General features: G+C 50.4%; 7 protein-coding genes, 3 long non-coding RNA genes and 1 pseudogene across 16 annotated transcripts; 7 read left to right on the top strand and 4 right to left on the bottom strand.

Moving 5' to 3' along the window:
* Nucleotides 1-4,229: 4,229 nt before the first annotated feature.
* On the top strand, nt 4,230-6,499 carry TMEM160 (transmembrane protein 160). Its single transcript, XM_053916079.1, has 3 exons — nt 4,230-4,465; nt 5,487-5,579; nt 6,154-6,499. The coding sequence occupies exons 1-3, from the start codon at nt 4,258-4,260 to the stop codon at nt 6,417-6,419; spliced, it is 567 nt and encodes a 188-aa protein (XP_053772054.1). The 5' UTR covers nt 4,230-4,257; the 3' UTR covers nt 6,420-6,499.
* A 202-nt stretch (nt 6,500-6,701) lies between these two features.
* Nucleotides 6,702-22,820, bottom strand: NPAS1 (neuronal PAS domain protein 1). Its single transcript, XM_053916078.1, has 12 exons — nt 22,700-22,820; nt 21,474-21,656; nt 20,831-21,066; nt 13,673-13,746; nt 13,315-13,404; nt 11,625-11,802; nt 10,329-10,444; nt 9,953-10,110; nt 9,323-9,429; nt 8,636-8,783; nt 7,521-7,615; nt 6,702-7,202 (listed from the first exon to the last, which is right to left on the bottom strand). Exons 2-12 carry the CDS (start codon nt 21,593-21,595, stop codon nt 6,739-6,741), a joined length of 1,788 nt encoding a protein of 595 aa, XP_053772053.1. The 5' UTR covers nt 21,596-21,656; nt 22,700-22,820; the 3' UTR covers nt 6,702-6,738.
* Nucleotides 22,821-36,529: 13,709 nt separating this feature from the next.
* ARHGAP35 (Rho GTPase activating protein 35) lies at nt 36,530-152,181 on the bottom strand. The gene is made up of 7 exons (XM_053916024.1): nt 151,978-152,181; nt 103,757-107,633; nt 92,674-92,818; nt 46,529-46,606; nt 44,751-44,882; nt 37,876-37,981; nt 36,530-37,090 (listed from the first exon to the last, which is right to left on the bottom strand). The coding sequence occupies exons 2-7, from the start codon at nt 107,438-107,440 to the stop codon at nt 36,733-36,735; spliced, it is 4,503 nt and encodes a 1,500-aa protein (XP_053771999.1). The 5' UTR covers nt 107,441-107,633; nt 151,978-152,181; the 3' UTR covers nt 36,530-36,732.
* Nucleotides 83,019-83,661, top strand: LOC128779783 (ubiquitin-ribosomal protein eS31 fusion protein-like; annotated as a pseudogene).
* A 109-nt stretch (nt 152,182-152,290) lies between the features above and the next one.
* On the top strand, nt 152,291-153,481 carry LOC123480657 (uncharacterized). The gene is made up of 2 exons (XR_006656740.3): nt 152,291-152,429; nt 153,023-153,481. It is a non-coding gene; the product is annotated as an uncharacterized lncRNA (long non-coding RNA).
* Nucleotides 153,482-159,950: 6,469 nt separating this feature from the next.
* AP2S1 (adaptor related protein complex 2 subunit sigma 1) lies at nt 159,951-169,875 on the top strand. 2 transcript variants are annotated; one of them, XM_024569522.3, is made up of 5 exons: nt 159,951-160,102; nt 162,947-163,096; nt 168,636-168,749; nt 169,243-169,302; nt 169,504-169,875. In XM_024569522.3, the coding sequence occupies exons 1-5, from the start codon at nt 160,100-160,102 to the stop codon at nt 169,603-169,605; spliced, it is 429 nt and encodes a 142-aa protein (XP_024425290.1). In that variant the 5' UTR covers nt 159,951-160,099; the 3' UTR covers nt 169,606-169,875. The 2 variants fall into 2 exon arrangements, with proteins under 2 accessions (XP_024425290.1, XP_024425289.2); XM_024569521.4 differs by lacking the exon at nt 159,951-160,102 and adding an exon at nt 162,106-162,209.
* Nucleotides 169,876-184,702: 14,827 nt separating this feature from the next.
* Nucleotides 184,703-191,768, bottom strand: LOC123480640 (uncharacterized). Its single transcript, XR_006656726.3, has 4 exons — nt 191,208-191,768; nt 190,687-190,855; nt 185,958-186,052; nt 184,703-185,344 (listed from the first exon to the last, which is right to left on the bottom strand). It is a non-coding gene; the product is annotated as an uncharacterized lncRNA (long non-coding RNA).
* Nucleotides 191,769-199,252: 7,484 nt separating this feature from the next.
* Nucleotides 199,253-203,371, top strand: LOC123480639 (uncharacterized). 2 transcript variants are annotated; one of them, XR_006656724.2, is made up of 4 exons: nt 199,253-199,526; nt 200,005-200,681; nt 201,131-201,203; nt 203,170-203,371. It is a non-coding gene; the product is annotated as an uncharacterized lncRNA (long non-coding RNA). The 2 variants fall into 2 exon arrangements; XR_011650682.1 differs by lacking the exon at nt 203,170-203,371 and having other exon boundaries at nt 199,254-199,526; nt 201,131-201,905.
* Nucleotides 203,372-203,492: 121 nt separating this feature from the next.
* On the top strand, nt 203,493-215,675 carry SLC1A5 (solute carrier family 1 member 5). Its single transcript, XM_053915224.2, has 10 exons — nt 203,493-204,747; nt 207,189-207,231; nt 207,661-207,705; nt 207,915-207,959; nt 208,174-208,218; nt 209,111-209,265; nt 211,948-212,181; nt 212,912-213,106; nt 213,247-213,378; nt 214,834-215,675. Exons 1-10 carry the CDS (start codon nt 204,188-204,190, stop codon nt 215,066-215,068), a joined length of 1,689 nt encoding a protein of 562 aa, XP_053771199.1. The 5' UTR covers nt 203,493-204,187; the 3' UTR covers nt 215,069-215,675.
* Nucleotides 215,676-219,999: 4,324 nt separating this feature from the next.
* On the bottom strand, nt 220,000-229,789 carry FKRP (fukutin related protein). Of its 3 annotated transcripts, none has more exons than XM_053914737.1 (3): nt 229,757-229,789; nt 228,157-228,218; nt 220,000-224,095 (listed from the first exon to the last, which is right to left on the bottom strand). In XM_053914737.1, the coding sequence occupies exon 3, from the start codon at nt 224,054-224,056 to the stop codon at nt 222,569-222,571; it is 1,488 nt and encodes a 495-aa protein (XP_053770712.1). In that variant the 5' UTR covers nt 224,057-224,095; nt 228,157-228,218; nt 229,757-229,789; the 3' UTR covers nt 220,000-222,568. The 3 variants fall into 3 exon arrangements, with proteins under 3 accessions (XP_053770712.1, XP_053770713.1, XP_024425310.2); XM_053914738.1 differs by having other exon boundaries at nt 228,157-228,215; nt 229,757-229,780; XM_024569542.3 differs by lacking the exon at nt 229,757-229,789 and adding an exon at nt 228,521-229,220.
* Nucleotides 229,382-255,427, top strand: STRN4 (striatin 4). Of its 3 annotated transcripts, XM_053914736.1 has the most exons (19): nt 229,568-229,704; nt 236,169-236,286; nt 237,093-237,196; nt 237,744-237,817; nt 238,930-239,008; nt 241,381-241,578; nt 243,868-244,009; nt 246,938-247,097; nt 247,682-247,795; nt 248,103-248,218; nt 249,624-249,799; nt 249,900-249,947; nt 250,295-250,416; nt 251,543-251,713; nt 251,854-251,994; nt 252,404-252,502; nt 252,682-252,768; nt 254,058-254,280; nt 254,491-255,427. In XM_053914736.1, the coding sequence occupies exons 2-18, from the start codon at nt 236,278-236,280 to the stop codon at nt 254,225-254,227; spliced, it is 2,010 nt and encodes a 669-aa protein (XP_053770711.1). In that variant the 5' UTR covers nt 229,568-229,704; nt 236,169-236,277; the 3' UTR covers nt 254,228-254,280; nt 254,491-255,427. The 3 variants fall into 3 exon arrangements, with proteins under 3 accessions (XP_053770710.1, XP_053770709.1, XP_053770711.1); XM_053914735.2 differs by lacking the exon at nt 236,169-236,286 and having other exon boundaries at nt 229,382-229,704; nt 248,124-248,218; XM_053914734.2 differs by lacking the exon at nt 236,169-236,286 and having other exon boundaries at nt 229,382-229,704.
* Nucleotides 255,428-255,800: the final 373 nt, after the last annotated feature.

Raw genomic sequence — 255,800 nt, 5'->3', positions numbered from 1 at the left:
CTCTCCTCCCAGTCTCCTCATCGCTGGCTCTGCTCCAACCGTGCCAGCCTCCCGCTACCCCTCCACAGTCCAGCACACTGCAGCCTCAGGGCCTTTGCACTTGCTGTCCTCTCTGCTTGGAGCAGTCCTCCTCCTCATCACTGCATGGCTGACTTCTTGTCACATGGTACACCCACAGAACCTAGTGTCTTAAAACCATAAACTGGTATTATTCCAGAGCTTCGGAGGGTCAGGAATCCCAGAGGAGTGGCTCAGCTGAGTGAGGGCTTCCACTCTGGTCTCCCATGAGGTTTGGGCCAGGGCAGCAGTCACCCAGAGACCGACAGGGGTGGGCGGTCCCCACTCTGTCACTTCCACGGGGTTCTGTTGGCCACAGAGACCAGGGACACATCCTTGTTTGCGCATGCTTTGTTTTTTGTTCACTGCTACGACCTCGGTGTCTCAAACAGACCTTGATACATTGTAGATATTCAGTAAGTGATTCTCTGTGGTAGTACATAGAGAATCTACTTTAAGTGGGTCTGGGGACCAATGAATGAATGAATGAATGAGTCAGCTGGTTAACAGGTGAAAGTTAACAAGAGTTTGGGCTAGGAACGGAGAGAAAGAGGTAGCTACTGACGGGGTCACGTGTTTCTTTATTTATTTTTAAAGACTTTATTTACTTAGGGGGGGAAGGAAGGGAGAAAGAGAGGGAGAGAAACATCGATGTGTGAGAGAAACGTCAACTGGTTGCTTCTTGCACACCCGCCACCAGGAACCGGCCTACAACCCAGGAATGTGTCCTGACCAGGAATCAAACTTGTGACCAATGCTCAACCAACTGAGCCACCCCAGACAGGGCCAGCTGTTCCTTTTAAAGTTTCCCATCTGTCTCTGCTACAGTCCGTCCTCCACAGGGAGGCGGAGTGATCTGAACAGGGGAGGTGGACATGGCCCGCCCCTGCGCAAATCCTCCGGGCGCCCGAGTGCACAGGCTCCGGAGCTTAAAATGACCCAGGAACTGAATGGAGTGCCTTTGGAGAGTGACCACCACCAAGGCTTTGCTCTGGCTGCGATTAGGGTGGGCAGAGAGCTCTCGTTCTGGATTCAAAATCTCTGCACACTCCAGGGCAGCTCAGAAAATTTCGTTGTCACCGCTGCCCACAGGCACGCAAGGAAACCATCTGGTGATAGCAAGTAATTAGAGTTCATTTTATTATTTATGCTCAGTCTCCTGCACTCACTGGAGGGTAAGCTTTCTCGGGCCCCGATTGTTCTCTGCGGGGTTTTGAACACTCTGTACCTGAGCTACGCTGCCTCCGAGTTCAGGTTTCAACTCAGACACCCCCTTGCTGACCCCGAATCCTGGCTGGGTTGGGTGCCCTCTCTGGCCTCCCCAGGTCCCCTGCACTTTCCCTAGAACTTACTTATTTAGCAAGGTTCTTGCGTATTTACTGCCTGTCCCTATAGAACGTAAGCTTCGTGAGGAGTGGGTCCTCCAGTCCATGAACAGGGCATGCATCTCCGTTTATTTAGATCTTCTCAGTGGGATTTTGTTCTTGCCGGTGTAGAAATCTTGCACGTGTCTTGTTCAATTTAGTCCTAAGAATTTTCGGCTGTGATACTATGGTGAAGGGGGTCATTTTCAATCTGATTTTACAGTTGCTTCCAGCTAGGATACTAACATAAAATTGATTTTTGTATATTGATCTTGGATCCTACCACCTTGCTAAATAATTTCAGTAGTTATTTTGATTCCTTCGAATTTTCTGCATGAACAAGCACATCGTGTGCAGATATTGACAGTTTTACTTCTTCCCTCTGACCTTTATTCCTTTTACTCTTTTTTTTTTTAAATTGACTTGTTGTTCCACTTATCTATGCATTCATTCATTGGTCGATTCTTGTATGTGCCCTGACCGGGGATCAAACCCGCAACCCTGGTGTATTGGGGCAACACTAACAAACTGAGCTACCCGGCCAGAGCAGTGCCTTTTATTTGTTTTCGTTGCCTTGTTGTGGTAGCTAGGACCGCTGATACACTGTTGGTTAGAAGTGAGGAGAGTGGAAATCCTTGCTTTTTAAAAAAGATTTATTGATTTGAGAGAGAGAGGGAGAGAAACATCACTTCATTGTCCCACTTATCTGTGCACTCATTGGTTGCTGCTTGTAGGAGCCCTGAATGGGGATTGAACCGGCCAGGACGGAAATCCTTGCTTTGTTTCCGGTGTTACAGAGAAAGCGTCGATATTTCATCGCTAAAAATGATGCTATGTGGACCTGCAGTTTTGGAAATGCCCTCTATCACATTGAGGAACTTTAGGACAGAGAATTTTGTCTGCCTTGTTTACTGACTTATACGAAATGCGTAGCATAACGCAGTTAGAGACCAAGTGCCCAGTAAGCGCAGGATGAACGAGTTTGAGCTGCGGAAATTCGCACAGCGGCTAGTGATTTGACATTGGACTTACCTAATTAGCAGTTGAGGCAATCGATCTAATCTTTGTCTTCCTCCTCTGTAAAATGGAGATAAGAACAGTGCGTGTCACTTAGCATTATTCTGAGGATTTAATGAGCACCCCTGTGAAACAGGAGTACTTGGGTAGTGCTCAGTCAACATTAGCTTTTATTACCTCGCTTCTCTGAGCCTAATTTTCCTCCACGAAAGAGAGAATATTCTAACCCTTAACTCCTAGGGTTACAATGAGGATTAAAGGACATTATGCACATAATGTGCCTAGCCCAATTCCAGGCACGTGGAAGCCATTAATGAAGGTTTGCTGTTAGTATTTACCAAGGCCCCTACCTGCATGGCGTGGGGAGACATGGAGATGCGTCAGTCAAGGACCAGTCAGTCCTTGGCAGCCGACAGACTGATGGCAGAGACAGATAAGTAGAGATCATTATGCCACAGTGTAGAAAGGACGGTGAAAATTAGGAAAGGAAAACCTAACTGAAATAGAGTCCGGCGGCCAGAAGGGGGAGCTCTCACACTTGATGTCAATTACAGGAAAAATTGTCAATTACAGACAAGACCCAACAGGAAAAAAAGGCAACGGGAAAGAATCCTCAGTCATAGGCCGCAGCAGGAGAAGATGTACATTGCATCTCCTACCAGAAATCGACTCCCCCAGCCGCTCAGCCGGTGAGAAACCGTCATCTCTCTGAACTTGCGCTTTTCCCCAGTGGGTTTTCCTTCACAACAAGCCCTCCTAACCTTTTCCTCCTCCTCCCTTAGGTAATAATGTTTGTCTCCTTTGTTGAATTTGCCTGCGGTTTTGCTATAGCTTGCTTGTCCCGAATTGTAATTCTTTGCTGTTCCCGGATAAACCCATTTTTGCTGATTAAAAAAAAAACACCTTATTTTTAAGGTCAACCGAGGGATAGACACATAAAGCCATATGTGGACCCAGAGGCAGAAGCTGGAGACAAGCTCGCCAGTGGGTTCAGGTTCCTGTGGACTCAGACATAAGCTTACACCTACAAGGCAACTAAAATTGTTTATAGTAGGCGAGTCTGGAAACAGTTTAGAGCCTGGGAACCAGTTACGTTACATCTTTGTCACGCATCAATATGAACCGTTAACCTTCAGTCTGCGGGACAGGGCAGAGCAATTGGCTGGGGGGACATTGGTGGCAGTTACTTTTCATTAGACGCTTTTCTATCTTTTGCATTTTGTCCCATGTTTAAAAAAAATTTTTAAAAATTACACTGTGGAAAAAATAATGCCACCGGTCAATGTTTATGATTTATTGCTATGTGAAAAAAATTAATTTTTTCAGAGCGTCTTATTTTACATCTGCATAGAAAAAAAGGAATATAATAAAATATAGGACAGGAATAAATGCAGAATAAAAAATATAAAAAATCTCTCATTGGTGGGATTTCTGGTGAATTTCACTTTCTCCTCTGGACTGTTCGAGATTTTGCAAAAGTTTTGCTTTGTTTTTGTGTTTTGGCTATTGGAATTAAAGTTATCAACAAAAACTACAAGTCCTGGCAGACATCGCGCCTACGGCTTTTGAAGACCGGCCTTCCCCGGGCACAGTGATCGCTGGGATTCGTAGTCCAGCAGCAGGACCAAGGTGGGACGCCTAGCACCGGTACAGATGACAGAAGAGGGAATCGTTGCCGTTCTGACCAATGGACGGTGCACACTGAACCTGAGTGGCGTGCTCAAAGCCAATGGATGAGCCGCTCTGTGTGAGTGACGAGTATTTCAGCCTACGGATGCCTTGTGGGGCGGGGCGGGGCGCGGCGTCCGTAGTGCGAACCATGGGAGGTGGCTGGTGGTGGGCTCGGGCCGCCCGCCTGGCCCGACTACGCTTCCGAGGGGCTCTGCTGCCGCCTCCACGGCCCCGGAGCGGGGGCGCCCGGGGGTCTTTCGCCCCCGGCCACGGCCCCCGCGCCGGGGCTTCGCCGCCCCCCGTGTCCGAGCTGGACCGCGCGGACGCCTGGCTCCTCCGGAAGGCGCATGAGACAGGTCTGGGGCTGGGGCGGGGGGTCGTCCCGGCCGGCAGACGGGGGTCGGGACAACCGAATAGTCCGCGCTCGCGAGTCGGAGAGGGGATGAGGGTTCTGCTGGAAACAGGGCCCGGGCGCCGGATGGAGAAGGGCTTCCGTGTACGCGCAGGGAAGCGCCTGCTGCCAGAGCGCAGTGTGTCTGCATAGAAGGGCTTGCAGGTGGGACGGGTTAGTGGGGTGCAGTGGGGGTCGGGGAGGCTGGTCTGGCTAGGACAGGCAGCCTGATGGAATTGTGCTGTCCGGGCGAGAGGGGCTTCCAAAGAGGGCTAAGGGCGGGGGAATTGTCTACAGGAAGGGTCCTCCTTGGAAGGGCCAGTTGGGATTGAAGAGGCGACCACCCTGCACAAGGCGGCAGTACGGATCCCCGCAGAAGAGGGGGAAGTTTCTGATTGGAGGAGAGAACAACCAATAGTAGAAAAGCTATGGGCTGATTGGAGAGCGAGGTGATCCAGGCTGCAGGGGGCGGGACCTCACGTCAGGATTGGAGAGGATGGGGCATTTAGATACAGGATAGTGTAGAGGTGGGGAGTTTGTTACAAACCAGGGACTTAAATGGATGTGAATGACATCAAATCCGGGGAGGGAGGACAGTTTGTGCCAGAAGGTCTGAGAAAGAAGTGAGGGCAGCCCGTGGGGATACACAAATGGAGAGGACGTGGGCCAAGATGACCTCTTGGGGTCTTCCTGTTCTCAAATTTGGGTTTTGCAATTTCGGTCCTAGATCCTCCTCTAGAGTCTGCGGGCTGTCTTGAAGTATTTGGTGTTGTAGAGTTTGGACAAAACGGGCTCGGAGATGGAGACCAGAGAGGGCTTGGGGACATAGGGTTAGGTGGGGGGGGGTGCCAGGGCATGGTGGGCATCTGGAGCAGGATAGGGTGGTGGAATGACTAGTCGCCCCTCAGTCTGACTGGACTGAGGGGCTTTGGGGGCAGGGTTTGGGCTGATGCTAAATTCTCCCTCCTCTCCCACTTCCCTCCAAGCCTTCCTGTCCTGGTTTCGAAATGGCCTCCTAGCATCCGGCATCGGGGTCATCTCTTTTATGCAGAGTGACATGGGTCGGGAAGCTGCCTATGGTGAGTGCAGACGCCCACTCTTGCCCCCGCCCCCCCCCACCTGGGGAATGCAGCACCCCCTCCCTGGTGAGTGTAGATTTCCTCCTGCCCCATCCCCCCCAGTAGTAAGTGTAGAAACCCTCGTTCTTCCCCCACCAAAAGCTGTCTCGCCTTCACTTGTGTCAACCTTCCACCCCCCATCCCACCCCCACTTTGTGGGCATTAGGCCCCCCCCCCCAGAGTGGGTGGCCCAGGGCATGGCCGTGGGGCTACCCCTCCAATCTGACTTGTGAGCAAAGATGAGGGCCCTAGTTCCAGCCCCTGCCCCTCCAACCCTATCTTTGCTCTCAGACCAGCCCGCCCCACCCCTCCACTGATCCTGGACCCCACCTCTGAGTCCCCTCTGATACCTTCCATGCCTGGTGATCTTGGCTCTGTACTACTCCTGACCCCTGCTCTGCCCTTGAGTTTGCTCCATCCCTGCTCTAAGTCCACCTCAGTCCCCTGACCCTGGCCTTCCTCCTACGCCCCCTCCCCCAGCCCAGGACCCCGGGCTCTCCCCTGCATTCAATCTGGCCTTCACCCTCTCCCACAGGCTTCTTCCTGCTGGGTGGCCTGTGCGTGGTGTGGGGCGGTGCCTCCTACGTGGTGGGCCTGGCGGCGCTGCGGGGGCCCATGCAGCTCTCGCTGGGGGGCGCAGCTGCGGGCGTGGGTGCCGTGCTAGCCGCTGGCCTGCTCTGGGCCTGTGCTGTCGGTCTCTACATGGGCCAGCTGGAGCTGGACGTGGAACTGGTGCCCGAGGATGATGGGACAGCCACCACGGAAGGCCCCGATGAAGCCGGCCGGCCACCGCCTGAGTGAGCAACAGAGCTGCGGGGAATGGCCGGGTGACGGCTGACCCGGGTCCAAAGACCAGGACATTAAAACATGACCCTCCCCTCGCTCCAAGCGGTGGTTCTTGTGACAGGGGAAGGCTGGAGTCTGTGGGACGGTTGATGGGGAGGGAAGGGGTGGCAGGGAGGAGGGAGGAGCTCCGTGGCCCCCAGAGACCGAGCTACAGTTGGAGAGCAGGTCTTTAATTATTAAAGCGCGCCTTTGGGGCTCAGAGCCCTGTCTCCTAACCCCCTCAGGGGCGTGTGCCCATCCCCGGGCCCAGCTCTGTAGGAGGCTCTCCCAGTCATCAGTCCCCCTTCCTCTGCACCCTGGTGCTCGTGGGCCCCGGGTAGGGCAGGCCCAGGGGCGGGTAGAAGGCCTCCGGGAAGGAGGGGCCTGGGCCCAGCCTCTGCAGGTGCGGGTACATGAGGCCCAGCTCCGTGGGGCCGTAGCGGATGGTGCTGGGCGTGCACAGGCCCCGCATGACGGGAGGCAGGAAGCCCGCATGGAGTAGGGAAGGTGGGGGGTCCCCGGGAGACACCAGGCCCCAGGGCCGCACGAGGTCCTGCTTCAGGGCGCCTGTACGGATGACAGATGTGAACTCGCGCCGCGGAGGGGCTGGGGGGCCAGCCGGCTCCTCGTCCCCGCTGTCCTCCGTGTCTTTCGTCTCCCCCCAGCCGGGCTCTACTTTGATGCCTTTGCCCCGGGTTGGGGGGGCCTCGTCCTTGTCTGGGGGGGCAGCCTGCTTCTCCTGCACCGGGGACGCTGGCTCTGGAAGAACATTTTGAAGGGCGCTGTAAGTGCGTCCCCAGCCTGGGGCGCGGAGGCTGAGAAACCCTGTTCTAGACCGGCGCTCACAGAACTCTCCTCCGTGACGCCGCCGCCACACCTGCGCCACACAGTGCGATGGCCACCTGCTACGTGTGGCTACAGAGTGCTTGCGATGTGGCACGTACAGCAGAGGACTCGAGTTTTTAGCTTTAATGTAAGTAGCCAACCACACGTGGCTAGTGGCTTCTGGACTGGACAGGGCAGGTCCCAGGGGTCGCCCGGGGAGCCTTCCAGGGGCCAGGGTGGAAGGCGGCTCACCTGCGGGTTCCGGCTGTGGGCTGGACGCGTCCTCACGGGCAGTGCCAGCTGGCAGCTGGAAGGTGTCCAGAGGTGTCTGGCCGCCCTCGGGGTGGCTGGGACAAGACAGGTGGGGTGGGGAACCAGGGTTCCTGGGTGGGGGCGGACTCCCCTTGGCTCCCCAGTCTTGTGGGTGCAGACTTCCCCTCCCCCTCTGAGTGTTGAACACCCTGAGAAACTTACGCCTCATGGCTGGACCCCCAGACTCCAAGTTGGCTTCTAGCCCAGCTCGACCCCATCTCCTGAGGCTAGACCTGCGTGGCGTGGTCCCTGAACGTCACTACCTAGGTGTTCCCAGGCACCTCACGCTCACCTGGCCTTAGCGTCTTCCCTCTGAACTGTTACTCTTCTCGGGCCTGGGTCCGGGCCCAGCAAAGCCTGAGTCCTGGGCACCCACATGTGGCTGCTGCATTCCTCCCTGCAGGGCCTGGCATCTCCCAGGATCCGCCCCAGCCTTCCCCCTGGTCCCCTAGCCCCTGTCTTGCCCCTCAGACTGCCCTGTTCACCGCGGCCAGAGGGGTCTTTCCAAAAGGGAGATTTGAGCTCTGGCTGGTGTGGCTCAGCAGACTGAGTGCTGGCCTGCGAACCAAAGGGCCACTGGTTTGATTCCCGGTCAGGGCACACGCCTGGGTTGCAGGCCAGGTCCCCAGTAGGGGGCACATGAGAGGAGACACACACTGATGTTTCTCTCCCTTTTTCCCCTTCCCCTCTCTCTAAAAATAAATAAATAAAATCTTCAAAAATAAAAAAAGCAGATTTGACCGTGACCCTCTCCAGCTTTAAATCCTGCCGTGTTCTCCCATGCCCTGGCGCCGGGTCCAGACCCTCAGCCTGGGACTGAGGCTGCCCCACCCCGGCCTGGCTGGGAGTGCCATCTGCTCCCCGCTCCTCTGCCTTGTGCAGCAAGGACGCTCCACTTCCAGGCCCTGGCCGTCTCTGTCCCCGACTCCCCCTCCTCTCTTTGACCCCTCCTGTGCTTTTCCCGTTCTAGAGGCTCTCCCTGAGGTAGGGAGAGGCAGCAGAGGCTTCTGAAGGGGGTGCCAGCTGCCTGGGGGCCGGGCGGGTACAGCCCTCACCTGAGCACGTAGCTGACCCAGAGCACGTGGCGCTCCCCAGGGCTCTTCCCGTTTACAGCCACGGTGGCCACGGACTGCAGCCACACGAAGCCCCCGGCACGCTGCAGCCAGCGGTAGTACCCGGTCATCACCTGGCCCTTGTCCAGCACTGGGCCCAGCCCAGGGATGGGAGGAACCAGAAGGGATGGGTATGAGACAGGAGGACAGGAAGAGACAGGCAGAGGGAGGTGAGACAGATGGACAGGAGAGGCAGAGGGGGGAGAGGTGGATGGGGAGATGGTCAGAGAGGGAGGTGCGGAGATGGGGGACAGGTGCAGAGAGGGGAATGGGAGACAGGTGCAGAGGGGTGGGACATGGGTGCAGAGAGAGAGAGAGAGGGTGCCGGGGAAACAGAGACGGTGGGGAGAGGACAAAGGCAACAACAGACAGAGGGAGACGAGCCAGAGTGAGAAACACCTGGAGCTAATGCAGCGCATGGATTTTTAAGGGCGGGTCAGAGAGGCTCCCCAGCCAACGCCTACCCCTACCCCCACCCCCCATGCGGGGACTGCTCAGAGCTCCTGGCTGCCCTCCTGTACCGAGCCAGTAACAGAAGGGACTGTGGTCATCCCTGAAGTGGGACTTCCAGGGAGCAGGGCATTGGGAATACTGGAGTCTGGGGCGGCAGGCAGGGGGAGGGGTTCTCACGGTCCAGGTGGCTTTGGCGGATCCTGGCTGCGTCCTGTCCATGGATAAACTGGTAGCAGCTGCGGCCCACCAGCTCCGAGGGCGCCAGGTCCATGTGGTCGCTGACTCTAAAGGCAGGGGTGACAGGGAGGGGGGGCGGAGGCCGAGGGGTGGGAAAAAGGCAGGGTGGGTTCTGGAGTTCCCTAGGGTCGCCACTCTTACTCAGGAGTGCTCTGAGCCTCAGTTTCCCCCTCTACACAATGGCTGCAATAGGGTCTCTCCCCCGGTGGTTCTATGCACGGGAGCAGAGGGCACCCCTGGCTGTGGGTACTATCTCACCAGCTCACTATTTCCTTTCCCTCACTGCGTGGTGCAGGAGAAAGAGTGGATGAGAGATGAGGGGCCGGAGAGGCCAGAGAGATGGGGTCAGGGAGGGGCGAAGCTCTGCACTGGGCGCCCCCATGGGAGCGCTGGCACCTCCGTGCGCAGTCCTCTGCCCCGAAGGCCCCGTCCGGTCCTCGTGCCTTCCCTCACTTCCCCTCCCCTGCTCTTCTGCCCCCCACCGCTCCCCAGCGCCCCGCAGAGCCTCAGCATGCACGCCCAGCTCTCTTGTGCACCCCCTTCCTCCCGCCTCAGCGTCACCCCCACTACCTGCTCTCACAAGCCAGGATGGTGAGACCCAGGCTGAGGCGGAAGACGATCGTGTGTCCGTGCAGCGGCAGCTCAGCCAGTGGGGCCGGGGGCAACGTGTGGCCAAGGGCCACAAGGCCCAGCGCACGTGCCCGAAGGCGACCAGTCACGTGTATGACCTGCAGGTGGTGGGTGAGCCATGGTTGGAGGAGGTGGGGGGGGTGGTCAGGAGGATCTTAACCTACCAGGGCGCAGGGCTCCCGCTGTCACCCACAGGCTCAGGGACACAGCTGGCGGGAATGCAGGAGCCACCCCCCCCACCCCCCCACCCCCCCACCCCGCCAGCCAGCAAGGGGATGGGGGAGTCAGAGGCTGGGGCCAGAGAGCTCACACCCACCTTGTACCCCGAGGCCTTGACGTGCAGGCCCCGCTTGGTGAGCGTGGATTTCATGCGGATGAAAAAGGAGCGCTCCTGGACCCCAGAGGAGGGGGTCACCTCCGTGGGGCTGGCCTCTGGGGCAGAAAGTGAAGGCAAGTTCACTAGGGGCTCGGGGGGGGGGGGGGAAGCACATACAGATGCCCTTCCCTGCCCCCTGCAGAGTTTGCCAGACCGGGGGTCATGGCCACAGACACTTGGAGACCCACCTAACGGTCCTACAAGCTCACTGACAACGCACACTAACCTCCCCTCCCAGCAGCAGCCAGCCAGGTCTTTCTAAAGCTCATCTCTGACCCTGTCCTTCCCTGTCCCGAAGCCGCCATGGCTCCATAGGACCCAAAACTTGGGCAAGAGCCGCCTCCTACTGCCATCTCTAGCTGCAACCTCCGGGTCTCAGGTCAGACATCCAGGAAGCCCTCCCTGACCCCCGGGCTGGGTCAGCCTCCCTCACTAGACTGTGAGCCCTGGGAGGGAGGGGTTGGGGTGGCTGTCACTACTGTGTCCCCAGCCCTGCCCAGCACAGGGCCTCAGGGTGTAGCAACAGATAAGACAAATACAAGTTAGTCTGCAAAGATCCCGTGGTACAGTCATTCATACACTCACACCCGGATGACGCTGTGCCTCAAACTGAGGTACAGACAACCCACAGCCCCACACACGTCCCAAACGTCTCCCCAAACTTGCTGTCGCTGCTGACAACTCAGGTGGTTTTGGTGTAAAGAAAACCTTATTTACAGGGAAGGTCGTCTCACAGTCCCCTAACGATCTCAGAGCTAAAAGGGACTTTCGGCATAACCTCCAACACCCTCCCTCTTTAACACGGAGTGGGGTTTTCCGTTGGAGAGAGCGCTGGGGAGCAGGGACCCTGCGCTGTGCCTCAGTTTGCTCCTCTGTAAAGTGGAGAGAATCTGAGGCCCTGCTTTGTAGGACTGTGGTTAGGAGTCAATGAAATCACGTACTTAGAGGCGTGGCACAGGTAAATGCCCCGTAAGTGTCTGCTGTCCTCATTTACCAAAGCCTGGCTCTATCTGTCACCCACTGGCAACCAGAGGGGTCTTTCTGAAGCTCAAAACTGGGGGATCCAGGCAGTCTTAGGGAGCTAAGTCTCCCTGCCTCAATTTAGACTCTGATTCATTTTACAAAAACTTGCTTTGCACAAGTCTAAGGAGAGTGGGGTTTGTATACATGAAACATGATACACTGTACCGGGTGTCTCCCGATCAAGCCTCATTCTTTGGGGGCCCTTGGAATTACCGATCTCAGGGGTATCGGCAAGCGAGGAGGAAGATGAGGAGGAGGAGGAGGAAGAGGAAGGGATGGAGGGTGGAGTGGGGGGCCCGGGGGTCCGGGTCCTCAGCCCCAGTTGCTCCAGCACCTCTGAGTGGTCCCCAGGATGGATGTAGTCGAAGACGCTGCTGCCCGTCAGCTCCACCTGCCGGCGAAGGAGGGGAATGCAGGGGCTGGTGAGGTGCGCGCGCAGCCTCCCGCCGAGTGGGCCACAGGTTCATTCGCTTACACACAGGAGTGCTTCGTGCGGGTCTAGTGTTTTCACTAGAACTTTTTTTAAAGTTTTTTTTTTTAAAGGAGGAGGCAAACGTGGGCTCTTCCCGTGCCCTTCCACTTCAAAGCCAGTGATTATTAACGATTTTCCGCTCTTGCCTACTCTATTAAGAAGCTTTGCAGCGAGTTGGGATGGGGCAGGGACAGGGCCCCGAATTTACAGCAAACAACTGTGCCCGTAGATGAATCACTGACCGTCCCAACAGCAGTGAGACTTGATACAAGCAATAGAATGGTTTTCAAACTCTCTAACGAGCGAGAACCTTTTCATTAGACAGACTTTGACGTTCAACTCACCTCCCCCACCCCAAATCTTGCAGCAGCCCCCTTCTCCCACCTCCCCCAGTCCAGGCCCCCGTGTTCTCCCCGCTGTGTTCCTGCCCCAGCATCCTCACTGGTCTTCGGGCTTCCAGTCCCGGCTCAACTGGGGACCCCTCCATACGTTTCTCACAGGGTGTCCCTCCTCCCATGGCTCCCACCAGCTCAGGGCTGGCGTCACCCCGCTGAACTACTCCCCTTCATTAAACCCTTCCCACACCTGCTTCACACCTTTCCTCCACTCTTTCTCCCTCCCTTTCTCTTGCCCATCTTCCCCTTCCTTCGGAGTCTTCCTCCGCCAGAACTCTCCCACAACCCACTGAAAACCTGCTCACAAAGGCCAAATACCAAAGCACTCAATTGTCTAAATTTACCGTTTGCCAAAACCTGTCTAAGAACATTGGTGGCAATTTGCATTGGATGGATTAGTAAGGCCTAGAGGCCACAAGCAGCCAGGAGTCCAGATAGGGGCGATAGGGCTCTGTTTTATTTTTTATTTTTCAAGATTTTATTTATTTATTTTTAGAGAGAGTGGAGGGAGGGAGAACGAGAGGGAAAGAAACATGGATGTGTGAGAGAAACATCAACCGGTTGCCTCTTGCACGCCCCCAGCTGGGGGCCTGGCCCACAATCCCTACTTGTTCCGGGACTGGGAATCGAACGAGCGGCCTTCCTGTTTGTAGGCCGACGCTTAGGGCTTTCAGACGCCACAAAAAACCTCCCAAAGTTCGCGAATCCCAAGCCCTTCCTATACAAATTGTTGTAATCCTACACGAATTGTTAAGATGAAACAAGTTTTGGCAAATATGGTGCCTTTGGCCACCACTCACTGGCAAACTGATCTTTCTGCTAATTTGTTTCCTTCAAATTGACCCTGACTTTGATAACCCTCTTCTGCCCGTGAGGAGGAGCCATATTGGATGCCATGTGGGGTTCCAAGGAATGCACTTTGGAAAGCATGGATCCAGTCTGTTTTTCACGCTGGTTGGTGAGAGGAAGGGCATGCGTGGGTCGCCGAGGGAGATGGCGGCTGCCCTGGTCCAGGCAGCCTGCTGAGGACCCTTACCTGTGAGAGGCCCAGATAAATGGAAACCGTCTCTGAGATGTAGAGGAACTTCCCCTCCTGGTTCAAGGCAAACACAAAGCCATCCAGGGACTAGAGCGGGAGAGACAGGGAGGGGGGAGAGAAGAGCCTGGCTTCTGCAAGAGGCTCTGAAATCTTACCTCTGCCTGGAATGGATTTTTTATTGAGGGGAAGACGGGACTTCGGTGGCCCTGGGAAGAGGCAGGCAGGAAGGGGAGCCCCAGAATCGGCCTCCCGGTCCTGGTGCTCTGGGTGGGAGGGATGCGGGAGAAAAGGGTGCAGTTCCCAGAAATGGCCACCAAGTGGCAGAAAGGAGCAGCAGGTAGGCAAGGGGCCTCACCTGCAAGATGTGTCCTCCCAGGTGCTGCTCGAAGACTTCGGAGACCAGTGCCACGGGGCCCCTGCGGCCTGGGGCTGGGGGCAGAGGGAGAGGTGAGGCCGGGGCCTGCGGTCTGGCCGGCCCTGGCCTTCAGGGAAGGACCCTAGGGAACCAGGCTACAAATTTCCTCTCTTCCCCCAAGTCTTGTAGCATCCTGGGATGCTGAGGGGCCTCCAGGCCCTGTGGGAGAGAGACCTGGGATGTGGGGAGGGGCGAGAGGGGCAGAGGTAGGCCAGAAAGACAGAGAGATGCCAGGGCATGCAGAAAGGGATTCATTCATTCATCCACCCATCCATTCATTCAGCAAACTCTCCCCGAGCACCCCCTGTGGGGCCAGGCTCTGTTCCGGGTAGTGCTGGGAACAGTGGGGTGACCCAGACAGCCTGGTCCCACCCTCCCGGGGCACCCAGACCAGGGACACCTAAAGAAGTAAAAAACGAACAAATAGGGAATGATCATTTTTGGCCAGAGCTATGAAGAATCAAAGAGCTTGTGTGAAATGAAGAGGGAAGGGGTAAGGCCTGTTGAAGGGGGCGGGGGGAGCTTGAGCTCAGACCTGAAGGATGAGGAGGAGGCAGGGAGGAGACTGAACAGGAGAGAACGACACACACAGAGACAGAGACAGAGAGAGACACATACACAGAGAGACAGAGGCTGACAGGCAGAGACAACACACAGAGAGACGAACAGCTAGACAAAGAAACATACAGAGAGATATAAAGGAGTAGAGAAAGTGATTAAAGACATTAGAACTCAACAAGAACCCAATTCAAAAAATGGGCAAAGGGCTTGAATAGACATTTCTCCAAACAAGATATACAAATACCCAATAAGCACAAGAAAAGATGTTTAAACTCATTAGCAAAATGCAAATCAAAGCCACAGGGAAAAGCCCTGGCTGGTGTGGCTCAGTGGATTGAGTGCCAGCCTGGGAACCCAAACGTTTGCCAGTTCGATTCCCAGTCAGGCCATGTGCCTGGGTTGCAGGCCAGGTCCCTGGTTGGGGGCCTGTGAGAGGCAACTGATTGTGTATCCCTCGCACATCGATGTTTCTTTCCCTCTCTTTCTCCCTCCGTCCTCCTCTCTGTAAAAATAAAATCTTAAAAAAAAAAAAACAAAAAACAGTGAGAGACAACTTCACCCCCACTAAGATGGCTAGCAAAAAAAAAAACCCAGAAAAGAAGTGTGGGGAGGGGGTGCAGAAACTGGACCCCCCACGCACTGCTGGTGGGAACGTCAATGGTGCAGCTGCCCCAGAAAACAGTGCGGTGGGGCCTCCAAAGTTAAACACAGAATTACCGTCTGACCCAGCAACCCCAGCAACCCCACCTGTAGGCTCACGTACACCCAGAAGCATGGAAAAGATGCCCTCACAGTTGCTGGTACCTAGATGTTCACAGCAGCCCAAAGGTGGAAACAACCCAGATCTCCATTAACTGATGAATGGGTAAGCCAAATGGGCTGTACCCAGGAAATGGAATATTAGTTAGCGATGAAAAGGAACGAAGCAGCGCTCTGCGCTACGACTTGGGTGAACTTTGAGAACATTGTGCTAAGTGACAGAAGCCAGACAGGAGAGGCCACGTATTCTATGGCTCTATTTATATGAAATGGCCAGAATAGACAAATCCATAGAGATGGAAAGCAGATTGGTGGTTGCCAGGGGCTGGAGCTGGGAGCGGGGTGTGGGGGGCTGGGGGTGGGGGAGGGAAGGGGGGGGAATGGCTGCTAATGGCTGCAGGGTTTTAGGGTGATGCCGAAAAAGTTTGGAACTAGACGGAAGTGAGGGTTGCTCGACATGGTGAATGTCCTAAATGCCGCTCAACGGAACACTTTAAAATGGTGAATTCTGCCCTGGCTGGTGGGGCTCAGTGGATTGAGTGCAGGCCTGTGAACAGAGGATCACCGGTTCGATTCCCAGTCAGGGCACCTGCCTGGGCTGCAAGCGGGGTCCCCAGCTGGGGGCATGTGAGAGGCAACCACACATGGATGTTTGTTTCCCCTTCTTTTTTCTTCCCTTCCCGTCTCTCTAGAAATAAGTAAATAAAACCTTTTAAAAAATGGTGAATTTCGTGTTATAAGTTTTACCTCAGTAAAAAAGGGTTTTTAAAGAGGTAGGGACCGAGACATACATAGACACAGAAATGGAGACAAAGACAGAGAGACATAACGACATGGAGACACAGAGGAAACGAGGTGCACAGAGATACGGAGAAGTGGCGGGAAGATGCTGATGGCAAATGAAACAGACAGAGAGCCCCTGACCCAGCCCCAGGCCCCCACGCTGAGGTCATGGACCCTGTTCCCACCCGGAAACCCCTCCCTGATCCTGCGGAGAACGACCCCTCAAGGGCCCCGTGCACAGACTGGGGAGCTCCTTGAAGGACTCTGCCACCTCAAGAGTCCCCAGGCGCCTGGCTCGTGCAGGGCTAGGTTCTGGTCGCATCCAGTGGTCAGGGTGTCCCTCCCCGGCTGTATGCCCTGGGACCAGCCTCTTCACCTCTCTGTGCCTCAGTTCCCTCCTCTGTCAAGTGGGTTTGCTAAGAGCGCAGCCCTCCCAGTCTGGGTGAGCATTCAGTCAGCGTAAGCAACTTCTGGAAAGGGCCTGGGGCGGGAGGCCTGGCCCACAGCAGGTGCGGGGAAACAGGGAGCTAGCATGAGTATTAATAGTGTGATTACTATTGTTATTTCCAGGCGATCAAAACACCAGGCGCGAAGAAACCCCGCCCCCTCCCCCAATCAGGGCGCAGCCCCCGGCCCCGCCCCGCCCCCTAACGTCTAGGCCACGCCTCGTTCTTCCCGGAGCGCTCCCCACGTCCTCCCGCTGATACATCCCTTCCCCACCCTCGTCTGGAACTCCAGGAACAATAACTGGGGGCGGGGGGTGATTAATGGGGACCCCTCCCCCGAGATGCAAGCGCGAACCAGCCGGGTGACAGGCGGGAACAATGCTGCTTGCTAATTGTTGCAATTTTCCCCTGTCATTTTTGCTAATTCCTTCATTTTCCCTCTCAGAGGATCAGCCCAGGTCAGACTGAACGGCTGCAATTAACGGCGTTAATGGGCACGTCGGGACGGGGCGGGCGGGGTGTGTGTGTGGGGGGGGTAGGGCTCAGCCACTGGCTGTTCCTCCCAACACCGGGCCTGTCCCCTAGGACAGGGAGCCCTGGGGTCTGTCCTCCTCACTGACTCGTGCGTCTTATTACCCCCATGCTCTCCTTCCCCAAACTCTCCAGTTCCCCATCTTCTGCCCCTGTTTCCTCCTCTTCTCCCTAATGCCTCAACCCCTGTCCCCCAGATTGGTTACTCCCGTATCTGCCCCCTCATTACTACCAGATCTGGCCCCTCCTCATGTCCAACCCCAACCATCACTCACTCATTCAACGAACATTTGCTGCTTCTTATGGGATTCCGACTCTGCTGGAGAACAAAAACTGTCCCAGTCATGCCATCCCTTACAGAGTGGGGACTCTGTAAGAGTGTAGGCCTCTCCCAGGCCTACCGGGTTCCCCCTCCCCCTCCCATTTCAACTGTCCTGAGGGATTGGGGGGCTGTTGGGGGGCAGAGAGGGACATGTGAGGGGGGAGGAAGGGCTGGGACTTCATTACCCATCAGAGGTCTGAGAGGGAACTGCCCCACCAATCAGAGTTCCTGGGCCTGAGGGCTGGAGGGGGCATTTCTGCCTCCACTGTCCTCAGCCTCGTCTGCAAAACAGGTCCAGGGACGGAGCGGCCGTGCAGAGCGGTGCACACGGTCAGTGCCCAATTCCTGAGTCTCACTGCTATGCTATCAGTATTAGAGGGATGACCTGTGTTACTTGCCAGTGTTATGACGCTCTCTCTGCCCTTCCGGTAGTTCCTTACCCTGCACCTTGACCTCCTCCAACTCTCACACCTGTAGCCATTTTCTGCAAGTCCTACAGGCTAGGCTGTCACTCATCGCAACACCTCAATCCCACCACCTGTCACCCCACAACCCCCACACTGGTGGTCTAGCTGCCCGCCTCCCGCCTGGACCACTGCACTTGCCTCCTCACGGGACTCCCTGCTCCCACCCGCACCCACCCGCACCCCGGCTTCCATCTCACTCAGGGTAACAGACAAAGTCCTCGCCACAGCCCACAAGGCCCTGCAGGACCCACCCCTTGCTGCCCACTCCTTCACTCACTCCTCTCCAGACTCCCTCACACTGGGGAGCTGACTCCAGTCTGCCTCAGAGCCTTTGCACGTGCTGTTCTTCTGGCTTTTTGCTTTTAAAGATTTAATTTATTTTTAGGGAAAGGAGGGAGAAAGAGAGGGAGAGAAACATCGATGTGTGGTTGCCTCTCATGCGCCCCCTACTGGGGACCTGGCCCACAGCCCAAGCATGTGCCCCAACTGGGAATCGAAGTTGTGACCCTTTGGTTCCCAGGCTGGTGCTCAATCCACTGAGCCGTACCAGCTCTTCTAGCTTTTCTCATAACTTGCTTCCTCACCTCCTTCCAGTCTCAGCTCAAAGGTCACTTTTTCAGCGCGCGCATGCCTGACCTGTGGATTAAGATGCCACCCTTTCTGCTCTCCTCCCATTCCATGTCACACAGCTGTGGGAGTGAGTTTTTACTCCTGTGTCCTAGACTCGGGGAACAGGGTGCTGTGGGGAGAGACATTCAGCAAATAAGAGAAATAAGAAAGAGATAGTGTCAGGTGATAGTGCTGTAAAAAGAAATACGGCAGGGAAGGAAGACAGGGAGTGCTGGGTAGGGTACCATGTTCAGCAGAGTGGTCAGGGAAGGGAGTGCCTGTGCAAAGGCCCTGGGGTGAGGGCCTGCTTCTCTGGACCACAGCAAGGTGGCCAGTGTGGGGATGGAGAGGGCGTTAAAAGAGGTGAGGGGGCGCCCTGGCTGCTGTGGCTCAGTGGATTGAGCCACCACCTAAGAACAGGTTCCATTCCCAGTCAGGGCACATGCCTGGTTGAAGGTCAGGTCCCCAGTAGGGGGCACACGAGAGGCAACCACACATTGATGTTTCCCTCTCTCCCTTCCCTGCTCTCTAAAAATAAATAAATAAAATCTTTAAAAAAAAATAAAATGGGAATCACAGCATGGTCTCCCTCCTCAGGTTTCTGAGAGGGTTAAGCGAGTTAACTGTATACAGCGCTCAGCAGTGCCTAAATGTGCTGTATATCATTACTCTCACTATTATTATTATTTTTTAAATGTAGTATTCACTGGTGCATGCATTTCCTTTTTAAATTTTTTTATTTATTGATCAGAGAGAAAGCAGAAGGGAGGGGGAGGGGAGAGAGAGAAACATCAATTTGTTGGTCCACTTATCTATGCATTCATCGGTTGATTCCCGTATGTGCCCTGACCGGGGATCGAACCCACAACCTTAGTATAAGGGGCTGCTGTAGCCTTCCAGGGCCATTATTTTTACTCTTCAGAGAGCGGGAGACTCAGTGGCTTGCGCTGTCCGACTTCTGCTAACATGTCGTCCTCAGTTTACCCATTTGAACCACAGAAGCAGGCACCCGGCCTCTTGTTGGGAGGCCCTGTGGAGCAAGACATATCCCCGATTTCCTAATCTGGGGAGTACGGGAGGGAGTCTACACAGTCCCTCCCCCCATCAGTGCCTGGCTCACAGGCAGGGGGTTGGCGAAGTCGGGGGTCAGCCACCTCAGTGCTGTGGCCTCGGTGAGCCCCTGGCCCCTCCACCGGCCCGCCCAGGCAATGGGGGCGGGGGCTGGACGCCCGCGGGCTCTCGGCGCACCCCCGCTTCTCTCCGCGGGCTCTGGGACAATAGACAAGATGTTTATCCCCCGCTGCGCACATGTTGTTCGCGGTAATGACAGTAATCAGAGCTCTAATGCCGCATTCTCTTGGTGCCAGTCAATTCGCCTAATTACCGCCTGGGAAGCCGGATTATTTAAATTTAAATGGTGATTTATTGCGGGCTTAATCAATGCTATTTTCTTTCCCCCTCCCCCCTGGCACGGGGGCAGGAGGGGAATTGGAACCCCCCTCCAACCCCATGCTAAGGACACCCCTTCTTTGGGAGGGGGAGAGCGGCCTGGAGTCCCCTGTCCCTGTCACCTGCGACCTCAGATTAATACGATTCACTTTCTTCCAGGAATAAGAGTAAAGCAGAAAAGCAAGGACAGCATTACACGTCTGTGTATCTATCAGTAATAAAATCTGAATACTAATAAAAGTAGATATCTCTATATATCTGTTGTACATATTCTATATTCATACATTATAGACTGTTTCTTTGGTTATTTGGTTACTGTGTCTTGGCCACTAGGAAGTGAGTCCAGCGCCACGCAGGATTTCTGTTTAGTCTGTCTCCCTCGGGCACGGAGTAGATGCTCAATAAACTCCAGCTGCGCCCCCCCCCCCCCCGCAGGATCGCCACTGATAACAACAGCGACCACACACGGGTTGCTTGCTCCGCGCCAGGGTAGCCCCGGGCCTTCACACAGAGCTCCGGGTGGGTCCCCTCCTCAGCCCCACCCGGCTTCACCACGACTCTCATTTCACAAACGAGGCGCACAGAGGTGAGGCGACCCGCGCGGGTCACAATGCTGGGCAGTGCTCCCGTGGGGGCAGGGCCCCAGGTGACTCGGAAGCTCCCCGTCTTACCTGCCATCTTATACTGTTTCCCTCCCGCTTTCCCAAACTGGGAGTTCTGAGTCCAGAGTCACCGCGTTCCCTCTGGGGCCCCTCCGGGCTGGGAGAGAGGCGGGGCGGGGCGCTGTCTCTTGCGCGTTAGTAGGTGGGAGGCCCAGGCTGGGTCCCCTCTGACCCGCTCAGGGGGCTGCAGGTCTCCTTTGCAACAATAATGATTCATCTCCTCTAATAAAAACGATAGCATTTAGTAGTATCCCTGGTGTCGCCAGGCCCTTGATGAGGCCAGAGTTCCTGAAACCTTCCCTACCTCGGGTGCCCGTTTTGCAGATGAGTAAACTGAGGTTTGGAGAGTTAAAAGCGCCTGATACGGACACACACAAGCTCGGACTCCAAACTCTGTGCTTCCTCGGCGCCGTGGAGCTGGGCGAGCACCTGGAAACCCTGGTCCCCTGCCCCGGCGGAAAGGCGCTGGGACCCCCACCCCTCGGCACCCCCGGCGCATGCGCACTCACCGAGGCCGGCGGGGGGCCCGGCGGCTCGCAGCCCCCAGGGCGGTGCCCCGAGCGCGGCGAAGCGGCGCAGGCGGAGGTAGGTGACGCAGAGCCTTACGATGGACGCCTTGTCCAGCTGGCTCGAGATGGCTCCGGGCAGCGGGAGCAGCTTGGCCAGCTCGAAGAACTCCAGGTTCTCTTTTCCGCGCCGCGAGCGCGCCGCGTTCCGGGACTTCTCCTTGCGCTGCGCCAGTAGGCTGGGCGGGAGGCGCAGAGGAAGCGTCAGCGGAGCCCGGGAGTTCAGGGGTGCGAGGCCTGGGGGAAGGGGCCCCGCCTTTTGGGGCCTCAGGGATGGGTCGGGACGCTGGGAGTGGATTCAACACTCTGGAGGTGGGAGCAGAACCTGAGTGTGAATTCCGCGCCCGGCCGTGGGCACAGAACGTGGGGCGTCGGTAACCGGGGGAGGAGAGGAACAGGGGAGAGTTGAGGAATGTTGGGTATGAATCCGAGGCCGGGGTTGGGAACGCCACAGGTTGGGGTGGTTACAGAACCACGGCGGAGCAACTCTTCCCTAGCCCCAGGGAACGGGGCAGAAGTGAGTGTCAATTCTACCACGACGCCGGCCTGGGGCAGGGCCAGGCCCGAGGGACGGGGCTTTGCTCACCAGGGTCCGGGCGGGGCCTTGACCATGAGCCCAGGCAAAAAGTCCCACGGGACGCTGCCACCACGACCTGCCCCGTATCTGACCTCTCCTCTGCCGCCCCCGCTGGGATAGGGGGCCGCCATCTCCGCGGGGACTCGCTCAGACGGGCTCGGAGCAGTCTGCGGGACTCGGGACCCGCGTCTTCTGAGGCGGGAAGGAACCGGGAGGCAGCGCTCAGTGTCCGCGCAGGGCCCCCTGGAGAACCGCTAGGGAAACTGAGGTCTCAGCGGGGCTCAGAGTCCCAGCAGGAGCTGGAGCTGGATGGTGCCTCAGTTTCCCCTCCCTGGAGGCCCCGCTACAGAGCCCGCAGCTCTCACCCTGCTGCCGAGCCCCGGGCGAGGCTCAGGACGCGGACGTGCCCCGCCGCCGCCTCCCCCGCGCCGCCCGCCAGAGCGCCCGCCTCACGCCCGCGCCGGGCCGGCTCCCGCATACCAATAGGCGCACGCGGCGCGCATACGGATCCGACCGGCCCGCGCGCTGCGTGCCAAGCATGCCCAAGCCCGGCGGGGGGCGGGAGCCTAGCCAGGGCCCAGGCGCGCCGGGATCCAGCCCTTGGAGCCCTCTGGCGCAGGGAGCTGTCCCCCAAGCCCATCCCGGGAGTCCCCGTTCCCCGCCTCGCGGTGCGCCTGTTTCCTGGGCTGGGCTAAGAAGGTAGGGGGGCAGAGGGCAAGGATCGCACCCCATGCTCTGCCCAGAGATCTCCCCCAGACCCTGGGGGTGGCGCCGTGTGTCCGGGCCACCAAATCTCCGCACCCACAACTTCCTCCCTGAAGACCCCGGCGTGCCAGTCCCAGCCCCCGACACTGTGGCCAGAGCATCAGCCGAGGACGCACGCAGGATGGCGCTAAGGCTCGGGGCCCAGGTGCCCTGGTATCCAGGTCCCCTAGAACCAGGAATGTGTTCCATTAGGTATTAATTCTTCCAGGACTATGCGTTCAGGATTCTCCCTACATACCCCAGGACCCACGCCGCCCCCTAAGCCTCCGAAACCAGGTGTCCATGTCCTCTGTTTCTCCAGGACGCAAACATCCGTGTGCCCCTGCCCCCAGCTTCGGGACGCAGGCGTTTGGAAAACCCAGCCCCCAGGCCAATGGTGTTCCGGTCTCTTATTTCTCCAGGACCCAGGAGTTCCCCGTCCTCTGCAACCAGCAGGCGTTCCCTTCCCGCAGGACCCCCAGCCTCATTACCTGGCTGTGGGGCGGGCTCTGGGCGCGGCGTGGGGCCGGCCCGGCGGCGCACAGGGGTGGCCCCATAGGCCCCGGGGCGGCCCGAGCTCGGCGGGGCGCGGGCTGTGGCGCTAGGCTCTCCTCGCCCACCGCGGCCTCCCGGACTTGGAGACGCGGGGACAGCCTGGAGGGAGGGGCGTGGTCTTACAGAGCCCCGCCCACCGAGTCTCCGCCCCTCAGGCCCGCCCCGCGCCAGCCCCTCTGGCCTTTTCAGTAGTAGGGGGTTCCCAGCCACGGGAACTCGGCCCCCTTCCACCAGAACAAGAACTTCGGAGTCAGAGAGGGGAGCGCCGGAATCCGGGCGCTATCTCTAGACCCCAGCGGAAGGAACGAGCGCCCCAGCTCCTCCAAAAGACCCTGGGGCCTCGGCAACCTCTTTTGACAGGTCGGGCACCCTGCACGGGAGCCCCCCTGTAGGGGTGGAGACTCAGACGTCAATGCCTTCTCAAGGGGCGCAAATCCAGGACCCCCATTTTCCAGGAGGAAACTTCAGGGTGTCAGCACCCCCCCCCCCCCCGCAAGAGAGGTATCCCTCGCCCAAGCTCACTGCCCCTCTTTTAAGGCCAGGATTTGGCGTCGGACCTCTCGGGGACTGGACGCAGGTAGCCGAGGAAATTCAGACGTCAGGATCCTGGGAGCTTATCTCCACCTCCCTCACCCCCGCCACAGGGACGGGAACCCCGACCCCCGAACTCCCCATTAGGTCCTAAGTGGGAACTCAGCTACGGTAGCTTCTCCCACAGAGAATGGGGACCCCCGCGTCTGAGGCCGGCCTTCCCCACTCCGGTAGGAGGTTCCCCATCCCTCCCTCCCTCCCAAACCCCTTCAGGCAGACAGACACGGGGCGTCCAGTGCGGCGGATGAAAACGGGGTGGAAGTCTTAGGAGAAGCAGGCAGGCAGGCAGGCAGGGGCTCGCTCAGACCAAGGACCCGCCCTGGCTGGACAGATGGCGAAACCGAGGCTCACACCTCTGAACACTCGTGTGCACTGGCTGATGGGACCACCCTTAAGCTTACGCATGATAACCAGAGTCGACGACTCGGGAGCGCGCATGCTCAACTAATCCCTTCCCCACGGCAAGGTTCGGAACTGGGCTCTGTGTTAGTAAGCCCATCTCACAGCTAGGGAAACTGAGGCAGAGAGAGACTAGCTAGCCTGTTGATGATGGTCTCTCGGCCAATAATAGTTCCCTATTTTTCTGCAGAGAGACTAGTTAGGGTCAGGGTAGGGATTCAAGCTCAGATCGCTGTCCCTTGTCTCCTGACACTGCTTCCTGGCTGTGCCGCCTGGGAAGGTGGCACCTCAGGACACCGCTGCAAGCATAGAGTAAGTTCACCGAGAAGTTCTCAGAGTGTGACCTGGGCACTGGTTCTTGAGTCCCTCTCAGGGGGTCTGCTCAGTCCCATTTTCGCACTGAGACCTTTTCTGCCCCTTCCCCTTTGTTGTCCCTTCAGTGTCTGGTGGAATTTTCCAGAAGCTGCATGGCATGTGATAGTGAAACAGACTGAATGAAGACACAGCCCTAAAGGTCTAGCTGTTTTCGCCCTGGCTGGTGTGTCTCAGTGTATCCAGTGCCCACCTGCGAACCAAAGGGTCGCTGGTTCGTTTCCCAGTCAGGGCACATACGTAGGTTGTGGCCCAGACCCCAGTAGGGGGCGCGTGAGAGGCAACCACACACTGGTGTTTCACTCCCTCTATTTCTCCCTCCCTTCCCCCTCTCTAAAAATAAATAAAATATTAAAACAAACAAACAAACAAAAGATTTGCAGCGCTGGCCAGGTAGCTCAGTTGGTTAGAGCATCATCCCGATATGCCAGGGTTATATGGAACAACAAATCGATGTTTCTCTTTCTATCTCTCCCTCCCTTCCTCTTTCTCTAAAAAATCAAAAAATAAAAATTTAAAAGACTTGCAAAAGTGTAAAGTAATGACACTCTTTTGCTACTTTTTTGTATTGGAAAATGTATTTTTTTAGTAAAATACATTATTCATGTTAACCTCTAATGATGGATTATTATTATTTAATATAAGTGTTATCTTGCTCACTGGTGTGGCTCAGTGCACCCAATGCCGGCCTGCAAACCAAAGGATCGCTGGTTCGATTCCCAGTCAGGGCACATGCCTGGGTTGCAGGCCAAGTCCCCAGTAGAGGGCGCGTGAGAGGCAATCACACATTGAAGTTTCTGTCCCTCTCTCCCTCCCTTCCTCTCTCTCTCAAAATAAATAAATAAAGTCTTTTTAAAAAGTTAAAAAAAATTTAAATGTGCCAATAAAAATTTTATGCATACAATGACACACACGCATTCAAGTACCCAGATGCAAATCCTCCTTCCTAGATGCCACTCAGAGTCACTGATAAACTTCCGCAGACATTTGGGGTCTCAGTTTTGCTTCTGTGAACCAGGGGCTACCCTGTGATGTCTGCACCCTTCTGCAGCTCTGACCATACAGAGGGGAAGATGTAGGAGAGCTTCCAGGCCAGGGTGCGCAGCAGTGGGCCCAGAAGGAGAGGGCTGGGGCCCTCCAGCTGGACATCAGGGAGCGTTTCAGAAGAACTCCTGACAAAGGTCTGGGGAGTCCAGGAGGGCTGGCACAGCACCAGGGCAGGCGAGGCAGTGAGCAGTTTTTGGCCAGGGCCCGAAGGGGTAGCCGAGGACCCTGTTAGGGGACCCTGAGACTGGTGGCTGAGACCATCACGGTCTCATAGCCAATACCTCCCACCCCAGCCTGGCTTCCCAACCTCTCATAGGCATTCAGCTCTCCTTACCCTCCCTCTGCTTTGGAGACATTTCCTATCAAAGCTCTGAGACCCCACTACTCCCAAAGCAGCCTGGGTGGAAGGGATGTGACAACAGTGTGTGCCCTTGGTAGGTGGTGAGCTCCGTTACCAGGGGAAATCAATAACCAAAGCAGCCTGGGTGGAAGGGATGTGACAACAGTGTGTGCCCTTGGTAGGTGGTGAGCTCCGTTACCAGGGGAAATCAAGAAGAGGGCCAAGGGTTTTGGTAGGTACTTAGATCACGTGTGTGTGTGGGGGGGTGGGCAGTCCCAATGACTTCTACTTAAACAGTCTCATTCCTCCCTATTGGGAGGTGGGGAGCATCGTTTTACGGAGTTGATGCAATGGGCTCAAATTCTAATCTGGCTCCACCGTTGTTTTTTTTTTTTTTTAAATTCCATATATTTATTTTTAGAGAGAGGGGAAGGGAGGGAGAAAGAGAGGGAGAGAAACATTGATGTGCAAGAGCTACATCGATTGATTGTTTGTCTCTCACACGCCCCCAGTTGGGAACTCAGCCGGCAACCCAGGCATGTGCCCTGACTGGGAATCCAACCAGTGACCTTTAGATTAGCAGGAAGTCCTACAGCGTGTATGATCTGAATCTCTCCTGCTTCCACTCCTGCACTTAGTGAAGTGAGGGTCCCCAGAGGCAGGCCTGGTTCAAGGCCAAGGTTCGGAGACTCAGGTTCAGGGAGATGTGTCCCTTGGGCAGGGGGTGGGGGCATTAATGGGGTGCAGCACCCCGACCTTGAGAGGTCAAGCTCAGGTTCCGGTTCCGTTCTCTGAGAATGAAATGTTTTAATTTTTTAAATATTATTTTTAGAGAGAACGGAAGGGAGAAAGAGAGAGAAACATTAATGTGTTGTTGCCTCTCATGTGCCCCCACCTGGGGACCCGGCCTGTAGCCCAGGCATGTGCCCTGACTGGGAATTGAACCAGTGACATCCTGGTTCGCAGGCCGGCGTTTAATCCACTGAGCCACAGCAGCCAGGGCTGTTTTTGATCCATGTATCCAGTAGACATTTACTGAGCACCTACTGTGTGCCGGCAGGTACGAAACAGGCCGGGATTGAGTTAGTGGGGGTGTCAGACAATAGACAAAAAAAGAAAAAGGGTAGGTCGGGCGGAGCCCAGTGCTGGAGAAGTAAACGAAGCAGGCGCGCCTGCACGTGCGCACACGCAGGTGCAATTGTAGGGAGGCCGGTGTCGCGCCGGCAATTCTGGGAGCTGGGAAGAATAAAGGAGTTGGGAACGAGAGAGGAGAACACAACCCACCAACTCAGTAGGTCCCACTTCTAAGTGTCACTGGACTTGACACCCGGTGTCGTTCTGGGTGCCTGGTCCCCACCCCCCTGCTGCTCCCTGGGCCTCCCGTCTCCCCTTTAGGCCACTCAAGGTGTCAGGAAGAGCCCTGCCCTCATGGAGGACGACGGCTGACCCCGTGACCCGTCCGCAGGTGCAGAAAAAAGACAACAGATCTCAGTGGAGTGGAGCGAGGTGCTTTTACTCACAGCCCAGAGCACCGCAGGGCGTCAGCGAACGGGCTGGTGCCCCGCCCTCAGGCGACCCCGGGAGGGGGCGGCCACGGGCCCAGGGGGATGCTACAGCACTCATTTGGGTAGCAAGCCGCAAACAAAGCCATGCTGGTCGCTCCGTTGTCACCTGGACTCTCGCCCAGAAAACCAGCTACAGAGATGGCTCAGGGTCAGCGACGGCCAGGCCTGGCGGGGTCGGCACACCCGGAAGGGACTTGTGGGACTCGCAGGGCGCTGGGCTGCCTGCCTCTGCTGACCCCACCCCCTGGAAGGAGGGCTGTGCATGCTAGCTGGGGAAGGTGGGCCAATGAGGAGATGCCCCTGCAATTAGTAAGCACCACCCCTCCCCAGCCCGCCTTCTGTCTACATCTGCAGACTTTCCCACGGGGAGGGGGGGCATGGAGCAAGGGTCTCACATCCCTGCAGCCCGGAGCTGCCCTTCAAGGTGATAAGAATGATACCAATGATAGTAATAATAATATCGGGTTGGCCAAAAAGTTCATTTGTTTTTTTCCCTGTACGATGGCTCTAGTAGCGCTTAGTTGTCTTTAACTTCATTCGAAACAATTGTGTTAGGTTGTATGGTGACCGCTGTCATACCAGCGTGCACTAAGAAGAACTTATCCAAATTGGTGAATTTTTGTGTTACCATTTGCACATTGACAATGGAAGAAAATATACATTTTTGGCATAGTATGCTTTATTATTTCAAGAAAGGTAAAAACGCAACTGAAATGCAGAAGGAAGGTGTGCGCTGCGTGTGGAGAAGGTGCTGTAGCTGGTCGATGTGTCAGAAGTGGTTTGCGCAGTTTCGTGCTGGAGATTCCTGGCTGACCTATGGATGCTGCACCATAGGGCGGATGAGCTGAAGTTGATAGCGATCGAGCTGAGACATTAGTTGAGAACAATCAACGTTCTACCACACGGGAGACAGCTGACATACGCGAAATAATCCAAATCAGTACAGTTACTGGCGAAAATGAAAAATGTGTTTTATTTTACGGAAAAAACCGACACGGACTTTTTGGCCAACCTAACGACAGTACCGTGAAGAGTCGTGGGGGCTGAGCAGTGGACCCTGCTAAGGATGTATCCACACCCTACTTCTGCAATGAGGAGACCTGCCTTGGAAACAGGGTCTGCAGATGTAATTGAATTAAGGATCTCGAGATGAGATCATCCTGGATTATTCAGGTGAGTCCTAACTCCAGCGACAAGTGTCCTCATGAGAGACAACAGAGAAGACACACAGAAGACAGACGCACCAGGCGACAGAGGTGGCCACAGGGGGATGGAGGCAGAGATTGGAGACACAGCTCCAAGCCACAGGCCCCTGGAGCCCCCAAAGCCGGAAGGGGCAGGGAACATTCTCTTCTAGAGGCTTTGGAGGGAGCACAGCCCTGCTGACTCCTTGACTTCAGGTGTCTGGCCTCCAGACCCGTGAGAGAATGTGTTTGTGGTGGTGTGAGTCAGTGGTGTATGGTCACTTGTTACAGCAGCCACAGGGAGAGCCTCGGGCTTTGCAGTCAGAGGCCTGGGGTTCAAATCCTGGCTCCCACTTAGTAGCTTGTGATGTTGGACAAATCACCGAGCCCTTTCATGCCTTGGTTTCCTCATTTGGAAAATGGGGATAATGATAATACTGACTGTCCTAGACTTTATGTGAAAAATTGAGTCGATATGTACATCTCATGAAAACAAGGACTGATACCTCGTAAGTGTTCAAAACCCGTTAGGTTTTATTAATATTATTTGCCTGGCTAATATTTATGTCAACTGCTCTTCGGTCCCCATCTGGGAGGAGCTCCTGTGAGACTGTCTCTCTCTTTTAAAGATCTTATTTATTTTTAGAGGGGGAAGATGGGAGGGAGAGAAACATCAATGTGTGGTTGCCTCTTGCAAGCCCCAAACTAGGGACCCAGCCCACAACCCAGGCGTGTGCCCTGACTGGGAATGGAACCTGCGACCCTTTAGTTCACAGGCTGGTGCTCAGATCACTGCGCCACAGCCTGTATCTCTTGAATCCCCACTTTCTCCTCCTCCCTCTCAGCTCCTGCAAATCTGACCCCAGTCTCTCCCTTGGTCAAACCACGCCCATGGCCCTCCAGTGCCCCCAGGACAAACTTCCAGTTTATTGACTTGTCCTATAAGGCGCTGTGCGGCAGTAGCCCCTGACCTTCTGTGACTGAATTACTGAACAGATGGGTGGATGGATGGGTGGATGGATGGATGGATGGAGTTACAGGAATAGCTCACCCCCTTGCTGCTCAGCCTGCTTCTGGGACTCTCCCAACCTCATTTCTCAGAGCCTGCCTCCTCCCTAGTCCCTACTGCTCCTCCTAATCTTACTTTTCTCCCTTAAAACCCCACCAACCCAGCTTCCAGCACTTCCGGTGCTCCCCCAGGGGTGGGCAGGCGGCTGTCTGCTGACCCCTGGTGGACGCGTAGAGTAACACCGCATTTACAGCCTGTGGAGAGCGGGCCTGGTGCTTCTGAGCGCCTAGGGGACTAGGTGCCCGCAGCAGAGTGGGGAACACAGCTCCAGCCCCCTGGGTTTCACAGGGAGACAGATGGTAAGCAGATCCATTACTGTGTAAACCCTGGAGTCATCCCACCTCCTCTCTCCCGGCCACGTGCAATCCTGAGCAAAATCTGTCTCCTTGACCTTCAGATATCCAAACTCCTACCTCCTCTCTTCACTCTCACTGTCTGAGCTCTGGTCTCATCCAACATCACTCTCCCCGACCCCAGGATTCCAGGCTGTCTTACCAATTTCTCCTTCTGCCTCAGGAATCAATACGGCTCTGCACTGTTGCTGATTGTTTTTGTCTACAATTTCGATATGCTTTTGAATCTTGATTTTTAAAAATGGTGCATTGGAGTACTATCTCAATCACCGAGTTCTGTATCCCCTTAAGTTCTGTAGCAGAGCAGAGTGCCTCCTCACCCTGGCCCCTGCTCTGCTGCAATGGGCCCTCCTGAGGGGTCTTCCTCACCAGCCTGCGTGGCACCCCTGCCCCTCCCAGAGCCACATCCTCCCTAACTCATCTCTGCCTGACATGGTGCCGCACCATTTCTTTGCCTGTTTACTGTCTTTTCCACTGGGTGTTAGTGCCTGGCTGTGTCCCTAGGGGCCTGGCCCAGAGAACTCCTCAGGAAACAAGTGTTAAGTGGGCTAATGCAGTGTGAAAGAGTAACAATCTGAGAAAATGCTCTTGAAGTTTTTTCTTTGAAAGCAAAGGAGTCTGTGGTGGTCTGGGGTCGGGCGGGGCCTCTGTGAGGAAGAGTCCGTGGAGCTGAAATCTAAGGGTCAAGGAGGGAGCCAGCAAAGAGGGTGGACAGGGAGCAGCACATGCAAAAGGCTTGGAGTCGGGGGCCCTTGGGGAGCCAGAGGCCGGGTGTCAGGTAAGGCTCCCTGGGAGGTCAGCAGGGGGTCCTCTCACGAGCTGCTAGAGTTTGGGTTTTCTTCTGAGGACTCGGGGAGCCCTGGAAGGTGATAAGGAAGAGGTGACATGGCCAGTTGTTTGCAGAAGCTTCTTCTGGCTGCCACGAGGAAGTAAGGGAGAGATGAGACTGGGGGCTGGAGGCCCGGGGCCGGGGGAGGCCCAGGAGGCTGGACAGATGCCCAGGTGAGACTCAGGCAGGATGGTGGCAGGGAAAGAGGAGGGGAAGGGGTCAGGAGCTAGGCTGTGGGTGTCCCACTAGAGGCACCAGGTGGAGTGTCACCAGTAGGCAGATGTGAGGGGAGGGCTGGGCTGGAGTCACATAGGAGAGGTCAGCTTGCAGATGAAGACTCAAGTCAAGGTTAAGGTCGAGAGCACTGTGATCTACAAACTGGGGCCCTGCCAGCTTCAAGGTACTTTGTTGGGCATCCTGGGGGATCACATGGTGGAGTCACAGGTGCTGCCCCCCCATACCCCCAATTCTTGACTTGGGTGGCTGGTGGTTGAGAGGTACAAGTATGCAAACCCACGGACTTGAACATCAAGAACTAGAGGAAAAGACAGGTTTATGTCTGTACTCGTAATGAGTGCCAGCTCATTGAATATGGTGGCAATTTGAAAAAAAAAAAAAAAGGACAAATTGAGTCAATGTGTGAAAGGGCCAGGGAAGAACGCCCAGGGGAAGACAAGCTGTGAAGGACCGGTGAGGAGCCGAAGGGCAGAGTTGAGGTTGGGGGGAAGCGAGGAGAGGAGGAACCCCCAGCTGGGAACAACACAAGCAAAGGTCTGGAGGGGGAGCAACTGAGTGCACTCAGAGATGGAGGCCATCCTGACTGACGCTGGGGGCTGGCCGGAGCAGTGGAGGCGGGCAGGCTGGATTCACGGTGAGGGTGCCCGCTGGAGTGACTGGCTGCGGCTGCCTTCAGAGGTGTGTAGGGTCCGAGCTCTGGGGGAGGATCACGATCAGCAGGCTGTGCCTCCCATGGCACAGGAGACCTGTCTGGTAAAGTTTTCCTTCTGGAAAAACCGTGGGGCATGAAGAGGGACTGGAGGGGACAAGAGCAAGGGCAAGGAGGCCATGTGGGGCAGGGGTGTCCATCAGAGTCCAGGTGAGCTGGAATTAGGGCCTGTGCCAGAATGCGGGCAGCGGGAACAGGGAGCCTGGAGGAAAGAGGGGTGAGGAAGGAGCGGGGACAGAGCAGACTGGGCCTGGTGACCAAGGCTTCTCTGGGAGGCATGGTCCTGCATGGGGGTGGTAACAGAGGCCAACTGTCCTTTCCTGTCTCCTGGGCCTCCTGGGTCCCTGTGGCCATAGCGGTCTGTGGGTGGGGCTTTGAATAATCACCTGAAAGAAACCACAAGAGTAACAGGTAGATTTTGGGGAAGCAGGCCACTCTGCTAGAGAGGAGAGCAGGTAAGTGCTGGGGGCAGAAGGGAGCAGGCCCTGCGCAGGTGGGGGCTCCTCAGAGTAGCCCCGGTGCAGGTGGCCAGCTCTGTTGGAGAGTGCCTTCTCCCTCCCCATGGCCAGGGAACTGGTTATGCCTGCTTGATGGTCCTTGGACACTGCTTCTGGGGACGGAGCCAGCATCCCCAGGGTCTAGGGCGGCAGGCCTGCGGGCCGCCCGCTGGGGTGCACCCAGGGCCCAGACAGGAGGGGCCCCCTTCACTTCTCTCAGGTTTGGTTTTTTACAAGACTGATTTATTAACTATGATACATATCACATAAGGCCTTTTCAGTTTTTTACACCATTCCCATTGAGACAAGTACAATACTTTGTAGCAAATACATGATTTTAAAAAACAAAACCAAACAAAAACACCTCAGAGAGATGCCTCAGCCTCAGCTGCTGGCTGACCATGCACTAGTCAGGTTGGAGCCTCAAAATACCACGTGTCCAAAAAAGGGAAAAAAATAAAAGAAAGTGAAAAAAAAAGAAGAGTCTGGAAATTAAGCAAACATTCCTAACACCAACTAGAGGATGTCTTGGTTAAAGCCCCTAAAATACAAAGAAATAACTCATACTTTCTTTACATACAGGTCTCCACTTTGCTGCAAAACAGAATTTTGGGCACACGGCCAGACTACTAACACATTTCAATACCATTCATGTCTTTGTTTTTTTCTCAGGAAACTCAAAATATTTGTTAATTCAACATATATAAAGATCATTTAACATGTGAAAATACAAGTACCAGAAAAATAAGCTGGCAGCAGCACTATTCCAAATTTTCAAACAAGTTTTATTCCCATACAGTTCAGAGACATTTCTTGTTTTCAAATGTACACAGGGAACAGGATTCTCTTTAATGCAAACAATAACTTACGTGCCTGTCTGGACTACATCGAGTGTAGCATTGCTGCTGCTGGGGCCAGGGCGCTGGCACCCCCAACCTCGGGAGGAGGGGGTCCGCAGGCTGGGAAGGTGGCTTCCAGAGGAGGGAAGAGTCCTTCCTGGCTAAGACAGCGACGCAGGCACAGCCCAGAGGAGGCCCAGGACCTTGGGAGACGCCGAGTGGCCTTTCCCCTCACCCCAGCCCCTCCCTGGTGCCTCCCCCAGCACAGCCCCAGACGTGACTTAGGTTTCTGGCATACACGACTCAGTCAGTCCTTTCGTCTAAGAGAAAGTAAGTGGCTTGAACCTGCCAAGCAATAGGAGGGCAACTGTCCCCAGAAAGCTGAGCCCCAGGAGATAGGTCAAAGGCTTTGCCTGTGTGCCCACTGCACACGAGGGTTGTTTCGCCGATGCTTCCTCGGCCACCGTCCTCTGCTTTCCCCAGGAGACCCTTCCCACAGTGGTGTGTCCTCACAGGAGGATGGGCATGGGGTGCGGATGGAGGGACTTCAGATGACAAATGCTGCAGGTGGTTTTCAAGTTTCAGGGCTGAGGCCAGAACACCCGTGGCCTAGGGGAAGGCCTCCCTCCAGCCCCTGCTTCCCCCCACCCTCCGCCAGAGCTGAAGTACACGGAGAGGGGAAGGCGCACTTTCCCGGGGCCGCTGCCCACCTTAGCGCAGACACACACTGTGCTGCAACCACCTCCCGGAAGCACGCTTCCTGTCTTAAGCTGGAAGACTGAGGTGGCAGTGGGGTACGGAGAACCCAGAAGCAGTACCGCGTACTTCACTCAGCATCCCTCCTCCAAATGCCATGTGACGGGAAGACTGACTTGACAGAATGCTGATACCTGATGCACAACACCAAAGGCAGCCAAGAATTCAGGACAGATCCACAGGCTACGCTCCTAACCGTGGACCACCTCCCACCCTCTGGCAGCCTCCCTGCCACAGACCTAGAATCAGCCTTCTGCTCACAACCAACGGCGGCCCTCCCCTTGAATGCTGCCAACACCCCCGTGGACTCACAAGCACACTGGCTGGGGGCTGGGCAGAGAGCTGCCGGGCACATGACTACTCTGCTGCAGGACACGGAGCAAGTCCTGTACGCCGGCTGACCCCTTTTGGCCAAAGCGAGTTCCTGCAGCCACTCCCTCAGGTCTGAGAGCTGTGGGTTACAGTCAGTTTAAAGCAGTGTCCCAACACACACCCTGACTGTCCCTTAAGCATCCCCTCTGAGCACCCACTAGGTCTGAACGCAGACCTCCGACTGGAAGCCGAAGCCCAGGGCCTGCTATTGCTGCTAGCGGCAGTGCTAACTCAGAACCCAGAAATGCCCTCTAGCCAGAGTCCACCTGCAAAAACAGAAAGAAGCCAAAAGGTTAGCAAACAAAGGAGCCCCCTGGAGCTTCCTGCTCACTGCAGTGCTGATGAGGCAAGAGCCTCCAGCCCCTGCCTGCACCCCTTCAAAGCCCCAGCTGAACAGAGAGGCATGTGTGAAGGGGCCCTGCGGCTGCTCCAGATGGCTGCCAGGGGGCGCTGCAGGACCAGAGGCTATCTCAGAGGGGTGAGGGCAAAAAGCACAGCTTTTCCCCACCTGCACCCCCAACCATTTACACGTCTGTTCAGTCTCAGGGATGGGGTGGCAGTGTGGGGAGCAGGATCATTGGGGGCTTGTGAGTTCCCAGTGCAGCTCCGAGGCTGCAGGTGGCAGAGTGGGGGAGAGGTAGGCGTGGCAGCACAAAGGTGGCAGTGTACACTGGGCACTTGGAAGGAGCCAAGCCACTCTTGGTAGTTCACACCAGGGACAGCCGCTCCAGGCCACCCCCATGGCTTCCCTTTAGCGGCACCCTTGAAGGGCTGACTGGGAGGAGATGAGCAAGACCTAGAAAAAGGGAGGACTTCATTCCATGCAGCCACTTGCTGGGGAGGGGGGGCTGCCGACCTGGGTCAAAACCAAATACACACACCGCCTCCCGGCCAATCCCGAGCTAAATCACCCTCCACCAGAAAAAGTGTTCCTCATCCAACGTTCACATAAAGCATCCGTGACCTTGGGTTTCTTTTTGACTTGTGTTCCTAACGGGGGGTGGGGGTGGTAAAACTTGCAGGGGTAATGTAGTTTTTCCGAGCACCTTACTTTGCCATACAAGAACTGAAAACAGTACGTATCCAGCTTATCCAGAAAAAGAAGTTGGTGAGCAAAGGGGGTGGCTACAGACTGTGCTGAGGCACCTCTTAGCTTTGTTAGGTCCCCAGTGGAGGCGACCCAGGGTGTCAGCCACACAACAGGTGCTGCTTAAAGTGCAAAGAGACCCGGAGGACTAGGTGGCGCGCGGGGCCCTCTACTCCACACCCCGGGCACCTTAGTGTCAGGCTTCTCCACTGCTGAGGCCACGGCCCAGCCACCAGGAGCGGGGGACAGCCGTATCTGTAGCAGCCTTGGCGAATTCGCTGTTTCTGGGGCAGAGGTGGGGCAGGCGAAGGCTCTCCTAGGGGCTAGTGACCAGGAGGCTGAGGGGAAGGGGAAGGCCATTTCTCAGGAAGAGCTGGGAAGGCCAGGGCAGGGGATGGTGGTGTGGTGTGGCAAGCAGGCACAGTGCTTCCCTCGTAATTCTGATGGCCTCTGGGCCTGCTGGCCCTGGGAGCGTGAAGGGTGCCCACCAGAAGGGCGGCAGACTGCCAGAGCCCACCCACTTCCCACAGACAGCACTGCTGATGCGGCGCTTGACAGCCCCAGATGGAGACGATCCCACTTCAACACCAAGCACACTGGTCCCACACCCCTGCACCCTCAGCTGTCCCCTCTCTCACAGGTTACCCCCGCACACACGCACGCACACACACACACAAAGTAGTGTTTCCACAGAGCTGTAGTGTGTTCAAAGGCAGACCAAGTTCTAGGCTGGTCTGCGGGTATCCCCAGCTCTGCCCACCAAGGACGCAAACCATCTTCTTGGGGGAGAGAGGGATCTGGGGACAGAACATAAGTGGGACCCCAACAGGCTCTCAGGCATCTGCCCTGGGCCTCTGTGTTCTGCAGTCACAAGAGAAGGGCCACACTCCACCTGTGTGCCTCTCAGAGAGGTGGGAGGAGAGCTGAATCTTGAGGTCTGCACTTTTCTTCTGGCAGTTTCTTCCTTTTAAAAATGATTAGACGGGATTTTCCATTTTTCTTCCAGTGTTCCTTTGCTGCCAAGGGAATGCATCCCAAAGCCTGTGAAGGGGAGGGAGGGCATGTGAATGCTGGAGGGGAAGCTGCACTCTCGCTTGGTCCAGGCACAAAGCTGCCTCCCTCTGTCCTGATCGGCCAGGCAGAAGCCCTCAGCACCGTACCTGGGGGTGGCAGAGCCCTGGCCTACATGTTCCCAGGGAGGTTGCTAGACAGGCTGCACCCCCAACTGGGAATGGGGGTGCAGACAGGGAAGGTGGGAAGAGACAGATGGGAAGTGTTCTCCTCAGGGGCTGCCAGGCCTGCCCTCGGGCGGCCTGTGTCTTGGACCTTCCTCCTTCCTCTGGCAAAGGCCAGGGCTCTGTCCAAGCAGTGGGCGATGCCTGAGGCCAGTGTGCACGGGCCGGCGGTCTGGGGAGCAGTGAGCGTGTGGAGGGCCACTGGGGACACTGCCCGACCAGTTCAGAACTCAAAGCGGTCGGTGTCAAAGGGCAGGGCCCCGGGCCACGGCCTGTAGCCAGCCCCAGGTCTGAGTGCTGGGGTCAGGGCCCCTGATGGCCCAGCCTGCGGTGGATGGTTGGCTGGTGCTACCACTGAGGTCTTGAGAAGGTGACAGGGGAGAGGGCACACCCTCCACACCCCTGCCCCGGTGGACCTGGTTGTGTTCAAGGCCACATGCCACCACTTTGAAGAGAGAAGACAGCCTCCTTCTGCCCCAGGCCTTGACTCACAGCGTGTGCTCAGCTTGAAGCTGGGAGGGGAGCAGTGGCTGCATTGGGGACTGGGGAGTGGGCGGAGGCGACTGGGGGGGTGACGGCTGACTGGTGATGGGTGTGGAGGTGAGGAAGGGCACAGTGGAGGCCACAGCAGAGGGGGAGCTGGGCGCGGCCCCGGGAGGCTCGCTGATGGGCCGATTGTAGAAGAAGAACGGGCACTGCTGGATGAAGAGCTCGATGATTGTCTGATAGGTGCGCGTGGCCGTGAGCGCGTCCATGGTGCTGAAGTCGGGCCTCATCAGCGTGGGCCAGAAGCAGATGGAGAGGTTCTCGCTGGTCATGAGATTCACCTTGTTGTTGTGGCTGACTCTGTAGGCGACAGCAGACGCACAGTCAGAGCGTGGCAGGGCAGCGGGCCCTAGGGGAGGCTCTGTGCCCTGCCCCGTCTCGTGTGCGCACTCATGGCCACTGTCACCCTGGCTGCCCTCCTTGCCTGCCCACCCATAGCCTGAGAATAGGAAAGGCCCAAGTGCGGCTCTCTGGGCCTTGTCCTCTGCTCCAGGGTGCCACATGGCACGGCCCCGAGGGGCCGCAACGAGGCCCCAGCTCATGAGAGCCGCCCCCACCCCACCGGCCTTGAGGGTGAACACACTGCCTCAGGGACTCACACCCAGACCACCAAAGTGGGTGACAATGCTCTGGCTATGCAGGGACAGGGAGTGTGTGTGTCCCAAGACAGAGTTCCATAAAACACCACTTTTCCAAGATGAAAAACAGGTTTCCCTGGAGAACAAACATGCCCTATGTGCATACACTCTGCACACAGGCGTTAGTGGGTCTCCTGACCGCGGCTCGCTCTTTTGCCCGGCACACCTATCTTGGTGCGGTATTCTGTCACGCACCAAGGAGACAAGAATACCGGGAGAGAAGCCTTCGGCATGCTAGGGGACACGTGGGCCTCTCTCGGACAGAACTAGGGGGGGGGACCTGGGCCAGATGTGCGCCCCTGAGTTGGAGCAGCACCCCTGGCGGGCCAGGTGGGACCCCATCACCAGGCTAAGGACGGAGCTGTGCCCAGCCTCACTCTGTTGCTAACTGGCCCTGACTGGCGATTTCTGAAGGAGGGAAGACCAACAGCAAGCCCTGCGGCATACTTGTTCAGGTGAGAGATGACGTATTTGAAGACTTCATGGTTTTCCTTTGGAAATTTCTTGAGTACCTCCTTGAGGGCATGCAACTTCTGCTCCCGGTCGTTGATTTCTGAGGAAAGAGAACCAAAGATTTCTATGGCCACGGCTGGGGGTGTTTTGGAGTTCAAAGCAGACGCTGGTCCTGGGCAGCCGTGGACAACAGCAGGCCCTGTTGGGCTTTCTCTGAGGGTAGCCTAGGGTTTTAAACAAGGCCAGCTCCAGAGCCTGTGCCCAAGGTGGCGTACCTGGCAGGGGCCCGGGCCCGGGGTCAGGCCTACCTCTGGGTCCCAGGCCTCTGCTCAAGGGGAACACTCTGTGCCTGGAGCTTCCTGGCCCCCACCACCTGAGACTCAACGATCGAAAGAGACTCCACCATAAAGAACACCATTCTTTGCTCATCCGGTTGCCCCTGGAGACAGGCGTCTCAACACAGAAAGCCTGCTTGCTTCCTGACCAGACGGGTGAGCACTGCCACCCACCCACGCCACCAGGCTGTCTAGGGAGCGAGTGTGTCGCAGAACCAGGGCTCTGTCTTTTTCCTAGAGCTACAGGGACCCCTCACACAGCTCCCTACTGGAGAAGCTGAGGAGGGGGGGTCCTCACGTAGTCCATCAAAGGGCCTGCATTCCCACCGCTCACACCCTGCTCATCATGGAACCCTAATGTACCAGGGCAGTGAAAGCAAGCTCACCCGAATGAGACGCTCACCCGTGCCAGGCCTGCTTCAGTCAGCCCTCCAAGCCTGTGGGGCAGCAGCTGTTATCGCCCCATTTCAAGGATGAGGGATCTGAGGCCCAGAGAGGTCAAGGAACCTGAGTGGGGACCACTGTGCTCCCTGGGGTCCGGGCCGCCCCCGCCCTGAGTGGGTCTGGGCCATCTTGCCTGGGAGAGCCGGCTGGGGCCAGTGAGACAAAAGGGTCCAGAGCCCTTCAGGAGTCAGGTGGCCAAGACTGCGGCCTCTCTGAGTGTGGGAAGGTATCCCGATGGCTACTTTTTGGAACTGAGGATTATGTCTAGGACTCTGGGGCTTAGAAATCCCACAGCAGGGTCGTCCCCTGAAGAATGGCAGCTACCCCACAAATGAGGGTTGTGGGGATAGACGGATGGGGGTCCACTAAGAAATGACGGTTTCTAGTTGGTGTGGGGGCACAGGCTCCTTTGTGATGGGAGAAAGCACCGGACCCTCTCCCCACAAACAAGCCATGTACAAGTCTGCCTGAATGTGGAGGTTCGTGGACTCCCCAAACCCATGTATTCTTCAGGAAGCCTGTGGCCTCCAAGTTAGGAATCTCTGCAGTAGGTGACATGCCCAGAGGGTTGCCGAGGGGGAAGTGCTTGAGGGGCCTGGCTTGAGCTAGACAGGAAGAACAGACAGAACGGAAACAGCCGGCTGGGTGGGTGGGGAGGTGCAGAGAGGGCTTGGCAGGGAGTTCAGAGCCCGAACCTGACCCACGTGGTCCTAGGTCCGAATCCTGTCTCTGACACCAAGCAGCTGTGTGACCTTGGGGAAGTGAAACATCTGAGTGTCAGTCTCCTTGCCTGTAGAAGGGGCTGATGACAGTGCCCCCCTCACTCAGTGAAGACACCCCCAGACGTGACGGGCTCAGACAATAAGCCCCTGGAGGCCAGTCTGACTTTCAGAAAACCAGTGAAAGGGGAGGCTGTGAAGATGGGCAGGGACAAGCTATGGGCAGCTCCCGCTGTCGGGCCAGTGAGCACGAGACCGGGCAAACTTTTAGACTGGAGAGTGACTTCATACACACGTCTTGGTAACAGTTGCCTGTTAGAAAATGACTAAAATACGGAAACTAATTGTGTGGGGGCCATTATCACCTCCATTTCTTTAAACCCAAGGTTTATTTTAAGGGTTCAACCTCAAGGGCACACTTTCTTTCTGGCCTTGAGTTTCAAAACCCTTTTCTGTTAAGTTTCAAGAAAAAGTTTACTTTAAAAAAAGTAGGCTGCTCTAGGAGGATGAGCGAGTGTATGGGAGAACCCAGAGGTATGTGCGCAGCTCAGAGTCCCCTAACAAAGTCATCGTGCCCTTCCGGGCGTGAGCCTAGTGGCACAGGTCTCTCCCCAGTGCCCACACCACACAAACACAGCTGTGTTTAATTAGGCGCGCGAATGGCAGCACCTTCACCTAAGAGGCAGCTTCACCCGCCCTCCTGGCTGGAGGCAGGAAATGGGGCTGGCAAGGCCGCTGTCTGCATGGGACGCCCGCTCCTTCCTATCCGCAGAGCAACAAGGAAGGCTTCTTCCTTTGCTCTTCCTTGGGGGGGGAGGTGGGGACACGGTGGGGACTACTGAGTGTGAGTCTGCTTTGATAGTAATTCACACACCACTCCCAGGAAGGCCAGCCCCCTTCCTGACACAGTGAGGTGCCCGCCCAGGACCTCAGTGGCCACCCCCTCATGCTCCCTCTCCCTTCCTCCCACTAGCTACGTGGTACAGGTGCCCACGAGTGCTGAGGAGTGTCCAGTGTGTGGTGGGAGGAGGGAGGCCCTCAAGGACAGCAACGGGAAGCCTCCCAGTGCAAACCTGGCCCTGTGTCTGCCATGTGAAAAATCAAGGGCCATCTTGCCAATGCCCTTCTGACTGACCTTGCTCACTTCCCTCAAGCAAGTGAAGACTGCGAGTGCCGAGGGGCCACCTCCAGGCTCCAACTGGAAGCCTTTTCACAGCAGTCTCAACACCAGTAAGAGCCTTGGGATATGCTGGGGTATTGGCGGGCAGATCTCAGCCCATTTTTGTGAAGCCCACGCCCCCACCCGAGTGAGGGTGAGGCCAGGCCGGGCTGGCCCGAGAGGTGGCATCAAGGGCACAAGGCTGGTGGTGGTGGTGGTGGTAGGCCCAGGCCCTGTCGCCCAGGGCAGCATGCCTGCTCTGGACCACCTGCCTTCCACTGTGCTGTGGTGCCCTCTCCAACGTCAACAGTCCTCTTTGGAGGGGCGGTAGTCGCAGGGCTCGGGCCCCCTCGGCTAATACACCATACTTTTGAAATTAGGTGTCGGTTACCTGAGGTGGCAAGCCACTGCAGGAGAGGCCTTTTCAGGCTGGCTGAGCCCAGACAAAGTCTGGACAGAGACCACAAGAACTCAGGAGGAAGAGGAGGGGACAGCCAGAGGCCACCGGGGACCTTACAGCCTAGCGTGCCACATCCCTCATGGTATAAGAAGTAAAAATACTGGTCCAAGGTCACAGAAATTGGTGCCAGGGACCCTGATCTCAAATGCTGTCCTTGCCCTGGCTGTGCAACTCTGCTGCCACTTGGCACCCAGGCTGCTGACCAGGCTCTAGGCTTGGGCCTGCTGCTGCCCAGCTCAGCTCAGCGCTCAGAAGAACATCCCTGATGGCCTCTGACCACCTGGCACACCTGTACCACCTGAAGAGGACAACACCCAGCTCAGGGCCACAGCCTGAAGTAAGGCATGCAGGCCCACTGTGTGCAAGCCCCACCTCTGCTTCAGGTGGGAAAGGACTGTGGGGCCGAGACCTCACTCTGGAAGATCCCGCGTGTCCGTCTCCTGGAGGCCCAAGCACACACGCCCACCAGACTGAGGCAGGGACGAGTCCGTGTCAGGGGGTGAGAAGTACCCCCGTGGCCTTCAGCAGCTGTCTGGGCAGACGAGAGGAAACAGAATCCCAGGATGAGCAACGTCACAAGGCCACACATGAACAAGAACCCCGTGAGCAGCAAGGCTGGTCTGCCTGGTGACCGTGCAAGCCCGTCATTTAGCATCTGTGGCCCTGAGCGGTGTCATCTGTAAATGGGATGGTAAGATGATAAACTGGCATCCTGAGCCATTTTGGGCCACACATCCCTTTGACAATCTGATGAAAGCTACTGGTCTCCTCTAGAGACTAAAATGCACACGTGGACCTTACATGCAGTTATAGGGGCGGGTAGAACGCCCTGGCGTCCAAGACCCTTTGGCTCAGAACTTCTGCACTGAGAAAGAGCCAGCTCCAGGGCCTCTTCTGGCACCAAAGACACAGGACAGGGCTGTGGGGCATTGGGGGGACCGGAGGGATTCCAGATAGGCGGTGGTAGGATCATATCGTGGGAGGAAAAGGAGAAGATGTGGAGCAAGAACAACTGAAGGCTGAGGTGAGGTATGAGAATGAGATGGAATGAGGAATTCAAAGCTCTTTTCTCTGCCTCAATGCCACCTCTTCCATGAAGCCCTCTACCTTATTTCTACCTCACTGCATTTTCTGCATCCCCAGCTCAGTTGCTTCACTCTGCCTGGCAGACAGCTTAAGCTTCACTCTGCCTGGCAGACAGCTTAAATGTAAATCCGGGGAGGGCCGGGGCAGTCTCAGCACTGAAGCTCAAGCCCCAGCTTGCCACTCAATACGGGCATGCTGTTACTCATTTCTTTCTTTTTGCAGTTGCCTCTCACACGCCCCCAACCAGGGACCTGGCCTGCAACCCAGGCATGTGTCCTGACTGGGAATCGAACTGGCAACCTTTCGGTTCACAGGCCAGTGCTCAATCCACTGAGCCACACCAGCCAGGACGCTGTTACTCATTTCTGCACCTCTTACACATCACCTTGCATGTGGTAGAACAATAACTGGTGAGTAATCACACACACACAAAATCTCTATTTTGTGGGCACATTTTCAGAACGTTCAATATTGTGAAATTATGGGGCCAACACAACAATTTGATAGTGAGCTTGGTATTTGTTGTGATGGGATCTGAAACCATTTGCAAGTGCTGAACACACACAGACAACAGTTCTTAGGTATTAAGCTAAGAGCTGGTCAAGTTGATGTTGCCATGGAAACCCAGCCAGGCTGGGAACAGCTACTTGGGGCTTGAAAATCTTTGTTCCATGTCCCTGAACACTCACTTGGGCACTGCCTGGTTGGTGTCCCGGACTCAGTTAACCACTCCCTGCACACACAGCCCCACTCATCACTCAGCTTGCTCTGGCTGTGAGACATGCCAGGTCGGCGAGGTACAAGGCACCCCGACCCCCACCAGGTTCAAGACACAGAGCTCCAGCTGACTGGCTAGCTTGGGGTGCAGGAAACACACAATAGGAACAGGAAGCAGAAAATCTCCACCCTTTTTAGGCCGAGTAGCAGCAAGAAGCTCCACTCCTCAGCACTGGAAGTTACAGAAGCTGCTGTAGGAAGGGCAGCAGATTTCCTATAATAAAACCTCCCTCTTCTGCCCGCCCCCTCCAAAAACAAAAAGATGCTATGTCAGCAATTCCCCCACAGAAACAATGGGATCCTGTTGGGTGCCAGGACTCTCTACAAGCCTCTAGATGGCGCCAGCTCAAGACAAATGCTGACAGGATTCCCTGGGTTCTCTGCAGGGCAGGGTACCAGCCCGCACCTCCCCTTCCTAACTTCCTCCCAGGGACAAGCCCAGGTAGAGAGACAGATGGCTCTAATAAAGATTTCCGATGCGTTTCACATCTGGGCCAGCCTGGAGTGTGCTGGAGAAGGGCTGGCTGGGAGGACCTCTATCAGGACAGCGGGATCAGAGAAGAAGCTTGCACCTGTCCCCACCCTCTAACTCACCTGGAGAAACCCTGACTCCTGTCCTGATAAGGCAGAAGGGAAAGAAGGCCAGGTGAGCCTATGGCAGTCACAAAACTGCTTCTGCTCATCCCTGCTGGGCTTGGACAGGATTAGGAGCTGTGACTGTTTTAATCCGCCAAGACTGCAGATAAAATTTGAGGGCGGCACCGGGCTGTGAAAACAAACACCACGGGAAATGCAGACCATGGAAAGGGGGCCACGGGGGCCCTGCAGTCCCGCAGCAGTCAGGCCCTGGCGGGGCACCCCCACAGCTCAGGGGTGAGCTTCTGTCAGCCCCTCTATTCCCTGAAGCCACTAAGAGTCCCAGTGACTCAGGACTTAAAGCCCTGCCCCCAAATTTCTGCCCACACCATCAGCCTTGCGAGTAAACGTGCTTGCTTAAAACGCCCTCTTTTCAGGTGGGCAGTGACAACGTGAGACTAACGTCCTGGGGTCTGAGGAACATGTCCCCCTTTCCTCTTTCCCACCCCCCTGGTCACTGGCAAAGACACTCCCTTCTGCTGCAGAATGGCTGCTTCTGGGCTGCCTTTGGCTAAAAAAGGTAGAAAGTACCACACACGTGGGAAACTCCAAGAGGTCAGGCCCCCTGCAACATGGCACCAAGGCCAGGAAAGGCTGCCCAGTGGGAAGGCTCCTGACTGGGTAGACAAATGCCCCCTGAGAGAGGCAGGCCAGGGAACAGACAGATGTTGGGAGGGTGGGACAGCACGCAAAGGTGGTCCTTAAAACCAGAGGTGCTACCTTGCTGCAGCCCCAAGTGACCACCTGGTTGGGGCCATTGGCGCTGTCCCGTTTCCTCCTGCCCGGCCCCAGACTGCACGTTCACTTCCTTGTATGAGATGTGGGAAAAGAGGGGTGAGGGAGAGGAGGGGAAAGGAAAGAATACCCACCTCCCAACTGTAGACTTTCCCTAACCTCACTCTGTAAACAGGGGTAGGAACAGAAATACAGGAAGCGAAGGGTCAGAGAACATCACACTACGCACAAGCAAAGGAGCAGGGATTTGACCAGCTTGACACCCAAAACAGGCTCTTAACTGACAGTTTGGGGGGCCCTCAGAGAAGCACCTCTGATCTACAAAGGCAGGGCCTCATTTTCAAGTCCCTTCCTTTATGTTCTTTAAATCTCAGCTCCGAGAGCCACAGTGCGCGCTCCCCGAGGGCAGGATCTGTTTTTCTGGGGCTGCACGCCTCCCCTCTCCCTCCATTCACCCAACACGGCCAGTTGGGGTGCTGCCAAGGGCACCCGAGCCAGGCTGGGCTGCCGGTACTCACTGTGCGCCTCCACCAGGTCAATCTGCATGCTGTACGGGACCAGGGGGTCAGGCAGTTCCGAGAAGAAGCTCTTCATGGCACCAGCCACGGTGTTCACTGTGAAGTCTTTCTCTGCCAAGTCCAGGTTGTGGTCTGAAAGGAAGTCGGGAGAGTGAGGGCAGGCCAATCTACACTGGGCAGAAGCAAAAGGAAACCTCAGTGCTGGGGGAAGTTAGAGAAGCCTCGAACCCTGAGATGCTGCCCGGGGCAGGGACTCAGGATTATCACAGACTGGACAGGAGCGTCCCTGGGTGCTACTAAAGAAAGGTTCTCGGATTCGCAGACAGAGGCCGACAGCCAACACCTCCTTCCAAGGCTGTCCTGTGAGTAGAACCACACAGCTCCTTCCGGGCCATCTAGGTAGCTCTCTGGGCCTGCTGGGATGTGCTGCTCCCCCTTCCTGACACCCATCCCCACCAGAGAAAGAAGGAGAGGGTTTTCTCAAAAGACCAGCTCACTTTTCATGGTGGGTTACAGACACATCACCAACAATCTTGATCGCTGCCCCCACCCTCGTCCATCATGGTGGGGGGACAGACTCACCCCCCCCCGCCCCTCTCAGCTTATGACACCACTGACCTCTGTCTCCAATTTCTCCTTTCAGCCTTTACTGTATTCCTGGTTTGTAAGACAGCACCTACTGACAGCCAGCAGATGTTCCTATTTAGCCGAGGTACAGATTCTTGTGTGTACAGTACAAGTGCGTTCATGAGCGTACGGCCCTACCCTCGCTTTGACCTCGTGCTTCCTTCCCCGCAAGAGTCACAGGTGTTTTGCTTCCCTCCTGTGTCACCTCCTCCCACTGCCGGCTAGCAGAGACTGACCACGGTGTTGCAAAGTGCTCCGGCCCCTGGTGCTCGGGCAGGGGGCCTGCTCCCGGCTGCACGCCAGCCGGCTGCTCTATCACACAGGCCTGTGCGGGCTGCCTGGCTTTGGGCCTGACTTGGGCCCTGCAGGCCCCGCTATGTGTTGAGTCAAATCCTACTTTGATCCGTAGCTTACTTCCTCTCTGGCCAGTGACATCGGAGAACTTTGGCTGCTTTGGCTCATTTGCTTCTGGCACCAGTGGGTGAGACTTCATGTCCCCTGTGTGCTCAGTTCTAACAGCTAGAGTTTGGCCACTGGTTGGGGTGAAACAGATTTGGCCTTTCAGAGCTGCCCTAGCTCAGGGGACGGGAGTCCCTGCCAAGAGCGAACCTAACCCACGAGAGTTCAGCTTTGGAAGCCTGGGTCCGAAGGCTCATCTAATCACAACACGTCCCCTTGCTCTCTTTCTCCTGTGCAGGGACTTTGTGAGGGCACTCCTGGGGCCTGGCAAAACAGGATTGTCTTCTCAACCCAACTGTCCTACCCTGTGTGTGTAATTACTCCTGCATGGACCAGCCCCAGGGAAGCAAGGCCCTTCAGTGGTGAGTGAGGTGTATGCCGCGGTGACCTGGAGCAGTGTCTGTGGGTGGTGATAGGTTGACACAAGCTGGGCAGAGTGATGTTTCCATTTGTTGACGGCGCCTGTCCCGCTCTCCTCTGTGGCAGTGCGACCATGGAAGCAACGCTAACTGGGGCTAAATGCCTCCTCTTTCTCAGTCACCAAGCCAGCACCTCTTGCTTTGGGGCTATGAATGGCAGAAGCACCCCCAGAGCCAAACTGTAGCTCCCCCTAGGGGGTCCACCAGCAGTTCAGCTGTCGAAGTCACCTTGACTGGTTCCAGCCTCTGATACTTGGCGGGCTGTGGCCTTACCTTGGTCAAACTGCCTCTGCAGACTCTCCATCTCTGACTTGTTCCCGCTGACCCGGTAGATGCCTTCAGTGCTCAGTCCTGAGGAGCAACAAGCAGGAGTGTTAGGAGCAGGCGGTGGGGAGCAGAGAGCGAGGAGGACCGGACTTAGCACAGGAGAGAACCACGCGGCACCCTCCATGAGAGAGGGACGGGTAAAGCATTTGCCTGCATGTTCCAACCCACATCCCCCATTTACGTTTTCACTTAAGCTTTAAAAATACTTGATTTTGTAAAAATGAAAATACAGAAATACATCAGCCAAAGATAACTTTGTCCACAGTGTGATGTATACTCCTGAATTTTATTTTTTTTAACGAAATTAAGTTAAATGCTGTTTTAACCTACCCTTTTCACATACAAGGTATGTTAATTTACTCTAATCATTAAATATTCTTATTTTTTAACAACTTGTTCTTAAAGACATCAAAGGATATTATAACTTTAAAAACAGTCCTATTGTTAATCAGTTAGGTTTTCCCAAGTTTTAACTGTTAGAAATAACCCACAATTACGTTTTTTTTTGGATAGCAAGTAAGTTTAACAGACTCTTGGCCGTGTGTACTTCTTACTTTGTGACTTTCCTATTCATGTTCTTGTTCCTTTTCCTGTGAGAGGTTCTTCTACATGGTACTTGAAAGAGATCTTAGAATATTAAACAACCTGTGTTAATGTTATAAACATTTACATTTTCCCTTTTTGTTATCTGTCTTCTACTTTTGTATATTTAATTTTTTGAAGTACATAATTTTAAAACTTTAGGTTTTCAAGTCCAGTCATTTTCTTTATGATATCATCCTTTGTTTTTATGCCTAGAACGAATTTTCCTATTTTTAGGTGAGATAGTTTCTATTTCTTCCTTCTTGCATTTTTATATCTTAAAAAAAACAAATAAAACCCAAACCATTTCACTATGATTCTCCAGAACTTACTGGGTGTACTGTGTTAGGTAAAGGAAAAACCAACACTAGAACTCGATTAAATAGTAGAGAAGAATATAAAGAATCAAGTGACAGACTGTCGTCCTCCACTCCCCACTCCTTGGCAGAGGAGCAGATTCTCAGCACGTCCCCCGACGCCATCGTCCCCTCTCAGGGAAGGAAAGTCCATTGTTGCCCCCCTTAGGTCACAGTCTAAAGGATGATTAAGTCACTGTGAAAACCAAGATGGGATCTCATGGCCAAACAACCCCTGTGCCTTCCGAAGTCTGGTTTGGAGCAGCTCTGGCCGGCTGGCGGGGCCCTGGGGGAGTGCCCTGGAGCTACCACTGAACACCCGAAGGCAGTGTAGGCAGTGAAAAGAGGAGCAGACCCTGTAGTCAATTAGTAGGCTCCTAAGAGCCAAGTTTTCAATGTCAGTTATCACTGTAATTGCTGCCTCTGGAGAGGCACCCATCAGGCGAGATAAAAGCAGTCAGCCTGCCTGTTTTCTGGGACCCCCGATTAGTGGCAGGTGAACTTTGAAAAACACTGAAGCAAAAGTCATCAATCCCCTGACTTAAAAGCTGTTAATTGCAGACAGGCCTTTCACCCCAGAGAAAAGGGGGTTAATGGATGGGTCCCAAGGACACCCTATGGTGCAATGTCTAGCTTACAAAGGAGCTGCCATCACCGCTCTTGGTGAGAGGAGTGCGGATGCTTTCCAAACCTGAGGCCCCGGAGGACCTGGCTCAGCGGTGACCCTTCCCGCTGCCCTCCCCTTTGGAGTTCGCATCTCCTGAGCGGTCACTACACTGTGCGCCGAGCAAGGAAGGTGCTTTCCTGCACCCATCCACCACGTGTTCGTTTAAGAATGGTGGGGCCATCGAACCCTTAGTCCCGGATGGCGGGAGCTATGAGATGAAGAGAATACAAACGAGAAAAGCGAGGTTCAGCAAGGCACAGCCCTTGGCTCAAGCTGAACAGCGAGTAAGAGGTAGAGGGGTCTAACCCAGGGTTTTCCTGCCTTTTGTCTCCACACTGTCCTGGAAGTCGCTTGACATTTATCCCCCAGGTGGAGTCCAGACCAGTCCTTCCTTCCAGAAACAGGACACGTGAGTGCGGTCCACTGGCCCTCTGCGTTCTGGTAACTGTTGAAGTGGAACACCCCCACTGCTGTCTGGACCTTGTGCACCATCCCTAGTTAGTAATTTTACAGTGGTCTCTTTTCTCAGTGACTTCTCTAAACTGTCAGATGTATTTAAACTTCCTACCTATGTCACATCTCAAGTGACACGTATCATGTGCTTGCACATGGAATCATCCAAATCTGGGCAAGCCCTGGGTGAGTATGTCAGCAGCTCAAGCCTTCACCCCTGGGCTGAAAAAATAACCATTTTCTAAATACTCCTCCCACGACGATCAGCCCTCTCAAATACAAAGAGACAATGGCACAAGTAGCAGGAGCTTCCCAATCCCTGCCGAGGAAGCACTGGCCACAGCTCCGTGCCCCACTGTGCAGAGGCAGCCTCGGCCATCCCATCATCTCCTGCAGCCCTGACTCTCAACTCTGACGGAGGAGTCCTCTGCGTTGTCTCCTAATGGTCACCTGCCCAGCATTACAGGGCAGAAAACAAAGTGCAAATTAGCTATCTGGAAATCACCAGGGGTGTGGGCCTGCTGAAACTCACTAGATCCTCGATCACAGAAAGGAAAGCATTTGAAAATGCAAGGCCAGCTCCTCTGCGCCAATGAACTGCCTGCTTAGTATTTCCTGTCACGTGCACACTTGTTTATTTTATGAAATCCCATTTTCAAAAAGCAATCCCACCGCTGCCCTACACAACACCATGTCATGAGTTAGGAAAGGTATTATTTGGCCAGTACAACTTCTCACAACTACTAATTAGACATCAATTAAATAAAAACAAAAAGTGTAGAGCGGACTGTGAATGGCATGAAGACTGTTAGTGAAACAGAGGGCTAGTGACATGGGTGAGGACATGGGCAAGAACCGGGATGCCCGACAGCACGGGCAGCTGGCCAAGGAGCCCAAACCAGAGCAGGGAAGGGCTGGGGCCCTGCAGGCAGGGAGGCTGGATTCCAAGGGATGTGTGTCCTGGGACCCACGGGCCACACAGAAACACTCCAGGGGTGACAGGCTCACGTCTGCCAGCAGAAAGCAGAATCCTTACCCACAGTAACCCCCAAGTATAATGTCTATTCCACGGCCACAGCCCAACTGGGAAAGCTGCAACCTGAAACTCTGAGGCATCTCTCTACAGCCCAGAAGTCACCAAAGACCCACTAACATAACAAGCAGAGTTTCAGTGATAGGCCCACCCCAACCCTTTTTCTAAAAACAACAACAAAACAGCCTACTGGTTTTATGTTTAAGTTAATCTTTGGGAATAGAATAGAAAGTTCGAGATGGCCAAGGTCACTATCTTCAAATATCTGAACTGCATAGAACAGTCTTGTTCCAATGGCTCAAGAGAACAGAGCTCCAACTGAGAACGCAAAGTACAGGAAGGCAAATATTCTCTCAATATATAAAATAATTGTGCATAGCCACAGGTGTTACTGCTTGGAACGGGCCAGAGCTTTTGAACCCCCTCTTCACTGGATAGCCATCTGTCTAGAATGCTATTCGAAACGATTAATGCCTGGTCTGGGATGATAGTCAACAACAATAATAAACCATTTACTGACTGCTTATTACTATGTGCCAGGCACATAATGCTAAGTGCTCACCATACATTTTATATTAACTCTCATGAAGCCCCAGAGAGGTTATTACTAATCCCATTTTAGAGACAGGAATGCAGAGGCTGAGGGGTAACTAACATGCACATGGTTAGAGAGCAAGTGGGCTGTGATCTGAACCCCATCTGATCCTACTGCCTGGGTTCATTTACTTTCATGTTTGAAATATTGGTTCTCAAAATCGCACATGTATCCGAATCACCTGGAGGTCTTGCTATAGTAACAGGTTCCAGAGCTCCACCTGTAGAGTTTCTGATTCTCTCTGGAGTGGGCCCAAGAATCTGCATTTCACATATTCCCGGTGATGCTGATGCAGGTGGTCAGGGAGCTTCATGTTGAAAACTGCCACTCTAGAAGACGGCCCAGCCCTCTAAGGCAGGGCTGTCACACTCATTTTCACCGGGGGCCACATTAGCCTCGCAGTTGCCTTCAAAGGGCCAAATGTAATTCAACTCCTTAACAGTTAAGGAGTAGTTACATTTATATGGTCCTAAAATTATTTCGGCCCTTCAAAGGCAACTGCGAGGCTGGTATGGCCCCCGAGAAAATGAGTTTGACACCCCTGCTCTAAGGTCTCTTTGATGCTTGAATTCTATCACTCAATAAAATCGGGGGCGGGAGAGGCACCATACACAAGGAAAAACAAATACCAGATATTTTAGGAACAAAGCATTTCCAAAGAGCACTAAAACTGCTGCTTTTTCTATTCTATGTAAGCAAGCCCTTATGCATTATCGAAACTTTTAACCTTGGCCAGGTATGACTTTCACAAAAACGTTAAAAAATAGCAAAGAGAAAAGCAGAGAGACCTTATTCTTTCTTGCAGTATTTACTGAGCACCCACACAGCAGATGAGTTGCTTTCCACAGCTGTTCAGGTATGGTCTCCCTCAGAAGTATTTTGGTGATGTAATATGGCCCACAATGCCAGGCATGAGGTGCTCCCCTGGGCTAACAACGGGCATATTTGACCTTGAGTTTCCCATTGGAGCAAATGCTGCTGACCCTCGCTCCTGAGAGGTGCCTATGGCACTTACCTGGCAGACTAGGGGCATTAGGAAAATGAATGGATGACCAGCAGGAGTTTGGAACTCAAGGGGGAGAACCACCTCCTGCCCTGGAATGTGTCTGGTTTTCTGAAACGTCCAAACACGCCTTTATTCCTGGATCTCAAGCACCACGTCTCAGCACCAGTGCTCTTGCCAGAAGCTTTTCCACAGCCAGCCCGGGCCAGGCTGTGCCTCTGCTCGGTCCCACCAGGGCTCCATCCTCAGTTTCCTTTCCAGTACAAATCAATACTTCCTCCAAGACAAACTCTGGCCTGTTGATTTGTTTTTACTTTCCATATTTAGATATAAAAATTCAGCACTTTAATCCTTTAAAGAAACTTAATTGGGTACTGCCAGTGCTAAACTGCCCCACACCAGATAGGTCCGAACGACTTAACAGCTTTTGTCGAAAGAAGTGTGTCTAATAAACCGTGCCCGTGCATGCCTCTGAGAGGCTGCGTCTCAGGCAGGCCCGTTTTCAAGGCCAGAGGGGTGCTGAGAACCCAGGGAGAGAAGGAAACTCCCTTGAGCATAAAAAAATCCAGACTGTCTTGGCGAGGACTGACCTCCGGGGAACCCTACAGTAAAAAGCCCTCCTTTTGGGTCAAGTGCCAGCTGTATGTCTACAGTCCAACGCTTCTGAGGATCACACAGCAGCGCCCCAGCCTCCATGGAAGACGGAAAGATGAGGGGACAGGACAGCATTTAGGTCAAAAGCAGAAACCATCTGCTGCCCGAAAGACACCGGGCAACTGTGCCTCTACGCCCTTCTCTGCGCAACAGAGAGAACGGTCCCAGTCTCACATCCTGCTGGGGTGCATTTAGGAGACCTTGCCATAGGGCTGAGGAAGCAGATATTATCCTAATGACCTAAGTGGAAAGCCAGTTGGCAAGTGGAGGAGCTTTGGTGTCAGGGAGCCATGGGTTCGAATCACCTGACTAGACAATGGATTAACACCTACCGTCTTAGACTGCCGCGAGGAATACATGAGACAACCCAGGCATGGTCCACAGCAGAACGCCTGCCACTTCCTTTGCTTTCTCCTATACTCTCAACAAGCCTCAGCAGCAGCGCCTGCCTATAAGCATGGGCTATCCTAAGGGCCCGGCCAAAACAAGGCAGTCCACAGAAAAACATTTACAAACATGCAAAGTGACCTCAGTTCTGATCCTGGCTCTGTCTTATAGCTAGCTGGCTGTGTGACTGGGGACAAATCAGTCTACTTCTCAGAGCCCGGGGCCCTTATCAAACACCGGGTTGTTTATTAATGACTTTGTTGAGATGTGAATGCTGAGATGACACATAGGAAAGGAAGTCATATAACTGGCTGGAACACTGAAATAATAACAACACGAATGATAATTAAAAAGCCAGGCACTCAGGCACTTTTCTAAGCTCTTCACTAGAATTATCATAGTGAATCCTTGAGGTAAATATTATTTTCAGTCCCCTTTTACAGAGAGCAAAAGGAGGCTCAGAGAGGCTAAGCCACTTGGCACAAGGCCACAGAGCTGAGGAAGTGGTGGGGGCAGGATCTGAACTGGCTCACTCATGTCTGTTTCTATGTCTGTACATTTAAACACTATGCTACCACCTCCAACGTTAGCTCCCTGTTCCCTTCTCTCTTAAATACTGTATGTGGGAGCCCTGGCTGGTGTGGCTCAGTGGACTGAGTGGCCTGAGAACCAAAGGGTCTCCGATTTGATTCCTAGTCTAGGGCACATGCCTGGGTTGCAGGCCAGGTCTCTGGCTGGGGGTGTGTGACAGTCAACCACATATTGATGTTTCTCTCCCTCCCTTCCTGACTCTAAAATAAATAAATAAAATCTTTAGAAATAAATAAATAAGTACTGTATGTAGGGTACACCCACAAATGCCAGATTCATTATGGGTTACAAGGGTTTTCCATTCCGCCACTGTTCAGTCATATGCATTCATGTCTTCACTCACACACACTCAATGTTCTCATCTGTCAATTGGAGGATTGAATAGGAAGAGCTGGAGGAAAAACGCAGCCTCTTCTCCATATAGAAAGGAGCCAACGGAAAGTGTCCTGCCTTTATTCCTATGATAAAGTTCCACTATTGATAATACTGCAGAGTCCCCACCAGATCTCCCTGTTGCCTTCCTGTTCTGGATGTGCTCGGAATGATTTTCTGGCTCTTCTATTACTTGAACACTAGGGTCACTCTGGCCCCTCCAGTGCTCCTTTGTTAGCTGCCTTCCCTCAGTAATGCCCTCGTCAATCAAGATCTGTTTCTGGCAATGCCAGACCTCCTTTCTCCCCATGACAGAATTCCACTAACACTCTATTATGATTGCTTGACCGGGTGTTAGCCCCACAACTAGGCACTGTGGCTTTATAAATTTCCAACGCCATTGTACATACACATAGCCATGTCATAAATCTCTAGGCTGAGGAGGAAGGGAGAGAGCTCTGGAGGGGAGGAGATGAAAATATCACACCAGGTCTGGGGCATCATATGGCTCTAGCATCTGGCTGATCCTTTATAAGCTACCCATGCAGTTACTGTCATTAACTGTGAAAGAGGCTTCTGAACCCTGCTGAGCCAAACAAGGGGCTCTGTTTTTTCCTGACTTTCAAGAAAATGCACACCCCAATAGATGTGTTTAAGAAACCACAATGACGACAAAGTGAACTTCGCACCAGCCTAGAGTTGGCGCTGCCCATTCTGGGCAGCCTGGGATGGAGGGCAGAGAAGAGTGTGACCCATAACCGAGGTTAGCAGACTGGACTCTGTAGCGCATCCACAAATGTTCAAAGCCACGAGCAGCTGGGGGACCCCCTGCAGTGCCAGTGTCTTTTCGGCTCTGAGTGTGACTTCACCAGTGCAAGCCCAGGGATGGCAGTGTAACTGAGCTGGTCTAAGGACCAGCTGGTGCCACTACATTGAGGAGTCTCACTGGCTAAACAAAGAACTACCAACAAAGAAACAGTCCCAACAAGCACACAGGTACAGTCTGTCCACCATTACCAACACCTCCACACACATCATACCAGCTTCCCTTCCACAGCAGGCCCCCAAGTACCAAAGCTCCCTGAGGTCAGAGGGAGACTCCTCCCATGAACTAATGAGGGCAGAGTTTAACGTATTTCAGGTTTCGGATAGCCAACAAACCATAAAAGGAATACCCATATCGCCAACGACAGCTCAGTGTCCTTCCTTTTCTGGCCTCTCTTCCCTCACTGAGAAAGATCACTATTTACAGGTTAGAAGCCTATAATCCTCTGGCAGAAAAGGTGTTCGTGGTCCACACTGGCCTATAATTCTTCCACTCTGCTTCTACGATAAAATACACACTGCTCCACACGTGGCCTGGGTGACCTGCATCACTGCCCGGCCTGCGCCCTCCCCACACCCACTTCACTCCAGTCACATGGCCTTTCAGGGACTCAAGCACTGACCCCTTCCTACCTCAGAGCCTTCCTACACGTTGTTCCTTCTACTTTTGGCTGGCTAAACACTGCTCCCTTAGGGAGGTCTCCCCTGAGCCCCTGATCTAAATGAAGTCTGTTGTAACAGTAAGTGCATAGACTTACGCAGTGCTTACATCATGTGCAGGCTCAGCGATGAGCATCCTGCCTGCGTTACCTCAGTAAACCCTCATGACAACCAGATGCATGGTGTACCACCATTACATTATTCCCATTTTAAAAAGATTTTATTTATTTTTAAATGGAAGGGAAGGGAGAAAGAGAGAGAGAAACATCGTTCAGTTGCCTGTCATATGTGCCCTGACCAGGTACCAAGCTCAAAACCTAGGCATGTGCCCTGACCAGGGATCGAACCAGCAACATTTTGCTTTGCAGGATGACAGCCGACCAACAGAGCCACACCGGTCCAGGCAATCATTCCCAATTTACAACGGAAGAAACTGAGCCACATGGCAAGCCAACGGCAAGGCTGACACCTAAACCTGGGCGGCCTGACTCCAGAGCCTCTGTTTCGTCACCACACGCCGCCACCTCCACACTTGTCACATACAGCACTGGGCAAAATTTGAAAGTGACTGCCCAGCTGTGTGATTATCTACTGAATGCTGGTCCCCCAGCAGCCCCCGGGGAGCAGGCGGTGTTTTCCAATTACCCTCCTATGCACCTCGACTTGCCATGGTAACTCACACCTGGAGAAGCCCTTCTTCAGTAACTATCCCCACGAAGAAGGGAAGGAGGGACATATGCCTCAAAACGCAAGTGCACTTTCTCTGGTTGAAGAGGGGGAGGGAATGGACAGAAGGCATTTGTCCTCAACCAGCCTGGTGCCTCAAGGCATGTGGGCAGGCCCTCCCGGCCCCACTGGCCCACACCTGTAGGAAAGAGAAAGCCTCTGGCCTGGCCGGCACAGGGAAGGGTTCATCAAGTGTACCCACCTCCCTTTAGGGACTAGTGAAGGGTCTGCTTTCACTGCCTCAGCTACTCACTAGTGAAGTCACAGGGGCTTCATAATTCACTATCTCACCAGCGTCAAGCATCTGCTCTTCTATGTGAGTTCTCCCAATCAGGTGGCTCATTTTTATTTGTTTTGAAAAATTTAAAAATTATTTTTAATTTTTATTGATTGATTGATTGGAGAGACAGATAGAAACACTGACTTGTTGTTCCACTTACCTATGCACTCACAACCTTGGTATATCGGGACGACACTCTAACCAACCGAGCTGCCTGGCCAGGGCTGGGTTGTTCACTTTTATGGGGCAGGGCTATGGCTTGGCTTTGGCAGAGATAAGGGGGCTGCACCCCTCCCTAGAAGCTGGACACACACACACACACACACACACACACACACACACACACACACATGGGAGGAAGGACAGAGAGCAGGACAAAGGAGCGCCCCCAGGCAACAATGGGAGGGCACAGTCAGGCCAACTCTATGAGGGCCAGAGAAGAACCAGCAGCCACCTGTGGATACTACTATCCCCTGGGCCACTCTTTCTGGAGAGCCTGCCATCTGGCCTGTGGGACAGCACAATGTCCTGTGCCCCGGGCGGGCCACGGGCAAGCGGTCTGCCTCACTACGTTCCCTGCTGTAGAGAGGGAAGTGCAAGTGGAGAGGCCAGGCCAGGAGGGCCTGTAGGAACTGTCGTGGGTATTTGGGCTCCCACCCAGACTATTTCTGTCTTGGCTGGAAGGGCAGGATTACTCTGTGGAACAAGCTTGCCTTCTCTTTGGCTGCTGGGCTCTCCAGGCAGCCTGCCAGGCCATGCTGTTCCGATCAGGGCACTGGGTCCTGAGGAAATCTGCTAGCAGTGCCGAGTCACAAGCTCTGTGAACTCTGCTTATCTGCAAGAGGCAAGAGTGGAGCTGCCCACCCACTCTGATGCTACGGGGGCATTTCTGGAAGGCAAGTGACTTGTGTTTACTAGACAAGCAAGCAGAGAATGAGAGGGTGGTGGGAAATGGGCACATGGGAGGTAGTCAAAAGCAGCAAAGAAAGCTTTGTTTTAAAACTATTTGGACAGTGGGATAGCAACTCGCTAACAAACCTGGAATTATAGGGGAGGGAGAGATTAAATAACATAGAGCCCCCATAAAAATCACAGCATATGAAACTACACACCTCATATTTTAGCACTTTGTCATCAATTCAAAGCAGGATAAATACGGCAATTACTCACATAAAGCCTGTTGGTGTATTCAAGCTGTGACTGCACCCATTAAACTGTTACAGTGAGAGATGGGAGTATCTATTCTGAAATTTGCTGCCTTCTCTGAACAACAGAATTACGGAAATCGAGGCAGACTTCAGGGAAATAACCCACTGGACTGAACAGTGCCAGCCTCACCAAATCTCCTCCACAACAGCCTGGAAAGTGCCTGCGATGAATGTGGATGAAAATATGGAAGCTTTTTTTTAGGATAGCTCCTCCCCGAGTGGGAAGAAACTTGGTAAACTTTTTTTCTTTTCTTTCTTTTTTTCAGTGTGTGAGTTCTTGACCTTGTGCAGGAAAAGATTTCACAACACGAGTCCAAGTGACTGTGAGAGTATGTTTATTAAAGCTGGGCACAGTGAAACAAGGAAGGACTTACGGTAGAAGAAGCAACAGAAGCGAGCCTAGGTGGGGCTGCTGTTGGCTCACAGGGAAGTAAAAGTCACAGTGACAGGAGTGAGCCAAGGTGGGGCTGCTGCTGGTTCACCAAAAAGAGACAACGGGGCCTTGGAGACAGTTTCGGGGGTGATCCCGGGAGGAGCTGCCACCGCCCACGGCTCCCATGGCCGCACATCTCACAGGGACCCCCAGAGCTGGGAGAGAGGAGTAAAGATGCACGTCTGAGAGGATGAAAGGCACGGGCATTCCACCCCGGGAGGGAAGAACACCCGGGCGAACTTCTGAATCCAGCTGAGTCTGATAATGTAAGGCTCACAGCTTCACAGAAGGGCTAGAAAGTGGGCCCTTTCCATTCTTATAGGCCATGAGTGGCCTCTGCCCAGAGAACTACAGGCGTTGTTTCCCTCTTATAAGAAGGATTAGGGCCACTTTGAGATTGATACTGTCCTCCAAATCATGGAGATTAGCTAGTAAAGCGTGGAAGGTGTTGTGGGAGCACAGGGCTCTCCCCGTGCACTGGACCCAGGCTGGGCTCTTCCTGCCTCTCCTTCCCAGCCTCAGGGGACTCAGCCTCCTCAGCCCTAGGTACCCTCCGAGGGGCAAAGGAAGGTTTTAGGCTTAGGAACGCTGTGGAGAGCAGGGGCCGTGTGGTATACTAGAAAATACATACTTGGTCTTTGTCCCCAGTTCCTGGTGCAGAGTTCCTAAAACTCCTGGCATTTCCTGAGTGATAGAAATGTCTTCTGTTATTCACAGAAGTCCCTCCCAACCACACCTGAGTTTATGATAATGAGGTGGCTACTGGGGGCCCCTAGCTGGCTTCAGGATATGGGCCAGTCACCAGAAAGACCAAGTCTTGATTAAAGGGCTAGAACTTTCAGTCCCACACAACCTCCAGGGAGGAAAGAGGGGCTTGGAAATTGAGTTCAATGACCAATGGCGAATCATGTAATCAATTATGCCTTCGTCATGGAACCTCTATCAAAACACTAAACAACAGGCTCTGGAGAGCTTCCAGGATGGTGAACACATTGAGGCACTGGGAGGGTGACGTGCCTGAGAGGGCACAGACTCTCCATATCCCTTACCCTGCCCTACAGCCCTCTTCTGTTCGGGTGTTCTGGAGTTGTGTCCTTTATAATAAACCATAATAGTCAGTACAGCATTTTCCTGCGTTCTATGAGTAATTCGAGCAAATTATGGAACCTGGTGGAAGGTGTGGGAACCCCCAACTTTGTGGACAAGTCAGAGAGAAGTGTGGGTAACCTGGGGACCCAATACTTTCAGCTGGTGTCTGAAGTGAGGGACCTCTTGTGGGACTGAGCCCTGCAGAGTCTGAGGCTAACTCTGGGTAGTGTCCGAATTGAGTAGAAGTGATGTTGGAAAAGATATTTGGTATCGGGGGTGGGGGTGGGGGTGGGGAACCGAACCCTGTCATGCAGGTGGAAAGATACTTGGTGTAGGGAGCGGAGTCCAACGTTAGCTGGCCTGACTCCATGCTCCATGAGTTGCCAGGGCCTGTCTTCTTTGGGTTTCAAACCACCTCAGTGACGGGAGGCACAAGGGCCGAGAGGGCAGTGACTCTGGGTTAGAGTGCCAGCGCCAACCGAGCCCCACCGCCGCCGCGGTCAGAAGTTGGGACCACAGCTACCTCAGAACGCTGCTCTGCAGCTGAAATGAGACCCACGGAAACGGCGAGCACCGGGCCCGTAGTGTGAGCTCCCACCTGGCATCTGGCACACATCATCTTCCTAAATATGCACCACGACCCTGCAAAGGAGCTACTTTTCTCTTCGTTTTACAGTCAAGGAAACCGAGACTCGGAGAAATGAAGGAACTTGCCGGGGTTGCACCTGCTGTGCTGCCCACAGATGCTGCTCGGGCCCCTCTGAGAGAGGCTCTGTGCTGCCCGCTGGGGCTACATAAAGGGCCTCTGCCAAGGAGATTAAGCAATCCGGGAGTTCACTGGCAGCTGTAGGAAATCAGCTCAGTAATAGTTTGGCCTTTTGTCCTGCTGTCTCCAATCAGGGGAACATTATTATTTACTTAGTTATGAGGCAGAAAAATGTATGCTTATTACTAATTCCAAACACTTAGCAGCCATTTTCCATTTACTAGCTTGGTGGAGTTTTGGAGGGAAGTTCCAGGAAAGACTGGGTGGGTGTTTTCTGAAGAACCATGTACCACCCATCAAAGTGCCCCCTCACGCAGGTGTCTGATTCTTGTGACCACGGAAAACACAAGGGACACAGACCTGTGCCCGGCTGCCTCTCTGCGGGGCGAGGGAGTCATTAAACTCCGGCACCCCCAATGGCTGTCTCTTTTCAATCTATAATGTGGAGGTGACATATCAGAAATAAAGCCAGGAGCTAACATTACGCCATTAAAACAGGTTTACTGGCGGCTATTACTGCTGTTTGTCATTGAGTATACATGACCAACGACTCTGCATGTTGGAAAGGGTCCAATAGGAGGGGATGGACACACTGTGAAGTTGCAGATGGATAGCAATGGTGCGGGGTCATGGAATCCGCCCTGAGGCTATGAGGTCTCCTGTCTGGATTGCTGGGAAGAGCACATGATTTGATCTAGGCTCAATGACTTCAATCTTATTCATGCTTTAAATCCCAGCAACTCTTCCTCCCAGCTCTCACCAATCTCTCTTTGCAAGCTCCAAGTGGTTTAGAGACAAATCCTTTCACCTTTATTGGATGGTAAACTCCTTGAGGACAAGGCGTGCTGCTGTCCCCGCTGTGTATCACTGGTAGTATTCCACACAGGGCAGCACAGTCGTCTTTAACCTGGGAGAAGACTCCCCTCAGACTGACAACCCAACCAAGGCTGTAGATCCTGCTCCGACCACAGTGCACGCATGCACACATGCACACACAAAACCTCTGCAGTAATTCTGCAGCCCTCCGAAGCCCGTCCACGGACTCTAGGTGAAACACCTCTAAGTAAATCTGCCTGCTTGCACAGTCCTTCAAGTCAGAGACTCCCAGGGTCTGAGAAGCTGCTTTTCTCCAGGTTGCTGCTCTAATTGCCCTGGGTCCCTCTAACTGCACTCTTTAGGCCAACTCCAAAGCCAGCCCTTGTGGCAGGAAGCATGACAGCTTTCAAAGGTGAAACAAAACTTGTACGCAAGATAAGAACCTGGGCAAGGAAAAGGAGAAGCCAAAGTGGAGGCAGACGCTAGCCCACAAAGGTCTCTAGGTGACCATCTCGAATCTAGTAACTTTATTTGCCCTAATCTAATTTAGTACAGAGGAAGAACAAATCACTCATACCTTCAATAAACACTTGAGTGCCCACTATGGTCGGTGCTGTGCCAGGTGATGGCAAAAAAGAGCCAGTCCCTGTCCTTGAATTCCTTACAGTGTGACAGTGTTGCAGGAAAGAGAAGCAAGGTGGCAAAGACAACGCAGAGGAGTGACACTACCATAGGGCTGCGTAGCAGCAGAGAGCCTACGGTTCTTCCAGCAGTGATGCCTTACCTTGCCTTGGGCAGCAAATGTACTCAGGGAGGATTCCTGAAGATGGAGAGGACAGACAGAGAAATGGAGATGGAGATAAACTTAGAAGCCGGATCCAATGCAGGCACACTTGTAGCAGAGGTCTAACAGTGGCATGAGAGGGTCTCTTTCAGAGCCGCAGGAGAGAAAATTTACTGCCTCTTTGAGGCCAATGACACCCACAGACAACAACAATTCACTCGGCAGTTATTTAGGACAGGTCAGTCAAGCGCTTTTGTCTTTAGACCCTTGAAAGAAGAGAAGGTCCTCTAATGGTCTGCCCACTGCGGCTCAGATTAGCCCCGGTGTAAATGTCCACTTAGAGTCCCTGAGACTCTAATGCTGTCTCCACCCAGCCCCTGCATGCTCCCCATGGTTGAACAGTGCCTCAATGCCTCAAGCAGTCCCCGGGTGCATGAGAGAAAAAAGAAATCACCAGGCAATGAGGAATCTTTGTCACAGGCGGTCTCTTCTCTAAGAATCTACCCCTGAATTAATACAGGCTGCTGTGGATGGAAAAGTTTTAAGTGCCAAACCTGGAGTAAAACACTATTCACCTGTCCTCCGATTACTATTATTATTAAATAGCTTTACTGACATACCACACAACTTACCCACAGAAAGTATACAATTCAGTGGTTTTTACAGTAAACGTAGAGAGTTCTGTAACTATCACCACAATAAATTTCCGAACATTTTCATCAACCTAAACAGAGACTCTGTACCCATTAGCAGCCACTCCAAATTCCTCCCTCCTCAAAGGCTCTGGCAACCACTAATCTACTTTCTGTCTTTACAGATTTGGCTATTTTGGACATTCCAAATAAAAGGAATCCTGCAATATGTAATCTTCTATGACTGGCCTCTTTCAACATAGCATGTTTTCAAGAATCACCCACGTTGTAGCACATACAGTCGCCCCTCGATACCCGTCAGGGATTCATTCCAGGACCACCCCCTGGATACCAAACTCCATGGATGATCAAGTTCCTTATGTGAAAAGATGTAGTGTTTTCATAAAACCAACATATCCTCCCGTATACTTAAGGTCATCTCTAGATTACTTATAATACCTAATACAATGTAAATGCTATGTAAATAGTTGTTATTCTGCATTGTCTAGTGAAAAACGACAAGGAAAAAAGTCTGTGCATGTTCAGTAAGGGCACATCCCATCACAGGCCTAATTACATAGTACATGTCAGCAATAAGGTGACAGTTTTTTGCTCTGCAGTTGGTTGAATACAAGGGTACAGAACCCATGGATACAGACGGCTGGCTGTACAGGAACTTTGTTCTTTTTAATGGACGGATAATCCAGTGATACCTCGGATCTCACTGTTACTTTGTTCCAGAACTCATGACAGGTGCCAAAACCGACGAGTACCGAGGTGTTCACTAACTACCACAAGACTGATGCATCGACCTCCGTTTCATCACGAAAGAGGGGCGCTGAGTGGTAAGCAATGCCGAGTGCTGAAATTTTTTTCTCGTCAAACTGCGAAGAGCACAGGGTTTGACGAGTTCTGAAGCTGACAGGTACAGAGGCATGACTGTATTATGTTGTATGGGCAGACCGCGTAGTATGGATACCATCATCAGCTGGACACCTGGGTTGTTACAACTCTTTGCCTATCATGAATAATGCTGCCTCTCCACGTTATTTTGAACCCTAAACTCTAAAGTGGCTGACGAACACTTCCCCAAAGTTGGGAAAGATGCATTGAAACTTTGTGGCCAAGCCCTCCGTGGGGTACCAAGTCTCCTCGTAGCCCTGGCGGCCTGGTACACTCGTGTTCTCCTCCGGGCTCTGCCGACTTGCAGCCCCTTCCCTTCCAGGCCCTCTATTTAAATGCCCTACCTCAAACGCTTCACACACACCCCCTGCACTGTTAGCAGGATCCCCTGTGCCCCTCACACTAAGAACACAGGGAAGTCTGTTCTGACTCAGATGTTACAGTCTTGTTCAAGACCTTAGTGTTACATGCATCTTTTTACTTCTTTTCTGTTTCCACTGAATGGAACTTTTGAGGGAGGAGGTCTTTTGAATGTCTCTATAGCATTCAGTTGTTCGCAGTCATTTATCAGAGTCCTGTGTCCTTGGTTTGGAGGGTACAATGATGAAGACCTGGTCCCTTCCTCACGGAACTTAGGCTCTATTGAGGAAGGACGACAATCGGAGCCCAGTGCGCGAAGTGTTCACCAAGGAAGGCACAGAGAACCACAGAGCACCATGGCGGGGGTGGGGGGGTGGGGGGTGGGGGGTGGGGACGGCCTTGCTCCGAGGGGTGGTCAGAGAAGGACGACTTCTCTGGAACAGCAAGTAAAGGCACTGCGGGGGAGCGGTGTCAGGGCAGCCTGAGGGCCCGCGTGCAGTTCTCATCTGTGTGGCTGAAGCGAGGCTACAGGACGACCTGGCACGAGCAGTGAACTTCTTCCAGGAGGTGACGAAGAGCGGCTGAGGAATTTTAAACCAGGGAAGGTGATGTGATCTCACGTATTTTAGAAAGATAACTGCAGCAGTTTGAGTAAGGGATGGAAAGGACAGGAGACCAGAAATAGAAAGACCAATTACCAAGAGGCTCTAACTGTAACCAGGAAGAGAGAAGAGAGAGAGAGAGAGAGAGAGAGAGAGAGAGAGAGAGAGAGAGAGAGAGAGAGAGAGAGAGAGAGAGAGACTGAGACTCTGACTAAAGGCAGTGGCAGGGCCCGGACTCCAGACCTGACTAACACGAAGAGCAGCAGAACTTACGAGTTAGGCTGACTGATGTGAGAAGGCACAAGGACTCAGGGAGCTTCAAATGGCATAGTTCAGCAAATCCTCCTGGATGAAAACCTTCAAACCCCACATTCCCACTGAAAATAGCGATGGTTGACAAGCTTTCTGGGGAGTGATAATTGTGTCCCAAATGAAATCTTAAACTGAACCTTAAGGGAGAAGGCCACCGAGTCCTGGAGGTCTGCCTTCCCTGTCCCCATGCAGAAGCACTTACTTCAAATTCTAGGGGTCCAAGAGAGGGTCTGACCACCCATGACCAAGTCCAAATGCTGGATCCTGACATGCAAAGGACTGTAGGGTAATATAGCCATGTGGTCAACAGCACCTCTCACCTCCACACCTGACTCTTGTTCAGTCCACTTCGGTACCTAGAAGATTCTTCCACATCCTGTTACAGAATTCAACTTATCTTTCCAGCCCAGCCCCAAGCCCATGCATGTACCAAATCAACTCAAGGGATTTCCTTTCTTCCTTGACTTCTACCCAATGCCTCGGCCTTGTGGACACTGGGCAAACTCACTGCTGTGAACTAGCAACTGTTCATTTTCTCTTCCACGTGGCCGCCTCTCCCATGGGACCTGGACTTAGGCTTCCTCAGGATCTCCTCAGCACTGAAAATGCCTCGTACTCTCAACAGGCCCAGAAATATTTATAGGCTAACAAACAAATTTATTACATGCCCCCACCCCAGCAATAACTAAATAGGAGGGAAAAAAGCCAGAGAAATCATGACCTTGGATTAAAACATTCAATGTTGATACATTACAAAGATGTTCAACTTTATTTTATTTTAATTTTTTCCAACTGAATTTTAAATAAAAACCAAATAAAAATCTCAACAGAGTGGTTAGTGGTTAAAATTCACTAAACAAAGTAATTTTTAAAAAACCACACACATACTTTGCAAAAAAAGGAAAAAGTAGCCCTAGCTGGTATGGCTCAGTGGACTGAGTGCCAGCCTGGGAACCAAAGGGTGGCCAGTTCGATTCCCAGTTGGGGCACATGCCTGGGTTGTGGGCCAGGTCCCCAGCAGGGCGTGCATGAGAGGCAACCACACATTGATGTTTCTCTCCCTCTCTTTATCCCTCCCTTCCCCTCTCTCTAAAAACAAACAAACTTAAAAAAATAGTAATACTATCTTTAAAAGCTCCAATAGGAAATGAGGAAGTTGAAAGATCACCCAGTGGTCCTTGGAGCTGCCAGGTGTATAAATGAAGCTGGGCCTTGGGGCCGTAGAAAGAGGGAAGGTTCCAACCAATTGCTCCCTTTATTGACTCGGCCTTGACTATAACCCTCACTAGACCGAGTGCCCTTCTAGGCCAATATGAACTGTTCTATTCATCTATGAACCTCTAGCACCTAAGGGAACTGGTGCATTCCTCTCTTAGGACAGTAAAAACTAAACATTGTGAGGGTATAAAATGCCCTGGTAAAGAGAGGAGTGATGAAAAAGATGAATTCTACCAGCTCTAAGAATTTAAGAAACATGATTTTGGTATAAAAACAAGAAAGTGAAATCTGTAAAAGAAAACAAAAAAATTAGAAAATAACCAATTTTTAGGATTTAGTAGCTGATAAAATAATTGTCAGAAAATATAGAAGGATACCAAAAGGTGGCATTAAGATAACTGAATGAAAATACGAAGAGGAAGCAAATCACTTTAAAGTCACGCTACCAAAGACTTAACAAGACTGCTCATTTCTGTAAGTTTGTGAGACTTTTGGTCTCACCCTGGGTCCATGTTGGCTTGTGCCTATTCTTTCTTCTCACAGAAATCCCATATTGACCTTAAAACCCAGGATGAATCTTCTGCTAAGCTCCAACAAGCCATGTCAAGCCCTCTGCTGAACCAAACCGCCCTGTCAAGCAAATACCACCCAAAGTCAGAGGGGCAGCTGAATCAGTTGGAACTTGGAAGCCATTCTGTCAGTTTTCCAGTGGAGGCTGACTTACAGTGGAAAGCAGTGATTTTCAACCAGTGTGCAGCAACAATTTAAAAAATATGCAATATGTGACTAGTTAGGGGCATGATGTCTTTGTCCTTAAGACTGTCAAATAAAAAGGTGACAATAGCCAATACACCAATAGCCATCTGGCGTGAATGAATCAAAGTTATACCTATTGTTTTTTGTCAGACTGGCAAAAAATACACTTCTTGGTGTGCCACAGAATTTTAGTAATTAGTTTATGTGTGCCGTGAGATGAAAAAGGTTGGAAATCGCTTGTGTGAAAAAGACTTAAAGATGCCATCTACTCAAGTTCATAAAACCAATTAGAAATTAAAGTTTCAACTTATAATAATCTCACTCGTGATATGGTAGGACATATGGTGGCATTGGGGCGAGAGTGTCACAGCAATAAATCATTACTGAAAGCATACCACCTGGGTGACACCATATGAAACCCCATGAATAGTGGGGGTACAAAAATTAACAGCACTGCTGTGTCCTTTCCAGAGATGATAAGGTAAAGATGTGACGAATGAAATCACACTTAAACATAACAAAGATAAGCCACGAGGCAGAGCACACAGACAGTAATGGTACATAGCCTAGAGGAGGGAGGCAAGGTCAGTCCCACGACGGATGGTCAGTCAGGGAGCACGCATGCTTCCCTCGGGGCTTCGATGACAGATGGAGTTGCTGAAACCAGAGGCAGAGGGTGACGGGACTGGGGAATTTTTAGTTACACAGTACCCAATGATAGAAGGCCCAATCTGGTTCAAAACAAGGACTTACCAGCTTGGTGTTTTTTCAACACCCTATCTTGAATGTCTCCCCCCACGCTGTACTTACCAGTGCCCCTTAGAGTAGGTCACAGCCTTCCTTTAACATGTCCTCCATGTGCCGAGAATGTGTAAGATTTAAGAGAAGGTCTCCACACACTTACCTGAAATTTACACACGTCTCCTGGTATTGCCAAGACGTGGAACAGGCCATGCCTGTGAGGCTGTCTCACACTAAAAGGACTGGCTCCTGTAACTTAGCTGTTACTTCTAACTCGCGATAAACAGAGCCTTCCACAGAGATACGCTATCGCACTGGCTAGGTCGACAGTGTGTGTATGCCAGCAAGTGATCAGAGTACATCTCAATTCCTAGTCAAAGGCAACAGTTTTTGACCAGAAGAAATGCTCAAACACCCAACTACACTTTGACTCATACAAGGTCTCCAGATAGAACACCCACACAGAGAAATAAAGGAATCCTGGCTGCTGAAAATTTCCCGTCGTGAAATCACACCTCCATGCAAACAATTCCTTAGAATCCACACTCCACCCCCCTCCCAGAGTGGGCCAGGGAAGGTGAAACAGGAACCTGTGTCCTTTTTATTCCAAGCAAACAATTTTACTGTAGAAGATAAAATGATCTGCAGCAGGGGTTGACCTGAAGACAACTAGGAAGAAGCAGCAGAGACGAGACTACGAGGCAGCGAACAAAAGCTCGAGGAAAAGAAACGAACGAGGAGGCTGGAACAATAGAGAACTGGCCTCTTTCTCAGCAGCAAAGCTTCCTGAGTTTGTCCATGGACTGGGCGTGAGGCTGGCACTGGATCTTTCCCAACACAGCCGCACGAGCTATAAAACCAGAAACTCCATTTGACACGTCAGCTGGCTCTCAGATACATTCTTCTTCAAGGGCCTCCAGGTGAGAGACACAGCCACACATTCACAGCCTTTCCGAGTGCCAACAGCACTGCCAGTCCAGTCTGGGCAAGGCAGGCCGGGGCTGGGGGCTGCCAGCATAAGGCTCTCAGGGAACCTCACCAGCATATGGCAGGAGAGGGGGAAGCCCTTCAACTCCCGGGGTCTTATCTGTAAAATGAAAGAGTGGGACTAGATGCTAAACCCCACCTCCACATTTTATTAAACTATAACATACATTAGTAAGTTTACAGAGAGGTGTACAGCGATGCAACTGCACATACGAACACACCCGTGTAAGCAGCACCCAGATCAAGAGAGCACAGTCCCAGCCTTCCAGAAGCTCCTCTCAGTCTCTCTCTTCCCTGCCCAGGAGAGTCACTGTCCTGGTTTCTAACAGCAGAGATAACATTGTACCTGTTTTTCTGCTTTATATAAATAGAATTGTGAAGTATGTTTTCTTTTGTTCCTGGCTTCTTTTGTTCAGCATGTTTGTGAGATTCATCCACACTGTAGAAAGCTGAACTTCATGGTCTTTAAAGCAGCTTCCAATTCTAACATATTATCATTTTAAAAATACCATGCCACTCTCGTATCTGTTGATGGGAGTGTATTCTCAGCAGGATTTTGGCAATACCCATCCAACTATAAAGCATACATGCCCTTCAATCCACTCTGAGGTATTTATCCCACAGCCATATTTGCACACATGTATGTGTGCATATACATGCCTACAGATACCCACTGCAGTATTACTCATCACAAAAAACTGGAAACAATGTCCTTCAACAGAAGGCTGATGAAATAAACTGTGATATATCCAGATCAGAAATACTATGCAGTGAAGCGGATGAACACAAGGGGAGGGGGGGAGGAGATGGAAGAAGAAATAAAACTAACAGCAGAAGTTTATCTATATCTACCAACATGGGAAAATACCCACAATATATTCTTAGGTGGAAAAAAAGGAAGTCACAGAACTACACGTTTAGTGTTGTTCCACTTGTGTACAAGCAGGTAACATGCACTGTGCACCACGTGTATGTATACACATAGAAAAGAAATCTGCAAGGGAACAATTCAAACTCCGAACAGCAGCTAACTCTGAGGAAGGAGACAGCAGCTTTACCCCCTGGACAGTGTGGCTCAGTTGGTTGGAGCCTCATCCTGTACACCTAAAGAATGAAGGTTCAATCCCCTGTCGGGGCACATGCATAGGTTGCAGGTTCGATCCCCCATTGAGGAGCCTACGAGAGGCAACCAACTGATGTCTCTCTCTCTCCCCCTACCCCTCTTTCTAAAAGCAATGAAAAAATGTCCTCAGTTGAGGATGAATAAAAAAAAAAGGAAAGAAAGTAACTTTACTTTTTATTTTAAACAATGTTATACAGTTTAGTATTTAAAAAAAAGTAACATACATTTATTGTTAAATTCTTTTATACAGTGTAGTAATTACATGGAGAGTAAATAGTGAAAGCCCTATTTTACACCACCATTTCTTCAAACCCATCCTCCCAGAGCCACTTGGAGACACCCCTGAAATCTTTGCTGTTTCCATCAAGCCATACACACACATACACGGGTTTTTTCCACTTTATAAATGGGCTCATGCTGCACGCGTTATTTTGAAACTGGCTTTTCTCACTTCAATAAATTGTGGACATATTTATAACATTGGTATGTATAAAAAAACTCATCTTTAAAAAAAATATTTTTTAAGATTTATTTTTAGAGAGGGGGAAGGGAGGGGGAGAGAGAGGGAGAGAAACATCAGTGTGTGGTTGCCTCTCGTGTACCCCATACTGGGGACCAGGCCCGCAAGCCAGGCATGTGCCCTGCCTAGGAATCGAACTAGCGACCCCTTGGTTTGCAGGCCAATGCTCAAACCAGCGAGCCACACCAGCCAGGGCTAAACCTTATCTTTTTAACACCCTCCTAGTATGCTGCCATACGAACACACGAGTCTCCTGTTAACAAATTACCTGTACACACCTTTGTGAACGTATGCCACCATATCCAAAGAACAAATTCCCAGAAGGGCCAGGACCAAGGGCGTAAGAGTTAAAATTTTTAACTGATACTGACAAATTATCTTTTCTTAATGGCCATATCTATTTATATTCCCGCTAACAGGACATGAGTGCACCAATTTCTAAACACTTTGTCTCTGATTATCTTTAACAAGGAGTACCTATTTTACAAGAACAACAAAAACTTTAAACAAGAGTTTGAAAACTAAAAGCCCTAGCAAAAAAATCCAGCTTTACGTTTAATAGCTGGGGACTATTTGAAAACTAGTCCCAACAGCCAGATTTACTGAGAAGGCCACAGGAAGACCTGGCTTACTGCTGTGCGCACGCCCCCACCACAAACCATGTCGGCTCCAGACGTTCTGATCACAAACCATCAACCGGCCATGACTGCTGGTTGTCACGGTCTGTGTTACAATCAGACAGGAGATGTAAGGCTCGTGCTTCCATGACTCGTGTTTCTCTGCCATATGAAGACTTCCACCTTAAATCATTCCGTTGCAGGCCCTGGTTCCCTGCTTCTACGATAGGCCCAATCTTGTAAGGGATACCATTCTCAACACAGACAACCAGGGCTGCTAGTTCTGGGAAGTGGGGCAGATTTTTAAGTCAGCAGGGCCCTCGTAGAGGAGCTAGTCTAATAAGCCTCTCATTTTAAAGTTGGGGACACTCAGACCTTAAGGTGTAAATAAATAAAGTTCAGGGCTTGAGCTCTGGAATGGGATAGATGGACATTTGAGCTGAGTCTGCTACGTATTAGTTAAACCACTTAAAAAAAAAAAATCCTTACCCAAGTATATGTTTTTTGATTTTAGAGACAGAGGAAGGGGGAGGGGAGAAAGGAGGGAGGGGGGCAGGGAGGGAAGGTGGGGAGGGGGAGGGGGAGAGGGAGAGAGGGAGAGGGAGAGAGAAGCACTGATGTGATAGAGAAACACGGACTGGTTGCCTCCCATACGCGCACTCCGACTGGGGGATGGAATCCACAATCTAGGTACGTGAATCGAACCTGCAGCCTTTTGGTGTACAGGACCTTCTGGTGTATAAGACAATGCTTCAACCGACTGAGCCACCTGGCCAGGGCTAGTTAAGCCACTTTTGATGAAATGATTTAATGTTCCTCAATACCATCTCATCATTAACACAGGAAAACAGTAGTCCCTACTTCACAGGACTATATGGGGGTTAAGTAAGAACAGAGAGATTAACCTACAACTTTTTCCTTCTGTAAGGTCACCCAGGAAGTCTATGCAGAGTGGGGCACAGACATTCCAATCCACTGGAATGCTAAAAGAAAAATGTACAAATCCAAACAGTAGAAATTCTAAACGGAACACTTGCCGATTCTGCTGAGACAACTGACAGGTGGCTGTGGTTGTACCAATGTCCCACTCTCCTTCCCTGGGACCTAGGAAGAATGAACTCCCTTGTCCCCTACCCCCATGGTTGGGTGAAGCCAGGTGAGCAGTTCTGACCAATGACTTGGGAGCAGAAGTGAAGTGAAGTGGAGGCATTTCACTGCTGGAATGAGAGCCTCCAGAGGTCTTTTGTCCTCTGTGCCTAGCATCATCCAAAGCGGGGGCTGCTCCATCCGCGGGGTCCCTGATGAGGACAATGCAGAGCAGAGTCCCCAGGACAAATATTATGGGTGAAAAAGGAATCTTTGCTCTTTGAAGCCTCTGAAATTTTAACCTGGCCTAACATGATATACTGTGGTTGATGGGAGAAAAAAAAAATTAGCTGAGAAATGATAGTAATAATGAAGACTGTGGTGAAAAAAATAATCGTGTAAAAAGGAACTTGATTCTTTTTATGTAGCCTCAAAAATGAAAACACAGTACAGGATTAGTTCTCCACAGTATAGGACCTAAGGAAGCCACAAGGGTCTGTGGATCTGTCACCTCCCAGCTCACCAACAGCTTCCTGTCCTGATGGTTTCAGCAGACAGACCGGTCTGTATTTACTGCTGCGCACTCTGCCTGGTGGGAGAGGAGACACATCTTCCTCAGGTTTCTCAGCAGAGTGATATCAGCACACAAGAAATGGGTACGGAGGACAAGGATCTAACTGAAATGCTATGAAATCAGAGGAAGACAGAAATAGCCAGACTGATAGAGACAGGGCAGGAAAGCATCTACGCACATCCCTTTCACTAATCTTGCCTCAAGCCACTCCCGAGACAAGATCAAGTTACCTGGAAACAAAAGCAACAATTTCCCAACCAGTGCTAGTAAGGGAAAAAAAGGTGGGGGGGGGGGGGGAGTTTTTTCAGAATGCTAAATTTATTTTAGTTAGAAGACTGTACTTAGTTTTAAAGTGGCAGAATAAAAACGACTTTACTCCTTCTCGTTTAGAGAATCACACAAAAGCAACCAGAATGCGAAACAGAAACATTATGTCTTTGACAAAACCAGAGACATCTGTGACCTCGGACCCCAATACATGAGTAAGAACCACCAGATGCTATAAAGGTCAGATAAGGGTGTGGGAAAGCGATGAAAGAGAATGCCTGTCGGTACAGATGTTGGACAAAGCATGTGAGCCCATTTCTACAAAGTAAACGCTTCACTCTAAGGGGACAAGAGCAGCAATCCATTGTTCCAAACAGTGGGAACTGGCTAGGGGACTGGTGACTGAGGCTTACGCTGACCCAGTCTGGCACGAATAATCAGACACACTAGTCAAACCTATAGGAAGCAGTCTGTCAAGGAGGCAGGGTGACAGAGACAGACTGTCCGGGTCGGGGGGCATTACAATGGCCAACTCCAGATGTCTGAGGACAAGAAAGGCCAGCAGCACCATTCACGCATAGAACATTTTAAGAAAAACTTCTGCTAAGGTAGACCTTCCCCAAAAAATTTTCTCCAAATTGTAAGGCTAGGAAGGAATCACCTCATTTAAAGATGAAGGACCATTTTACAAGGAGACAGCACATACTGAACTATACAGCTATATTTTGTGGTACATTTAAATCTAATGTTCAAGATCTCTAGGAAGACTACCAGCAAGAGGGAAGGTACAAGAAAAAACCAACTGCAAAGAACAGTCATCAGAAAACATTGTCATGTAGTAAATGAAAATGTATTCTCATGAATTAAAAACACAAATAAATAGTGCAATCCCTTCCAAGAACCAAAGTGTGCAAAGCAGAGTCACGAGCACTTATGACAGAAGACAACAAATGTGGATAAAACATTTAGGGGGACAGTTCAGAGAAATAGAAGAGAAAAACGGTATTTTTTCCATTACAGGAAAAAACAAAACAAAACACCACGTGGAAAAGACAAGACATTGCTGAGAACACAGTGAGGGACACGCAGACAGAAGTTAGGGTGACTTGAATCTAAAGAATAAAGGGATCACACCATGTTCCCGGAGAACAGACTTAGTTCAATTCACAAGACATGTCCTGGTAGACTTATTGAACTTAAAAAAAAAATCTTTGAGGCACTGAGGCAAAACAGAGTGGCCTCAGATTTTTAAAATGTACAGTCCGTGCTAGAAGACATCAGAATTGTGCCTATAAAGTCCTCAAGGAGAGAAAGGCTAACCCAATAATTTTATATCCAGCCAAAGTGCCATCTGACTATAACGACAGTAAACATTTTTGAACATTCAAGAGGGAAACTTTCTACAGAGTAACCATGCTTACAAGTACAGTACAAAAACTATCAGCAAAGAGTATTAAGCAGCACATTTAAAAATAATACTCTATGACCAAGTGATCTGTTTTTACTTACAATACTTCTGACAGCAAATGTATGTGAGTTTTTCCTCACATCAACCAGTTCTCCAACACTCTAGCAGCTGGGTGTTCAACAATTCGATTCAATTCTATTCTGACACCAACTACTTGGAGTTAGCACAGACCCCACAGGTGAAGGGCTCGGCGCACAAGGCTGGCCTCAGTTCAGATGCCAGTCACCAGTCCTGGCCTCCTGTACTTCTGATTGATAGGCTAGAAGTCAGGGCTCCCCACAACCTTCTCCTCAGGAACACATTTTACTATTATTTTTGGTTTATTATAAAGCTTACAACTCAGAAACAGCCAAGTGGAAGAGACGCATAGGGCAAGTTATGGGGAGAGAGGCACGGAGCTTCCCCGTCTTCACTGAGCGTGCCACCTTCATTCCCCAGGCATGCCTGTTAAATCATTTGGCCACTGGTGTCTGGGCTCAGTCTCCAGCTTCCTGCCCCTCCCAGCAGGCTGGAGGTCCCAGTCCTCGAATCGTCATGCCTTGGCTTATAAGGCACTCGTCACCCCCGGGGTTCCAAGGGTTTTAGGAGCTCTGTGCCTGAACCTGGGGATGAAAACCAAAATCTATTTCTCACTATAGCACACCAAGTATGATTTACTCCAGGACTGCTAGGGTGGGTCAACAGTAGAAAATTAGTATTTTAATGTATTCCTAAATAGATTGGAAGACAAAAATTATAATGACTGCATTTTCATAAAAGCTCAAAGAGTATTTGATATAATTTAACTCCATTCTTGATAGAAAACAAAAAATTCTTGGTAAAAAAGGATAGATGAACAAGTAAGTCCTTAAAATGAAAAAAATGTATCTCTTTCCAAAAGCTAACAAAAAACAAGCTAAGAAGATCTACTATTACTAGCATTATTTAATATTGCCCTGGAAGTCCTATTAACTAATATAAAGAGTCCTGAAGGGGAAAAAATCAGAGAAATAAGTATGGGGAAAAGGAGGCCAGCAATAATTATTACAGAGGTTGTGAGCTACTCACCTGAATTAAAAAACCCAAGAAGCCCCTGCATCTGGACTGTGGTGACGATCACGCGACTATATTCATTCGTCAACACGCACTGAGTACACGCTGACAATCGGCGATTTCTGTAAATAATGCTGACTAAATCATGTGAAAAATTATACAAGCAATTAAAAAATCAGCACAGAATCTGGGTACCAAGTTAATGTACAGAAATCAAAAACTTTCATCTATACAAACACCCTATTACTCCCTTCTAAATGTGTACCCAAAAAATAAAAACCCAAGCCAGAGCTCTATAAAGAAAACTTTAAAATGGTACTGAGGGACACAAAAGCCATCACATCCTAAAGTATCAACAGTTAACGTATGATTTAATAGGATCCCGGCAGGATTACAAAAGTTTTTTCTTTAAACTAAACAAATAGATCCTAAATTTTATATGGAAAAATAAACAAGCAACAAAGCCAAGAAATTTCCAAAGTGGCTACCAGTAAAGCTACAGGAATTAAAACAATGTAGTTCCGGCACGTGGGTGAATGGTGGCTCGCCTGCTAGATACATGAAACGAGAGGGCTCAGAAAGACAGCCTGGCAGGTACAGGGAGTCGGTGTGTATCGTAAGTGGCTTTCAGCTCAGTGGCAGGAAGGGCAGATTATACAATAAACACTGTTGTCACAACTGAAATAATGTTGCATCATCCACAAAATAAATTTTAGGTAAAAATAAAGCCATAGCTCTGGCCAGGTAGCTCAGATGGTTAGAGCATTATCCCAATGTGCCAATGTTGTGGGTGTGACCCCTGGTCAGGACCCACACAAGAAGCAACCAATGAATATGTAAGTAAGTGGAACAACACATCAATGTTTCTATCTCTCCCTTCCTCCCTCTCTAAAAATCAATTTTAAAAAATGCCATAAAACCCTAAGAAAAAATTATAGTAGACTTTCATAAAAAATCTTGGAGTGGGATAACCCTTTCTAAATATATCAAAGCTCCAGAAGCCAAAAGAAACAATGGAAAATTCAACTGTAAAAACAAACAAAGGAATAAATTCTATATGGAAAGAAGATTGTAAGTAAAGTCAAGCAACAAACTAAGACATCTGCGGCTTATAGCCAGACAAGGGGAGCCTGCTAGTTTACGGACTAGGGTAGAAGGCTAAGACGGAAGATGTATTTTTCCACTGCAGACTGTCCTGAATTTTGTATCAAACACCTGATTTAAAAAAATTAATAGTGGGCTGGGCTTGTATTTTGTCTGAAATCATTTTTCCCACTACTTTGGACTTGATAAAGTATTCTCTTTTGTGAAATAACAGTCAAAAAAGTTTTTAAAAAATTCATGTCCTTGCTAGGCAGGGACATTAATGTCAAAAGCTGGCACTCTTCTGTCACCCCCAAAATGCTAACGGTAACTGTGCTGGGCTACCAAATCACAGTCTGGGAGCCCCTGTAGCGCAGGTCAAGATAAAGTGGACGTTTTCATAGGCAAAACATGCAAGAAATAAGACCAAAGTTATGATAAGCCAGCTCTTGACCTGGGAAAGCATGGCTGCCAATCGCCTCCAGTCTTTGGGAGATACTAGAAGGTCTACCTCACAGGGCTGTTGTCAGGAGTAGATGAGGTACAGCACCTGGCACACTCCCATTCAAGAGTGGCTGAAAACCTTCTACTTTCCAAATTATGAGAGCAACATACCTCAAGACAAGTATAGCTGCAAAGTAGTCTTAGAATTTACAGACGTTTCCTGTCTTCTGATCTTCGGCATCACCCACCCTGTAGCCTAAGTAAGGCACACAACCTCTACTCCGCAGTGAGGAAATTGAGGGCATGAGAGATGAAAAGACTCAAGCTCCCTCCTCTAGGTGCTCAGCCTTCTTGAACACAGGCAAACCCTTGCTCCTACACCCATTCCCCCATTCTCACTTCCTAACTTTGAGCGGCAAGGACCACGTCCTATTCACTGTTCTGGACTCTGAAGGTGCTCGCTGAGCCGCCCCACCACCTGAGTCAGATGTTCCGATGCCTATGTCAATCAGCCTGCCACCACAGCAAAATGGCTACCATGCCCAGCTTCCCCAATGTGAACTGGGAAAACCTATTTGGATGCATACATCACTTAACAGCTTAGCTACACATGTAACAGTTGAAAACAGACCTAAAGATGGGAGGATGGTACCATCTGACTAGCAGTGTTAGAAGATTTGCTTTAAGAACAGTTAAGAATCATTTGTCATTAGTGTGCTGGGATGTATAAACAATTATTTCTCAAGTGCTTGGAAGTAGTTGGTTAAATGTATAAGGACATATGGATATGTCAATATACTGTTTTTTAATCATCATTCCCATTTAACGGATGAGGAAACTGAGGCTTAGCTAGGGTAAGTAACTTACCCCAAATCACAGAGCTGATGAGGTGGCAGGACGAGGCCTGGCATCCAAGCAGACTGACCCCAGCGGATTGTTCTCACCACTCTGCTAAGCTCCCCCCCTTGTTAAACGATGCTTATAATGGGGTGGCAGCATGAAGGCTCATTGTTTTCTTCTTAATACTTTTCAAGAACAAAAGTATGACAATAATATAGATTCTATTTTATAAGAAAGACAAGAAATTTTTCTTAAATCACTTAAGAGGGTCCCCGTAATCATGCTGATATCATTTAAATGTTCCTAAGTCCTTCCCTTTAAAGATCACTCTGAAGATAAAGCTTCCTTACCCAAAATACAGGAAATATGAATAGTGATGTTCAGATTAGGATGATACTGTTGGCCTTTCATAATTGCTGCCAAGAAGGCAGTTGAAAGGCTAGCTGTGTGTGGGCATGGGATGATTCCTCTGGCACTCTGCCCCTCACAGTGAGGACGAACTGAAATCATGCTTATAAAGAGCTTAGGATGAGGCCTCCTAAATGTTAATTATCCTCATCATTACTGTTGTTAAAACAGCTACTATGACATTCCTTCCAGCTGATGATGTACATCTCGGCTCATTTCTCCAAACTAGGCTAGATAATCATTAACACCCATACTTACTGGACTGCCCATGACCCTTTCCCCAGGAGCTGTTATCACAAAGATGGGGGCCGCTTAGAAACAAGGGGCCTCTTAGAATCAAGAACTGCTGGATTTAGGTCAGTTCAGGCAGGTATGTTTACTTCATTTTTTCTTCCTCTAGTCCTAGTGACATTAAAACATCAACAACGACTACGTAACCCATGTTTTTCAGGGCTCAGGAAAATTTTGAACTAGGACTCGAGGTCCTTCACTGCCTTCATCCATTACAGAGGAGTATGTACTCTCTGTAGAGAGCCTAGCCCAGGAAGTGAAAACAGCTCTTTACAGATTAACTTTCTACACAAACACTCTCTTGCTGCCAGGGTCCAAATGCTGGCTCCTGACAATCACAACAGAAGAAAGAGTTTTCTGTTGTGGCTTTTGAAACACAAAAAAATAGATCACAAAACAGAAACACCGATTGTAGTTCCAGTTATCAGGAGCTCTGGACTACATACTACAAAGGTCTTGTTTCAACCAAATTGCAGCTTATGTGAAAAGATAAATTGTGTGTTTTAAAAAAAAAAAACAAACTGTTGGGAGGCCACCAAATTTAAATAGCCAAAGGACTCTAGCCAAGAGTGAAAGAACGTAAACTGGGGTGAAATCACAAGGCCTTGCACCATCTCTGTTTGAAAAGTGGGACCGAATTGTCTGATACCCAAGTCATCTTACATTTCAAACAAATAAACTACCTGAGAGCCAAGTATTACACAAAAGAGTGAGCTTATCTTTTTAGACCAGGATTCTCAAGTGGTATTCTTCCACGTCTCCTTCCACCAGTCTCAGTCCTTTTGACCTTCTGTTGCCTCAATTCCCATTCCTACTGACCCAATTGCTCTGTTCTGTCATGTGAACATAAAGATCCCTGACTGAGGTCTCTGGAGAGCCAGGCCCCACGGGACACGTAAATGAAGAAAGGCTTAGCCCCTGCCTTAAAGATCGCAGGAGTTCTGATGCCCACGTCAGTCACCTTGCCATCTTTATTTGTCTGCTCAGGTTGCCACGACAAAATACCACGGATTGGGTTGCTTGAAAACAGAAGTTTATTTCTCAAAGGTCTAGAGGCTAGGAAGTCCAAATCAGGGTGCTGGAGGATTTGGTGAGAGCCCTGGTCTTCTCGTAAGGACAATAATCCTATCGGATCATGGCCCCAGCCTCATGACCTCATTTAACCTTAACACCAGAGAGAGAGAACATGCTATAACAGAGGCATGTAGAGAGTGGGAAGGCTTTAGAAAGAGTAGGTATTAACCACGTGGAAGGGGAAACTACATTTGAGGCAATATGAAGTGATAAGCAATGCAGTGGGGGCATGAAGCTAAAAACTGAAGAAAGATAAGGTTTGAAAGGCCAGCCAGGACCAGGAGCTGACTCCTCTTCTTGCCCTTTCTGGCATTCTCCCAGCTTCACTCTAACCCAGGCTGCCCATCATCCCATCATGCTGATGTATAACCTTCCTCCTTCCAGGTCTAAACCAAGGGTCTAGGCAAACCCATGCCCACAGTATGGGGGACAGGGTACATATCCAGAGAAACAAAGGGCAGAATGGAGGAAGATTTGCCCAAACCCAGCTAGATCAAAAGAATTCAAGACCAAGGGTCAGGACTGCTCTCCGCACAATGGTCAGCGTTACTTTATTAAACAAAGGCCAAATGTCATCCCTCTGCTCATGACTCTCCACTGGCTTCTTACCTCACTTAGAGTAAAAGCCAAGGGTTATACCAAGAATGTTCTAGTCTCAGGACTTTTATACCCACTGTTCTGTCTCTCTGACTGAAAGGTTCTTCCCCAGGAAATGGCACGGCTCCCAGCCCTCCCAACGAAAATGCTAACACTCGCCCCAGATAGTTCACACCCAATATCCCGCTTCATTTTTCCTCTCCTGAGCACTGATCACTAAGATCCCCTGCATTTGACTTATTATTGTCTGTCTCCCCCATTAGACTGTAAGGTACGCTGCACGTGGGCAAGGCTTTCTAGTGTTTTGTTCCACACTGTGTCACCAGTACCCTGAACAGTGCGTGGCACATAATATATGAGGTGCTCTATAGCTACATGCTGAGTGAGTGACAGTAGCCTCACAGTTCTGGGCCCTCTGGGCCTCTGGAGCCAGGCAAAGAAATAAATGTACAAATGACTACTCATCTAAAGAGTAAGGTGGAGTGGAGATGAAGATATCTCTGTGGAAAAAAGATTCCCAAGTCTTTACCACAGGCCAAGTAAGCAGGAAAAGATCTAAAACAAGAAACGAAGACCCCTGACAGTAAGGAGTGAACATCTAAACGGGAATTCATAATCAACCCGTGAGGTGATCTGAGGGTAAGCAAGACATTAACACTGAAAATGTCACCTCAAAATAACAAGCTCCCCCCCCCCCCTTTCTGAGTGCTCGCTGTGTGGCCGGCACAATCACACACGGACCTCATTCAGCCTGCATGGTCCTGACAAGGTGCTGTCGACATTAGCTGTGTTTCACAGAGAAAGCCAAGCTCAGAGGTGTACGGAGTTTAGCTGAGAGAAGCAGCAGAGTTGGGATTTTTTTTTCTTTTCTTTTCAGAGTTGGGATTTTAAATGGAGTGTTCCTGGTTCCAGAGGCCTTGCCTGACCCACCTTGCTCTCAGCCAGCAAGAACTCAGGAAGGGGAGTCTCTCTCCTGAAGGGAGAAGCCTGGGCTGGACCTTGCAGGAGAGCTGGGGCCTCTGAACAGGTGTTAAAGGGACAAACCCAGGGGCCAGGAGGGCTTGATAAATGGGAGCACCAGCAACTGAGAGGCCCAACTAGAGCGGAAGATGCGTCTCAGTGCCAATAACGGTAATGGCAACGGCAACAAATGCTAACTGATCATTTACAACCTGCCAGGTAATAGTATAAGGTCTTTTAACATACTGAATCATCTCCAGACTCAAAGTACTACTCTTTTTTTTTTTAAGTTTATTTATTTATTTTTAGAGAGAGGGGAAGGGAGGGAGAAAGAGAGGGACAGAAACATCAGTGTGTGGTTGCCTCTCAAGCAACGCCCACTGGGGACCTGGCCTGCATCCCAGGCATGTGCTCTGACTGGGAATCGAACCAGCAACCCTTTGGTTCACAGTCCCACCGCTCAATCCACTGAGCTACACCAGCCAGGGCAAAGTACTATTCTTTATCTTCATTTTACAGTCAAGGAAACTGAGTCACAGAGAGGTTAAACTTTTGTTCAGAAGCAGCAGAACAAAGGTCTGAACCCAGGCAGTCTGGCTCCAGGTTCATCCTGAGCAGATTATTCAGTGGCAAGAAACTAAAGGGGAAAGGCCACCAAAACATAACATGTACCTGCGCAGGCGCACGGTCCCCACAGGCACAAGGCAAAGTCTTCACTTGGCTTCCCTGTGGCCCGTCCCACGTTACCAATAACACTTGCACTCTGCACTCTCCCCAGCTCCCCCTCCTGTTTTGATCTGCCCTGATGTGTTTGTTGCCTGGCTGTCTCCCAAAGGCCTCTGATCTAATGGCAAGCATTTTTCCCAGAAGATGCTACCCTCAATTAGTGGTGAAATTTAAATCTGCCATGCAGAAAGCACTTTGCTCATTTACGCAGGCAAATGAGCTAAACCAGAAGGAAGGTCACAGCTCTAAGTATTCTGTCAAAGACCATTTTTATAGAGGGCTTCCATTTGTGGAGAGGAGTTGAGGGCCACCTCTGACCCGCACGCAATGCAGACAAGCTGATCTACAGCCACAGCCCTCAAGTCATAGCTGTGGGGCTTCGCGATCGTCCTCAGAGATACGAGGGTAAGCGCCTGCTGCTGGACGCTGCCTCATCTTTCCTCCCCTCCCAAACTGCCCACGGGGCCGAACCTTTCATTCCCGAGTCTCACTGCTAGTTGTCAATAAGAACAACTTATCTGTGCTACCAATGGCCAAAAGTTAATCAGAGAGCAATGCCCTATGGTGACCGGGCAAGTAAAAACCATGGGGATATCAAGATCTCTGCTAACCAGTTTCAACTCTGAAACCACAGGGAGGGCCCCAGCAAAGAGCAGAGCTATACCACACGGTCCTGGAAAGATTTAAGATTATTCTAGCCAGGCACACTTTGCAAATGGGAAAAATCCAGCTGCTCAAAGAAAGGGTGAGATAGCTTTGTGTACCCACACACCCCTTGCCAGGGCCCCCTGTACCCCTTAAAAGATAGGAAATACAAAGCCACAAATAGGTAGCAGAAATCCCCTTACTGGTTTAGCTCTCAGTCTCGTGGATTATTACCCCTCAGGGACTGATATGTGCTTCATGACATCTTTTAAATCATCATGTTCACATGCTAAAATTAATTATTAAAAACTGTCTCACTCCTGGCTATATATCTAAAGTCCATGAGTACACACAAATGCACCAAAATTCATGTATAAAAATGTTGTTAGCATTATTCATAATAGCCCCAAATTAGGAAGTGCCCAAATGTCCATGAAGAGTTAGAATGAATATATAAATTGTGGGTAATTCACATGATGGAATAGTATACAGCGAAGAGAACAAATGATCTACAACCACATATAACCATGGATAAATTTATAAACTCAACCACAGATGACCTCAAGATATAATGCTGAGTAAAAGAAGCCAGACCGAAACTGCATTTGATCTGAGCTCATTTTTAAAGAACAAAATTAGGCAAAACTAGCCCTGGCTGGGTAGCTCAATTGCTTAGTGTCATACTGATAACACCAAGGTTGCAGGTTCGATCCCCAGTCAGGACACACACAAGAAGCAACCAATTAATGCATAAATAACTAGAATAACAAATTAATGTTTCTCTCTCTCTCTAAAAAACAATACATTAAAAAATTGCAGGCAAAACCATTCCATAATGGTTAGATACCAGGTAGTGGTTATGCCTGGTAAGAGGATTCTGGGGTAGCGGTGGGGCTGGGGCTGGTCATCTTCTGTTTCTTGACCTGGGTACTTGTTACACAGGTGTGTTCCATTTGTGGCTATTCATTGAGCTGTACGCATGATGAGTTTACTTTTCTTAATGGATGCTACACTTAGTGAGAAGTTTTTAAACACTGCCTACAGACATTGTCCAATCTCATTTCTTACTGTTTGGAGGAATGTCCTGTGTGGCTTTCCAGCCACAGCAAGTCAGTGACAGGAGACACCAAAATGATGGCTATCAACGACTGGGTGATTACTGTGGACCAGGAATTCTAAGAACATTATAAATAGGAGTTCATTCAAGTGTAAAAAACTGTCTTTTGAAGGTGCTATTATTTTTACTCCCAATTTGAAAGAATAGGAAAATGAGGTTTAGACAGTTTAAGGCCAGCTATTGCATGGGAAAGTCAGGATGCCAGGGTGATCCCAAAGCTCGTAGACTTGATTACCTAAGTGGGAAATGGGTTCATGTTATACACGTAGAGGTTGCATTAGGCCCCCCAACTTTTTCCCCATGACCTTGACCTTTCTATTGAGTCTAGGCCAGCTATCTTGTATGACATTCTGGATTTAACTGATTGTTTCCTCATGATAAGATTTGGACTAAGCATTTTTGGCAAGGAGGCACACAGTGTTAGCCTGAACTGCCAGTGGAGGTGGTGTCAGGGCCAATCCCCTTGGTAAAGTAGTAACCTCCATATCTTTCCATTATAAAGGTAAGTTTCTTTCTAATTGGTGACTAATGCTTTGGTTGATATTCTGAAGCCAGGTAAACAGCAAGTTCCCAGAAAACCTTTCTACAGTGATTCAGTGTCCGTCTCCTCCTCTCTCCCTCCATTCTCCTGTCTCTAAAAATAAATAAATAAAATCTTTAAAAAAAAATCAACTACTGAGGCATAATTTACATATTATATAATAAACTGTAACCATTAAAAGTGCACAATTTGGGCTTTCTGATTCGTCATCTGATTTGGAATGGCCGCCAAGATGCAGATTTTCATGAAAACCCTTACGGAGAAGGCCATTGCTCTTGAGGTTGAACCCTCGGATGCCACAGAAAATGTAAAGGCCAAGATAAGGAAGGAATTCTTCCTGATCAGTAAAGACTGATCTTGGCTGGCAAGCAACTGGAGGATGGGAGTACAGCGTCTGACTACAACATTCAAAGGGAGGCCACTCTTCATCTTGGGCTGAGACTCCGTGGTGGGGCTAAGAAAAGGAAGCAGTCTTACACCGTTCCCAAAAAGAATAAGCATAAGAGGAAGAAGGTTAAGCTGGCTGTCCTAAAATACCGCAAAATAACGAGAATGGCACAAATCAGTCGCCTTCATCAGGAGTGCCCTTCAGGTGAATGCGGTGCTGGAGTTTTTATGGCCAGCCACTTCGACAGACATTATTGTGGCCCATGTGGTCTGACCTACTGCTTCAACAAACCAGAAGACAAGTCATTGTATATGGGTTAATAAAGGACATGAACCAACCAAAAAAAGTGTACAATTTGGTAACTGAAATATGTATACAGCAGTAAAATCATCACCATAACCAAGATATAAAACATTTTCATCACCCCCAAAAGTTTTCCCATGCTCCTCTGCAATCAGTGCTTGCCACTCCCAGCTCCCAGGCAACCGCTGATATGCCTGCTGTCACTTTAGATTAGTTTGCATTTTCCAGAGCTGGGTATAACTGGAATCATAACTTGTAGTCATTTGTGTCTGGCTTCTATCACTCTCAGCTTTTAATGATTTCAGCTTCAACCATGTTGGTGCATGCAGCAGGAATTCATTCCTTTTGGCTCCTGAGTCGTATTCCAGTGCATGGCTGGACCAGCTTGTTTATTAACCTGTGGATGGGTGGTTTCCAGTTTGGGATTTCAAGAATAAAGCTGTTGAAAACAGATGAGTACAAGTCTTTGTGTGAACATGTCTTCATTTCTCTTGGGCAAATACCTATGAGTGGAATGGTTAAGTGTATGTTTAACTTTTTTTTTCTTTAAATATTTTATTTATTTTTAGAGAGAGGGGAAGGGAGGGAGAAGGAGGGAGAGAAACATCAATGTGCAAGAGATACACTGATTGCTTCTTGCACGCCCCCAACTGGGGACCTGGCCTGCAACCCAGGCATGTGCCCTGGCCCAGAATCCAACCAGCAACCTTTTGGTCTGCAGGCCAGCACTCAATCCACTGAGCCACGCAAGCCAGGGCTGTTTAACTTTTAATAAACTACCAAAGAGTTTTCCAAAGTGAGTTTATATACCCATTTATATTCCCAACAGCAGGGGGCAAGGGTTCTAACTGTCCCAGATCCTCACTTGGTGCTCCTGTCTGTCATTTTATTCCCCAGTGATTTTAAAATTCAGTAAGGTCCCTTATTTGAATTTGTTATGCATTTGTGTGATTATGTCTACCTCCACTAACCCTGGACCTTATAGGAGAAAACTTTAGTTCACCACAGTGCCTATCAAATAGAAGATGCTTATTAGTATTTATTAAATATTCAATAAATATCTGTGGAATGAATAAAATCTGCCATCTCTCCAATGAAAAGATGGTAAACTAAATATTTTTAGACCTAATAGTAACTTATCAGGAAGTTTTCTACAACCACTTGGTGCTAGATCCTGCACTTCCCACTCAACCAGAGATGAGAGGTCAAACTTGACCTGATTCTGCTGCCCCTCAATAAACAGTACCCCAGAAGGCAAACAGAAAAAGGCCCCTCTTGCATTACACAGCCTGCTACGTGCAGGCACCGAAACCCCACAGCAGGGCTGTGTGGCTCAATCTTACACCCTCTAGCAAAGGGCTTTGAAAATAGCACATTTCAACCGCAATATTGTGTCCAGGTAGGTGCTATGCTGCCCTGAAGACCGAGCCCTGGTTCTATCACCAGGTTTTGTGGGAGATTCCTCCCCAAAGAACAGGGAAGAAAATATAAATGCTGCCACCTTCTCTCCAGCCAGGTTAATGCTGGACTTTGATGACACCAAGATCTCCTCACAGTGACATACCCTGACCCCCTTTGAAGGGCCAGCTTCCAACCACACCTGGCATCTTAGAGCAAGAAAATCTCCTGCGAAATGAGAGCACATACACCAAGTGCCCCGTGCAATGCTTGCACCATAGCAAGCACACAATAAATGTGTCAGGAACAGAAAATGGGAGGGTCAACATAATGGAGGCCACCTTTGGCATTACTGTTTTTATCAGCTGCCGGGCTTCCTTGACCACAGGGAGTTTTCCATTCCACAGGGACTAACTGCAATTAAGATGCACTAATAAAACTGTGGCCTCCAGTTATTTATGTGATATGGTATGAATACATTATAAGTCGAGATGGAAATGAAGGGGACTTCTGCCTAAATGAAACTGTTTCTCACTGGGAACAACTGCTTTCTCAGCCCTCTGCAGCACTTGCTAGAGATGCTGGGGATTGGTCACCTCTCAGTAGGCAAAGCAATTAATAAAAGGGCTGCCCCTGCTGCCCTGCCCCCTCCCACTGCCAACAGAAAAAGTTAAAAAATCACAGAAAAAGGGAGAGGAGGTTTGGTCTCAGACATTATTAAAAAAAGAAAAATCACTTAGAAATAATGCTGTTTTTAGTTAAATGACTGACAAGCGGGGCCTGGGCCTGGGGAGTACATGCGGCAGGCAGGAGGCACTCAGTCTGCAGGGCACTAGACCTCCTGGGGTGGGAAGGAGTGACACTTGGAAGCTCCCTCAGGAGGTTTCTTCGCTGGAGGACAAGAGTATTTCCCCCAACTGTGGGGGGAAAGCCTTGACTCAAAATTGGCCCAGAGACCCAGGACTTAAATCCTTAGTGTTGTGAGCACAGCGAGGTGGAAAGATACCGTACTTATCCTGAGGAATTACTCTCAGGAGGACTATGAGGAGGCTCTAAAAGTAAGTGCTCCCCTGGACTCCAGTGAGATACACTCTGGACCAAACTGAATATTCCTGCTTCCTGCCATGCACAGAGAGCTTAGATTAGCAGGGCCAGCGTTCTCTCTCAGGAGTCACATGGCCTCGACCAATCTTCCACGTGGGTGAAAACTGGAAGAAAAAGCATTCTAGCCAAAAGATGAAGTCTGTCTGACCCCCAGCAGACCCCTCCCAGTGGTGACCCAGGAGCAGCTGCCGTAGTTACATGCTGTCTTCCAGCCTCCCCATGTAACCAGAGCTGTGAGAGTGAAAATCGAATACCCTATTACCACAGCAAGCACCGAGGTCGTCCCTGGGCCAGGGCTAAAAGCATCTGCAAATCAATCTGGAAGCTCTTCTACCAACTGGCCATTTCTTGAACATATTCCAATTTTAGAAAATATAAAACAAGGGTAAATAAACTAGCCTGAGAGCTCAGGAAAAAAGACAGGTGCACACCAGAGCCACTCTCCACCCGTGAGGTTCTGGGCTAACCTCAGAATAAGAAGGGGCGGCTCCAATGTAGAGTCTCAGAGATACAGCGCAAGAGCTGCAGACTTTCAGGTCCTTTCCTTGTGATCTGTGTTTAGGAGGACTTGGCACCTGACTCACAAACTATGGGGAGGGGACACAGCAGTCATAGGACCCTGCCACGGGCCACCCCTGGACCCTGGAGTTGCCTGCAAACAAAGCTTCTCTCCCAACACGTCCACAGACTGCCCTCTGACACCAGGTCTTGCTGCCCTTTACCCAGATCCACGATCATGAAATAAAGACATGCCCAAGGTACACAGTATTACATTAAATAAGCAGAAAACAAGCTGCACAGCAGTATGCACAGGATCTCATGTTTGTAAACATTGTGGGGGGCAGTATTAGCAGAAAAGATATTCCAGCTATTACTGCAGATTACTTCTGGAGATTGGGATTATAAGGGACTTTCTGTTATGTACCTATAGAACATCTATGGATATTTATAACGATTGGAATTTAAAGAGTAAACAATTATATTGCTTATAGTAGAGTAGAGTAAGTAGAAAAATATTTGTAAGGTGATGGATGGTTCAAGCTGCCACAAATCATAACAGCCATGCCACCCCCACCCCATCACAAGGCTGTGGTTTGGTGTGTTTTGCACAGTGCCGCTGGCTGTGCTGCTGGCTGGGAAGACCCAGGTGGGTGGCAATGCATGCCCCAAGGAGAGGGATACTGAGTTTCCTCCCCACCGCTGCCTGCAAGAGTGTACACTCCCAAGCACTGCCCTTGAAAGTGGTGATGCAATATGTTCTTTGCTAGAACAAGCAAAGCGCCAAGGTGTATGAGACAGATACAAAAACAGGGAAATGACTTTCGACTTTGAACTGCTCGGGGCAGGCCTGGCAAACAAGCTTCATTTGGAGTATCATTTCGAATCAGCTACAAGTGACTGCCATGGGGTCAGAGGCAATTTCTATCAAGAATAAGCGGGAGAGATGGGATGGGGAGGTCAAGTGGCAGCACTGGCTTTCCCTAAGGAAAGTGCATGTCAGTGGGGGCTGGGGAAAACTTAATCCGTAATTTATTCCTCATTCCATGAAACCCTACAGCACCCCCATGCCCATCCACAGGTGAGCTCTGTCCAAGGAGAAACACCGCGTCTTCCGCCCCAGCCCTCTGCTCAGACAGGAGCGCATGATGAGGTGGCTATGGATAGTGTCAGAAGGGGCTAGGGATGATGAAGAGGCACAGACAGCACACCACACAAAGGGACATTATACAAGACAACTGTCTGGACTCTCCAAAAAAGGTCGTCATTAAAAAACAAGGTGCGGGGTGTGGAAGCAGAGAGAACTGTTTGGGGCTAAAAGAGATGAACAGGCAATAGCTGAATGCACTAGGAATATTAATTGGCTCCCAGAACAAAAAATTCAGCTATAGGAGATGGTTTTAAGTCATATGTGTAAATTTAAATACAGACTATTTATATAAAATACTATCAAATTAATACTAACATTCTTAAAAGTGGTGTTAACTGCAGTCATGGAGGAAAAGTCCTGAAGAGTAGGGACCTATGCTGACTTTCAGGAGTGAAGTGACACAGAGCCTGCAGCTTACTTTCCAGTAGTTCAACAACTATAAAAATTAAGGGAGAAAGGGAAAATGTGGCAGAATGTCGACTACTGGCAAGTATTGGGTCATTGTTGTGTTACTCTTACAACTTTGCAGTGGGTTTTATAATTTTTCAAATTTGAAAGATGGGGAGGAAAGAAACAAGCCATGGATGTTTACATGTAATGGTACAGCCTGACAGGCCATGGGAAGGAAGGCCAAATGTACAGAGGGTGCAGCTCACGGCGATGACCGGCATACACCGAGCATTTCCCGTGTGCCAGGCGCCACGCCCAGCCGCTCACAGGCACGCTCCCTGCACACTGACAGCAGCCCTAGGAGGCGGGTCCTGCCATCACCCTCAGTTTACAGACGAGCAAAGAGCAGGACAAAGATTCGCACCCCAGTCTAACTAGATCTGAAGCTCTGTATCACTATTCTAGCTAACTTGTTTCTTTATTGTAAAGAACACCAGGAGAAAATGTTATACAGGCCAAACAGAGGAATGGTTAAATAATCTGTGATAGAGTCATTTAATGGAACAAGATGCAGCAATTAAAAGTCACGTTTTCCAAGAGTTTGATGACTGGAGCATGCTCACAAAACAAGGCCTGGTTTAAAAAGCAATGGTTCTTAAGATATGGTCCTCCAACCCAACTCTTGGTTACCGAATTCTTTTGCTGCAGGAAAACAGGAGTAAGTAAGCTGGTGGGTGAATTCAGGGCTCTTTTGCCTCACCTAAGTTATGCTCAAAAAATTTTTGAGAACTGTCACAATGCTATTTTGAATTATGTAAAAGTAAAAACTTATACACATGTGCAGAGAAAGCAGATTGTAAAGAAATAGTAACAGTGGTTTTCACTAAGTGGAGAGCAATGAATCTTTAAATTCTTTTTCATATTCTTTTGCTCAATTTCTATAAATGAACATACTTTAATAATATAAATAGGTTAAAAGTTCTTTTAGAAAATGGAGTACAGCCCTGGCCAGTGTGGCTCAGTTGGTTGGAGCATTGTCCTGTAAACAGAAAGGTCACTGGTTCAATTCCCGGTCAGGGCACATGCCTGGGTTGTGGGTTTATTCTCCAGTCAGGAGCACATGGGATTGATGTTTCTCTCTCCCCGTCCCCCTCCTCCTCTCTATAATCAGTGAGCATGTCCTGGGGTGAGGAGGAAGGGAGGAAGGAAGGAAGGAAGGAAGGAAGGCAGGCAGGCAGGCAGGCAGGCAGGTGGGAGGGAGGGAGGAAGAAAATGGGATATACAAGGACCACCTCCCAACACACACACATACTAAATTCACACATACCAGGTTGAATTTCCTATTTGAAATTCTACAAAAGTACAAACTAATGCCAATGAAGGGAAGGACATGACTAAAATTTAAAAGGACAAAGAAGAAAACAGAATTTAGGTGTTCCAGGTTGAAAACCACTTGTTCAATCAACAACTAAATGTATACTGGGTGCCAGGCTCTAGGCAGGTGGGAGAACAGAGAACGGTGTTCTCATAAAAACGGAAATGAGCTTGAGGAGAACTACCCAGGAGGTAACATCGAAGTGTTGCCGGGATGGGGGAGTCTTGAAGAATGAGGACAAGTTCCAGAGGCAGGAGTGTGGTACACGTTTCGGACATATGAAGGGCACACACAAAGCAAATAAATACTGCTTGGTCTGTGTTCTTCTAATATATTGTTTGTATTCTTGTAAAACAATTTAAAAATTACTGCTTGCTATGAAAGAAAACAGAAGGGGGTGGCGGCAGAAAAGAGACAAGAATGAAGGGAGGGGAAAGAAACACTGCGTGTGAGAGGGGAGGGAGGAGTCAAGAGTGCGGCCAGCATCTGGTAGGCAACAAGGAGGAAGAAGAGGTTTTCAGTAGAACTGTCACATCATCAGGAGGGACTGAGAATGAGGGTGATCATGGGGCAATGCAACTGAAGTGAAGGGGACAGAGCCAAGAGATTTCAAAGTAGAAGCAACTGACTTGGGAACTGACTAGATGAGTCAGAGATGTCCCCAAGGCTCCAAGCCTTCTGGTGACAGGGAGGACAGCAACACAGTCTAACAGAGCTTTAGGAGAAGCAGCGGCTTGGCGGCAGACTGTGGGTGCAGTTGAGAAGGACTTTGTAGATGAGAGGGTTCACAAGTAGAAGAGCAAGAGGAGGTACAAGTTTGTCATTGGGTGCAAAAAAAAGCTCATCACGACCCAAGGGTGAGAGAAGCAGGTGATCAGGGCAGGTCAAGCCCACTGCTGTGCTCAGTTAAGGGCATGTGGGCAACATTCCGGCACCTGGTGCTGCCACAGGCCAGCCACTCAGGGAGGCCACTCACAAAAGGCTCCTCCTGGAAGGCGAAGCTCTCCCAGACAGGAAAATCCCAGCTAACAAACGCTGAAGGAATTACAGAATTAGAAGAATGACGGTGATCACTGTCTCAGGCAAGAGTCATTGGGGGATGCTAAAACTAGAGGTGAAAGTGTTTGGAGAAATCAGATACTTGCAGTCTCAAAGCACCTCCCTACAAAATACTTATTCATTCCAAAGGGGCACAAAGAGCTGTACAGTGGAGAAGCTTGGCAGACACCACCACCTTGATCAAGGGATCAAAGGAAATATCTCCAGTGATGGGACAAACTGACATCACATGCCACCTGGTGTGATGCACCGAGAAGGACACGACATTGCTTCCCTGCTGTTGCTGCCAAAAGTGCAAACCTGAATCTAATTATGAGGAAACATTAAAAAAAACCCAAAAACAAAAACTCAAGTTGAGGAATATCCTACAAAGTAACTGATCTGCAGTCTTTAAAACTATTGCGACAGACCGAACGGTTTTATACTGAAGGGGACTGAAGAGACTTGACAAGTAAATGACACCGGTGGTCTGGGATTGATCCTGGGTCCAAGCAGGCAAGCAAACCAACAAACCAACAAAACAACCTCACAAAGCCTGTCTTTTGCTGTAAAGGGCATTAATGGATCAACTAATGAAATGAAAATGTTTATGGATTAGATAGGTTAATACTGCATTAGTGTTAATGTTTTAGTTTTCAAAGCTGCATGATGATGTAAGAGAATGTTTTTAGGAAACACTCACTGAAGTATTTAAGAGTAAAGGTGCACCCTATCTGTAACTTTTCAAACATTTCAGAAAAAAAATACAAACATACAAGGAAAGTGCTACAGGGAAAGTGGTAAAATGTTAACATTTGGGGAATCTGAGAATTTTTTTTAACTTTTTATTTGTTACAACTTATAATGTTTGTAACTTTCCTATAAATCTAAATTAAACAAAAAAAGTAAGGGAAAAAGTGCCACCCGCCACCTCCTCCCAATGCCACAAACTGTCTCTCTAAAATGCTGATTCAACAAGAGAGGCTTTAATCACTGAATTGCTTTGTGCAGTTTCCTCCCAGCCCAAGGGAGAGGTGACAGGAAGAAACTGATACGAAAGACGTATATTCAGAAAATGCTTTGGCTATAGGATGGACTAATAAACAAAGCCACAGATCTGCTGTGGTTATACAAAGTGCTTGCTGGGATTCAACCCTACAGGGCTGCGGAGAAAACCTTGGAAATAACAGCAGTCTTTAGTGGGCTTCAACCTGAGGCCTAGTTTCCCTGATTCTACACATCCTAAGGAAATATTAATACCAGTCAGTCCACTTCATATAAACTGCTGAAATGATCAGACTTTTCATACAACACAATGCTTAATATCACTACAGATAATACCGTAATCAAGAAGAACACATAGGAAGGCCATAATCCCCACCTTGGTTTCAAATCAGTTTAAGCCTATATTTTTGAGCTCAACTATTAATGCTCAAGAATTCACGTAACCCTGTGCATGCTGTACCTCCTTCTCCTCGAAGCTCATCAGCTGTGAAAGCATCCAGGAGAAGAACAAGGGAAATAATAGCATGAAACTGGACGCTGCAGGGATTTCAAAAGAGAGGCCAGAAGACATGTTATGAAAGCTCTAAATGAATGAAATAAACGTTTTAACACAGGTAAAATCGTGTCACTTCAAAAACAATGCAGAAAATATTTTAAGACAGTGGCCTTTGCAATGATACCAAGTTATCAGGTTAGTTGAAAGGCAGCTGCTTGACCAGAAGATACCCAAGCATCGAGGTGGTTTCTAACTTCAGTGTAAAAAAAAAAATCTATCAATATAAGAGTCTCAGGCACCTGATCAGTGGTCAAAGGCTGTAACAGACACAACTAGTCATTCATTTTATTAAACCAAAATGTATTCCTATTTGTGCCCAGCCTAACGCTGAGGACACAATGAGAAATAAAACCCTCTCCCTACCCTTAAGAAGCTGACAAACAGGCTGCATGGTATGACAGGGAGCTGGGGGACACAGAGAAGGTACCTGGATTAGCCACAACCGCAGCCCTGAGGACAGGACTGCTCCATGTTCTGAAAGCTCTACCCGACCCCACACCACAGCCTCGAAGCTATGGAGATGCAGGGGGATACTGAGAGCTGTTGGGACTGCTCAGCTCCTTCTCAGCAAGCATCGCACACTAAACGAGAGCTGATTCCAGAATCTCCAGATGGCTTAGCTCCCTGGAAAGCATCCTGTAGACAGTGAGAGCTGTAACTGGCTCTGAGATAACATGCTTACCTGTGGCTTCAATGTACTCAATACATCTCTCAATAAAAACAGGAATTGGCTTCTCTGGAGTCACGACAGTTGTTAAGGGGACCCCAAAATAGTTACTCTCCCAGGTTGCCTTCGTGATGGATGGCCGGGGTTTGGGCTTTGGTTTCTGTCCGGGAAAGAGAAGAGAAAGCAGAAAAACAAAGTGAGTCTCATCACACACCTACACGTCAGGAAGGCTTCCAGAAGGGAATTCGCAGTGGCATGGAAACTACTGGAAAGGTTCCAAGCAAGATAAAGAGACCCACTTGTTCATCTAATTTTGTATTTTCTAGCCTCCAAATATCGCACAAGATGCCAGCAAGCTATCACATAATCACACTTTGACCATGAGACTGCATTATCAGAACAAAGGCGTTTATATGAAGCAGGCCATGTTTACTTAATAACAAAGAGATGACTATCTACATCCTTTATCAGGGGTGCACTGGCATAAACAGGAAGTTTTCCGAACACCCTGAATGTGTAACAGATGTTATACACTCAAAGATGGCTAAACTGTTAAAAAGATAAACGATGGAAGTGAAAACTAATAATTTCTTCTTTAAAGAACAGAGACAGAGCCCTGGCTGGTGTGTCTCAGTGTATCGAGTGCCCACCTGCAAACCAAAGGGTCTCCAGTTTGATTCCCACTCAGGGCACATGCCTGGGTTGTGGGCACCCAAGAGGCAACCACTCATTGATGTTTCTCTCCCTCCCCTTCTCCCTCCCTTCCCCTCTCTAAAAATGAACAAATAAAATCTAAAAAAAAAAAGAACAGAGATAGGCATGTATTCTGCTAGGGCCGAAAGCCCTCAGTGAGAATTGCCTTCTACATCAGCCTGGTGTTAAAGGCTCCTGCATTAGAAAAGGGTAAAGCTAACTCATTAAATGTGACAAAGAAGATAACTCTTGAACTTTTCTTCTCCAGCATCTTCCTCATACAGCAGGCAGAGCAACTACTTGAGAGCTGTGTGCCAGGCAAGTCCCAAATATTATTTATTTAAAAATAAAGAAAAAAATTTATTGTTGACATTACAGATGTCCTCCATTTCCCCCCCACTTGCCCCCCTCCACCCAGCCACTGCCTCCCCCACCCCGCCTCACCTTCACCACACTGTTGTCTGTGTCCATGGGCCATGCATGTATGTTCTCTGGCTAACCTCTTCCTGTCCCCACCCCCCAATATTATTTCTCTTAAACCTCACTGACATTCCACTTTACCAAGGACAAATGTCACATGCCTAAATGATACAACTAGTAAGTTACAGTGCTGGGATTCAAACCCAGGAGGGTCTGCCTCCAAAGGCCCTGGTATTTTGTCCATGGGTCTTGCTGACTGTTAGGAGTTACCCAGATTGTAGTGTACCCTCAATCATTCATCCAATCACCCAGCTACTGCCTGCCTATCCCAAGAACTTTCTGAAGAAGGCAACGAAACACAGTGGGTCAAGAGCACAGGTTTTGTAGTCAGATAGAACCGACATGGACAGCAACTGAATTTTCTAAGACTCGGTTTCTTCACCTTAGAATGGGGTTCTCAACACCCACACCCACAGATCTGTTGTGAATCCGGAATGAAATAATGCGTATCAAGAACTTAAGCAAGTGTCTGCTACAAAGTAAGTATTCAACTCATGGAGGCTAAATTTCCTAGCTAATTTAGATTGTTAGAACACACCCTTGTCTTGCTCTGGTATTGAGAGTGGAGAGGAAGTATAAATTAAAATTTATTGTCTGTTTACTAGAACTATGGTTAGAAGGCTTTATGATGATTAGAAGTAACTTCCTTGTAGGTTCTCTTAAAAGTTCCATTTTTTCCCCCCTTAATACCAGTTTCAGTTTTATTGAAGAAGTTGTTGCTGTTTACTTTGACAGGCAAATTCTGCCGAATTGGGACTGGTAAAATGAAAAAAGAATGTCACTGAAATCCAGATGGTCGTCTCTCCATATTCAGACTCCAGAGTTAACAGGTTGCGCAGTACGGAGAGAGCACTGCTTGATTCACTGTTATCCGGTGCAACCACACGTAATGATAAAGGCACTCAGCCCGTCTTCCTTCAGTAAGGCTTTCCTTTATTGGGTGACTACTGTATACCAGGCGCTGAGCCACTGCCACTTCATCATATCATTTCACCCTCAGGGACACCTTGAGAGCAGGGTGCTGTCCCTAAGATACTAATCATTTGGCCAGAGTCACAGAACTTGCCTGTCAGAGTTCAAACCCAGGTCTATTAGAGTTCAGAGCTTAACTTCTTTATGTTGTACTTCATATAAGTAGAAGAGTCTAGAGAGATGTTGTAGACTGGTTATTTTATGTAAAGATACATCATAAATCTTTACTTTGTTTTGCCTTACTTCTTTGTAAAAAATCTAAAGCCAGAGCCTGTGAGCTTCAGGTACCTATAAGAGGAGAATGGCAGCCAATCCCCGGAACCTGTGAGGTTGTGTCACCGGTCTGCCATGGGGTGGGCATGTTGCAGAAGGCCAGGGCCAGCCTTTGTGGGGTGTGTGGCTCTTCTCTGGGACCCCAGGGTCCACTCACATGGCATTACAGTCCTCCATACTGACTCAGTCAGCCATTAGCAGGCTGTATGAAGATTGGATTGTCTTTTGCCTTTGGGTTGTCACTTCAGGTGATGTCAGCCAGCAGCCCGGAAATGGCTTGTTCCCTCTTTCATATATATATTTTATTCTTTTTTTTTTTTTTGCCACTGTTTGCATGCACAGGAAGTCCTCAAAGAATCTCAGACTAAACAGGAAGTGATCTGTTCCCACACAAAGGGTTCCAAAAGGAATGAGAGTGGGCAGGATAAGGAAGGGAATAGCTGACCCCAACCTGGAGGCCAGATTAGTGCATTGTATGCAGAGACCCCTACATACGTTTAGGTTTATAGGTTGTACATGTCTATGAGTAAACCTTCCAAACTGCTCTTCCTAACCTGAAAATCAATTCAATTGTTGGAGATACACCTGGGTCCATTTACCTTGATCCTATTTGGTTACCCCACTCTTCAGTAGATATTTTAACAAAGGCCAAAATTTCAGTTGTATTCCCGTGGTTTTAGGACATTTCCTATTTGTTTAAAGCATTTTTTCCTTGTGTGTTTCAAAATAAAGGAACTGAATAATTTTGGAGCAAATATCTCAATAATGTTTATGAGCACGGGTTTAGAGAAGGGAAGACTGGGGCACCATGACAGCTATTTCAAATAGCTACAGGAAGAAGAACAGATTCTTTTGTATAATTTCAAAGGTTGATATTGGGAGAGATAAGAGGAAGACACAGAAAGACAATTTTGGCCAATATAAAGAGAAATTTAAAAAACAAAAAAACCCAGCTGTTTAAAAATGAAGGGACTGCTGTGTAAGCAAAGAAAAGGCTGCAACCTACCTGCCATACTCATTGTCCGGGAGATTCTGCCATTGGATGGAAGACTTTTAAATGAGACAACTGCTCACAGCCATCTCACCTTGAAGCATCCGAGATCTAGTTCCACACTTCAACTTACAAATAAGGAAACAGAGTAAGCTTTAGCAACAGCGTCAACTCCCTGTACGGAGTGACATGGATTCTCTCTCTCTTTCCCCTTCTCTCTTGACCTCTCTCATCTAAATAGTCTTGTTTGCAGAATGTCAAATACCCCCTTGAAATAACGGAAGGCTCTGTAGGATAAGGGATTCTTGCACAACTCATTCTAAACTTCCCTAGTTAAGAAAACCAGACTTTGTGGTGTATGTCAGAAGCGGGGCCAGACTGCTGATAGAACAAGCACTGCATCAGGCATCTGAAGAGTTACTGGGCAAATGTCAGATGGAAATGCCATTCTTCTGAGTGGGCTGCCAGATGTCTCAATCCCCGCTCAGACGTGTCACTCATTAGGAGTCACCAGAGCCCTCTCAGCAGTAAGTCCTTGGAGAGGAGAAAGTAACACCATCCTAACATCCACCTTCTTTTGGGGGCACTCACTTAACAGGCTGAATTGAAAAAAATATCGAGCTGGAGGAAACCAAGCCCTGAGAACAATCAACACATCTGTGTCTCCAAGTTTAGAGTTAGACTGAGTCAAACCGGAAAAGAAGAGTGATTAATTAGGAGTTGCTCATGTGCAGGACACTGTGCTAGGTGCTCCGCAAAATTAACAAACCTCAAAACCAGCCTTCAAGGTAAGGGTTATTAGCCTCATTTTACAGATGAAAAAACAGGCACAGAGAGGTTCATACCCAGCACTGACAGAGTCAGGACGCAGAGGCCAGTGATCAGTGAATGCCAAAGCCCCGAGGGTCTTTCCCTTTACGTGAACCATCTCCCTGATGAAATGTCACTGACAGAAACAAAGGACTGGGTCAGCTTGAATCATCCTCACCTTGTCTTTCTGGATAAATATTTTTGAATGAATAACAGTCTATTGTTCTTTACTTCAGTTTCCTTAAGAACACTGCACCTGATTCTTAAGTCCTGATACTAACCAGGTAGCAAAGGAAACAAATGAACAACTAGTTTACAGCAGTGTACTGAAGAGAAATGGGGACTGCAGTTTGCCTCTGGCATCTTGGCTTTTTCTAAATGAGAAAAGAGCATTAAAGGGAAAGTCCCCACTTTGCCAGAGTGGGAAGATGTCTGTCGCCTGCCTATGGGATGGTAAGCCCACTCCACACCCCCTCCATGTCCATGGGGCGAGAAAGAGATCAGAATGCCAGCTAAGGAGTAACAACCAGGCTGGAGAAGGGTCCCTTCTGTCAAGCTATACAACAATTGGGTCCCAGAGCCTAACATGTAGTAAGCACTTAATACATTTTCTGAACAAAACCAGTTCTCAATAATGCACAGGACCAATGGTTCTTGGTATTTTTTCAAGTTTAGATGAGGACTTTCTCTGTGTGATAGAGGTTTTCTTCTTCTCTTAACACGGTGCTGCTCCCACTGGGATACGAAGAGGCGAGGCTCAGAAGGTCTTGTGCATTCGAATAGTACTGCATCACAGATACTCAACTCCCTGTGGGCACCAAGCAGGCACAGCCATTTATGGACACACACGGCCATTCTCCTGCTGGGTTAAGTTCCTAGAGGGCAAGAATCTTGGTCCTTTTAAATGAAAAAGACCGTCACATAGAACCGTCACATAGCAAACTGGCAGTAGAGCCATTACTAGAACCAAAGTCATCTCTTGCCCTCAATGAACGTACAATCTAACTGGTAGGAGAAGACACATATCCACAGTAAATAGAGCTGATCCAGGTATCAGAGGAGTAAGTACCAACTGAGCCACACTCTCCCATGGTGCCAGTGAGAGGTCAGTCACCCTTCCTGGATAAAGAATATTCTATCTTCTGTGGGAACAGCAGGTATAGCTATGTAGTGATGCCAAACTGTCACCTTCAGATATTCTCTCCTGGTGTCCATGAATAATACCCTTCTACATGTCAAATAACCTACCCAGATTTTAGGGTCAGAAAGTATGGTCTCTTTTCAATAGGTTGTCTTGTCATGTGGTAGCTCCAGTGAGTGAAAGATTTTCTTTATCATTGTTTTTTCTTTTTTTACACAAAAATAAGAGCACATAAGATAGAAGGGTAAATAACCAATAATAGCTTCTCTCTAATCCGTGTACCACCTAGCACATCCTCTCAAATGGTTGGTAACATATATAATACAGGAAATAAAAAACAGAATCCAGGCTGTTAAGATTCTCCTTTAAAGAAGGAATAACACACACAGAATATAGACTGGAACAGGGACAGTGTCCTCTGAATGGGGACAACTCTGCCTCTCCAGAGTAAAACTGATACAAGCAAAGCCCTAGAAGGTTACACATGTGGTTTGCCATGTTGTGGGGTGGCACACCCTGTACTAATGGTAGCTGGTCCGATAGAAAAACCAAAAGATTCCGTCAACTACGTTACTGCGGGTTTCCCCACAAAGCACTTTCTTGCACTCCATGTTCGACCTTACAGTTTTCTGACTGGCAGTGATTCCTTCACATTTTCAACAGAGCTTCAAAAAGACCTTTCCAATTAAGCTACTTGCTCATGCCCCAAATGTATTCTTGGTTAACTGGTGCTCCCCCTTCTGGCTTTGAGAAGGTCGAAGCCCAAGTTTAAGAGAAAACTTGAGAGTGTTTGTTCTTACTGGCAAAGTCTATTATGAAAGTGTAGATGCTTGGACGCAACCCCTTCAAGCTGGCAGTCGGTACTCTGACCTGGTCAACTCACCCTCTCAGGGCGTCTTTATTTAGGGAGCGAGCAGGAAGTGGCATGAAGTCTCAGCCTTCCTAGCACCCCTAATCCTCTCGCATGATGGGGGGGAAAAGAAAGAAAGGGAGGTCGTCCCCTGAGGGGCCCCTACTAAACTAATACCACAGCTTTTTGCTCTATAAAGGCATAACACCTAGCAAATCTGGGTCAGTCCCTCCTGCTGTTTCAGATTGAACAGCCAATGTGACAGGGGGCAGAGAGGGCAGTGGCGGGAGGCTGTCCACTAGTTCCAGGGAAGTTTTTACAAACGTCCTTCCTGACTCAACACTCACTGAATGTGGGCTTATCAGAGTTATATGTCCGTTTTTACCTGCTTGCCTCCTCTCCAGCACTGGAGAAACCATATTCAGAAGGCCTTTCTCTATGGAACTGGAGGTGACTCCTGACTTAAGCTGAAATACTCTGGGTCCTTACAAAGACATTTCAGTATCACTAGATGTTGGAGGAGAACAAGGTTGCTCAGTTAAGATCAGAGCAATTCCTTGTTCTTTGAAAACAGATTTGGGTTGCCTATTGTAATATATATATATATATAAATATATATATATATATAACAATTAAAAAATATATTTTTTAAGAGCAGGTGTGCTGCAAGCTAGGGCAGATAAAGACAGTCTATTTTTGTCACCAAAACACACTACAGCAGTGCTTTGGGCTTAAAATAAATTGAGAAACAAATGATACCAGTTGAAAACAATTTCTCAAAGTTCTAGTTGCTATTTCAGTGTCTCCATGTCTTGTCTGTCCTCTACTCAGCTAGACTCTGCAGCTAGAAACAGCCAGCACCATGTCGTTTGTAGGAGGCAGTAGGGGGGAATGGATTTGTTTCAGGTAATAACCAAAGTCTTTCGTGTGAAAGGAAGAAATTGACTGGACTCACTGAGTGGTCCAAATGTATGCATGGCTACTGAATATGCCCATCTTTCTTGTAGACTGGAGTCTAAAAATCCATCAGAAGTGCAAGTCAGTGGATGGGGCTTCAAAATCTCAGCTCCTCCACTTAGTAACTACTCTGACTTGGGCAGGGTGTTTAATCTCTCTGAGCCTGTTTTGTCATCTCTAAAACACAAAATTTTAAAAATCACTTCATTAAGACTCATGAGAGGGAGAGAGATGAAAAACTGACATGAAAATACCCAGTACTGTACCTGGTACTCAGTAAAGGTAGCAAAATGCAAAACCTTCGCATGATCTGCACAGCCCTGGCTCGTCCCCACATTCTGCAGTAGCCACGCTAAGTTTCTTTAAACTCTTTGAACATGCCATGTTTTTGCAGCTCGGAGTTCCATACCACTTTCTTGAAAGCTCTCCCCATGAAACCTCTATTTTCACTGACTTTGCGTGCCTCACCCTGTAAGTCCCAGCTTTATATATCGTTTCTTTGGGGAGCCTTCCCAGATATCCTAGTTGAGGTTAAAACGCCTTGCTATACAACTCCACAGTATTCTGGTAACATTCAAAATGAACGCAAGTACATAGTGAACATCTGTCGTCCCTGTGACTTGAAGTAGACGAACACAAGGGCTCCCTACATGCCTATGCATTGAATTGTTTCCTTCCTAAAAAAATGAATGAGCGCTGGAGCAAAAGAATTGCTTTTAAAAGATAAAATTCATGTAGGAATCAGAAAATCCAAGGTATTTCTTTGGCCTCACAGCTCATTGAGTAGAACCGGCCTTTTGGAAGCACACACTGAGTCTTTCCTGAGCAGGTTACAAAGAGATCATATTTCATACCATTCAGCTTGTCTGTCAAAATGCAACATCCCTCCCCGGGGAGGGAGCAGTCCAATTCCCCAGCTGGTTTTTATTCACACTAGAAACTTTAACTCCCGTTCTAGGCCTCACAAAATGAGAGCTGTGTCCACACAAAGCCGCAACAACCAGCCAATTCACTGAATCCAATGAAATAAGCCAATTCACTTGCGGGGGGAACGGGACACACAAACTGTCAAACTGGCTACTTGCTGCCTTATAGACCAAACAATGCGTGATTGAATCAGTTTGCTTTTCAATAGGTTGTCTTGTCATGTGGTAGCTCCAGTGAGTGAAAGATTTTCTTTATCATTGTTTTTTCTTTTTTTACACAAAAATAAGAGCACATAAGATAGAAGGATAAATAACCAATAATAGCTTCTCTCTAATCCGTGGTCAAACACACTAAATTCAGCAATTCGAGCTTGCCCAAAAGGCACATTTTGTGGAACAAGGCACCCCAGCCGGTTTTTGGCTTTAAAATAAGACCCTGCCGGTCCTGATCCCCTCTTTGCAAACGCATGGCACTGAGAGACAGAGACCATGTGCAACAACAACTCTTTACAGACAAAGCATCTATTCATGGACCCCACTGAAGTGCAATCGTAGATTTTCAATTTCATTCAGCTGAGTGCGGAAGGCTCCCACTATGAGGCTGGGTTGCTAAATGGTTCAGCTGGGAAAAGGACCCAGAATGAGAGTCAGCTCTACAGTCTGCACTTTCATTAGCAGAAATGAAAGCGAGTCCCTCACTCCAAGTCCAATTTTACAGTAAAGAGCTAATCTAGCAAATGAGCCAAGAGGCCGAGCAATTTCTTTCTCCACATCACTCTGGTACCCGGCGCGTAGTTTTTTGTTGTTGTTGGGACGGTTGCTAGGGTAAGTGCTGAAAAAGCAGCTAAGTAACACACAGGGTTAAAATTTGCACAAAAGGGAAGGATAATGTTGGTCCCCCAAGCCCACAGCTCCACCAGACCAGTTTTCTCCTTTCTTTGAATACAACATGCATTTTTTCATCTTTTAGCCTTTCCATACCTCTTTCTCCACGGTCTAGTTAAATAATGTCGTAACTACTGCTTAGCCGGCATGCAGTATGCTCAGTGTTTTCTGTACCTAATCTCATTCCATCCCCCACAACCCCATGGAGAAGGTACTACTCTGTTCTACCCTTTTGCAGAAGGGACGTGGAGAGGTGAATCATGTGCCCAGAGTCCCAGTGAGCAAGTGGAGGACTTGGAATTTAGCCTCTCCCATCCCCCATTCCCAGAGCCTGGGCTCCTAATCACACACTACACTACGTTAACCACCCCCAACATGGGATTTCTGCTCTGCCCCAACACACAGCGCCCCCTGGGTAGACCACCTATTTTCACAGTCTGCGTAGGTCTTGCTGCCTCAACTGGGTGTGTAGGTCTGGGCAAGAAGGACCCGTGCCATCTCCCCCAGTGTGGTCTGGCATGCAGGAAGCACTAGGTATGCTTTCCATTACCAACTGGCTCCCCCCTCACTTCAAATAAATACTTAGTGCTTTGTCATGCCAGTAAAAATCAAAGGCCAAATCCCCAACGTAGGGGTTGGCATGACATTCCCTGGACCATGGTATCTTGCTTTTCCAGTAAAACAAGTGTCAGTCTGTGTTAATGGCAGCAATTTTAATTGGAGGTTTGCTCCAACCAGGAAGAGAATCAAAGCTTTGCTTATCTCCGCATTAAGATGACAAAGCAACTATACTCATTTCAAAGCACCATTTTCCAAGGCAGGAAAAGACAATTTCACCTTTTACTCACTCTTTCCAAAGGATACTCCTAAACTGACTTCTGGCACGCAATTGCTCTTGGGCCAGAGGTATCATTTTTATTTGACTTGAAGAGGTGTGGCCCACATAACTAAGATAGACGGAAAGGCACTCACTTCTTGCATGCTGACCCAGCAACCCTGAGTAACAAAGTTCTTAGGTAAAAAGTGCTTGTTACCAGCATGAACTCAGCTATCTCTGAGGCTCACCATACCCAGCTGTTTTCTGCTGAGCGTGGGCTCTTTAAAGCACGGCTTGTTTGGGAAATGTGTTTTAAGGGCATTATTTTCAACAGGTATTAAAAATGTAGAAGTCACAGAAACAGTTATAAATCATAGCGTGCTATTATTATTCCACCTTCCTAATTCCCAGGTGTGCAAACAGCCCACCAAATTAGAAGACCGTCAGCATTCCGATAAGCTGTTCTGGCACATGGGGAGTGGAGGAGGAAGGGAAGACAAAATGTTCAGAATGTCTAGATCCCAGTGTCATTACACAGGAGAGCTTTAAGGAAATACCGAGAGGCAGGTCAGGCTTTTTCTGGCTTCTTGCTTTCAATGGGTCTGTCCACTCCCAACCTTTGGAGAACAAAATACTGAAGGCAGATGAAGGAATCCAAGTGGAAAAACCCAACTGAGGGGAAATCAGACAGGAAAAGAATGCCTATGATATTTATTAATATTCGGTTCAGAGTGAGAGGGGAACAGAACACACAATGGCACTGCCCTGCCCCTTCCGGGCATGGCAGATGTGGGACAGGTTTAGAACTCGCAGCGGTAAGGTCCCTATTTTTCATTTATGTACTTGAAGACCTTTTACTGATTTGCATGTGCTAATAAAATAATTATCAAATTTTCCTAAAAAATGCAGCAACCTTACGGGGAAGAGGAACAAGTAAGACACGGAGGCACACAATTTTGGATTCTGGTGTTTCAGGGAAGGAAGAGCAAGCATATCGTCACTGACTTGGCTACTTGTCAGGACACTGGCAAGTTCGACACTGTCTGATCATTTTGGAAATTAATTAATTATCATTTTGAACAAAGACAACTTGGGCAGTCATCTAAGGTCTTACTACTGAGAGCTGCCAGTAGTAGCTATCAGAAACACTGCTTACTTTTTTATAAGTCAAAGAGTATACACTCACACAGATTTTTAATTTTTATCAGAATAAGTTGTCCTTGAAAATCATCATCACCCATCAACTCTCACTGAGACACTCTGCAAGCCACTCTTATGACTCATTTCTAAACTGGCGTCTTACCTTAGTGTTTCTTCTTAGACTACGAAGAATATTCCTCCTCCTTGGGTCTTCATCTGTTTCATACGGAATGACAGCATTGTCTCCTTTATAACCTTGGGATGCTTGGTCCTCCTCTTTTTTCCGGATGGGCCCCAGCTCATCATCACTCCCCACACTGAAGCTGGTTCGGTAACTAGCGAACCTCCCCAGCCGGCTGCATCTCGTCCTGTATAGCACTGGCTTGCTCACGATGGATACTTTGCGGCTTCGCTCTAGAGAGCTGGTGTCCATTTCACTGTCGGAACCGTTCCCACTGCCGTTAGACTGGGCTTTGTTGATATTCCGAATGGTGATGATCTTGCCTTGGGTGCTGTCGTGGGGCACTGAGTATATGTTTTCTTCTTCATTCCTTGGCTTGACCACAGCATCCATGGGTTCGGCATAATCAGAAGGATCAAACCCATCTGGAGGTAACCAGGTGCTAGAAGACATAGACTTCCTCTGTCCATCTCTATGGCCTTGGTCCAAGTAAGACAGATCCCCCTTTGTAATTTCAAAATGGACAGGAGGCTTTGGTTTGACTGGTGGAGGTACTTTGTTGTTCAGTTTACTCTCAAAGTTGCCCATGATGAAAGACAGCCCATCATTTACCTCCAGTTCCATAGAGAGCTTAGAATGGTCTTTGGACAGGGAGGGCAGTGATGTGTCTTCTCGAAATAGGCCGTAAGAAGGGGGCTCAATATCCTCTTCCGAATCCTGCAGGTTTGAGTTGCAGAGCGGAGAGCCTGCCCGGGGGGAGTTAAACACCTCCTCTGTGGTGCTACAGGCCTCGGCAACATTATCGTACATATGAGTAGCCTCGATTATGTTCTTTTTCTCCACCACATCTTTAAAAAACGGGTGGAAGAGCTCAAGTTTATGCTGGGGTTGGCTACAGGGGATGCTTGTGAACCTGCCATCAATTTCTTGAGCAATCTCCTCCCCCTCGGTCAGCTGTTCCCGACTTAAGTCATTGTCCAAGACATCTATAGCGCCGTCAGTGAGTGCAACCAGCTGAATGGGGATAATATCCTGCACTTCACAAAGAAAGGCACGTAACATAGCCAAGGAGGCCTTACGTTTGGCTGAATAAAAAACAATGTACCCATGGACCAACCGGCTCTTTCTGATGCTAAACGAAGAATGGTATGAAAGAACAAACAGTTCAATGCGCTTCTTGTGTAGTCCGATTGGTAGTTCAAGTAAAACAGAGTTGTTGCTTCCACAATGGGAAGATTTGCAGGTTTGGGACTGAAGGACGGGAAAGAGTATGTCGTCTGCACTAAAAGGATCTCCACACATCAGACACATGACAATTCGCAGGTCAACATCAGCCAGATCTTTGATGCTGGCAGTAGAACTGACCAGGTTTAAGTTACGCTTAGAGTCCAGGAGTCCTTTCAAAACTTGACTGATTTGCTTTTCATTAATATTGCGTCCATAACCGATGCCAGCAGAAGCAGGGTCCAGAAAGACACACTGAAGTTTGCTAGCAATCTGCTGACCTTGTTGGATTAAGCTATGCAGGGTCTCTCCACTGGTGTCTCCTCTTTTGTTAACCAAAATTAACGTCAGGGGGAGATGGACTAGGTGATTATCTCGCCTGCCAAGTGTGGACTCTCTACTCTTCTCTATGCTCTCCACCACATAGGACAGAGATTCCTTTGAATTGTAGAGGCAGAGACATCCATGGGGCTGAAAGGTTGGCGTCTGAAAAGAGTTCACTGGTAGCCTGACATTCCCCTCTATTGGCCTCAGGGAAAGCTCATACATTTTACCATCTATCACATACTTGTCATCATTTGTACAAAGAGCTCGAATCTCATTGGCCAACTCTCGGGCAAGACCATCTTTGCCCAAGATAACCAAGTTAATTCTATCAATGTTGGGGTCAGAGAGTGAATTTTTCTGATTCCGGTCAGATGGCCGGATAAAGCGAGAACTAATCAAGTGCTCAATCTTAGCATCCACACAAGCCGGGCAGCTAGGACACGTTTCCTTCGTTGGGTGGTACACAAAATGAATGTGCTTCAGAATAAGGGCATCGCGCTCCGCTTGGAGCTTCTGTAATGCTTTAAATCGCTGTTCCTCCCCCAGAACATCCTGAATGACTCCCATCTTCTCCTTGCTGGGCTTCGCATCCAGCTCCAGCTCATAGAACAACTCTGAATATTCCAGAAGCAGTTCCTGAAACTCTTCCTTGGCTCTGTCTATAATCTGCTTTTGGTGTTTGCCATAGATATCCATATACACAGATTCTTCCAGCCACTGGTAGAAATCTTCATTCATGATGAAACTACGGGCCTCTTCCCAGGGCTTTCCAGGAGTTATGAAAGGCGAGGTTTCCAAGTTTTCTTTAAATGCTCTTCTCATCTCAGCTCTTTTCCTCTCATTCCGTAGTTTCTCTAAGTGGGCCTCATACAGCTGCTCTGCGGGAACTGTATCCATTAAGTCAAAGGGAATTCGCTCGTTCTCCATGTTGTCAATGTGGCTGGTGGCATCCCATGGGGTCTCCTCAAGCACAACAAACCACTTCAAGAATTCTGACTTGGTCTCCAGGAGTTTTTTGGCTTTTATGCAGCTTAGGTGGTCTATTTCATCTAGAGTGGGTATAAGAGCTTCAAAAGCTAACGGCAGGGCTGCCAGGTACAACTTCCTTCTGCGCTCAATATGCTCGTGCTTGAGGCGGTGGATGTGCTGGAGAAATAGCTTCCTGGCTTTCTGAGTCCCTTCCAGGTAGACATAGTCCTGGTACTCAGGAGAGGCCTGCATCTTTCGGCTGACACTTAGCCAGTTCTCATTGTGGTTTTTCACAATGCGACTCACCAGCCACTCATATTTGTCTTTTGCTGTAGCTATCTGCTGACTCTGCTGCTTGAGAGCTTCAAAGTAAGGAATGATTTTTGTCTTTCCCCGACTTTTATCAATGAGTTGCACTAAGGTGCTGAAAGCCAAGTCCACATTTACATTGGATCTTGCTGAGGTCTCCACAACCTGGAGGTTCTTTTTGCTTAAGGCAAAAGTATGTGCATCTCTAATGTACCGCTCAACGCCCTCGTCACACTTAGTCAGGACCACCACGATGGGCTTTTTTGTTTTTGCAAGCTGATTGTAGAGATTGGAGACAAACTTGAGCTGGTCATCAAAGTTCCTATTCATGCCCCTGCTAACGTCAATACCAAGAAGAAAACCATCAATCAGCAGCTTTCCATCTGGCATTTGTTTCTGCTCAAAGTCCTGCTCCAGCCCCAGCTGGTCAGTGCAAAAGTACATGAGTTTTTCAGCCGATGCCAGCTTGGTCGCAGCAGCTCTCTTGATATAGGGCTGCAGGGCCGTGCTTCGATGAGGTTGAAAAGTTTGATCATCAATGAATTCAGTCTGCTCCACAATATGCATCTTACATTCCACGCAATCCTCCAGGGATCGGCTAACTTCTCCCCAGTAGAGAAAGTGGTCATTATTGACCACTCGCCCACCAAAGTCACTGGTGCTGAGGACAGAGGTATGGTCCAAATGAAATTCATCAGCACTTGGGCGCACGAAGCGGTTGCACAGACAAGACTTCCCAATGCCGCACTGGCCCTTTTCCTTCTCCGTCCCAGACAATCCCACCACACTGATGTTGTAGGTGGGAATGCGGACATCTTGCTTTCTTGCCATCATCATCGTCGACACATCCTGCCACGATCAGCCACTTCCAAGATCAGATTAGTGTTTTCCAGTGGACCTGACGGCTTCCCAACATTATCAGTAGGGGCCAGCTGCCCACATGGCCGAAGTGTCAGGTCCCATAGTATTTGTATACCAGTACGAGGTCAGTTTTTGTCACTTTTCATCACCAAATAGCCAACATTTCTTCCTAGGTGGGGGAAAAATAGAAAACCCATCAGCATCATCATTTTGGAACCCAATTATAACCAACGAACTATAGCAAAAATAGATGTTATTATTCAACAAATACTTATAGTAAACAGTGAATGTGCCAGGCCTAATGCTGGGTGAAGATGTAAGAGTGATGAGTAGGACTGACACCTATGGACTCTCAGAGAGGGACAATGTCATCTAACACAGGGAAGACACACGTAAGTAAGCAGGTGTGCTACGTGCAGCTTAGGTGGTCTATTTCATCTAGATTGGGTACCAAGGGTTTGAGGAGCTCCTTGGAAAAACAGCTGATTCCAGGGACAGGGTAGGGTTGGTACAAGATAAGCCTGGAACATACTGTTGTGAAAGAAAGGAAGTGCTTGCAAAAATGATAGTGTGCCTCACAGGGCTGCAGCAGCAAATCAAAGGGGCTTCCTAAGGTCGCATCTGGGACAATCTGAGCATCAACACAATTAAGTACAGTGACAAATCATGACCCACTGCAAAAAAACAGAAACTTTCGGGTCATACTACTGGATCAGACAAGAATCATCACTTGACATTAAATGGGGGGAAATTTTGAGGAAGAGCAGGGTATTTGCATAGAATTGAGGTGTCCTCTGAAAGACTACTTATTAGATGCAAAGGGAAGAATTTTTAAAAACCCACTAATTATACAGTGGAGAAAGTGGGCAACACTTTGGGTAATAAAAATTATCATCAACAAAGAGGGCTAGAAGGACATCACAGACCTCCAGATGTGATCTCCCAGGAGGATAATCACTCTGCAGTATGACGGCCTAGAATCCACTAGCACATCCAAATCACAAAGAGACATAAGACAAACACAAAATGAGCAAGATTCTGTTTAAAAAATGGGGGGCACTCTATACTTTTCAAAAGACATCAATGTCATCATTGACAAAGAATGGTTATGCAAACATTACAGATTAAGGAAGGCTAAAGAGACACTGTTACTAAATGCAATCACCTGACCCTAAGCTGAATTTGGCTCCAGAAACAGGGAAGGGGGAGTGCTATAGAGGACGATATTAGATCAATAAACAACACTGGACTATAACGAAATATCAGATAAAAGTAGTTCATCAATGTAAATTTATGAAGTAGTAACTATCATGTGAGAGAACAGCCCCACTCTTAGGAAATACACTCCGAAGTACTTTGGGGAAGAAAGGCCATAATGTACTCGATGGTCCAGAAAAAACCATTACCGTATTTTTTGGACTATAAGACACACCCTTCCATTGGGGAGGAAAATGGGAGTGCATTTTATAGTCGGAATGTAGCTTACCTGGCTTGCTGGGGCGGGGGGGCGGTGGAGTGGGTTTTTCCCCCCCTATTTTCCTCCTCTAAAACCTAGGCATGTCTTACGGATCAGTGTGTCTTATAGTCCGAAAAATACGGTAGGTATACAGAGAGAAAGAATGCAAATAAAACATTAACAACAGGTGAATTTGGGCAAAGTGTGTATTTCTTTGTGCTATTTTAATTTTTGCAACTTTCTACAAGCCTGTAATTATTTCCAAATAAAGTTGTTTTTTAAGGGTGTGAATATGGAGCGGTTTCCCTGACAAAAACATAAAGCTCTGTGAGGACAAGGCACGCCCTCAGCCTGTGACACAGCGCTTGACACAGATACTCACTGAGGGAGCGAACACAGGAACAACTAGTAGAGCGTGCTAGAGAGTCCCCAGGCCCACCCTTTCTGAAAGCAAAGCTTTCCATCTCAGGTGAGACCTGAAGAAGAAGAAAGGAAATGTGCGAAGACTCCTCCTTCCCCAGAAAAAAAAGGGGAGCAAAGTGTGAAACAAAGAGTGTGCGGGGAGGAGATGGGTAAACTGCTTTAGCAAGTGAGCAGGGGCCAGATTAAGCCACTCAACGAAGAGTTTGGATTTTCCCCCGAAGGTCACAGAAGCACAGACAGTGGCTGAGAAGTGGCACCGCACAGGAATGTAACGTCTGAATAGATGAAGTAATGCGACGTTATGTCGCCTTACAAAGTCTTTAACAATTTTCCAGCTGAAGTAAGGCAAATGTGTAGTCTTTGGCTGCCCCTACAGAAACAGGTCTTCTGGCTACTACTGGTTGTTGTTGTTTTTAAGCTGGGGGGGGGGGGAGTATGTAGGAAGAGAATCATTGACATGAGAGAAACGTGGATTGGTTGCCTTCTGTACGTGCCCCGACTGTGTACCGAACCCACAACCCAGGCATGTGCCCTGACCAGGAATCAAACCGGCAACCCTTAAGTCTGTGGGATGATGCCCAACCAATTGAACCACATGGCAGTGGCCTGGCTACTACTGTTTATACTGCACTGCCGTCTACTTAGATGTGCAAATATGACTGTAATTGCTGAACCTACAGACAAATGAAGAGTCTCCTGAGATCTCCCTAAGAAAAGAATTTAAATAAACAGAGCAATTTTCTTCTGAATCTCATTTATGAAGGAACCCAGTATTTCCATAAGTTTAATATGTTTTTGAGGCCTAGTTCATAAGAAATGTCCCAGGAAGCCAGACCACCACATGTTATTCTGACTGAGACAGGGGGGCAATGAATGGGGGAGCACAGTTATCTCCTATGATAACTTCACAGGCCTTTCCCAAACAACCATATCTTCCTTTGATAACCCAGAAAGCCAAACCCTCTATGGAAACAAAATGTGGCTAGACGTGGTATGTAAAAATTATGTGACCATTCTCAAATGAGAAAGCTCAGCAACTGCAGAGCAATCATCTCTTGACTACCGAGTGTCATGCTCCTAAAGAAGGCAAGTTCCAAACTCTGCCGGGCATCCATGGAGAGACACAACAAACCTTCCCAACCCCCAGCCCCCTAGGGGACTGCTTACCTAAATAAAATGATAAGATGCTTATCAATGCCTAAATAAAGCATGTTTACATACATCCTCTGGAACACCCGAGAAGGAAAGCTGTGAACAAAATCTAGGTGCTTCTGCACACTGCTCTGTAGTGCAGACACAATTTTGTTTCCGCCCATGAGGAGATGGGGTTTAAGGAGCCTCGGACAGGAATGTTGATAAAGGTTTCAGGAAGTCAAGGGTGCTGCTCCCGCAACAGGGCCCTTCTGTATCAGTTCTTCATCCAAGGGTCTGGCAGGACTCAAAGCCACCCACTTGACCATTCTTGAAATGCAACTTGGTGACATGGGTCCTACTTCAGGTGACTGCTGCATGCATCTGGCAAATTAGTCCACTTATTCTCTGTAAAGTGGGCCCAAATATCTTCCTTCACATAAATCTCAGGAAAGCACACCCCACCTGCTCATAAAACTCAAGAAATAAAGATACTGGCTCAATTTTGGACTAAACTAAAATGTATTTATTATCCATTCAACACTTATTTAGTTATATTTTTTAAATGGCATGTACTCTGTATAGTCCATTAAAGTCAAAGTCTCAGTTATCTGAAGGAAGCTAAAGAAAGCAACATTTTTGACTCAAGAACGTAGCAACTGATTATTTTAAACCCAGAATGCTAACTGACTTTTAAAAGCTACAGAAAAGAAAAAAGAAAAAAAAAGCTGGCACGGGAGTGGTTAATTTTCGGACACCTGGTAACTTTCTACTTGTTAGAAACCTAATAGGTTTCCTGGTATAAGTATGTTCTTCTTACAAATCCGTCTTTGATGTCTGGATAATGCAGTTTTACTAGTTCCTCAATTGGACTGAATTACACAGTAAACAAAGCCTGTATAAATCTAAAAACGTCTCAAACACTTGGTTTAAAGGAAATAACCTTAAGTGCTTGGTCACAAGCACACCCAACTTTTCTAAGAGGGGAATAAAAAAATTAGCTGAGTCACTGAATTTAATGATCTGAAGACCACAAAGAAAGAGAAAGCAGAAGACAAAGCATGTCCAAGACTTCACAACGTCTTTAATTTAAATCGGATGGGAACCAGTATTCTTAGTGGGCAACTAAGCTTCTCAAACAACAAAATCTCCATTCTAATAATCTGCCAATACTAATCCTTTTAAAACCAAAGAGTTATAGCAGAGGGGGTAAAAGTATTCTTTAAAATAGTAACTCCTTTTATCTTTGGGTTTTACAAACTACTTGTATTAAAAAAAGAAAAACACATAACTTAACATTCAGTTAGTTTTATGCCATAAGTCAACTACTTCTGAAAGAAAAATAATTCAGGAGTATTTTCAATTCTTTGTCACAAATATATGTCACAAAAACATAATGCAAACATGTAAGAGCTTTTTTAGAACCTGTCACCAGAGTCCTGGAGTTGTTTACTTGAGGTGTCTAACCAAGACACCAGCTCCCCAAAGGGGGCCTCAGCTGAAGGCAGGAGGAGGATGTTTTCTTTTTTAACCTCGATAGAACACCCAGGGCAAGAAGCGGTGACATTCCCAGGATAGTGCACATATCACAGGGCACGGAAATGCCACTGTGATCCAGTATTACTATGGCTGCTAAAGTGCCTACTGCCAACAACTCTATCAGTGTCTTACCCTCCCACCCTGCAACCTCATGCCCCACCCCAAGAGGAAACGTGTTTTGGGCTGTGTGATCTGGAATGCTTCATGATACACACACAGGTACACCACCATTACCCACAACCAAAACTACCATCTCTCCCTATGAGAACAGTCAATAAATTCTGAGAACGCATTTACTTCCAAACAACCACATATAGAATACCACCAAACTAATAATGCTATAATATTATATACTAAGAACCTTGAGAGCTTGTTTGGAGGTTCTAGCAGGGGAGCGCAGCTACTTGTACACCCTTGATCGAAGACTGGTCTCCTCCTCGAGTTGGGAAGATGGTCCTCTTCAACCAAGCGCGCAGCTTCGGGAGGGACGCACGTGAATCAGATCAGCCAAATCAACCCTGGCGATCAATGGGGTGACAGATGTCGCAGCCAGATTGCCCTCACATCCTATATACTAAGGAAATAATTTCATACGGAGCAGCTAGCAAAGGAAGAAAACGCTTGTTACCACAATTTTTCTTAATCCCAACTAGGCAAAAAGAATGGAACTATATGCACTGTAACTAACAGAAAACAGCATTTTCTAAACCTCATGCTTCTCAACACAAATTTTTGAATGGGTTTTCAAAGCTATGAATTACCATCAGCAGCTGGTTAAAATGTTTGCATTAAGCAAATACATGATAAGATTCAGAGCTACGGGAGAGAGGAAGAGCAAAAGGAAGGGCTCTAACTAGGAAACATTTTCCCTGTGAGAGACTCCTTAAGGAGAATTTTCCAGAGGAATTTACTTTCCAAATGAGCCAGGAAGGATGGAATATAAAAGCTCAAGTAAAAGAAGATTACTCTATAGTCTGCTGAACTGCTGAATTTAAACAAAAAATTCTCTAAAGTCCCAATGTATCCATTTTCAAATCAATAAAGGAAATTTTCTTAAGGTTTTGGTTTTTCATTTTAAAATGCTAGACACATTAGAGATGAAAACTTGGAAGTGGAGTCCAAGGTCCTTTTTCACCCAATTCATTCATCTGTGAAATTTGAATGAATATGTAAAGACATTTAAGTTAGGGATATGCACAAATGATATTCAGCATATTTAGCTATAAATAGGAATTATCATCTTTATGATCCTGACTGATACAGTCTTCATTTCCTCTGTGCGACTTCTGTTGGAATGTGAAGCAACACTCTTAATTCTGCGCATGTCTTCACCACATAGGAAGTATGATGTCGAACTCAACAAGCACGCCAACAGAGCCTCTCCTACTGAACGGACGAGGGCAGATGGTCCCAGGTACAGAGCAGCAGATTCTCTCCTTCCTCCACGATACTTCAGGAGTTAAGCATTTTTGTATCACCCTAGTCTCTAATCTTTAGAATTGAGAACTGAGCTGTCTACCAAACAAATCAACTACAGATTTACAGAGCTAAGATGTGTGATGAAATAAAGAACGGGGCACTGATGAGAAACTTGTAATTTATTTGAGATGCGATGCTTTTACTTAAAAATAAGTAAATCACAAGACAATAAATGGCGCAGACCACTCCCTGGGGTCTAGAGAAAGGAAGAGATTAAGCTCTGGGGTGGCTGGAGAAGCTGGCAGAGCTGAAGTCGAATTTGAACTGGTACACGAAAGACTGGCAGGGCTTGGAGAGATAGCCCACGCCTAAAAACACGAAAGGGCATGAGTAATGGTGACCAAGAGGAAAACCACCAGACGTGTTTGGGGACAGACTGATGGGAACAGTTTTCATGCACAGGAGGTAGAAGACAAGAAGGGCAGCCGAGGCTCAGACTTTGAACAGACTGTACTGTACCTCTGAGAATCTAGTATGAAAATAATCTTTTTCCTATCAATGTCATGTATGGTGGTAACACCTCTACCTCAACTCTTCACCCAACAAGTCAACACAGTCTATAAGAAGTGGGTCATTTACATAAAAGAAAGCTCTGTTTGAATATGGCAAGTAAATTCTACGTTTCAGTACAATGCAAATTAAAATAATACCACAAGGAAGGGGGCAAAAACCCACAGATTTACAATGGAAGCAAAGAGTAAATGATATCTGCCCAGAATAGTCCTGGTGGCCGCCCCCACCAGCACTGGCTACACACACCTACTCCTATGCAGTGTAGGAGGGAGGATTTCCTCATGGCCACGGAATCTCACTCTACCCCCAGGGCTCAGAGTACAGGAAATCTTTGAAATGGGTCATCTGGATTTTGGAAAGACTGATTTAAGTGTTTAACCATCTGGTCTTGAAACATGGAATCTCACGCAACAGATGGGCTATTCTTGGACACCGGGCATGTGTGTGCATTCGGCTCACTGTACCTTCTGCTAACTCAATGGACAGCACTCTCCAGAGAGCCCAACGAGACAAACCCAAAGGCTCAAAAACAATTTTCAAGAATTGATAACTCAGATGTTTCGTTTGAAAATAATCTGGCCTTCAGTTAGTTTTTTAAAGAGTAGCTAGGAAAGAGTCTCTGACATGCCATTTATAATTTTTGCAAATGTCCTTTCCGGCGCCTCTCGATTCATTCTATCCCCCGTCCCCAAGCACTGGCAAAGTCACCTCTGAATTCCAGTGCAGAAAACCAGAACTCTGCTGTTATTGTGCCACCCCAGCCAGCCCCCACAGAATAAAGCAAGCAGCCCACTTTTCACCCTAACACAGTTCTCATGCTCTGAGGTGTACAGAACTCTACAAGCCGGTCCCAAAGAAACAAATTTCTAAGCCAAGTTATTCACAGGAGGAAATAAAAATCCCCTGATGAATGAAGGGGGCTGCTTTCAGCAAAAGCACTTCCTTGAACTCTATCCTCAGCAGCTTTCTACCAGGTAGCTCTGGAGTTCTAATCAAGCTATCTGATCAAAGCAACTAGAAACAAAGGCAAAACCAAAGGCTGAAAATCTTTCTCACTGATGCACCACAATTTCTCTGGGTTACCTATTTAAGAAAAACAACAACGAAACATGATTTCTGATAAACTGTAAAAATATTCCACACCAAAGAAAATGCAAAACCAAGGCAAGTATGAAACTGAAGGCACTCCAATAAGCCTCGGTATCACAGGCTGTCTACCGTTAACACCGAGAGCTGAGATTCTTACCAAACCAAGACACGAAAACACGCTCGGGTCTTACCTTTGAATTTCCTGGTACTCAAACAAATTTTACATTGATTTTTGGAATGGTAAAGAAAACATAAAATTATTTCAGCTGTTATTTCTGAGCACTTCTGATCTACTCAGGTTTTTTTTAACCTTTCAGTAGGAAAGAAGTTCCTTTTGAAAGAACATTCTCCATAAAAATTTCTCTGAATATGCAAGTGGAGGCACTGTCCAGCCAAATGTGCTTTGCAAACACAGGACAGTGCTGAAGGAACAGGCATTTCTGTCAATTGGGAAAAATAGGTCAGCTTATTTTCAAGTCCAACAGTACGCCTTACTATTCTATTCCCTGATGGCATTCTAAGATGACATGAGAATTTCAGCCCATTATTTCTAATTATTTCTCACTACTCATTTGCTTTATTCTATAAATTGCCAGTTCTAAAACAGGCTACTGCAAGTAATAACTCATGCCACATGCATGAATTTTAAAAGAATGGTTTTCTTTTATTTAATGTACCTGTATTGACAATAAGAACAATGGTCATATAGAAACAGAACAAACAAAGCCAATTTTAAGTCCAGCAAATTTGAGTAGGGAACAATTTGGACCCACAGATTAAAGAACTGATTCAGGACTCACACCAGCCAAATCAATACTCAGATTACTCCTTCCCATTTTCTGGCCTCCACATATACTTACACACTTGCCTTGTTTTGAGTGAAATTAAAAACAGAGGTCTGATAAAGGTAAAAAATGAAAAGTTACAAGACAGAACATGGAAAGGGGCCCAGAATCAGCACTAAATTTTGTCCTAGGCTCAATTAATCATATGTAAAAATCTGCTAAATTGAGGTGTGTATGACTACCTTCTTCTGGAGGAGATGAATATATGAGTTAATACGTTTAAAACAAACTAGATAACCTGGCTGGTGTAGCTCAGTGGATTGAGTACCACTTGCAAACCAAAAGGCTGCGGGTTCAATTCCCAATCAGGGCACATGCCTGGGTTGCAGGCCAGGTCCCCAGTTGGGAACACGTGAGGGGTAACCACACATTGATGTTTCTCTCCCTCTCTTTCTCCTTCACTCCCCCTCTCTCTAAATAAATAAAATAAAATAAAATAAAAAACAACCCCCCCAAACTAGACTGTCTGAATGAAAAGATGGCACATGTAGGCACTATTAACAAACTTATTATGAAAAATATTATCTCTTAATCAAAGATTTATCACCTCAATATTTTAAAATCCCATTTCAGGTTCCTACTATGAGGCTAGGAAAGGAGATATGATAGATAAAGGACAGGAGTGGAGCTTCCCTTCTGTTTCTTGACTTGGGTTGGTTACATGGGTAGTCACCTTTTAAGTGTTCATACTGCACATGCCTAATAGACTTTTCTCTGCAGTTTTTTAAAAGGAGATAATTCGGAGAAATGAAGGAACACAAGTTCACACAGCTAGCAGGCAGAGCAAGGATTTCAACATGGCCCTGTCTCAACCACTACGGACCACCCACAGTGATCCACTCTTCCCCTTCTACACTAGGCCTCTCCATCTGGGGTCTTATCAAACAGGTGACTAACCCTCACTGGAACAAGTGAGAAGAAATACTGAAAAGCGGTGCCTGGAAGGCCCTGGATGTAACTGGCAGTTCTTTGGGACTAAGACATCAGACTTTCCAGCCTTAAAATAGAGCAATTCAATTCGATCTGTTTTATATGCTAGGCTCCCACATAAAACAAAAAAAATTTTTTTTAAAGATCTGTAGTTTTAAAAAGCTCAAAAACTTCATGGTTCAAAAAGCCATTTAATAAGACATTTGGTGATCTGATTCCCAAGATTCTGCCTAAAGACAAGAGTAAAAAAAATGAAAGAATAAAAGCCTCCCGGTCTGTCCCAGACTCTTCTCTCATTCAGAAATTTGCCCAGATCAGTGACTGCTGAGACAGGGAAACGACTCAGCTAGTGAGAGATGAAGCCCGCTCCAGAACCCAGTCTCCTGACACCATCCCCAGTCTTTCTATTCCACCCCTCGCCCCCCGCCAGTTCCCATCTTCCCATGCTGTCCTGGCCAGGAAATTGGAACAGAGAGCAGAAGGCTTGTTCAGTGTGCAAGCAAGAGAGGTTTGGGGGCAAATGTGTGGAGGGCCCTGTCACACTGGGGAGAGTCTGGACTTCGTCCTCTGAGGAACTCCCCGAATACTGGGCAAGAATGGCATGGTCAGGTCTGGGCTGAAAAGGGGACTTCTGAAAGTAACCCATGCACTCTCACCCTCCCTCCCTACTTCTGCCGGCTATTTTATCCTCGCACCACTAGGTAAATGTTTCCCATGTAAAGGCCACTTCCAACCTCATCATAATAAGCACCATGAAAAACAACTGCTTACGATGGAAACGCTGACACAGTGGCGGTGCAAGATGCGCCTTTGAAAAACCTTGTCAGGGCCCCATCTTTGTAATTTAGCGGTGCCACAGGAAACGCCTGAGAGCCAGATTCTTTCTGACTGTGCTCAAGGCCATAATTTCCTTCCCATACTTAAACCATGACCCTGTGTCACTGTCCAGGGAGTCTGCCAAGGGGAAAGGGCAGATAAATAAGCAAAATCTGGAGAAAATGGGCCAATTAGAAAAAAATTCCTAAGATTCTTCTTGGAATTAACAGTTAAAAGAACTTGTAGGTGAGCTGATCTGCTGCCCTTTGAAGGCAGAGCTGGGGAGAGCTGGCAGCCAGCTCCTTCAGGTACCGATGTGAAACTGAAGAGGAGGGAAGTCAGTCACAGAAGCTGCTGTGGGACCTGGGCTCTAGCTGGAAATGTCTCTCTCCCACCCCACCCCCAGCCAGGCCGAGATGGTAAGCTTAATCAAGATCCTGGAATCAAAATGACTGGAAAGGGGACAAAAAGGAGAGACATTCAGCCAGTGCCACTTATTACAGCTATAATCCACACCATATGTATACTTTCACGAGCTTCTGCTATATGTTCTATATAATACCTATCTACCACCCACTACACTTCAAGATAAATTTCAACTCTACAAGTAACATGTCCTGCTAGGGAGTCCAGAAATAACTAAGAAAACACTTATGATCATATAAGGAATTTAGAACAAATGGCATTTTCTATAAAATGCTAGCTTCATGATTTTCCCTTAGATAACAGACCAGAATAGAAACCAGTTCCTTCTTTCTTATCAACCACCACTCCTTGACAGTTCTAGGTCAATAATTTTCATGAAGATCAGAGTTAGCCGCTTATCACTACTTCAGCCTTCGAAGGAAAACAGGTATGGCCTCCTCTTCCACGACAGCTGTCCTGTCTACTAGAGCAGCAATCCCCAACCTTTTTGGCACCAGGGACCGGTTTCATGGAAGACAATTTTTCCAAGGCCACAGACCGGTACCCGTCCCCGGCCCAGGAATTGGAGAACCCTGTACTAGAGGAAATCACCTTGACCTCATGTATTTGGCTGCTATTCAGAAAAACCATGTCTCTGAGTTCAGATTATTGAAAATATACTTGTATTAGGATAGAACATACCTTTCTCAGTTACATATGTATAGAATGCCCACAATGCTTCGTCCCAAATAAATCCACTAAGTGTTTCCCTCGGTGACCTCTCCTCCCACTCACCCTGGTCACACAAGGTCTTAGGAACTTATTACAGCTACTTTCTTTCAAAAAGTCTTTTTAAAAAAAATGTATTTATTGATTATGCTATTACAGTTGTCTCATTTCGTCCCCCTCACTCCACTCCATCCTGTCCACCCCCTCCCTCCCACATTCCCCCCCTATAGTTCATGTCCATGGGTCATACTTATAAGTTCTTTGGCTTCTACATTTCCTACACTATTCTTACCCTCCCCCTGTCTATTTTCCACCTATCATCTATGCTACTTATTCTCTGTACCTTTACCCCCCTCTCCCCCTCCCACTCCCCTACTGACAACCCTCCATGTGATCTCCATCTCTATGGTTCTGTTCCTGTTCTAGTTGTTTGCCTAGTTTGCTCTTGTTTTTGTTTTAGGTGTGGTCGTTACTAACTGTGAGTTTGCTGTCATTTTTACTGTTCCTATTTTTGATCTTCTTTTTCTTAGGTAAGTCCCTTTAACATTTCATATAATAATGGCTTGGTGATGATGAACTTCTTTAACTTGACCTTATCTGAGAAGCACTTTATCTTCCCTTCCATTCTAAATAATAGCTTTGCTGGATACAGCAATCTTGGATGTAGGTCCTTGCCTTTCATGACTTGGAATACTTCTTGCCAGCCCCTTCTTGCCTGTAAGGTCTCTTTGGAGAAATCAGCTGACAGTCTTATGGGAAGTCCTTTGTAGGTAACTGTGTCCTTTTCTCTTGCTGCTTCTAAGATTCTCTCCTTCTGTTTAATCTTAGGTAATGTAAGTCTTAAAATCAATGTACAAAAATAGCTGCTGACTTCTAACTCACGCTGGAAAGAACAGAATAGAAACGTAGACCATGATTATCAAACCTTATCAGCAGACCGACTTTGTCTACCCACAAGACCGACTATATTAAAATCTTAAATGAAAGCTTTCCGATGGCTAACATGACCACTACAGACTGCAGAAGAAGACAATGTGGTGGTGAGCAGTTATTCAACCCAGTTGCTTTACTTCTGCACACACCTTCCCAACTCCTCAGACCATCATCTGCGCCTGCATCCATCCGTTATTTCGACTTTCTGCTCAGAAAACCTGCTGTGTAAAGGGGCCTATTGGTCTCAATTCTGCTGCCCCTAACAGGACAATCTCTCTGGGTACACTCACAAGCACAGGTATCAGCACATAAACTTACATATCTTGTTTATACGAAAATGGTATCAAACACACCACCCCTTCAGTCTTCTGCATTTAGGACGCCCTGGGTTACACAAGGACGAAGAGATGATACGCACTCTTCTGAGCCCCTTCCACCCAATGAAGAACCATATACGATAGAAAAACTGTTGCTGTTCTGCTATATATTTTTTGGAGGGCAGGGGTTGTAATAACTTGGCAGTCCTTGAATTCATATATTCCTCCAATCTTATTTAAAACATAAGTGTGGGCCATTTCAAAGATGGCAATTAAAATCTCTGCACCATGGCTTGTCAAGTCTTATGATACATGAGTTCACAAAGCTCAAGCTACTGCCCCTGGCTGGTGTGGCTCAGTGGATTGAACGCCAGCCTGTGAACCAAAGAGTCACCAGTTTGATTCCCAGTCAGAGCACATGCCTGGGCTGTGGGCCAAGTCCCCAGTAGGGAGGCGCACGAGAGGCAGCCATACATTGATGTTTCTCTCCCTCCCTTCCCCTCTCTCTAAAGATAAATAAAACCTTAAAAAAAAAAAAAGGCTACTGAACTCCATTTTCCAGACTGACCATTTCACAGAAAGCTCAGCTCAACCAGTTGAATCATGAGAGCCAAAAAACCTAGTCAGGAGCAATCAAAAGGTAACTGAGCTTAAAAGCTGCATGTCCACATTCCACACTATGAAGGCTGCATGGCATGGCCGGCGCTGGACATGTTTGATAACAGACATGTCACATTCTCCATTCCCCCCCAAACCTGTATTCCTACAGGGGCAACCCTCACTCTATAATCTAGTACAGTAAGGCCAGTGTTGTCTGGAGTCACAGACTTTTATACGTGCTTGCTTCTAATTAAAGGCCATTCAATTTTAAGAACTTAATAAAAAGGCCATAAACCTGTATCATTCCACAAGAATGCCAAGAATGCTAAGTACCCAACTAATATTCTTCCAAAGTGACCTTTATTAAGGCTGCCTCTACCACTTTGCCAACTAACATGTGAGGAGGTGGAGCCATTCCCATCTATCACAGGATCCTCGATTCCACTGTCAAAAGCAAAGGCCAGTGAAAAGGCCTTCTTCAAGTAACCAAAGCAACTCAAATTCCAACAGTGAAAAGTACTAGTACAAACAGTCTTGAAAGTGGCAAAATCAAAGTTTAAAAAGCCACTTACACTGCCAGCAAATGATTCAGAAGAAGTCTGAGAAAGGTAATATTAACATTTTAGTGGTAGAACACCTGGAGAGCAGCCAAGAGGTCTGGACTTTCTCCCTAACTAGGTCATTAAATCTTGCAGGAGGCAGGGAGGCACACAGATACAAACTGGTTAAATGGCATCTCACAGCCAAGCTACCCTGGCAGATTTCACCCGTCAGTAGGATCACTAAACAATGACGTTCTTCAAGGAGACAGGTAGGCCTCTTGGGGCTAATGATAAGCTAAGCATGTGCAATTATAAGTAGACTAGTAACAATCAATTCCTGCCCTTGGAATGGATGCTCAAATTCAATTGCTGAGAAAAAGAGCACATCTGCTGCCAGGGAAGCTAGATCACCTGGACCCCAACAGCCTCCCGTGTTGTCTACTCTTGCTCTCTGCAGCCCATACTCTGGAGAGCGGCAAATTAGCATTAGAAAATACAGATCTGATCTTGTCAATCACCTGCTTACAGCCCTTCAGAGCTTCCCTCTGCCCTTCTACTAAAACCCCAAATTCTCTCAGCCCTATGTGATCTCATCTCCACCATTCTTTCTCTCACTAGACTGGCCACTGTGGCCTTCCTTCAGTTCTCTGGATCCCCCCATTCACTTTGTTCTCACTCAACAAGAAATTACCGAGCTTTGGTAAATTCCCACCATCGTGCCAGGCACTGCACAAAGCAGGCACTGCAGATACAGCAGTGAACAAAGACACAAAGGTCCCAGCCCTCAGAGAGCTCACATTCTAGCAAGGGGGCAACAACAAAAAAGAGGTGAGGGAGTCGATAATGTGCAAATCATGGAGGAGAGCCTTGGGCAGAATGAAAAGCAGCTGGCAAAGGCTCTAAACCAAGTAATGTTTTTCCTCTAATGTGTTTCTTGTTTCATTGTTAATTCCATCCAACCTCAGCACCAAATACAGTACCTGGCCCGATAATTACCTGCTAAATGGGATAAGTGAATTCGTGTCTACAGAAAAAATTAAAAAGGTGTCCCCGAGTAACTCAAGTGTCACCTAAAGTTACCAAGGCCCCTGCAGAGGTTACACAGGTTTCAGATTTACTGATACAGTGTATGATCAAAGTGACTTTGGTGCCACTTCAAGAGAGATCCTGACAATATCATGATGAGTCTTAGTCACCAAGGCATCAGCCCAGAAAGCGGCAAAAAGCATGAAAAGCAGAGAACCTTCAAAGAACATAAAGTATCGTATTTTGCTGTGTATAATGTGTACCCACATTTTGGCCCATTCTCTCAGGAAAAAAATATTTCATTTTAATTTTTTAAATTATTTATATTTAAAGACAAAACCAATTGTCGTATTCCAGGGTTATTTTTTGCACACAGATATTGTTATTGCTTTCTACAGTGCTACTGCTTACACTTTTAAGGCATAAGCATAAATAAAAGAATTAAAAACATTTATATAGATACAGAATTAGTACTACCCTTGTATAATGCACATCCTTATTTTTGCCTCAAAAAATACATATTATACATGGTGAAATATGTAATCATTCCATTCAACTGATGTAGAAAAATGTATTTATTCCAATGGTTTGCCCCAACCCACTGACAGCTCTATCAGTGAAAAGTCTGCCTTGGCCCTGGCCCACGGTTGGAGTGTTGCCCTGTACACCAAAAGGTTGTGGGTTCCATTCTCAGTCGGGGCACATGTCTGGGTTGCGGGCTCAATCCTTGGTTGGGGTGTGTGCAGGAAGCAACCTCTTACGTTTCTCTCTTATGTCAATGGGTCTCTGTAGCTCACTCACTCTCTCATATCAATGAACACATCCTCAGGTGAGAATTAAAATTAAAAAACCTACTTTGGATGGAGTATTCCTCTCCAACTCCACTACCACAGCCTTAGTTGTGCCCTTGTCACCCCAAAGCTTGGAATCGTGTCTCTCCCAGGCCAAATCACTGTGCTCTGTTGTTGATTATAATATAAAAGTTTGCACTGTAACACTGCCACCCCAATCTGACTCTAACCTACCTTTCCCACTGTCCTTCAACAAGAACTCCGTGCTCCAGATAAACTGTTCCCAGCACACACCTTACCCGTCCCTGCTTCCCACCTCCACACAGGCTCCACCCCTTATCTGGAAGGCTACACTACATCTTCTCCACCTATCTGAATGTCATCAGTGTAAAATAATGCCTCCTCTGTCCATCCCCACTATGACAAATTCATCATCTCCAAGCTGATGACAAGCTACTGACACCATTCCTTTGCCACGCTTGCCCTTCCTATACTCTGTAGCATCAGAACTGAAAGACGGGAACTATATACTTCCAAGACGCCTTTGCCCATTGGCCCTGGCCTCCAGTTAGACTCTGCCCAAGGCTGGAGACTGGATGGCAGGAAGAGAGATACAACTTTTTTTCCTGCTTCTGGTCTGTGTGCAAGCAGCAGAAGCAGTAGCAGTGAGCAACTGTGGAGGACTGCAGGCAACTGCACATACCACAGGCCCTGGCCACACCAGCGGAGTGCTGGCTTCTGGGTTCCCGCCCAGCTGCAGCGATATGGCTCCAGCAGCAGCAGCAGCAGCAGCAGCCAGGCCACAGCTGTCTGTGAGTGCAGGCTCCTGGGCTCCGGCCCAAGGCAGCTTCCTGACCATTGGGTAACAACCTCCTTCTCCCGCTTGCTCCTCTGCATGCCCGCTCCTTTTGCTCCTCCAGCTCTTCCAACACCTCTGTAACAAACCTCTTGCATTTAAATTCCTCTCTGCTTGAAGTATCTAGAGTGGTTTCTACTTTCCTGATTGGACAATAACTGATACAACAGCAATAATGAGAAAATAAAATTAGCAACATCAACTAAGATGGAGAATGAAGACTACCAATTTTTAAGAAATAGCCCATAAAACAAAAAACTACACTGTATCTCCCTAAATATACTCTTGTAATTTTTGAGTTCTAAAAACAAAGCTAGTTTAGTTGTCTATTTAGCTATATACCTGTAGTGGAAATTTAGCTGTACAGTTTTTTAAAAAGGAAGTCCATTTCACATCTGAGTTTCTATGGAGTAGGGAGAATCCATCTACATGTGTTTCCTTCAGTGTGTCCCCAGAACCTCCTACACAGCAAGTAGGTACTTCTTAGGTACCTGGTGTCTCTGGCTTATGACTATTATAAAACTTTGGAATTCCGAGAGATTGGGACTGAAAGCCAAGCAAACAGTCATTTTAGTTCTAAAAAGAAACTTGAAAACAAATCTCATCCAAACCACTCACCAAAGGATTCTAATTGGTACACAGGCCAGGGATTTTTGCCTCTCCCTTGCGGAAGCCACCCTTGTACCTTTTCAGTTACAGATCTAGCTGGTAAACCCCATTATAAAAAACTGCCCAGACATAATTTCCCTTTCTTAGAAGGATGAAGAACTGAGTCCATCTAGAGTAGACTCAAACCTCTGACTCCTAAAAGTCTGTGTTTCTAACCTGTTCGGAGATCACTTGGACATCTCTAAGTTTGCCCTTAAATTCATTGTCCAGTGTCATTATCGCACCAAGATAAAGGCAAGAAGTGTCAGAAGGTGTAAACTTTTAAAAACTAAATAAAAACTGCTAACTCCAGAGGTTAACAACTATTAATAAAACCACACCTATGGCCCTTCAGATCACATCATCTGCTAACCTAGTTTTCTTTTCCATTAACAAAAAATGCTTCACGACATGGAAACCTTAGAGAAGATGTAAATCCCAGCAAAGAGCACAAAGAAGCCTGACTCTTGCTGATTTCCAGGCTGAGCAAAGTGGGCCATCAGCTGTCAACATTTTCATATTTTGTTTGCCAACATGCCTAATAGATAAATGCCTGAACATTTTTAACTGGTCTGGGATTACTTAGCACAGGAAACCATGCCCAAGAATTAGGTACAGTAAGTTTCTTTCAGAAACGGACAAATGAAAAGGCCTGGTAAAAATGGGATTTACTCAATGTTTCATACATAACCCTCAAAAACTGGAATATACAAAAAACTAGCAATTACCAATCACATCTTTTTCTGACAATGAAGGGCTTCAGGTTCATTACTTATTTAACACTTATCGAGGGCCTTCCTGGGGCCAGGAAAAAAATAAAAGAACAATCAAAGTGGGAATCCCAAGCCAATGTGAAGTCCTCTCAGTCCTCTCATTGTAAATGGGGTAAGTGAAGGAACAGAGGGTACCCTAGAACAGGCTACACACACACACACATACACATACACACTCACCAGCTGCTTTCCCTTTTAGTCATCTCTCTAAAATATTAACAAATATTCATGAGCCAGGCATGGTACCAAATAGACAATATGCACAATGAGTTCACTTCATTTTTCACAATAACTGAAAAAGGCAAATACTATTATAATCCCCATTTACAGATGAGAAAGGCTCAGAGAGGTCAAGCGACTCATTCTGGATCACCCAGCTTCATGTGCCTTAGCTGCCTGCCTCTGAAGCCTATGCACCTGGCTTAACCCCAGCCCTGCACTGCTACAAAGACAGAATGGACATGAACAGCTGTGCAGCCTGAGCCTTCTGGAGCAAACGGAAGCTACTATTGCTATCATCCACTGGCTCCTGGCAGAGCTCTCCACTGCGGGGGAGGACAGTCTCTTACCCACCTAGAAGCAAAACTTTAACAACATAGTCCCCACATAATATGTGCATGTGCCTTATGTGTTGCTCAAAGTACTTTTATACAACTCGCCTTATAGATTCTTGAACCCACCTGGGGCAGGTATTCTCATTCCATAGATAAGAACACTGAGACAAGGAGAGCGAATGACTCACCCAGGGTCAGAGGATGCAATAGGCCAGTCTCCTTAATGGCTCACTGATGTCACCCAAGACTTACAAAAGAAACAGAGTGTCTGACATAGTTTTAACCACAAAGATCATTTCCAAAGTGAGACTTGATGAAAAATGGTTGTCTTTAAACTTTAGTAATTAGCAATTAAGAATTAATATAACTTCAGTAGTCTGAGAAAACATAAATTGTTCCTTTCCTCTATTCTCAAACCGTGGAAGGGAAAAGATGCTGTAAGTTTTTGCGCCCTTAAATTTAACCTCGTTTTTCTTATCCCCTTGCAAAAATTCATTTCCACTCACACAAGCAGTATACCTGAAAAAATCTGCCAAAAAAGTAATTATGTGACTTCACTATTCTGGAAATACTGCTTCAAGACTCCAGAAAAATTATCTTTCTTACTGATCAGATAGCACTGTTCACATGAATCCTTAGGGGGCTGCCCCTCCTAAGAACAAATCATAAGATTAAATACTGGAAGAAAATCAGCCTCAAATTTAAAGGAATTAAAATACCCACACTAAAAATCAGTGGGTAGGTGAAAATCCACTTCTTTTATCTCAGTCTCATGTAACAGCAGAGTCTGACGTGACACAGATTACAGCGGGAAAGGACCCACGTCCTTCCTTTCACTCAAACTGAGAAACGCCAGACAGGAGAGAGTGTGAACAATGCCCACTCCATTTAAAGTTTCAAAGAAAAAATGAACCAGCTCAAGGAATCAGTCAGAAGTCATATTTTATTCATAAATTAAAGCCACCTTAGAAATGTTACACTCACTGCCTCACACTCAGAAACTCTAACCTAAAGAGAAGAATTTCACTTCATTGGGTCATTTTTGATAAATGTGGTAGATCTAAAAGGAAGCTTGACTTTATCCATGAGTTTCGAAGTTGTGTGGACAGTAATTTTCCTTGAAACCCGCAGGCACTGGATTGCATCCCAACTGCATCACTTGCTCTTTGTTTTCAGGGTCCTCGGGACAACCGTTAAGAGCAACGGAGTCGTGCTTAAAAGTATTCAATCTAATCACAAAATGGAAGCACTTGGAGAAAAACTGCACCCTAAATTATGTTAAAAAAAAAACCCTACCCAAGTCAGTAGAGAATCTGGTTTGTCCCATGTGCAGCCTACACCAATGTGAAACTGTATTTAAGAAACTGAGAGCCTGTCAGTCTGAAATTTAAAAAATAAAAAGGGAAGAACTCAGTAGAAAGGCAGAAACAAACCTAACTGTAGAAGCACTTCAAAAATACTCGTAAGTAAATGTACTATCCTCAAATACATTTTTTGTTAGTAAAGACGGTAGTGCAAATCTATACCCCAATCCTGTTAAGGGGCTCACTTACAATGGAAAGAATTAAGACCCTGAATCTACCTGAACCCTGAAATAGGAGTATTTCACACTCCTATTGCTGTGGAAAGCCCTATCCCATCTTCCTGCCCTAGTCTTCTTACAGCGTAGGACTGAAACCTCACTGGGGACCAGCTACTGTGAGAACACTGACAGTGACCTTGGTGCACATTTTAAACATTTTTAGCCCTTGCCGATGTGGCTCAGCTGGTTGGAGTGTTGTCCCATACACCAAAATGTTGGGGGTTCAATCCCCAGTGAGGGCATATACCTAGGTTGCAGGTTCAATCCCTGGTCAGGGCACATATGGGAGGCAACCAATCAATACTTCTCTCTCACTTTGATGTTTCTCTCCCCCCACTCCCTCTCTCTCTAAAACCAATAAATAAATATATATATATTTAAATGTTTAATCCATTTAAGTTATAGGTCAAAGGTCAGAGGTGGTAGTATTCATAATAAATAAGGGAACTTTATGATCTTTAAAGTGCTTTCTCAACTCATCGTCACAACCACCCCAAGAAGTGATCGGTGCCTATTCTCCAGCTAAAAGAATTTGAAGACTGGTGGAGGGGATTAATGTCCTACCCAACACACTCCACTAGAACAGAAGCAAGTGGTCTTATGTGGCTGTTCCCCATTGTATTCTCAGGACCTAGAATGGTATCTGGCACATGGTAGATGCTCATGAATACCACTGTTACTACATGTTCAAAAAGTCCAAGCCACCTTCTAGAGAAGACGACCCTAGTCCAGAAATGATAGGACCTGGCCAAGGCCATAATGCTGGCTATACGTTCCTCACATTCCTACTTCCTAACTCAGAGTGGGTGTCCCCCCAAACCCAGGCTGCCAGTGAGGCAATAAAAGGGTTTCTAAACTGTCCCAAAACTCAGAACTCACTCTGGCATATGATCGTTTTTAATATTTTCAATAATTTTAACCTATATCCTTTTCTTCTCCTAAGCAGTTATTTAGTTCCTTCTCATGCATCATTCTTCACTTTAGTCCCACAACACTTTATTTATTGTCTAGCTCCTCACAAAGGACAGAGCCTGTGGAGGACAAAAGATGAACTCTCAAGGAACTTACAAGCCCATGACAATTAAGAAAGGCAGCATCAAAAAAAAAAAAAAAAGAAGAAGAAGAAAGAAGAAAGAAGAAAGAAGAAAGAAGAAAGAAGAAGAAGAAGAAGAAGAAGAAGAAGAAGAAGAAGAAGAAGAAGAGGAGGAGGAGGAGGAGGAGGAGGAGGAGGAAGAAGAAAAGGAAAAAGAAAAGAAAGGAAGGGAAAGAAAAAAAAAGAAAGGCAGCATCAGGAAGGACTTCGAAGCACAGAGAACTGAACCTGCAAATTATGGAAGAAGGAACAGTCTAGGCAGAGGGACCAATGTGAGCTGACAAAATGTGAGCAGGTGTTTGGGAGAAAGCAAGTGGCCCAGTCTGATGGGAAGTATGGGGCAGGGAAGAGGAGGCTGAGGGACAGCCTGGGGTCTACCTCTGGGGAAAACTGCATGTTAGAACAAGAAGCTGGCATTTATTCTTCAGGCAGTTTCTTATCCCCTCCTGATACCTCTTTCTTTCCTACTTGTCCCACTTCCTCCCTGCAACACACACACACGCACGCACACACGCTTCTGAGTATTCGCTCAATATCCTCATTATGTTCTTTTTATTCAGAGAAGTTTTCTCAGTGATATTATTATGATGGACAACTTTTGGATCTGGGTACCAACTGTAGCTCTACATCCACCCAGTCACTTAACTAATTTCTCATCTACTGGCAGTTAAGGGTCCCTCTGATAATCTGATGAAAATTTGGAACTTCTCCTCAGAAAAATGCAGTTACACAAAAAATTCAGGAACCCCACATTAAGATCTTGTGCCCTAGCAATAATTATGGAAGAATATCCCCCTAAAAGACTTAGCCACTGTTCCTAATACTAACCAGGAGTGCCCACTTCCCTCATTCACATGAGTACTCTTTCTTCTGAGTGACAGTCATTATCTTGAGTGAATAAATAAAATGAGGGAACTTCTTTAAGATTTCTAATCCTCACCCACAAGTAACAATACAGCTTCCATTTATTGGGCCCTAGTATGTGACAGGCCCTCTGCAAAGTCACTGACTGTGCAATATAATGCAAAAGTTCTGTACGGCAGGTAACAGCTACGTCCCCATTTTACACCTGAGATAACTGAAGCTCAAAGGGGTCAACTGACCTGACCCCCGGCACCCCAGCTAGAAACGGCAGAGCTGGGCTGGGAACTCTGGCACTCTGACTTCCAAGCCCACCTATACTGCCTCCCAGCAGAGAGGACCTTGTGAGCGTATTGACTACTAGGAAAGATCAAAACATACTGCTGTCTCTCAGGAAGTACACAGTCTAGTTCAAGGATCCAGTTCAGAATTATACATACTCTTAAGTGTCCAATAAATACTTACTGAGGGGCTAAGGGGCAAAAAGAACCTCACAAAGTCATGCACTGCACAATGACATTTTGGTCCATGACAAACCACATACATGATGGTGGTCCTGTAAGATTGTAACGAGGCTGAAAATTCCTATCACTAGTGATGTTGTAGCCCGTGACTTCAAATATTTGTCAAGGATAAGGAGGATGCAATAATCAACAAGGCTGCAGTTAAAATGGAAGACAACTTTAACCTGGGTGTGGATGACGATGGTATCAAGGAACTTCTGGAGGTGGTTCCTAAGGAGGAACTGAGGAGGAGTTGACTAATGAGGAGTTGGAACTGGAACGGGAAAGCACAGCTTAAAGAAGAGGCAAGAGGAATCTGCAGAAGAAAAAGAACCCCCAAGAAAATTCAGTTAAGGGTTAAGCAGAGGGTCCTTCAAAAGTCTGAAAAGTCCTGGCTGGGTGGCTGGAGTCCAGCTGGTGGGAGCACTGGCCTGTACACCAAGAGGTTGCAGGTTTGATCCCCGGTCAGGGCACATACCTAGGCTGCGGGACTGAGTAACCGACCGACGTTTCTCTCTCTCTGTCTCCCTTCCTCTCTGTAAAATCAATAAACATGTCCTCAGATGAGGATTTTTTTTGAAAGTTTGAAGACATGGACCCCAACACCAAAAGGTTTTCATTAATAGAAAGGACTGTTCATGGTTCATTATCTGCTTACAAGCCACTGTATAACTAACACCGCCCCCCCAAACACCAAAAACCAAGCAAACCACTATGGAGGTGTCAAAAGAGTGACACCTCCTCAAGAAGAGCCTCAGGCAGGACCTCCCGGAGGGGTTCCAGAAGAAAGTGTTGTCCCAGGAGATGACAGCTTCATGCATGTTTCTGCTCCTAAAGACCTTCCAGCAGGACAAGATGTGGCGGTAGAGGACAGTGACAGTCAGGATGCTGACACTGTGCAGTCATCGGTTAAAAGTATGTGTTTATGCCTGGTTTTCAACAAAAAAAGTTTTTTAAAAAAATAAATAAAAATTTAAAAACATAAAAAGCGTCCTGGCTGGTGTGGCTCAGTTGGTTGGGTGTCGTCCTACAAAGCAAAAGGTCACCAATTTGATTCCAAGTCAGGGCACGTGCCTGGGCTGCGGGTTCATACAGCAGGCAAGAGGCAACGGATCGATGTTTCTCTCCCTCTCTTCCTTCCTTCCTTCCCCTCTCAAAATCTTTTTAAAAAAGAGAAAAGCTTATAGAATAGGATATAAAGAAAGAAAATATTTTTGTACAGCTGAACAATGTGTTTGTGTTCTAAGTGTTATTACAAGAATCAAAAATTCTTTTTAAATTAAAATGTTGCACCTTGGCTGGGTGGCTCAGTTGGTGAGAGCATTCCCCCAATACAGCAAGGTTGTGATCCGATCCCTGGTCAGGACACACACGAGAGTCAACCAAAGAATGCATAAAGAAGTGGAACAACAAATCGATGTTTCTCTCTTTCTCCCCCTTCCTCTCCCTCTCTAAAATCAATCAATAAAAATTTTTTTTAATTAAAATGTTTATAAAGTAAAAAAGTTCCAGTAAGCTAAGGGTAATTTATTACAGAAGAAAAACACTTTTACAGATTTAGTGCAGCACAAGTGTGCGGTGTTTCTGAAGTCTCCAGCAGTGCTCAGTAAGTCCCCGGCCCTCACACTCACTCACCACCCACTCACTGACTTGCCCAGAGCAGGTCCCAGTCTTGCAAGCTCCATTCATGGTACATGCCCTGTACAGGTGCACCATTTTTTACCTTTCATTCTGTATTTTAACCGTACCTTTCCCATGTTTATACACACAAATACTTAAGCACTGCATCACAACTGCCTACAGTATTCAGTACAGCAACGTGCTGTACAGCTTTGTAGCCTAGGAGCAACAGGCTACACTGTGCAACCTAGGTGTGTCGTAGCTGTACTACCTAGGCTTGTGTGCGGGTACTCCACCATGTTCGCAGCATGATGAAACCCCCTAGCAATGCATTTCTCAGAGCGTATCCCCATCATTTAGCAACACATGACTGGACTCTTGTCCACAGAGGGGGCAATGGTGTCAAGAGTCTTTAAAAGAGTTCCCTGGCTGAAGCTGGGGCCTCAGTCACTGTCTGGCATGTTTCTTGTCGGACCTCTCCAGCTTGGCAATGGTCCGAAGCACCTAATGTGTCACACCCTCACAGGCAAAGGTTTGCGACATATCGGTGAGGTAATGAGATGAATCAACAGTGAAATTTCAATAAAACAAAGCCTAGATAACCTCCCCCATGTGCCCATTTTCCCCAATGCACCTCCAAGACCATAGTCATGATGCTGCACAGTGGTTGTTCCCATAGCACTATTAGTGACCCTCTGGGCAGTGACACGTATGCCACTGGAAGCCCTCAGGGCCAGGACCCAGTCCTGTTCATATTTATATGACCACTGCTACTTGGACCTAGGAAAGCAGTAATCATGATTTCAAATACAAGGACATTTTTGCTATCATCACAAGGAGAAACATTTTTCTCCTTTCTTTTTATGGTATTTATATGAATAGAAGGATGTTAGCTCAACCTATTGTGGTAATCATTTCACAACATATGTAAATCAAACCAAAAAAGTTTTTTTTACTACACAGTAAGCCACTAGGTAAAGGCTTAAGAGCCGTAATACCAAGCTTCCAAAAACCCCTACACACTCCTCGCTTAGACGCTCAACAGTCGGGATCTTTGCACCCAGGACTTCTCCTAACATGCACTGGGGAGAAACAAAACACAGTGCCCGGTCTAAAATGGCGAAGTAAAAGGGAGACAAAACAAGGCCGCAGGTCTCGGTGTTACTCTAAACCAGTGTTCTAATCTTTTTTGGGTCACGGATCCCACTGAGAATTCGATGAAAGCTACAGATCCCCACAGAAAATGAACAGAACCACGATTCAGCTCACATTCCTGCCAGCGTCAGGAGCGCTCCCCCACCCAGGCCCCAGAGAACACGGACACTCGAGTTCACAAGCTCTGCTTAGAATCTGCATTTCCAGCCATGTCTAATTAGAGGAACCCAAATTCACCAACCATTCCATTTGTTAGGAGTCATCTGACTAGGAGGGAAACTGAACATGGAGGAGATGGTGTTAGTACCCGCAGCGTTGCAGCAACCTCCACAAAGGCCCCTATTCGCCTCGCTACCTGATTCATGTGGGGTAAGACTGCTCCACCTCCCCCAGTTAGAATGTAAGAAACTCAAAAGCAGGGGCCACATCTGATAGTACTACGGATTCCACCTAGGGCTGTACACATTCTACATAATTAATCACTGTTGACCAGTGTACTAGAGAACAGACTGAAAACCTACATTTCTCTCTTATGGTAAAGTGAGATATAAATTCATATATACAGGAAAGGATAAGGCTGTATGACTAGCAGATTTTAAAGTATTTTCCTAAACTGGACTTCTGGGAACTTGAAATACAAGAATAAGCCTGTAAAAAAATGGGCTCTCTCATCTCTAGTCCTGATGTCTCTCTCTATGGCAGGAATCTGGCCATCTATAACACACGCGCTAGTACGCAGCAACCTACGGCCACCATTCCCGAAGGGCATGGCAGGAACTGCCCGTGGAGCCTGAGAGGGTGTGAGGGAGAGCCTTGCCTCTTCTTGTGAAGCTACTTATTCAAGAAACATTTCCGGAACATCAACGATGCCTAGATTCCTGAGTTATACGCTGAGAGACAAATGACGAAAAGCACAGCCCCTGCCATCAAGGAGCTTAAGATGCAGTTGGAGAAAGAGAAAAGAACACAGGCAATTCAAATACAGAGTAACAAGTACCATGTCAGGGGTACATTTAGGAGGCAAAGACAGGCAAGAGGCTGAACACTGAGGGTCAGGGAAGGCTTTCTGAACAAAAACAAAATCTAAGCCAGACCTCGAGAATTTGAAAAAAAAAAATTAGTTAAGGTTTTTTAAAGCCCATCTCCTCCCTCCTTTTTTTTTTTTCTTTTCTTTTTAGGGGTCCTTTTTTATTGTTATTTGGTTTGATTTGGGGTAGGGGTGGCAGAAGAATATACCATAAGAAAGTAAATTATATGAGAAGGCCCAGAAGCAAGGACCTCTGGGAGAGCTCCAGTCATCGAAAACGGCTGGAATGTTGAGTTTAAGGAAGGAAGTAGACAAAGACAGGCAGGGCTCCTGGAAGGCCCTTATATAATCCAAATTTATGTACACCACCTACTTGGTGAAGTCACAGCCCTTAAATGCTCTTGCTCTTCCTGGCCTTTTTTTTTTTTTTTTTTTAACTTATTTTGGAATAACATCAGATGGAAAGAAAGTTGCAGATCTTATAAGAGAGTCCCCATATGTCCTTTTACCCAGCTTTCCCTAATGCTAACATAACCATAAGTGTCAAAACAAAGGAATAAGCCCTGGCTGGTATCGTTCAGTGGACTGAGTGCTGGCCTGCAAACTGAAAGGTCACTTGGTCAATTCCCAGTCAGGGCACATGCCTGGGTAGTGTGAGCCAGGTCCCCAGTTGGGGGTGTGAGAGAGGCAACCCATTGATGTATCTCTCACACTGATGTTTCTCTCCCTCTCTTTCTCCCTCCCTTCCCCTCTCTCTAAAAATAAACAAATAAAATCTCTAAAAAATAACTAAGAAATTATCTTTGGTACAAAAAACTAAACTATAGACTTTATCTGGATTTCACTGGTTTTTCCATTCATTCTCTTTTTTATTCCAGGATCCAATCCGAGATCCCACAGTCCACTTAATTTAAAGACTTAAAAATTCCTTCCTTTACTTCTAAGCACCACAATTTTATCATTTACCATCACTCTCCATCGATGTCTCCCCATTTCCCAACACCACCAGCCCACTCAAAGGTAAATATAAATACACCATTTCAGAACAGAATCAAAGTTACCAAAACAGGTGACTTGGAGTAGGAAGAGCTATTAGGGATTCAAGGAAATTTAATAAAAAATGAATTCAATGACATCTTTAAACAACAAAGATCTGTGTCCACACACGTGTGTACACACATACCCTAACATGTCATTTACAGAAAGAACTTGGCCTATGGTACTGTATCCATATGGGAGAGAAAAGAAGTTTAAGCAGACCCATTTCTGCTTCTTCAGTCTTGCCAGCAATTTAATAAAACCCCTTTATTCTTTCTTCAAATAACCTAACCACCCCAAGGAGGAGGCAAGGCAAAAACACAATTCATCCCTCCTGCCTCCCCCCCACCCCCCAAAAAAACAACCATGTTGGCAAAATCTATCTGGGATATGACTCATCCTGTCTTTCCCAGACTTCCACTACGGATTCTAGTCATTAAGACCAAATTCCATTATGTCACAACGATCTTTACAAAGGCACTTGACCAATGTAATACTTTTGTTACATTTATGACCTGCATTCTAAGCTTCCATCTCCTAAAATTCCCAAAACTACAATCACCTTACTGATGTCAACCTTTAGAATCAGAGATGAGCCCTGTGCAGAAATCACTGCAATGTCAAGAAAAATGGGAAATTTTTTCTACCAGTAAAACACAATTGTTAACAATAGTTATCTTTGGGAAGTAGAATTTAAAGAATATTTTAACTTTTCTTATACAAGGTCTCTCCAGAAATTGTCCAACCATTGTTAATGTAATGAGAACACTGATGTGACCTGGCAGCCAAGGAGAGTGGACTAGAATGCACATGCGTGATCAATGACAACTTCACTGTACTTAGTAAGGGTGACAGAGGCTGTTCAGTGAGCCTGTGTACTATGTGGCAGTGGCATTCAAAATGACTGAGACATTAGAGCAAAAAATCTGCATCAAATTTTGCATTCAGTTTGCCCTGGCTGGTGTGGCTCAGTGGACTGAGTGCCAGCCAGCCTGTGAACCCGAAGGTTTCTGGTTCGATTCCCAGCCAGGGCACATGGCTGGGTTGCAGGCCAGGTCCCTAGTTGGGGGGCATGTGAGAGGCAACCAATCAATGGATCTCTCTCACAACAACGTTTCTCTCTCTCTTTCTCCCTTCTCTCTAAAAATAAATAAATAAAATCTTTAGAAAATTTTGCATTAAGCTTGAACATTACTCCACAGAAACTATTTGGATGATTCAGAAGACCGCAGCTATGGACACCTGGTGATTGGCAGCTTCATCACACAACACGCCCACTCATGCATCACATCTCGTGCAGTTTTTTGGTGAAACATCAAATTACTCAGGTGACTCAGCACCCCTACACCCCAAATTTGGTGCCCTGCACCTTCTGGCTTTTCCCAAAACTAAAATTGCCTTTGAAAGAGATTTCAGACTGTGGATGAGATTCAGGAAAATACAATGGGGCAGCTGATGGCAAATGGGAGAACTATGTGGGATCGATCCCAAGGTGCCTACTTTGAAGGGGACTGAGGCATCATTGTCCTATGTACAATGTTTCTTGTGTCTTCTTCAATAAATATCTCTATTTTTCATGTTACATGGCGGCTGGATACTTTCTGGACCAGACCTCATATATTTCAGCCGCTGGGGGCTATTTATCAAACATTCAACAAATACAAAAAGAGCACAGTCCTGTGCCAATTAGGAGAGAAAAAATTAAAATCTCTCTTGTGCCACATAGAGTCTAGAGCTGTACTCTTTAATACTGTGGCCGTTTAAAGTTTAATCAAATAGCCTGGTTGGTGTGGCTCAGTGGGTTGAGCGCTGGCCTGAGCACCGAAAGGTCGCTGGTTCAATTCCCAGTCCGGGCACATGTCTGGGTTACCCACCAGATCCCCAGTAGGGGGCACGCAAGGGGCAACCACACACTGATGTTTCTCTCCCTTTCTCCCTCCCTTCCCCTCTCTCTAAAACTAAATAAATAAAAAAAACATTTTTTTTAAGAAAAAAATAAAGTTTAATCAAAATTAAATAAAATTTAAAATTCAGTCTCCCAGGCTCGGTAACTACATTTCAAGTAGGAAACATGTGGCTAGTGGCTACTGTAAAGGACACTGAAGAAAGTTGTAGCAGACAGGGCTGACCTAAAATGAAACTCTGGTGTCAATTTAGTCCTTGGAAATAAAAAGGGAGGATCTGGGAAGACATACATTTGAAATGGGTATTAATGTGAGCATTCCAGGCTGGCTGATGACAGTCAACACATGTCACTGGTTCGTCCCTTCAGCATCACACAATACCAAAACTTCCGGGGCTATTCTCCCCCAAACCATTAGCAAAACACTTCGAGGCGGCATTATAGAAATGGATTGAGCAACAGGCTTTGATTCTATTTTGCTGAGATAAGCTTTGATGAAATACCCTACAATGAACAAATGAGACTATAAAGTCAAACTAGGACCTCATTAAAAAAAGAGGAGGAGAAAATGAAACTGGAATTAACTGCTAGGTCATTCTGGAAATCTTTAACAGGCAAGCTAAACTAGGGAGCAAGGGGACAATCCAAAGAATGCACTATGCTCATCCAAATACCTTTCAGTGGAAGAAGCATTTCCCAATAATCAAGGTCATTCCATGAAATCACAGGTTATTAACCCGAGTGGGAGAGGGGAGAGGGGAGGAGAGAAGTAATGAAGAGGGAGGAGGGAGGAAGGGGGAGAGGGAGGGAGAACAGAACACACACACACACACACACACCCAATCAACCTGGCACAGCTATGTAACAATTTGGTCCTTCCTAAAAGGGGGGGGGGGGAGAGTTACTATCTTTTCTCTGACTCTGCCTCAGCTTCCTCATCTGTAGAATAGGTACAAGGTAATCCATGTACAGTGCATAACACAGTGCCTGGCATACATAAAGTAATAAGGAAGCACTGGCTTTTATTGTAGGAGTCTTGAGGACCTAGTTTCACTGATGGAGAGAGTGAAAGGATTTCCCTAGGGTGAGCTCACAGGGGCCAGCCACACTGAATCCAGTGTGGAAGAGAATCCAAGAAGGAAGGTCCCAGAACAGTGGATACATGAGGAGATGTTGAAGGATGAGCAGGAAACTGACCAACCTGAAAAGGTTGGTAAGGGCCCTCTTGAGAGGAAGCAGCTTCATCACAAACACAGAAACAAAGAGCACTGCATGTTCGACACCAATAAATACGAGGCTGGGAAAGTAGGATAGGCCGAGCTATAACGGACTGATTCTACAGCCACACTAAGGATCTGAACTTCACCTTGTAGGCAAAAGAAAAGCAACGGTTTTCAAGCAGGTAGTACAACAGTTAGGATACTGTTCAGTGACTCCAGTGACTTACAGAGAGAAAAAACAAGAGAAGGAAGGATAAAGAGAAGGCCGCCCTGTAAGAGATGTCTGCAATCAAGCACTATACCCTACCTTCTTGAAATTCTCAGAGGCAGGTAGCATAGTGGATTTCACCGAACTGGCCCCCAATGAATACTTCACTTCCCATTTGAGAGTAACAGTCCCTCTTGTTAACTGAGCACTCAAACCGTGGCCATATGTCATGAAAGAAAAAGTGACTGAGGCCTCAGTCCTCACACTGTGAATACCAAACGGATCCCAACGACTGCTATTTGGCCAATGACCTGTAACATTTAGATGTGAAACACTGATCAGACCCTGAAAGTGACTGCTACCTGGAGGCAAGTTATAAGACAACAGATCGATAGCACGGGCTGCTCTAGTGATTCAGAATTCCACCCTGCTGCCCTGGTGGCGCTCCACCACGCTGGCTTACCTAAACAGTCTTATCGAGCACATTGTTCTCTTTCCTTCTCCCAGAAAACTGAAAGGCATTCCAGCTTTACAGAGTTTCCACATTCATTCTTGGCATTTAGTTCTCCAAAAAATCTGGAATTGCAACACAAAAAGCCTTGTGGCAGGCAGAGTATGTAGGCTTATTTATAGACATGAACTCAAATTACAATAAATGACTTGTCCAAGGTCACACAGAAGGTGAGAAGCAAAATCAGAAAGGGTTCTTTACATCATTTGAGGAAATCCAAGAATTGAAGGACTGAAGGACTCCAAGACTTTAACTTTTCCTGGTTCCTCTAAAAAAGTCTTACCTTTATTTCGACTAATATCGTCCTCCTACTGACATGTTCTAGGATAAATGTGGTAAGTGTGCAGAACACACGTGGGGAGTCGGGGGGAGATGAAAAAAGTCCTGTGGAGCTTCCAAAGGTATTTCACAATTTCTTCCTAATGTCTGAACACTGCACTTGAATATCACTCTTCCTCATGAGGGAAATTATCATTAAATAAATAAATAAGTATATATATATGCAAATGTCTTGTTAAATTACAATAAAAACAAATGAGGTAAAATTTTTAAATCTCCAAATGATTTCTTACATAAGATAAAACATGAACTCGGACCACTTTCTTAAAAGGTTCTTTCCCATAATAAGATGAAATCTATCTTCCTAGCAATGCATTCTTGAGTTGAAATGTTTAGTCACACTTAATTCTTTAAGATAAGATCAGGGAAAAAATCAGGCCACTGGTCTTCTGCATTTTTTACTTTCTGGTACAGAAACAGGGTATTCCTTGTGTTACCTGTAAGGGAAGACTGTTTTTGTTTTATAAATGGAGTACAAACGTTCGGAGAGGAGGAGACCTGTTTGGGATAACTGGTACTCACAGTGCAGACATGCAAACATTGGTGGAATGGGGAGAAAAAAATATCTATCCTCTAGAGCTACAAAGAATGAGTTTGTTTCCTCTTCTGTTTAATAGCCCTTAATTATTTAAATAACACTAGATAGAAGTATTTAAATAAATAGAAGTATTTAAATCTCATTTTTTAAAAAGATTTTTGGCTCATGAAAGGGAAGATATGACTAATTTCATGGCCAGTCCTGATTTTGAGAAAACACTAATAGCTTCTTTCTCTTAAAACAAACACAGCGGAAGAGGGGGGAACCTTCTTGAAAAGAGAACTTAGGGTTTAGCTAGAGCTATGGGCCGTGAAGTAGCCTTCAGTTCTCCTCACTTCTGTGCAGTGTAAACAAAGCACAGCAGAGAAGGTGACAGAGCAAGGGCTCCAGGCAATGGCTCTGAACCAGACTGCCTCCAGGACCTACCAGCCATGTGGCCTTGGGCAAGTCCCCTCTGGAAGCCTCAGTTCCCCCAGGAAAATGAAATACTATCTGCTCAGAGGGTTATTGTGAGGAGGATACGAGGGAACACTCAGCAGTCTCCTGGTACACAGTAAGCATATTTTTGTTATTAACTTGTTTATATTGCTAATAATTCAATTGTTGTTCAAAGAAAGGGTAATTGCCTCACCTTCAAAGGTACCAGAGTCCAACAGATCTCTACTAATTTCTTATTTTTCAGCTCCGTTTTTCCTTCATATGATAAGAAAAACCAAATACAACCACACTGCAAAAAAAATAATTTTTTTTTCTGAGTCAAAAATAGTGAAATCTTTGTGGAAAACTCAGAGAAAAACTTTTTTTAAATTTTTAAATTTTTTGATATATTTATTGATTATGCTATTACAGTTGTCCCATTTCCCCCCCCTTCACTCAACTCCATCCTGTCCACCTCCTCCCTCCCACATTCCCCCCCTATAGTTCATGTCCATGGGTCATACTTATAAGTTCTTTGGCTTCTACATTTCCTACACTCTTCTTATCCTCCCCCTGTCTATTTTCCACCTATCATTTATGCTATTGATTCTCTGTACCTTTCCCCCCTCTCTCCCCCTCCCAATCCCCTATTGATAACCCTCCATGTGATCTCCATTTCTGTGGTTCTGTTTCTGTTCTAGTTGTTTGCTTAGTTTGCTTTTGTTTTGGTTTTAGGTGTGCTTGTTAATAACTGTGAGTTTGCTGTCATTTTTACTGTTCATATTTTTGATCTTCTTTTTCTTAGGTAACTCCCTTTAACATTTCATATAATAATGGCTTGGTGATGATGAACTTCTTTAACTTGACCTTATCTGAGAAGCATTTTATCTTCCCTTCCATTCTAAATGATAGCTTTGCTGGATACAGTAATCTTGGATGTAGGCCCTTGCCTTTCATGACTTGGAATACTTCTTGCCAGCCCCTTCTTGCCTGTAAGGTCTCTTTGGAGAAATCAGCTGACAGTCTTATGGGAAGTCCTTTGTAGGTAACTGTGTCCTTTTCTCTTGCTGCTTCTAAGATTCTCTCCTTCTCTTTAATCTTGGGTAATGTAATGATGATGTGCCTTGGTGTGTTCCTCCTTGGGTCCAGCTTCTTTGGGACTCTCTGAGATTCCTGGACTTCCTGCAAGTCTATTTCCTTTGCCAGATCAGGGAAGTTCTCCTTCATTATTTGTTCAAATAAGTTTTCAATTTGTTATTCTTCCTCTTCTCCTTCTGGCACCCCTATAATTCGGATGTTGGAACGTTTCAAGATGTCCTGGAGGTTCCTAAGCCTCTCCTCATTTTTCCGAATTCTTGTTTCTTCATTCTTTTCTGGTTGGATGTTTCTTTCTTCCTTCTGGGCCACACCATTGATTTGAGTCCCAGTTTCCTTCGCATCACTATTGGTTCCCTGTACATTTTCCTTTGTTTCTCTTGGCGTAGGCTTCATTTTTTCATCTAATTTTCGACCAAATTCAACCAATTCTGTGAGCGTCTTAATAACCAGTGTTTTGAACTGTGCATCCGATAGGTTGGCTATCTCTTCCTCACTTAGTTGTATTTTTTCTGGAGCTTTGAAGTGTTCTGTCATGTGGGCCATTTTTTTTTTTTTTTGTCTTGGCGCGTCTGTTACTTAAAGGGGCGGAGCCTTAGGTGTTCCCCGGGGTGGGGTAATGCTGGTTGCTGCGCTGTGAAACTGTATGTGGGGGAGGGGCCGAGAGGGAGCAATGGCGCCCCTCCACTCTCCACTGGATTTCAGTCACTCCCTCTGCTACCCACAATCAAATTGGGCCCCTCTGGTGCTGGTTCCCGAGTGGGTGGGCTCGTGCACGCTCTAGGCCCCTGAGGGTCTCTCCAATGACCTCTCCTGTGAGGCTGGGAGCCTATCCTGCTGCCGCCCCAACCCCCAAGGGTGTTTTCAATCAGAGGTTTGAGGCTTTATTTCCTTCCCAGCGCTGGAGCCCTGGGTTGCGAGGTCTGCTTCGCTCCCCGCCCATTCATCCTGGCTTATCTGTGCGGGAGTGTGGGGCCGCAGGGTCTGCTAGTGGTCAAGACTACCTGCCCTGTTCTTGCCACACTCCGCCAGTCTTGGTCCCGCCACGGCCATGCGAGTCCTCTCCGCCCTGGCTGCCTGTCTCTGCCCCTCCTACCGGTCTGGATGTATGTTTCTTTTTTTATCTACTTGGTGTGGGACTTCCTTACCCTTTGATTTTCCGTCAGTTCTGGTTGTGCGAGGAGGCGCTGTGTGTCTACCTATGCCGCCATCTTGGTTCTCTGAGAAAAACTTTTTAATCACTCAAAATTCAACAGCACAGAGATTAATACTAATGCACTTTGGTGCATTTCTTCCACTTTTACACACACACACACACATATTTAAGATTTTATTTACTTTCAGAGAGAGGGCAAAGGAGGGAGAAAGAGAGGGAGAGAAACACTGAAACATCGATCAGCTGCCTCTTGCACACCCCCAACGGGGGACCTGGCCCACAACCCAGGCATGTGCCCTGGCCGGGAAATCAAACTGTGACCTCTCAGTTCTCAGCTGGCACTCAATCCACTGAGCCTTGCCAGCCAGGGCTCCCATATATTTAAAATAACTGAAATCTTACTGTTTATAGTTCTATATCCTGCTTTTTTCTCATACTTAATTTTATTTCGTATGTACCTTCCCATGTCAAGAATTCTCCAAGACATCCTATTTTAATGAGTCCATACTTTTCCATAAAGCAACCATTCCCCCAGGGCAGTGACTTTCAACCTTTTTTATCTTCATGGCACACACAAACTAAATCTGTCCTAGGATCCTGCGGCATACCAAAAAATGTACTTTTTTGCCAGTCTGGAAAAAATAGGTATAATTTTGATTCATTCACACTGGACAGCTGTTGTTGTATTGGTTGTTGTCATTTTTTTTATTTGACAACCTAAGGGAGAAGAGGTCAGTGACCCTGAGTAAACAGTCAGGTATTGCATGTTTTAAAAACTCTTGCGGCACACCAGATGAAAATCGCTGCCCTAGGGCTAAAACTTTTGCAGTAGGTTGTTTCTTTTATTTTTCATATACGTCACAAAAATTAGCATCTTTGTATACAATCTTCATTCTCCTCTCTATTTCTTGGTCCATATAGATTCCTGTAAGTAGATCAAGAACTGTGTATCTCTTAAAACACGGCCAAACAACTTTCCAGAAAGTTGCCACAGTTTACCGCCTCGATACTATCAGCAGTAACCAGGAAAATCTGGAGTGACAACACAGATAGGGGAGATCTGTCCCGATAGGGAAGATCTCTTATCAAAAGAATGCTTTCGACACTTGTGGTAATTTGTACCAGGTCGTTATTATCCCATCCTTTATCAGATATGTGATCTTGAACAAATTTGGGAAAGTTATAAATTATCATTTTACACACTCATATTTGTGCCTTCCAAATAGAGACTCTCAAATAACTTCCAACTTATTAAGAACTGTGTGGAAGAGGAAATTATAAATTATGCCCCATCATAGGAAAGAAAGGTTTGTACAACATGTAGAAAATTCAAAAATGCACACTTAAGATTTATTTACTTCTCTACATGCAAGTTGTACTTTAATTAAAAACAATAAAAGGAAAAAATATTAAAAGATCTGTACACAAGAAAATATACGTATTCTTTGTACACACACACAATATCAAATCACAACTACTTTAGTGAACGTTGCCATTTTTAAGCCTTTGTGGCTGCTCACTAATTCTGGACATATGCCAACAGCTGAGGCTCACTCCTGAAGCAGTCAGGGGCCCTTTCCCCTTTTTCCTCTTTTATCAAAGGTTCAATCCACATTCCTCAACTGACTGACCAATCAGAGGAAGAAATTTCCTGTAGGCCAGCAACATTAAAAAAAGTATTCAATGATTTCGGGCCATTAAAAATGGTACCACATAAGCAGCATCCACCAGCCTTCCCACCTACAGATTTAATAAACATCTTTGAAAAATAAAGACCAGGTGCTACTTTTATTGCCATGCACTCAGGTACTACCCCATTCCCAGTGAAACAATTCCCTTCAAGTGAAAGCCACTCTAGCTGAAGATGCAGACTTCAAGAATCTAATAATCTTGTATTAATGCAGTGCTGACTTTCATTTGTACACAATCAATTTGTTACCAAACAAAGAATCCTTTTTAATTGCCTATGGCAATTACGGGTAATCATTTTCCTTTGTCTTATTCAGGAGTAGTGAAGGCTGAAATAGACGAAGCCATGGTTTTGACCTTTCTTTAAATGGAGATAGGAGAAATACAATGTAACAGTATTTTTTTTTTAATTTTACATTTCAGGAAGCTGTTAGCTGAAGCTGGCCAACATCCCCCCAACATTATTTAATGACTTCTGAATTGCAGTTTTTTTAAAAAGGTCATAGTGAGTGCCACCCAAATAAGTCAAGGAACAAAGTATATTTTTATCTATACATTTCTAGTTGCCTAGAGTTTTCTCAAAAGAAGAAAATCTCTCAATTCAGAGGTACTCAGATAATTTTCTATTTGCCAAAGAAAATATAGATTTAAGAGCCATTCCATGACCAAATGTTTCTATCTTCTTTTTATTAGACAAGTTTACTTATGTACTGTTTTGTTATACCTGGATTTTAATTCAGTTCCGAAACTGAATGCGCAACTTTTTCAATATGCTGGCTAGAAAAAGAAGCTGGTACTTGTGGCTACAGGTCCTTTTCAAAATGCTATGATATGGAACACACCGTGTGCTCAGACTCTGAATGTGAAAATCGTTACCACTACAGGACTGCCTCCCAAGGAGCCAGAAATTAATCAGATTGGTCTATGACATTCACTTCCCTCACCCGACCCTATGTTATATACATACATATACAGTTAATTGTTTACAACTGACTATAAATTCCTCAAAGGGATGAGTTATAGCTTCTTCTTATATCCCAGAGAGGCAAGGCAGCGTAATAAAATAAACACAAATTTTGGAATCAGACAGACATGGATTCATAACACAGCTCTACCACCTATTAGCTGTGTAAGTATGGACAAGATACTTGTGATGTATGTGTATCTATATGTATGAAGATTAAAATGCTGGCCAGGAAGGCATGCCCTGTAAGAGTTTAAAGCCTAAAAATGGCCTTGTATTTGGTGCACATATCTCCCCCCCCCATCAAAGAAAGGAGGGGAGGGAATCGGGGAGGGAGGGAGAAAAAAGGATTTGGCACCTGTTTGGATTCAATCAATCTTATGTACTGGGGGCCTACTATGTACAAGGTATTTTGCTAGGTGTGATGGGAAATAAAAGATATATGAGAGGATCCCCTTCCTCAAAGAGTCTGCTATCTAGAGAGAGAAGGCATTTGAGTATTATTAGCCATAAAATAAGGCATAGTGGGTACCAGTATAGTCTATTCATTTTTTCAATGAAAAAAATTGCAGTCCAGATTGGGGGGAGAGGAGAATAAGGGCACTAAATGGGAATGGAAAAAAAATACAATTAAAAAAGGAAAATACTGCAGCCCAGAGAAGTAAAAATGATTTGGCCAAAGTTAGAGCCAGTAAATGGCACAGCCAGGGCCAGGACACTGGTTTCTTCACTATCAGTTCAACATTCTTTACACCATATGAAGCTGCCTCTTAATAGTTCATATTCTATTACCAAATGCAAATATTACTATAGTGACCAGCAAAAGGCCATTTCCAATAAGAATATAGAGACACTAAAAGAGCAAAAAAGGGATGAAATACCCATAGATGCATAATGCAACAGTCACAACTGTTGGAAATTTCATAAAATGAAAATGTTGATTTCAATAAAGGAAGACAAAGGAGATAAGTGAGTATGGCTATTTTCAACTAAAATAAATATTACTCTCCTGTGATGATGCTTCATGGCTGAAAGTATCTGGTTTTCTAATATATCAATTTCATGGTGTTTCTTAAAATCAGAGAAGCAAATAAATGAAAATTAGACTGACAGATGCCAAAAGTTATTTTCAAGAATTCTTCAAAGATGAAGCCTGATAAAGCCCTGTATCAAAATTTAAATAGAAATAAACTTTCAGGAAGGCTCTGTCTGGGTAGCTCAGTTGGTTAGAGCATTGTCTCAATACACCAAGGTTGTGGGCTCTATCCCTGGTCTGGGAACCTAGAAGAATCAACCAATCAATGTACAAGTAAGTGGAACTACAAATCAATGTTTACTCCCTCTCTCCCTTCTTCTCTCTCTAAAACCAATAAATAAAAAATTCTTTTAAAGAAATGAACTTTCAGAAAGATGAATATGAATGATTTGTTTGCATTTCTTAATAAAACAATTCAAGCGCTATTCAGACCATTGCTATTTAAGGGCTTAGGTTAACAATGACTCAGCTTGAAAAATTCCTTATTATTTTCATTATTTACTTATTTACCCTCACCCAAGGACATTTTTTCATTTCATAGAGATAGGGTAAGGGGAGGTGGGAGAAACATTGATGTGAAAAAGAAACAGCAATCGGTTGCCTTCTTGCATGCACCTCAAGCTGGGATTAAACCCGCAACCTGGTTATGTGCCCTGACCGGGAATCGAACCTGTGACCTTTCTATCTATGGGCCAATACTCCAACTAACTGAGCCACACCAGCAAGACTTCCATATTATTTTCAGAAGTATGTGGTTTTAGTTATTTAGTTAATACAGTCTGGATGCCCCTTTCCCCCTAAATTATAAACTAATTTTCATGCAAATGGCTGAGAGGCTGTTTATTTTACATTTGAAAAAGTATACAACAAAGGTAATCTAGTTTATTTTACTGCATCTCCCAGGAAAGGGCTCTACCCCCACTCTGGGTTACAGAATGTAATTTAAACAGGAGGTGGTCAGAGTAGCACCAGGAGGTCAGTCCAAGCTCTAACTTGGTATAGGACCCAGGACAACAAGAATCTACAATCTGCTCCACAGCCCACTACACTTCAGACTAGGAAATGTGCAATACAAAGAGGAGAAGCAATTTGTCCAGTGTTCCGACTAATTGAAATAAGGCCCACGCCAGAGGGTCTACCACCTGTATGTCCAATAGTCTTTCAACTATGACAGGAAGCCTGCTACCATGCCCCTTCTGCAAGCCTTCCACTTCCCCATCTGTAAAGGAGGAGGGAGGCCAGACACTGATTTTCAAATTGTGTTGCTCCAAACCCAAGGGATTTCTGCTAGTCAACTTCCTTTCCCTTTAGGCAGAGAAATCTCCAAGTTTATCTATTTTATATAGTATAGAAAAGGTAACTGAAACAACTGGACTAGATGATCCATAAAACGTCCCACTGACTGGGTAAATTAGAACTGTTTAGACCACCAGGTGGTGAATGACAATACAGCAGATCGCAGGAAGGCCCTGGAAGAGGCCTCATGCCTCTCCAAACGCCACAGCAGACAGAAGACAGGAACGCAGAGGAGACTGCAGAGGGAAAACCACTCACTCTCACCTTTTCACTCTCCAACTGTATTGACCTGGTATGTTTTCCAATCATGTACAGACTGACCAAATACCTGTGACGCTGTAGTTTACAGTCATTTGTGCAACCCTCACTCCTTCCAAACTGTCCCCTGCTGAAAGCCACCATCAAGCCCATGGATCTGCACATGGACAACTCCTTCCATGTGTCCAGGATGAAAAGGAATGAATTTATTTCTCATTGATCTAAATGTATCATGCCAAGAAAAAAAGAGGTGATGTGTAAGGAGGGAGGGTCACAGCCATAAAGAAAGGGTTTTAAAAAAAAAAAAAAGCAGAGCACTGATCAGGCCAGTGTTCCAAAGATTTTTCTAGGCAGGGCAAGAGCCCCCTGAAGACATGTCACTAAGTGGAATAGAGTCATCTGCCACCATCTCTTGCTCCACACCCCACCCCTGCAACTGGCACATTCACTGTCGCGGAAGGCCAAGGCTTCCGCCTCCGATTTTCTGTAGCACCCTTCCATCACGGAAGCAAGTGTTAGTTCTGGGGTTAGAGTCTCTACTACCACCAGAGAAATCCAACAGTCTCTGGACCATCGGATACCAGTTCGGGAGAAAACCCAGCTCTTTGCTCTCCTGTTCCCTCTCTCCCTGTTATGTAAACTTAGGCTTCGGGCATGCAGAAACCTTCTATCCTTCCAGTGATGTTAAAGGCTCTAGAACACAAATTTAAGTGGTACTGCATACACAGTTATTTTTACTCTTAATTAGCTGCCACTTTCACATTAAGAATTTTTTTTAAACTATTTATACCAACATGGGAGACACGAATTCTAAAATTCAGGGAATTAATCACAATTCACAAGGCCAAAATTCAGATATGAACAGAAACCAGCAGAAATGAATAAAAATTCATTAAGTCAATAATGGTGAAGACACATGCCATACATAATTAGAATTACCAGCCTCTGCTTGTCAGAAAATTTAAAGTTCTAAGAAGTTAGAAGCTAAAAGACCAATATGGATCTACTATCCAGCCCTATTCATTGTCTTACATACAAATGCCCTAACACATTTTGAGTCAACGGTCCAATTCTGTAGATGACAGTAAATGTATTTTTCTTTAGGATTTTATTTATTTTTATAGAGAGGGGAAGAGAAGAAGAAAGAGAGGGAGAGAAACATCAATGTGTGGTTGCCTCTCACTCGCCCCCATCTGGGGACCTGGCCCACAACCCAGGCATGTGCCCTGAGTAGGAATTGAACCCGTGATTCTTTGGTTTGCAGGCCAGCGCTCAATCCACTGAACTACACCAGCCAGGGTTGTTGTTTTTTTTTTCTTTCTTTTTTTCCTAATGTGTTCACATAGAACTATTTTTAAATAAGTGCTGAAGTAAATAAAATTTGATCATAGTTCAGTTAAGAAATAAAAGTCCTTCCAGTAAATGCTCCTTCACAGCTGGATGAATGCTTTAATATGCAACTGCCCTAGGCCAATTCCTAGGGGGGAAATCAGGCTTTTGATTTACTTAAGAAATAAAATAAATAAACCTAGAACATGCAAAAGGTTCCCTCTCCTAAATTAAGGAAGGAAAATAGTTGGATGGGTTTTCTATAAAAACCACCTCTTCCTCTACATTAATTTCCTAAATCCCACTCCAATGTAAGAACACTGAAGAAAACAGCTCAAGGAAAGGTAGCTAAGGCACATTTCCCAGGTAATAAGACCAAAATCCAATCAAATCAGCCTGGTGTTGGCACCTGTTTCTCATCCTATCAAACCACATCACTCCCAAGTCCTGGGGAACGTCAGAGCCCATGCACATGAACCCTTGTACACCAGTGCGCCCCTTTCCCACAATTCAGCATGGGCGTGCGCAGACATCAGCTCCCGTGGGGGGAGCGTCTGCAACACCTGAGGGCAGACATCCGAGTGACACCGGGCACTCTCTCTTTCCACAAACAATCGCCAAGAGCTCTCCAAAGTCAGGCCTTCACTATTCTGAAGACCAGGAAGCTGGAGCCTTCCTGGGGCAGAGGTGAAAAAGAAACAGGCCCACTTTCCCCCACCCTTCCCAAAGGATACACTGCAAACCAGAGGCAATTAGGGAACCAGCAAGACTCTCCTCCAGACCCAGGGCAGTTAAACACCAAGTGTGTCCATAACCCCTGGTGAAACTGGGGAGAACTTGAGAACTGGCTACTCCCCAGCCAAGGGCAAAACAAAAATATTACTTGTCAGCTGGAAACAAGACAAAACAAAACAAAAACGCACACTCCTAAATTCTCCCAAGGGGTGCTGGCCTGGAGGTGGAAGAGGGAGAGGGTACAACTGTCTCTTTACAATAGATCAGAGAGGAGAGAAGGGAAAGGGAGAAAGAGAAGCAAGACCTATGAGCAGCTGCACTCTCCTCTTCTGGACACAAAGCATCAAAGCCCAGGGAACTGAAGGGGCTAGGGAGCAAAATGGGAGAGGGAAAGAAAATGGGGTAGTGGAAAGATATCTACCCCCTCCACCACTAACATGGTAAAAGGAGATGGGGAGATGGGGGGGCACACTCCCAGACTCCAGAGGGCAGTAACCAATCAACCAGCCCCCACCTATCTACCCAGCTCTCACAGGAGCCCTCAGGATAAAACCCTCAGAGATCAGGGAGCAGAGGGAATCCACAGTCTAAATCAGAGCCTAGAAAACCCTAGACCCAACCCTGCCCCTTCCTCTCCAAAGTTGAGAGGACGGAGACTAGAGGAAGGCATGCCTGAAGGGGGGAGCACTTAGTGGGGAAGGGGAGGGTCAAGGGAGGGGAGCTTGGAGAAGCAAGTCTGATAGAAAGTAACTGGGAAGAGAAAGAGCCTGGCAGGGTACGAGGGGAAAGAAAAGGGGAGGGAGAAAAGAAGTCAATGAGGAACAGAATTGGGGGAGGTGTTTCAAAAAGGAGAAAAGACTCCATCCAAGAACTCAGGAGGCTCTAAGAGGGGGGTCTGGGGCGGGGAGGCAGGCAATGATAGGAAAGAATGGTTGAGAAAGCATTTCTAATAATGGGCAGAATTGGGGGAAGGACTCAAAAAAGAGGTACAAGACAGGGCAAAGGGGAGAGGACGAACACAAGAAAGGAGAAAGGGCAGGCTGAGAGCTGAATCACAACGGTAGGGGGAGAGGAGGTCAGGTGGTAATCTTAGAATTGAGAGGCAACAGAGGTGGGAGGCAGTTCCAAGATGGCCAGGGTTAAAGAGGACCACTCCAAGAGAGAACAGCAGCAGAAAAAGTTGAAGAGTCCAAAAAAATAGGTGAGCAAGTGGACAGCTCCAAAGGGACAGAGCTGGGAGGAAGACATTAAACAGAGGACAGAAACGAACACATGGAAGAGCAGGTGCAATACGGATTTGGGGGGAGGTCTGTGCGATGAGGAAGGGGAAGGAAAGGGGGTGATGGGTCAGAGATAAATTACTGATGCTTGAAGGAGGTAAAGGGCAAATCTACAAAGGGCCAAAATGGAGACGAGAGGACTTGGAGCAAAGGGGCTAGAAACAGGTCTGGAGCAGAGAACTGCCAAGGGGAGACAGGTCAAAGAAAAGAGAGAATGAAGGGAATGGCTCGAAAGTGCCGATAAAGAGGTGGGGAGAGAAAACCTGAAGAACGCCGGGGCAGACCGAGGGGGCAGGGCAGCACCGAGGCTGGGTTGGGAAAGGGCGGCAGAGAAGTGAAAGGCTGAAAGGAGAGACCTGCAGGGTCAGAGAGCACGGGGCAGGTTAGGGGGCACAGCAAGAGCTGAGATCAGGCAAGGGACAGAGCCGAGAGGCAGAAAAGTCTGGAAGACAGGAACGGGTCTGAATGGCAACGAGAAGCAAGACCTGAGAAGGGGAGAAGACAGCATGGGGGAGCAGGTGGCAGGACCACGGTATGTATGGGAGGGTCAGGGAGCCCACGGGCACCCCCAGGATGCAGCAGGTGCTGTGTAGTGGGCAGCAGGGCCGAAGACGGAGGCGAAATGAAGTCCAAGGAGAAGACCTGGGTCAGCAATGCGAGACTACCAGGGTCTCAGAAGGCTCCCTAAGGAGGTGGAATCGCAGGTCCTAGAGGGACAGCTCCTGAGGATGCAAGATCCTGAGAGGAGTAAGAGTAGGTGGGTCAAAAAAGAGGGCAGACCCGAAGAGTGCTAAGAGCGCAGTCGGAGAGGAGGCAGAAGGGTCACGAATCTCAAAGTGGGGATCCAGAATTAGGGATGCAGAAGGGTCACTGAGGTAGTGGATCCCGTGAGCACTGCCGAGGCCAGGAGGGGCGAAGGAAGGGAGGCGCAGAATTGCGAGCAGAGGGGCTGAAGTGCAGAGGTGGACGAAGCGGATACCGAGATCCCAATCGGAGGGTGGGAGCAGAAGCCGAGACAGCAGGGCCGGGGTAATTAGGGGCATCTCCGAAGGGCCGGCGGGGCCCGCGAGCCCGGCCGCAGTAGGAAGCTGCGGGGCCGCCGGGGCCCGGGGGGCTGGGGGGCCGCTCCCTCCCCTCCCCCTCCGGCTCCTCCATTGTTCGCGGGCTCTGGGCCCCGCGGGCCCCGCGGTCCCCGCCTCCCCCAGGACCCCGCAGCGGGGCGGCGCCCGGCCTCGCTGCCGGGGCCCGCGAGCTCGCGCACTCACCAGCTGGGCGCCCTCAGCGCGGCCCCGGCCTCCGGGATCCCGGCAGCGGCGACGGCGGCCCCGGCGCCATGTTCTGCTGCTCCTCGTCTAGCGGCGGCAGAGGCGGTGGCGGCGGCTCCGGCGGCGGGGGGCCGGGTGGACCCTCCCTCGCGGACTCCCTCCTCCGCCTCCTCCACCTCCTCCTCCCGCCGCGCCGCGGCTCTCCCTCGGGGCCGGGGGGGCGGGGAGGGGAAGGGGGAGGGGCGGGAACCAGGGGAGGGCGGACCAGCCTCGCTCGCTCGCTCGCTCGCTCCCTCCCTCCTTCGCAATGGCGGCGACAGCGGCGCCCCTTTCCTGCGGCCGCCGCTCCTTCGCGCGCGCCCCCTCCCTACTGCGCGTGCGTGGCGCTGGGACCGTTGCAGGATAACGGCCCCTGGGCGCGCGCCGCGAGGGGACAGCGGGCGCGAAGTAGGGTGAGAAGGGAGAGCGCGTGCGTGCCTGAGGGGCTCACTGTCACCGTCGCGGCGTGTGGTTGGGAACGGCCGCGGAGGGCGCAGTGCGCGTGCGCCCCAAGAAAATGCCACTACTGCAGTGAATGCGGCGCGAGATACAGCTCGAGGCGACCCGCGACCGGGCAGCGTGGGGTGGGCAAGTGCGCATGCGCGGCGAGGACTGCCAGCCGCAGCAGCTACTAGCACGAGGCAGAGGGAGTGGCAGGCCGGAGGCGCGCGCGTCCGAAGCAGTCTGTGTCACCCGCCTCCCCCCCCTCGCGCCGGCTCTCGGAGAAAGCGGGGAGGGGAGAGGCCCGTGCTGCGGGGGCGGGGGCAAGGGGCGCGATTCCGCTCGCGCGGGACCTGATTAGCCAATGGGAGGCAAGGGAAGGTGGGTTTGCCCCGCGAGCCGCGGCCCCCCGGGATAACGGAGGAGGAGAGAGGGAAAGACGTAACGTGGGGCGGTGGGGAGGGACTAAGAAGGAGGGAGCGCACCCTGCAAGGAAGTTGACTGGGAACACGAGGATGCGGGGCCCGCCTCAGCCCAATCCGAGCCTCACAATTCGTCCTTGCAGAAGAAGAGGCGGAGCTGGGGAGCGCGTGCTCTTTGCCCTGGCAGTGACGGAAATCTACAGACAACGCGCGTGGTCCGGGTTCTGTGGTCCTTCGAAACCCGGGCGAGGGTCGAGGGCCCAGTCCTGACTGCTCCCTGGACTCCAAGTCAGCATGATACAAATGACGGCAAGTGTCAGTTTTGGCAACTGGAGGAGAAATAGTAGTCACGGGAAGTTACCCGCTGTAACACCTGAGTTCCTCTGAACTGAGGGTGGGTTCCTCGGACCCCTCCGGAAGCCAGTCTCTTCATCTATAAAATGGAATAATCATCTTACCTTCCTCGTAGAGATGCTGCGAGAATTAAATGAGTTATATTTGTAAAGCGCCGAAAGTCATCCCTTACCCTATAAGCGATGATACAATTACATGTGCTCAAGTTTTAAAACCTCCCATTAAATAAAAGTTTTCTGGTTACTGATCACGGTTGTTTGCATGACCTTTTTCTTTTTTAATTTAGCACTTATTGATGGGTGAAATCTGATTTTTAGATGTTAGTGACTTTTTAAAAGTTTGTTTTAAACTCTGGGAAGCAAACAAGTGTGTGGGCTAGATTTTCTCTAGGCTGCCACTACAATCCCTGTTTTGTAAGTGATTTTGCGATTACCTGAGGAAACTCCAGAGACTGGAGGGAGGGGACACCAGATTCTCCTACCTCCAATTAAAGTCTTCGTAACTCCAATGCAGTGTTCCAGGGCCTTCCAACCCTGGGAAATGTGTGAACTGACAGCACCTAGAGAAGAGGGAAGGCTGGGCTCACTCACTGGACCTAGATGTCCTCTCCCCTTTTTTTGAAGCCTATCCACTCCACCTTATCCTTCAAGCCTCACCTCCTCAGGATGACCTTCTGGATTTGTACTGACCATTCTTTGATAAAAATGGGCACTTTATGCTAGGCAACATTCCAAGCACTTTAAACAGCTCACTTGATCCTTCACAACACCTTTTGAGTAGGTTATAGTTGTTATTTAACTAAACCATGGCACAGAGAGGTTACATAGCTAGTAAGTGGTGGATTTGCGATTCAAACCCAGACAATTGGATAGAGGACAGTCTTTATTCTTCATAGCACTCCATCAGAGTTTGAAGTTCTATATTGTTTCACCATTGTATATGTGAGCCAATTGAAGTCAGGGACTCCGGCTAGTCCTCAGTCTGACAAATGGCCCACAATAAATATTTGTGAATGAATGAATGAAAGAATCCAATGCTAAATAAAGGGGATGATGGCAAGCAATGGGGGCAAGCATGGTATCCAAAAAGACACAGTCCTTGTCCAATGACTAACTCCTACCCCTCTTTCAGATGTTACCTCAGATGTCCCCTTTCCCAGGAGGCCCTCCCTGACCTGGCAGGCTAGGTCAGGCTCCCTCTCTAGGCTCCCATACACATCCCCTTTGAGTCTTCCATCAGCCCTGACTATCCTGGGTTGTCCCTGTCTAATGATGGGTCTTTCTTTCCCTCCAGATTGTGAGCCCCATGAGGACAGGGCTGGGACCCTCAGTCACTATTGATGTTCCCAGTACAGGTCCAGACACAAGGTGTGGGCTCAGGCAGGGTTTCCCTGAACGGAAGAAGGTCCTCCCAGCTCCGCAATTCTTTCCAGTGCGCAAAAGGGCAGGTGTCAGCTGAGCAAGACAACCACAGGAAGCAGGCTTCCCTGGGGGCAGCCGCCCCCGCGCACCCCACTCGTCTCTAGTCCAGAATAAATAAACAACCGAGTAAACAATTACCCGACAGAAAGAAGTACCGACTGCCAAGATTTCCTAAGCACTGCCCTAGAGGCCCTGATGACTGACTGGGACAGGGAGTCACACCAATCTGAGAGGCAGAATAGGTACAAGGAAGGACCTGGAACTCCTGACCTGCATAGGACAGATGCCCAGGCAGAAAAACCCACAAAAGAGGTTTCAAAAGGGGGCGGAAGTGTTGGAATATATTCTCTCTCTATTTCTCAGAATCAGAAAGAATCAGAGGCCTGGGCTAGCTCAGTTGGTTGGAGCATCATCCGGATACACCAGGGTTGAGGGTTCATTCCTCGGTCAGGGCACGTAAAAGGAGTGGATGTTTCTCTTCTCGCTGTCTCGCTCGCTCTCAAACCAATAAATTAATTTTTTAAAAAAAAGGAAGGAAGGAAGAGAGAAAGAATCAGAGAGGGTGGGGACCAAGTCTGTGATTGACCGAAGCATTGGTGTGTTCACAGCGCCGCCTACAGCCTACAATCCCATCTGAGGAAGCTACAACTCGCTGGTACTCCGGGAGAAGTCAGAGTGTGGTGAACTCTTCCCCCATTGGCCAGAAGGTCAGCCAATCACGAGAAAGGGACTGGAGGCGGGAAGGCTCGGATTCACTGAATTATCCCAGATGGGTATAATTCAGTGAATCCTTATTAAATAATATTCCATTGTATGTATATACTACATTTTGTTTCTCCATTCACCTGCTGGTGGACATTTGGATTTTTGGCTATTGTGAATAACACTGCTATGAACGTTGGTGTACAAGTATCTGTGTGAGCCCGTGTGTTCAATGCTTTGGGTTATGTACCTAGTAATAAAATTGCTAGATCAGGTGGTAATTCCATGTTTAACTTTTCTAAGGAATCACCAAACTGTTTTTCACAGCTGCTGAACCACTTTACATTCCCACCACTAATGTATGAAGGTTCAAATTACTCCACATCCTCACCAACACTTGTTTTCTGTTTGTGTGTGTGTGTGGGTGTGTGAGAGAGAGAGAGAGAGAGAGAGAGAGAGAGAGAGAGAGAGAGAAGGGAGAAAAGCCATCTTAATGGTTGAGAAGTGGTAGCTCACTGTGGTTTTGATTTGCAATTTCCCAAACACTAGTGATGTTGAGCATCTTTTCATGTGCTTATTGCCATTTGTAGATCTTCTCTGGAGAACTGTCTATTCAAGTCCTCTGCCCATTTTTGAAATGAGTTGTTTGTTGTTCTCGAGTTATAGTTCTTTGCATACTCTGGATATTAATCCTTATCAGATACATGCTTTGCAAATATTTTATCCCATTCTATGGGTTTGCTTTTTGCTCTCTTGATAGTGTCCTTTGGTGGGTAAAAGTTTTAAGTTTTCATAAAGCTTGGTTTATTTTTTCTTTTGTTGCTTATGCTTTTAGCGTCATATAAATCATATAACTTTTGAAAAGAAAAGCATGGCAGACATTAGCCAAATGATCAAACTCAGCCTCAGCAAGGATGAGCCAAATCAACGTCTCATGCACCTCATGGGAAGCTCTGAGGAGGATACAGCATCGCTTTTGTGATATTCCTGCCAAAGAGTGGCCAACCGGGATCTAGTGATGAGGAAACTTCACACAGACCCAAATTAAGGGACATTTTGCAAAATAACTGATGTGGGCTCTTCAAAAATGCTAATGTCTTGGAACACGGACAAGGTAAGGAACATGACAAATGAATGCAACCTGTGACCCTGGATTGGGTTCTGGAACAGAAAAAGATCTAAGAAACATCACTGAGCTGATCAGGGATATATTTTTAAAGATTTTATTTATTTATTTATTTATTTATTTTTAGAGAGAGGGGAATGGAGGGAAAGAGGGAAACATCAATGTGTGGTTGCCTCTTGCACGCCCCCTACTGGGGGACCTGGCCTGCACCTCTGGCATGTGCCCTGACTGGGAATCAAACTGGCAACCCTTGGGTTCACAGGCCAGTGCTCAATCCACTGAGCCACACCAGCCAGGGCCAGTCAGTGGTGTTTTAATATAGGCCTGTGTTCAATAATAGTGTAGTGTTAACATTAAATTTCCTGAATGTGATCATTGCACTGTGTTTATGGCGGAGACATCCTTCTTCTTAAGAGGAATATGTTGAAGCATGAAGCCTTTTGGGATGAAGTGGCACCATGTCTGCAACTCACTTGAAAATGGTTCAAATAAACATATATGAAAAGTATATGTAGATAGAATAAATGTGGCAGGATGTCAGCAATGAGTGAATCTAGGAGGAATAATATGTCAGAGGTCATTAACCTAATATTACAACTTGTAGATATGAATATTTTCTATATCCAAAGTTGGAGAGATAAATAAAAAAAAACCCTCAAATGATACAGTGTGTAGGTGTCCCTTGGCCTCTCCCTTCGTTTCTCCCACAGCATGTCTTAGGGCTTGTCGGGGTCTGTGCACAGAATCTCCCTCATTCATCTTAACTACTGCATGGTGTTTTGTTGTGTGACTGCATACAGACAAATGGACTCTTTCCTATTGATGCCTATTTTGTCTTTTCTAATGTCTCCCAGTGACAAGCATGCTACAATGACATTGCAAAAGAGAGACTTTTTCCAGGGTCCATTCTAAGGTACTGGGACCGGTCCTTTCTGTTTATGTCTGTGGAATGTCACCTTAGAGATTCCTGGGGGCTTGCCTGCTCGAGCACCCTGTCCCCCAACACACACTCATCATTGCTAGGTTAATTAAATCTTTTAAATCTTTGCCTGAGGACATTTTTTCATTGCTTTTAGAAAGAGAGGAAGGGAGCCCTAGGTGGTGTGGCTCGGTGGATTGAGTACCAGCCCGTGAACCAAAGGGTTGCCGGTTTGATTCCCAGTTAGGGCACATGCCAGGTCCCTGGTAGGGGGCATGTGAAAGGCAACCACACATCGATGTTTCTCTCCCTCTCTTTCTCCTTCCCTTCCCTTCTCCTTTCCCCTCTCTCTAAAAATAAATAAAGAAAATCTTAAAAAACAAAAGGAAAGAGGAAGGGAGAGAAACACCAATGCAAGAGAGAAGCATTGATCCATTGCCTCCACATGCACCTAGACAGGGATCAAACCCACAACCTGGGTATGTACCCTGTCCAGGAATTGAACCCGTAGCCTTTTGGTTACAGGAGGCTTCAACCAACTGAACCACACTGACCAGGGCCTGCTTGCTTAATTTACACTCATCTTCTTTCCCTACATCTTCAGCTAGGTCAGGGGCCTTACTATAAGCAATTGTGGGTAGCCAGCCTTCAAGGTCAACCAGAATGACCTATACTTGGTGTTCATGTCCCCTCCTACATTAGGTAGAGCTGATCTGTGTAGCAATAAGGTATCGTGGAAATGACAGGGTGTTACTTTCAAGGCAAGCTCATAAAAGACATTGCAGCTTCTGCCTTGCCCTTTGTCAGATCGTTCACTGTGAGGGAAACAGCTGCCATGAGAGGACACTCACATGTCCTTGCGCAGTGGTCCCCCTGGTGAGGAAGTGAGGCCTTCAAATAGCCAGCGAACCTCAGCCAACCCTCTGAGTGAGCAACTTCGTGAAAGACTCTAAGCTAGAACCACCTAGCAAAGCTGCCCCCGAATTCCTGCCCCTCAGGAACTGTGTGAGATAAAAAATGTCAACTGTTGCTAAGTAATTTTTTTTATTTGCATAATGTCTTGAACTATTTCCCCTGAATGCTGTCTGGGGTGGGTATAGTGTCTGTCCTCCTGTTCATTCACTTATTCAGTAAATATTTCTTGAACCCCAGACCGGTGCCGGGCACTAGGCTAAGCGCTGGAGATCAGGGCTGGGACTAATTTGAAGCAAGCAAGGTGTCCGGAGAACAAACTTCAAGGAAGTGCTCACTTTAAGGCTCATGCAAAGGCTCGACCAGGACCTAAGTGTGAGTGCCTTTTAAAATTTTCCACCCTGGGCACCTTACTTACCTCTCCCTGGTCCCAGCCCTGCTGGAGACCGAGTAGGCAGAAATGATCGCTGGCCTCTTTTTGCTATTGCAATTGTTCAATAGTTTTGTGTTGCTTCTTCTGCCAATACTACATTTTAAGTTTACATTGTTCTAGGATATGCTTTGTTTTTGTTAGGGCAAGTCTCCCCGCAGTATCAACAGTAAACCTTTGTTAGGTGCTTCTATGTGCCGTATCATATTCTAGGTAATGTGGGTGCAGTTAACAGACAGCGCGGCTCCCCTCAACAGCTTACCACTTAATGGGAGATCTAGACCAACACATGCACCAAATGACATCATTACAAGTCATAATAAAGCCTATAAAAATTAAACTAACTGCCTACAGAATTTGGGGGGAGTGGGAAACTGTGTGTGTAGGATCCTCTAAACAGGTCTGTGGAGATGACGTTTACACTAAAGGAAGAAAAGAAGTCAGATTTAGAATGAACGGGGGAAGGCCTTCCAAGTAATAGCAAGCGCAGAGTAAAGGCACGAGGTGGGAAAGCCCTTGGCATGTTTGAGTAGCTTAAAGACTGTTCCTCCAGATAGGAAGAAGATCCCTACTACCTGATGCATGTTAACGATGAACTAATGTTTACTGAGCATTTATTATGTGTCAAACCCTGTGGCAAGTACTTTCCAAACTTATCAAAGCTTTAAAACGATCATACCGAGGTGACCTTTTGATCTCTCCTATTTTATAGAGAAATTAAAAGAGGTGGCTGGTCCAAAGTCACGCAACTAGGAAATGCAACGGCAGGATTTGCACACAATTCTAGCTTCCCAATTCACGCTCTTAAACTACTCTCCGTCTTCCACAGGGAAACACTCAACGTATTTTAAACAAAGTATTGGGTGAGCACGGAAAGGCAGTAACATTTCTAGCTCCTTACTACCCTCGACCCCGGCCCACAGTTTTTTAGTTAAAACTACGATTCCCAGCATGCCCTTCTCGCCTTGGAGGCGGGATTAGTAGAACTACATTTCCCAGAATGCAATGCTCACCTTGCCGGCTGCCACACATTTCGGGAATTGTAGTCCTCGGAAGAGACATGCACCCTCCATCCCACTACCCCACCCCACAAATCTTAGCAGGCATTTCCGCGCTGTGGGAAACGGGCAGTCGCGCAGCACGTTGGGAAAAAGGACCGTCTCTTTATCTCGGCTTGTCACCTGGACGCCCAAACCCATTCTTGGGACTACAATTCCCAGCGGGCTGTGCGCGAGAGGGCAAGAGGGTTTTTCTGCCGGAAGTCCGCTCTAGCCCGGGGTCCCCCAACTGTTTTCAGAGCCTGAGCCGCCCAGTCGCCGAGGGACCAGGGCAGCTGGGGTCCGGACGGGGGTCGCCATGGTAACGGGGGCGCGCTCACATTGGGGACTGGAGAAGGGTGGGTCCACGTGCAGAAAGGAGGCTCGGTCGGGTAGTGACAGGCGCCCCCATCGCGGTGCGATGGTCTGGGCCGGGCGCGGGCTCTAGGCATTGAGGCCGATCAGAGTCCGGGAACCGGAGAACTGAGCGATGATTCTAGGCGCGGGGGTACATTGGGGTTTGAAGACTAGGGGTCGTTGGAGATCAGGTGGCAAGGGGAGAGGGCTGTGCGAGTGGGTGACGTTGGAGGTGTTTGGGGGGGGCGCGTTGAAACAGGGAGGCAATGTCTCGGAGGTAGGAAGAAGGAATCGGAGGTGGAGTAGGCGATTCCCAAGAAGAAGGCCCTCTGGAAGTGTGGCAGGAGCGTGGAAGAAGAACGAGAGGAGTCACCGACTTCGGGACAGAAGAGAAGGGGTCTCTAGAGGCAGGAAGCTCGCATTGCAGGCGAAGAAGTAGTGTTTAAAACAGGCGGGATACTGCTGGTGAGAGACTGGGAAGTAGACCGTTGTAGGGATGGGCCTTTAGAATCGGGGAAACTGCTGCAAGGGGAAGAAGGGTTGGAAGTAGGGAATGGATGATACAAATGAATGGGGTGCAATGTAACAGGTCTTTCAATGGGGGGAGATGAGTTGGGGAATCGGAGTGGGCCTGGAAGTGAGAGATGGATGGGGCTTTTGGAGCCAGGGCTGGGCGTTGTATTTGGCACCTGATCCCCGGGATGGGGCTTTGGATCATAAGAAAGGATTATTTGGGCAGGGAGCTGGGAAAAGAGATGAACGCGGGTGGTGTCAGAACAGCTCTCCCTCAACTATGCAAGGTTGCTTCTAGCTCTCCTTTCTGAATGCCCCGTATGTCTCCCGCTCTGTGCGTCAAGCCAGAGCCTGCCTGGTGTGGATCCACCCCGACCCCACCCATGCCCATTTCCTTTCTGCTCCGACCCCTGCCCTGCTAGGAAGTGGTTTTCTCTGGCTCAGCAGAAGAGGTTCTTGGAAGGAGAGTGTAATATCCTGTTCCAAGCCGGCTTAATTGGTTAGGCAAGGGGGGAAGAATATGTGGAGGATGAGGCCTAGGAAAGAGAGTGGACTCTCCTCAAAGGGTAGAGGCTCCCACAAGGCGGGGTAAGGGGGTTCAGAGCCCCATCATTGGACTCCCAGCTCTGCTTGCTGGCTGTGAGACTCTTCTCTAAGCTTCGTTTCTTTATCTATGCAGTGGGCATAAGCATGCCTGCCTCAAGTAGAGCTGGACCCAAAGGCAGGGTGAACTTGGCTGGGAGAACTTGGGCCATGGTTTTCTCAGTCAAATGATGATGAATGACAATACTACCAAGAACTAATACTTATATTTCACTTAGTCTGTGCTGGTCACTGTACTATATACCCCGTATGTTTATTAACCTGTGCAACAGCCTTATAAGGGAGGGACTCTCATTATGTCCATTCTACAGAAGGGGAAACTAAGGCCCAGAGAAGTTAAGTGACTTGCCCATGGACACACAGCAAGCAATGCCAGGATTCACTCAGACTCCAGAGTCTGTGTTCTTAGCCATTTGGTCAAATGCCCCTCCATTGTATTCATAGTTAATTTTATCAAGTGCTCAGTGTCATAGGCACCCTGCTGAGCACTTGTTCAGGTTTCATAGTAGCCCTGTGAGAAGTGACCTGGCACTTCAGAATCAAAAAAGACCACAAGATTTCTAACCATCCCTGATGATCATTGTGGCCGACCCAGAGTTCCTCATCACATCCTCATGTGGCCCCACTTCCCAGGTGGGTAAACTAAGGCACCAAGCAGTTAAGTCACTTAAGAAGTGGCAGATGCTTTGGAAAATAGCTTAGCAGTTCCTGAAAAAGTTCGATATGACCCAGCAATTCCACTTGTAGGTATCTATCCAAGAGAAATGAAAACTTATCTCCACATAAAAACTTGTACATGAATGTCCATAGTAGCCTTATTCATAATCGCCAGGAAGTATAACCAACCCAGATGCCCGTCCACGGATGAATGGATAAACAAAATGAGGTCTATCCATAACGGGGAATGCTGTTCAGCCCTAAAAAGGCATGAAGTGCTGATCCACGCGGCAACATGGGTGAGCTTTGGAAACTTCGTGCTGAGGGAGAGCAGCCAGATGCAGGTCTCACACTGTATGATTCCACTTACAGGAAAGGTCCACAACAGGCAAATCCATGGGGACAGAAAGACTAGTTGTTGCTGAGGGGGGACAGTGACTGCGGATGGGTGGGGATAGTGGCGGTTTTGGCACAATTGTATCAATATGCTAAAAACCATTGAATTGTATACATTTTGCATGTCTTTATGGTATGTGAATTATATCTCATTTTTTTAAAATAAGTAAAAAGAAGTTTGTGTTGCCAGGACTCCTACCAAAAAAGTCTGAAATTCCCAACTTTACTGACTGCCTGCAAAGTGCCCACCCCTGAACTATTTTTATAAACTTATTTAACCTGCCCAACAGCCTGATAAGATGGTCTTCTAAGGAAACTTGTTTTGCGGGGGGGAAATGGATGCTTGAGGAGGCAGATCTTTTGTCCGAGGTCAGGCAGGCAAGAGGTGGTAGAGAGCCTCAGAGTCAGGGCCCTGGAGTTCCGAGTTGGCTGCTCCGTGAGAGAAATCACTCTGCAGGGTGTTGGAGGAACACAGGACCGGAGCACGTGGCCAGGCCCGCCTGGATGGGCCCTGGGGAAGGCAGGCAGCGGGGAGGTGTGGACCTTTTCTGCCTGGTGGGGATGGGTGGGGCTGCTGGGTGTGTGTAGCACTGGCCCTTCCTCCCTGCCTCTCACTTCCTCCTCCTCTCTCTGCCCCCAGATCCGCTTCATCCTCATCCAGAACAGGGCGGGCAAGACGCGCCTGGCCAAGTGGTACATGCAGTTTGATGATGATGAGAAACAGAAGCTGATCGAGGAGGTGCACGCTGTGGTCACTGTCCGAGATGCCAAGCACACCAATTTTGTGGAGGTGATGGACCCCCGCTCCCACCCCCAACCCCCTTGCCACCCTGCCTCCTTTCACCCCTCCTGCCCAGTCTCCTGCCCAGCCTCTGCATGCAGTTGCCCCTCAGACCCTCCTTCCTTTGCAGATTCATTCATTCATTCATTCATTCATTCACCCAAGACGCTTCTGGCTTGCGGTCTCCCTTTTTTATGGTACTTTGCGTTGTGAAAGTTTTCAGACATACAGATCAGTACAGTGAGGGAGAAGCTGACTGAAGATTCATGGCCCCACTGACCAGATTTAATCAGTATTCATATTTTGCCTTTTCTCTTTCTGGGGGGGTGAAGAATTTGGGGGGTGCCTTTTATTCATTTATTATTATTTTTTCATTACTTTTAAAGAGAGAGAGAGAGAGAGAGAGAGAGAGAGAGAGAGAGAAAGGGAGAGAAGAGAGATAAAGAGAAACATCAACTGGTTGACTTCTTGTACATGCCCCGACCAGGGATCGAACCTACAACCTGGGGATGTGCCCTGACTGGGAATCGAACCTGTGATCCCTTAGTCTGTGGGACAATGCTCCAACCAACTGAGCCACACTGGTCAGGGTTTTTGGGTGCCTTTTAAAAAGCCTCTATAAAATGGTGAAACAGCCAAAGCTATAGAGAATACTATAATGAACCATCCCTTACAGCAACATTTGAAATTAAGTTATAGTCAACATATTTCAGGTTGCATCTTGGAAAATAAAGGCCTTTCCTTACATTGCCACAATAATACTTTTTTAAATCCTGCCCTGGCTGGTGTGGCTCAGTGGATTGAGTGCTGGCCTGCAAACCAAAGGGTCACCGGTTCAATTCCCATTCAGGGCACATGTCTGGGTTACAGGCCAGGTCCCCAGTAGGGGGCGCACAAGAGGCAAACACACGGTTATGTTTCTTTCCCTCTGTTTCTCCCTCCTTTCCCCTCTCTCTAAAAATAAATAAATAAAATCTTTAAAAAAATAAAAAATATCCTCACCTGAATATATGTTTATTGATTTTAGCCAGAGAGGAAAGGAGAGAGAAAGAGAAGCATCAATGGGAAAGAGAAATGTTGATCAGTTGCCTCCCATACATGTGCCGATTGGGAATGGAACCCGCAACCTAGGTGTGTGCCCTGACCAGGAATCAAACCTGCAAACTTTTGTTGTACAGGATGATGCTTCAACCACCTGAGCCACCTGGCCAGGGCACATTGCCACAATATTATTAGCAAACCTGATAAAATTCATCATACTTCCTGAATACTCTATTACCCACAGAATATTTAAATTTCCCTTACATTGTCAATGCTGATTGTTCAAAGCCAATCACAGGTCTTACCTTGCTCTGTTTGCTGTGTCTCTTCTGTCTCTTCATTGACAAATCTCCACCTTTTTTTTTTTTAATTTATTTATTTTTAGAGAGAGGGGAAGGGAGGGAGAAAGAGAGAGAGAAAAACATCAATGTGTGGTTGCCTCTCATGCACCCCTACTGGGGACCTGGCCTGCAACCCAGGCATGTGCCCTGACTGGGAATCAAACCGGCAACCCTTTGGTTCTCAGGCCGGCACTCAATCCACTGAGCCACACAATCCAAGGCAAATCTCTACTTGTAATTACCCTGGTATTGGCCTGTTTAAGAGACCAGGATGATTGTCCTGAAGAATCCAACAAATATTTATTGAGAGCCTGCTGTGTATCAGGCGCTGTTCTAGGTGCTGGGGATACTGCAGTAGACAAAACAGACACAACCAAGTCCCCGCCCTCAGAGAGCCGACGGTAAAAATACAGTGTGTCAGGCGGGGATAGGGGCCCGGGAACTTAAGGCAGAAGCTGTGGGGGGTGGAAGCACTGGGGTATGTGCCCTGGGGTTGGAATGCAGCTTTGAATGGCCTGATCAGAAAATCTCATTGAAGAGGTGACATCTGAGCCAAGACCTGAAGGATTGAAGGGGTGAAAAGAAATGGTACCTGAAAGAGGAACATTCCGAGCCCAGGGAAGTGGCAAGTGCCACGCCCTGAAGCGGGAACACAGTGGGGTGTGCCTGGAGTGGCAAGACAGCTGGCCTGTCTGAGGTGGAGTGAGGGGTGGGGTGGAGGTGGGGACAGAGAGACACCAGGGGCAGATGGCGCAAGGCCTTGTGGGCTGTGGGAGGACTTGGGCTCTGCCTCTGAGTGAGGTGGCAGCCATGGAGGGTTTTGAGCCGAAGAGGGACTCAGGCTGAGTTAGGGATCCCTCTGTAGGGGGCAAAAGCAGAAGGAGCAGGGAGGCCACAGCAGGCGACTGATGCTGGTGACTGGAACTGGCGTGGAAGCCGTGGGGGTGGCGAGAAGACTTGGAAGGAGAGCCAAGGATTAGATGTGGAGTGTGAGAGAGAGCAGGGCCGCCGACGGGACGGCACTGGCATTTTCTGAGGCAGGGCAGCCTGTGGAAAGAGCAGGTGGAGGTGAAGATCAGGGGTGAGGTGTCTGCCAGTCCCCACTCCTGTGGAGACATCCAGGAGGGAGCGACAAGACTCACCAGGGGACTGAGGATAGACAGAGGTGAGCAGAGAGGAGGAGAGGTCACAGCTGGAGGTGGGGGAGGAGGAGGGAAGCCAGGAGATCCGGGTGTCCCAGCAGCCGAGGGGAAAGCATGTCCAGGAGGAGGACAGGGACTGGCCCCTGGCGGCTGCCAGTGGAGGTCACTGGTGGCCTTGCTGAGAGCAGTGTGGCTCCAGGAGAGGGGGAGCAGGGACGTCGGGGGTGCCCACTCTCGGGCACCCCGATGCCAGTGTTGTGCCGGGTCCGTGTGAAGTGCTGCGAAAGGACCTCTGAGGGACACGGGGCACCCTGTAGGCCTGAATAGGCAGGAGCTGCCCAAGAGGCCGGCTGGTCAGAATGACACCAGGGGCCTGAGTCTCAGATACTAGTTTCTTCCCTATCCAGACCATACATTCGTTTGTTCATTTGTGCGTTTATTTACAACCGTTCCTTAGGTGCCTCCTCTGCCACCATCCCTGTGCTCAGCTCACAGTGGGGACTGAGGCAGCCCGGTAAGGGACACAGACCTGTGTCCAGAAAATGCCAGCCTAGAGTGGGCAGGGCTAGGATGGAGCATCCTGGCAGGAGGAGGGCACCTGACCCAGCAAGGGGTCAGGGAGGGCTTCCTGGAGGAGGAGATGTGGTGGGGAATGACAGAATTTGTCCCTCCCCCAACAAACCGGGGCAGATCACAAAGGGGAAACATTAAATAAATGTCTCTCTTATGAGATTGAGGTCAGGGCAGGCTTCCTGGAGGAGGAGACTTATGAGGGGAAACAAAGGGACAAAGAACCAGCCAGAAGGCCCAGCCATCCAAACTTTCTTCCTCTTGTTTATTCATTAATGCACATTGCTTAGCACCTGTGTCAGTTCCCTGTTCCTGCTAGAACAAACCACCACAAACTTAGTGGCGTAAAATGATAGAAACTAGTCCTGCAGTTCCTGAGGTCCGGTGTCCGAAATGCGTGAGCAGGGCCAGCTGCTGGAGGCTCAGGGGAGAAGGCGTCCCCTTGCCCTGTCAGCCGCCTGGGCTCCTCAGAGCCAGCAGCATAGTCTTGAACTCTCTCCTGATGCACCTCTCCTGCCTTCCTCTTTCCCTCATAGGGACCCTCATGATCACACTGGGCCCTTTCAGACAGTCCAAGGTCATGTCCCCACCTCAAGATCCTTAGCTTAATCTCATCTGCAGAGTCCCTTTGGCCATGTGACATCACGGGAAAGTTCATGGACTCCTAGGATTAGGATGTGGATACCCCTGAGGATGGGACATTATTCTGTCCCCTGAAGCGCCTATTGGATGTCCAGGGCGGTGCTGGATAGTGTTGGGGACACGGTGGGGACAGCCCCAGCCTTCCCTCTTGGGGCCCACCGTCCACAGAGAGACAGACCTGCCCCTGGACAGGGACAGCTGGAGCACTCCGGCCTGGGACAGGGCCCCCATGGCCAGAGTTGTTCAGAGAGGGGGCCCACCGCAGCCAGCAGGCAGGCCTATCTGAGTAGGCAGCAGAAGACGCACGGGCGTAGGGCCGGCCTCTGAGCAGCCCGAAGACTGAGTCACAGAGGCAGAGGAAGGAGCCAGCAGGGAGCCAGCAGGAGAGGGAGCCTCTCAGGAGGAAGCCAGCTGCGAAGGGTGGAAGGGTCCAACCCTGCCGAGAGCACGCTGCTAAGACGGGCAGTTGGGAACGTAGCCAGATGTTTTCCTGCCCGGGCCTCTCCCTTGAACCCTCTCCCCGCAGCAGGAGTCTTCAACCACGTGATTACAATCCGTATCCATTAAAAAAGAGAAGCGGAGCCCTGACTACTGTGGCTCAGTGGACTGTGCGTTGTCCTGCAAACTGAAAGGTCGCTGGCTCGATTCCCAGTCAGGGGTCAGGGCACACGCCTGGGTTGCAAGCCAGGTCCCAAGTCAGGGGTGGGGGGCCTGCCAGAGGCAACCCATGGGTGTATCTCTCACACCTCGATGTTTCTTTCCCTCTCTTTCTCCCTCCCCTCTCCTCTCTCTAAATGAATAAGATCTTTCTTTTTTTCTTTTTTTTTTTAGAAAAAGCAGAGTATGCACCCTGATGCATGCCTGTTAGTCCATGGATTATGTGCAGGCATCATGGTAATGATGTTAGAAATGAACAAAAGGATAAGCTGGGAAAAGAGAATAAAAATCCAGGACTGCTGTGGGCCCTCGCAGTGGCTGCCAGGTGGCGCTGCAGCCCTGCCCGACCGGCAGCTGCGGTTTCCAGGTGTTGGCCGAGGGCTCTGCTTTGCCGTCTAATGTGCCTGCCTGTGTCTCTCTGCCTACCTCCCAAGCTGCTCACACACGTAAACTTGGAGTCTGCGTCCCCCGTCCACGCGTATTTGTGCCGGGGTTGTGCGTGTGTTACTGTAGACGTGTTATATTACAGCTCAGTTAAGGGCAAGGCTGGGAGGGTCTTGGTTACAGCGGTAACAGCAGTGACTTGGCTGCCCAGCACAGAGCCTGCCCCATGGTTGGTGCTCAGGCAGCGTTTGTGGAATGAATGAATGAATGAATGAATGAATGACTTGGTTCAGGGCTAAGGAATTTGACTCTCTTCAGAGGCGATAGGCAGCCTCGAAAAGGTGGACTGGATCTGTGGGACATGCCAGGAGCCCCCTTGGTTCTGGGCTTTTGCACAAGCTGTTCCCTCTGCCTGGAACATTCCTGCCCATTCACTCCTGCTCATCCTCTACATCTTAGGTCAGGTGCCCCCTCCTCCAGGAAGCCCTGTGGACCCCCAGGCTGTTAGCAGCCCCCTCTTCCAGGCTCCCGAAACCCAGCCCTGCCCTCTCTGGGGATGTCTGAGGGTGACTCTCTCACCACTGACTTTGAGCCCCAGGAGGGGAGGGCCAGGCCAGTCTCCATCATCACTGTGTCCCCAGTATAGGGTCAGACGCAGAGCAGGGCCTCAGGAACCATGAGAGGCATGAAGAACTAAATGTTCTGGCCCACTCTGCCCAGCTCGTTGGGCCCTGGGCACGCCCTGTCCCTGACAGCCTCTCTGCCCCGCAGTTCCGGAACTTCAAGATCATTTACCGACGCTATGCCGGCCTCTACTTCTGCATCTGCGTGGACGTCAACGACAACAACCTGGCCTACCTGGAGGCCATCCACAACTTCGTGGAGGTGCGTGCACGGGCAGGCGGGCAGGCTGGGCCCCGGGCAGCCTCTGGTACTGGGAACCAGCCCTCGCCTCCCCTCTCAGCCTACACGGACCCGCCCCGGTCTCCCCTTGGCCTCCCCTCGGCAGCGGGCCAACTCTGCCTCTCTACCCGCCTCACTGTTTCTTTTTGTCTCTCTGTCCTTGTTCCTGTGCCAGCCCACTCTTGTCTTTCTGCCACCATCTGTCTCCATCCCCGCCCCTCTCTGCCCATGCGTCTCTGTGTTTGTCTCTTTCTCCCTCTGCCTCAGTCTCTGTCTTTTTTTGCCACCTTTTTCTGTCACTGTCTGATCTTAGGGCTTGTTTCTCGCCACCTCTGTCTCTGTCTCCCTCTCTCTCGCTCCCTCTCCGCCTTGGTCCCCGCCTTTCCTGCCATCTCTGTCTGATGCCCTCTGTTCCTGTCTGTGTGTGTCTCTCTCTCCCCGCTCATCTCTCACCACTTATGTCTTCCTCTCCCAGGTCTTAAACGAGTATTTCCACAATGTCTGTGAACTGGACCTGGTGTTCAACTTCTACAAGGTGGGGCCCCCCCCCCCCCCGCCCCTGCCAGAAGACGGGGCTGCGGGAGACACAGGCGAGGGGAGGGAGGGTGCTGCCCCCAGGCTTCTGCTGGTGCCCCTTGCCTGGCTCTGGGCCTCGGAGCCCTTGGCTCCCAGGTGCAGACCAGCCCCCAGCACGCCTTCCCTCACACCAGGTCTCCCCTTACCTCCCTTCGCTCAGGTTTACACGGTCGTGGACGAGATGTTCCTGGCCGGCGAGATCCGGGAGACCAGCCAGACCAAGGTGCTGAAGCAGCTGTTGATGCTGCAGTCCCTGGAGTGAGGGCGGCGGCCCTGCGCCCCGGCCTTCCCAGTCTCGCCTGCTCGCTTCCCCGCCCCAGGCCTGGGCCCCCCCACAGCAGCCCCCTCCCCCAGCTGCCCAGGAGGAAGGCACCCAGCTGGGTCTGGGCCACGAGGGAGGAGACTGCACCCCACTGCCTCTGGGCCCCAGCTGCAGACAGAGGCCCCCTTGCGTGTGCGGAGTAACTGTGCCGTTGTCGTGTGACGCTGTGAATGTGCGTGTGTGGAGCCCCCAATAAACCTGTGGTCCTCACCCAGCCTCGTGTCTGTCTTCCCGGGGAGCCACGGGCACTCAGGACTCCCTGACATCCGTGCGGCCGTGAGTCAGTCAGCAAACACTCCTTAGTGTGCTGACAAGACCCTTCACATCGGCTCCTGCCCGCAGAGGACCCCCAAGACTGGAAGGGGCGACAGGTTGAGATACCTAGTACTTGCTACTAAAGTAATAATGTTCACAGCTGGCACCCAAGAGCGCTGAGTACTTCCGGGCGTAGTGCTGAGCATTGACACGTCTTGACTTGCTTAATCCTCATAAGTATGGGGAAGGGACGGTTAGCATCCCCGATTTTCAGGTGGGCTCAGGGAGGTTCAAAGACCCGCCCAAGGTCACAGAGCCAGTCAGTGGCTGAGCCACATTGCTTCTGAGCTGGTTTTAAGCCCAGGCAGGTGGGCCCAGCATCCTGTTTTATTTTGTTTTTTGTTTTTGTGGGGTTTTTTTTTTTTTTAACCACTAGACTGGATGGTTGTTGTGAGGGTGGGCACTGAGCCTCCTGTTCAGTGGCTCCGGCGGTGGCGCTGCTGGCACCTGTGGTGGCAGGGACTGTCCCAGGCACAGCCAGACTGTCGGCCCTCTGGCCCCTGTGATGAGAAGACCCCCCTGGCGTGTGTCTGGTGCCCTCTGGTGGCAGTGCCCCCTCCCCCGTGCCCACCGAGACCAGAGTGATGACTGCTGGCCCCACCCGTGACCATGACCGTGACCGGAGCCCTTGGCAGGCCGAGAACCACGCCAGGCACGTGGTCACAGCTCTTACGATGTTACCCAGCCTCCCCTCCTCTCCCAGCTCAGCCGTGTACACGTGGGGTACCCTTTGGGCAAGTCGCTTCACCGCTCCAGCCGCAGTGTCTTCATCTGGAAAATGGGGCGACAGCATTTACCCCACAGGGGCGCTTGAGGATTAAATGAGTCAATCCTGGGAAAGTTTAAGGTCATGAGCACGCATTCCCTGGGCAGACACTGAGTGCTGGCTGTGTGCACGGACGGCCCCAGCAGAAACACTGGCGATGTCTGAAGTGGTGGACAAGGAGCCCCAGTTCTGACGATCGTTACTTGACACCTGGGGGTCTGAGGCTTGGAGGGGGAATTCCCTTGCAGAGACAGTCAGGGCGTTTGTTCTTACTGATACTGCACTGACTCAGTGGCTTAAAGCAGCACGGCTTTCAGACCAACTGCTTGTGCAGGGGTGAGGGTGGGGGGAGCCACGCAGGCTGAGGCTGCAGCCCAGTGATGGGGTGGGAGCTGAGGTCGTCCCTTAGCAGGCCCTGGGGAAGGAACAGGTTTGAGGAATATGCTGAGGTGATGGAGCTGTATCAGTTTCCTGCAGCTGCTGTAACAGGTGATCGCACTCTGGGTGGCTTCAGGGACATGGATTCCCTCCCAGGCCGGGGGTCGGAAGTCTGAGGCCAAGGTGTGGGCAGGGCCGGGTCCCCTCTGAAGGCTCTGGGGCAGGGTCCTCCCTTGCTTCTTCCAGCTTCCTGGGACTCCTGGTCTCCACCTCCGCTTTCACATGGCCATTCTTCTACGTCCGCATCTTCTCTTCTGTCTCCCGCAAGGACAATTGTCATTGGATTTAGGGACCACCAGGATGATCTAGGGTGATCTCACCTCAAGATCCTTAACTTAATTACATCTGCAAAGACACATTTTTTTCCAAATAAGGCCACGTTCCAGGCTCCGGGACCTGGACGTGTCCTTTTGGGGGGCTACCTTCAACTCCTATTTTGTGAGCCATCAGTCAGCGGGGAAAGGCAACCAAGAGGCCCTTGGATACGTGGGCCTGAGGCTCAGAGAGGGAAGGATGCAGAGAGTGTTTGACGATTTGTGTATGTAACAAAGGTTTCTTGGGCACCTACTATGTTCCAGACTGTTTTAATACCAGGGGATACAGCAGTGAGCAGGATAAATCCCTGCCCTTAGGGAGCTCACTTTTTCCTGAGGATGAGGGGGCAATTACAAGTCCATGTCCAGTATGACAGAAGCGGGGATGCTATGGAGCTGAAGCTGAGAGAGGGGAGGGGATCCTGGGAGAGAGCACAGAAAGCCTCTTTGGGGGAGGTGACATCGAGCTGGAACTGAAGGAGGTGAGAGAAAGAACCACAGGGAATTTTAGAGGAAGTGTCCCAAGCAGCAGAACAGCAAGTGCAAAGGCCCTGAGGCAGGATATGCAAGGATGCTGCTAGCCCTGGCCAGGTAGCTCGGTTGCTTAGAACATCGTCCTGATTCACCAAGGTTGCAAGTTCGATCCTGGGTTAGGGCACATACAAGAATTAACCAATAAATGCATTGATAAGTGGAACAACAAATTAATGTTTCTCTCACTCTCTCTCTAAAATTAATATATTTTTTTAGATGGAGGCCAGCACTGCTGAAACAGAGTGAGCAGAGAGGGGAGGCGATGTGCTCAGGAAATAGTGGGGCCGAGGGTGGAAGGGGGAGGCAGAGCACACAGGGCCAGGCCAGCTGCAGAGAGGACACTGGGTCACTCTGTGTGAGACGAGAGCCAGGGGAAGGGTTTTTTGTTGGGGAGCTGGGAGAAGGTGATAACAGCTTTATTGAACTACAGCTCACCATACAATTCACTCATTTAAAGGGTACAGTTCAGACCCTGACTGATGTGGCTCTGTGGGTTGGGCATTGTCCTGCAAAGTGAAGGTCCCTGGTTCGATTCCCGGTCAGGGCGCCTTCCTGTGCCCCAGGTTCCGTCCCGGTCAGGGAGCTTACGAGAGAGGCAACTGATCAGTGTTTCTCTCTCACATCAATGCTTCCCTCTCTCTCTTTCTCCCTCCCTTTCCCTCTCTCTAGTAATAAATAAAATCTTTTTTCTAAAGAGATTTTTCTCTTTGTCTAAAGAAATAAAAAATTAAAAAGTATACAATTCAGTGGCTTTTTTGTATACTCACAGAGTTGTGTTACTGTCATCACAATCAATTTTAGAACATTTGTATCACCTCAGAAAGAGACCTGTAGTATGCTTAGCTGTCACCCCTCCATTCCTCCATCCCCTTCCCCAGCCCTAGGTCATGTCTGCCTCTGGGCTTGCCTATTCTTTTTTTTTTTTTTTTTTTAAGATTTTATTTGTTTGTTTATTTTTAGAGAGAGGGGAAGGAAAGGAGAAAGAGAGGGAGAGAAGTATCAGTGTGTGGACCTGGCCCGCAACCTAGGCATGTGCCCTAACTGGGAATCGAACCGGTAAGCCTTTGGTTCTCAGGCCAGCACTCAACCGACTAAGCCACACCAGCCAGGGCTGGGCTTGCCTGTTCTGAACGCTTCATAGATGTAGAATCATACAATGTGTGGGGCACAGGAGTGTTATGAGCTGAGGAGGGACGAGGATCTGCCAGGTCTGCTGTGAGCAAGCACAGGATGGGAACCTCCAGGGTGGAACCTGGAAGCCGGGAGGCCAGTGAGGAAGTGATTACAACGATCCAGCTAAGAGGTGACGCTGGCTTGGGCCCCAGCAAGGCAGTGGAAGGAAAGGAAGTGATCATATCCTGGGCATATTTTGGAGCTGGGATCAGTAGGATTTGCTGACAATTTTTAAAAAATCCTCATCTAAGGATATGTTTATCGATCTTAGAGAGAAAGGAAGAGAGAGAGACATTGATATGAGAGAGAGACATCGATCCGTTGCCTCCCAACATGCCCTGACTGGGGATCGAACCCGCAACTTTTTGGTGTAGGTGACAATGCTCCAACCAACTGAGCCACCCAGCCAAGGCGGTTTGCTGACAACTTGATGTAGGGTGGGAGAAATGTCAAAGGTTGCTCCTGATTTTACAACCCACGCGTCTGGAGGACTAGTCTCATTGTCCAGAAGCAAGGAGATGGTGGGAGGAATGGGCCAAGCCTGAGCTGTTGGGATTCCCAGAGGAGACGCTGCGGAGGGAGGGGTTACGGGCTCTGGGGCTCGGGAGAGAGGTGCAGGCCAGAAATAGACATTTGGAAGTCACCAGAACACTGATGGCATCTGCCACCATGAGGTCAGCAGAGATCACCAGGGGGGTATGTGGCTGAGGTGGAGACAAAGAGGAGAGCTCAGAAAACGAAAGAGACAGAACAGCCAACGAGGAAGGGAAGAGTGGCCTTAGATCACCCGGGAAAGTGCTCAAGAGGATGGTGTAGTCACGCCTTAAGTGCTGTTGAGGTCACGTACCCCTGTGAGAGCGGCTCCTTGGAACCATCCAGGCGATGGCGCACTCCCTGCCCCACCTGCAGGAGGGGCCTCTCCTGAGGTGGGCAGGCGTGCAAAATGGAGCGGCCTCTTGAAAACTGACGGGCAGGTTCTTGTAAAGTTAAACATTACACCCACTTTATGGCTCAGCAACCCCACTCCTACTTGTTTAACCAAGAGAGATAACATTTAAGTACACAATATCGACATGAACCCAAGAATATGGAGACTTGTCTTCACGCAAAAGGCTGACACGTGAGTGTTCAAGCAGCACCGCTCACGCACGTGAGTGCTCACAGCAGTACTGTTCATACCGGCCAAAAGGTAGAGACAACATGATGCCCATTAACTGATGATGGATAAACAAGATAGACTATAGCCACACAATGCAATTCTTTTTCAGCCATAAAAAGGAATGAAGTTCTGCCCTGGGTGGTGTGGCTCTGTGGATTGAGCGCTGGCCTGCGAACCAAAGGGTCACCGGTTCAATTCCCAGTCAGGGCACAGGCCTGGATTGTGGGCCAGGTCCCCAGTAGGGGGCATGCGAGAGGCAACCATACATTGATGTTTCTATCCCTTTCTCCCTCCCTTCCCCTCTCTTTAAAAGTAAATAAATAAAATCCTTTAAAAAAAAGGAATGAAGTTCTGGTCCATCCTACAACATGGATGCATCCTGGAAACATGCTGAGTGAGTGAAGCCAGACACAAAAGACTATATTTTGGGATCCCATTTATAATATGAACTATCCAGAGTAGGCGAATCCATAAAGATAAAAAGTAGATCAGTGGTTGCCAGTGGCGGGGTTGAGGGGGAGGAATGAGCTTTCCTTTTTGGGATGGTGAAAAGGTTCTGGACTGCCCTGGCCAGGTAGCCCAGTGGGTTAGAGCATTGTTCTGATATGACAAGGTTGTGGGTTCAATCCCCGGGCAGGACACATGCAAGAATCAATCAATGAATGCATAAATAAATAGAGCAACAAATCTCTCTCTCCTCTCTTTCTCTCTCTCTCTCTCTCTCTCTCTCTCTCTCCTTTCCTCTCTAAGATAAATAAAATTTAAAAAAAATTTAATGTTCTATACCTAGATTGTGACAGTGGTTGTATAACCCAGCAAATGTACAAAAAGTGACTGAATCGCTCACTTTTAAAAGGTGACTTTTATGATATGTATGTGAATATATCTCAGTTTTTAAAAGAAAAAGGTAAAATGTTTCTGAGTGCTGAAATAAGAGGAGGGCTGAGGAAGACCCCTGGATTTGGTGGGCAGGGTGAGGGGGCAGGGCCGTTGTAGTGCTGAGGGAAAAACTGGTCAGAGTGGCTTCTGGAGAGGCTGGGGGAGAGAACTGGGGTACCAGCCCCCACAAACGCCTAGGAAGAAGTGTTGCTATAAAAGACAGAGAAACGGGGCAGTAGCTGGAGTGGGATGTAGGAGCAAGGAGATGAGGGTTGTTTTCAATTTTTAAAAAAATTTTATTTATTTGTGTTGGTGGGGAGAGCGAGAGAGAGAAACATCAGTTGGGTGCCTCTTGTACGCCTGCAACCAAGGACCTGGGCCCCTACCCAGGCATGTGCCTTGACTGGGAATCGAACCGGTGACCCTTCAGTTCACAGGCCAGTATTCTATCTGCTGAGCTACACCAGCCAGGGTCAGTTTGGGTAATTTCTCACAGTAACTTAGTAAACTAATACATGTGGGAAAATAAAGCTGCAAGAAAAAGCAAGGTAATTTTGAGGACAAACATGAGGGGCTGGCCCAGCCAGATATCCAGATCATTATTATTCAGCCTTTAGGACTAAGAGACCGTGGTGTTTGTATAACATGAGATGAGCAAGTTGACAAAAAAGCACAGAGAGCCCAGAAGCAGGTCCAGCCAACCATGGAGGCTTTGTTTGTTTGTTTGTTTGTTTTACAAACAAAAGTTTATTTAGAAAGTCACAGAAGTGGAAGAAGTGAGGCAGCGGAGCTGCGTGGGCCCAGGAAACAAGTTACAGAGGCAGAAGAAGGGCCCTTGGAGGTTAGGGGGAAGAAAGCAGGGATAAATGGCCTGGGGGAAGGAGAGGGGGAAGACAGACATGGGTGTGAGAGAGAGAGAGACCATGGAGATTTGCCAGGAGACAGAAGTCTCCTTACAGATCACAGGGCGAGGATGTGAGTTGTAGGGTGGGAGGTGGAATCACTACCTCCAACCGCACACAAAAGTCATCCCCAGGTGGATCGAAGACCTAATGGTGCAAATCAAAATGTTGAGAAGAAAACACAGGTCTCTTTCAGACAAACAAAATGAAAAGAGGAGCCACAAGCTGTGAGAAGATATTTGCAACACGTGTACCTAACAGTGATTTCTAGTCACAATATATAAAGAACTCCTACAAATTGATAAGAAAAAGACAAACAACCAAATGAGAAAATGGTCTAAAGAGGGAGAGGAAAACAGCTTCAGAAGCCCTAGAAGATGGGGAAAGGAGGCAGGTTATGCACAGAGAAAAGATTAAGTCAGTGCCATTTGCTATCTGGGCACCACCCGCCGAGCAGGTCTGTGACCTTGTTAAACATGACTGTGGGTGGACTCTTCTGAGCTTATGTCCCCAGGACTGGCAAGGACTGGAAAGCAAGAACAGGACGTGACTAACTGCTCCCTACAGCCACAGGCCGAATATGACATGGGAACAAACTGCAGCCTCGTGTTACAACGCCCCAACAGCCCAGAGCCCACACAGTAGCACCCCCACCCCCCAGGGCTGGTGCATCTCTGCCCACCATGCCCCTCTCCTTTCTTGGGGAATGTATTTGTGGCTCAGTGGGTTGAGCACCGGCCTATGAACGGAAAGGTTCAATCACTGGGCAGTGCACAAGCCTGGGTTGCAGGCTAGGTCCCCAGCAGGGGGCGTGCGAGAGGCACCCACACATGGTTTCTCGCCCTCCCTCCCTTCTCGTCTCTAAAAATAAATAAATAAACTATTTGGGAGTGGGAGGGGAACCTTACTCTCTGCACTTACTTCTCTTCGTGAATTTTTGCAGCTCACGTCACCAACCACGGTAACACTCGTGGGGTGCGAGATTGGATGTGTACCTCGCATCATACACAAAACAGCTGAGAAGTACAGTGTGTGGGTAGTTATCGCAACCCGAGTGAAGACAGGCCGAAGATCGTTACCTACGTGGCTGACAATGAATTCAAGGTGGAGAAGGGAGAGAGAACTTCTCCTGGCACTGGGGAAAGGCAAGGCCAGCCCAGCGCAGCCCAGGGGGAAACGCGAGGTGAAAGGCCAGGCTGCTAGGAGTCTGAGTCTCGTGGAGATTAGCCAGACAGCCTGGCCTTTCCTTCCCTGTGATGCCGCCCCGCCCTTGGCTGACAGCGCCAAGGGCGCTAGCAACCACAAAAATCTCCTGTTTTAAGTGAACTTACGATCTTGTGTTGGGCCGCATTTACAGCCATGGTGGGCTGCAGGAGGCCCGCGGGCCGCGGGTTGGACACCCCTGTCAGACAGTGGGTCCTCATTATTTGCGGATTCCGTGTTTGTGAGGCAAATACATAGAGATCCCAAAATAAATACTCACTGCACCATACTTAAGCCAGTCTTGAGCACTGTAGCGGTCGTGCGCAGATGTGTACAGAGTGGCCAAAAAAACAACCCACAAAAACCCCTGAGCTGCCTGCCCAACACACGCATTCCCAGCTGGGGTCGAACAAGGTGAAGCTTTGCCTCCTCCATTCAGCTCTCCCGCTTTGAACAAGCGTCCTTTTCACGGTCTATTTAGTGCTGCGGTTTCACATTTTTGCGCTTTTTGCGGGTGACTGCTGTTTAAAATGGTCCACAAGCGTGGTGCCGAAGAGCCATCCAGCGCTCCTCAGCGCAAGGAGGCAGGGATGGGCCTTGTGGCGAAAATACACACATTTTTTAAAATGTGTTGGATAGCTTCCTTCACTTGCCTGAGTTCAGGGGGAGCAGCCAACAGTGTTGCTATCTTTAAGCAGAAACACAAATGAAACGAAATTATGTGTTGATGAACCGGTTCCTGAAAACGTGACCAGAGGCTTGCAGGAACGGAGCCCTGCCTTCCCCAGCCCCGGCCACAGGAGCAGTGGCTCAGAATCCCGGAACTTGGGGTTGGCAGCGACTTTATAGAACAGAGCTGCTGTGAATAGAAGAACTGCCTGTACTATCATTTTATAAGATGTTCCTATTGGGGGGAGTCTGAGCGAAGGGCACAAAATATATATTTAAAAAAAATTATTGACTGATTTAAGAGAGAGAGGAAGGGAGAGAGACAGAAAAAACTGATTGGTTGCTCCACTTATTGATGCATTTGTTGGTTGCTTCTTGTATGTGCCCTGCCCCTGGATTGAACCTGCAACCTTGCCCTCAGTGGGACGTTGCTCTAACCACTGAGCTACCCGGCCACGGCAAGATCTCTTTGTATTATTTCTTTTTTTAAAGATTTTATTTATTTATGTTCAGAGAGAGTGGAAGGGAGGGACAAAGAGAGGGAGAGAAACACCAATGTGTGAGAGAGAAACATCAGCTGGCTGCCTGTTGCATGCCTCCAACCAGCGACCTGACCTGCAATCCAGGCATGTGTCCTGACTGGGAATCGAACCAGTGACCTTTTCGTTCACTGGCTGGTGCTCAATCCACTGAGCTACACCAGCCAGGGCTGCTTTGCTTTTTTTTTTTTTTTTTTTTTTCTTTCTTTTTTTTAATCCTCACCTGAAGACATTTTTTTTTCATTGCTTTCAGAGAGGGAGGGAGGGAGGTGGGGGGGGGGAGAGAGAGAAACATTGATCAGGTGCCTTCCTGTACAGGCCCCAACCAGGACCAAACCCACAAACTGGGCTTGACTGGGAATAGAACCCGTGACCCTTCAGTCTTATGGAATGAAACCCCAACCAACTGAGCCATGCTGGCCAGGTACATCATTTCTTAAAACTGCAAGTGAATCTGCAATTGCCTCAAAATGCTTGTGTGAATGCCAGCGGAGAGGGATGCGGTCAGCAGGCTTTCCAAAGGAGTGCGCCTGGTTCCATGTGAAGTTACAAGGCAGCCTGCAGCTGTCTGGGGGCAGCTTAAGACATCAATCAGTCACGTGTCACATTTCAGAAAATATTGCTGCACAAAAATATCAGTATTTTGGTGGTTAAAAACAGCACGCTACCCTGGAACACTGGAAACTGAAGAAGTTGTGGGAACCTCTGATTTAGAGCTGCTGGGTCAGAAGCTCAGGTAACAACCTGGATTGTGATGGGCATCTGGAGTGGGAACAATCATGTGGGACTGAGAGAGACCTTAACCTGTGTGACCCAAGGCTGTCGCCACGTGGATTGTGCCAGAACAGAGCTGAACTGGTACGACGCCCTACAAAGGGCTGAAAAGTGAGGGGAGATGGATAAGGTATGGAAGGTGGGCCTGGGGTCAGGGACCACAGAAGGGATTTGAGCTGGGGAGGAGCATGGGCCCAGAGCTCACATTTTAGAGAGAGTGGGAAGAATACTGGCTGTGCCCTGGCCAGGCAGCTCAGTGGGTTAGAGCGTCATCCCAATATGCCAAGGCTGCAGGTTTGATCCCTGGTCGGGGCACATACAAAAGCAACCAATGAATACATCAATAAGTGGAACAATGAATCGATGTTTCTCTCTCTCTTAAAAAAAGAAAGGAAGGAAGGAAAGAATGCTGGCTGCCTTGCTGTTCCTCAGCTGCATACCTCAGGACCTTTGCTCACACTGTCCCATGGCCAGGACCTCACTTCCCCTAGGTAGCATCTTATCTTGCCCTTTCACCTCCTCCCTCAGGTTGTCCTCCAAAGGCATCAGTCTCCCCTGGCCTTGCCTTTTAACACTGAACCTCCCCACCTCCCCCAGCACCACCTGCCTTCCCTTTCTTCTCCCTGCTTCCCAGCACTTACTGGTTGATTTTATCACTGACTGTCACCGCCACCGCTGCAGGGCAGGAGTTTAGTCTGTTCACAGCTGCCTCCCCAGGGCCCGGAGGGGGCCTAGCCCGCAGTAGGTGCTGGGGAAAGAGTGGTTGAATGAAAGAAAGAGAGAATGAGTGAATGAACGAACTGGGGCGGGGAGGGTCAAGGCAAGGGAGCCTAGAAAGGACAATTTTTTAAAAATCTTTTCATTTAGCCCTGGCTGCTATGACTCTTGGATTGAGTGCCGGCCTGTGAACCAAAAGGTTGCAGGTCAGGGCACATGCCTGAGTTGCGGGCCTGGTCCCCAGTCAGGGGCGAGCAAGAGGCAACCGATCAATGTTTCTCTCCCTCTCTTCCTCCCTCCCTTCCCCTTTCTCTAAAACATAAAAAAGAAAAAGAAAAAAATCTTTTCATTTAAAAGTCTAAATGGGACTCTTCAATTTACTGAACACAGTGATTCTGCACCTGAAGGCAAAGGCGATGCAGTGAGTCCTGGTCCCAGACCCCAGTTCACTGTCCCTGAGGCACTGGGACCCCTCGGTGGCCCAGGCAAGTGCTGGACCGGTCCGGGCCTGCCCTTCCTTTGGGCAGGGAGAGCTTCCAGGCCCCTCCTTACTTTACCTTTCTCTTCTCCCATTTTCTCTCTCCCCCTGATAGCAAAAACCTGGGCGGTGGGGGTGGGGGGTTTCCTTCCTCCAGCTCATATAATCAGAGTTTGAACCGTACGGAACGTTCATTTTTGGTTGAAAAGAGGTTGTACGTATAAGATGCATGAATATGACTCAAATTATTCCACCCAAAAGTCTTTGACTCCCAGCTCCTCTCCACACCGGTCCTGCAGCAGGCGTCCTTCCATCTGTGCCTTCACCTCGTTCTGGAAATCCAATTTCTGTCGGCTGCATTTCCAGCAGTGGGGCTGCTGAGTCAAGGGCAAAATCCATGTCTGACCGCACTCCACGCTGCCAGGCTCCCTTCCAAAAACACTGTAACTAGCCGAGGAGTTTCCCTAGGTCCTTCCCACCCCGCCTCACTTAGTGCCTGTATTTTCTCGTGAGGTTTTACAGTTGTGTTTTTTACAGGTACCTCTTTGATCTTTCTGGAACCAATCTTTTAATAATATGGTGTGTGACCAGGGCACGATTCCATTTTACCAGTTGTGTCTGCACTATTTGTTAAATAAACTCCTATTTTCTCACTGAACTCAAACACCGCCTTTATCCTATATTCAGTTCCTGTGTGGCTGGAATCCGCCTGTGGCCGCTTGTCCTGTCCATTCCTTTGGTACTGAAGCAGGGTGCAGCCAAGAGGAGGGCCCCAAGAAGGGACCAGGACTCGGGGTGTCCAGGAAATATTAGAAAAATGTATGTAGGATGTCCTCACCCCCACAGGCCTGAGCCAGGGGGGATGGGACACATGGAACAGGGCCATTCAGAGCTGTTTTGGGTAGCAACAGCTTTGCAGCTAACCCCTGGGACAGTCATTTAACATATCTATAACCTTTAACTGCTTTCATGGATGTGTTAAGTAGCTGTGGGCATGCTTTGAGCCAGGGGGATGGGACCAAATTCCACCCAAGATGGGACTGGGAAGCAACTCCCCCAGGTTATAGGGCCTGTGGGAGAGCTCAGAGATGATTGGCTCCACGCCATGGGGCCACACCTGCCCAGACTTACTATGGCAGCCCAGTAAAGCTGGAAAAATATGGGGATGCTGGCAGGTGTAACTGACTGTAGGAGGAGTCGGAAATGGGGCTGCAAAGGAAGATGGGTGCTGGGATTTAAACCTAGGCGCCGCAGCCATAGAGAGGAAGAACCACGAGGTTCTGAGGGGAAAGGAAGAGGTCCATGTGGTTCTGAAGTAAAAAAAGGGGAGAACCACGAGGTTCTGAGTGGAAAGGAAGAGGGCCATGTGGTTCTGATGAAGGAGGGAGAGGACCACAAGGTTTTGGGGGAGAAGGGAGAGGATCAGGCAGCTCTGATGAAGTGAAGAGAGAACCACTAGGTTCTGAGGGGAAAGAGAGAGAACCACGAGGTTCTCAGGGGAAAGGAAGAGGGCCATGAGGTTCTGAAGTAAAACGGAGAGGGCCACGAGGATCTGGAGTAAATAGGAAGGACCATGCGGTTCTGAGGGGAAAGGAAGAGGACCATGCGGTTCTGAAATGGAGAAAAGGACCACACGGTTCTGAAGGAGAGTAGAGAGGACCACAAGGTTTTGGAGTGCTTCTTTTTGCCACGCAGCTTAGGCAGCAGGAGAGACTTTGCCGGGAAGAAAAGGGGAGAACGGACTCTTGCTGGTGGGTCATGAGAAGGTGCCATATGGCTTTGGATTAACTGGAGATTGCAGCAGCCACACAGCTGATGGTGCCGGGAGCCTGAATCACGGACTTCTACTTCTTTTCCTGAGACACGGTATCCCGGACTGGGCACAGGGAGAGGGAAAGACTGTGCATCTGTGGGTATTCTAGAGGACTTTAGTATCTTATTGAAGACATTAAGTCATTACTCTAAGTTTGTGTAGCTTTTAAATAAACAATTCCTTTCCTTTTCACCAGTCTCTGGCATTGAGAGACATCTTTCCTCTGGTGGCGGGCATTGCAAACCTAGCAGGTGGGCGTGGGGGGGAGGAACCTCCAGAGACAGAATGAGGGGAATCCTTTCTGTAATAATTTATTGTGAACCACCACCGCCCTGCCCTTGCTCTGTAACAGTACCATTTTGGTTACTGTAGCTTCATAGTTGCTTTACTATCTGGCAAGTCAGCCCTCAGTACTCTTACAATTACCATTCCCAGACACCTCTCTCTCCACAGGATGGTCACAATTGTCTGGTCAAATCCAAAATAATATTTCATTGAAATAGATCAAACCATGTGGTTACTGATGCTAACAGAAAAATTAAAAGGTTGGTCCTGGCTGGTGTGGCTCAGTGGATTGAGTCCTGGACTGTGAACCAAAGGGTCACCGGTTCGATTCCCAGTCAGGGCACATACCTGGGTTGCAGGCCAGGTCCCCAGTAGGGGGCACATACGAGAGGCAACCACACATTGATATTTCTCTCCCTCTCTCCTTCCCTTCCCCTCTCTCTAAAAACAAATAAATAAAATCTTTAAAAAATAAATAAAAATACTCTAAAATTTAAAAAAATTAAAAGGCCTTTCAAAGTGAGAGGTAACAAGCATTATTCTATAAGAATAGCGATTTGAGACTCACTGATGCAGGCCGAAGCCCCACCAGCACTCTGACTAGGGGTCTATGAGAAGGGCGAGAGGAACGATGGCATAAATGGAAGGCATCGCTCCTGCTGCAGATAACATAACACAGTGATGTTAATTCTAAACAATGCTTTGAATTTTTTTCGTTAATCATCATATCTGCTTTCTCGTAGCCTGTGCAAACACATCACGGTGTTGCTTGAGGCCCAGCCCAAGGTTATTTTGCTCGGTTTTAACATTCCAAAGGGGTGAGGTGTAAGTCTTGCAAGGCAGGTCCTCTGAGGTGGCAGCTGCAGGTCTATTTTACATATATATGTGTATGTAATATGTATGTGTGTGTGTGTGTGTATATATATATACATATATATATATATATATACCTACCTATATATATTTGTTTTGTTCTTGATTTTAGAGAGACGGGAAGGGAGGGAAAAAGAGAGGAAGAGAAACATCGATGTGAGAGAGAAACATCAATCAGCCCCAACTGGGGACCAAACCTGCAATCCAGGCTTGTGCCCTGACGGGGAAGGGAACTGGCAACTCAATCCAATGAGCCACACCAGCCAGGCCTGATATTTTGATATTTTCAACATTTCAAAATGGCAATGTTTGCATTTAATTTATATATTAAATGTTGAGGGAATTCACAGTTTAATTATATGAATTCTTGTTGTTTTGGGCTGGTCTCAGCCAGTCAATAACCAATGTTACTGGACCAGCCCTTGAGGTTCTTATTACGATTGCAAGGCACTCCCTTCAGCAATAGCCACCAGGAATAAGACACAAGTTTGTTACTTAGAGGACCTGGACGTCACATAGCACCCGCGGGGCCACACAGCCAGGTCCTAGGTGGAGAGCCTGCCGCGCAAGGGCCTGCGGTTCTGTTTTTACTGGGGTGAAGGCTGGGGGGTCCAGGTTTCTCAGGCTCTCTCGTTACTGGAGAACTGAAAACAGGAGAGCGGGAACTTAAAGCACAGGAAAACCAACAAGTAGCGCAAATGTCAGCTATTGAAAGCAACCGTGATCTCTAACACAAAGTGCCCCAGGGGGTGGGAGGGGGCATGGCCTGGCTCTGCATCCAGTCCTGTGGTCGAAGCTTGCATCGGGGAAAAGGCAGAAAACTGTACTTAAACAATAAAAAAAAATCTTAAAAAAACATTAAAAAAAAGCTGGCATCACAAAGCAAAACAAACAGATGTCACACTCCACTCTACCCTGTGATGCTGGTGCCCCCAAGTAACAGGGAGGACACCAACTGCCTGGGGACCTGATAGGCGAAAAGTCAAGGGTGGGGCGCGTTGTCACCTAGAACGCACACGTCTAAGTAGGATGCTAGTAGCGAATTCTGTAATAATTATACAGGCAAGGGATTGAAATCCGGCCCGGAGCCGTTGTCCCAAACTGGAAGGGTTTGTCTGTGAAAAGGGGTCAGAGATCCCAGGGCCCCTGAGAATTGATCAACGATTTGAGTAATATTTTGTTTTAATTTTTATTTATTTATTTTTAGAGAGGGGAAGGGAAGAAGAAAGAGAGGGAGAGGAGCGTCAATGTGTGGTTCCCCCTCAAGTGCCCACCACCAGGGACACGGCCCGGAAACCAGGCATGTGCCCTGACTGGGAATTGAACTGGCAACCCTTTGGTTTGCAGGCCTGCGCTCAATCCACTGAGCCACATCAGCCAGGGCTGAGTAATAATTTTTTTTTAATTTTATTGATTAACTTTAGAGAGAGAAAGGAAGGAGGGAAGGAGAGAGGAAGGGGGAGAGAGAGAGAGAGAGAGAGAGAGAGACATTGACTTGTTGTTCCACTTATTTATGCATTCACTGGTTGATTCTTGTGTGTGCCCTGACCAGGGACCGAAGCGGGAACCATGGCATATCAGGATGATGCTCTTAACCCACTGAGCTACACAGGGCCAGGACACTGGGTAATATTGTAGTGTATTTTAACATCTTGGGTCATCTGGTGTAAGTTTAAACCTGTGCTGAGTTGGTAAATGGTTCCAGATTTTATTGAATCAGTCTCTCAGTCCTGAGGCTAGGTCAGCTCAGTTTAAGATTTGTGTCTCATTCACAGTGATGCAGGTGGGCTCCCAAAGTCTGGCCTTTCTTGTGTAAGGAAGGCATCAGGTATTTAATAAGAGGCATTCCTATGAAAATAAAAGAAAAAAACAAAGGTTAGCAGTTGGAGCAAATTACAGCGCAATTTCCAAGCCTGAGGAGCTGCCAGTTGAGAAGGTATCTGGACATCCACGTGTCTTTTGCAGGTTGATATGTCTCTGGTGAAGTCATCGGGTATTCAGGTAAACATTTTTTAGCGGCTTAACAGCATCAGGCATGGAGATTGTCCAGCGTAAGCTGTTGTGGCGATTTCTCTGAAGTCTCTACTAGTTGTCTAACTGCAGTTCGCAGAGCTTCAGGAAAAAGGGCAGTTTTAGTTCTTGATAAATCCAAGTCAGAGGGTGGGAGACAGCTGAAAAGGTTAGTTAGGAGAGTTGCAGCGGAACATGTGAGGAAACTAGAAGAGTTCAGGATGCAGCCCAGTTTACAGGTGGAAAGCAAAACCTCAAAGGTAAGTACCTGAACTAGGATGTAACATGGACATGTGTGTTAGAGTGTCACTCCGACCTCTGCTGCTGGCATCACATCTTGCTCTGTCTGACTCTCCTGTGGTGGTTTCTTTTCCCATTAGGGCGCCCGATTCCATTGACGCCCTGCCCCCACAGACGATCCAGGATAATCTCCCCGTCTCAAGCTTCTTACCTTAGTCACGTCTGCAGTCCCTGGTGTTGTGTTCGACAAACAGTCACAGATTCGGGGCATCAGGCCACGGACGTCTTTGGAGGCCATTGTTCTGCCTACCAAAATTGGGTGAATTTAGTTAAATTGCATTAAAATTAATTGTGCCAGTTTCTTTTTTATTTATTAAATATGGCTATCGGAAAATGAAAACTGACCTATGTGGCTTCCATTTTATTTCTTTTTTTAAAAAATCCTCATCTGAGGATATTTTTTATTATTGATCTTAGAGAGAGAGAGGAGAAAGGGGAGAGAGAGAGATAAACATTGATGTGACTGAGAAACATCAATCGGTTGCCCCCGGGAAGCTCCCTGACTGGGGATCAAACCCGCAACCTAGGTTTGTGCCCTGACTGAGGACTGAACCCACAACCTTTTGGTATGTGGGACAATGCTCCCAGGGCTCCATGTGTTTCTATCGGACGGCTCTGTATGTTTGTTGGTCTATTTGTTTTCGGTCTCCCTCCTAGGAATAGAATGTACACGCAACAAGATTGGGGTTTTGTTTATTTACCACTGTATCCCTGGCTCTAGTGCAGTTCCCAGAACATAGTAGGCCCTCAGTAAATATTTGTTGATTGAATAAATATTATGGATAGAGACCTATCTCTCCCATGAACTCTCAGACAACCCCCCCCCCCCCCCCCCCCGCCATTCCCACAGCAGCCCCGTGGCTTCCTCCTCTTCTCCCAAGATCAGGGATCCAGGGTAGAAACTAGACTGGGTGGGAGTGGGGAGGGAGAATGATTGGGAACGATCCTGGAAGAGAGAGAGTAAGGCTGGTTAGAGAAGGAATCCCAGACCAGTAAACATCTTTCAGATGCTGACCCTCCTCCTCCCCTTCCAGGATGTGGGCTTGGCTGTTTCCATGGAAATGAATGCCAGGTCCCGCCCCATGCCCAAAGTGATGGAGATGTGGTTGCCATGACGACCCCACATCCTCAGGATGGCGACATCTGTTGCAGCCAGATACCCTTTGGATGGAATTGGGTGATGTGGGATAAAAACAGCATCTCGGGGAGCAGCTCAAGCTTCCATTTTGAATCTCACCAATCGTGCTGCACCACCCACCGTGCTGGAGGACCGCCCAGCTCTCTGGCCCTCAGTGTCTCAACTTCTGCCACTTTTCCCGCTCTAATTCTCGGGCATTTCAAAATGCACAGAGGTGACTGACTCTTCCACCGTGCTGGCTCCTCAGTGCCTAGACCTCTTCTTCCGCAAAGGCCTTGCCCCCCACTTACCCTCATCCCCTGCTCCCTTCCGTCATCAGAGCAGACACCTAGTCACAGCCAGCAGCCACACCGGCTCCCTCCATGACTAAATGTTGAGCCTCCCACAGCAGCACCACCGTGTGGGCCTTCCCAGCTCACTCCTACTCCTTCAACCCCATCACCGAACCCCTCCATTCCATAATCCAGCCTTCCTTTGGCTCCGCCCTCACCCTGCTGAGAGCCGTGCGGATCCTCGCAATGCTTTCCTCGCCCCGCGCTCCACGCCCTGATCGCTTTCAAGCATCTGCTGCAGAGCGCAGACCCTCAACTACCTGCCTGCGGTGGGCGGCGCCGCTGTGCTGAGCCGGGGTAGGAACTCCCATGCCCACGTGGGCAGGTCTCATTTCAACTTCGGGACCGTGAACCCTAAGGCAGCACTACTGCTGTGTGGCGATTCGCTTTCAGAGCCCTTGCCCATTCATTCTTCTTTGGGTATCCCTATTTCTTTTTTTTAAATTGTGCTAAAAGATACGTAACATAAAAATTACCATTTTAACCATTCTTAAACGCCCAATTTAGTGGCATTAAGCATGCTCGCAATGTCGCGCACCCATCACCTCTACCCATTCCCAGAACTTTTCATCAGCACGAGCAATTCTGTTTCCATTAAACCTGAGCTCCACCCCTCGCCCCCAGCCCCTGGTAAACTCTATTCTACTTTCCATCTCTATGAATCTGCCGATTCTAGGTACCTCACTTGAGTGTATTCATACAATACTTGTCCTTCCGTGTCTGGCTGATTTCACTGAGCACAACACTTTCAAGGTTCATCCGTGTCCGAAGTTCATTTCATTTTGAGGCATTTTATTTGTGTGTAGGTATCCTGTTCCTAGAAAGAGTGCCAGGACTTTCCTTCCTGGGCGCTTTTGTCTTGCTTCCTCTTGGTCCACCACGCCCACTGTGGTTGTCAGTACAATGAGGCCAAAGCAATGGGAGGGGCCTGTGAAGTTCCCACAATTTTCCCAGCTCTGCCATCATCAGTGATTTCAAAACCGCCAGTAGAATCGTGTGTCATTAACATAATTACAAACTGGAAAATTACTCTGGAGCACGGCCTGGTAAGATCTTGGCACGTGCCTCTCTTTTTGGCATTGCTGATGCTCTTGAACTCTTGAGGACATTCACGCCAGCATCATGGTGGCACAGCAAAACAGCAGCTGAGCCCTGGCCAGTGTGGCTCAGCTGGTTCGAGTGTCGTCCCATACACCAAAAGGTCGTGGGTTTCATTCCCAGCCAGGGCATGTACCTAGGCTGTGGGTTTGATCCCCAGTCCAGTCACACACAAGAGGCAACCCAGCAATGTTTCTCTCCCTCCCTCCCTCCCTTCCTCTTCTCTCAAATCAATAAGCATGTCCTCAGGGAAGGCTAAAATCAATAAAATTAATTTTTTTTTTTGTTTTTTACCAGTCAGGGCACATGCCTGGGTTACAGGCCAGGTCCACTGTTGGGGGCATATGAGAGGCAACTGATAGATGTTTCTCTCCCTCTCTTTCTCCCTCCCTTTCCTTCTCTCTAAAAATAAATGAAATCTTTTTTTAAAAAAAAGTTAAAAAATTTTTAATGGCAGCTGAATAGTACTCCATTGTATGGATATACCCCATTTTGTGCATCGTTTCCTAGACTTTTTAATAACTTCTCCTCTCTCCTCAAACCCCTATACCTCCTCCCCTTTTCTCACTCTCAGCAGAGACCTCGCTTCCTACTTCCCTGAAAAAAGAAGACCCATCAGAAGAAAACGTCCCAGACCCCTACCGCCCATCTACTCTCCTTTCCTCCTGTTACTCTGCGTACCAGTTACCTGCGGCTGTCAACACCCCACCCCCAAACTTCGTGGTGTTATGCAACCCTTGTATGATATTCACGGATTCTGTGGTTTGGGAATTTGACCAGGGCGCAGCAAGGCTGGCTTGTCCGTGCTCCCTGATGTCTGGAGCCTCAGCGGGCAAGACTTGCAGACCAAGGGTGACCTGATGGCTGGGAGCTGGAACCAGCTGGAGGGATCTGCACTCATGTCCGGCAATTGCTAGCTGGGACCTCAGCTGAGCCGACAGCTAGAGCACCTACATGGGACCTTTCTGCATCGTCTCTCTGCGTGGGCTAGTTGGGCTTCCTCACAGTATGGCGGCTAGATTCTAAGTGTGCATACCCTCAGAGCAAGTGGGGAGGGCCTGACGTCACTGGTCAAGGCAGTCACAAAGTTCTGCCTGGGTTCAAGGGGAGGGAACATAACTTCACGCAAAATGCACTCTGTGGGAGGAATGTTAAGGCCATACTGCATGAGTTTGTGGGATGGGAGAGGTTTTCGTGGTCACCTCTGGGGAACACACCTTCCTTACTCTAATGATCGGTTACGTTCTTGAGCGTCGGGCACTTTCTCTCGTGTGTAGTCAAGGACAACGTTCCAGCCATTCTGCCCTCCCTCTCTGTTTTTCTTCCAGAGTCCGGGAATCTAGACCATTCCCATCAACACACAAACCTGCTGTTCTGTCTTCTCTGACTTCCTATCAAAAAACTGACGCCCAGATCTTACCTCTCGCCTGTACTTACTTTTTCTCCACAGAACTCCCCACCGTTTAGCACACTCCACGTTCTCCTTATGTCTGTTTATCATCTATCTCTTACATGAAGACATCAGTTCAATGCACACTGGGACTTCAGCCTCTGTCGCTCACCATTAGAACCTCAGCCCACAGAACAGTGTCTGGCACACAGTAGGTGCTCAATACATATTTTCTGATCAAACATTTCAAGTGAAACTGGTCATTGTAGCTGCCTCCACAAAGAGGAACTGGGTGAACAGCAGACATACCTTGTTTAAAAACTTAAGCTGCAGCCCTGGCTGGTGTGGCTCAGTGGATTGAGTGCCAGCCTGCAAACTAAGGGGTCACCGGTTCGAATCCCGGTCAGGACACATGCCTGGGTTGTGGGCTGAGTTCCCAGTAGTGGCACACAAGAGGCAACCACACATTGATGTTTCCCTCCCTTTCTTTCTCCCTCCCTTCCCTTCTCTCTAAAAATAAATAAAATCTTTAAAAACATTTTGAGCCACCCTTACCCAATGTGAGGGGTGCTTTTTACCAACGTTTTAAAATTGTGAAATAAGGATACTTTCTTTTTCCCATAAGCCTTGGGGGTCTTCTGCATTTTGTACCCTGACTGTATGTTACCAATTCAAATTAATAAATAATATTATTGTAAAAAAGTACTTCAACACCTGGCACGGAATGAGCCAGCAATTGGAAGTCGTGTTGTTATGATGAAGAGGAATAGTAGGGGCAGTTTTGCTGGGTCCACACCCTGCCCGGCTCCCCTCCATTCACTACCCCTGAACATTCATGCCGGGAGCCTGTTGTCTCCTTGGAGCCTCCTCCACGCTGGCCCCGGCCCAGCTCAAGACCAGCCCTCGAGGTGTTTGATCTTACCACTTCAGAGCCTTCACCTTGGGCCTGAAGCCCATCAGAGGCAGCTGGAGCTTGGGATCCTCCCCAGATGGGCCTTTGAAGGTGAGATGAAAGCACCGGGCCACAGCCAGTGTGAGTGACCAGGTAGGATGTTCAGGAATGCTAGGGCTGAGCCAGGAAGAGGCTTAGGCTTGGGAGACAAGGAGGCAGAGAAAATTAGCCTTCCTGAGGTGGCCAGGGGATTCACTGAGTACCTGCCGCATACCCAGGTATTTGCTGGACAGTGCTTGGGACACAGTGATGGCAGACCTTCACAGGGCAGTGCCGGAGGCAGGCCAGTGACAACCTAGAGTGAACAGTGTTGAAATGGGGCCTCTGATGAAGTCAAGGAGGGCTTCCTGGAGGAGGGGAGGTCAAGCCACTCACAGAGTCTATGATGCCCGTGGAGATCAATGTTTTGGGCCACATCGATCAGCTGCACTGGCCTTTCTGATTCCTGAATTCTCTAAGCTCGTTCCCAACCTCTGAGCCATTGTACTTACCAAGTGTGTTCCTTCTCCTCAGTCAGATTGCAGGTCAGTTACTGTGGCAGCATTTTACTCTTTGAAAGAATTCCCAAGTTTCTGGTTTTTGTTGATTCCTTTACTTCCTGTCTTCCCAGCTGGGATGTGACCTCCCCCCAGCCCTGCTCCCTCATGCTCCACGGGTGACTAATGAACAGCTGATGCCTGGCAAATTGTTGTTACAGAGGAAGGAAGCCAAGATCCTGGGGATAAACCACAGTCTGGTGAAGAAGTGGGAGAAGGGAGTTCCAAGCAGAGGGAACAGCATGGGCAAAGGCTTAGAGCAGAGAGAGAGAGAGCCTTGATGTTTCAGAGACCCTGGGGGAGAAGGTGCGTGACTGGAAGGAAGAGGCTGGGGTGGGGAGGAGGGGAAGAGGAGGGCAGAGAGGAAGAGGGGTGGGGAGAGAGCAGGAGAAGAGAGAAGGAGGAATCGGGGAGTGGGGCAGCGTGGGAGTCAGCTGTACCCTTACAAGACGGGGTGCAAAGGACCGAGAGCTTTGAGCCATTGGACAGGTGGACGTGGCATGATCTCACTGGAGTCTTTTTATGTAGGGGCCGCGGGGGCCGAGGGGCCTTTCTGGGAGAGCCATCCAGCTGGCTGGCTTGCAGAGGCTGGGCCTGAGGGACTGGCCTGGCCTCCCAGAGCCTTCTAAGTGTTAAGTGCAGAACATTCCATGGCAAGACCTTCCGGAACAGGTCGTGATGGCTTGGCAGCCCTGTCCTGTCTGCTCCCGGGTCACTGCCCAGGTCTACACGTGGCCCAGGCTCACGGTCCTCCATGTCCCTGCTCCCAACAGCAGCTGGAGGCAGTACTTTTTATAGAACAGCTCAAAAATGTGAATAGGTAGTTAAGGGCACAGGGCACAGAATTCTGGAGGTACAGGAGAGGCACTGTGAATCCCTCCTTTCTCCCCTCCCCCTGGGGCCCCTCCAGGAGGCACTGGAGCTGCCACTTTCTCGGGTTTTCTCCTGGAGGTAGTCTTTCCGATGTAAGCACAGATGGTGAAGTACTTAAGTTACGAAGATGATTCTACACCTTATTTTTAAACTTAAGTGTATACAGGCATCCCTCAGAAATGTAGCGGGTTCAGTTCCAGACCACCACGATAAAACGAATCAAAATCTTTTTTCTGGTGGAGGGTCGTGCCTTTGATTTGTAAAAATCACAGCATCCGTGAAGCGCAATAAAGCAAAGCTCAATAAGAGGATGTTTGCCCAGCCCTGACCGGTGTGGCTCAGTTGGTTGGGTCATCGTTCTACAAAGCGAAAGGTTGCCAGTTCGATTCCTGGTCAGGGCACATGCCTGGGTCAAAGGTTTGGTCCCCAGTCAGGACATGTTCCAGAGGCAACTAATCGATGTTTCTCCCTCATATCAATGTTTCTCACCTGCTCTTTTCTCCCTCCCTTCCCCGCTCTCTAAAAATACATAAATAAAAACTTTTAAAAATCAGCCGAGGTGGGAGTATTTACACCACAGGCATTGGTAGATACTATCATTTAGCGCCATGTCCTCCCCCAGAGAGCCAGCGGTTAAATATTTACCAGCACACCACTGCAATACACAGAGATTTAGCTCATTCTTTTGGAAAGCAGTGTAAGTATCTCATTGCATGGTTGAGTCATAAGATATTTTGCTGGTGTCAAATAGAAGACCACGTGCCCCAAACAGTGCCTGGTGTCACTTATGCCAAAACTCATGCTGCCAAACCTAGATTTAATACCTGACCTAACAGCTGTTTCAATCTCTCCCAGAAACATATTCTTAACCAATCTGGAATTTTTCTGGTCAATGTAGACCCTCTCTCCATCTCCCCTCCCCCGTGGAAAGAAGAGGCAATCTCCATGATAAAAGCCCTTATTATTCCCTGTCCCCAAAGATGTCCTGGTCTAAAAATAATTCCTTTTTTCCTTTTGTTAATAGTTTTTTTGCCGTGCCTTGCTTCCTGGGAAGACTTCTGCCCTTACTGGTTGCCCAATTTGTGAGCTGCCTTAAAAAACCAATTAGATCTCCAAATGCACTCTGTTGAATTTCTTTTTTTTAACCCTGGTTTCCTCCTGATGGGCACTTAGCTTGTTTCCAATCTTTTGGTAACACAAACAGGGCTTTGTGGTTTTGTCCTTGTGAATGAACCCCACACACAAGAAGTGCCGTGTGAGAGGGCATGGGAGTTCTAACGTTAACGCCTGTTGCCTCACGCCTCATGCTTTTGCACAGAGGAGAAGCAATTTCCACATCCCCCAGCCAGCGGGTCACAGTGCAGAGGCCTCCTGGGAAGACGCAACTTGATTGTTTCACTCTGTTGCTTAAACTCCTTCGAGGCTCCTACTGCTCCCGGACTGACAGACGGACGAAGCCTTTGGATCCTTCCAAAGCTTAAGCCCACCATCAGTGGGCCTTGTCCCTCTGTCTTGCAACCAGAAAGTGGCACCACGACCCCACCAGGGCCCCTCACAAATTCCACATTGCAGCCACCTCGATTACCTGCTGTCTGTCCCCTGAAATAGGATGTGTTCCCACCCACTTCTGTTTGCTGGTGCTTCTCCCCTGTATGGGAGGGAGCTTACTTCCCAGTGCCTTTTCACCAGGCTTATTCCCACTCCATCCAGCCAGCCCCTTCCTGTCTCAAGAGACTGAAAAGCTCACCATAGCTGCCTTCAGAAAAATCAAGAATTGATTGGCTCATCTGAGTAAGAAGTCACCAAAGGGCTAGCTTCAGGCATAGCTGGCTCTAGGAGCTTTAAGTGATGCATGCAGCCAGGCTTGACCGATTATCTGTCTGTTCTCTTGCACGCTGGCCCCCTTTGGCAGCCCTTGCCAGACATATAAGAATCAACCTATGGCCCTGACCAGTGTGGCTCAGTTGGTTGGAGTGTGGTCCATACACCGGAGGGCCAGCAGTTTGATTCCTGGTCAGGGCACATGCCTAGGTTGCGGGTTCGATCCCCAGTCAGGGCGTGTGCGGGAGGCTGCCTACCAATATTTCCCTCTCACGTTGATGTTTCTCTCCCTTTCTTTCTCCCTCCCTTCCCTTCTCTCTAAAAATAAATACATAACATCTTTTTAAAAAATCAACCAATGAATGCATAAATAAGTGCAACAACAAATCGATGTCTCTCTCTCTCCTTCCCCCTTTTCTCTAAAAACAATTTTAAAGATGGTCAACATCCTGTTATGCCTATTTGCCACAGTAAAATATAAGGAGGCTAAAGATGCTAAACATAATAATAAAGTAAAATACAAATAAGAAGGAGAAAGAGAAATATCCTGGCAGGCCCGGCAGCCTCTCTGTACCTCTGCTGAGGAGGATGTAGAACGAGGATAAAACCAGGACCTCCTCGCAGTCGTTGAGACGTTCGAACAGGCTAACACAGGTAGAGCGCTCAGGGCCGCACCCGGGGTGCAGTAGGTCTTCGGTAAACGTTAGTCGCCGTTACTAAATCAAAATATTGGATGGATTGCTCGGTGACAGACACCAGACGTGAGAAGTCACTGACTTCGCCCGGTCGGGCCGCTTTAACACAACACCATAGAATGGAGGCTGATGAGCAATAGAAATTTGTTGCTCACAGGTCCGGAAGCTGGAAGTCGAAGATCAGGGCGCCAGCACGGTCAGGTGAGGGTCCTCTTCTGCATCGCAGAGTCATGTAGTGAAAGGGGTGAGGGGTTTTTCGGGAGCTTCTTTTCTAAGCGCGGGAATCCCATTCATGGGAGCTCCACCCTCCTGACCTGGTCGCCTCCCAAAGGCCCCGCCTCCTAATAGCTTCACCTTGGGGGGTAGGTTTCAACATATGAATTGGGGGGAGGGGCGGGCACAAGCATTCAGACCATCATTTATATGAAATGTGCAGAACAGGCAGATCCACAGAGACAGAAAGCAGAGGAGTGGCTGCCAGGCCCTGGGGGCAGAGGATGGGGAGTGACTGCTTAGGGGGTACGGAGTTTCCTTCTGGGGTGACGGAAGTGATTTGGGGCTAGGTAGAGGTGGTGGTCGCACAATAACGTGAATGGACTAAATGCCACTGAACTGTGTGCTTTGAAATGGTTAATTTTTTAAAAAGATTTTACTTATTTACTTTTACAGTGGGGAGGGGAGGGAGAAAGAGAGGGAGAGAAACATTGATGTGTGGTTGCATCTCACTGTGCCCCCCACTGGGGACCTGGCCTACAACCCAGGCATGTGCCCTGACTGGGAATTGAACCTGTGACCCTTTGGTTCCCAGGCTTGCGCTCAGTCCACTGAGCCACACTAGCCAGGGCTGAAATGGTTAATTTTTATTCTATGTGAATTTTATCTCAAAATTTGTTTAATTGGTGTTTTGAAAAAATTTGGAATATATCTTTTATAAAAAATGTACTTAATGATTTTTTAGAGAGTAGAGGAAGAGAGATAAAGAGAAAGAGAGGGGGAGGGTGTTTGTTCTTCCACTTACTGTTGCATTCATTGGTTGATTCTTGTATGTGCCTCGACCATGGATTGAACCCACCATCTTGGTGTATAGGGATGATGCTCTAACCCACTGAGCTACCCAGCCAAGAAAAGGCAGAATATATCTTGATGTCCTTGTCAGGCTGTGAAGGCTACGGCTTCATTATTCTGGATGCTTTGTGCCCATCCCCCTTCCAGGCCTGACACGTCACCCGCACCCAGGGCCTTAGCTGGCATCATGCACAGCTTCGTTCTTGGCTCTTTCGATCATTTGCTGTGGGACTTTGGGACTCAATTTCCTTTTCTGTACTAGGAGGGGATCGGGCCCACTGGTTTCTACCATGCCCTCATATCTCATGGGCCTGCTTTATTTGAGTTCAAGGGGTCACCCTACCCTTCTACCCTGCAATGCTAACTCTTTCCCCCAGCTCTGGAACGGGGAAAATTAACTTTGCCCGGGGCCTGTTAATCAGCACTCAGCCGGCCCCTCATCTCAGGCTGAAGTGCAAATTCAAACGCCTCTCAGAGCCAGGCCGCCAGCGGCCCCTTCTCTCAGAAAGCAGGCAAGGGGCTCTTTGGACTTTTCACCTGGGATCCAGCTGGCTGCACCCAGTGAGGGAATTACCCTGCACTCAAGGACTCCGGTAGCCCCAGGCGGTCCGAGGCAGCAGTGTCCCAGACACACAATGTACTCGTCCTCCAGGCCAGCCGAGGACGATGACGCCCACACAGTCCCATGAAGGGGCTGTGCACTTATCTACTTTTACAATCAGCTCCTGGCAGGGCCACGCTCCTTCCGAACCCCAAGGCAGTCCTGGGTCCCCTCAGATGCCCCAGCGTGAGGCCTGGCTCACTTCTAACCAGGTCTCTTCAAAGGGAAAAGCTACTAATTATACTAATAAAAGCCCTCCCCCAATATTCTGGTCTTATGTGATCGCCCAGGCCTAGGCTAAGGAGTCTGGCCATGTGATTTTGTTGAACCCTTCTTCCACCTCAGGGGCGGATTCTACTTTCATCTCATCCCAGGGGTGAGGATGTGAGTCTCAGAGGTGGCATCCAAGCCGCAAGGTCAACGAAGAGGTGGGAGGGCCCGTCTCTCTGTCCCTTCTTGTCCCCCTCCCACCATATCCTGCCTCCCTGGAAGCATCAAGCATCTTCAGTGCAGGTCACCTGAGCCCTGGGACACCTGTGGGGTCCCAGGGTGGGGCCTAGCAACGGCTGTGCTGAACACAGTTCCCTTGGCCTTGGCTGGATCTGCGGGGAGAGGGGCGGACAGTGTCCGACACCCCGCCGTGGGCCTCCAGGCCCAGAAACCTGAGTTATGTTGGACCACAAACCACAGGGCCCTGAGAGCCTGCAGCCGGGGGAGGCGGGGTGGAGCAGGCCAGACAAGCCGGCTCTTAAATAAGTCATCAGACAGGTTGCAAGGGACGTTCTGGGCCTGCCTCCAGTCCCCAGGCTCCAGCTTCCCTGTCAGGCTGGACGCATGAAGTTCCATTGCCTCTTCATTGCAGTGGACCCAAGGGCTCAGCCTCCTTTTTCCCTTCCTGCTTCTCAGAGTCACCCCACATTCCCAGAGTCCCCACTGTATGCCTGACCTCAGCAGGGCGATGCTGGGGCCATTGTGGTGGTCCAGACTGCCCCAACCCCCAGCCCAGTGGAGAGGACAGACCCGTCCTCAGTGTCCACCCAGAGTGGATGGGGCCCAGAGGGTTGGAGGGGCCTGGAGGCACTGGAGGACTTGGAGGACCCTGGGACAAAATTCGAAGAGCTTTGTCCGTGAAGAGAAAAGTGTATGAGGAAAAGCGGTCAGGAGTTAGGCCTGGGAAGGTTGTGGTCGGCATAGACCACGTAGTGTTTTTCCAGCTGTTTTGAATTTGAGACACTTGATACTTAACGGAATTTGTATTTTACTTGCAACACATATGTGTATGTATAGGTGTTCGGTAAATTAAATGAAAACTTCACGAAACAATACTTACTTGTATAATATGCTGTGATGTTTAATTTTTAAAACTTAACCGCTTGAGCTTTGCGAATTTACTTTATGCCCTATGAATAGGCTGACACCTGAGAGGTTTGGAAATACAGAACCCCTGGATGCCAATCAAAGAAGGGAATTCCAGAAACAGCCAGTGTGTTCACCAATCTACCCATCCTCCTCTTCTTCTTCTTCTGGGTGTGAGGTGGGATTTACTTCCCTCCTCCTTTTTTTTTTTTAAGGTTTTATTTATTTATTTTTAGAGAGAAGGGAAAGAGGGAGAGAAACATCTATGGGTTGCGTCTTGCAGGCCCCGAAACTGGCCCGCAACCCAAGCATGTGCCCCGACTGGAAATCGTGCCCCGACTGCGAATCAAACGCCCCAAGAATCAAACCGGTGACCTTTCTACCCACAGGCCGGTGCTCAATCCACTGGGCCACGCCAGCCAGGGCACTTCCCTCCCTTTGGAAGTCAGCCTTTGGAGTCCAGGAATCTGCATTGTAACACCCAAATGGGAGCTATGAGACTTGGGAAGTTTAAGAAACAGTGACATAGGTGATGACCTCCATGAGGTAAAATGAACGAAAAGAATGTTTTTTTAAATTGATTTTTTTAAAGAGAGAGAGAAACATCGATTTCTTATTCCACTTATTGATGCATTCATTGGTTGATTCTTGCATGTGCCCTGACCTTGGGGATCGAACGAGCAACCTTGGTGTATGGGGACAACACTAACCTACTGAGCTACCTGGCCAGGGCCAAGAATGGTTTTAACTTTAGCCTTTTTGTTTTTATCTACCTGATCTGGCTCCTGCCCACTGCTCTAGCCTCATTTCTCAGCAGTTTCCATTGCCCCCAAATGAAAGTATTCTTGGCTTCCTAAATTTCCTAAATGTCTCACCTCCAGGTCTTTGTCTTTGGGGTATCCTCTGCCTGTACCCCTTTCCTCCTCCCTTCACTGGCCAGCCCTAACATCCTCCAAAATTCAGCTCAGATGCTCCCTCCTCCAGGAAGCCCTCCTGCACCCCACTTCCCAGGCTGGGTATCCCTCTGGGATCCTCCATCCCAGCCCTGCTCAGGGTCTCCCCCACTGGCGTATGAGACCAGGAGGGCAGGAGCTAAGACCACCTCAGCCACAGGACTGGACACACAGTAGGTGCTCAGAAAAAGTTTGCTGAATGCTTAGCTGAGGGAGGAGGCGAGGCTATATCCTCTGGAAGTGGCTGCAGTCCTCCCACTGCCAGATACGGATACGGGGTCCTGTTGGGAAGACACGACTTGGAACAACTCACTTCACAGGGGGCAAATTGAGGCCAGGAAGGGCCTCCTGCTCTGTGAGACCCAGATTTCCTACGCTCAGCCCAGCCTCCTCCCGACCTCTCTCTCTTTTTTCTTGTACTCCCAAGCCGCTGCCCCCTTCTCCACCCCCGCCCCCCAAATGATGAAATCTGAATCTGGGTAAGAGGTTTTGCTGAGTGGGAAGAAAGCTGGTTGAGACCAGTTTGAGTATGTTTTCCTCTCCAGGCCTGGGAGGGCAGAGGGGTGGGACACTCTTGGCCAATCCGGGACCAAACCCTCCAACCTTCCCCTCTTGTCCCGGACTCACCCCCACACTCCTGGAAGGCTCTGGGATTCTGGGGTTACTGAGTCCTGGAGCCTCCTCCTTCCACCTTGCCTCCTGTCTGGCAGCCCTGTGCCTCGAGCAGGTGGGCGGTCACTAGGCTAAGCCTGGCCTACCCACATGTTGCCCAACTGGCCTTGATGACCAGGAGAGCTACCAGGTGGTTTCCTGGCCCCCAGCCTGGCCACCTGCTGCTGCAGCACCTGAAACCCAGCTGCTAGGTCCCAGCCCGACCTGGGGCTTCCCTAGGCTTCCATTGCACTGGTCTGTGAGTCACTGGTCTGTGAATATATGTCTATAGGAATGCATGAAAGGGGCCTTTTATAAAGAAAGATTATTTATTTTTTTAGAGAGACGGGAAGGGAAGGAGAAAGAGGGAGAGACACCTTGGGTTGCCTTTCACACACCCCCAGTGTGCCCTGACTGGGAATCGAACCAGCGACCTTTTGGTTTGAAAGCTGGCACTGAGTCCACTGAGCCACACCAGCCAGGGTGTCATGCCTTTCTAAAAAATGTCTTTTTAACTATAGTTAAGCTACCAGGTGATGTTAGTTTTGGATGTACATTAGGTTCAACATTTATATGCCTTACAAAGGATCACCGTGAGAGGTCTAGGAACCATCTGTCACTGCAGATCGTTATCACAGTATTATTGACTATTCCTTGTGCTGCATTTTTATATCTCTGTTACTTATTCTATCACAAGAACTTTGCAGTTCTTAATATTCTTCTTCTTTTCCACACAGCCTCTGACTCCTGTCCCCTCTGGTGATGTAAGACAGAAACATCAACCCGTTGCCTCTTGTATGCACCGGGACCTGGGACCGAACCCACAACCCAGGCATGTGCCCTGATCAGGATTCGAACGGGCAACCTTTTGCCCTGAAGGATGACGCCCAAGCAACTGAGCCACACCAGTCGGGGCTCCCTTTAATATTTCTTGACCACTTGATTTATTACTGTTTCAGTCTATTTCACATCTCTCAGCATTGTTTTGTGGATGTGGTTTGTTGAACAATTGAAGGAATGTATTACTGAGTTTACAGATGCCTGGTTGAAGAGTTTGGACTCTACCCCGAGGGAAGCCACTGGGGCCACGGTGGCAGGGGCCGGGGGGGGGCGGGGGGGTGTTACTAGGTTGGATTTGTGCTTGGCAACGTTCTGGGCTCTTCTCAACTCTGTGGCTTTGCATATACTGTTCCCTTTGTCTGGAATTCTCCTCCAACTCCTTCCTACTCCAGCTGTGATGCCTCCTCCTCCAGGAAGCCCTTCCTGCTCTCCAAGCTGGCTCAAGCACCCCTTCTGGGTTGCCGCATCCCGCACCCTGCATCATCATTGTCTGGGGATGGGCCTGTGTCCCACTCCAGACGGTGATTCCCTCGAAGACTGCGTAGGGACAAGCTTGGTCATCACCGGATATCTGGTAACCACCCATCACAGGGCCCAACAATGTGCTCAGAATAAATGATGGACCCTTGAAGGAAATGTCTCTGCTTGGGGCGGGGGGGGGGGGGGGGGGGGGGGGGGGCGGGGAGCTAACTTCAGGGATAGTTGTGGGGTCTTCTAGGGGTTGAGGGTTGAGGGCGAAGGCTGGGGTCAGATACATCTGAGTTCAAATCCCCTGCCCAGATAGGGGTTTAGGGACACAAGGGGCCTCACTACCTGTATCTGCATCTAAATTAGTGCACGGGGAGGGTGACATCTAAATGACCGGTGGGGATAAGACAAGGGTGTGTCCTGTTGCCGCCTCGGGGCTTTGCTCTGCCCTTTCACCGGCATGCTGTCCTGGTGGGCTCTTTCCTGGTCAGGTGTCATTGCAAATGTCACTTCCCCCATTGTGACCACTCCCTCTGTCTGCCTTCAATGCTTTAGCTTCCTCGGCTCCCTCCCCGCCTGACGTCTGAGTTGACTTCCTGGTCTCCCCTCACTAGAATGTGGCAAAAAGGTTTGTTCTTTTTAATGTTTAATTCTTTTCTTGCTGCGGAATCCCCAGCACCTTGAACTGCACTTGGCTCTGAGTAAGGGCTCAAGGGCTATTTGTCGAATGAATAGAGTGCCCGGGAATTGTCCCCTTGTGCTTTGTTTGGAGGGTCACTGTGGGCACGATGGAATTTACGCACGTTGATTTAGGACAAACGGGGAAACTGATGCTCCGCTGGTACGTGGCAGAGCCAGGGTTCACACCCATGTCTGCGTGGGTTTAGGGCCCACACTCTCAGCGTCTAGCTCAGAGCCAGGCTCACTGGAGTTTAATGGAAGTTTGTTGAATGAATATGATGCTTGACTAGAAGGGTGGGATGGGAGACAGGGATTTTCTGAAGTAGATGGTGTCAAGGTTGGGAGGACTTGGGAGGGGGGCGTGTCTGGGAGACACAGGAAGGAGGCCCACAAGGCCACATGTGCCTGGGTGGAGGTCCTTTAGACCCCGGGCAAATTCTCAGCTCTGCCTGGCCCCAGTGCCTCACATCCTGCCGGAGGTCAGCACAACCCCTAGAAGATTCTTCCCAAGCAGGTCTAAGTCTTGGAACCTTCAGGGAGAGCTTACGACCAGGGCCCAGCAGCGCACGGAGCCCCTCCAGCGCTGATCTGGGCCCAAACCACCGTTCTTCAAGGAGAATGACAATATCCCTGGCTGGTGTGGCTTGGCTGGGCATCACCCCGCCCCCCCCCCCCCCCCCCCGCTCACCCCGCGCCGCCAAAGTGAAAGGTCCTCAGTTTGATTCCCGGTCAGAGCACATGTCTAGGTTGTGGGTTCAGTCCCCAGTCGCGAACCAGAGGCGAATGATCGGTGTTTCTCTCTCATATCGATGTTTCTCTCCTTCTCTTTCTTCCTCCCTTTCCCTCTCTCTAAAAATAAATAAATTTGCCCTGGCTGCTGTAGCTCAGTGGATTGAACGCAGGCCTGAGAACCAAAGGGTCGCTGGTTTGGTTCCCAGTCAGGGCACATCTTGCGTTGCAGAGCAGGTCCCCAGTAGGGGGCGCGAGAGAGGCAACCACACACTGATGTTTTTCTCCCTCTCTCCTTCCCCTCTCTCTAAAAATAAATAAATAAAATCTTGAAAAAAAACCAGGAAGGTGAATGGATGGATGGTTAGAGAGATAAGATAAATGGCTACAAATATATAGAAAGTGCGATAAAAAATTGAAGACTCTAGGTACTGGGTATACGTGGTTCATTGTAAAATCCTTTAAGTTTTTTGTATGTTTGAAAATTTTCATAATAAAATATGGGGGAAACTATTTGGTGAAAACATTCATGAAAGCAGTAGCCCGCACATTAAATTGAAATATAATTTTTGATGGATGAATTACAAATTATGTACTTAAGAGAAAGTCAATTACAATCCTAGTTGTATAATAACTACCACTACCTGGTAAGTGTGGGGCTCTGAACTTGGAATATTTACTTTAAAATTATTCACATTATTAAATAAAAACTCCACCTCATCGAACTCTTACACCACTTGTGTGCGGGATCTGAATTTTACACTTGAGGAACTGAAGTTCGGAGAGGCGATACAAGACTGAATTTGTGGCGGGGAAGCTTAGTGGGTTAGAGCGTTGTCCCGAGAGGTCAAGGTTGTGAGTTCAGTCCCGGGGGTCAGGGAACACACAAGAATCAACCAATGAATACATGGAACAACAAACATGTTTTTCTCTCGCTCTCTCTCCTTTCCTCTCTCTCTAAAATCTATAAACAATATATATATTTTAAAAAGACCAAATTTAGGGCGAAAGAGGAGTTTCAGGAGGAGTTAATTTTCAAATGAGCCACCAGCGGATCACTTGCACTTTTAAACAAGTTTTTTTTTTTTTTAATTGGTTTTAGAGCGCGAAAGGAAGGGAGAGACAAGCATCTATTTGTTGTGCCATTAATTTATGCAATCATTGATTCTTGTGCGTGACTCCAGATCGAACCCGCAACCTTGTCATATCGGGACAACGTTCTGAGTGAGCCACCGGGCAAGGGCCTCACCGCACTTTGTAGAGATCCGCGCCCGCCCCTGGGAGCTACTGAGGATTAACTGTCCCAAACCGCAGCGCAACTCCTTTGGCGGGAAAAAGCGTCCCCGCCCCCCAAACGCCCCTCCCCCTTCCCACCAGTTCCCCACCCAGGCCCCACCCCCGGATACAAACACTGTTATTATTCTACCTTCTACGGAGATTCGGCCTCCTTCGATCGTCAGCTGGGGAGAGCGCCAAACGCTCAGCAGCCAATCGGCGCGCGCAGACCGACGCCCCCCGCCCCCCCTGCCCCGCGGTGTCAGCCTACCGAATTCTCCCCGCAGCTTCCGCCAGCGCGCTTAGAGTCACTCCGCGCGCAGGGGAAGGCACCTCCGGGCTGACAGCTGTTACGTCCAGGAATCCTGGACCAACGACTTCCGCGCGCGGCGCTCTGGACCTCCCCTCTCCGACCCAAGAACCTGGCTCCCTTCTTCCCGGAGCTCCGTTTCCGGCCCCCAGACTCAGGCCCCCGAGTCCTCCGTTTCCAGGACCCAGGCATTCCAGTTCCCCACCTCCCGGATCGAGGCGTCCGGGATCTGCGCCACCAGAACCTCGCCTCCTGAAGATCGCGGCCGCGTTGGTGCCGCCAGCTTTCCGGAGCCAAGGACCCCAGGTCCCAGCTTGAGAAACTCCTGTTTTCCCCCTCCCGGGGCTAAGAAACCCGGGGGCTCCCAACTCCGAGCTTTCGGACGCCGGACACCACCTGGAAGAGCAGAGGAGCCCCAGCGCCCAGTGCGGACCTCAGACACTCCCGCTTCCAAGAGCTGGGCACTTAGGGGCTGTGAAGTCACACTCCAAGGAACCCTCAGAGTTCCAACTTCCAGGCTGTTACTCAACTCTCAGTTCTAAACAACGTTGGTGTCCTAGGAAGGAGCCCCAAGCGCTCCCAGCGTCCAGGCTCTAAGGAACCCCGGGGCGTTCATCATGGTGGCCGATCCCCCTAAGGGAGACCCCAAGTTGCTGGGGGCGGCAGAGCCCACTGCGAACGGTGTCTCAACATTGGTCCCCATAGAGGACCGAGGCGCGGCAGGAGAAGGCTGCTGCAGCTCCCCGGCCCAGGTGCGCCGCTGCCTTCGCGCCAACCTGTTGGTGCTGCTGACGGTGGCGGCCGTGGTGGCGGGCGTGGCGTTGGGCCTGGGGGTCTCTGGGGCAGGCGGCGCAAGAGTCCTGGGCCCCGCGCGTCTGACGGTCTTCGCCTTCCCCGGAGAGCTGCTGCTGCGCATGCTGCGGATGATCATCTTGCCGCTGGTGGTGTGCAGCCTTGTCGGCGGCGCAGCCAGCCTGGACCCGAGTGCTCTCGGCCGCCTGGGCGCCTGGGCGATGCTCTTTTTCCTGGTCACCACCCTGCTAGCGTCCGCGCTCGGCGTGGGTTTGGCGCTGGCTCTGCAGCCCGGCGCTGCCATCGAGGCCTCGGTCGAGGTTACCGGTCCTACGGAAAAAGTTCCCAGCAAGGAGGTGCTGGATTCCTTCCTGGATCTTGTGAGGTCAGGCCCTGCTCCCCGGTGGAGGGAAGTGGGGGAAGAGCGTACTTCAGCTACGTGGGGAGGGGGATGGTGTTTGGAATGGTCGGAGTGGCCACGTGGGCCGGAAGCAGGGGTGGGTGGGGTGGGGAGGCTTTGGGTCCACCAGAACCAGGACATCCCCAGGGCCTCAGGAAATCTTACCGCATGGGTGTCCAACCCGTGGCCCAAGATGGCTGTGAATGTGGCCCCACACAAAATCGTAAAGTTACTTAAAACCTTGTTTTTGCTCATCAGTTTTCGTTAGGGTTAGTGTTTGTGTATTTAATATGTGGCCCAAGACAACTCTTCTCCCAGTGTGGCGCAGAGACGCCCGAAGGTTGGACACCCGGTAGAGGTTGGTGGGGGAAGCTCTGGTCCCTCAAGGATCAAGGGTACAGAGGGTGAGCACAGACTCTGGGGAAGGGGGCTTTAAATCTGGGGCCTGGGGACATAAGGGGGACCCTACATAAGGGTGATAAAAAGGCAGTCTAGTCTTACAGAGTGAGGGGAGAGTAATGCTTGTGGGGTTTGGGAGAGGTAAGAGGGACTCTCCTGTCCCCGTTGGGTATCCTGAGGGTTTCCAAGGAGATTTTTAGGTGAGGGCCCCAGGAGGGGGCTTCTGGATACAGGTTTGAGCCTAGGGCATGGACAGAAGATTTGCGACCCAAGGAGCCCGTGGAGGACCTAAGGAGGGCCGAGTGATCCCCACCAAGCCCCCTTCCAGGTCCCAGGGTGCCCATACTACAGGTCACCCACACAGCCAGGTTCCCTTAGCAGCCTCCCTTCCCCTCCCAGTTCAGCTGGGCCCTGGTGGCTTCCCCATTCATGTTCCTGGTAAGTCTTGCCGCTTCTACCAGTTTCCATTCTATTTCCTCCCTCTGTGCTCTGCCCACCCCCGCCAGGCTGCCCAGAAAGGGGGCAGATTCTTTTCCTTCTGGTCTCTGCTTCCCATCCGCTTACCCCCAAGAATAGTGCTCCCCGCTTTTAAGGAGGACACACACCACTGGGTCGGGTCCACATGGCTTTGCTTTGGGGCCTGCTATTCAGTGTTTCCATGTTGGTTGGGGACTTCCTGGAAGTGGAAGGAAATGGTGAGTCACGGAACTGGGTTCCCCCAGTGTCTTGGGGCCTTAGTGCCACCTGAAAGGGGAAACTTCACCCAGAAGTTGCAGTGGGTGGGCATCTCCTGGCTGGGTGAGATTAGCTGGGCCCTGGCCCCGCCCTGGCTGGCCTGGGTGGGTACAAGCCAACCTGCCCAAGGTTGTTTGTATTTGTACAGGCTTCCCCCCCCCCCCACCCCGTGTGCCAGAACAGATAGAGCTCACACGTGGCCAGCCACTCCCTGCCTTAGCTGAAATATCTCGAGCCACACAAACTTTATAACCAACTGACAAGCACACAGACCCTCAGCCACGGCTGTGACAGGGCACACTGACACATGGGCTTGTACCAACCGTGACACGCACATACCCGCTGGACACTAACACCTGTTTGGCACATGCATACTCCCCCCTACACGCACACAACAGCATCTCACCTGTCTGAACGCCATCCCTCACTCCAACCTGGTACCAACACTTGGCAAACTGGATGTAGGCCCACGGAACAGCCGCACGTCCATGTTACCAGGGAGAAGGAGGGGGGTAGGACTGTGCCAGCTCGCTAGGTTCAAACCCCAGCCCTGCCACTCCCTAGCCACGCAAGTTTCTTCATCTTTTTGTGCCTCGGTCTCCTTTTCTGTAAAGTGGGATAATAGTGCTCATCCCTGAGGGCTGTCGTGAGTTGGTTTAAAGCACTTACTACAGCGCCTGTAGCTACATTCAGTATTATTTTCGTCTCACCCTGAGACACAGGGCTGATGTCTGACTCTCTAACATACTCTGGGTTTCACTCACACTGCTGCCCACTGAGTCACACTTGGACACTGTAGCCGGGTGAACACAGACGCATATTCATGACACACACAGCGCCTCCTGTCTCCCTCCCTCCTTCCCCACCTCTTCCCCACACCCAGAGCTTCCCCTGCCCACCAGCCAGCCCCCAGAGGCAGCCTGCCCTTTTCCTAGCCCTCTAGGAGGAAGTGGCTGATGCAAGATATCCAGGGTGTGAAGTTTGTTTCTGGGGGTGGAGCTGAGGTCCGAGGTGCCCCTGCTGCACCCTGCCTCGGGAAGCTAACATTCCTCACCTTCATCTGCAATCTTTTCAATCCTTTGGGGCCCTAGGAGACCAGCTCAGAACCCCCACACCCCACAAATGTGTGCAGGCTACTCCAACTCTGCCTGACCGAAACTAGCTGAGGCACGGGTGGTGGCCATATTTGGATGCAAAGGGGGCCTCCAGGCTCCCCCCACTCCAGCAGACACCCCCTGACCTCCCTGGACAGTACCTAATACCCCGTCCCCCTGCCATGTCTGTCTCTACAGAAATATCTTCCCCGACAACCTGGTGACTGCAGCCTTCCGCTCGGTGAGTCCTCAGGGGTGTCCCAGGGGTGGGAGGTGGGCAGGGAGAAAGACAGCCAGTGGGAGCCCCTTGGTGCCTGATTTTGGATGCACCTGTCTACATATTTACAGGTGGGATTGCAGGGTTATTAGGTGACTTCCAAAACCCATCCACACGCCTTACCCACAAATGAGAATATGGGCTCCCAGCCCCTGCTGGCCTCCAGTTCTAGCTGTGTGATGCTGGGCAAGTGCCTTTACTTCTCTGAACCTCGGTTTCTGCCTCTGGAAAATGGGGGATGAATAGTCCTGATCGTAGTGGGGTTGGCGGTGGGATGGAACGAGATGATGTGTAGAGGTATGTTTGGGCAGCCTTTGAGCTCTGTGGGTGCCAGTACGGGGTGGGGGGGCCACAGTGACTATTAACCCAGACCCTTCCCAACCCCTCTTGCAGTACAACACCATCTATAAAGAGGTGGAAGTTTCCAATGGAACCAAGGTGAGAGCGGGAGATGGGGGTGGGAGGGACACCTCCCCTTGGCCCATTACTGTGGTCGTTCCCGCCCCTGCCTTTGCTCACCCACGGGGTCTTCCGACATTTGGCGTGCAGTTGAAACTCACTCCCGCCCCCTCCCCAATTTCTGTCTTTTCTGCCCCCTGGAATCTCCCTTTTGACCCCTCTTCTCCCCCACTCCCGTTACCACACAGGGGCCTGGCTCTGAAACGGACATTTCCAATGGAACCAAGGTGAAGGTAAGAGTGGGAGAAGGACGGGGGGACCCCGCTTCTTGGCCCATTACTGTGGTCGTCCCATTTTGCTCCCGCCCCCGCCTTTGCTCACCCACGGGGTCTTCCGACATTTGGTGTGCAGTTTGAAACTTGTTCCCGCCCCCTCCCCAATTTCTGTCTTTTCTGCCCCCTGGAATCTCCCTTTTGACCCCTCATCTCCCCCCCTGTTACCACACAGGGGCCTGGCTCTGAAATGGACATTTCCAATAGAACCAAGATGAAGGTAAGAGTGGGAGAAGGATGGGGGGACCCTGCTTCTTGGCCCATTACTGTGGTCGTCCCATTTTGCTCCCGCCCCAGCCTTTGTTTACCTTCCGACACTTGCTGTGCAGTTTGTGCGAAACTCGGTACCACCCCCTCCCCAATTTCTGTCTTTTCTGTTCCTCTGGAATCTCTCTTTTGACCTCTCTTCTCCACCCCTCCCCACTGCCCACTCTGGCCCAGGCTCCTCTTTTCCCCCCACCCTGTCTTGACCTGGCCTCCTCCCTGACCTTCCCCAGGCCCGGCGGCTGGAGAGGTCTTTCCAAAGCACAAACCTGACCCTGCCTCTCCCCTGCCCAAAGCCCCAACACGCCCCATAGTGTGCGTCCTCAGGAGAAAGCCCAGGCTCCTCCCTGCAAGGTCGGATGGACCCCTGCCCCTTTGCCCTCCCAGTCTCATCCTGTGACTCTGCCCTGCTCATTCTGCCACCTCCCCCAGCCACAGTGGATTTCCTTCTGCTCTCGGAATGCCCACACTGCTCTCATTTCTAGCCTACTGCAAATTATTTCCTCTCTCTAGAACCTTCTACCACCCCTCTTACCTCATTCACTCTCCCTGTTCTCCAGGTCTCAGACCCTTCCTCCACGAAGCCCTACCAGATTGCTCATACCCCTGAGCTGGCACCCCCGCCTTGGTTCCCACATTCCTCTTCAATCCTTCTATTCCAGTTTCAACCATGCCCCTTCTGGGTGGTCCCTGGCCTTAGGTCTATTTCCCCTGGACTCGGACAGTGAGCCTGGGGAGGGCGGGGCCCGAGTGGACTGGCCCCAGCGCTGCCCAGGATAGGCTCTCAGTGACTGTGTGCCTTGACTGAGCATCCCCCTGCTGTCTCCATCTGTTCCTGCCCTGTGGAGGGAGAGGTGGAGAGTATGAACATCCTGGGCCTGGTGGTATTTGCTATTGCCTTTGGCTTGGCCCTGCGGAAGCTGGGGCCGGAGGGAGAACCGCTCATCCGCTTCTTCAACTCCTTCAACGATGCCACCATGGTGCTGGTCTCCTGGATCATGTGGTATGTGGTGGGAGGGGCCTGGGGGGGAAGGGGTGACCCTTCGTCTGCTTCTTAGAGCCAGGTGGCCTGGATTCAAATCCAGCATTGACCATTCCCTGGCTGTGTGACTTTGGGCAAGTGACTTGCCCTCTCTGTGCCTCAATGTCCTCATCTATCAAATGAGGAGAGTGCTGCTGCTGTGTGTATGGGGGGGGCACCTTCTTGATCTTACTGGGAAGTGACAAAAAGAGCCAGGCTGTGGCTAACACGTCTCAGTTTTAGAGATTTGAAGGTGATCGAACATTTGCCTTTGGATCTCAAAATTGTACCTGCTTTATAGGGTTATCATGAAGAGGAAACAAGGGAATGGGACAATAATAGGTAAAGAAAGCACCTAGAACGTGGTTTAAATGCCTGGCACCTACCGAGCTTAGTTCACTTAATGTCAACTAAGACTATTACCACTATGAGCTTTGTTAAGTGACCGTAATGAGAAACATGTGCTGAGGCCTCTGGCTTCCACACTTGTCCCCTCTCCATGCTCACCCTGACCTAGAAGGTCAGAAACCGGGAGGGGGCAGGATTGCTGCATCTTTAACGAATCCCAACACCCTCACCCATCCCGATTCCAGTGCAGCCAGTGTCTAAGAAGCTGCTGTGTGGGAATCAGGTGCATGTTTTAAAAGATTGTATTTATTTCCCTGGCTGGTGTGGCTCAATGGATTGAGCGCTGGACCGCAAACCAAAGGGTCGCTGGTTTGATTCCCAGTCAGAGCACATGACTGGGTTGTGAGCCAGGTCCCCAGTAGGGGGCGCACAAGAGGCAACCACACATTGATGTTTCTCTCCCTCTCTTTCTCCCTTCCCCCTTTCTTTCTTCGAAAAAGAGAGGTTTTATTTATTTATTTTTAGAGAGAGGGGAAGGGAGAAAGAGAGGGAGAGAAACATCCATGTGAGAGAGAAACATCAATCAGTTGCTTCTTATACGTACTCCAACTGGGGACTGGCTCTGCAACCCAGGCATATGCCCTGACCAGGGATCAAACCCATGACCTTTTGCCTTGTTGGACGAAGCTCCAACTAACTGAGTTACACCAGTCAGGGTAGAACCAGGTGCATCTTGACTTATGAAAATGTTTTGCCAGAGGGGCAGATGATGTGTGGGTAAGAGGGGGCTTTGCCATTGGGTGGCCTGGGTTCCCATGCCGGCATGGCCACTTCCTAGCTGTGCCCTATGACAGTTTACTTATCCCCCTATGCCTCAGTTTCCCTGTCTGGAAAGTGGGGTTGATCCGACCTGACACAAATGAGTTAATACGTATAAAGCGCTTAGGAGAGTGCCTGACCTATAGCACGCTCAGAATACAGTATTAGCTAATATTTATCAAGTACTTGTATAACTTCTTGGCACATCCCACTGGCCAGAATGTGGGCATCTGGCCAAACCCAGGGGCGCAGGTGGCTGGGAAGTGGTGCCTTTCTTACTAGACAGGAAAGGGGTCTGTGAGACACCTGGTCCCGGCGATCAAGCAGTGGTGGAAGCTCCTGGCTGGGAGGCGTAGGTACCCCGGGGTCTGCATTCCAGGAGAGGGTGCGGAAGTTTATAGATGAATTATTAAAAAGCTTTCAGCTCACATCCCCTGGCACCTTGTTTCAGCCTCCCAACATTCTTATGAGGCTGGGAGCATTGGGGTCCCTGCTTCACAGACCTGTTACACTTTGTTAATGCAATGGCAGCGGTAAGAGACTCGAGATAGGAGCTCCCTGGTGATGAAGATTCAGTCATGTTCACGGGCTCTCAGCACACCATATATATTTTTTTAATCAAAAAAAATTTTGTTTGGCCCTGGCTGGTGTGGCTCAGTGGATTGAGTGCTGGCCTGCAAACCAAAAGGGTTGCCGGTTCGATTCCCAGTCAGGGCACATGCCTGGGTTGCAGGCCAGGTCCCTTGTAGGGGCTGTGCAAGAGGCAACCACATATTGATGTTTCTTTCCCGCTCCTTTTTCACTCCCTTCCCCTCTCACTAAAAAATAAATAAAAACATTTTTTTTAAAAAAGCACTTTTTATAAAAATAAATAAATCATTTTTAAAGGTTTTTATTTACTTATTTTTAGAGAGAGGAGAAGGGAGAGAAACATCCGTCTGCTGCCTCTTGCACACCCCTAACTGGGGGCTGGGCTGCAACCCAGGCATGTGCCCTGACTGGGAATTGAACCTGTGACCTTTTGGTTTGCAGGCCAGCGCTCAACTCACTGAGCCATATCAGCCAGGGCTCAGCATATCATTAATGCATCATGCCTTAGAGCTATTATTAAGACCTGAGCCATGTCTCTATTTTTCACAATGTGGTGAGAGAATATACTGGTTTAAGTCATAATAGCTGCTGTAACAAAGGAGCCCCGAAAACACAAATGACTCCAATGTGGTGCATGTGTCTTTCTCAGTCATATGTTAAGTCCAAGTCTGGTTGGTGACTCTACTCCAAGTGGGGATGGAGGCACCCAGGCTTCTTTTAGCTCTGGTTATACTCTCTGCACGGGGAGAGAGCAGGAGGCAGGCAGCGGAGGTGCTAGATTTCTGCACCCATTGCCCTGGGCGCCTCCTGATTTTGAGGGAGGCCGTGGTCAGGCTGTGTGCTGAGCTCAACGCCTGGCCCTGGGTGAGCATGTGGTCAGAGGCTGCCATGTCTCCTGGGAATTAGGTATGCCCCTCTGGGTATCTTGTTCCTGGTGGCCAGCAAGATCATGGAGATGGAGGACGTGGGGACCCTCTTCGCCAGTCTCGGCAAATACATCCTGTGCTGTCTGGTGGGCCACGCCATTCACGGGCTCGTGGTGCTTCCCCTCATCTACTTCCTCTTCACTCGCAAGAACCCCTACCGCTTCCTGTGGGGCATCGTGACGGCGCTGGCCACCGCCTTCGGGACCTCCTCCAGGTGGGACCTCGGGGCAGGCCAGGGCGGGAGTTTTAAGTTATAAGGGGCCTGGAGTGGGCATCACATGTCTGAAGACCCCTGAAGTTTTGCGTTTGGGGACATTGGGTCTGGGCACAGGGCCATCCTTTCCTAAGTTTTTCATAAGGTCCTGGATCTAACCCCCATCCACCACCCAGTCCTCCCTAAAATAGGAAAAGTATGGCCTTAGAGATTTCTTCCTCCCCAGCAAGGCCTGGCCCTGGGGGACTCTGGTGCCTCACACTGGATCCCACTTCTGGGAGCTCTTTCCGCCTTCTGTCTGGGTATTTCAGCCATCTCTGCTGGCCCTGTTCCCTCAGAACGGGGGCCTTTCCTATGGCAGCACCCCCAAGAAAGTTTACATGGGGTCTGTTACCGGTGGAGGTAGCAGATGGTGTGGGTAGGTGAGCTCTCAGACATTGTAGAATTAAGGTATGAATTTTTGTGTGTGTTTAGAGTAGCAGGCTGTCTAGGATCCTACATGTTGGAATGATTGCAGTCTGCTGGATCCCTAGTACCTTCTGGCTCTGGGGAGAGGGGCACGGGTTACTGGGAGGGCTGTGGGTGGAGGCCTGGGGACAGCCTGGTGGTGGTGTCTAAGCTGGTGGGTGGAGCTTGGGCCAGGGAGGTGGGGCTGTGCGGGCAGGGTGGTGTGGGCGTGGCCTGGCTGGGTGGGCGGTGGGAGCTCATTCAGATCCACGGTCCCCCACAGCTCTGCCACGTTGCCGCTGATGATGAAGTGCGTGGAAGAGAAGAACGGCGTCTCTAAGCATATCAGCCGCTTCATCCTGCCCATCGGGGCCACCGTCAACATGGACGGTGCCGCCCTCTTCCAGTGCGTGGCCGCGGTGTTCCTTGCACAGCTCTACAAGGAATCCTTGGACTTTGTGAAGATCATCACCATCTTGTGAGTGCGGGCTGGCTGTGGCTAGGACCCCTGACCCAGCTTACCCCTCCCCTGAGAATAGACACAGGCTGGGGGGAACAAGGCTCCTGCGGTGGCTTCTCCCGGGCAGAAGCCCCTCCCTGACCACTCTTCTCCCCCAGGGTCACGGCCACGGCGTCCAGCGTCGGCGCGGCAGGCATCCCTGCTGGAGGTGTCCTCACCCTGGCCATCATTCTCGAGGCAGTCAACCTGCCGGTTGACATCTCCTTAATCCTGGCCGTGGACTGGCTCGTGTGAGTGTGGGTTTGGGACTTCAGGGGCCTCGGGGGCACTCCCGGTAATGGGGATGAGCAAGAGGGCCATTGAGAGTCTCTCGGCGGTTGAGGAGAGGGAGGCAGGGGTTCTGCTGGGGAGGGAATGGGACCTCCAGTGGAAGGGAAGGAAGGGATCTTGGAACTTCTAAAAAGAACTCCAGAAAGGTCGAGTGTCACAGTGGGTAACAGAGTGGACGTGTAGGGCAGGCTGCTGGTGTTCAAATCCCAGGCACCATTGCTAGCTAGTGTGACCTTGGGCAAGTACTTCTTCTCTCCTCAGTGTCTCCATCTGTAAAACGGCAAGAATAGTCTCTCCTTGACATTAGGTGACTAAATAAATACACACAGCTCCCTTCTAGGAGCCTCTGTTAAGCAGTAAATGCTGTATACATAATTGTTAGCTGTCACGATTAAGCTCTTAAGAACATAAAAGATTGGAAACAGATTGGCTTCAAGTTAAACGTAGAATTATCATATGTCTTAGCAATATCACCAAGAGAATTGAAAACACGTCCATGAGAACTTGTACACAGATGTTCATAGTACATGATTCTATTAATCACTGTTAGTAATAGCGCACAGGTAGGAATATCCCAAGTGTCCATCAGCTGATGAGTAGAGAAACGAAATGTCACCAGTCCATACAATGGACTGTAGAACGAAGCGCTGACACAGATGTGTCGCCACGCGGGTGAGCCTTGAAAACACAATGAAGAAACCAGGCGCGGAGGGCCACATAGTCTGGTTCCACTTCCGTGCAATGTCTGGGACGGGCCGACCGCCCAGTGGGTGTGGGGCTCTCTTTTTGGAGTGATAAAAACAGTCGGACTACACTGGGAACCATGGGACTGTGCACTTGTAAAGGGTGAATTTGATGGTGTGTGAACTGTAGCTCCATTTTCTGGAATGTCATGTCTACACACTCATCATATACACAGAAAGCTTAAAGCAGAAAGAAGAAGACCCTTGGGATTCCAGGGAGGAGGAAGGCCTCAGGAGAACTCAGCCTTGCAGGGGGAACAGGAGGGTCTTCTGGGGCCCCAAGAAAAGGAGGAGGTGATGTTGAGGTTCCCGAAGGGACAAATCTTGTTTTGTTGGGAGAAGGATCATTGGGGCCCAGCGAGGGAAGAGGAGATCTTTGGGGATCAAAGGCAGAGGAAATATAATGGAGACACTTCTGGATTCCAGGGGAAAGAAGGGAGGTGGCTCCTTTGCTGGAAGGGGGTTTCTGGGGTCCAGATGAAGAGGTCTTTGAGGATCTAGGTAGGAGGAAGGGAGACTCGGCATCCTGGGAGGATGGAGGGATAACCTTCTGAGCCTAGCGTTGTAGAACAGGGTTATGTGTAGAAGGGAGTGATGGGGAATTTATGGTTCCTGGGGGGGGGGCTTGACCCCTCCCCTCCTACTCATTTTCCCATCACTTCCCCCCTTCAGGGACCGGTCCTGCACCGTCCTCAACGTGGAAGGTGATGCCTTTGGGGCGGGACTCCTCCAACATTACGTGGATCGGACAGAGTCTCGCAGCTCAGTGCCTAAGTTGATCCACGTGAAGAGTGAGGCACCCCTAGACCCACTGTCAGTCCCCGCTGAGGAAGGGAACCCCTTCCTCAAACGCTACCCAGGCCCTGCTGGGGATGCCGACAGCTTCGAGAAGGAATCGGTCATGTAAACCCCAGTGAGGATCTTCCCTGCCCTGATGGGGCACTTCGGACATTGGATCACGAGGGGTGGACAAACGGACAAGCCCGGGCTCTGAGGGTCCCGCCCACACACTCCGGGGAGCCAGGGGCCCTAGACTCCCTCCCCAACCCCAGATCTGGGAGCTTCGCTGCTGGGATGTATGTGGATGTGGGTATGAATGTCGCCCCAAATCTCGCCGGTCCTTGACTCCTGCCCCGACCCAAGATGCAGACACAGCGTCTTCCACGCCTCGTCCTGGGAGCCTGCCTGGCCGCCCCATCTCGGGGCGCGGGGCACAGCTCACCACGTGGAATTCTGCCCTTTTTGAGAGGGAGGATGACATGTGCTGGCTTCTTCGCTGGTTGTGTTGGGGGCTGTAGCTGCGTGCGCTGTGACTCCACGGTACATCCCACCCTGTCCGGGAACTCGGGGTAGGGGGAGACTGCGACGAATACCTCCGTCACTCCAGAGAACATTTTTTTAGTAGTAAAATTGTCAGGGATATCGAATCGGATGTTTTTAGGAATTTGACTAAAAAGCATTAGCCACATAGAAATAAACCGAAAACAAACAGGATAAATTGCACTTCATGGAAATGTCTGTCTGTCTGTCTGTCTGTCAGCACCCTGGGGAACCACCACAAGATGCCACTGCCCACACCTACCCGAATGGTGACGCGCAGAAACAGCCCCACGTGCTCACGGGGGCGTGGAGCAGCTGGACAGAGCCCGTGCATTTCTGGTGGGATGCCACATGGTCCAGTCACTCTGGAAAATGGCTAGGCAAGGCCCTGGTCGGGTAGCACAGTGAGTTAGAGTGTCGTCCCCAGATGCCAAGGTTGCGGGTTCAATCCCCCATCAGGGCACAAACGAGAGTTAGCCGATGAATGCATGAATAAGTGCAACAACGAAGCAAGGTTCCTTTCTCTCTCTCAAGTCAGACAATAGCTAGGCAGTCGTGTCCAGTTAAAGCATACACTATACAGCTCAGTAACCACTCCTAGGGATTTGTCCCGGAGAAATGAAAACTGTTCACACGAAAAGCAGTACACGAAATTTACACCTGCTGTCTATCACTGCCAACGGCCCCAAGTCCCTGGATAAACTAGTACAGTCATTCGTGCGATCGAAGGCAAAAAAAAGCAAGGATCGATATAACTGTTCAGCCTTGAACAACACAGGTTTGAAGGGTGAAGGTTCACTTACACGTGGATTGTTTTTCCCATAAGTCCCTGCACTGGTTCGGTCTGGGTGGGAGTGTGAGCGCGGAGGGCCTACTGTGCGCGCTGAGCTCTGTCTCTAAGTGTAATATAGAGGGGGCTTGAGCGCCCAGGGTTTGAGAGGCCACAGCGGGGTCCTGGAAGCCGTCCGCTGCGAATACTGAGACACACTGAAATTGTGGGGGAGTCAAAAGTTGCACATCGGTTTTTTGACTGTGGGGGGGGGGTCAGGACCCCTAACCCCCTACCGTGTGTTATTCAAGGGTCAACTATACTCAACTTGGCAGCATCTCACAGGTAATATTTTGAGTGAAACAGCACGGGCTGTATAGTTTCGTTTATATGAAGGCCGAGGCCAAACCGCTCCGTGGTGAGACCAGAGCACTGGGTAGCCTATGGGGGCGCTTCTGTACCGGGAGGGGACGCAAGGGAAGCTTCTGTGACACAGCAAATGTTCTGTGTCTTGATAGGGGTGATGCTCACACGGGCGCACACATTTGGAAAAATTAGTTAACCTGCACACTTACGCTGAGTGCACTTTACCCTACATCTGTTCTCTTCCAGGTGCCACTCACGGGAAGAGATTCCACTGTAACCACCTGCATAAGAACGCAGGTGCCCTCGCTATCGGAACTCTCACTGCAAATAGTTTCCATAATGACTTGCTCTTTTTTTCCCCTCCCCTTTTAACCCAAAATTTGCTATTTGAATCAAAAGCCTGCTTTGCAACTATTGTAAGTCCCATGCAAGTCCAGGCTGGGGCCGACACAGTTGCGGCTCACACGTTCTAACACGATCCCCTGTTGCCTGTTGCTGGAGCGTGTCACGCGTCACTGACGGTTACCTCCCCAGGTCCTGGTGCAGACTTCTGCGGGGTGCCTGGAGGCACCTCCAGTCTGGGTGCAGTGGGCAGCATTTTGATTACCTTCAGCATCTTTTTTTTTTAGTGTCGTTGCCCTCAAGACTGTTGCAGTGTGGAAACATAACTCTTATCTGATGCTGGGCAAACTTGCGTATTCGTACAAACACAGTCAACTAATGAGTTCATTAAGTGTCAAATGGTTAAGTAATTTTTTCCCCCTGATGCTTTCTATTATGCCAAAATCCTTGGTAGGTTGTTACAGAAGTGTTTAAGAGTGTTTTAATGATATCTGGGGAAATCGGTCAGGGTTTTGGAGGGAGCCGGGAGTGAATGCATTATTATCCTCGCTTAAAATCCTTGTTTATCCCCTTAATGCTTTTTTTGCATATACTATCTTCATATACAATATGTGTACGTACAAAGAATATGTAACTGGGCCAAGTTCTACCACACAGTCTTTAGCCACTTTTTCCCGTTCCTTTTTTTTTTTTCTTTTTGCTGACGACATGCCACTAATTTGCCTAAAACGCTGTTCTAGGCCATAGAGAAAGACCAGGACCACTTCAAGACCACTTCAAGCCTGCTTGGTGTCGACAGGGGCTTAGGCGACTCCCAGACCTGGTTGCTGCTAGGGTGTGCGCCGCACGAGGGAGCAGCCTTAGCCATGTTCACTGCCGTAGGCCCGGGGCACCGCATAGGACCTGGCGCATAGTAGGCACTCAGTGAATTGGGCGCCAGCGCTGCCCGGCCGTAACAGGCTGGTTCAGATCCCTCCCTGCTACCTGCCAACTATGTGACCCTGGGCAAGCACCGCTGAGTTTCACCCTCCGGCGGTGATGACGGTCACGCCTCACCCAAAGGTGCAGGTTACATAAGAGAAGAAAAACACCTGGACGGGTACCCCCCAGGCCTGGCTCCCGTCTCCCTCCCCTTTCCTCCACTGCCCCGCCCTCTGGTTATTGGGACAGACCTCCTGCTCCTTCCAAGGAGCCTGATCGGGAGGGAGGGCTCAGGCTGGCCCTGGATTGAGCCAGGGCCTGGGTTCTAGGCTCGGAGTGCCAGTTCGGGGGCGAGCCAGCCACAGGGGAATGACTCAGCCTTGTGTCTCCCGGCGACAGCGTTTCTAGGCCTGTTGGACTCTCCCCACACCTGCTTTTTGCAGGTGCACCTTATGAGGCAGAAACTACACACAATCAACTGCAGCCATTAAAGCGGACAATCCGATGAGTTCTGACAGATGCACGCGCTCGTGAACATCCACCACCACCGAGTTACGCGCTGTCCCCACCACCCCACGTTTCTGCGGGCCCCTTGGCCGCCTTCCCTCCCTCCACTCGCAGGCCCAGGCCCCCACTGCTCTGCCGCGGGCCACTAAGGGTTAGGATTTCACATCAGAGAAATCACAGTATGTAGCTTTTTGCATCTGTCTTCTTTCACTTAGCATGCTGCTTCTGGGCATCAGTAGTTTTTGCACAGGGTCAGCAGTGCATTCCTTTTTTCCCTTCATTTTCACCGCTGAGGCTTAGTCCGTGGTCTGGACATACCCGCCATTAATGGTGGTTTCCATTTGGGGGCGATTGTGTGGGAAGGTGCGTTTGAACCCAGGTCTTTGGGTGCCACCCGCTTTCTATGGCACATGGTTCGTACGGGGCGACACGCAACCTATTTACACCTTGATGCGTGCGTGGTCCCATCAGCACCACCTGGGACACGGGCCCCCTTCGCTCCCACCGTGTCCAGTGTTAATCCTGTCATTACCAGGTCAGGGGGAGGTCCTAGGGGCTCATAGCCAGAGCCAGGTGGCGGCAACCATTTGCCAATGGATTAACAGTAGCTTAAAGCTGCCATGTTTAAACCACCTGCATGGCCCCACCAGTGCATGTGCTGGCTTGAATGGCAGCTCTGGGAAAGTCCTCTTGGCTCTCCTGGAATAAACTTCATAGATAATATAACCCGACTACACGTGATTTTAAAAACAATCGCTAGCCCTGGCAGGTGTGGGTCAGTGGATTGAGCACCGGCCTGCAAACCAAAGGGTCGCCAGTTCGGTTCTCAGGACACGTGCCTGGGTTGCCGGCCAGGTCCCCGACTTGGGGCGTGCCGGAGCCAACCTTCTCTCGCAGATCAATTTTTCTCTCCTCCTCTTTCTCCCTCCCTCTCCCTCTCTCTAAAACATAAATAAATAAAATCTAAAAAAAGAAAACAATCGTTATGTTGTTCTAACTGCAAGAAAAAGAAGTGAGAGGACAGTCACTTAGGACATGCATTTCTATGTGGGGACTTGCGGAGCCAACCCCAGAACCAAAGGGCGTAGCTGATATTTATGCCTGAAATGCAGGCAGCCGCCGACCCAGCCGCCAACACGCAGTATTGGTGTCTAATTAGCAAGAGCCGTGTGAAACATGATTTTCTGAACTCGTTGAGAATCTTTGGCCAAATTTTGAGCAAAACATGATACAGACTTCCCTGATTTTACATGGAAGTCGCACTTCCTGGAAAATTCAGAACCTATTAAAACCTTCCAGAAAGGACTCTGCGTTGGCAGGAAAAGACAGTTAGGTTCTGGGCCTGGACAGTTCTCAACCGGGTTTTTCCGAGTAAGGCTAGGGTTTACTTAGTATGAGCTAGTACGGATGGGCTGTTTAAAATATCGAAATACTTCTGTTCTGGCTGATGGGTAGTGTGAGCACAATTGAGAAAGCAGTGAAATTTAATGATACAAATTGTAACATAAACTCATTAGTTCAAGTCAATTGTTGTGATGGGTTTCCTGTCACATCACTACTTAGTTGATAATAAACATATTGACTATACAAACCATGAGACGATATAGGGTTAGAAAAGTTTATTTTTGGCTTTTAAATATTTTTAAAGATTTTATTTATTTTTAGAGCGAGGGGAAGAGAGGGAGGAAAACATCAATGTGAGAGAGATGCATGGACCCACCGCCTCTCGCACAGCCCCAACTGGGCCTGCAACCCAGGCGTGCACCCCGACTGGGAATCAAACCAGCGACCTTTCGGTTTGCTCAGTTCACTGAGCCACACCAGCCAGAGCTTGGTTTTTAAATTTCTTAGTTTTTTATTCTTAGGGTTAGAACAGTTTTTAATGTAACTGCTGTTACTTCAGAAATAGCAATGAGAGGAGAAAACACCAAACACTATGGTTGATACTAGGAAATTCTTTATCTATTGAAATCTTAAGTCACCTAATGATTTGCAATTTAATGGGAAGTTGCTAGAAGCATTTGATATGGTTCCCTTATCAAATCACAGCTAAGGCAATATATATATATATATATATATGAAATGTTATTTTATGTATATACATATACAGAGCTGTGTCAATTAAGAAATTGCATCAATTTCTAAATGAAATAAAATCATTAAATAATTTGAGTTGAGCTTCAACTTACATTCTTGGTAAATAACATAAAGAAATATGACTATAGACAGATCATTTTCATTATTCTTAGAATTAAAAAGAAACATTTAAAAGGTTTGATGCATATATGGATTTACACATTAATCTGTATTACCACACCAGTTGCAAAATACTTTGAACATCAGCTGCACTTCATGAATGTCCAAGGGGACATTTGAAAACGGTGAGTGACAAGGGGCACCGTCATGTGTGATGCCCTGTATGTATCATAAGCATCTGCCATCCATTGGCCACGCCGTCCAGGAACCGAGAGCGCGCCCAACCACAAGTCACGGCCCACATCATCGCGGTGCTCCCAGCATGCTCCACGGATGGGAACCCAACAGGCTCTTTGCGGCTCTTTGTGCATTAAGATCCGAGGCTGCATTGTAAGAAGTCAGGCTTTGGACATCCGAGGCTCAGGAGACTGGGCCCGATTTGTATTTGTCTTTTCTTGCTGGTCCTTCTGGAAGGGCTCCACACGTCAATCCCCCCACCTAATCCACAGGGTCGGAGGGGCAGTGACTTGCCTAAGGTCACAAAGAAAGTAGGTGGCCAAGCCAGAATCCAAACGCAGCCCTGATTCCCCACCCTATACCACTGCGGTGCCTCACAGCACCCCGGTGGGGCGAGCATGCTCCTTACTCCCATTTCCCAGGTACGAGGCAGAGGTGCAGAGAGGCAGAGTCACCGGGGCCTGGTTCGCAGTGGGAGGAAGCGGCAGCGCTGGGATGTGAACCCAGGTCTCCCACTTCAGAGCCTGTGGTTTCAAACACCAGGTGTGCACGACTCAGAGGGTATACGTGACAAGTGGTTGGGATGAGGCAAGTATACAAAAACTTCTATATTGATTTTTAATTTAAAAATGAAATAATTTAATCCTCATTACTAACATACAGAATGCTAGTAGTACCTGTATATAATTGATAAATACCTATATTGGGGTAATGCCGAGACAGTATTTATTCTTAGGTGCATGATCGCCAATAAAAAAGAAGAAGAAAAAAAAGGAAGCCATCGCTTTCCCTGCTCAGTGGCAGGAGGCCCTCTTGGATACCAGTACTGGAGGGGGCGCCGGCCCGTCGGTCTGGCCTCGGGTAGATGACTTTACCAGTCTGGCCTCATTCTCCTCATCTGTAAAATGGAAATAACAGCAGCTCTCACTTGGGAGGGATGAGGAGAGGGATGAATCAGCTAATCAGTGTGAAGCACTGGGTACAGTGTGTGCTCAGTAAACGTCAGCAGTGATGATTGTTGACCGCACCTTCCAAGCACGGGAACAGGCGTACAGAGCGAAAACAATGAGGTAACAGTTCAAAAGAGGCGGGGCCTGGATCCAGAACCTCACTCCGAACCACAGCTGCGCCTCAGAGCTCCGAACGTGTCTCCTCCTCTGCAAAATGGGGTTAAGAGAAGCATGCACCGCACGGGGCTCTCCCAGAAGGGAAGGAAGTCGCATTCTGGAAGAAGGGGAGCTAGTTATCCGGTCCGGCCCCGGCACAGGGGCTTAGAGAGAAGACCAAAGGCTCAAGACACAAAAATGCTACGGAACAGGTCTGTGCTTACAGCCCCCTTTGCCCGACAGTAGGGCAAAGGCGCCCTCTAGTGGTGGAGGCAACCCCAGCCGCCAAGTGTCCTGGGTGTTCTTTATGCGCTTTATAGGGAGGGCGCGCTGAATCCTGGTGTGGACTGAGGAACGGAGGAAACTCGCCCAGGGCCACTTAACTAGTTAAGTGGAAGAGCCGGAGTTTGAATCACAGCAGTTTGGCCTCAGAACCTACACTTTTTCTCCCTCTCTTTCCAAAACTCTGTCCCAGCCCTGGAGCCCAGGGTTCCTGGACATCTTGGGCAGGGCATGACTTGGATGTCCTGGACTGTGCTGGGCCCTGCAGGGCAGCTTGGCATCCCCGGCCCGTTTACCAAATGCCAGTGACACCAAAAACAAGGGACAGTTTCCCCTGACCCCAGGCACGTGAGTCAAAGCTTCAGCTGCTTCCTGCCAAACTCAGGAGGGCTGGGTTGGGGTACTCAGGGTTCTCGATGACCCCAGGGCCGAACTTGAGCTCCAGAAAGCGGCGGTAGTTGTTAGGCGCCTGCGCCATGAAGCCGGCAAAGGGCAGGGGCACGAGAGGCTGCAGGAAGTGTTCGGGGAACTCAACATCCTGCCGGTGGTCCAGCCACGTGTCCTTGGTCATGACCCCATTGCGGGGGTAGAAAGGCCACAGGTCCACGTGCAGGTGGTTGCTCTCGCTGTACTGCACGCGGAAGAAGTCGCCCTCTATGGCCTTCTCCCACACAAAACCGCGCTCGTCCACCACCGAGCCGGCCTCGGCCCCCCGGAGCTGCTCGCAATTGCCCACGTCCTCCAGGTAGATGCCCAGGTCCACGTCGTAGTCCCACGGGATGATGTCCCCGTGGCGGGCAGCCCCCAGCAGGGAGCCGCCCTCCAGCCAGTAGCGCACTCCGGCTGCTTCCAGCACACCCACCACGTAGCGGGCTGTCTCGCGCAGCGCGCGCAGACAGCATGGGGGTGTCCAGCGCCCCTCATACAGGTAGGCAGGTGTGTCACCCACCACGGTCCCGAAGCAGCGGGGTGTCTCTTTACTGCAACCGAACCACTCGAGGCGCCCGCCCTCTCTGCTCACCAGGCGGATGCCCAGCGCCCGCAGCAGCGCAGCCTGCCGCGCGCGCCCCTCGCGCTCCGCCTTCCAGCGTGCATGGGCCGTGGTCAGGGGGGGCTGGTGTGCCGTGGGGAAGGTCAAGTCCAGCAGTTGCACTGCCCAGCCACGCAGGGCTGTCTGCAGGAAGAGGCTGGTGCCTACCGGCCTGGCCAGGGGCGCCGAGAGGTTGAAGAGGTCTCTCGCGCGCAGGAGCACCACAGCGTCCCCTTCCAAGGCGTCGCAGCGCTGTGTGGAGGGGGCAGAGCCATAGTGCGCTGTCCATTCCCGCAGGCTGACATTCAGGGCCAGGCACCGGGCAGGGTTGGCTGAGGCAACTGGGGCGGCCACCAGGCGGGAGCCTCCCCCCCGGAGCGCTTCCACCATGCGCTCCAACTGGCCTGGTGTCTCAGCCCTCGCCCCGTCGGGCACCAGGGCCACATACTCCGTGGCTACATAGGTCTCAGGGCGCGAGGCCGCGGCGGGCTGGTCCAAGGCGGGCTGGAGCAGTGCCAGGCGTACATTGGGGACGCGGGGCAGGGCCAAGGGTGGGTAGGGGAGTATGTCCGCTGCCACCACCACCGGCTGGGCTGGGTCCTGCTGCAGGAAAGAGTCCACCAGCTCGGGCACCGCATTGTCAAAGGCCTCAAACTCCCGCACCAGGATGGTGACGTGGGGGCCGGCAGCAGACCCACGGTGGGGGCCCCGGGCCCGGGAGTTCCTGGGCTGTTGCTGCAGCCAGGAGACATAGAAGAGGACCAGGAGGTTGACGGTAATGGCGATTGCCAGGGCAGCCTGGCAGCGGGTGAGCCTCATGGGGCCGAGCTCAGGCCCTAGCTGGGCCTCCGGGACATCCTGGGGAGGTGGGAACGAAAGGGGAGGGAGGCTGGAGCTGGCTGTCAGCAACCCCTCCAACCCGTCCTCAGCCTTACCTTTCCCTCTCAGCCTGTTCCTTATTTGGTTTCAGCTCAGACTTTCCCTCCTCCAGGAAGCCCTCCCTGACCTCCCAGGCTGGGTCATGTACCCCATTATGGACTCCTTCAGTGCCCCATTCCCCCACCCCCACTTCCCCACCCTAACCCCACCCTTCTAAGTTACTACTGTGTAGGGACCCGTCTTGTCCTCCCATTTGTGAGACCCACAAAGAGTCTATCTTGGTCACTGCTGGGTCCCCAGGGCCACTCAGCACAGTCAGGTGCACATTACATACTCAGTAAGTCTTTATCAAACAAGCCACCTTCCCTCCTTCCTCCTTCAATCCTGTCCTTCTGGTCACTGTCATCTCATTCACTTACAAACGCCCAGGACCCCATCCCAAGCCCAATGTGCACCTTCTGCTCTACCATTCCTTCCTCCAGGAAGCCACCCCTGATCTCTCTCTCCCGACCCTTCGACACCCTACCCCCGACCTGGCCGCCCAGCCCCTCCCCTGCTGCTCCCTGCTCACTTCCTCGAACCCTGTGCCATCTGGTCCGCTGGCTCCCAATGGCCAGCCAGATTGTTTTGGTTTTACTGGAAAAGTTAGAAATGCTTTCTTAAATCAGAATCATCCCAGTTTTTATGTTGGCCCCTAGTTTTTTGTTTTGTTTTGTAAAGAGAAACAGGAAGTAGAACGGGGGGGGGGGGGGCGGGGGCGGGGCGGGGGCTGCCAGGCACTGCGAAGGGGTGGGGGATGGGGAGTAGCAGTTTTGCAAGATGAAAAAGTTCTAGAGATTGTTTGCATAAAATGTGAATAATTCTTAATACTACCAAACCATACACTTAAACTTGTTAAGATGATACATTTTGTTACATGTGTTTTTATCGCAATAAAAATTTTGTTGTTTTAAGTAGAATGGGCTGCGTTGAAAGAGGCTGCTAGTCTTAGGACTCCTCCCCCCAGCCACTGGCCACACTCCTAAGCAACCCCCAGGTGGCGCTGTCTCCCTGTCCCCAGTACAGCTGGAAGATTTGGCTGGTCTCCAGCCCACGAGGTGTAACTAACGCTCTGGGTTCTCAGCAGAAAAGCAAAGAAGTTCCCCATGGATTTTCAGGTTTCTGCTCCTTCCAGGGAGGGGGACATCAGAGACCCAGCTAATCCTCCTAGCGCCTCCCCATTCCCACAGCACCCCCTCCACCTGGACCCACCCAGATCTCCACCCAGCCTCCCCAGTCTCCTAACCACAGCCCCTCCTCGTGGCAGCCAGAAGGGTCTTCATAAAGCACAGACATGACCTCTCCCTCCCTGCTCAGAGGCTCCTCAGTGCCCTAGGGAGAAAGTTTAAGTTTCTTACAACATCCCACAGATGTGACATCCCTGGTCACATCCCTTGTGTGACCAGGCCCTCCGGGGGGCCTTGTGTGACCCCCCCCATTCCAGCCCCATCTCTGGTCATGCCTCCTTCAAACCCTATCTGTGCCTAGGCCACCTCGGGCTTTACCTCAAGTAGACCTTCTTTCTAATCCTTTTCACATCCCGTTTCTTCTGCCTACAGTCTCCTCTCAAACAGGCCCCTTTTCCCATGCCTGTCTTCTGCTGGAGAGCTCCTACTTAGGCTCCAGGGCACAGCTCAGATGGCCCCTCCTCCAGGAAGCCCTCCCTGAATCCCAGGCTGGGTCAGAGGTCCCCTCTGGGCTCCCCCATCTTAGCCCTGCTCATTCTGGTTCATCACTGTCTAGGGATGGGTCTGTTTCCATCACCACTGTGCTCCTAGCACACAGGTGGCACTGAAAATGCACCTGGTGAAAAAGTGATGGCCAGGTTCAGGGTTCCTGTGTGTCTGTAAAGCCCACTCAGGTCCCTGGAGCCCAACTCCGCACTGTGGCCCCATGCCTGGGGCCCTGCGCTGGCCTCCCTGTCTCCCCTCTCTCCCCCACCAGGAACCCCTTCCTTCCCTCTCCACCTGTCCCAATCCTGCCTGCCCTTCTCTTAACGTCACCCAACTTGGATGTCACTTCGGAATCTGAGTTGCGCTTTAAGAACTTCTAAATCTTTAGAACCCTGGAATTGCTTGCCCTGGACCTTAGGTGGATCCATCCCTCCTTCAGTCCTCCCAGCACCCACTTGCTGAACTCCTGCAACGTGTCAGGCACTGTTTCAAGTGCTGGGGACCCAGCAGTGGACACACAACACACGGAGACACGCGACACCCATGACCTCACGGGGCTCCTAGTACCTCGGGCGGAAGAACCCTTTGGGACCACAGAATCTTCAGAGTCTTAAGCAGCTTAGAATCTTAGAGCTTTAGGTACACAGAAGCACAGGAGATGCTTCTAGAATCTTCTGAAGAGGTCATCCTCACTCCACCCTTGTCCCCTACCGGCTGTCCCCCACTCAGAGCCCAGAGGGATCCGGTTAGAATTTGAAGTAGATCCCGGCCTGCATCTGCTCAAACCCTTCCGTGGCCGGAAATCACTCACAGGAAAAGCCTTCATTGCAGCCCATGAGGCCCCGGGCGATCTCTCGCCCTCTCCCACGCGCGCACTCAGCTCCTGCCACACCGGCCACTACAGGCCACTCTTCAGATAAACCCAGGCCACTCCTGCCCCAGTACTGGCTGTTCCCCTGCCCAGATGCCCACCCCCTGCCCCCCACCGGCCGCAGGTATCCACGTGGCTCCTCCCTACAGCTGTCAGGTCTTTGCTCAAACGTCACCTGTTCGGTGAGCCCTTCCTGCGGCCACCCTAGGGAAAAATGCCTCTCCCTGTCACCCACATTCTTCCTCTGCCCCAGCCCGGAGTTATTTTCCTCCCCTGGTAGTTATCACACTGATTTCACTTATCTTGTTTATTGTTTGGTCTGTTTCCTGGCACATAGCCAGTGCTCCCTAAATACTCATGAATGAACGAGCGGCTCCAACCATCCTGATAAGGGACTCTCGGCTCAGAGGCTGCAAGGGTGTAGGCACTGGAATCCTGGCTTTGCCGTGCTCCATCTGGCTGCTTGTGGGCCAGGAGGTCCCCAGCAGGACAGAGGACAGAAACTGGGCCCTCAGAGACCAGAGGGTATGGTGGCTCCATGGGGAGGTGCCACCCACTAAGTGAGGGCACCGAAGAGGATGGAGGAAGGAACCATGTAGAGCCCTGACAACGTGTAGCCTTGGCTTCCTTAACTGTAAGGAAGCAAAGCCCCAGCAGTGAGGCAAGGCGGGTGAAATGACGGTGTTTGAAGGTCTGATGGGCCCAGGGGCTCACGCTGTGCCATACCCTGTTCTAAGTGCTTTGTACGTAGTGACTGGTTGGATCGTTCAGCTACAACTGCACTGAAAGATGAAGAAACCAAGGCACAGAGAGGCGAAGTCACTTGCTCAGTGTCACACAGTTGGGAAGTGATGGACCTGGGATTGGACCCAAGAAGCTGCTGTCTCCAGAACTGCGTGCTAATGCAATCAATCCATTCTGCTGCTTCCCTCGGGCCTACCTTCCACGAGCCATCCCTCGCTCTGACCTGACCAGTGCTTTCAAGGCGGAATACGGCACATTAATGAATTCAACTCACCCACTCAACAGAGCTATTTATTGAGTGTCCTCTGTGCTACTTATTGGGTGACCTTGTGTTCCAGGGACAGGGGATGACCCAGGCAGTCCCCAAGCAGGACCTCCAGAGGCAGGAAAACAACGTGCAGATGGGAAGAGAAACCAGCAGGGGCGTGGCAGACAAACCAGGGGCTTGCTTTAAGGAAAGGCAGGCAGGGAAGGAGAAGACAAGATGAGACTTAGTCTCTCCATTCCCCACACAAAGCAATGTGAGTGGGTCGCAAGACTCACTTTAGGCTTGGCTCGCCTGTTCTGAGCCGTGATCTAGCCTGAGCCCCAGTTGCTGCATCTGCAGAATGGGACCGTGATGGGCAGGGAAGATGAGGCATGTGGGAAAGCCTTTGGGGACAAGGAAAGGGCAGTGTCCACATGAATGCTGGTGATACCAAGAGACTTCTTACCTCCTATGTTGCAGGCTGGGGGAGCACCAGGGGGGCAGTTTCAGTCCAGCTCAGCTGCACTGCTGAGGGAAGAGAACCAGAAAACCCCAAATCAGCCAATTTTGCATAGTAGAACGTAATTTCATCTTACAAAAGTGACAATAGGGCCAGGGAATCATTTCTCTTCAAGTCCCATTAATTCAGACACTACCTGAAGCATCTCAGGAATGGGCATGAAGGGTGTCAGTTATCATAGCAACCTATAACCATCTCTCTCTCATGACTGTCCAGAAAGGTAGAGCTAGAAGTGACAGAAGCTATTACCATGACAACCACTTTCCTAGACACACTCCATCCTGAGGGACAATCCGAAACCATCCCCTACCTTTGTGGATCTGGTTCCCAGGGGCACTGGAAGGGGGACTGCCACTGTTACCATAGTAACCAGGGCTCGGCCTTGCCTGTATCTCACCTTCCTGGGGATGGTCAGGCCCTGTAACCATAGCAACAGCTCCTCAGCAAAGCATCTTCTCTCAATAAAAATACCTGGTTGGTTTGGTCCATGGACCTCCCACTATTGGAAAGGAGGGGATGTGGTTGCCATGGTAATGCCAACTGGGTAGCTGGGGGGATGGGATGGGAAAGAGGTGTTTCCATCAATAATCAGTGCCTTTGGGGCTGGAGTCCTTTCTACCTGAGTGCTAGGTGGGGTTGCCATAGTAACCAACGAGGGTAGGGGCAGAAGGACCACCAGAGACTTAGGTTGCCTTAGTAACCTCCTCCTGGTGCAGGGGCAGGAGAGGTTTGGGGCTCCATAAACACAAAAGTGTAGGGGAAAGGAGCCTGGGGGTGTTCTAGGCTGGGGAGGGGTTACCATGACAACCGACCTGGGCCAGGAATCAGTGAGGATGGGGCCAAGGATGAAACCACCCCCGGTGATCGCCCTTTATCTCAGCGTGGCAGTGATGTGTGAGGAAAGCGCTATTGGGTCTGGAGAGGGTTAGAATCTTTCTTTTGGGGGCGAAGTGGGAGGAGGACAGAAAGCGGCCCCTCCCCAACGTCTGGCTCTCCCTCTTCGGGGCGCGCGCCCCTCTCCTGCCCATTCCCACCCACCCGCGCACGCGCGCGCTTGCTTTCGGGGTCGACTGGGGTGGGCGAAGCGCGCGCCCGGCCTCGTTCCCGTCACCGCCCCCCCAACCCGGCCCCCGCGAGGGCGCGCGCAGGGGGTTGGCGCGGCCGCGCAGGCGCGCGAGGCACAGCGGGCGCGCGGGCCGGCCCGGGGCCTCCATGATGGAGGAGCGAGCGGCCGCCACGGTCGCCGCCGCCGCCTCCTCCTGCCGTCCGCTCGGCTCGGGCGCGGGCCCGGGCCCGACGGGGGCGGTCCCGGTCTCTGCCCCCGCCCCCGCGCCGGGGCCGGCTGCTAAGGGAGGCGGCGGCGGGGGTAGCCCCGGGCCCCCGGCGGGACCGGAGCCCCTGAGCCTGCCCGGGATCCTCCACTTTATACAGCACGAGTGGGCGCGCTTCGAGGCGGAGAAGGCCCGCTGGGAGGCAGAGCGCGCCGAGTTGCAGGTGAGCGCCGCCTCGGACCCCCGACCCCCCGCCCGGCCCGACCCGGCCTCACCCGCCGCCGCCGCCGTCGCCATCTTGGAGCAATGGCCGCCGGGACGGCCGGGGGGGCGGAGGGGGCCGCGACCGGCCGGGAGCCGGAGTGAGGGGCCGTACGACGAGGGTCCTGGGGGCACTGGGGCGCCTCGAGGCGGGCGGGGGGCCCGGGGGCGGGAGGGCCCGACCGCGGCCGGCGGACAGAAGGGGCTCAGGGCACCAGAACCCGCTGGAAGTGGCAAGAGTGAGCGGACGGGACGGCGGGTTCCCGAGAGTGGCCTCAGGGCCTGGAGGGGGCCCAGGAGAACTCAGCCAAGGCTGCTAAGAGAAGTTGTTGGAGGGGCTTGTGTGGGACTGAGCAAAATCTCGGCGGGTGCTGAGTGACGCCCACCCCCGTCCGACCCGGCGCGGGCGTGAGGTGGAAGCTGATGGGCTGCGGCGGGGAGGGGGCTTGGGACCCTCGCGGGCGAGAGCGTTCCAGCCGGGACTTGGCCTGAGTACGGAGAGGAAGTTACGGAGCCTGGGACCCGGGGTGCGATTCGCAGTGTGTGGACGGAGGGAACCGAAAGATGGCTGTGGGCGGACTCCGGGCATAACGGGAGGCTCTTGAGGGGTCCAGGATGATGGTGTGTGCCCTCCCGGCTCTGGAGGAAACTTTGGGGAGCCCTGGCATGTGCGGGGTTGCACGAAAGGGGTCCCAAGGACGTGCCCTAGGAGCATGTGTGGAAGAGCTTGAGAGCAGAAACTCCAGTTTGGGGGTGTGGAGAAGGGGGGGTGGCCTTGAGATCGGAGATGTGTGTAGTGGGGCAGGTGGAGAACCCTGAACTGGAGTGGGCGGGGGGGGGGTTCAGGCGTGTCCGACGAAGAGACTAGGGGACCTGGGATGGGGACAGTGAGGAGGATCCAGGGGCACCTGGCGGATGGCAGGGAGAGCATTTTGTAGAGCAGGAAGGAAGGCGTCCGGAGGAAGCATCTCAGAAGCATCCTGAGCGGAGGCTGTTTGTGAGAGTTTCTGGGGAGAAAGGGTCCCATGGTTTGTGGGTAGCTTGGAGGAGGGATGTGCTCTGAGATGATGTTTGGAAGAGTCTGAGGAGCTGGGCTGGGTTTTGTGACCTTGAGAAGTGTGGTCCTTTGCAGTGTCTCGAAGAGCCAAGACACCAGAGTTGTGAGGGTCTGAGGGGCCCAGTGCTGGGCTGAGAGGGGTCTGGGGGTTCTTCTGCTGGGGCAGTATTAGCAGAAGTCAGTGTCTGCTTCTGCAGGCCTGTCTTTCTCCTCCTGATTGGCTGTTTCCTCCCTAGTTGAGAGGGGGACCCAAATCAATAACTGATTCGAATTTTGTCCGCGGAATAAATAAGGACAGCATCCTGCAGTTCTTCCACCCCACTAGGGATCTTAGCTGTTGGGTAGCTGAGGCTTGGGGCTGGGGTGGGAGGGAGTCCTTGCGTAAGTGCCCCTTGCTTCTGTGTCCCACTTTACTTCTGAGCTCTTCCCTGGCACACAGCTCATCAAATTTCCTCAGTGCCCCCGCTATGTGGGCAGAGCCAGCATTGTTGCCCTCACTCAGCAATGATATGGCAGCTGCTGTTTAATGAGCATGTGTTATGTGCCAGGCACTTCACCTATTTTTTTTAAGAATTTTTAAATTCATTTTTAGACAGGGGAAAGAGAGGGAGAAAGAGAGGGAGAGAAACATCAATGTGTGTGGTTGCCTCTTGCATACCCTCCACTAGGGACCTGGCCTGCAACCCAGGCATGTGCCCTGACTGAGAATCGAAGTGGTGACCCTTTGCTTCCCGGGCTGGCGCCCAATCCACTGAGTCACCAGGCAGCACGTGTGTAGCACTTTAGCTACAGGGTATCATTTAATCCTTGTCACGTCTGGGAGAGTAAATGATATTATTTCTTCTACCCCTTTAAAGATGATGATGATGATGATGATGATAATAATAGGAAATGGAGCCTTTGAGAAGGTTGGCAATTTATCTAGGATCACAGCCCATGGGCGGCAGGCCTGGTCAGGTCTGTGGCCTTTCAGGCCTGTGTTCTGTCCCTCTCTGCTGTCCAGTACAGATGGGAAAACCGCTCCAGGGAAGCTCAGCGGCCTCCCCGGGTCACCCACGCATGCATAGCGGGGATTGAGCCTTGGTCTCTGGGACTCCATGCCAGGGCACCTTACAGCGCCTTCCACGCCACCTCTCACCTTGGAGGCTAGAGAGAGAAGGTGTGTGTTTATTCCCTCACTTAGTGGCCTTCCTGGAGATTGGGAGGGGTGTGTGGGCAGCACCCCGTCAGGCTGTTCTTGTCTCGGCTCCAGCACCACTGACTTTGTGCTTTTGTCCTGCCGCATTGGTACAGGTTCAAGGTCTCAGACGAGTGTGTACAGACATGTGTACGTGAAAGGGGAGAGTCCCCCTCGTCCCTCTCCCACTCTCCTCCCCAGCTGTGACTGCTGCGAAAGGAGTTCCACTCTATGTGTGCAAGATGCGAGGTCATACTAGGGGGTCGTTTTGTGGCTTTCTTCACATGCTCACGTGTCTTGGTGTCCCTTTCATACCAGCACAGAGAGCCCTTTATTATTTTTGATAACTGCTGGGTGTTTGCATCGTGACTCAAATTTAGTTTGACCCCTGTTGATGGCCTCTGGCTTGTTTCTGGTTGTTCTCCATCAGAAGGGGCTGCAGTGAACTCCGTGGGTCCGTGGGCCTCTAGGCAGAATGGACCGGCGGAGTAGCTGAGTACATGGTTTGTAGAGTGGCGACTGGTTTTGCCAAGTCGCCCCGAGTTCCCACTGCCTCAGCAGCACTTCTCTTTACACACCTTTGATCGGGCGCTCAGCGCTTTCAGGGGAGTGGCTCCTGTGAGATTCTTCAAGGCCCAGGCCCTGTCCAACTTTTCTGGTGAGCTCTGAGTGCCTTTCCTCCGAGTAACAGCACAGCTGCGCTCGGCACGGGCCCGCTGTGCAGCCAGGTCCCCGTTAGTTAGTGCGTGTGGGAAGGCAGAAGAGGCAGCCCGTCATAGGGTCCCACCAGGGGGCACCCACCGATTGGAGCGTGGTGGGGGTGTAGACACCAAGCAGGGCTTTGCCAGGTTGGGGGGACTCCAAGCGGTAGGTGGTGTGGTTTCTGCTCTTCAGAAACTTCCAGGCTAACAGAGGAGGCTGTTTGCAGAGGAGGCTGCAGAGAACTCCACGATGTGGCTCTGCCCACGGTCCGTGGCACTTCGGGAAGATGAGCTCCTTGAGGACAGTGGGACCCTCTGGGGGGAATCTGAATTGGACATTCACAGAGGAGCAGTGACAGACGCAGTGAGGGGTGGCAGCGGAGGAGGTGTGGAGCTGATGCCCACAACCCCCAGCCTCACCAGGGGCTGTGAGGGCCCCGTGGGGACTCATCCCAGAGCCGGGGAAGAGGAGTGTGGCAGATGCGGGGCCGATGAGACCATCCAGGCACCCCTGCCCGTGGGCTGGGACAGAAAGGCTGGCAGAGGGGTGCAGAGAGGCATCAGTTTCTGGGAGGACTGAGGTGCTCCTCGGGAATCCTTGTTTGCCGATGCTGCCTGGCTGGAGCGGGAACAGCCGGAGGGGAGGCGGCAGCCATGTCTCAGAAGGGGTCTGGGCTCCTGTGTGTTCTCACAGTCTGGCCGAGGGACGAGGGAAGTGGCAGTGGGTGGGGCTGGCGAGCAGAGACCTTCCAGCTCCCCCACTTACCTGCCAGCTGGCAGAGCAGGCACTGGTGGCTGCTGGCATTTGCTGGGTAGGAGGGACTGGCCACCAGCACTTCCCCTTTCCGTGGGATTCCACTGTCTTGGGACACCTCGACCACATGTTCTGGTTCCCCTTTCTCCCGTCTGTGCCAGGAGAACTGGGAAGGGGACCACAGAGCTGAGTGGGATGACTGAGATTCTCCACTTTTTTCCTCCACAGACAAAAGTTACGGGGTGTTATCAGTCCCTCCTCATTACCTCAAATTCCCTCGTCCCCTCCCTGTCCTGGCCCGATCCTAGTCTGGGCCTCTGGGATTTCTGGGACAGCATCCTTCTGTGAGGGGGTCTCTCACCTCTAGCTGTGCCATTTTTCCCCCCCAGCACCCGCCCTACCCCCCCACCCCCCAGCCATCAGGTCTCCACAATGTAGCTGAAATGACTTCCGTAACATTCCAATGTGGCCAGAGTGGCCTTTTCAGTTTTCAGTTTTCTTTATGATTTCTTCTGTATATTCTTTTAAAAAAACTTTGTATTGAATTTATTGGGGTGACATTGGTTAGTAGAATTGGGTTTCAGGTGTACCATTCCATACTGCATCATCTTTATGTTGTAGGGTGTGTTCCCCACCCCAATCAAGTCTCCTTCCATCCCCGCCTTACCCTCCGCTACCTCCCCCACCCCCTTTCCCTTCGGTGGTCACCTTACTGCTGTCTGTGTCTGATGCTTTTGCCTTTGCTTAATCCCTTTACATCTTCCCCCAGGCCCACAAGCCACTCCCCTCTGACAGCTGTCAGCCTCTTCTCTGGATTTATGAGTCTCTTTTTGTTTTGTGTGTTAGTTTATTTTGTTCACTAGATTGCACATATAAATGAGATCATACAGTATTTGTCTTTCTCTGACTGGCTATTTCACTTAGCGTAATGCCCTCCAGGTCCATCCCTGCTGTCGCAAAAGGTAAGATTTCCTTCTTTTTTATGGCTGAGTAGTGTTCCATTGTGTAAATGTCCCAGAGCTGTTTAATCCACTCTCCTACTGGTGGGCATTTGGGCTGCTTTCATACCTTGGCAATTGAAATAACGCTGCAGTGAACACAGGGGAGCACATACTGGCTTTTTGGGGGTTCCTGAAGTCCGCCTTGCAACTTCCATCTCTGTCCTCCGCCAGCAGCACGCCCCGCCGCCCTGGCCAGCTTCTAACCAGCCTTACAGTCATAGCTGGGCCGTCACCTCTCAATCCAGAAGTGGGCTAGGTGTCCCTCTTCCCAGAACACCTTTTGCTCCCCCATGGTGGCCTTAGTCACACATGCTATGGTGGTTGTCGCTGCCTGTGCTGTCTTCTATGCTGGACAGGAGGCGCTGTGGTGACAGGAACCGCTCATGTTCTCCGTTATCCCTCGCGTGCCTCGCGCAGTGCCTGGCCCGTGCAGCGGGTTTCTGAGTCAGGTGTCGGAGGGACGCAGCACGCAGCAGTCTAGACTGCCGCTGGGAGGTGGGAGGCCCCTGCCAGAGCCCAGGGGAGCAGGGAGGGCCGTGAAGAGGCCTGTGGTTGGTGGTCAGCCTTTTCTTCTTCACGTCTCCCCCCACCCTCTAAAACGACTCGTGGGCAGGGTGGATCTGGGGCGCTGAGAACATACACGAAGGGCAGAAATTCAGACTTGGGAGACGCTGGTCACAGTGAGGCCCCTGGCTGGCCTTAGATGTTGTTGATGTGTGTATGTGTTTAACTGTGGAGAGAGAAGTGTTAAGGAGGGGAGAGAAGTTCCGTTCTCTCAATGGGCAGAGGCGGCTTCTTTGCCGTGGCACCTGGTGTTTGCCCCACACCCGCTCCAGACTATCAGCCATGTCTTGTTCGGTGCTGTGTCTTCTGTCCGCAACCGTACCTGGCACATCGTTGGGACTCAATAAATGGTTGGGGGTAAATGAACAAGAGAGAGATACTTTTGTCCTACATCAGTGCACGTGTATGTATCCCTTTTTATTTTTTCAAAAGGAAGCCTACCATTGCCACTAAGCCTGTAGGAGAAATTCCTACAAGTGGGATAAGTTCCCATAATTCCTAGTGGTAGAACTGCTAGGACAAAAGGAATGTGCATTTAGTATTTTTATAGGTCTGGCGAGATTGCCCTGCAGCAAGAGTGCATCAATTTACGGCCCCAGCAAAGGTGTGTGAGTGTGCCTGGCCCCCAGTCTGTGCCAGGCAGTACGTAGTGTGTGCCTGGGTCTCTCTGCCAACCTGAGGGGGAGACCTGGGGGAGACCTGCTCCCTGGAGCAGGACAGGGGTGGTAGCAGGGCTGTGGGCACCGGGCTGTGCTGCACTCCATGAGTGCGGGCAGGTAGGCCAGGGCCCTCCGAGCCCCAGGAAGAGAAAGCAGTGTGGGTGGGCGTTTGAGAGGCTGCTGGGACCTGGCAATCCTGGAGCCAGGCTTTGAACCTGGGTGATGCCTGGAAAAGGTGTCTGGGGCCAGACTGGGGGTTCCTGGGGGAGCCGCCGTTGCAGCCCTTTTCAGCAAGCACATGCTGTGCGGGGGTTGGCTCCCACAGATGCAGCTGCCCTTGGTGGCAGGAGGCCTGGAAGCCACACACATCTCTGCTGGGTGGGGCTTGGTCTCAGAGGGACCCTCGGTCCTGCAAAGAATGGGGCCTGTGTCAAGGTCGTAGAAGTGTGGACGGAGAGAATAAAGCTAGTAAGAGGCAGGAGCTGGCATTTATTAGCCCTTCTTCTGTGCTAGGTCTTGGACTGAGAAGAACTTAACACATGAGGGGCAGGTACTCTCGTGAGCCCCATTTTCTAGAAGGGGAAATGGAGGCTCAGAGAAGGCCGATGACCTGCCTCAGATCATGCCGCAAGTGAGTGGCCGAGCCAGGCCTGGGGCTCGGCTGTCCCAGCCCAGAGCAGTGGAGCACGTGGGGAGAAGCCAGGGATGGGCCCACACTCGGGGCTTGGCACAGGGCTTTCTTCTGGTTGGGCCAGGATCCTGCCTCAAAGGCCGTTGGCCCAATGTCTCCAGAAGGCCTGTTGACAGCCTGGGGCAGCCCATGCCAGCAGACGGTGTGAAGTGGTTGGCAGGGGCCCTGGGTCACGTCTGCAGCACGTCTCCCTCATTCTGGGCAGACTCCAGGGGACGGCTGGTCCCTGCCGTGGGAGGCGGGTGGTTAAGCTTTTGCATCGGAGCAGGAGCTGAGCTGAGCCACCCACTCTTGTCCCCAAACTCCAGAAGTAGCTTCCTCCTCCTCCCAGAGACAGATGCTCTGGGAGGAGTAGTGAGACGCCATCCCCACCAGCAGCCTGAGGGACAGCACCTGCCTTTGGGTGGGGGAGGAAGCAGAGCCCAGGGCCACCTCCCACCTTCACCCCCCAGCCCACTGCTCCCCAGGAGGAAGGGACAGGCTCGGCCCAAGCTGGCGCCGTTTCCATTTCAGGGACTAGGTCCTCCCCCAGCTCCCCGTTGTGGGTGACACGGCAGGCAATGTGGGGGCAGATTGCCCTCTCATGCTCCATCAAACCCTGGCTCGGGGTCTCCGCACCCAGAAAAGTGGCTGCTGCATGTCATTGTCGGGGCAGGGGCTGGCGCTGGCGCTAATCAACCCCGAGTGAGTGTGGGATGCACCTCGGTGACCCAAAGCCCTGCTGTCTCCGCTCCCCGTGCCCCCAGGCGCAGGTGGCTTTCCTCCAGGGAGAAAGGAAAGGGCAAGAGAATCTCAAGACAGACCTGGTGCGCCGGATCAAGATGTTAGAGTACGCACTGAAGCAGGAGAGGTGAGCGCTGCGGCCCTGGGCCTGCCTCCCAGAGCAGTCAGTCCCCAGTGGGAGGGTCAATAGGTCCGGGAGGCCCCCTGCTCCCTTCCACCAAGGGAGGTGTGGGCTCAGGTGTTCTCCTGCCACCAGCACTCTGGTTCTAGGAGCGGGGTCAGAGCAAGACATAGTAGATGGGTTCAGGTCAGACGCTAGCGACAGTGTTCGTAATGCTGGTGGCCCGTCGTGTGCCAAACAACGTATATTCGTGTTGTCGTGTCCCTCCCGGTAGCCTAATGGGTACAGTGGGCTTCCGGAGGGTGAGGACTTCTTTAAGGACTCCTGCAGCTGGGGTAGCAACCCAGTCTGCCAGCCCCCGAAGAGTGGGCTCTGCACAGCGGGGTGCGTGGTGCCTCCCCCACCGGGGCTGCCTCATAACGTGGGAAGGTGGGGGGAGCTCCGCTCTAGAGGTAGGAGAGTGGAGGGGGGGGCTGGGGATTTGGAATTCCTGAGGTGAGTGCTGTCTGTCTGCTCTTCTTGCCTCTCATTTGTTACTCATTTATTCTTTTAGGGCCAAATATCATAAACTGAAGTTTGGCACAGACCCGAACCAGGGGGAGAAGAAACCAGAACTGTCAGAACAAGGTATCCGCTCCCCCTCCCCATCCTCCCCACGTGCCTCTCCAGCAAAACCCAGTGTGACCAGAGGCTCCATAAAGCAGGGTCGGCCAGGCCTGGGGCCGGGCTGCCTCTCTCTCTGTGTCCCCACCCTCACTGTGGGCTGCTTGGCCAGGTGCTGGGTACTGTGCGGGGCCCCTGAGGGGAGAGGGGGTGGACAGTGGTGACGAAGGCTGGCCGGCCTGCTGTCCCTCTGGAATGGAGACAGGCACCCAATGTCCCTTACAGCACAGACTCCTTCCAAGAGGGACCAGTTCACCAGCAGAACGGTGGGAAGGTGCTGCAGGTGGACAGAGAGTGTGGGACGTTAGGGCACAAGGAGTTGCCGGGTGTGATGGGGAGGAGCCATGTGGGGCTGTGGGGGCGGGGGGAAGTGACCTGTCAGGGCTGCCCTCTGGGCCAATAGTGGTGGCCGATCCCTCTGTCAGACCCCACCTACCTGAGTGTAAGAGTGTCCAGGGCTGGGGCTTTGCCTGCGATGTGGCTGGGCAGCCAGCAGACGTGCAGTAAATACATTTTTCCATTCCTTGACATTTATTATTGTCATTCATTCAATTTATAATATAATCTTTATTACATTTTTCCATTATTAGTCACTCCCCTTACCCCCTCCCCCCAGAGGTACAATAAATATTTGATGAATGAAATAAACAAGTGGTCTCATTTAATCCACACAACAGTCCCAAGAGGTGTACGTACTGCTATCAGTAACTTTATTTCTTGGAGGAGGAAACAGACTAAGATAGGTAGAATAACCAGCTCAAGGTCACACCTGGGAAGTGGCCGAGCTGAACTTGAACCCAGTCAAGTCTGCCTATTCTCTGAGAACTGGGCCAGCTTCTTGCCCAGGAGAGTACCGAAACTGAGCTCAGTCTGGAGAGACTTTGGGGTCCGGTTGGGGGAATGACCCGTCAGGAGACCTCAGATGAGCGCAGAGGGGAGAGCAGGTTCCACACGCTGAGGAGGTGGCTCTGCAGGACGCTTGACAGTGACCAGTTGGGTTTGAGGGTGGGGAGTGTGGGGGAAGTGTGCGGCGGTGCCCTGGCCAAGACAGCCTGCCTCCTTTCTCTCCGCTCCAGTCTCCAACGGCCCTGTGGAGTCGGTCACCCTGGAGAACAGCCCGCTGGTGTGGAAGGAGGGGCGACAGCTGCTTCGACAGTGAGTGTGCAGAGGGACAGAGGGGGCCAAGGGTCATGCCTGGCTTGGGAGATAAGCCTGAAGACTTCATAGCGCTTCCTGTCCCCGCTGGGGACACTGAGCTATGAATTCCCCACTGGCCACAACTGAGCTGGGCTGTCACCACGTGGCTGGGGCCCCACCCAGGGAGAGGGCGGGAAGATTCGATACAGGAGGCAGCTGAGGGAGACCCCCACTCTTGGAAAGCAACCCCAAATGCCTATTGCTTTTCTTTTTTCAAGGGTAATGCTAAGTTATTATTTCTTTAACACCAAAGAGATTTGTGTGTTAGAAAATACGGGAAATACAGGGAAACACACAAAAAGGATAGAGATCACCCGCAGTTCTTGGTGACCGTGTTTGGGGTCTGTACGTGTGTGTCTTGTGAACGGGAGCTTCCTCTCCGCGATGTGTGGTAACGCGTTGCTTTGGCTGGGTGTGCGCACGTCTTCCCGTACGAATTAGCTGGCGCCTCGTTTGAAGAACTAACTGAATAGTTGCGACACGAGTGACCATCGCTTTCCATAGCCAGTCCCTTCTGTTGTGTTGTGTTGAAGGTGGTTTTATAGGCAATGTGACAGACGTCAGGGGTTCTTTGTCCATCTCTTTGATCTCCTTAAGCTAATATCTGGCAGTGCAGTCGCTAACTTAGAGAGCGTGCAAACGATAATGAAACGATGGCAGTCGGCAACACTCGTGGCTGCCCAGTGTGTGCCTGACTCTGTGCTAAGCACCCCGCACCCTCGCCTCGTGGGACAAAAGTGGTGTGGCATCTCGTCCCCCTCATTTCCTCAGCTGAGAACCCAGGTGCAGGGAGGGGTCTGTTTGCGTAAGAACATACATCTAAGAAGAGGAGGGTCTGAGGGGTAACCTTGGCAGTCCACCCCCAGAGCCTGAGCTCCTCACCGCCACACTGCCCTCCTCCTCCCGTGGTGGGGCAGGCACACGCCATGAGACAGCAGTGAAGGTGGTCCTGTCTCCTGTGCGGGGTGGGGGGCAGGGCCCCAAAGTGACGGCCGCGGTAACAAATGGCCTTCAGGGAGCCTCCTGGGCCCAGCAGGGGGCTCTGGTCTTGCGTTTTTTTGAAGCCACTGATAACCCATAACTGATTTCCCCCACTTTTTTCTGCTTTTAGACCAGTCCTAGTTGGCTTCAATTTTTTATTTATTTTTATTTTTATTTATTTGCTTGTAGAGAGAGGGAAGGGAGGGAGAAAGAAAGGGAGAGAAACATCAGTGTGCAAGAGATACATCAGTCTTTTGCCTCTCGCATGCCCCCAAGTGGGGACCTGGCCCATGGCCCAGGCCTGTGCTCTGACCAGCAACCTTTTGGTTTGCAGGCCAGCGCTCAATCCACTGAGCCACACCAGCCAGGGCTGGCTTCAGTTTTTTAATTGCAGTAGTAATAAATGCTCATTTGTATAAGTGAACAGAGTAAGTTGCAGAAGTTCCTAGCCCTGGCTGGGTCGCTCAGTTGGCTGGAGAATTGTCCCGACACACCAAGGTCGTGGGTTTGATCCCCAGGCAGGACACGTACAAGAATCAACCACTGAATGCATCAATAAGTGGACAACAGATTGACGTTTCTCTCCCTCTCCCTCTCTCCTCCTCTCCCTCTCTCTAAACTTAATCAATACTTTTTTTTAAGAAAAACTTCCTCTTAAATTCCTAACCCCATTCTGCAGAGGTCACTGACTGCTCTTCAGTTTAGTCTGTATCTGTCTCGGCCTTGGGGGGTATTCTGCAAGCACACTGTGCACTCGTGTGTGTTCTATACTCACATGCTCACAATGTTCTTTTTTTTTTTTTATTTTTTGGTTGCTTTTCACACACCACCTACTGGGAACCCAGCCTGTAACCCAGGCATGTACCATGACCGGAATCAAACCGGCAATCCCTTGGTTCGCAGCCCCACGCCCAATCCACTGAACCACACCAGCCAGGGCCATTAACACTTATATTTAATCACTTGAATTGTATATAACATGTAACTTGCCATTTTTGCTAAGCCGCTTATCGTGGCCCTCTTTCCCAGGTGGTCTCCCTCACATAGTGTCAGCCTGGCATCCCCGTGAATAATGTGAATAATCCCCTGTCCTGGTCGGTGGGCGTGCAGCGTGGCCCCGTGTTCGGTCTCCTACAGCATCGTGGTGAGCGTCTGCGGCACTGGTGTGGAAACCCTGCCGCCGGCACTCGTCTTGAAAGTACGACAGTGGGCCCAGGGGCAGGCTTGCTTCACCGCTGGTGTGCAGTCTTCACTGATCCTCCAGGAGGGGTCTTACATGCTGCCTCTCACACCACAGCACATACAGACGCCCCAGCACGCCTGACCGCCCTGCTTCTGCCTCCCTGCAGGTACCTGGAAGAGGTGGGCTACACAGACACCATCCTGGACATGCGGTCCAAGCGTGTGCGGTCCCTCCTGGGACGCTCGTTGGAGCTCAGTGGGGCCTCGGAGCCCAGTGAAGGGGGCCCCAGGGCCACCCTGGGCCCTGCGGGGCTCAGTGGAGGCGAGTCGCTGCTGGTGAAACAGATTGAGGAGCAAATCAAGAGGTGAGCTCTTGGGCCTGTGGGTCCCTGCCTCTGTGTGTCCTCCCTCCTCACGAAGGCCAGTGGCAGGGATGGCAGTGGTGCTGCGGGGCTCTGGGGCCCCTGCCTTCCTGGAGCGTGGTGGGGGCCGCTTGTTCCAGAGCCCTCTGTCCCTTCATTGTGGATCCCCGATTCTGTTCTGGGCCCTCTGTACCTACCCCCTCTTGGCCTTGCCTTGGTGCTGATAACGCACCTGCCCAAGGCTCAGCCTGTACACCTCTCAGCAGACAGGGAGCACCTGCTGAGAGCGGACTCCGGCCGCTCCCCGCGGGGAACAAAACACACAGCCGCTGCTCAGGAAGAGCTCTTGTTCCTTCTCTTATCCGTAGTTGTTACGGTCAGAGTGAATCCTGTGGTGTTTGGTGACCGTAGGTGCTTTGAAGGAAAGGAAAGGTCGTAACAGAGGGAGATGGGAGGAACAGCACCACTTTGGGTGAGGTGGTCAGGCAGGACCTCTTTGTGGAGGGGCAGTTGGGCAGAGGGCTATGGGAAGCGGGGAGTGAGCAGCACGAGTAGCTGGAGAATGAGGGCTCTGGGCAGAGGAACGGCAAGCGTAAAGGTGCCGAGACGGAGGAGACTTGGCTCGTTCAGGACCCAGGGGCAAGGCCAGCGAGGCTGCGGTGGGCTGAGCACGTGGGGCCTGTGGTCTGTGGTGAGGCCGAAATCTCAGGAGTCAGATCAAACAGGGCTTCGCAGGCTGTGGTAAGGAGTTCTGGATACCACCCTGGGGTTGTGGGAAGCCCGTGGTTTCCAGCAGGGCATGATGTGATCTGACCCACGACTGCCAGTTGGGGGGTGCCTGAGGAGAGATTGGGGGTGTTAGGTAGGTGGAGGGCTGAGAAGTGGTTGGCTTCTCACTGGGTTTGAGGGTGAGTCGGCACAGCTTAGAGGACTGGGTGTGGAGGGAGGGGAAGAAACGGGGCCAACTGCAGGGCAGGTGTGTGCAGCCAGAAGCAGCATTGACTGGGGTGGGGGGTGAGGCGCGGCCCACCGAGGGGCTGTTCAGGATGGGTGGGCTCGAGGTGCCTGGTGAGTCCAGTGCAGGTGCTGAGCAGCTGGACTGGGGCTGGGGCACTTGATTCCCAAACTCACCCCTCGTTCACCAGCACGTGGGTGGGATTTGAAAGTCACAGGACCTTGCAGTCTCTGGAGAAGAGAGGGAAGGTGGCAGGCACAGGGATGAGGTCCGAGGACAGAGCCCAAGGGCCCGCCCCTGTCTAGAGGCCACAGAGAGAAGCGAAGGGAGGCAGCGGCAAAGGAGGCAGGGCTGAGGCAGCCCGTGTTGTGGGTGGAACACCGAGACGGTGTCCGGCAGCGAGCGCAGAGATGTTCTGCCGGCGCCTGTGCATGGGGAGGCCAGCAGAGTGACGCATGTGGCCACCAGGAACAACCCTCACTCCTGGGCCGTGAGCAGATACTGGTCAGTTGACAGTGACTCTGGACAGCACAGGTGGCGAACACAAGGCCCGTGGCCAAATCCGGCCCTCCACCTTGTTTAACCAGCCCGGCACCTTGTTTCTACCCAGTGGCAGTGCTGAGCTCTCGCTTAACTGTTAAGGAGGAGTTACATTTACACAGTCCTGAAATGACATTCGGCCCTTTGAAGGCAACCGCGAGGCTGATGTGGCCCCCGGTGAACATGAGTTTGACGCCCCTGCTCTAGAGTGTCCGCCCGGGTGGCAGAAAAGGAGGATGTTTGCATTTATCTGCATTCCACCCCCTTTCTACTCTGGAGTCAGTTTTGGCAAATGCCCCCTTTGTTACAACTTGGCTCTCAGTTGAAGGCATTACCAGGAGGTGGGACCAGGAGTGCCACCATCCACGAGGAGAGTGCAGGCTCCGCCGGGGCCCGCTGGCCGAGCATTGCTAGCAGCCAGTTCCTCCTTCCCCCAGGGTGCGTCTCTCTCTCTCTCACCTGGCCTGCGCTTGTCTCACCCAGCGCTCCTGACTCAGCACACGTGGGAGGCGCGTGGTCAGCGTTAGGGGCTAGTCCTCCGGGGCCTGGGGCGTGGACTCAGTGAGGCATCGGGCCCAGTCTGTGGTCCACTCAGGCTGTGAGTTGGGTGAGCATCTGTTAGGCTGCCGCTGGGGCTGAAGCCCTGTGTGTGATCACAGCCAAGACTCCTTGGGGCTGGTGGGGGCTCTGCCCCTTTGAGACGTGGGTCCAGGCTCTGGCCACCAAGCCTCGGCACCCCCACCTGAGCTTCGTCACAGGGCAGAACTAATTCCTGCTCTGCCCCCTGCTGTGGGCAGGAATGCAGCAGGCAAGGACGGGAAGGAGCGCTTGGGCGGCTCAGGGCTGGAGCAGACCCCCTTCCTGCAGAACTGCGAGGACGAGGACAGCGACGAGGACGACGAGCTGGACAGCGTGCAGCACAAGAAGCAGCGTGTGAGGGTGAGCGCGGGAGCCGGAAGGAAGAGCTCCTCCCCTCCTCTCCTCCTCCCGAGGACCCCCTGCTTAGTGTGCCAGGGCAGCGTCCCTGTCTGCTTGCCTCAGCCACCTCAGTGTGCCAGGTCTCCACTGCCGGGGCCTGCCTCTGCCCGCCCTGCACCCCGTTCTCTCTGTCTGTCTTTCTTCAGCTCGAGGTCTTTCCTGAGCTCCCCGGACTGGGCCAGCCCCCCCCCCCCCCCCCCCCCCCCCCCCCCCGTGCCCTCCAACAGCACGCTCTTCTCCGGGCCAGCCTGATGGCGGTCACACTCAGATACTTTTTTCGTGCGACCCCTCCAGTCGATTGTGGGCTCCGTGAGCCAGGTCCTCCAGCCCTTTCACTGTTCTCTCCCCAGCACCCTGAGAGGGTGTGGCTGGGCCCAGGGCTCAGCCTGGAGCCAGGTTGGGGTGCTCCGTGGGGAGCTGCAGAGGGTACAAGTGTGCAGTCTGCTGTTGGCGGGGTCCAGTCCCAGGGACACTGCCCGCAGGGTGGAGCCCAGATGCCCTCAGCTTGACCGCAAGATATGGCTGCCACCACGCTTCACCCTGGTGACAGCGCTGTCGTTAGCATGGCGTAGCCACCTGTCCAGTCAGCGTCCATCTGGGCCTTTGTGGGCCGGCTGTGTGGGGCAGCAAGGGTGTGGAGGCTCAGTTCCTGACGTGGAGGAGCTGGTGGCCGGGGTGTGCTTGTCAGCCGCCACGTGCAGAGGAGCACGCCATGGTGGGGTCAGGGACGCGGCCTTTGCACCTCTCACCGCCCCGTCCCATGTGCCCCGCGGGTGGCTTGTTGCGTAGGGGTCTCCCACCTCCCCAGCCCGTCTCCACACAGCAGACCTCTAGGGACGGGACTGCGATGTAAAAGGCCTCCTGTGACTCCCAGAGCGGCTGCTGGCCTGGCTGGGTGACTCTGGGTATCTGGTTCTCTTGGTCTTAACGTCAGTTTTCAGGGCTAATGGTGCCTGTCTCTGGGTTGTTGAGGGTTTCACTGAAATGAGTTCACACATAGAAAGCCCTTGGTTGTACCATGGCTGTCGTGCTGAGTGCTTGGCAGCAGCGGTGGTATTAGGGGCACTTGGTGGCAGCAGTGGCGGTGTTAGGGGCACTTGGTGGCGGTGGTGGTGTTAGGGTCAGTCAGTGGTGGTGGCGGTGTTAGGGGCCCTTGGTGGTGGTGGTGGTGGTGTTAGGGGCACTCAGCGGCAGTGGTGGTATTAGGGGCATGTGGTGGCAGTGGCGGTGGTGTTAGGGGCACTCGGCGGCGGTGGCGATGTTAGGGGCACGCAGTGGCGGTGTTAGGGGCACTTGGCAGTGGCGTGGCACTCAGAATTGCAGGCAGTGTGGGCCCTTCAGAGCGCCTGGAGGGTGCCCCAGGCCGAGCCCCGCCCGCCATTGCCTCTCGGGGCACGCTGTCTGAAGGCCAACCCGAGGTCTTCTGCAAAGGAAGAGGAAGGCGCCCGTGTGCCATCCCTCTGGTCCTCTCACGAAGGCCGGAGGCTGGCCCCTCAAGGATGCCTGAACAGTGTTGCCTCCAGTTCGAACCCTCCAAACCCAGCTTGGCCTGCCGACCCTGTGGGAGGGTCTCAGCCACGCCCTCGTGGAGTTCCCCGTGGGAGTGAGGCTGGCCCTGTGGGTGCCCAGGACACAGTCTGGGTGGGGACCGCTCAGGAGGGAGAAGGCCCCGGCAGAGGCGGCCGTGAGGTGTGGTGGCAGCCGGAGTCCCGGTGCTGGGTGTTCTCAGCCGGTGGGGACCCGCCGGGAGAGGAGAGTCCCAGTAGAAGAGCATGTTCGTAAGCCAGCACCTAAAGTTGACAGGGCCCAGCTGTCGGAATTGTCCTCGAGAATTCTGCGGCCTCCCCTAAGCCTCAGGTTCAGGGTTTGTGGTTCCAGCATATGCAGCCCTGGAGGGTACTTCGTGTGGCGAGAGGGCAGAGAGTCGAATGCGAGACGTCATTTCACAGGGCTGTGTGCCACAAGTGTCCATGTGGACGCAGGCAGGTGCCCCGCTGCCCTGGCACTCACAGGTCCGGGTGGGGTCCAGGCTTGTGAAGGAAGGAGAACTGATCGTTTGGTTCCTGCTCCTGGTTCAGACCAGCTTTGGGGAGTTTGGGAAACGTGGTGTGCACCTGTCCTGCGTCCTGCTCTCGGAGTGGAGGGGCTGTGGTGTTTTCTCTCACTCTGAAAGTAGCACGTGCTGGTTGTATGAGAAAATAAACACTCGGCCCATCTAGAAAGTTCTCAGGAAGCCTTGGAGAAGCCCAGGGAAGCTCACAGCCCAGAGCTGCCTTGGTGTGTGAGGCTTGGCCCTGCTGCCCGGGGCAAGGAGCTCTCTTTGCTTGTCCGCATTTTCTTCGTGTGTAACAATGAAGTGACAGTCGTAGTGACAGCTCTTCCTGTCGTGGCTTGTGGAGTCTCCAGTGTGAGTCTTACTAGGTGCACCGGGCCAGGCAGAGGCTGGCTCAGCTTCTGATGTGGGTTTGTTGCTATTCCTCTCCTATTCTGGGCGTGTCCTTGCTTACTTGGACACAGCCACACACTCGACACAAACGTCGTCCCCTCCCCCAAGTGAGTTGTTGCATGGACCTTTCTTCATAAGAAACACTGTGGGGAGTGCAGGGATTAGGGGAGCAGGAACAGCCTGAGCCCTGTGTAGAAATCTGGAGGAGGGGTCACAGCTGGAGGTGGTGGAGGGAGGGGTCTCCAAAGCCAGGCAGGGGCAGCTGGCCCCACGGGCTCTAGAGGGGAGCAGCTGCTGAGGGCTGCCAGCAGGGGGAGCCCTGCCACCAACTTAGGGTTTGGTGGAGGGAGCCAGGGAACTTAGCCTCTCTGACCCTGGAGACGCAGCTGGCTTGGGCTCTGGGCAAGAGCTCCCTAATCTGTCTGGTGTCCTCCATGCCCCAGCTGCCAGCCAAGGCCCTGGTGCCCGAAATGGAGGACGAGGACGAGGAGGACGACTCAGAGGATGCCATCAACGAGTTCGATTTCCTGGGCTCAGGAGAGGATGGGGAGGGCTCTGTAGACCCTCGGCGATGTGCTGGAGAGGGGCCCCACCATGAGTTGGGTGAGCGGAGGGCTCCTGCCAGCCGTCCTCAGTGAGGGTGGTGGGGGCACACTCGGCCACCTGCAGCTGCTTCCCGCCCCAGGGTCTCTGCCGGATGGACACACTTCCTGAGCGGAGGGAGAGCAGGAGGCCGTGCTGTGGCAGCCGGGCCCGCACCCCTTCCCTGGAAAATCCCCGTGGGGACGCAGGCAGGCCCGGCTTTTCCTGAAGTAGGGCCACCAGCCGCCTGTGCACGTGTGGCCAGTTCTTGGCGGACCTCCGGGAGGAAACAGGGTGGGGGCCAGTGAGGGGGGCGGTCGGGGCAGTACTGCATCTTCCTCCTGCCCTGCAGCTCTGAGCTGTGAGGCCCTCAGGGTAACGGAAGGTGGCTGGAGACCGAGGCCCCTGCCAGGCCAGGTCACCGAGGCTGCCAGCCCAGTATCTCTGTCTCTCCATCCCCCACGCCACCCTGAGCCGAAGTGCACCCCGGGGCAGGGCTTCCCAGCCTCTGCACAGGAGTGTCTTCCGGTGGCGGGGAAGCAGTCACCTCTGTGTAGCTGGGTTGAACTGGGGGGTGACTCCTGCCCGGTGCCTTATCCCTGCAGAAAGCCGGCGGGTCAAACTCCAGGGCATTTTGGCCGACCTTCGGGATGTGGATGGGCTGCCCCCAAAAGTGACCGGCCCGCCTCCTGGCACGCCTCAGCCCCGGCCGCACGAAGGTAAGAGCCCCTCCCCCGGCACCCACAGCAGAGGGAGGCTGCAGAGCTAAGCCCAGGGCTTCTATGTCCTCAGGGTCTTGGCCCAGCCCCCAGCCTGTAGCCTCCCTGTCCCAAAAGGTCGTCTGTCTGTCTCTGTCTCCCCCTCTTTTTGTCTGTCCTGCCCTGTCTGTCTCTTCCTGTCTCTCTCTTTCCAGCTGTGATTCTTGATCTTGTCCTCTCCCTGTCTCTCTCTCTCACCCTTCATCTCTCTCTGCCTCTCACTCTCTCCTGGCCCCTCTCTTCCCCCTCCCTCCCCTCCCCCCACCAGGTTCCTTTGGCTTCTCCTCAGACGTTTTCATCATGGACACTATCGGGGGCGGGGAGGTGAGCCTGGGGGACTTGGCAGATCTCACCGTCACCAATGACAACGACCTCAGCTGTGACGTAAGTTCTCGGGTGCCTGCCCCCCACAGCCCTCACTGGGCGTCCTGCACAGTCCCGGCCCCTGCTGAGCACTGACCGTGCCCTGGGCCGTGCCCGGCCCCTTACACGTGAGGACCACGGGAGTGTGTTCAACAGCGCGCGCTGCCTGAAGGGTGACAACGCAGACAGGTTGGGGCCTTGACGGGCCACCCTTGTGTGGCAGAGCCCAGAAGACTCTGGAGCCTGTGTCTGGGTCATGGTGCTAGGCTCCTTCTCCAGGGCCTGGCTCACTTAGGCACACCACTGCTGGGGGCAGGGCTGGGGGGGGCGCGCTGGGGGGGCAGCAGCGCCAGTCGGACAGTCTGCAGAGAGCTAGCATGGAGCTGACCTTTGAAGGGAAGGTGGCCTCCATCCCACGACCAAAGAGTCAGGCCTGTCTGGTGTGCGTGGGGGCTGCTGGGGCCGTTGGGCTGCAGTGAGAGGGAACCTTAGGGCTGGCATTCGTAGCCTGATATCCGTGGGTGGGCCTCTGGCCATCAGGGAGTACCCGAATCAGGCGCGAGTGTATTTCCCTACACACGTGGCAGAACACTTCCGGGAGCTTTCAGCAGGGCCTCAGGCGGTTGGTGCCCCCTGGTGCTGCTGTGGGAGGCTGGGGAGCGGCCAGAGCTGAACTTTGAGCAGGGGAGCTGGTCCGAGTGTCACCCTCCCACCCACCCACCCCGGGGAGTGTGCGAGTGCGGGGGTCACCGCACAAGTAGATCGTCTGGCCCTAAAGAATGTGCAGAAGTGGCAGCTGGGCGGGGATCTCACCTGACAGCAGCTTCTTTCCCCAAGGTCCCCCCTCAGAGCAGCAGTGCCACCCCCCAGGGCATGCGCAGTGTCTCTGAGAGTTTGCTTACCAGTCTCTCCCCGCTGTGTGTACTTGTCCTGTTTCCACACCCCAGCCCCTCTCCCCTGGCTTTCTGCACCTGGGTCTCCTCTCAGGCCCTGCAGCCACCCTTGCTGCTCCTGCCATGGGGACTTGGCATGTGTAGTTTCCTTCCTCAGTCCCTTCTCCTTGTTTGGTGACGACCCGCTTATTTTTGTCACTTGCTCAACAAAGCCTGTTGACCCCCACAGAAGCTGGCAGGCTGCCAGGCGCCCCTTCCCAGTGCATTTGTGATTTGTAACACTGCTTGTGCCCAGATGGGATGGCCTGGGCATCTGCCCCAGCCCCCTCTGATCTGGGAAGGGCTTGCTGAGTGAGTGGGGGTATGTGCTGCCAGGCCAGGAGGAAGAGGGGAGCATCTGGGGCCGGAGGCCAGTTGAGGGGGTGCTGCGTGTGGGTCTGGGTGGTGGAGGGACGAGTCGTTGGAGTCCTGGATGTCACTGCGTGACTGCCCAGGTGGGAGAGGGGACTGAGGCCGCTTCCCCCGTCCCCCAGCTATCCGACAGCAAAGATGCCTTTAAGAAGACGTGGAATCCCAAGTTCACTCTCCGCTCACACTACGATGGCATCCGCTCCCTGGCTTTCCACCACAGCCAGTCGGCTTTGCTCACTGCTTCCGAGGACGGCACACTCAAGCTCTGGAACCTGCAGAAGGCCGTCACAGCCAAGAAGTGAGGGCGCACACAGCCCAGGGGTGGGGGACCAGGGGAGCGCATCTGGGCCCTGGGGACGGGGTGATGAGGGCTCTGGGTGACACCTGTCTCCCCACAGGAATGCTGCACTAGATGTGGAGCCTATCCATGCCTTCCGGGCTCACAGGTAGGGAGGGGGCGCCCCTAAAGGCCAGCTGGCTCCTGGCCTGCTCGCTGCCACGCCAGGGGCCGACGGGGGAGAGCAGGGTGGTGGGAGCTCCGTGTCCCTGGGCACCGCGCCCCTCACTCCAGCTACTGGAAGATGCTGCCGTTGCTCTGCATGGCCTTCGGAGGGGACAGGCATGGGGGTTGGGGAGGCGGAGCACAGGCAGCGTGCCTGGGGACACGACAAGAGGCCCAGAGGCTGAATTCCTTTTGGCCACCCTTGAAAAATGCTGGTAGAGGAAGAACTTCAAGGTCCTGGGAGAGGTGAGCACTGAGATTTTGTTTTCCCCGCCTCTCTCTACCCTCCAGGGGCCCCGTGCTGGCGGTGGCTGTGGGCAGCAACAGTGAGTACTGTTACAGTGGCGGGGCAGATGCCCGCATCCACAGCTGGAAGATTCCAGACCTCAACATGGACCCCTACGACGGCTACGGTGAGACAGCTCCCTCGCCCTGCCTCCCTTCCCCCACCTGTTGTCCACTAGGGCCTCTGGGTCCCCTCAGCATGAACAGGAGGCCTCCGCCCAGGCCCCACACGGCGGGTGCTGGGGCAGGGTGGATGACCAGGCACCCAGCCTAGGGAAGCGCAGACCTGCGTGGCCTAGCATGTGACTGTGGGCCCGACAAGAGGGCTGAGTTGGCTCAGGACCAGCTGGGGCCGCGGCCAGCCCATGTAAGGGGTTGGTGGGCCTGGCCCTGGCGCACCCTGCGCCCTGGCGCACCCTGCACCCTGGAGCTCTGTTGGTGGCTCCTTGTCATTCAGCCAGGGAGTCTGGGAGGAGAAGGGCGGGCCGGTGAGGAGGGAGGAGATAGTTGGGCTAGCGTGCAGGGCGTCTGTGCTTCGTCCTCGGGGCACCTCTAAAAGTTAAGTGTAGTAGCGACCTCTCTTCAGTGCCTTCCCTGCTCTCCGGCACCTCTGCTGACCACACCCTGGCACCCTGTTGTGGCAGAGTGCAGGTGTCTGCGTCTCCCTCAAGGAACATGGGCCATTTTCCCAAGAGCGCCTGGCCCTGTGAAAGGTCAGGGGTCAGTTGCTGGCAGTATGTGTGCTGGGCCAACAAGCTGCCACCCATTGGGCGCCAGCGGGGCCCGACCTGAGCCTGCGTGGGGTGCGAGTGATCGGGGAGGCAGCAGAGGGAGTGACCAGAGGTCTTTGGAGAGAGTGGGTGAGGCTGGTGCACAGGGCAGCAAAGCCTGCCAGGCCCGGGTTTCAAGGAAGGGTCTCAGGCCAGAGTCGCTGTTGTTCCTTCTCCCCCGAACTCAGCTTTAAAAAGTCCACATGGAATGTCCCTTTTGGGCCAATCACTATTGTGCACCCAGGGGCAGCAGGGAACAGGGACACCCCTCTTTGGAACCTCTGTGCCGGGCTGCTTGAGAGCCCTAAATGCCCCCAGGAGAGCCAGTGGTTGAGCGTAAGCAGCTGCCGGGGCGTGTCGCCCTGGGGACAGGTCCGAGGGCACGACAACTGTGGGTGACCTCATGGCAGAGCTCACGCTCCGGGCAGTCCACAGTGGGGCTGGCGGCCCTGACCAGTCCCTCTCCTCCCTTCGGTGGGTCCAGACCCTAGCGTGCTGAGCCACGTCCTGGAGGGCCACGGGGATGCTGTGTGGGGCCTGGCCTTCAGTCCTGCCTCCCAGCGCCTGGCCTCCTGCTCTGCCGACGGCACCGTCCGAATCTGGGACCCCAGCAGCAGCAGCCCGACCTGCCTCTGTACCTTCCCCACAGCCAGCGGTGAGTGGGGAGACAGTGGAGGCCCTGGTACCTCACTCAGAAGCTGTGCAGAGCTGGGGCCCCCCGAGAAGGTGATTCCCGCACCCCAGCCCTGGGCCCAGACAGGTCTCTGAGGCAGCCTTCCCTCACCTCCCCATCAGATCACAGGACCCCCACCTCAGTGGCCTTCACCAGCACCGAGCCTGCCCACATTGTGGCCTCCTTCCGCTCCGGCGACACTGTCCTGTATGACCTGGAGGCTGGCAGTGCCCTTCTCACGCTGGAGTCCCGGGGGAGCAGTGGTAAGAGGGCCCGTGGCTGGGATCTGAGTGTCCCCAAGGCCCCAGTTCTCCTCGAGGCTCCGTCAGCTGCAGATGGCTCCCCACCCCCTCAGGGACTCTGAGATGAGGCCCAGCCCCTGCCCTAACGGACAGCCCAGGGTGTTGGGAGGGCTGAGGAGGGAGCACGTCAGGGACTTGCCTGCTGGCCCACATGGTGGCGTGGACAGGCCCTCTCAGCCTCCGTCACTCCCCTTGCCCACCCTGAGACAGGCCCTGGGGCCCAGAGAAGGGTGCGGCCGGGTGCCCCACCTCCTGTTTATCCAGGCAAAGACGGGGTGGGGGGGGGGGGCGGGTAGGGTCCTCCTCTTGCTTTTATCCTGTTCTCCTTATTTCCCCTGATGTTGCTTCCTCTCCTGGTTTTTCCTTCCAGGCCCAACCCAGATCAACCAGGTGGTGAGTCACCCAAACCAGCCCCTCACCATCACCGCCCATGACGACAGAGGCATCCGCTTCCTGGACAACCGGACAGGTGAGGCCCTGCCCTCCTGACTCCCCAACCCCCTGTGCCTGCGGGAGGCAGGGGCGGACCAGGCTCACACACACAAGCCCTGGTGTCCATGCCAGAGGCTCTGAGTGTCCCCTGTAGCCCCTTCCCCTCCCCAGGCAAGGTGCAGAGTGGGACAGTCACCTGCCGCCCCTCTCCTGCAGGGAAGTGTGTGCACTCCATGGTCGCCCACCTGGACGCAGTTACCTGCCTGGCCGTGGACCCCAATGGCGTGTTCTTAATGTCGGGAAGTAAGTCGGGACCCTCGTGTCTCCCGAGGAGCAAGGGTGTGAGCCGTCCTAGCGGGCCTGGGCCTTGGCCCTGAGGCAGTGCTCTGGGGACCGCAGTAAGGGCTGGGCAGGGAACCTCTCAGTGGCAGGAAGAAAGGTAGTCACAGTCGTGACAGCAAAGCACAGTGCACGCAGAGCTCACTGTGGGCACCTGCCTGCGTCACCTCATTGAGTCTGACTAACCTCACGAGGTTGGCGCTCCTGTCCCTGTCGTACAGATGTGGAGACTTACCTAACTGGCACTGCAGGCCTCGTGTCTCAGGCCGTTGACTCAGCCCTCGGATTTCTTGGTGGCTGTCGCCGCCCTGCTCTTGGCGGTTAGGGCACTGAGGCCCACCAACTGGGCAGCCGTGCCTCGAAGGGGTGGGGTGAGACTTGGGCAGGCGGAGAAGGGGCTGAAGCTCCCCACAGGTTGATGGGTGTGTGCTGGTGGGTGCAGAGCTTGCCACGGGGCAGAGCTGCCACTCGCCTGTGCCACCCTGTGTGGGATGAGAGCAAGCGAGCGTGCAGAGGTGTGAGTGGTGGGGGGGTGTGGACAGCTGCAGCCCCATCCTGTCCTGCTCTCCATCTGCCCGGGATGGTAGTGGCTGTCTCTGAGGAGATGGGTGAGGGCGTGGTCCGTGAGAAGTGTAGCCCTGGCGGAGAGGACTCAGTATAGGCCCCGGTCCCCCAGAAAGGGACAAAGAGAGAGCGGGCCTCCTATAGCTGACATGGTCCTTCTAATGCCCAAATCAGGCCATTTCCCTCCTATGGCTCATGGCCCCCGAGGCCCGGCCCATTCTGCTCCCAGCCTCTGACCTCCTCCTCCTCCCACCATCCCCTCCACCTCTGCTCAGGCCTCCTGTCTGTCCTCAGGGCCTTCCACTAGCTATCCCCACTGCCTAGAAGGCTCTTCTCCTGGATTCCCCCCTTGGCCATTCTGTCCTCACATTTATCGAGGACTGTGAGCACTGGCATGGTTTACTGTTTTCTTGTGTACTGCCTCTCCCACAGCGGAGCGTCAACGCCACAGGGCCAGGGAGATTGGTCTGTTTGGTGCGCTGTGCCCCAGGGCCCAGTACAGAGCCATTGTTCAGGAAATAGCTGGTGACGAGATGGATGGGTGACAGGATGGGTGACAGGTGGGGGTCAGGCGGTGCCCGGGGCAGAGGTGGGCGGGAGGGAGACCCTGAGGCCTTGGAGAGGCCGGCCGAGGGGCCGGGTTGGGGCTGCTGGGTTCCACAGGCCACTTTGCTCCCACGCCCACGCAGGCCACGACTGCTCCCTGCGTCTGTGGAGCCTGGACAACAAAACGTGCGTGCAGGAGATCACAGCCCACCGCAAGAAGCACGAGGAGGCCATCCACGCTGTCGCCTGCCACCCCAGCAAGGCCCTCATCGCCAGTGCGGGTGCCGATGCCCTGGCCAAGGTCTTTGTATGATGCCCACCTGGCCCCGCCCTGGCCGGGAGCGGGGCCGGGCAGGTGGGAGTGAGGTGAGGAGCTGGGCTGAGAGGAGGCTTGGCCGGGAGGGCAGAAACCCCCTACATCCTCACCCCCAAGGGGGCCTCAAACACAGCCCTTCGCTTGTGTAGTCCTCTGGTGTTCTTCGGAGGAGGGGCTGAGGCCTAGAGGGACCCACAGTTGCCTTACCTCTTGTCCCCTGGAGGTCACGATTCAGTCCCCCCTCCCTTCTGTCTCCACAGGTGACTCAGCCTCAGTCTGGAGGCCTGGAGGCCTGGCCTTGTCCCGCCTGCCTCAAGCCTGGTGGTGCTAAAGGCCCTTTCCCCAGGTGGCCGTCCCCTGGCGTCCAGCTTGGGGGGTTGCCCTCTTCAGGAATCACCCTCCAAGATGGTCTCTTAGGGGTTTCGTCTCTGCTCCACACCCACTCCTGGTCTCCTGGCTGCCTTCTGGGGGCAGCGCAGCCAGGGCCGGGTGTTCTTGGGGATCAGCTTTCCAAGATGCCAGAAGGTGCCAGGCTCTGTCTTTGAACAGCCATCCCTCCACTCCACCTCCTGGGCCGGGCCGGGTGGGAGCTGTGTTGGGAGGAGCCCCAAGTGCACCTGCAGTGGGTCCTTGGGTGGCCACTGAGCCAGCCGGACCTGGGCTGTCTGCAGTGGGAGGGTTGGGCCCGGCTCACCCCAGGAGCACACCCAGGCCACTGCCCTCCCCCCAGTTCCCTCAACTCAGCTTTCCAGACACTACCCAGCGCCTCCAGGGCCAGTAACTGCTTGGGGCGCAGGCGAGGCCCTCTGGGGAGGCGCCTGCCCCTACCTCCCCAACACTCCTCCAAGGGCAGCCCCCTGCCCCCCATGGGTCACCCATGGGGAGAGATGGCCTGCTCTTGCCCCTCTCCCTGGGGCATGGAGGGTGGAGCGGGGCCCCCAGGGTCCCCCATAACACCCTGTATATCTGTATAAATAAGTGGGATTTTAATGAACCTCTCCTGCCCCTTGTTATCACTGTGTGATAGTCTGTCAGTCTCCTCTCCTGGCCCTCTGCTCTCTCCCTCTATTTATTTCACTCTTTGTGTGGGTCCCCCCTGAGCCCTTGGGCCCCTTCCAGGTCCCAGTTTATGAACCCTGTCCCCTCTGTCCTGGACTTGTATGTGAAACTCGCCTCAGTAAACCCTTTGGAGTAAGATGGGTAGCGGGTGCTGACTGTTCAGGGGACCCGGGACTTTGGGGGAGGAGTGACTGGCTGTGTCTGGGGTGGGTGGAGCTTGGAAAGAGCCTATGCTGATGGGTTGGGGTTTTGTGGTGGGGGTGGGGGGGGGCAGCGGAGAGAGGGGCCCAGAGCCTGGGTGGAGTGTGGGTGGAGGGACGGAAGTCGGGGCACAGGACCGAATCTCCCCATGCCCCTCCTTTTTGTTCCTAAGCGCTGCCTCCCCAGGGGCCGCAACAGCAGCAGCCTCAGTCCCAGAAGCAGATGGTCCGATGTTTCAGTGTAGCTCAGGACTCCTCAGCACCCTCGCCCTGCCTGCCTTCCCCATGTGTGGGCTGACCCCCTTCCCGCC

Source organism: Desmodus rotundus, chromosome 12, assembly GCF_022682495.2.
Source record: "Desmodus rotundus isolate HL8 chromosome 12, HLdesRot8A.1, whole genome shotgun sequence".
NCBI classification, from domain to species: Eukaryota; Metazoa; Chordata; class Mammalia; order Chiroptera; family Phyllostomidae; genus Desmodus; species Desmodus rotundus.
Note: the sequence above shows the minus strand (reverse complement) of the source record. Positions and strands in the feature narration are given on the sequence as shown.

What these genes read in the sequence shown, in the direction of transcription:
- SLC1A5 (XM_053915224.2), top strand. Translation starts at nt 204,188, where the DNA reads ATGGTGGCCGATCCCCCTAAGGGAGACCCCAAGTTGCTGGGGGCGGCA. An exon ending in TGACTGCAGCCTTCCGCTCG is followed by an intron (nt 207,232 to 207,660) that starts GTGAGTCCTCAG and finishes CCCCTCTTGCAG; the next exon opens with TACAACACCATCTATAAAGA. An exon ending in GCCTTCGGGACCTCCTCCAG is followed by an intron (nt 212,182 to 212,911) that starts GTGGGACCTCGG and finishes GGTCCCCCACAG; the next exon opens with CTCTGCCACGTTGCCGCTGA.
- FKRP (XM_053914737.1), bottom strand. Translation starts at nt 224,056, where the DNA reads ATGAGGCTCACCCGCTGCCAGGCTGCCCTGGCAATCGCCATTACCGTC.
- AP2S1 (XM_024569521.4), top strand. Translation starts at nt 162,135, where the DNA reads ATGAGGTCTATCCATAACGGGGAATGCTGTTCAGCCCTAAAAAGGCAT. An exon ending in AGCACACCAATTTTGTGGAG is followed by an intron (nt 163,097 to 168,635) that starts GTGATGGACCCC and finishes TCTGCCCCGCAG; the next exon opens with TTCCGGAACTTCAAGATCAT. An exon ending in CCATCCACAACTTCGTGGAG is followed by an intron (nt 168,750 to 169,242) that starts GTGCGTGCACGG and finishes TTCCTCTCCCAG; the next exon opens with GTCTTAAACGAGTATTTCCA.
- ARHGAP35 (XM_053916024.1), bottom strand. Translation starts at nt 107,440, where the DNA reads ATGATGATGGCAAGAAAGCAAGATGTCCGCATTCCCACCTACAACATC. An exon ending in GTCTAAGAAGAAACACTAAG is followed by an intron (nt 92,819 to 103,756) that starts GTAAGACGCCAG and finishes TTTCCCGGACAG; the next exon opens with AAACCAAAGCCCAAACCCCG. An exon ending in GTCATCTCTCACCTGAACAA is followed by an intron (nt 37,091 to 37,875) that starts GTATGCCGCAGG and finishes TGTCGCCTACAG; the next exon opens with AGTCAGCCACAACAACAAGG.
- TMEM160 (XM_053916079.1), top strand. Translation starts at nt 4,258, where the DNA reads ATGGGAGGTGGCTGGTGGTGGGCTCGGGCCGCCCGCCTGGCCCGACTA. An exon ending in CCGGAAGGCGCATGAGACAG is followed by an intron (nt 4,466 to 5,486) that starts GTCTGGGGCTGG and finishes CTTCCCTCCAAG; the next exon opens with CCTTCCTGTCCTGGTTTCGA. An exon ending in GGGTCGGGAAGCTGCCTATG is followed by an intron (nt 5,580 to 6,153) that starts GTGAGTGCAGAC and finishes CCTCTCCCACAG; the next exon opens with GCTTCTTCCTGCTGGGTGGC.
- STRN4 (XM_053914734.2), top strand. Translation starts at nt 229,423, where the DNA reads ATGATGGAGGAGCGAGCGGCCGCCACGGTCGCCGCCGCCGCCTCCTCC. An exon ending in ACCAGAACTGTCAGAACAAG is followed by an intron (nt 237,818 to 238,929) that starts GTATCCGCTCCC and finishes TCTCCGCTCCAG; the next exon opens with TCTCCAACGGCCCTGTGGAG. An exon ending in ATTGAGGAGCAAATCAAGAG is followed by an intron (nt 241,579 to 243,867) that starts GTGAGCTCTTGG and finishes TGCTGTGGGCAG; the next exon opens with GAATGCAGCAGGCAAGGACG.
- NPAS1 (XM_053916078.1), bottom strand. Translation starts at nt 21,595, where the DNA reads ATGGCGGCCCCCTATCCCAGCGGGGGCGGCAGAGGAGAGGTCAGATAC. An exon ending in TCAAGGCCTCGGGGTACAAG is followed by an intron (nt 10,111 to 10,328) that starts GTGGGTGTGAGC and finishes CACCACCTGCAG; the next exon opens with GTCATACACGTGACTGGTCG. An exon ending in ATCCTGGCTTGTGAGAGCAG is followed by an intron (nt 9,430 to 9,952) that starts GTAGTGGGGGTG and finishes CCCTGCCTTTAG; the next exon opens with AGTCAGCGACCACATGGACC.